The sequence below is a fragment of the Plectrocnemia conspersa genome, unplaced genomic scaffold, assembly GCF_051122295.1.
Source record: "Plectrocnemia conspersa isolate PC_06_02 unplaced genomic scaffold, ASM5112229v1 ptg000001l, whole genome shotgun sequence".
In the NCBI taxonomy this organism is placed as follows: Eukaryota; Metazoa; Arthropoda; class Insecta; order Trichoptera; family Polycentropodidae; genus Plectrocnemia; species Plectrocnemia conspersa.
In genome coordinates this window covers 28679856-28922235 of record NW_028277165.1, presented here as the reverse complement: position 1 = coordinate 28922235, position 242380 = coordinate 28679856, and the positions used below count along the sequence as shown (strand labels likewise).

The 242380-nt window shown below is 29.0% G+C and overlaps 4 protein-coding genes across 6 annotated transcripts; 2 read left to right on the top strand and 2 right to left on the bottom strand.

Moving 5' to 3' along the window:
* Nucleotides 1–1112: 1112 nt before the first annotated feature.
* Nucleotides 1113–18269, bottom strand: Hsc70-2 (Heat shock protein 70 cognate 2). The gene is made up of 7 exons (XM_088196768.1): nucleotides 17973–18269; nucleotides 6047–6286; nucleotides 5244–5986; nucleotides 4623–4791; nucleotides 4440–4541; nucleotides 4150–4377; nucleotides 1113–1438 (listed from the first exon to the last, which is right to left on the bottom strand). The coding sequence occupies exons 1-7, from the start codon at nucleotides 18144–18146 to the stop codon at nucleotides 1187–1189; spliced, it is 1908 nt and encodes a 635-aa protein (XP_088052894.1). The 5' UTR covers nucleotides 18147–18269; the 3' UTR covers nucleotides 1113–1186.
* Nucleotides 18270–23006: 4737 nt separating this feature from the next.
* On the top strand, nucleotides 23007–23581 carry LOC148239509 (small lysine-rich protein 1). The gene is made up of 2 exons (XM_088196754.1): nucleotides 23007–23036; nucleotides 23273–23581. The coding sequence occupies exon 2, from the start codon at nucleotides 23281–23283 to the stop codon at nucleotides 23566–23568; it is 288 nt and encodes a 95-aa protein (XP_088052880.1). The 5' UTR covers nucleotides 23007–23036; nucleotides 23273–23280; the 3' UTR covers nucleotides 23569–23581.
* A 474-nt stretch (nucleotides 23582–24055) lies between these two features.
* Nucleotides 24056–33344, bottom strand: LOC148239508 (putative 2-oxoadipate dehydrogenase complex component E1 homolog). The gene is made up of 20 exons (XM_088189359.1): nucleotides 33117–33344; nucleotides 30734–30857; nucleotides 30491–30659; nucleotides 30141–30360; nucleotides 29901–30062; nucleotides 28696–28769; nucleotides 28259–28372; nucleotides 28075–28188; nucleotides 27901–28008; nucleotides 27679–27836; nucleotides 26838–26973; nucleotides 26641–26772; nucleotides 26132–26234; nucleotides 25864–26021; nucleotides 25643–25799; nucleotides 25227–25429; nucleotides 25033–25153; nucleotides 24772–24960; nucleotides 24615–24700; nucleotides 24056–24242 (listed from the first exon to the last, which is right to left on the bottom strand). Exons 1-20 carry the CDS (start codon nucleotides 33337–33339, stop codon nucleotides 24135–24137), a joined length of 2859 nt encoding a protein of 952 aa, XP_088045485.1. The 5' UTR covers nucleotides 33340–33344; the 3' UTR covers nucleotides 24056–24134.
* Nucleotides 33345–42022: 8678 nt separating this feature from the next.
* On the top strand, nucleotides 42023–206387 carry LOC148239507 (lachesin-like). Of its 3 annotated transcripts, none has more exons than XM_088185118.1 (9): nucleotides 42023–42153; nucleotides 152624–152724; nucleotides 158662–158783; nucleotides 165798–165983; nucleotides 166053–166245; nucleotides 201144–201275; nucleotides 201350–201469; nucleotides 203735–203905; nucleotides 204814–206387. In XM_088185118.1, exons 2-9 carry the CDS (start codon nucleotides 152667–152669, stop codon nucleotides 205101–205103), a joined length of 1272 nt encoding a protein of 423 aa, XP_088041244.1. In that variant the 5' UTR covers nucleotides 42023–42153; nucleotides 152624–152666; the 3' UTR covers nucleotides 205104–206387. The 3 variants fall into 3 exon arrangements, with proteins under 3 accessions (XP_088041244.1, XP_088041261.1, XP_088041253.1); XM_088185135.1 differs by lacking the exon at nucleotides 42023–42153 and adding an exon at nucleotides 125324–125450; XM_088185127.1 differs by lacking the exon at nucleotides 42023–42153 and adding an exon at nucleotides 144570–144698.
* Nucleotides 206388–242380: the final 35993 nt, after the last annotated feature.

The following is a 242380-nucleotide window of genomic DNA, read 5'->3' as shown; positions in this document are numbered from 1 at the left end:
AACGTATAATATATTTGCCGCATTCAATCCCGAGAATACTTTGTAAAATAGTATACATTTCTTGGTAATAATTCATATTGACATTTATATTAAAAACTAGTATAAAAACAGGTTTTTGGTAAAAATGTATGATTAATTGATTTTATAAAAAAATACGTCTTCACAAATAAAGATTTGCATTTTATCTTTTTTATGCTTGATCTATGTTTTATAACACTCTTAAGTATGTTGTATATGATTGTTTCATTATACTTTCAGTTATAAAATGTAAATTACTATATTCAAATAAAAACACAAAAATAGTTTTATAAAAACTAGTTGTATTCATTCATATATATTTTTTGTTGCATGTTTTTTCGTGTATTGTGGTTGCATATAAACATACTTCAATAATTTATACATTTTTTTATCAATATTAAAGTAAATAAAATACAATTGGCGTATAAATTAAATTTGTGCTTATTATTTATTTTTGAGTGATATTTTAAGTATGTATTATCGTACTTATGAATATTCTAAAAATACATTTAAACATATCGTTGAAAAAAAATCTCGCTGTAAAAGTTCTGCAGCTTAACTTTTATACTTCAGTAATACATACGCGCTCATAATCTCGCGCTAATGGGTTCTTAGGAGGCAACCATATTAAATACCCTGCCGTTTAAAAATTATTTTTTAGTCATCACTGATATTAAAATTTTATTTATATAATTTATCTTCCTCGTTTATTTAACATAGATATTTTTGTATATATTTATAACTATTATTATGATATATATCTATACTATAAATCTTTCTATTTGTTTGATTGTCTGTCACAATAACTCCTCTCAAACGGTGAACACAGTAACGATGTGAAATTTGCACATTTCTAAGTCAACTGTTGAGAGTAGCGACGTGCTGACGACTGATTACGTGCTACTGCAATGCGTGGTAACAAAACCGCTGAAGAAACTGAACAACAGCGTGCTTATGAACGATTACGTAAAGACAAGATACTATAAATATTGTATATAGCCAAGTATTGAAATAAATTTGTAATAACTAGATGAATAAATAATGAGTTTGTGTTTTTATTAAATTAGGTATCATTTTATTAAATAAAAGTTGTATTGTATTAAAATAGCTGTAATTAAATTAAAAAATAAGCATAGAACATAATGTATTATTTAAAACAAATGGCATTCTAATCGACTTCTTCCACAGTTGGTCCACCGCGTCCTCCAGAATTTCCACCGCGTCCACCTCCAGAACTTCCGCCGTGCAACTTCATCATGATTGGCTGACACTCGTTTTGGATCTCCTTCATCTTGTGCTCATATTCTTCCTTTTCGGCCAGAGAGTTTGCCTCTAACCAAGTAAGACCTTTTAGGCAAGTGTTCACGACTTGAGACTTTTCTTGTTCGGTCAACTTTCCGGAAGCTGCACCTTCGACTGCCTGTAAAAAATACAAATATGAAAGTAAAAATGCTGATATATCTCGCAATCGATTTCGTACAGTTCTAGCAATGTGCGATTGCACGCTCTTATCTCTCACTCACTCTCGTCACCTAACACGCGAGCGAGCGAAAGGGAAAAAAATCTCATCGACCGGGCCTGGATGTAATTTAGGACTGAGTAGGAATATGTAACTGTACTGAGTATTTTATGTCCTATAATAATTTATATTTTTACACCATTGATTTTTATACATTAAACTGTATTTACTTTTCAATGCGACTCAAGTTTTTGTTCAATGACTTTACAATATCATTTATATCGTTACTCAGACAGTATTTCAGTGTGTTGTCCACAATTAATTGCATATTATAAATATGAGTAATAATAATATTAATCGCAATTTTGAACCTTGAAGCACTTTTTGTTAAATATGATTTTTCCGATTTTTTTTTATTTTTACTTTTTTATTTTTTTTATTATGTATATTTTTAACTACTCTAAAACTTTGTTTAATATATCTAAATAGTATGACTAATTTATTAATTAAAATTTGTTGTTTTAAAATTCGCAATGCTCTAATCACGTTGTAAAAATATAAAAATATAATAAATAATAATAAAAGGCATTGGCCTTTGATTATTATTTATTATACCGATCGTAATTTAATCAGTATATAAATACTGATTAAATTAGTACAAGTCTAAATTATTTTACTTACAAACAGTATTACTACTACCATCTAGCGGTGTAATAACTAATTTGCGTGTGGAATTAAAATTCTTCGAACTTTGTAAGCAGTGGTGTAATGCTAAATAAAAAAGAATTTTATTTTTACCCACTCTCCAACTTTTTTAATTATTTTAAAAATATTTGTCCTAATAGTAGTAATTCAAATATTTATGAAAAAAATATTCAAATACTTATGAAAAAAATATTTGAAAAAATCCAATGCTATTTATTAGATATTCTTACATTCCATTTTTTTAAATACTTTATTAGTGGATTTAAATCTGGTGGAATACACCATCCATTACTCTTTTACATGGGCATACTTTTGCTATGGGTCATACAGTAATAAAACCTTATCACAAAAATCTTATTTTAAACGGTAGCGGCAACTTTGGCGTAAAATAAAAAAAGGCCCGGGTCATAAAATCACTTAAGGGATAAATTTTATTAAAAAATACTGCAAATCATCGTTTTTGCACACACAAACTCGTATGCGCTGATCTGTGTTTTTGTGTCCAATCCGTTCTTTTTGAGCACGGACAGCGGACAGACACATGTGTTTTTTCACACCACACACGATCGGATTTGTTCGCCAGACATTTGTTACGGACAGATCCGTGCGTGTATGGCCATATGAAGTGTTTTGGATAAGAAATTGAAAAATCGTCTATATATTGATTAAAATTCACCATCGCCAAAATCTGAAAAATATTTTTATCGGTTTTATAAACACATTTTTATCGAAAAGTGTTTGGACTCGTTTTTAGACAAATGTCTCGTTTTGAACAAGAATATTTTTTTCGAGATCTGAGAAAAATACAGCATATGTAAAGCAATGTGAGCTATCGATTGGATCAATAAACTCACTTTCAAAAAAGTGCACAAATCAAGTTTTTAATTATTTATTTTATTATTTTATTGAAATAGAAGTGTTCCATTGATTTAGGACAATATATTAAAAATAATTGAGGAGGGGGGGGGGGTAAAATTTGGCCAGTCGGTAATATTTTTTTTTTAATATTTCGATTTCATTTAGATTCATAGTATTTCTACTTTATATTTTTTGCTACTCTATATTTTTCATATTTCGAACCAGATAAAGATAAAAAGTTTTTTTTGGTTTACTGAAAAAACGATATTTACAAATATCGAACTGTGTGGATAACCGCCATACATTTTTGCAATCTGCTGATTCCCACGCGGAGCGGTTTTTTTCTTATCTGATTATTAATAATTTCTGAGATCACAAAGGCAAAAATATGGCCAATTAGAGTTGGTAAGAAAATCGTAAACATTTTTTTGCTATTTAAATACTTTTGATTTTTATTCTAAGCTTCCAAAAAGCATGCATATTTTTAAACATCTCACAGAAACCCACTTTTTTTATTCATTCATTGTAAAACATTTGAAAAAGTTCGTACGAATTTCATCATCATTATTCTATCATTATCATTAAAATTGCAACACTCTACGACTTTTTCATTTGCAGATATTACTATACTCTATATGCGTTAACACAGTCAGTTCGAGAACTATGCATTTCATTATAATTCATAATTGAGAAAGAGATGGCAAGTTTGGGGTTTCACCTCTACTATTAGCTCTAAAGCACACGATACGGATATACGTTCGATATACTTATCATTATTCCGATTGATTGATAAATATAAAAAATATAGTAATGATTTTAATTTATATACATTTGTTAAAAATATAAATAGGAGTAATGATTTTATGTTAAATGCAAATGCAATGCAAATTTTAATGTATTGTTAATCATTAGAAAAATATGTTTTAATCAAGATCAAATATTTTTTTGCTAGCTACAATATTGTCGGTTTTTTGTTTGTGGTCCGCAGACTCCTAAAATAAATTTTGCGGTCAAGATCACAGTTGTAAGATGACAGATTTTAATATGATAACATATATCACCAGATTGAAACTGGTTAGAAAATGTTGATAGACAAATATAGTTATTACTTGTTTAGCGTTAAAGATGTACGCTTCAAGTTGATTCCTAGAAGCTATCCTCTCCTTTTGCTTATCGTCCTCGCATTTATACTTTTCAGCATCAGCGAGCATACGATCAATCTCAGCCTTGGATAGCCTTCCTTTATCGTTAGATATGGTGATACGTTCTTCTTTACCAGTGCTACTATCTTTAGCCGACACGTTCAATATACCATTAGCATCCAAATTGAAAGTTACCTTTAAAGTCATAAATGTTATGTATAATATAATATAAATTATTATTGCATAGATATATTTACTTCAATTTTGGGTATTCCACGAGGAGCTGGCGGTAATCCTGTCAGATTGAATGTTCCCAGTAAGTTATTATCTTTTGTCATCGCTCTTTCGCCTTCAAATACCTATAACATAAATATAAAATGAATGAGTTAGAATTTCTCTCTTTTTCATATAGGGAATGCTATGCATTATTTCATATTTACTTGAATTGTGACGGCTGGTTGATTGTCCGTGTAGGTGGTGAATGTTTGTTGTTGTTTAGTTGGGATTCTTGTATTTCTCTCAACTAATTTAGTCATGACACCACCGGCAGTTTCAATTCCTAGTGAAAGAGGAGCGACATCAACCAGCAATACGTCTTGGATTTGAGAGCTAGAAGAAGTTGTGATAAAAGTTTTATAAACAAGTATAAGATTTGCACCGTCACATATGCTCCCATTGTATTAATTATTATTAAAATTGAGACAACTTCATCAAAATTGGTTGAGAAAAAAAATTAAATTTGTAATGAATTAGCAGCGTTTTGTGCGCCAGAGTCGTCGTCCGACTGTCAGTGACTTATTGTGTAATTGCAATCATGCTTGATTGTATTTATTGTGAGCCATCGAGTGGCTATTTGTGTAAATAAAAGTGTTTAAATGTATACATTAACTTTCACTGGTCCTTCGAAGCACCGTTAAAACGCTTGTAAACAGAAAAAAACAGCAATTTCTTATCATTATTTTTTTAAGCCAAAGTTGGATTAACCACTAGCGTCGAAATGCGCTAATTTTATCTTGAAGTAAGAAGTAAATCAAATAGCTATGATCAAATATCAGTCTTACCTTGTGTCTCCAGTTAGAATGGCAGCTTGTACTGCAGCTCCATACGCCACAGCTTCGTCCGGATTAATGGAAAGATTCAGAGTCTTTCCTCCGAAGAAATCTTGCAGCATCTTTTGAACTTTCGGAATGCGAGTCGAACCTCCCACTAAGACGACTTCATTAATGGAATTCTTATCTAGCTTTGCATCGTTTAAAGCTCTTTCTACTGGCGTCAGAGTCGATCTGAATAAATCCATACACAGCTCTTCAAATCTGGCTCTGCTGATCTTCGAATAGAAGTCGATGCCTTCGTGCAGAGCATCGATTTCAAGACTGGCTTCAGTGCTGGACGATAAAGTTCTCTTAGCTCTCTCGCAAGCAGTCCTCAGTCTCCTGAGAGCTCTAGCGTTGCCTTTGATGTCTTTTTTGTGCTTCCTCAAGAACTCTTCGGTGAAATGAGTTAAGAGGCGATTATCGAAATCTTCACCTCCTAAGTGAGTATCGCCAGCAGTCGATTTAACTTCAAATAGAGATCCTTCGTCGATGGATAATATTGATACGTCAAAGGTTCCGCCGCCAAGATCGAAAATTAAGATGTTTTGGTCTCCTTTGAGGTTCTTGTCTAAGCCGTAAGCTAGAGCAGCTGCTGTAGGCTCATTAATGATACGCAAAACGTTGAGCCCAGCAATGGCACCAGCGTCTTTAGTGGCTTGACGTTGAGAATCATTGAAATATGCTGGCACTGTTATGACTGCATCAGAAACCTAAAAAGGAAAAATATATAATTCAAAGAATAACTATGATTTGATTTTAAAGCGTTTTACTTTTCCGCCAAGGTAAGATTCAGCCACTTCCTTCATCTTCGTAAGAATCATCGAGCTGACTTCTTCAGGTGCGAATCTTTTAACTTCACCCTTGAACTCAATCTGAAGCTTTGGCTTGCCACCATCGCTTATAACAGTGAAAGGCCAATGCTTCATATCCTCCTGGATTTTAGAATCGTCGAATCTACGGCCGATGAGGCGCTTGGCATCAAACACCGTATTCTTAGGATTCATAGCCACCTGAAATTAACATATATAAAACATGTCATACGTTTTTTAATAAAAAAAAACTGTTACAGTTGTTACAGTGCCTATAATATTTTTATTAATTATAGTTATATATATATTATAACAATAAAATATGTATCATTTTAACAGAGTTTAAATTTATTTATCATTAGAAAGTTCTTTAACAATTCTATAAAAAATATAAGGGTAAATAGGATGCTTAGATATTTCGTCCCTCATGGACTAAAAAGGATAATTTTATTCTACTTTGGTATCCTAGCGTGATAAAACTACTTGGATTAATCCACTTCAATGATATTGTTTTGAGGTACCCCAGCTAGTAATATTTTTAAATATAAATTATTTTTATAGAAAATAATGTGTATAAATTAACTCACAACTCACTAGGGTTAAAGCAATATGAGCATTGTCGTTTTCGTAGTTTCAATCCACGGATTTGGGTCAAAATATGTCTGAATGGAGATTAAAATGTACAATGGTAGAAAAAGTTTCGATCTGCTTTTGTTTACACTTCGCCAGCCATCCCTATCATAAAAAAGGCCGACAGGTCATATCTCTGTTATATAACATAATAACTGGAAACTGCTAGTTATCGTATATATCAAATATAATATATTCCTTATATATTGACAAAAATATGCGCATATCGTACATACATATCAACCATCGTATTTTTTTAAATTTAGTAGGATCTTTTTAAACAACTTTCAAGCAATATGGGCATCGTATTTTACATCGTAAAAATATTTTCGGTACTACCGGTATTTCATTTTGTAATAACGGTAGTACCGAAGGGATATTTCTCCCCTAATACCGGTATTACCGGTATTGCAATCCTTATGAGACAATTTTTAATTTTTTTTTGACTTCAAAATTTAATTAGATATAAAAGTATAGACGCGTTAATAAATGTATTTTATATTGGTAACAATTATTCACATTACCGTATGATTTCCACACTCTCGAGATTACATCAGCCTGGTAAGCAATATGTTTAGTTGGATTTTTATTTAATATTTTTTAAATTTGCGCCTTAAATTATTTTTGAACATTTATAAAATGTATTCATCTATTATAATTATATTTTTTGTCAAAATAAAAGAATACTATATAAATAATAATTTTCAAATTTTTCACCCCTTAAATATTATATTATTCTACTAATTTTTTTTTTAATATTTAAGCATGAACTTTATAAGAACAATTTTAATTTATATATAGGAACTGTACAACTAGCACAATCTAGCGGTATTTGAATACTCCGAGCTTTTTAGTAGAACTTTGTTTTCATGATATATTTACTTCAATAGTGATTATTTTTTTAACAATAACAGCAATATAGATATCGTTATATACATTTAAACCATTTTTAAGTCATTGCTCTTATCTTTAATACATTAAAGCGCAAAATTTTCAATAAACATTTTTACGATCTGTTTTTATTTTGCAGCTACTATTTTTTTGTGATAATAGATTATTTTACTTTAAATATTAATATGATCTAGACCACAATAATACATTTATATCGAAATTAAAAAACAATGTTGCAAAAGCTGCGCGTCTCGTGTTCACATTGTTTGCCTTTGTGCAAACATTGATAAGATGTAAAGCGCCTTAGCAATATTCGGTCAGTATTGAGAACAACTCGACACTGTCGAGTTGTATTGATTGAATCGTGAAACAGATCGTTGATTTTTTCGCGAAATGTGTGACGAAGTGAGTGAAATGGATACTGAAGAAGAATTGGCGAGAAGTTCAGATTTGATTTTTGATTTGGGTTCCGATCATTTATTTTCGCCCTCTGAAAAAACCGAGATAAATCCTTTCATTGATTATTATTTGGATCAGCTACTCGAAGGGTTTACGAATTATCTTCCTGCAGAAGATAGCGAGCCTAAAGCTGAGATGACGGGTGAAGCGGTTAGTAGCAGTTCTGAAGAGATAATGCATCTAGTGGCTGATGCATCTGAATCGACTGTCTCCAAAGAAGCAGATGAAGAAAATTTTCATTATGAAGAATTAACACCTGTGTCTTGGTGTAATGAGGTTGATAATTTTTGTGCAAATGAAGATTTTGGCATATATCAGATTATAGATGAGCCGTATAATGTGTTAAAAGCATCTATAGAAGACATCGATATGGCTTCATTTATTACGGAAGATACTGAGATGATGAATGAAACCGACAATCTTATTAAAAAATCGAATGTCTCTCAAGAAAAAGAAAAGACTATATATCAACATGAAGAAATACTACATATGCCATTATTAGATACATTAGAAGACCATTATTTTAATGTATTCCCTGAAAAAATTGTTGAGCCGTGTGAAATGGTGCAATTAACCGAAGAAGATATAGAGCAAGCAATTAAAGAAGTTGTAAATTCAGCAGTTGAAGTTACAGATGCAACGGAAGATATTGAGATGTGGGCTGAATCAGTTGATAACATTGAAGAGCTATTTATCGACAATGAGGCAATGTTATTGAACAAAAAAATTGAATTAGCTGTTGTACCTGAGAAAACATTCCCAGTAGAATTAGAGAAGGTGAATGATCAATATGTAGACTTTTTGGATCAATTAATTCTGCAACTTGATGAACCGCTTAATGTGTTGGAATTAAATACGAAAGACACAAAACAAATTATGAATTCAACAGTAACTGAAGAAGAACATTATCATTATGAGGAACTAACGCCTGTGTCTTGGTGTGATGAACATTTTTGTGCGAATAAAAGTGAATCTTCGGATGATATTGTTGAACCCTGTGTGTGTTTAAGTGTAAAAGAATCTGAGTTTACAGAACGTATTGAGATAAACGTTGAAGCTGTTGATAATCAAATTAGACAGATCCAGATAACTGAAGAAATGTTGCAGGTACATAATGATTTTGAAGAGTTTTGTCGTAAGCAAATTAACAACGATAAAATATCTAAAAGCAATGCTTTAGATTGCTGCTCTACTACTAAACATACTATGTACAAATGTAATGCTTGCAGTGATGATTTTCGAACACTATCTGCTTTAAAAAGACACAATCGATATAAACATTTGAAAGTGTCTCAAATTTGCGAAGAAATTATTACTGTGCCTAAAGAAAATAAACCGAAGACCAAATTGTGCCATCACTGTGGCGAAGAATTCACTGAAAGTGAAAAAATAGTCGAGCATCGCAAGAATAAGCACTCAGATTTAAACACAATCGAGTATTGCAAGAAAAAGAGAACTAAAGAGCAGATGGAAGCAATTTATAGTACAGAAATTGCTGAAAAAGACGGTAAATTTGTGTGTAAAGGATGTGGTATGTGTTCTGCTAAATTATGCAATGTTAAGAGGCACGTCATGGATAAGCATGTGAAGGCGAAGAATCATTTCTGCGATAAATGTAGCTTTACTTGCATTGAAGCTTACAAGTTTAGGGCGCATTTGAAAATGCATAAAGCACAAGTTTTCTTCGTTTGCGATTGTTGCGGAAAAGTTTTTCATGATAGATATTCGATAACAAGACACCTCAACATCCATTCGCTAAGGACGTTTTCTTGTAGAATTTGCAAGAAAAGTTTCACTCATAAGAATAATTTAAAGATTCATCAATTAATACACGATGAGCCTAAATATTTTTGCGATAAGTGCCCAACTTCTTTCAAAAGAAAAGATGGACTAGAAGCTCACACAAGGAGACTGCACAAGGAAGTAGAGCTAAAATGTAAGAAATGTAAAGAAACTTTCAAGAGCAAATTTAGCTTATATCAGCACCGAAGAGAGAATAAATGCATGAGATTCAATTGTGATTACTGCTCCTACAGCAGTGTCTCGAAGAGAGAGAGACAGAAGCATGTCATAACACACACTTTAAGATGCACTGAATGCAACGATGAGTTCAAAAGTAAACGTGGGTTAGAATACCATATTAAATCAGAACATCAGTTGATTCCAAACAAAACCGAGGACAATAATTTCATTGAGTCAGGCGATCTAATTTTTTATGTAATATAAAGTAGAAATTCTGAAAATGGACAACTAAAACTCACGATTATATAAATCTAAATAAAATTAGTATATCTATTATTTTTTTACTGTATTGATTTTTAGTTTGGTTTGTTTTATATAATCTCTGTGATCTGATTTTTTTAATGTTTGTTATTAAAACATGTGTTTTTAAGCTTTACATGACGTTTGTTCGCCTCTTCCTCTTAGAGAGATTAACTGTCAAATACATTTTCTTCGTTTGAAAAAGCTTACTTCTGCGAGATTATGTATATTTATAGACTTTATATTTGCTCATCCATTGATAAAGATTTTATTTAATTTTTGTACAATTATTCTTATTATTTTTTTACTTTACTGTATGTTTTTCGCATGATTATTTATATGTTTTTAAAACACTCATCTCCAAACTCTTAGAGATATTTACTATCATCCGTACTTTTATTGTCTGTGTAAGTTATGTTTTCTGCAGGACTATGTATTTATAATATATTACATTGTTTTTCGCTCTTTGTTTATCGATTGTATATATTTTACTCATGATATATGTATATGTGTGTATATATATAAATTAATTTTATACAGTATGATATATGTACTTCATAATTACGATTATGTATGTCTTAAACTGATTAGTGTATACTTACGTGTGTCAGTCTAAATAATTGTATGTAAAAGTATGTATTTATATTGACTATCTAATTAGAAAATCTGACTTATTCTTATAAATGTCAAGTTAGGTTTCGTTTTTGTGTCAGTATACTATTTTTAGTTCTAACTCATTTATGTTTTTTCTCTTTCTAATGTTTATTTAATTTGCATGGATCAATATAAGATTGATTAGATTATTAAACTGCATTTAATTTTTCGCTGCGTTTTATTTGTTAAATCACAAACAGGAGATAAAACACAAAAGGAAATGTATTACTATAGATATTTCATTCATTGCGTGGGAAGTAGATAAGTAATGCGACTTGATAATAATATTAATACGTTTCAAATACACCTTGATAAAGAAATGTGAATCTTGAGATGATGAGTAAAATGGGTGTCGATTTAATTTTGTAATTCTAAACTTGATAAAATGATACTCTATCGTTTATCATAGTGCTAATGATTTATATTTAGGTTAAACTATATTATAAGCTACAATAATATTTTAATATATTTTTTTATGCAATAAAATTTGATTTACTTATAATTAACAAAGAATAGTTCGGCTATATTACATCCGGTGCTTTTAAGTTTGTTATTATACCACCCACAGTGAGCAACGAAGCGATAACGTTATTTGACTTTCAGGACACGCTTGAAAATTATTTGCTCTGTGCGATTGCAACCGTTTTGCTTTTGTGTTCTAAGGAATGCAGATTTTTTTACTCTTATTACATTTCATTATTTACTCTAAATGTATAACGAAATTTTCAGTTCGACGTTTATTTTTAATATGACTAAAAAGTAATGTTTTGCATATTATTATTCGTATAATGAGTATTTTTTCAGTACATGCATAAAAAATTGTTATTCTGTGTTCTCGATAATGTAAAAAATAATTAAGGTTTGACATTTTTGTATTAATTACCTGTGATAAATTAATTACTATGCGAATAATTAACTAATTTATAAAAGAACTAATTTTATATAAGAATATGATTTATAATAATATAGTAATAACTTTACCCTTATAGAAATCATAAAAGTTACTGTGTATAAGAGCCATCTATGTTTGAAAAATTTAATTTAATATAAAATAAATAAATGGTTCAAGTCTTTGCTAAATCTATGGAGAATTATAATTCTAATTATTTTTAAATTTATTACAATTTTATATTAAATTTTCATATATTATTTCAAAAGATTATTTTAACATTTTAGAGCTAAAAAACATAATTTAAGAAATATCTGCTACGTTAATAATTTAGTTTAGCTTTGATTGAATAATGGCATATTTAATACTTGAAAATAAATACAATTAAATTATTTTTTGATTAATAAGATAATGTTTTGTATCATTTATTGCACAAATAGAACTTAGTTATGAAAATATGGTTTAATTAAATGTTTTTTTTTATACAGTGGGAATGCTCTGTTATATATACATTTTTTTAAATATTAACTTTTATACAGTGGGGATGTTACTTTTGACGTGAATTTTTGACTTCTGAGAAGTGATAATTGTTTTTGCGCTTTTGGACTTCACTTAATGTATATTCTAAAACTATAATTTGTTTTAGAATTTTTATTAGGTTAGGTCTACGCACTCTGTTCTCATAAGTTCATTTGCAAACTCCTAACTGATCAAAGTAATGAGTAATATAAAAATATATTTCATTAAAATAAATTGACTAGTGATGCTTTGACTCCTGGTATAAAAAAGAGGTTTAGAAGCGGTCGATTATTTTCTAGACTTTTTGTTCCAAAAAAGTGATTTGCCGCTCGATTTATTAAAAAAATCCGATAATATACTAAATGAATGAAAGTAAATAAAATAAACAGGATATAAAGGTTTTTGTTCACAGTAGTTTCATTGATTTTTATTAGTACTCGTAAACAACACAATAAAGGATCAGCGTATAAAGTATTTTTAGAAGTACCTGAATGTTAGTAATATTGTTGTAAAGCTATTTATTGTTTAAAACACGAAATATGCATAAACATATGACAGGATAATTGGAAATGAATGTCAAAATTAGATCTGCTTATTAGTTATATTTAAAAAAATATATACTACATCTTTATTTACAATATCTTCAAAGTTCCGCGTTCAAATGTAGCGACTCTTAAATCCTTGGATTTAAATTTCGTCACCGGAAAAACCCACTTTATCATAAAAAAAACCAACTCGCCATTTTGGTTGAAATAAAAATGTTTTATCTATAACATTCATACAAAAATATATTTCATTCATTAAAATGTATTATATTTGCATTATATTAAGTGATAAAGCTTTCTTGGCAATGTTTAATATAAAGAAAAAGTATATTTACTTTATTGATTGTGAAGATGTAAAATTTCCCATGAAATATTAAATAAATACAAGTACATATGTATTGTGTCTGAAACTTTGCCAAACATCATATAGTGTCATGGAATTATTTGACGGAAATGGGTCAAGATGATGGTGCCCACAATGATTTTCCAAACATGGTCAGTTCCTAAAGTGCTACCAAATCTGGCGTACGTTATTCATTAACCAACTATTGTGGTAACAGCATCCACAAGGTGTGTCACGATTTATTATGATGACAAACGCGGATGATTAACTCGTTTTATATACACTAATACTAGTGATAAAGTGTAGGGGGAAAGATGATAAAAGAAAGTATTATAAGCGCTTTAAAAATATGAGTATCAAAGATGCAAAAATCTGTCCTGACCTTAACCTCGGTTTTGCGTGACTAAGAAGCAATTACTGAAAAGTGAATTTTAAGAATTGCGCAACGTTTTCCATATACAACGTAAATCGATAAAGACATAGAATTTAGAAGGTCGCACCACACTACAATTATTATATTGACTGTCGCAGTTTCTCAAGTTTCCAGAAAAATTCTAACGACCGGTTGTAAGAGGATACCGTCCTTTTGTGCAAAACAACCCATTTTCCGGACGCTGACTCTGTTCTGAAATTGTCCTTCCTGACACACTTTTCGCTCTCAAAACATCAGCGATATTTCAAGAACCCACGCGCCACATAGTCATGAAAGAGTGAAGAATATTTATATTCTACATTTCATCTGGATCAAGTGATTAAGTGAATGGCGCAGAAAACAAAACTAAACAATAGTATGACGTAATCTTACTTTTAAACAAGTAGGTATCATACAATTATATTAAGAAAAAAAATACATGTGATGTGGGTTAATAATAAATGAAATGTATAAAATACTCCATGCATATTATCCTTGAGCAATAATATGATCTAATGCAATACGAAAGCATTATAAATTGTTAACGATTTTAAGATAATTTAGTTGGATTTTCAATCTCTAGAATTGATGTAAAGCTAAGTAGATTTTTTTTTCCTTGGATGTAAAAAAAGCTAGAAAATGTCAATATTTGCGTGTTTTTATTATTTTAAAACAGTCTTAGAATAAAACCAAATCTCTAAAATACGCAAAAAATATTCTAAAACACAATAAAAAAAACATGAATCATATTTATGTAGTAGTTAGGCACAATTAAGTATCTAAAGTACAACATTCAATTGAAGGATTACAAGATCAAAATTTAATCTCATTATACAAAGAGAATAATATTAAATTCATAATGAATTATTATTTATAAAATCATTTATTTATTTAAACATAAGTGCTAGATCAAGATAAAGAGAGAAAAATAGTTTAATAACACAATAAAGAATCTCAGGTATAATTAAAGAAACATAAGTGAATTTTCTTATATCTACAATTAAGAAAATAGTTAGCAGAAAGATATTTGATGGTCATTCTGTTTTATGATTAATTTAAAAATAGCTCTAAAAAGTTATACTGGTTTAAGGCAATAAGTTTAACATATAAGCATCTGAAGTACAACATATGATTGAAGGATTTCAATCCTTTTATACAAAGAATGAATATTTCACAGAAATCTGTAAAATGTCATAGTGACTTTTATCATATAATAATATTAAAAGTGTTTTTATTATTTAATTGAGATAAAAAAATAAAAATGGTAATACATAATAAAGAATCTCAGGTATAATTAAAAATACATATAATACAAAATACATATGTGACAGTTTGGAAAGAGATATTTCCTGTACATAATGCATTATGACCTATAAAATAAACACAATTAAGTATCTTAAACCTAACATTCTATGAAAGGAATGTAAAATCAAAATTTCATCTCAATATATAATCTCTCAAAGAGAATGGTATTTTATTTACGAGAAGCTGTAAAATAGCATAATGATTAATTGTAATATAAAAAATATAGGTAGATATTAATATAATTTATTTATTTACATAAATAAATCAGTGTTAAATAATTTGATTTTATATAAAGAGGGAAATAGTAAAATATAATAGAGGATCTAAGATACTTTATGAAAAACATAAGTAACATTTGTGTTAAGTAGGATTAAAAAAAAATAGTTTGGAGAGAAATTCTGTTTAATACTTGCTTTAAAAATAACTCTTAAAATTTATGAACACAATTAAGTACACAAAGTACAACATTCAATTAAAATATTTCAAGATCAAAATTTGATCTCTTTATACAAAGACAATTAAGCTCTAATATCATAATGATTTATTGTAATGAAAATGAATGTAAGTACATAATAAAAGCATTTATTTATTTGTACATCAGATAATAGAAATAATGTAAGTTTTTTTTAACCATATAAGTATATTAGAAATATGGTTAAAAAATAATGTACTTAAATTAAATGAGAATAAAACTAAATGTATGTTTATTAATTATAAAAATGTGTTAGATAATAGTACCAAAATAGTAATAAATAACTCTAGTATAGAAATAGTGGATAATATAAAATATTTAGGAGTAATTGTTGATACAAAATTAAATTTTAAAGAACATTGTAATTACATATTAAAAAAAAATAGTAGAAAAATAGGTTTATTATCTAGATTAAGAAATATATTAAGTATAAATACAAAAAAAAATTTACAATAGTATAATATTGCCCCATTTTAATTATTGTGCAACACTGTTAAATATGTTAAATAAATTAGATAAACAAATGTTGCAAAAATTACAAAATAGGGCAATGAGAGTAATCTTAAATAAAAATAGATTAACTAATTGTAAAAGTATGATTGATAGATTAGAATGGTTGAATGTTCAAGAAATATTGAGTATGAATGTTTTAGTATTTATATATAAGTTAGAAAATAATATGTTACCAGAATATTTTAATAAGTATTTAATAAGAAATAAAGATGTACATAAATATAATACTAGAAATAGAGAAAATTTAAAGATAATTAAGTATAAGAAAACGAGTACGGCTAGGGGAATTATGTACGGAGGTTTTGATTTATATAATAGTCTTCCAAGAGAAATCCGAAACAGCAAAAATATAACGGGTTTCATAAATCGAATAAAAAAACACCTTCGTACATATAGAAATAAATTATAATATTAAGTCTTTATTATTGTATATTTTTATTTTTTCTTTCTGGTATGTATTTTTTATATATTTTTATATATGTTTACTAAATTTGTTAGATGTAAAGATTAGCTATTAAGCTAAATAAATTAATAAAATAAATAAAGAGAGAAATAGTAAAAAATAAAAAAATGGTATTTGATGGACAGAGAGACATTTTTTGTATCTAAGAATAAGAAAATCGTTTGAAAACAGATATTTGATGGATATTATGCACTAAAATGTTATAATGGTTTGAGTCAATAAGTTAAATATCCGACATTTTAATAAAGAATGGTAGAATTAATATTTGTTCTCTATTTATAATAAATTTTATAAAATCTATTTTGCATGTACTTTTACTGTGCAATTATAAAAAAAGACAATGAGTATTATTTATGATGATATTATCAGATTCCATTATTATCTCTATAGAAAATAAGTCAAATCACTCGATATTAGATTTTTTTATGTAATAATAGAAAATATGTTTTTTTATCTTTATACATCAAAAAGATACTCTCTGTTCCTTTCCTCAGTTAGTATTTTTTTCACTTTGACACTTTGTTGTTATTTCTATCACAATGCAGTATACACACTCTCTAAAATTTTTTAAAAAGCTAAAACATATAATGATGTATTATAATGTAAAGAAAAGTATAATCAAAGCATTAACTTATTATTCATCAAATAATAAAAATAGTGCAAGATCATATTTTTATCCAGATAAAATAGTTCAACACAATAGGAAATCTTGTGCTCAATGAGAATTTTTTTTTTGTATTTAATTATAAGATAGTTTGGAGAAAAATATTTGATGGTTTATTTATTTAATAATTGGATAATATAAATAGTACTATATTATTTTATTTTATTTTATACAGATATATGTATTTAGATAGTTAAATACAATAGTGAATCTCAAGTACATATACTTAAAATAGTTTAAATAGCATAAAATGCATTTTGTAACTAGTTATAATAAAAAAGTTTTGATGTATAATACTAGTTTTAAAATTCCTCTGAAATATTATACCAGTTTTATGAAACACATTATAAACAATTAACTGTAGTAATTATTTATATAGATAGAGTTAACTGATTTTAAAAACTATATTTAAAATAGCATAATTAGCTAATTATTGTAACATAAAATGGAGAATTTTTGGTTTTAATAGTGACGACTTTTATATTATATATTTATCAGGCAACATAAAAGGTTTATATATAAACATCAAGGACTGTGAAAGTATTAATTCAATAGAAAATGATACATATATAGCACGATGATGAAATTTTCCATAAATGTTTATAGTTGCAGGAACCGTGTGTACATAGTTAAATCATTGGTATATTTAAGTAACTGTTTACGATTCCAATATAAATCCACTACATCTCTCGCGTTAATGTACTCGAAACCATTTACATCTCTTACGAGTCTTCACCACGTACTATAAACATTCTTCTTAATATGAACTTTTTTAAAAGTTTTCTACTACCGTTCAAAGTGTATTTAAAGAATTGATAAAGATCCGTATTAGCATACATCATCGTCTAACATCTGAAAGTTTTCACCTGGTTCTTGGCAGCATCTCCAATCAGCCTTTCGGTGTCAGTGAAGGCGACATAGCTCGGAGTTGTCCTGTTTCCTTGGTCGTTGGCTATGATCTCCACCTTCCCGTGCTGCCATACTCCTACACAGGAGTACGTAGTCCCCAGATCAATGCCCACGGCCGCAACTTTGCCCATTTTGGAGCTAAAATCGAGGAGAACAGGACCGAAGCACAGGTGATTCGAAAGCCGACTGAGTCTTTTCCGCGGACTGAACGAGCTATATGCGGGGCACGCGTTTCGTTCTAAGCTGCTCACGCGTAATTCTGGAATTTTTTGAGGGGCTTCTAGAGAAAATTTGCTTTGGGGCGTTGCAAGCTTCGAACGGAGCGGACTTTTTCCCAATAAGTCGCATAGGAGCGGTGAATATCGTCAGTATAAATAGATGGATGAAGTGTATGGGCGGTTTACATATGTACGTCGAATATGAGATATGTGTGGAGAATGGAGATGCAGTTTCAATGAGTAAAATACGCTGTGATCAAACCCTTAGAAATTTGTATTACTTCCATTGAAATCTACCTCAAATAGGTAGTAGATTCTCGCAAGGAACATATGAATAAATATTCTCAAGAAGCTCAAGTATTGAAATCGATTTAATTACTATATTATATTAACGACGACGACGACGACAAGCGGCACGCATCGGATGTAGGGCAGTTTTAATAGATAGAGGCAGGATTTATTTTTTTGAAAAGCAGTTTAACAATTTTAGCCTAAATATTTACAAGATATATTCTTGAAATAAGTTTCGTGACGATATCATTAAAACTATGGCACTTAATAAAAATATATTTTTAAACCCTTTTTTCACCATTTAGTTTTGTATATTTTTTTACCAAATAATTTTTAAAAAGTCGCTATTTTTAAACATAATGGCGGATCAGACTGACCAATGAGCTATTATTCATGAGTCCCTCTGAAATTTCTTAAGAAATCCACCTAATATATGTATTTATAACATCTACCTAATAAACACACCCACAAATTTTATTCACAGAAAAATTTTTGATAATTAAAAAGACAAAAATCATAAGCGCAAAATTTAAAGTTCTACACATTAACTTTCGATAGTCAGAAACTTACTAGATGATGCAGCACATTTTCTTAATACAATTGCTATTTTATTTATTTATCAATTAGGCAGAAATATTTATATATTTATTTATATAGAACGATGAGACTCATCGTTCATGGTCATCTTTGTTATCAATCAAAACCTTTAGTTTGGTTGATATGGAATATGGATTTAGCAGACTAAAGTCCATTTTTACCTCGGGACCAGATTTTATTCCAGACTACATTCTGAAAGGATGCAAGTCTGGTATTTTACAGCCTCTAAAATTTTTATTTAATTTAATTTTGAGATCCTCTTGTTTTCCAGAATTGTGGAAATGTTCAAAAGTCACTCCGATTCATAAAAAGGGTCCCAAATCTCAGATTGACAATTACAGGCCAATAGCTTTGATCTCATCACCTGCAAAGTTATTTGAAATTGTTTTGCATAAATACATTTTTAATCATTGCAGGTGTATGCTTCTCGACCAACAACATGGTTTCCGTAAATCTCGATCCACTGTCACTAATCTAATGGTTTTGTCTAACTATGTATCAAAATCATTGGACTCTGGTGTACAAGTGGACGTCATATACACTGATTTTGAAAAAGCATTTGATAAAGTTAACCATGCTTTACTTGTAAAAAAGTTATCTAATTTCGGGTTTTCTGAAGATCTCATAAATCTATTCTCAAATTACTTGACCAATAGATATCAATTCGTCAAGTATAATAACTCTTTTTCAGAACGATATAAGACCTCTACTGGAGTACCTCAAGGATCCAATTTGGGTCCATTGTTGTTTTTATTGTTCATTAATGACATAGAAACAGCAATAGAGCATTCAGATTTTTTATTATATGCAGATGACTTGAAAATTTACAAGAAAATGCATTCGATTTCTGATTCCCCCGACCTACAGGAGGATCTCAACTCTATATGGAAATGGGCTTGCTATAACCAATTGCCTTTCAGTGTAAAGAAATGTCACACAATTTCATTTTCAAGGTCGTTAACGCCGGCAAAATATTCATACCATCTAGGCGGATATTTTCTGGAAAGGTTTTCTTCAACTAAGGATTTAGAAGTGACTTTCGAAGAACGTTGGAAATTTAGCCAGCACATTGCAGAGACTCATAGCAAATCCTTAAAAATGCTCGGTTTTATCTTGAGAAATGCGCGTTACTTCAGGAATACTTTAGTATTGCGCACTCTTTATGATACTCTAGTCCGCAGCATACTAGAAACTAGCTCCATCATTTGGATCCCAGGCGTAATGAATCAATGTAATGAATTGAAGCTGGAAAAAGTACAACGTGAATTTCTTCGATATTTATACTTGAAGGAATACGGGTATTATCCGTTCTTGTTTCCCAGTGCTTTTATTTTGGGAGCCCTGGGATACGTTTCTTTGTCGACTCGCAGAAGTGTTTATGTAATTAAACACTTCTGGAAATTGCTCAAGGGCATCGTAGACAATCCTTCAGTGCTCGAGCAGCTTCAAATGTGGGCTCCTGAAGGTGGTTATAGTTCTCGGTCGCGTCCACTATTCTTGCCTGTAAAGTCTAGAACTGGAGCACTTGCCAACTCTTCTCTGGCCAAGGCTATTCATCTGCTCAATTCTGTCCATAGAAATATTGACATTTTCTCTTGCACATATGGAGTTTTGGTTCAGTTCGTATGGGACAATGCACACCTGTTGAGGTGATTTGTGTCTGTTGTTTTGTCTTGTTTATATTTGTATGTATTATGACGTATTTGTACTTTTGACTATCGTGACGCATTGGGTTTGCCTGTCAGGTCACGATGGTTATAATTTTAATAAATAAATAAATATTTTATTTACAAACTACAACTTAAATTTATAAAATATCTTGTAAGTATTTCATAAAAAATAAATTATATGTATATGTTTACATATATTTAGAATAAAGTAGTCTTATTTTTACGTGCAATATTTCTGATGAGCCGTATACGGCTCGAGAGCCGTCCTTTGTTGACTCATGGCTAAAGAAACAAGAAAATGTTTTTTTTTTATGAATCAATTGTGCAATTGTATTATTAATTTTTAATAATATTTGCAACAAATTAAACAATTATATTGTGTCTCTCGTCTGAGAAAAGTAAAATATAAATCACTTTTCTCTATTGAAATAAATTACTAAACAAATTTACTAACCACCTAGAGCGTGCAGTGTCGTCGTCGTCGTCGTTCAGAAAATATTATTATTAGATATCTATAATTTAAACCAATAATTGTAGTTTTAAATAGATTCGAAGATATAGAAAATAAATTATATTTAAAAAAAACTAAGGTCTATGAACTTTGGAGCGGTTCCAAATAATGAAAAGTTGAATATTATATTTAAAAATGTAAGGTTATGAAACATTAACTTAATGTATTATACTGGTTTCCAGTTGCCTTCTTTATAGAACCTTCTATATTTTTAAAAATTAATTAGAATAGATTTTTTATGGTAGACTTGCGATGATTTTGATGAAGTTTTTGCTTTTTTCTATGTATTTAAAATGCTGCATTATAATAACTATTATACAAATATATGTGGATAGACGAATTTAAAAGGTAGTATTCAAGAAAAATTATGTAATAAATTCAAGCCATTGTTTATAATTTTGGGTTTTCAAATACTTATAGTGATTATATGGCTTACTTGTGAGGAACATTGAAATGAGAGTAAGTGGTAGATTTCCATTTTTTTTATGTAGATGGAGTAATGGAAAAATGTTTTATGTATATCTCTAACATAAGTTATTGGAGAGATTACTTCTAAAGATAATACTGTTTCATTTTTTTTAAGTGATATTTTAATAAAAATATTATGATAATAAACTACTTTGTAGTATTTTTGATGACATTTTTTCCATACAAATATAAGTTGGCATCAAAAAATTAATACTCCAAAACTATTTACAGTTACCAAATTAGACCAATCGTGGGCGTAGTATATATGCTGCGTGGCGATAGATTCCAAAGATTGCGTTTCTTCCTGTTATATCTGATTCATTTTCAATCGCATAATCGATTTTTTGATCATATGTGATGATCCGATATTCAGAAATCTAGAGCGCAGGGCCGGCGCTAGAAATATCGTACACATTGCGCAACTTTCGCTGTCTTGTACGAAATTATTCATATGTAATTTATTTATATCGCTAGATGCAATCTGACCATATGAGGCGTTGTCACTACATTGACGCGATGGTCATATATAGTAATGCAAGTACATCATGATTGATTAATATATTAATTTTCAATAATAATTCTTTAATACTACCTAGTAGTAGGTACGTTCATATATTGGTTGCGAAATATTAATAGATCGGATATATACACTTACATATTTTGGTATTGTATTTTTCATTTCAGAATTCTGATTTCTTACTCCTGGGTATTCCAAGTAATTCCTAATAAAAATAACAAAATTTATTATAAATAAAATATTTCAATAGATGTTTAATTTTTTAAATTTATGGTCCAAAAACTTTGAATTAGTTAAATATATACTGTTTCTAACTATCTATCAAAAAAATAAAATTTAAAATGATTTTTCTGTGCAAAATTTTTTTTTTAAATTCATTGGCTAATAATGAAAATAGTTAAATAATTAAGTATAAAAAACAATATATGCTGGCAATCGATAATGACTGAAATATAAAATATACATACATAACAAAAAATTGTAGAAAATCTTTTTTATTAAAAAAATTATGAAACATTTTTGGTACAAAAAAAAAAATCAAAAAATATATGTTATGTACTTACTATTAATCGATTGACTCATACTAAATATATAACGAATTTAATAATGAATCAATACTTAGAGAAATCTGTGATAGGTACAAAAATGTTGAATCAATATTTCATCGTTACATAGCAACGGAACTGTTTCAAGATCAGTTTTGTCTAGGAAACGATACAGTCAACATTATAAATTTAAGCCCGTAAGATGTAAGCACGATAGTACAATTCTAATAAAAAAGACAAGAAAGCTCATTTAATAATATCTAAATTAATATTTTTATCCATGTAGTATAATATTGTATATAAATAAAATAAAGTAATTTGTATAGTTGTTTCTCTTAACAGTATATAGTACTAGATATATTCTTTAAAAACACATTATAAATCAGTGATACTGAAATTAAATTGTAGAATGCTTATTTGACACTAATTTGTTTGATTAGGTCGCTGGATGATGAACGGTAAGAAGAAAAAGAAGAACTCCATTCCAAATGCAGCCCCTGCAGCACCAGCTGGAGCAGCAGCTGCAGCTGGCGGTGAGAAAAAGAAGGCCAAGAAGACAACGGGCAAGACCAAGAGGGGAGGAAAGTCCAAGAACAGATGTAATGTTGATATTTTCACCGAAGCAGCCATGGAAAATGCTTATTATGTGTGTCATAATGTTCAAGATGTTTTAAAGATCAGAGGCTTCCCGTGGCCTGACGCACAGAAAAAGAAGAAGAAGGGAAAGAAGAAATAAGGATTTTATTGATGTACTAATATGTAACAAATTCATGTGATAAATATAAATGAATAGATTGGAATATAATTGGAAATCATTTCACTGTAACCTACCATTTAATGAACACACCCAACTGTTCATGGATCATTGCTCAGTAACTATGTATTTTTTTCTGTTTTAGAAGCAATCTGGTAACAGTTCAACAATTCTTGCAAAATAAGCTTTAGTTGTCTGGCTTCGAATATAAAGGAAACAATTTTTTTGTATCTACGAGCTCGAAATATTTAAAATTGACGATTCATAAAGTCTTTCTGATTTGTAAATATTTTCCGTGACAGTAAATAAGTCACAAGAACAGTCGTTAAAGGTAAAAGCTTCTTTTGTATTAAATTTCATGTCAGTCTCACTATTAGAACAACCAAAACATCTGTATTTAACAAATGACTATGTCATTTCCCAGTTAAGAGTTAGTTTATAAATAGATTTAATAAAATATGTCAATATATAAATATCATCATTTATTAGAAAAAATAAGATATCTGCATTAATATAAAAATAAAATAATTTAACAATATTATATATTGTTATTTGACTTTGAATGGAGCTTCTATGACTTGTGTAGCTTCTTGTCGGTGCAGTATTCCGGCACCGACGGCTGGACATGCTGCTACTTCACGTCCACAATATATTAACTAAAATTAAAGAAATCGTCATAAAATTAAATATATTTATATTAATAAATTATAAAATAAACAATACAGTAGAGTGGTACAAAATAAGTTTTTGATTCCGTCTTCAAACTACATTCTTTCAATAGAAAATTAATAAAATTTTATGACACGTACTAAAAACGTTTATTGAAACGTCTTAGGAATCATAAAAGTTTGTATCGATGTAATACAGTTTGCAAAAAAGTCGAAAGCCAAAAATATCATGGTTTCAATTAATCTCTGATACTCCGCAACAACATCTTAGAGACTTACAAATTATTTAACTATTTGCAATGAACTTTTATTCCACTCCACTATACTAGTAAACATAATTTTAGTCGAATATAATGTTACCCTTCTTCCAGTGAGATTTTCAAATCTAGGCTTTACAAAAGTCCATGCTCCCATGTTCCGATGCTCTTCTTGACTCCATATGAATGCTAAAAATATATATACATATAAATCACAATTATTCAATATGATAAAACAGTTAAAATTTAATTTTACAAACTTTTAGCATATTTATATTTATCCAGTTCTTTTTGAATATCAACTAAAGGAAAAGGACATAAAGATTCCAATCTTATTATGGCTACGTCCTTTATTTGGCTTTCGATTCTTTCTTTATCAAGAGCATAGTAATGCTTTCCGCTAACAAAGATTACTTTCTTGACTTTGGAAGCTTCAGCTTTATGATCACCTATTCAGAATATTATGTATTAATTTAATATGATTTAAAAAATATTTTACAGTAATTAAGATTATGTTTTACCAATCACAGGTAAGAAATGCGTTCCGGGCGCTAAATCTTTCATTGTAGATGTGGCATCAGAGAGTCTTAACAAAGTTTTAGGCGAGATTATAACTAGAGGTTTTCTGTAGTTTCTTACGATCTATGAAGTTAATGTCATAAATTCATATATATGAAATAATTAATATATAGTTAATGTAAATAAAGAAACATACTTGTCTTCTTAAAAGATGAAAGTATTGTGAAGGCATTGTTGGATTAGCTATTTGCATGTTTACATCATCTCCATCAGGTATGTGCTCTTTACTATCAGTTTGTTGTAAAAATCTTTCCATTCTGCTCGATGAATGTTCAGCACCAGCTCCATCGTATCCGTGTGGTAAGAGAATGACTAAACCGTTACTCTTCATCCATTTGGCTATAAACAAATAAACATGAGTTTTATTAAGATGTTGAAACATCGTTGAATAAAACTAAAATTATTATTGTATTATTGTAGTTAAAGGACATTTGTACTATTTTTTCACACATGATCCTGGAGTGCAATTAAGCAGATTTTAAAATGATTTAAAGTAGGGTCCTTAAAATTTAATTTGTCTAGGTCAAAAAAATGTGTAATATATATACATACTTTCACCGGATGTTATGTAAGTGTCGATTACAATTTGAGCTCCATTGAAGAAGTCTCCAAACTGCGACTCCCAAATGTATAAGTTGTTAGGATGATCGATTGCCATTCCGTATTCATAACCTAAAACTGCTTCCTCAGATAAAATACTGTTTGCTACCTAAAATTCATCATGTTTTATTCTGCATCCATATTATTATGTTATAATAATAAAAACAATATACTTCTAAGAATCCTTTTTGATCAGGTACAATTTCATTCAGTGGAACGAACATATCATTTGTCTCTTGATCTACTAGCATCACATGCCGGTTTGAGAACGTTCCTCTGCCTACATCTTCACCGCTTAATCTAACATTGTGACCTTTCAGCAACAGTGATCCTGCAATTCTTAACGCAAGTCAATTTTTATAATAACGATAATAAAACCTCAAGCAAAATAATCAGGCAATAAACTGGTTCATTTAAGAAAAAGAACAAACATATCCTCACCGAATGCTAAAGCTTCGGCAGTCGCCCAGTCTAAATTTGCACTGTTGTTAATCTTTGATAATCTTGAATTTATGTGATTTTTCAGAATATGAGGATGAATTTTCTGTAAATAAATAATTGAATCATGTATTGTATCTGCTGAAGTCAGATGCAAAGAAAATATTTATTTTTTTAATGAGTAAAAGTATAAAATTAGTCTTGGCTGTTGATTGTTTGGTTAATATCTACTACGGATTTGACTTTGGTTAAAAAATAACTTTGACGAGAAAATTCTGGACATTTCGCTTCCACTTCTTAGTTTAGTTCTATAAAAAATTTAATTATAAGCAGCTGTGTGATCTGGCTGTTAATCAATTTATTATATACTAAATTAATTATGATAATGTAAGAGTGAAAATCTGATGAGATTCTTTATAATTTTAATCTCAAATCTTTTTTCTTATCGAAACACTCAATGTGTCATCGTAAATTATGTTATCTAAAGTCATGTAATATTATTATTTACTTACAAAATCTGATGGATAGTTTACTGATTTGGTACCGATTAATTTCAATTGATTTTCTTCTACACCAGTATCCCAAACTTCGACTGCGCTCGGAGCTTGCGTTATCTTTGACCAATGTCCTTGAAAATATGATTGCTAAAACATAATGCACATGTTACATAAACATATAAAACTTACATATGTGACAAAATAATACATACATCTGGTTCAAATTTATCTAAGTTCTTCAATTCAGTACCAAGCCAAGCCATGTGAGTATCGACAACTTTGGTGATATCTTGATTAGTCCAAACACCATCGTTAACTAACTTTTCAGCGTATAAATCAGGTACAGATCTGTAAAAAATAAGCAATATTTGAATTACATAAAACCTTGAGATGCACACATTCAACGACGTAAACATATTGTAAGGTCAATTATTATCTGCTGTATTTTATTTTAATTTATTTATGTGATTTCTGATGTCAGTGCCAAGATTGGTATGAAAGCGATTTCAGCCAACAGGTATTTCTTTGGTTTGTAGAGACACTTCAAAAGTACCAGTATATCCAGAAGAACTAAACACGTCTTAATTAAGGATTCTTTAAAAGGCTTAAAATTTGGCACCATGAGTCTGACATCATCAAGTATATTAAAATACAACGTCTCAGGTGGGTCGAACATATTTTCTGCATGGACGATATGGAAGCCGCGATTGACATTCTATAAACCTTAGGATAAGACGAGCAACGGTAGACAGGGATTGAATTGGCAAGACGGAATACAAATGCGCTATGTGGTTCAAGATAGAGCAAGGTGAAAAATAATCTTGGATGAAACCATGGCCCACACCAAGCCCTAGTGCTATTTTATTATCATGATGATTGTAATGATAATAAAAAAAGGATAATACAAAACCTGGAATCACTGTAAGAGCAAAACTCATTTTCATTTTAATCTCAAAATATTATTTTCTGCCACCGATCAAAAAATGGTCATCTATCATTTCACCAAACCCTTACAAATAAGCTTCTTATATAGTATATAAAAACATTACTCACTTGCGATTATTGATTATGTTATAAAGCAACGGATTTGTAAAAGTTGGATCGTCCATTTCGTTATGACCCCATCTTCTAAAGCAGTTGAAATCTATAAAAACATCTTTTCTGAACTTCCTCTGATATTCAAATGCAACTCTAGTTGCTCTTACAACTTCCTGAGCAAGCAATAATATATAAATAAATAAAATATTATATAAATATACAATATAATATGCATACTTCTGGATAATCTCCATTCACATGGATAACCGGTGCATTAATGCTTTTAGCTAAATCTGAGCAATATCGACTAGATCTCCCTCTTTCTCCGGGAGTGGTAAAGCCAATCTAAAAATATAGTTAATAAATTATTTATTTATTAATAAATAACTGTTATTTAATATGTAATAGTACCTGATTATTGACAATCATATGAATAGTGCCACCGATATCAAAGTTAGGCGTTTGTGCTAACATCAAACATTCTTGATTGACTCCTTGACCCGTAAATGCAGCGTCACCGTGCAACTGTAAGATAACAAATATTTCATAAGATAACCACAATTGTTAATATTGACTGATAAAAAATAAATATTACTTGAATGTTGAGAATCTTATCGCCAAGCTTTGAATTTGGATCTTCAGAATAGTCTCCCTCTTTGATTTGTTGTTGTTTCGAGCGAGTTTTTCCCATTGATATTGGATTGACTATCTGTAAAACATTGATACATATTTAGGAATTGGAGACTTTCCTATAATTTCAATGGTTAATAATGATGAATATAAATTGTTTCCAATTAGAGCAAAATCAGAAGCATTTAAAAATTAGTTAAATAGGAAATAAGTGACATAATCTATTATTTCAACCAGTGATATAAACATTTATTTTGCAACGAATACATTTTATACTTATTATAGTGACATAGTTATATTAGCATTTTAACTATTGAGTTCATAGATATATTAATTGGCTGAGCCGTGAACGTCCAAAGCCAGAGACTGTTATGTACCGAGTTGTATGAAATATATACTAACCTCAAGATGTGATGGATTATTGAGCATTGATAAACGAAAGCTGTGTCCTTCATCATCGACAACAATAGAAACACCTATTGAACACAAATACGTTTAATTATTCTCCTATAAAATATCACATAATTTTTAACTTAGTTATATATACAATAAAATGGAATTTTTTAAGAACGTAAAATAATAACAGAAAATTGCTGGCATCAGTGAGTTTCATCGAGACCCATCAATTTATAACAGTGATATAAAGTTTTTAAAACGTTATGCTGTGATTTTCTAGATAAATGAAACGTTTTTTGAAAGTATATCATTTATTTTTGAAAGTATATCAAACGTTTTTTGAAAGTATATCATTTACCTAATTAAGTTCTTTACCCTTTGATTGCTGAAAACTGATATATTAGCTTATGCTATTTTATTGAGAATTGCTGGATCATTGAAGTAAGGTATTTGCTTTAATAGTCAATCATTTTTCTTCCAAATACATATATATTTATTAATTTGCTGTAAATCTTTCATTGCAATATAACAAGCACTAGCCCAATGTGTTATAATGGGGTAAACACGGTCAACACCCGTAACTAAGTAGTAAGTCATTGACTGAAATCAAAGTCTGTAAATCAGTGACATATATTTTATTAACTATAAGCTATTATTACATCTATCAATTAATATATGTCACTATGTACGACCTAGTTCGATTTTATTTGAATTATTTATCACGATATTTATCTGTAAGATTAAAAAAATCTAGGAAAACCTAATCTGTGGTGATAAATCAGAACAATAATTATGTAATAATCACTATTTCCGATCTTCTAGACACAATATATATATGGAAAAATAATAGGGTCTATATGTGATACGAATATGGGTAATTCAGGTATTAGTCATCGACTTATACCATTGGTTTATAGTGCTGGTATTTATAATTATGAAATATATTTATATAGTAATCCCAAATGGCTAAGAAAGCAAAAAGTTAAATTCTCTCAAAGCACAGCACAAATTAACCCTTAATTAAAATTGGTAGCATAATTGTGTTGCTGAGAATTTTGGAATCATTAACAGTAAACACGGTCAGTCACATGTGATTCACATATTTAAGGACGATATCATGAGAATTAATAAAATACAAAGAGTTTTCTCAAAGAAAGAGGATAGTTAATAATTTAACAAAAAACAATAGCTAGTATTATTATAAAACTTACTATAATGATTTGGAATATCACACATGGCTTTGGTGTTCGCTGGAAACTCAGGCATTCCTCGATACTTCATGAATATCTTAGCCGGTGGACATTGCAAAAGACTGGTCAATAAGTTAAGTTTACCACGATGTGGCATTCCCAATACTATTGAGTCCAATCTTTCTGAAATTATATACAATAACAATTAAAAATGGTTTTCTGTAATACAAAGACAGATGTGTATAATAGTGCAAGCATTACCTTTATTAGTCAATTTGAAGAGATCAACGAAGAATGCCATCATTCCTTCAGCACCTTCGCCTCCATAGCGTTTCACACTAGGGAACTTGACTGCTAAGAAGTTGTCCCAAGCTTGTGCCTTAAGTAATTCAGTTCCAATCTTGATTCGTTCTTCGTTTGATATATTTTCATGGTGCGCATTCTCGAACCGTTCAGCAAACCATTCCCGCTCTTGTTCACTCTAAATTTTTGTATTAAAAATTAGATTAATAGAACTATCTATTTTTAGGTGTCTCATGCTGAATGCATCGATGTATTTAATAATACATTTCGATACAATTTTGATCTGTTTAAATAAAGTGTATACTAACGTCAAGATAGTTGAACTCCGCCGATAGAGGTCCACAGTAAATGTTGTTTAAAATTGAGATGACCTCGTCTAAATTGCCACTGGAGTGGGGCCCATTCAATATGCCTTTCAAGTTATAAACATCCGAGTTTGATAAGCCAAATCTAGACGGGTGGAGTTCTGGTAGAGGTCTGGAAGAAATGGTTTAATTATGGATTGTATTGAAATCAGATACTTCTAATATAAAGAACTTAATATATCTTACCCATAGTTTTTACGAAGATCCACAGGGTTGACTTTGGATGTTTTATGTGCTAATTCTCGGTAGGCAGTTACAAATCGGAATAAGTTACAATGCTTTTGCCTTGACGATAAGATTTCTTCAGTTACTAGAAAAAAAGTAATATGAGACATTGAAGTTAGCTAGCAATGAAATAATAGTTTATTAATGTGTGTATGTGGATGCTTTTTCATGCATGGTGGAAAAGATCCGGTATTATGAAGTACTTTTAAGTAACCACCTCACTATTACAATACTATTTTAATATATAGGATTAGATTATTACTTTTAAAATTTAATCATCTATTATGAATCAATTTTATTTTACATATAGAATAGGTTAATGCTAGTAATTTTATATACTATACATTGATTTTTACTTAGAAGAAGTTAAGTATATAATTTTATCAATAGAAAATTAAAAATGAAAGATGTTTGTGAAGATGCTAGTTGGACTGTGAATTTTGAACTGTGTTTATGTAAATATTTGTTCATTGTTATTTTTTTGTGTAACCTTATGTTTTTCAATCTTGATGTATAAATTATACAAAATATATAAGTTTAGATTAGGTTAAGTTTAAATATTTGATTAATTAATTGAACAAGATATAAATTAGCCATAAAATTATAAAAAAAATCTACATAATTACTGTATTATTTGTACACGCTTGGGCACGCACGCTGAGTATTTTAAAACTGTGAAGATAAAAGTTACGTATACAATATCATTGAATGCAATGTAACATACCGTTGCTAAAAATTTTAAATTCTTTTCATAAAAAAATAGTAGTTTTTGTTAAATTAAACATTAAAAATATTGTATCAATTATTTAACTATATTTTTATATTTTATTATAAAATAAATATATGCTTATCCAATATTTATTTTTTGATAATAGAAAAATCATCAATTTCTGGTTCTGAAACTTTTATTTTTATAAAAAAATAACGCTTAACGTTTTTTGTTACAAAGATAAGATATCAGATTATTATGTAAAATAACACATAAATGCGCAAAATTTGTGTGCATTAAATTTTTATGTGTGTTGCTTAACGAGAGATTAGAATAACATTGAAGTTAAAGCGTCAACATTTAATATTATATTTATAACATTATCATAATAAATGTGAAGATGTATTAAAGAATAAAATTTAATTTTGGATATTTTTTATTACTATTTAAAGTTATAGAGAACTGGCATCAAGCAATTAAAAAGAATGGAAAGTTATGATTTAAATAAAAGTTATATTGTTGCAAAATTATACATATAGAAAATTTTAACAACAAAGGTATGTCCAAAAAATACAAACTATTTTAGTCTATTATAAGATTCAAGACACACGCCTAGAAGAAAACTTGCCTAGAAACAAACTTGCCATCTCTTTCTCAATTATGAATAATGGTGAAATGGATAGCTCTCGAACTGACTGTATTAACGCAAATATGGTATATGTTACTATGGGCTACTTTTATCATTTATAAACTACTTCTTTGGCGTAGATATGTGCATTTAAATAAATACTTTGTTCCATAAAACGAATTGTTTTTGCATTTAGGTAAGGTAAATCTTCGGAAAAGGATTCGCCTCAAAGAGTTATTCATGAAGTGTTCATTATTCTGACCCATGTTTAACATTAATGCACAAACAACTTGTTTTATGGAACAATTATTTTATATATTGCTCATTTAAATTGTCTTCTTTTCAAAATTCATTAATGAACACACATTTTTTATTCTAGACAGTGATTAGAAACAACTAGAAAGAAGCAAAAAGAGCAACACACGGATTAATATAGTTATGTTACAAACAATGTAGTAATAAGAGATAAGAACTAAGCTCATTTTTATCTCTCCGGCACGTGTTTAAAACACACATCTATTGTAAAATCAATAGTGACAACTTCGCACATTCTTCCGCATTTCTCCTCAATACAATATGTGCAAATACTGTCCATCATAAATATATTCTTAACTAAAATACATAGGAACACATATTTTATATTCCAGACAATGAATAGAAACTACTCGATATAAGCAAAAAGAGCAACATGACTTATAAAATTCTTTCCTAATATGTTGTGATCATTACAAAAATCTATTCTCTTTACTATTCGATTTTATTACTTGATGTTCTCTATCATAAACTAAACTGAAACCTTAGTTTCAATAGGATATATAAATTATAAGTTTAAATTGCTCGCCTCAAAAACATATTTGTACTGCACTCTTAATTCTATGCAATCTAGACTCAACAAAGTCGTTTGTTTAATGGCAAAAAAGTATAGTGTAATAAATAAAAATAAAATATAATAAAGTTTGACAAACGTTGCATTGACCCCACAAATCCAGACACATTTGATGCCTTACCATTAAAGTCCTCGGCCTGTTTTGGCCTGTGTCCATATATCCCATTGTCACTGTGGTAGAAATTCTTCCCCAAGGACGCAGCCAGGCGTCGTGCGTTCTTAAGAGGCGCGCTGCACAGCTTTATTTTCCTGTGCATGGCGATGCGACCCTGCCCTTCTGGAGCTGGTCCCTGTGGAGGAGAGTGCACTAGCGACCTAGACGGCTCCCAGCGGACTGGGGCCATTACACTCATTCACGGACGCAAATAAACATAACCGGCGGCTCTCAAACGGTGGGAGACATGCGTGACCTTATTTCTTTTATCTATGTACTCACGTTGGATATTGATTTGTTTTGAGTTTAGTGAAGTTAGGTAATCGTTAGGTAAGCCAGGTAGAGTGCAAATGAAAAATCAAGTGAATTTTATTTGCATTTTAATTAAGTACTTTTATTTTATAATTTGTAGTACTTTGATAAGTATATTTTTCATATATAATTTGGTTATACATAAAAAATAAATTAAATTAATAAAAAATATTGTTTCGTGATTAAAGAAAAACACACAATGTGTATCTTCAGATTTTTTAAATCTAAGATTATATAATAGCTAAAAAAATAGTATGAAAAGTCGATAGATGAAATAAAAAATTACTCAAATAAAATTTGGAGAACAATAAAAAACTTAAATAACTGTACTCATAGAAATGACATAATGTATATGGAGACTGTGGCAAATATATATAAAGATTCTGATGTAATATCAGAAAAAATGAATTCATACTACATTGAGAGTATAAAAGAGATTGTGAATTCAATACCTCAGATTAGGAATAATGAAACATTAAATTAAAAATTTAGTGAATTTAAATCAGTATCTTTAGAAGAAATTCACAACATAATTTATAAATTATAAGTGGAGCTAGTATTGATGAATTATCATAAAGAAATATGTACTTTACCGAAATGGATAAATATAAAAAAAATGCGTTAAAATTTAACGAGTAAATTAATTAGCCATAAGATAATAAACGACAAGAAAAAAACAAATTGCATAAAAAATACCGACCCAAAAATCATAAAAAAGCCGCTTTCAGATAAGAAAAAGGGACGTAATAGTGGACAAAATAGTGGATACTGTAATGCCTGAACTACACTCTCAAAGTTGGCTAAGGTTGACCAAGGATGGAGAATATAGTGGGTTACTTCGGTCGATTTCGGTTCTGTCTGCTCTCTAGGTAGTTGTCCGAGGTTTACCAAGAACGGGTAGTGAAGTGGGAGTAATTCAGTCGACTTGGCCAGCTTCGAGCGCTTCTGAACCTTGTCGGCATTTGTTCAGAGGACCGAAGTCGGAGCTACTCTTTCAAGCGCGAGCGGTGAGATACTTTCCCTTTCGCTCTCTCGTGTGTTAAGTGACGAGAGTGAGAGAGATAATGGCATGGGGGTTCACATACTGAGATAGAACGAGTAACTCGGTTCTATTTCATTTTTATTTCATTCATTATTATGATGGGCGGTACAATGTGATCACAGGAGCAAACGATCTGTTTTTTAGAACTACTTCAGTCGGAGTCAAATAATAGAGGGCACAAAGACAAAAACGGTAAACGATGCCTAGGTGCAAATCCAATTAACAAATAAAATTCGGGTGGAGAAATTAAAGAAAAAGAAAGATTCCCTTTCTGCCACTTAGAAGAGCTATAATCGGAAAATAGCATCGTTGCTAAAATCTGAATAATTTAGTTTTGATTTTTTGTGTTCAAAACACGCACATACGCAAGAGCGCATAGAGCAGTGACAGCTGCCGCCTGTACGTCATCCATGCCGGGAAGCGCGCGCGTGTATAAAATCCCCGAGAGTGTGGGCGCTACTCGAAGTCGGCGATCTCGGCCGACTTCAGCTGTAACTTTGGTTCGGACAACTTCGAGAGAGTGTAGTACAAGCATAACAACCGTTCGAGCTATTGTACTATTTTATAAATGGGTTTTTTTTGACATTAAAAAATAGTGTGAGCTTTCATTTGTAAAAAGAAATGCTAATTTTTTAGCAAAATTTTTTTTTGCGTACAATAACATAATAAAATATTAGATTTATTTGATTTTAGAATGCAAAAAAAACATTTAGTGTATTGTGAATTTAAATGATTAAATTTCACTGTGTATGTTGAGAGATACTGGATGAAAGTGCCATGTGACTTGCCGTACGCGACCACGGTTAACAATGAGATGCTCTTAATCTGATGTTTATAATTAACTAAGTAATATGTTAACCCCATGATTCGTTGACCCTAGAAATTATCAAATAAATAACCGGTTTGGTTAAATATGGTTGACATAATTTTAATTGATTAATTGAACTTATATTATTTAAATGTTAAATATACATCCATACACAAAGTCACGTACGCAAACTGGTTACCACAATTGTGAAAGCAGACGGATATAAAGTTCCTCAAACCTAAACCAGTTTCCATTTAATTTTTTGCTTTGTTACATTTTTTTATAACAGATTGAGAGGCGTTGGTGACATTATATTGAATGCGTTTGCGCACAAGATGTACAATAGTATGCATACAAAGCAACTGTTCAGTTTTTACTAATTATTATTTTATTGTTCATACTTCCGTTTACTCCTCTAAACATACAAAAATATAAAGAAGCCAAGTCAAGTCTAAATCTGTATGTTTGTGAGAATTTAGAGATTATATTGACTGACATTTACGCATTTTTCTACAGTTCTTTATATTATATATTATCTAAAAAGGTTTATAGTTTAATATATTTCAGTAATTAGTTTCTTATTATAATGCAACACAGCAATTAAGAAATGTTTTAATAAGTATATGATTATTTTCAGTGATGTTTTAAATAGCCTGTAGCTTATCGTATCCACAATATACTAACATACATGTAATGTAATACACACAATTATCGCTGACCAAATTTGTGTATTATTTTATCTTGCAGTTTTAACCACTTATCAACAATGCAAATAAAATTTTAAAAATGTTTTAAGATCTCATTATGTGTGATTTTATTTATTGGTCGATCTAAAACATACAATATTATAATGTTTTTATATTAAATTTAGTTGAGAAAGTTCATCTTTTCTTTTCTGTATATACATATATATTATATTATACGACCGTACAAATTAATAAAATGATTTGATAGTTAGATAGAGATACACAATATATCGTTCGTGATATTGCTTTCAGCTGTCAATAATAATCGTGAGACTATTATCAATAACAGCTGTTGCTACATTACAAAAACAATACAAAAAAAAACATTTTTAGATTATCAAAAAAGAAAAATAGCCCTAAATCGTTTTATATTTTACGTAATTTCTTAGATCACCAAAGCAAAGATAAATCTGCCGGCCGGTTAGAGTAATAGAAAATCGAAAAAAAGCTACTCATTAAAATACTTTCGATCTTCCGAGAAAGTAAGCATATTTTCAAACATTTGCCATGAACTCCTTTAGAAAGGTTTCTCATCTGAGTGTTTCTCTTTTATTACATATGTAAAAATAATGCGAGTTTGAGTGGTAAAATTTGTAAACAATCTTTTGTTATTCCCATACGCCTATTAAAACCTTCCAAGAAGTATGCATATTAGGTATAAACCCGCCTTAACTTATGCAGTATTATAAAAAGAGCAGTGGCTGTAAACATTTCAAAAATATTTGTACGAATTCAATTTATATAATAAAAAATGCTCTCGAGATGAAACACTAGGCGTGACTTACACTAGTGACGAACTCAATATTGAAATCTTGTGTATTATAAAGCGAATTTTTAGGCGGTGTTCTGGATAATATATTATTAGATAAATAGGAAAGATCACAATCACTTTCTGGGCTATCACTGGCAAACCATACATGATTTGGGAGATACTGCATTCCATTAAAATATTTGTATAAAATATTCCACGATGAACAGGTTTTTGCTGAATTTTATCTGTTTCTGCGTAACGATTAGTTTAATTAAAAAACGCGTTCATACGCTATTTTAACTGTGTCAGGCAGCAACAAAAATGAAATAAAAATTGAAATTGCATTAATTGCGCTGATAAGAAATTTTAGAGTCATATCGCTTGTCCTTGAAATTAATTTTTCACATGAAAATGTGAAAAATTAATTTCAAGGACATAATTAAAAAAAAATTTTAGCGTCATATCGCTTGACAATTGCATTTTCGATTGAAATTTACGTAGATAAGCTAAATTATATATATTATATCTAATTAAAATATGTTAAATTAGTTTTGCATAAAAATAACTTTACTATAGCATTTTGTTTTCGGGAGAATAGGATCTTTATTTCGCGACGCTTCTTGGTTAAAAGCGGGAGGCAAGGACGATTTTTTTTTTGTAATGCAATGTCAAAATAATTGTTAGTATTGCCGTAACTATAGCTAATTTAGAATCAGACTATATATCAGATGAAGAAGTAATTAATTTGACGAACAATTTATATGAAATTTTTGGACTTTTAATTATTTTTTATGATTTTTTAATAAGTAGCTTTCTATGCACGAAATCGAAATTATAGCGCTACGCATCTACTAAGTAAATTTGTTTTATAAAATATAATACTTGTCTCTTAAATTAGGACATGAAGCATTTAATACAAGTAGAATTTATGTCAGTACCATATATAATAATTACAACGAAATAAGTTACAAAAGACTTGCTAAAAGGTTCTCATGAAAATAATTGATTTGTGTTTTTTGATATATCTATGCGATCCTTAATTAAACTATATATAATAACAGTTTCAAAGCATCTGCAAAAAAATCATGGACATTACTTAAATAACAACAAAGATCGGTGCATATTGCAGCATCCCCAGATTACACATTTCATAAAATGATAACGTTGGAAATTTTACCGATTTTGAATCTACCTAAACGCAGTTAAACTGTAATAGTTCTGTATTGGACAATAAAAAATATTCAGGTTCCGCCCAGAATTATCTAAATTGGTCAGAAAACCGATTTTTGTATCGATTTTTAAGGATATTTAAGCCAAAACACCATTGCACTAATTATTTCCTTTCGCTATTTTATCCAGAACTACAACTTGAAATGAACGAAATTTCAGCTAAGCTTTCATCAGGCGGAGCTACGCTAAATCGACCGAGACATCCCATAAAAGAGAAAGCAATTGCTTTCTCTTCTATGACATTCTGATCTTGTCGACTTAGAAGATGCGGTACTACGGAAAGACATAATTTTTGCACAAATGCTACAAATACAAATACTCGTGTGCACCACCAGTTTTTGCACATATTTCTTTTCGCTAACTAAGATCGCCAAAGACAGATTATTGGGTGGTGGGAGTTTGGGAGACTACGTCTTGAGTATTCTCCTGCAAAATCTTAAAATTTTAATATTTTTAGATGTAAGATTATTTTGTAGAGATGAATTCTGAAATTGATATTTAATATGTTATTTTTTTAGGCTTATTTTATGATAATGAAATTAAGAAATGTTCGCCCCTAATATTCTCATCGTCTCATATAATAGGTTAAACATATATTTTATTACTAAATATATAGTTTTTTATAAGTTATTGAATACATTACAAATATAGTAAAATAACTATTTTACACAATTATTGACTACTTTAAATATTTTTAGATACATTTCCGGTGTAACAAAAACATATGTGAATTATTTGTGTAAATTTGTGCAATTTGGCAAATTTGCAAATTTACTTTAGTTATACTTTAAAATTAGAATCAATAAGTTGTGTTAAGTAAGGAAAAAATAATATTGTATAAACAAACAATGCTCAATTGAGAATCATTTTGTAAAAAAGGTAAAAAATGTTGTAGTAATTCACATACTGCGTTGTCACTGGCAGACTAAAATAGCAATTGACATAAATTGGTAGTAATGCTACAAATAAAAAAAAGCTTGGCATAGTAACAGTGAAGGTCATTATCACTCGACGTTGTTGTGCAATATTTTTAGATTTTTTAACAACGGATTGTATAATTAGATAACTAACAGATATAACATATTTGTTTTAGATGTTATCTGCAATATTTAAAAACAGTTGTTTTACATTCAATGTCAACGTTATCTTGATATTTTAGTTTTATCTTAGATAATATTGATTTTATGAATAAATTAGAATATTTTTTCACCTTTTGTTATGATTGCGAATTTATAAAACAGGAGGAATACAAGTTTGGTTGAAGTCCTTGCTAAACTCGTTTTTAGCAACTTACGCAAGATGCCAATAATATAGCTAATATTTGTAGAATAAAGATTTAATCTAACTTAATGAAAATGATGAGAGAAATTAATATAATTTTAATAATAAATTACACATACATATTTTTTAAGAAACCATAATAAAAAATATGTAATCATCAGGCTGTATATATATATATATATATATATATACGAGACGTTGATAATATTAAGGACATACTTAATTAGTTTTTCTTAATATTATTTTGTATACTCCTCAAGTATCAAAGTGTAACATAATAAAAACTCGATTTCTTGAAACAATATATAGGCTCAAAAAATAAAAAAAAATCTTGCATTGCAGATAGTACACACCCAATGCTAAACTCAGATTCTCCTACCACTTCTTCAACAACCTTTGAAGTTATAATTAATTATTTTAAATCAAAGCATTAATGTGACACCAAAAATTGCAAGAAAATTGTAATTAAACGTATTATTAATTTTAGAAATAGTATTACTTTCTGTTAATAATAATATATGAATTGAAGAATATTATTCAACCTTCTAGCAATATTTTCATTGAATACTCTTCATTCCGTTTATGTTACGGTGTTGTGGTGCTAAATTCAATCACAACTACATGGTCACGCCGCCATTCCTGCTCATTCAACCCTTCCAGGTTTATACTCATTGAGCAGAGATAAATTGCCGTGACTCTTAGTAATACGCGTCATACAAAGAAATATGGAATTAATATATTTCCGTGTCATGAAAAGATTTATGGACTGATGTACTGGCAATGTCATGATTGATATTATAATATTCGCTACTATTTTTACTACCTTTGACATAAGTCAAAATTTAAAGGTCACTATAACGACCACTTAAACAACAAAGATGTTCCACACTATGTAATTATTTGACTCGTTACAAAGTAAAATACCTCACAAAAACGACACTATGTATGAACCTGCTAATATCAATTATTCTTCGAAATATGTGGTTACTGATTGCCAAAGTAGCTATCTGTGTGAACATTTTAAAGGTGTGTTTAAGAAGCGATTTAATTGATTCGTAAACAATCTCATCTGTAAATTTCCCGAGCTGTTAATTTGCAATTTTTTTTTAGTTTTGCAAATCATTTAATTTATCTTTTCACAATTGTCCCAGATATTTTTTCTGAACGTATCGAATAAACAGCATAAATACCGTTTAAGTGACAATATAACTATACATTTATATATTTTATACATGTAATGTATTAAACTCAACCAAATAAATATGTTTCTCCACAGATTATGTATTTTTTAATATTTATTCTTTACAATTCAAGGATATGTCAAAATAAATTCCGACACGTTCAATTTATGTAATAAAAATATTTCATAACAAATGTTCGTATGATATAAAATCTGATATGGCAGATGTTTTGAAACTTTTTATTTTAATTAAATATATTCAAGTTTTTTTTTAATTAAAAATAATACGTGTTTAAAGTTTCCCTCGCTCATTTTAAAATCTAAAATTTAACATAAACGTTATCTTTTCTGCATGCATACGATACTTGCAATTAAGACAACATCAACAGAAAGCGAGCGAGTATTTTATACGGCCGGAATATTTATTAAAAATTATATTATATACTTATTTTGCCCTGCAAAAGTAGAATATTGTATGTTTTTATAATCAAATCAATATTATGCATATAAATTAAATAAATATTTTCAATTAGTTTCGGACGAAAGAGATGAAACCTTTACTTTCATTCAGTGATAGCGAGTGTGAAAGTGATATTATCCCAGAAAACGAGAGTGAATTTGAGCCAACAAGGGATAATCAAGATTTCAAAGATGTTCCAGGGGAACAAGTTTTTCCCAACAACAGTGAAAACATCGAAGAAATGGGAAATTAATTTATTGGCGATGATTTGTTTGAAATAACAGTTTCGGCAAAGATCTCACAATTACAAAAATGTAGAAAAAACCATAGTAACTGAACTGAACTGTGGTTTAGTATAGTTATTATAATGAGTATTATTCATAAGGGGTGTTTAAATGATTATTGGTCAATGAACCCCATAATCGAGACGCCTATATTTCAAACAAATATGTCAATAAATATTTTTAGACATATTTTAACATTTTCAAGGTCACTACATATGAAATATGCTAGAAAAGGTGACACGTTTATCAAATTTTTAAAACAAATAATAAAAGAGATTTTCAAATGATATTTACTTTTTATAACTGCCAGATGATAGACACAAGATAAAATATATAAGCCTCAATGTATTATTGACTGTAATAAATATATGATTTATTTTATATTTTGAAAAACAATTGAATAAACAACAAAAAATTCAATGCGCATTGTTTTATTCGTTCAGTGTCTGGCAACATTTGAATTGTAACGGTAAAATTAAATTGAAAGATTTTCCTTTGTATAAAGCTAAGGAATGGATGCAGAATTCAGTGCAATCTATGGATTCTGAAGACATTTTACCGGTTTCTACAACATCTTGCCTTGTTCGTGGTGTCGATCCACCAGCTCCAAGGCTTTCGGATAATCTGAAAGATCATCAACCAATAAAAATAAAAAGTGTATAAAAATATGTGATAAGTAAGTGTTCTACGCATAGAATAAGGAAAAATACAGCTTACATGTTTAGTAGTTGTGAAATTAATTTTCATATTAACGAGTGTTTTTATACGTGTCAAAAAATATTAAAATAGATAAAAAAGTGTAAATATTAAAAATAAATATAATTAGTGATATAGTGTGGTTCATAAGTGTAATGTTTAAATAAATGTGTCTGTGACAGTTGTAAGCAGAAAAAGGACGCCGAAAAATTTGGTGATTACAAATTATAATATCATATAGATGTATATTTTTTATTAATCGTTTATACAAAAATTTATAGAAGCATTTAAGCATGCATATTATTAAATTATAAAAAAATGGTTTGAAACCATTGCAAATTTAGACAAAATGGAATGAAAAATACATATTTATTCGTTCAGGATTTTATTCCTCCGAGATTCTTTTAAGCACAATAATATTTCACTTAATGATGCCAATAAACTAACACGGTTATTATTTATCCGAATTGTAGCTTTCCTCCCCCTGGTTTCTTAATCTGTGAATCTTTGCAGTTTTCCAAATTGTGAGGAAATATCAAAATAATAATCACCCGGTAAAAATGTTCATAAGCTAATGGATGATATTTTTTGAAAGTTCTTTGATTATTGTGTTATCTAATTTATTTACATAAACCGTAATGTTTTTATTTTTAATTTGCAATTTTAGGTTGCAAAACTTTGCTAATTGATCAATTTCTTAATTAGATTGATTTTTTGTTTACATAGCCAATCAGCTTTGACCTTGAAATTTATTTCTGTTCAAGGAGTGTAACATAAAATATTTTTTAGATGAAATCAATAATTATAGTTCATACATTTCATAAAAAAAATCACGTGTTCCAATTAGACCACTATTTTTTTTTTAAAATTGCAGTAAAATACAATTTATATTTTATTTGATGTTATATAGAAATAGTCAACTATCATCTTTCAGTATCATGTAGAAGCAAACTTGATAGTATCCCAGTATTTTTTAAATAAAAAAAGCGCATGACACTGGACTCAAATCTGAGTTCACGGCTCGTTTTTTCAAGACTCGTACACAAGTCCACGGGCGTTAAGCTATTAAGCTATTAAGAATTAAAAATACAATTAAATCCTATACCAGATTAAATAAATAAAATTATTTTACGCAATTAAGTGTAACATTGCAACTAGTAAATTTTGTGTTCCTCAAAGTAAAAGACGGGCGACTCAGATGGCGCCGTGGATGTCTGCGCGGGCAATATATTGCTCACCTTTTTTTAATATTATTGTTTGAGTGTACAACACTCCTGCATATGTATTTATAAATTGAATATAACATAGTAGCGTGCATCCGATTTTACTGGTTTGTTTTAAAAAAATATTCTAACCAGTGAGGCCGGACTGAGTTACGATCCTGGCGCCTCGCAGATAAAGCTAGGTACCGGGGCCAGGGTACGATTTTGGCAGTAGCCTAAATGAAGTATTAGACGTAGCATCGCCGTTAATATCGGAGTGACACAAATGGGCACCGGAGTGAATTAGTGGCGGTGTAGTAGTGGTATACAAGTGGCGGCGGCGGAGGCCTCGCATAAATTACCCGGCTTGCAGGAGACACTCGCTGCCGGAGCACGCCCCCGCCGTGAAATACGCCCCTGTGTTTAAAAATGGACCGCAACACACACACAGGTCGGGCAGGATGATGAGGGGGCGCTTCGGAAAGTTTGGGAAGCAAGAGGTAATTCCGGGGAACCCTTTGCTCTTAGGTCAATTGGCGTAACTATAATTTTGAACTTTGCCCCTCCTCATCGAATTTAAGGCAAAACGAATCTTAACTATCCTTGTTTTAGTTTCGTAGTGCAACAATGTCACTTGGTAGCTCTATCACATATATAGTTTCATATTTATTTGAGCGATTGTAGCCTATGGCAGCTGATTTTCGAAAAAATATTTAACCCCTTTGGGGGTTCCTCAAAGGCTCTCTGCTATTTTAGTTATTCATTAATCCCCTTAAGTATCAAAGTTCAACTTATTCTGTGTATGCAATAGCGCTATACTCACATGTGTATATAGACTCACATACGCACACGTATCCATACGCACGACAAATGCTTAGGGCTGACACAAACCAGTATAACGAATCCATAATCCGCTAATATCTCTCATGTCGAAACAGTCTTTTAGCTCGTCTTTGTTGACTCCGGCATCTCCACTCTACATCTCTCACGGCGTATCTCCCCATTGTTGACAAATATCACATATTTTGTAATGCTGGTTTGAAACAGCTCATGGAAATCAGTTTGTGAGGTAATTGCATCGCTTTTTGAACACACAGGAAATGTGTTAAAGCCCTTAAAGAGAAACAGTTCAGATTGTAATTCCAGCGATCGGTAACCAAAGGGTAGAATAATATTATTATTATGCGCAGGGTAGAATGTATGATCTAGCCCGCATCTTTTCCTAATAAAGAGTAGTTTTTCAACGGTACTTATATGTTAGATATGATATATTTCTAATTATTAACGCAATTGTTTGAAAGTAAGTTGTGTAGCCATTTTCGAGACATGTTTATTTGAAGTCGGATTTAAGATGTCTTCTAAATTATAACAGCTAGTGCAGGTAGTTGAAAGTTTTCACGATAAATGGAAATTAGCTTATTTTTCCTCATTAACTAGTAACTAAAAAGCGAAATTTACTGCGCTAATTCATCACATGCTTAATTCCAATCAGAGCTTCCAATTAATAGAGAAACAAGGAAGAAGTTGTCAGAATTAAAATCTGAATTATCAAGCAATCTAATGCCTGCACTACACCCTCTGGAAGTAGGCCAAGGTTGGCCAAGGACGGAGAATATAGTGGGTTAATTTGTGGTAACTTCAGTCGAGCTCGGTTCTGTCCGCTCTAAAATCTCTCGGAAGTTGTCCGAGGTTACCGAGAACGGGAAATAAAGTAGGGGTAATTCAGTCAATTTGGCCAGCTTCGAGCGCTTCCGAACAGTGTCGGCAAACGCACCGAAGTCGGAGCTGCTCTTTCGAGCGCGAGCGGTGAGATACTTCTCCTTTCGCTCTCGCGTGTTAAGTGATGAGAGTGAGAGAGATAATGATATGGTTTTTCGCAAACTGAGATAGAACGAGTAACTCGGTTCAATTTCAGTATGCGCGTATGTGTCCTATAATCAACACGTATGACGAGCGCTGCATCGTGGTCACGTGGTCAAGTTATAATATCACATCCTTATCGGGGACTTCAACAGACTCTTACTGACATCTTTGAATATTTTAAGGCGCCAAAAGGGATTAATTATATTTTTGATAGTATATTCTTCTAACAGATATCGTTATTATTTTCTTTTCATATAAAATTAAATAATCAAAAAATAATTAGTAATAGGATAGTCACAGATGTTGTGTTCGTATTCTGAAGTATTATTTTTATGCCTTATGGCATTTTGCAAAAGCCGCCAGATTTTGCGTAAATTGAATATTTACGACCGAAAAGTTTTCACAGATATTGTATTGGTGAGTGCCCACACAGACTTTTATAATTATCAGTAGCGTAATATTAATAATATGACAATTTAAAAATTGCGATTATTTGCCACATTTTTCGGTCGCGCGCCATAAGCCGGGTATACGTGACAGAAGCTGCCGGCCGGACGTCATTCACGCCCGCCGTCCGTACAGCATATTAAATTTGCGGCAGTTCAATTGTCACTTCGGTTCGGAAGACTTCCAAAGAGTGTAGTGCAAGCATAAGGTTGCAAAAATTTCTTATTTTCTGAGTGAGTTATTAAATAGCTTCCAAATGCAAATCGTTTTCTGATGTCAGAGCAAGTAGAGATTCTCTCTTCTCGTAAACGATATATGAGAAATGCTTTAGATGAGTAGTGAGACTGATTTCGCAATCTTTAAAAATATTAGGGTTGTAATATTATTTTTTATGCTCATTAATATATAAATATATTTTATTTTTATATTATTAAATTATTTCTCAAATAAATTTGTTCATGCATATTAACTCACAACGATATACGGAAATAAACTCTAAACGAGTGGTACTAGTACCATCCGCTATATTTTATCGTACATAAAGAGGAAAACACTATTATACAACTATTTAAAAGGGTGTATCCCCATCCTCCTCGGTCGCCGCCAACAGACAACGTAAGATTTCCTCCTATTAAAAAAATATCCGACAAAGTGTTCCGTGATTAATCTTTCTTTATAATTCCGGTTTCATTTCCGGAACACCGGAACTGCCGGGCCGAGGCAGGAAGACAGCCAGCCGCCCCTTTGCAAACTGCGATGCTGCTACTTCTGCGATTTCTACATCCCACCCCCGCCACTTGTGTACATAATTTATTTAACTTCGAATCGAATTTGATCGCAAAATAATTCCCATTGTGATTTCCCACTCTTCCATTTTCGACTTCCGGTTTAATTCAATATAATTTCTTGTTCATAATCCCACATTTAATTTATTTGTGAACATCATTATTAATTTGATCCATCTTATATTAATAATTGCAAATAAATTATTATTTTTATGTTTTTATAACACCGCCAATAAATATTCTAAAAAGTGATAAAATGAGTCTTATAAAGTTTCTAAAAATTGTTTTTCAATTTATTTCGTACCTGGGAGATCGAAATTAGTCTACGTAGAGTATCTAAATTACTGTAGAAAGGAGTCTGCAACATTTAAAATATTGATGATAAATAAAAAAACAGAGAGAAAGGTATTATTTGTAGACAACTTTTTCCGATTTGCTTAACAACATATATTTGATCAAATACCAAGTATCAAAACATCATTGAAAAATTGTAGGAATTTAAAATGTAAGTCACTTTATTAGTGTCATTAATAAAAGAAAGAATATGTAGGCAATATATTATGAGTATACAGACACTTGTTTAGAATAAATGTATTCATTTTTTAAGCTAATCCACAAAGCTGTCACCCGAATTAAGCGCGTATTTAAGGGGGACAAAATTCTTGTGTCCTAAAATCTCGCGCAAAATGGCAAACAAGGGTGGATTGCCGGAAAAAATCACTTATTTATGGACTTAAAAAAATACGCAAGGCCAAGTACTGGGGATTTCGCCTAATCCGGATTTTAATGTTTCATTATGTACCTAATTTCTATTATTTATTTCCCGGTGCTACTTTTTCAAGGCACAATTTCATATTATTTTATTTGTTTAACAATATGAATTACGCGTGTGATATGTATAATATATTACTTTGTGTAATTTGTGTGCATTATAATATTATGTATATTGCTAAACGTAAAATTAGCATAACCATGTAGATAAAACGTCAAAATGGAATGTTATATGGATGGCACAACTATCATTGTACGCGTTGAATAACATAATTTCTCTTTATTCGAATAATGTTCTACATCAAATCTTAACTTTAACATTTCCTGAATACTTTTTGTTTGCGATATTGTTTTTATTAAACGTGCTTAGTAATGTTACAAAACTTAAAGGTAGACGATAACTAAATATTTCTGTTCCATCATGATTCAACTGTATATTATCTATTTATTTTAAATGTTTTTTTATCATTTATGGCAAAAATTTGCGTCTCAAAGTTATCTTAATGCATGCACTACACTCTCTGGAAATTGGCCAAGGTTGGCCAAGGACGGAGAATGTAGTGGGTTACTTTGGTCGAGCTCGGTTCACAATAAAATACTAAGCAAATGTTAATTCGGTTCAGAATAAAATACTAAGCACATTTATTCTTTCTGAATGTCTGCTATATTTCTAGAACTTCTAGTCTAAGTATAATATTTTTATTCTTAAGAAGCACGTTGATAGGGCTTTAAAAAAATATTTTCTATTTTACGAATGAATTATAAAAATAAATCCAATAAATTTTCGAGAGTTCAGTATTATTTTTTTACGTTCATTTTACATACATTTAACTGTTTATTATGTAGCAATAAAAAGTAGCAATTTAAAAAAAAATATTTATAAAACTGCAAGCATTCTAATTTTAAATAAATATTTATAGAAATCATTGCATGTAAATATTTTCCATTTCTGTCAACATTTATACTCTATAACAAAACAGCAAACCATATTTTTGGAAAAAATATATATAAAACAACTTGATTTATATGATATTTTCTTGTGCTTTGAAAAAGTACCAAAAAATTCTAGTAGCAGTACATATTTATTCAATTTAAAATTGGGTAATTTTAATACAGGTTTTTCAATTTCAAATTAAAACTTTTACAAATCAAATGAAACTTTTTCCATCACATAGTATTTTTTAATAAAAAAAAGTTAAAATATTTTCCCCAAAATTTTCATGTTTTTTATCGTACCTAATATGTCTGTTATTTATATTTTTATGTCATGAATAGTTTTTTAACAACGAGTCACGCTTAAAGCAAATAGTGTATTCAATATTAATTTCAGGAAAAATATACACATATGTGTCAAATATTAAAATATTACAGAAAAAATAAAACGATAATTTGCACAGCACTTAACCCTAAACTTCATTATAATTACAAAAAAAATTGATGCAACTTCTATTGTAAAATCATATATTCATTCATTTAAATAAGTTCAAAATATGATGCATACGAAAATTGGATATAAGATAAAAAATCCGCATAAATCGAGACTAATATTTGTTTTTTATTTATGTTTGTTAAATATTTCGTTGCAACATGGCAGGTATTAACTCTGTGTTACAACGAATTAAACACAATCAACAACTACTAATTATGTAGCGAAACCCTAAACTGTGAGTCAGTAACATTTACTTTTTTAGTCTAATTTATTTTAATGACATTTATTTTCTTAGTCTAAATCTCTCAGAAGTTCTCCAAAGTTACCGAGAGCGGGAGGTAAAGTGGGGGTAATTTAGTCGACTTGGCCAGCTTCGAGAGCTTCCGAACATTGTCGGCAAACGGACCGAAGTCAAAGGAACTGAAGTCAGAGCTGCTCTTTCGCTCTCTCGCGTATTAAGTAACGAGAGTGAGAGAGATAATGATATAGTTTTTCGCAAACTGAGATTGAACGAGTAGCTCGGTTCAAATTCAGTATGCGCGTAGGCGTGCTATGGTTAACACGCACGTCGAGCGCTGCATCGTGGTCACATGGTCAAGTTATAATACCACATGCTTAACCGGCACTTCAATAGACTCTTACTGACATCTTTGAATATTTTAGGGCACCAAAAGGGATTAATTCTATTTTTGATAGTATATTTTTCTAACATATATCATTATTATATTTTTTTTCATATGAAATTAAATAATTAGTAGTACTTGATTTTGTTTAAAAAAATCGTTTCGAATATCCTTATGTATTTTCCTAGATCGGCTTATATTAATGTCACACCATAACGAATTCTTATTTAGAATCGATGGTGACAAATTCTAGGATAGTCACAGATGTGGTGTTCGTTTTATAAAGGATCATTTTTATGCTAATGGCATTTTACAAAAGCCGACAAAGATTTTGCGTAAATTGAATATTTACGACCGAAAAGTTTTCACTGATATTGTATTGGTGAGTGCCCACACATATTTTTATAATTATCAGTAGCGTAATTTTAATATTATGACAATTTAAAAAATGCGATTGTTTGCCACATTTTTCGATCGCACACAAATATGCCAGCTGTACGTGACAGAAGCCGCCGTCCGTAAGGCATATGAAATTTGCGGCAGTGTGGTCGCTTACTCGAAGTCGTAGGTCTCGGACGACTTCGAGTAAGGCATAAGACTATTGTCTCCATTAATTTTATCATTTATTCAAATCCATGATAAAAAGTAACATGATTAGTTAAAAAAAATTGTGATAAAAATATGTACATTCTTTAAAAAATATTAAAAATAGAATTTACTTTTAGATAAGTGTATATTTTAATAACAAAATAATTTTTCTCTTTTAATTAATTATCAAAAAATTAAACTTTATTTTTCGATAACTATTTTATTATAACGATTTTTTAAGGCTTACAATTTAAGTCTCGTACCTAAATTATTCCCCGAAAGCTATACATTTGCAATGATAAAATAATAATCAGGGTTGTAAAACAATGACTTTTGCAAAAATAATAATAATGAAACGGTTCTTTATATAGAAAAAAACTCGCAAGTTTATTTTAATTAGCTTATCATAAATATAAGTAATATTTCTTACGAAATATGCAAAACGAGGACTTTTTATTTCTTAAATTTTTTTATTAAAAATTTAATTTATACGAAATAATAAATAAACACTGCTCGCGCTATAATAATAGTAATAAGAGTGTAAAATAATATTTTAGGTTAAACGTCATTTTTTTGGAACGCTCAATAAAAATCTGACTATAAATTTTAGTCTTTTATATACATCTTTTAAAAGTTGTGACATTAGACCTATTACTATAAACCAAATATATTTTATATCATTATCTGAACGCGTTATGATAAAAAAACAGATTATTGTCAATATAATATAAATATGCTCCTACAGCTGATAAAGACAAAGAGGAAATTAAAAAATTCTATTGAGAAATCAAAAAAATAATAAATATATTAAAAATACGACGTTAATATGATTTTAGGTAATTTCAATACAAAAGTCGGAAATAGAGAAACCCCGGAAATAATAGGACGCTTAGATCTAGGGGTTAGTTTAATTTTGTCAAGAGGAAGACTTATGCATTTTCAATGTATTTTTCGAATTAATAAAAAAATAGGCTGTATACATTAAACTGCAAAACTAATACAATACTTATTCTAATTCATTTTAGATTAATTAATAGGATATTTAAAAACAGTATTAAATCAGAAACTAAAACAAAATTAAATTTGGAACTTTTAGAAGATGAAAAAATACAACATGAATTTGGAAATTATTAAAATCGAAATTTTAAACAAAATTGCAATAATCAACAAATAGGATAAAAATAAAAAATAAATTCGAAATGGAAAAATATGAGAATGAGAATGATTCAAGTGGGAAAAAAGCTCCTTGAGACTTGTAAGCCAGTTCTAAAGCAACAATGGAAATATAAATATAGAGGAAATATTCGAACTAATAAACTTGAGAAGGAAATTAAAATACACCATTCAGGTGAAATTTATTGAAATTTATTCTCTTAAAAAAATTAGAATGACAAAAAAGAATGAATGAAGCAAAAATGCAAAGAAATAGAAAATTCGCAACAAAAACAAGTAAAGAAAAAATATTACTTTTTTTTGTAGAAAACACTTTATTAAACACAGAAATTGTATATATATTAAAATTTATTCACGGAGGAGCAAGTCTCGCAGACCACTGCTATAAAGTACGTTGACACCAGAACGCAATACACCAAAAACAATCCTAGATGGCGCGTCGTCGAGGGTCTGCGTCTTTGAGTACCGTAGTTTTCGATGTTTTCACTGATATTTGTGAGCTTTGAAACATAGAAACTAAAATTAGCATATTCAAGAAAATGTTTAATATATCAAGTGGCTGTTACAGATATTATTAATTGCAGCACAGTGGTCTTTTAAAAAGTAAATAAGTAAATAAATCTGAGTTTATGAACGCGAGACGCCGATTTCGTGCAGTGAATAAGTGGCCGAGAGCAGATAAATAAATAAACGGGACAGAATAGCACACGTAATAAATTGAAAACGTCAATCTGTCTTGCCGTAATTTTTCAACAAAATAAGCCAGTGCCCCCCCGTGAAACAATTTTCCGGTGATTAAATCGTTGCGAGTTTTCCTGCCCGATACGGTTACGATACTCGGAAGCAGGGGCGCCCAACCGCCGGTGGGCAAGCAGCGGCCGGATGCGGGACGCGCAGACTATCCGCAGTGAAAGCACAATAAACTCTATATATGTGTATAAAAAATGGGATTTAAATTTTATGAAATATATTTAGCATGAACAGCTCATTTAAGCAGTCACGTTTTAAGTGAGTATGACATTTTTTTAATTGATCTTGGTCTCATTTACCGAACCCCATTCCATACCCCATGTTTGCCGATCGCTAGCCGCCTATGGGGGCTGTGTGCCCGCGGGACGTCTTATATAGTAATTTTCTTCCATTATTAATGCCCCAAGGAGCCTTAATTAAAACATTGTTCGTCGGCAACTGCTGTGGAAAATGATATCGCCATCAGTGCCTCAATATTTTGTTTGACACATGCTCCGAACCTTGGCTTGGTGCCTTGAGAAATTTCATAAGGTTCTGCCTTGCCTGTTGCCGTTTTACAGCCGACAATTAACGAAAACAGATGCATTTGATTGTGATTCATTGCCACATTAACACTCTATTGTTGGACGTATCGCGAGTACTCCGAGATACGACATTGACTAGTAAAGTTTCAATAAAATTGATTTATAGCTTCTTAAATTTTGTAGTGTATTTTTGTACGATTTTTAAAAGTCACCCTAGATACATAAAGATCTGAAAGATGCAAGTTGAGATATTGTTTTGAGCAAGTGGCAGAGAAATTTAATTTCAAAGTCAATACAAATACAACTGGCGGCTGATAATTAGTCAGCCTAGGCAAAAAAAAACACTATTTTTTTTGTCAAAACTAGTTTTATTTCTCAGCATAATCTTTTTTTAGCTGTATACATTTCCTTTAACGAGTCTCCAATTTTTCGATGCCCTCCAAATAATGCGAGTTCTGGAAGCCCTCAAAATAAGCTTCTGTTTCAGCGATGACCTCCTCATCACTGAGCCATTTCTTCAAGTTTGCGAATAAATAATAGTGGTATGAGGTCAATGAAGGAGAATATGGTGGACGAGGAAGCAATTCGTAGCGCAATTCGTGAATTTTTCCCATGTTAACTTAAGATTTGTGTGTCGGTTCATTGTCCTGGTGGAAGAGCACTTTCTTATTCGACAAATGCGGTTGCTTTTGCTTCAAATCTGCGTCAAATCAGTCCAATATACTTCCGTTATCGTTTTCCCCTTTTTAAGGTAATCAATAAGGTAAGCGTATCTCAAAAACTGTGACAAACACACCTTGGTTTCTTTAGCTTCGATTCGTTAGGAGCTGTCCACGGTTCTGACTGCTCCTTTGTCTCAGAGTGTTGTGATGTATCTAGGGATTCTGAAGTCTCGGGTTTTTTCGATTCCCGGGACTCGAGACTTTGATTATTTTTCGTATAATCATGAAAAAAAATTATGTTAAAAAATGAACTTATTATTATTAACTTTAATTAACTTATTGTTATTAACTTTAATTAATTTATTATTATTAACTTATATTATTTGTGTTATAGGTACGATAGGTGAAAATTTATTGAAACAATTTAAAAACACTTTATTCGATATTTATTTAAATTTAATTTATTACAATTTTTTTAATCGAAATATTTATATCAATATTAAGTTAAAACCTTTACTTTTGTAAGGAAAAATATGTTTTTAAAAACACCAAGGCGTTTAATGATGAATCACATAGGCTGTTCCTGGTTTTTGTGGCAAATATTCCAGATGTAGAAATAACTCTCTCGCTTTCTGTAGATGTTGGCTTAATTGTAAGCAATGATTTGAATAAAAGCTCTAGGTTCGGAGTTCGCTTGATAGTTGAATCTAATATCTAAAACTCCTTTTTAAAGTTGAATTTTTTATCTCTAGTCGTTGAAATATTTTGGTGGTTCGTGCGACAGAGTTGTGTTGATTTCAAATATTTTTTTTTAAAGGAAATTTACAATAATTTCGGAAGTTAATAAAGTGGCATCTCGACGACTTAGAGCTTCAACTGCCAGTTTTATAGGAGTGAGTACTTCACAAATATTTTCCAATACGTGAATGTTCGATTCATTCCAAATTTGGCCGATGCCAAGATCAATTAATAATTTTCTAATGCAATTTCGTAACTTTCAAAATCTCGAGATCATGGGTAATAAGGAATTTCACCTTATCTTCATATCGAGACATAAATTAAGCTCGACATCAAATTCGCTCTTTACATATTTTTGTAAAATTGCACTTCGGAAAGTCTCGAGTCCCGGGTTATTAATTTTTAAATTCCCGGGACTCGAGACAGCAGAAAATCTTTGAATTCTCGGGAATAAATTCCCGGGTTGTCTCGACACAAAATCCCTAGATGTATCCATGTTTCATCCACAGATACGAAACGGTGTAAAAATTTCTTTTTATTGCTGTTTAACATGACCAAACATTCCTTCAAAATGGCCAGATGATCGCGTTTATTGTCGACAAAGAGCAAATGCGGCACCCATCTGGCAGAGAGCTTCTGCATTCCCAAATATGTGTATGTAAAATGTTGAGTACTTTATAAATATTTTATGGCTGATATCAAAGGCACAGAGCTCCCATAAACATCGTTTAAATCGTTCGTTTTCTTTTTCTAAAATAAGTATCTAATCACTGCACAATATTCGATTTTATTCATTTTTGTAAAAATTTAAAAGTTGTTCGCTTTCAATGACTTGAACAATAAATACATATGAAGATAAGCAAAATTCTGTTATTAAAACAAAAATAGCAAAGTAGAAGCGGCTGCTCTCTATCTTTCGTCTGTGTCGATTTGGCGTAAGCTCTGCTGGTTTAGAGTTCAGGGTCGAACTCTCGTGTATTCCAGATCATAAACAGAGTGAATTTTTAATGAATGTTTTAAACAAAAGTTCGAGTAATACTGAAATAGCGATTTTCAATGATAGCGTTACGGTTCATATACGACCATGGAAAGGGAAGGAGATCAATGACCTTACCCACTATAGTGTATCATCTTTTGATTTAACATTAGCTTCGCTGAATGCGAGATTAATGCTAAACTTTTAAAGTCGAAAGTAGAGTAGAAAGTTATATTCAATGTTTATAATGTAAGTTCTGATGAAATGGTTTTATTATAACAGCGTTACGGTGATTATACAATCAGGAAATAGGAGAATAATAACACATTATTAATTTAGGGTGAAATATTAAGCTTTGTTTTTATCTTCTCAATATCTTATAAAATGGTTGCTTGTTTCTCTTTATGAGTAACGGAAAAGCGCTGCACATTTTCTCTTTATTTGTGCCGTTCATAATAGATCTAGTTGTAGATTTTTTTTGCAAGAAAATGAATCACTGGTTTATTTTCTAATATTATTAAATCATAAAGCACGCAGTGTAAGCTTAATATAATATTTATTAATACTTTAATTATATTATTCAATACAATTAATTATTTATTAAATTAATCCTGACCGCTGGGCTCGCAGATAAAATGCTGTTAAAGTCCAATAGTAACTAATTAAAAACTTGAACTCTTGAGTGAATTTGTAACTGTATTGATGATGCAATTGACTCTTGATTTTAATACTATTTTAGTCGAGAAAAAATAAATTCTTTCTTACCTTATTTTTCCATTGTCTTTGCAACCAATTATACAGGATTAACTGATAAATTGAATAAATATGTAAAAAAAATCATAGCGCTGACCTGTTTGTGTTGATTTTAATCCATCATTTAATAATTAAATAGTTACAATATTTTATTAAGCGGCAATTTGAACTAATTATTTTCAATTCAATATTAAAATATATTTATTCGATACGTTCTTAACCTCTCAACGGTTCAAATGCTAATGCAAAAACATAAATGAGTTATTTTGTTGACACAATATGCGTTAATGTAGCAATACCGATACACTTTGATGAAGGTTATCGCAACTTGATTTTTTTAAAGTCGTTAAAATTATTTATAGCTACGATAAAAATTTTACAAATTGATTTATTAATTTAAGAATAAAATTACATTAATTTTCTGAAAATATCTTTAGCACTTATGGTATAGAATGGCAAAGTTCGAGTTAACACCAAAGAGGGCAAATTACTCCAAAGACGCCAAACAAGACGTAATTGAATATGCATGATCGCCTCCCGGGGAACTTTCCTTGCGATTTTATTGCTTTTTTTATTTTAATGAAGGATTAAATTGTATTTTTTTATCTTTCAGTACAATTTTATTATTTTTAACGATGCATAAGTATCATGAGAGCGGTTCAGATAGGATTGCCTCGAATGAGTTCCATTCTTTGATATGTTTTAAATAAAATTTAACTCTTTCGTAATACATTATTTATAATATATAAAACTCGTTAGATATACCGAGTTTCAACAAACCAATATTTTTTTGTGTACTTTCATGTACCAGTACATCCCTCACCAATTTTTTTGTACACTACTGTAAATATATTGTAAATAAACAGAGAGCATATCGATTCAAAAGGCAAACAGCTGCTCCAAACATTAAGATTTTCAGAAAAAAAAAAAATACAAAATTTAAAAACGTGATATTTTAAGAAATTAGCTGGCTATAGAACAATTTAGAAAATTTGATGGACATGCAAAATTGTATAGCATATATTAATGAATATTTTAAAATTTTTAAAGTTGATATATTTTTGTGTCTCAATTAAAAAAAAATACTAATAAAATATAAATTAATGCAGTAGACACTACATTAAGGACGATGAATCAAAAGCGTTTGAGATCCTCTCTTGGTTTTTTATACTAAGTTTTGTCTTTATTCTTTGATATGAATTAATTGACAACGGTTTCCATTATTTAATATAAACATTAAAGCTAAAATATCTTGTTTAAGAGAGAAAAACATTATTGCTAAGATGGTTTTGTGCTAAAATATGTTAACATTTTGCTGTTTAAATTTCACTAAAATTACCTGTTTACTATTAACATATGTTTTTTTTACTTCAAGCCATTTTAGATAGTCGAAATTGGGTAATTTGTTCCATCAATTTTTTTTACCACATTTATTTTTGGGATATTCTAAAAATAATTTATAAAATACTAGTGTACTACCTAGTTTCAGATGATCATTAGATAACATTTTTATATTTTGTTACGCAGTATGTTTCCCCCAAGTTTTATTGTTTATGATGTTGCGATTTAAAGTTGTATTGGTAAACTATTTTAATATAAAAGATTATGAATTTCATTACGCCATTGTTCACTGTACAGATTTAATGTGTACATAAACGTACAAGCTTTAGGTGTTCAGATTTCTATTGGTTTGGGACAATAATTATTAATATATAATTGCTGTACTTAATCAATAAATAAAACCTACTATGGTTTTATAGAGAAACTGTATTAAATTTGCTTAATATGTAAGCAAATATAAACAGATAATTTTCTTATTTTCTTATTGCTGCTTGGAATAGTTCTACTTCTATATTTTGATAAATATATATACATACATTATGTTTTAGTCAGTTTTTTTAGTGGAAACTGTATGTTTAAATTCTGTTTGTTAGAAGATTAAAAACATACTTTAAAATAACTCGATATTATTTATTAAACCTTCACATAATACTGTTTTTTTGCTAGAGGCGTTGCTACACTTATATTTTAGTTGATTATGCTTAAAAAATGGTTAATACTTAATGCTCTTTAACAAGCCACAAAAATATAAACGCAATTAATAACTACATATTTCTACGAAAAACTTACAAAATATTTAAAAATAAAATCGATACAAAAATAGCTTTGCAGAAAAAAACTTACAGTTTAATTTTTATTATATGATATTAAATACGAATAAAAAAATAAAAGTAAATATTAATTTTATTTTTTATATTATAGCTTAACCATTTATTTTAAGCATAATTTATTAGTCAGGTGAGCGTTACAATAATAAATGAAGGTTCAAAACTGCATCTTTTAGAGAGTGGCTAAAGTTCCGAAAGGCAAACCGTCTCAATGTTGAATCTTAATGGAAGTCTAAGAGAGTTTTTAACTTTTAAAATACAACGGACGAGGATTTACACATTGCCAAGAAGAAGGCGACGAAGAGTGAGAGAGAATTGAATAAAAAAGGGAAAATATCCGAAAAGCAGCTTTGATGGAAATGAATTCATAATAGAGCTTTCGAGTGATGTACCCCTCTCTCTAGGGAGCCTACATCTTCAAACTGTTTCCGACACGTCTATTCAAAAAATTCCAGCGACACATTTTTGGTTTTTAGTTTGGTTATGTAAAATAACATGCATTAGTCTGCTGTTATATTTAACTGTAATCGTAACTAAATGTTACAGTAATGTAATAAATAAAGGATTGCTTAACCCTTTCTGAAACAAGATTTTAAATATTTTTTTAATTAACTTCATGAGCATATACATTAGTTTTATTCGACAGAACATATGTATATGTGTTTCGGATGCTCATACATTGACTTAGGTATATAAAAGTTAATATTAGAGAAGCTTTCATTTTTTAAGTTAATCTTGTCACATTATTTAAATATATTTTCACTGCAATTTCAGTGAAATCATATCAGAAAACATATTTTTATATTAGTAAAAATATATTTTTTTCCGATAGGTGCTATTTCGTGTCAAAAATCATATGTTTCGTGTCAAAAACCATACGTACTCAAGTGAAACAGTACCCAAAAAAATATAAAGGAATTGTTTAATACATTTTAATTGGCCTAGCTTAATAAATTATTATTCGTAACCATAATCAATATTAGCGCATTTTTTAATAATAAAATTTCAAGTTCCGCTGCGGGGGCTCGAGCCCGAAACCTCAGAGTTACTAGTCTGAGAAGTTACAGACTGCACTATTCCGTTCATACATATTATACACTGGCAAATAAATCGTCCCAGCCATAGAAATCATACGTCGCTGTGGTCATTAATTTAATATTATTTTTAATTATTGTAATACAAATGTGGTATTAAAATAATAAAATATAATATCTGCTCTTTAAGGAGCTGAATAACCCGATTAAGAGCTGAGTTTTAGTTTTTTAAGCAACCAAGAAAAAAGGATGCGATCGTGACTCTCAGTCTCATATGCTCTGCTTGTACTTATTGTATGTATACATTGTGGTTTTGTCTTATATTCACAGAATACATTTTCTCTACATTAAAATTAATGCTTTTAACGGTATCTTTTACAGCAATTATTTAGTCACTACCCATGATTTATGATGTACAATTCTCGTTTTTTTTTATGAAGAATTATAAAAAAATCAAGGACCTTGTTCGCCATCCAGTCGATAATTCAAATGCGGACATCTTATGGCGCGAATATTTTTTCTCGGATCGTTTATTTAGAAAGTCGTCTTTCGGTAGAGACTTTATTGGAAAAAGAGTCTCCTGAGATGGGCGGGCGGATGGAAATACAAAAAACCAGATTACTAATTCCCGTTGAATTATTCAGAAAAATGTAAATTTGAACCTCCACTTTGGATTTGCTTGAGGCCCCGCCGGCTCTCAACAATTTCACACACACTTTATCGCGTTATTGCGTCGGGAACCTTTAATAAAACATGATTCTCAAATTATCCGCCCACTCATTACGCGACAATCAAGGAGGGATTCTATCGGATAATTTAAATTCCGCGCGCGTGTTATAAAAAAATCTTTCAGGCTCTATCAAATGATCTAATGCAAATTAGGATTACCGACGGGAGACAAAGTCCTTTCCAAGGTTCACGAGGTATATTTGACCTGGTTTTGTTTCATGTTCAATGGTTTGTTGCTATATGCTATAACATGATCCTATATCTTATTTTATTATTTATTGTACCATACCGCAAGAGTCAATCTTACAGTTAATTTATGTACATCATAATGCTAGGCAAGGAAAGAAGTGTCTCAGATTTTTCTTCTCTAAAATATCTTTCTTCAAATGCATTTCTTTTAAAGTTGAAATAATTTATTTTGCTAAAATTGATCTATGGATATCATAAAATCAGCTATCTTTGAATATTTCTTTCATTATTGATATAACTTTCTACCTAGAGAGTTCAACACATACACATATTTTGTATACCTTGCACAAAATATGACTAACGTGTAAACAGCAGCTTTTTTTCCGGTCAATACTTGATGTAAATTTTTTTGGTGCGAGTTCCTTGTTCCAAGTCAGGAGCGAAGTGTGAGCCGTGAGTCTTAAATAAGTTATGAGCCCTTTAAGATTCAGGTGCTCTCAAACTAATATTGGCTATTTTAAAAATGCAGGTTTAAAGGCTAGCTACATGTAGCTGCATTTTATTGATTATTTTATTTTGTATTAGCACTAGAAGCACTCTATGTATTTTCATCTAAGCGATCATTAAGTATTGCTATTTGTTTACAAAAGCTTTTAAGATCACAAACAACGTTCTTGTAACAAAATCTGACGAATCAATATCGTAATGATTAATTCAAAGATAAGTCGTATATGAATATTCTTAGAATTCTTTAATTTAAAGCTAATGTAGCTCATAGAATATAGAATATATTTTTGTAGAAAAAAAAAAAAAATTTTCGACAGTCTGCCTTCTATTTAGCGACCGAAGGTCTGCAGTCTAAAAATAAAAAAATATATTGATGTCAAAAGTGCTTATATAGCAATTTTAAAATAGATTGTTAGTGTATATGTTACTGGTATAAATATAGTTTAACTAACTGTTTTAGTGAAATTATTTTCTAATGCATTTTCACCGGTAGCTATATATATATATATATTTATTCAAGCAAAAATATAATTTAACTGATGGGTGCTAGTAAAAATATATGCTGCTCTAAAATGTCGTTATAACTCAATTTGCCAGTTACGAAACGTCTGTTTTCTGTTGAAAGTTTAAGAAATTAATTTTTTAGATCAAGTTAGGTTTGGGTTTGAACAGCAAATGGACGTTTCACAACTGTTACAGTGAATGTCTATTCAGTAAAGCTATATTTTTGTTTTTGTATATATTCTTTCACGAACAATGACAGTTAAAATGTATTTAACATATGATATATAATGTAACTGCTTAATATGAGTTAAACTGTATTTATTGACTTACGTTAAAATAAAATTTACTTTACTGATAATACACAAATTAAAATAAAAATATTATCAGAATAAAAATATAGGACGATCATGTGAATAAAAAAATATATAAATATGCAAAAAATTATTTATTTAAATAATATATTTTAAAAAAAACCTCGCTTGCACTAAAACTGCTAGACAGGTTAGGTGTGATAGAGCGGTAGCGAGTGAGAGTTGGTCAGAACATTGAACACCCCATAAATAATTCGCAACTAATCTATTTAATTGTATTTATGTAGGACGCGAAGGTAGTTAGAGCTAAAATATACTGAGCAATGAACTGTAATCAATACTGACTAAAAAAAAATGATTCTGTCAAATCTGTCAAAATAATTCTTGCTATTTAATATAAATTGTGAACGGTTTATTTTAAATTCTAAGCAATTAATATTAAATCTGATCATATAATATTTATTCTGGCCGCTTATAATTTGACAGATGTATTCTGACCTTTTAATATAAATTTTGACCCAAAACATACGACCAAAAAAAATGATAATTTAATAAAATCATATGCATATGAAATTAGTAAAATATATTTGGATATAATAGAAAATTAAGTTAGGCCTCTTATAATTATATTCTTAAAATTAAAATTATAATTATTATTATATTTTTATTAAGCATGAAAGGTATATACTAAATATTTATGAAATGCTCAAATATTGTTGAATTGTATACATGTAACAGAAAATGTGTATTTTTCAGTAAAGTTATATTTTCACTAGTAAAAATATATTTTCAATAACTGTTAAAGTAAAAATACAAATCTAAGTACATTTTTACCGGTAGATACATATTTTTATTGGCAAAAATATATTTTAACTCATATTTTCTGTTAAAATTAACCAAACGCAACTATAGTCAGGCTTAGATCAAATTGAATTTGGTTTATTTTTTAGGTTAGGATTTAGTTTGCACAGAAAATGGACATTTATCAACCGTTACAATATATGTAATAATTTCCTGGCAAATATTATTGAAACTGTGTATTTTCATGTCTACTTTTGACACATTTTTACTTAGCAGATGTCGCCCTATAAATATTATTTGAAACGAAATTCGCAAAAGAGTAAAAATGTACTCTTATATGATTTCACTAGAATGTCAGTGAAAATATATTTTCACTGTTAATGCATATATTTATTAACATATAATATAAATTAGGACGCGTGAGAATAATTTTATTGTAGTAGGAAAACAATAGTCTGATTTTTTATACATTAAACTACTATCGATATAATTTTAAGAATATTTCTGAATAAATATTATATAGCAATTATTAAAATATTAAAATATTACGTAAATATATAAAGCAAATATGTAAAAGGACGTATGAAAATACTTTGATAGAATTTTCATCGCAGTAATTTGAATTTTAAAATAACAAATCTGTTTAATAAAAAATCTCATCAGATCAAAGAGTTAAAATTCAATTGAAATTTTAGCTTTCGTCCGAGCGTTAAATAACTTCTCACTTCAACCCCTTAAATCTCGATCGTCTAATTTTCAATATTTATTTAACGTTTATACCTACATTCATATTTCACATAAAAATAATCTAATAAAATAAGAAGATATAATGTCATATCATAGACGTATTTGATACTCAATCACACGTCACTTTTCGTTTAGTGTCAAACTCCCGCACAAATATTGATGTCATATGACACCAACATTGACTTTATTGATATGATTTGATTATAGAGGCGTTAACGTTCCATTATTGACGGATTCGATACTAATGTTCGGCTCATAGACAATTTAAACTCATCAAATGACAACATCATATTTCTGTCTGTTTATACTATTATATATTGTAATATTTTTTATATATATATATATAATAAAAAAACTTATGTATTTTGAATATATATCAGCTTTACACTTATGCCTTCTGCATATAAAGATATTAAAATAACATATACTTTAATTTTTTAAAAGACATTCCCTTTCAATATTTTTCTTAATGTTACCGTTTTGTCGCTACTCACACCACAGCAAAAATAAATGGTAAACATTATACCATCTAAAAACTTTAACACGTACATTTGACTTTCGCTCGCAACTAAGCAGCCACCCTTTTACTGAAAACACTCTGTATATAAATCCGACAATGACCATTCCACCCCCATCGCTCTCACACCCGTTTCGAAATTAATTTCCTCGCAATATCGCTTGATTAATATTTTCGCGAAACAGTGGCAACAAACGGAGAGAGATCGAAAGTGGCAGAAGAAATAATTTTCGTATATATACAGCGCGCTCTGGTCGAAATATACAGCGTGCTCGCGTGTACATATATATCCATAGATAGTCTTGACGCGTGACTTGTCGCCTCGCGATAGATAAGACTCAGATTGCAAAATGCGATAGTAAATTAATGGGGGATAAATTTTAAGCCTATTAGAAGTGGAAGCTCTGATTTACGAGCTGCTCGCAAACGTATTATAGTATATTTTAAACGAAAGCTCAGATTTAACGTCGATGTTAATAAAATTCAAAGAGGAATTGCTACGCGTGTGAGTGGTTCGAGATACATTAATTAATTAGTTATAATACCAACAAGATATTATGATAAAATCGTCTTTTAATGTTATCATGCATATATTTATTTAAAATATTCAGTTGAAATTCAACGGGGTGAACATAATCAACAACCACTAATTAATTAGTGGGACAGCAAATTAAATCTGTAAATTAGTGACATATTATTCATTATTATATTGGCTTACAATTATTGTATGTATATTATTATGCACGACCTAGCATAATTTATTATCATAATATTTATCTTTGAGATTAGGTATTTTTTTTTGCAGTAGCATGTTATTGTCATAATTATAAAATAAAAATAGCACAATTCACCTAGAAATTGCAGCTAGAATGCCATGTGCAAACGTCATGTCACTACTATTCTTGTGACAGACAGACAGATCCATGTATTTTCTGTTTGACCCTTTCACCGCAGATGACACATGTAGAAAAAACTTAATCTACACCATATATGCATTATTATTAATATGGCGTAATATACATCAATAAAATAATAATAAATATTTCAAAACATATTTTAAATTTATCGCTGTATAATTTCGCAGCCATTTAATTTTCTTTTCATTGCTTTCGAGCGACACTTAATTTTACAATAAGCATTTTATTACGTTTTATTTCTAGAGATCTGTTCAAAATATATACTCTTATATTTGTGTTTTATATTTCAAATTATTGAATCTATGTAATTCTAAGTAAAACAATGTTGTTTTTTGGATTTGTCGTATTTTTTCTTTTAAAATATATAAACGTCTATTTTTAAACTTTTCCATTTTACAAAGAACACATTTTTGTTATAGATAAAGTAGTATTGATTTTTTATATGGCTGTGTAGTAAATGTATTTATTTATTTTTTCTGAAAGTTAAGTCAATTAAATAGTATAAAGGAAATACAATATGTAATATAAAATATACATATTGGTTTAAACTAAAACTTAAATCATCCAAAATAGATTTTTATCTAACGTTAAAATAAAAAATAATTGAAAAGCCAATTATATTTTATGAGAGTACCTCAAATTGCGATTTATAGTGAATGCTTTCACTGAAGTTGTTTCAGAGAAATCATTATTGATGCTACTGAATTACCAGAAATATGTGGTTAAACAATGTTAAATTAATATAAAATAATCCCAACAATGTTGTGCATAATATATGAAATGTCAGTTTTGTACATATGCTATATTTAACAGCATTATTAAAACATTTTATTATGGCAAAAGTCTTTATATAAGACATTGTCTTTTTCAGAGCCCATTTTCATTTTATAAATTTAGCAAGTTAATGATATTATTTCGAGTATTTAAATGAAATTATGTTAAAATGTTTTAGTCGTAGTCTTTATAATTTAACCTACTCTTAGGATTATTGTTATTTTATTACCATTAAGTTATTCACGTTCCTTTTTTTCTTAAATACGTTTATTTTAATAATATAAATAATTTTACAAACATACTAATTATATTACTGTACATGTTTATACTCATTCTCATGTTTACAATTTGTTATTAGCTACAATATGATAAAAAAATTGAGTTGCATAGACATTTTTGGTAGTACACCCAACTTTTTTTACACGGTGAATACGTTCCACAAAAAACCGTGTAAAAAAAGTGTTATTTGAAAAAAACAACATTGTAGCTTAAAAAATCGTGTAAAAATGCAATTATAAAAACCAACTAAATAAATTTTGTACTTAATTAAGGGAAAATAATAAACAGTAAAAAAAATATCATTTCAACTTTATGATGACTTTTTAAACTAATATTTGATCCGGAAATTACTGATTTTCTGATAAAATCTTCATTATTTTTAATTATTCTAATGCCTGCACTGGGGGTAATTCAGTCGATTTGACTAGCTTCGAGCGCTTTCGAACATTGTCGGCATTTTTACCGAGTCAAAGGGACCAAAGTCGGAGCTGCTCTTTCGAGCGAGAGCGGTGAGATACTTCCCCTTTCGCTCTCTCGCGTATTAAGTGACGAGAGTGAGAGAGATAATGATATGGTGTTTCGCAAACTGAGATACAACGAGTAACTCGGTTCAATTTCAGTATGCGCGTAGGCTTCCTATGGTTAACACGCATGTCGAGCGCTGCATTGTAGTCATGTGGTCAAATTATAATACCACATGCTTATCGGGGACTTCAACAGACTCTTACTGACATCTTTGAATATTTTAGGGCACCAAAATGGAATATTTGTATTTTTGATAGTATATTCGTCTAACAAATATCGTTATTATATTTTTTTTCATATAAAATTAAATAATTAAAAAGTAATTAGTGGTACTTGATTTTGTTAAATAAAATCGTTTTTAATATCTTTATGTACTTTCCTAGATCGGTTTATATAAATGTCACACCATAACGAATTCTTATTTAGAATCGATGGCGACAAATTCTAGGATAATCACAGATGTGGTGTTCGTATTCTGAAGTCTCACTTTTATGCCTTATGGCATTTTGCAAAAGCCGACAAAGATTTTGCGTAAATTGAATATTTACGACCGAAAAGTTTTCACTGATATTGTATTGATGAGTGCGCACACAAACTTTTATAATTATCAGTTGTGTAATTTTAATAATATGACAATTTAAAAATTGCGATTATTTGGCACATTTTTCGATCACGCGCAAATATGCCAGCTGTACGTGACAGCAGCCGCCGTGCGGACGTCGTTCACGGCCGCCGTCCGGACGGCATATGAAATTTGCGGCAGTATTCACTTCAGTTGTAACGGTTCGGACAACTTTCAGAGAGTGTAGTGCAGGCATAACAGTTGCTTCGTTCAGACCCATCCAGACGGTCAAAAATTTGCAACTTATCATCCAAATAAATAGCTCGTTTCTTTCAAATTGGAATTTCTGGGAATCGTGTTAGAACAAATAATTCGTGTAAAAATATATATTCAGTATTTTTTCGGACCGTGTTATTTCAAAATCGTGTAAAAAAGAGTAGAGTGTATATAGTTATATTAGCGCCTGTCGGATAAATTATATTATCTCCAGTGAAAATATATATCTAGTGGTGAAAATATATTTGAACTTCACTGAAAAATACACATTCACTGTAACGTTTATATATCGTATGATAAGTATGTAAATATATATATGACTACAAAATATGTATATATTACTATAAAATAAATCGTTAGTGGTTACAATTTATATACCCTCAAAAATCCTTCTTTAATTTAAGCTAAAGAACAATAAATTAAGCTATTGATGTGTTGTCTTTAGTCTTTAAAGCAATATGTGTTTTGAAATTTTGTGCTGGTATTTAAATTGAAGGTCCTAATATCATAATCATAGATACACGAGATTATTGAGTTAGTGTTGTTTCGAAAAATATTTTTTTATATGAAAATGACAGTGTTCTTTAATTATTAGTAAAATCTAATATACATTTTTTTAAGAAAATTATAAAAAGGTGTACTATATATTTTTATATCTTTACTATTACTCTATTTGTTTAAATAAGTTTAATTATTCATTTATGCATGAAAATTTTATTTTTTGTAGTTAGCGCACTTTTTTTTTTATTAAATGTTGTTCTAAGGGTCGCAATAGCGTCAAGCGATTTAGATCGAAGTTCTAAAATAAAGTGTATTTAATAAAATTAAGCTCAGGTATTTAACGATTGTTTTATAGTTTACGTTACTGCCTGGTTCATTTTAAAAGGTGGTGGCGGAGTTTATCTACGTTTTGTATAAATAAGTGCTTCTGTTTATCAATACTTTACTTCTCAATTTTAATTTTATGATTTTATGAAGGAATTTTATGTTGTAAAATTGCCATATTATTAACCGGCATTGTTTATATTACCTGACATTTATAAAAAATGTTTTAGTCATGTCATAAATTAATATATTTTGTTGATTTTTCATATTAAAAAATAATATTACAATTACAAGGTGAAAATTGTATTTTAAATTATATATTTTTTGGGTAGTTGTTATAATGTAGTAGTCAATTCTTTTTCTACACAAATGGTAATTATTGAAAGCCCGCTTAGAAACGATCGATCTCCATTTAATACTTCACACCGAAGTGTATGTGTGTTTGTATGTGAGTCGGCAGCGATAAGCGATTAATGAATAAAGTGGTAAACTTTAAAAGCGCTACAACAGCGCGGAGAATAATAGAGAAAGCGGCGAAATTGTAAATTAAAAGCGAAAATTTCCAACGAAACGAAATATTTTTATCTCCCTGCGAACTTGGACACTGAGAAATAAAGCGGCGTTTGTCGTCGCCATTGGGGTATTGTTTCTGGAATTAAAAGTACCGTGCGATTCTAAGGGGATGGGGTGCTCGAGGGTGGTACATTGTGTGACTTTTATTTATTGAAATGGGACTTGAACCAGGTGTAAAATATTAGTTATCAAAAACATTGATGGCGAGAAAAGGCGAACACTGCTCGCAACAATTTTGAAATAAATTATTATAAAAGCTTCAGATAATAATAATAATTATGACATTTAAATTAATACTAATTACTAAGAGATTTATCGCTACAGTTAGCATAATTATATTTTGATATATTATATACTTATACAGTGCTTTTTTGTGAGAAGAAAGTACTGTTTTATTTTTTATTGAAAAGTTCAAATATGTTTTTATGTATTTATTTATTATGTCATTTTTTTAATTGGCGTTGATTCAGTTCTTAAGATCTTATAAAATTCGGTGAAATAATATGGCATTTTATAATTTTTTGCACACAAATTTTGTGTGCAAAAAGTGATTAATAATTATTTCCCGTTCTGTGCCTGGTTTTATATTCTTGTATATTAGTCCTAACACTCCAATATTTATACTAGACATGGTTCAAGCTCCGTCTGTTGATATTCCCACGACCCTTTCTATAGGAATGTTTAATTGGCCCTAAACAGTTTTCATTTATTCATACATATATATTTCGGTAGTAGATCCTTTTAATATAACTAACGATACTAGTTCTTCAATGTCATTAAAACTGAAATCCGGTCCTTTAAAAAAACAAGCAATTTGTGCTGTGTCGGTAATGTCACAGCTTTCATCCAAATTTAAATAATTCCATTCATTCAATATAATTTGAAATGCCATAAATTATTTCTGAAATTAAAAATTAAGATAAATTGATTTACAAATGTAAGTGTCTGAGTAATTGACATATGCTCCACTGTCCATTCAGCGTCCAAACGTTCAATGTGTGCGCGCCGATGCTCACCGTACTACCAAATGATTTGTTTCATTAAAAAAATATCTTCTATATAATTTAAAAAAAATCATAAAATACATTTTCACTCTTCCAAATACAAATGCAACATCAGAAAGGATTTAATTCTAATGACAAGTGCCTGGCGTAAAGATTAAAATGATTAATTAAAAAAAATTAGAAGGCAAGTTTATGCTTTCGAAATGAATTGTTTGGAATTCCAATATTTTTAAAAATCACGGCTTAGCCATTTTTAATGAAGTATTAAATTTTAAATATTTCTTAGGAAATAAACTAAATAGTATAAAATAAAATTTAGCCCTAATATTTTTATTGTTTAATTTATTAGATGCATATTTAAATGGCCCAAATTAAAAATGGTACATCAAAATCGTTAAATAAAACCTCTTATTTTTAATAACATTAGGAAAGAGATAAAAAAAATTATTACAAAAAAGAAAATATTAGTACTTTTATTTAGAAAAACATAAAATTTCACTGTATTTATGACGTTACAAATAAATTTGTGATTGTAAAAAAGGGCCTAAACAATTTTTTTAAGAGGCATATAATAGTTATTTTGTAGCTTAGTATTCAGTTAATTAAATTTTTAATAAAATTGTCTCAAGTTTGGTAATCCAAACAATTAATTCATGCTTTTTTATTGAATTTCTATAGAGGTTTTTGTATTTTTAATAATGATCTTATTACTATTAGTCTTATTTTATTTTAATATTATTTTCTTACATACTAGAAAATATTTGTAAGCTAGCAACTTGAACTTAATTTTAATTTGTGTATTTTTCTGTGTTTTAAATATTGCATTAAGCGTCTATTTACATATATTAAAAAAGTATCTGAAAGTTAAAGTTAATAAAGCGAACGCAATATATCGATTTTAGTTCATCCGCTTCAATATATTACGTACTATATATTACAATAACTTGAGCTAGTTATATTATTAGTCGTTAATTTTACGACCGACTAAAAGGACTCCCTATTCAATTACCGACACAAGTTGCCACTAACTATTAAAATTAATTAATTCATAATATGCTTTGAACGCACATTCTGTTAAATTGAACCGCTTCCTTGCGAATATTATAATAAATTAATTCATGAATGAAGATATAGTAATTTTTTTAATTACTTCATATATTTACAGCTTTGTAAAATCTGTCTACTTTCAGATATTTACTAAAACCTATTTCCTCTCTGCTTTTCCATATAACAAAGCGCTTTTCGGAGTGATGTAGGTTTTCACGCCTGTCTAACCGCTACTACTATTTACATCGATGCATGGGGAAAAATCTAGGGGTTGTAAATTCTAAAATGTCACTTTTAAAAATACACGAAATCCAACTCGTGCAATGCATAAACCGCGTATATTAAATGTCTTAATAACTCAGAATTTTATTATATTGTATAAAAATGCTAACGCTTTGCGCTTAATAAAATGGATACTAAATAATATAATTTATAGTTTTAGCGATCAAAGCTAATTATTACATTAAATAATAAATATCAGATCAGCTCCTTGAAGTTGACATTAAATAGATCAATATATAATGTCAGCATATTAAGGAGCTAGATGGTGACAGCCACAAACTAGTCAACTAGTATGGACGTTTTAGCTCTAACGGGCTTTATAAGAGGACGCGATCGTGACTCTTGAAAACGCTCTGAAACCCCTAACTGATTTTTTTAAAAACAGTTCTATTATGAAAAACAAATATCATGATCTAAAAGATCACCAAGATTGATGTTTCCTTTAATATTTAGACAATAAAATTCGAGAGAATTATATTCCGAGTCTTGAAATTATTGTTGACAAATCAAATGTCAATTATATTCGCTTCATTACATAAAATCACCAGACCCCACATATTGTACATAGATAAGGACTCTGTGTGAATATTTTATCTCATTCGTGAAGTAATTATATTTATAATTTTGTGCTCTATTATTGGTCCATAACGTCACGAGAATTAAATTTATATTTTTATTTGATATAGATTATTGTAATACATTGTTCATGCTAAAATTAATATTATATACAGGCCTGTCGAGAGGCGGGGGTGGAAGGAGAGGGGACAAATTCCTGAGGCTCGACTCTATAAAAAATCATAACAAGAATATATTTTAAAAAGGTAGAAACCGACCTCAATTAATGAATGTGAACTAAACAAGTATAAGTTCATTAACCCATCTTGAGGTTAAAACCCAAACCCTTGAAAGGAAGTGACCTCTCGGTCTGTTCGTCCAAAGTAAAGCGCGAGGCACTACTTATGACGAAAAAAGCACAGCAGAGTAACCAAGGACCATGGCTGCAACTGAGGCAACATATACATCCCTCGAGGATCAGGGGGGTGGTGTTGTGACAAGGATGATACGCAATGCATGCAGTACAAAGCAATGTAGACCAGCCAACAAGAGCACGTCTCACCGTGCGCTCAGGAGAAATGCACAGATAAAATATGTAGTACTACGGAGGGTGGATCCCGCTCATCCGACCGTCACATGCTGGGTGCCCGCCCATAGGGTTGGACTTGTAGAGCCCGAATACTGATAACGGCAGTGGTACACGCAACCTATGTCTAACAGAAGAGTCTTCTACGATCAGTAAAATGTTGTCCACTATAGATGAACAAACAATAATAGGAAGGACAAGAAAATCGTCACGATTATTAAACATGTGCTATTCGCATATAGTGAATTTATATATAACGTAAAAGTACGAGTGAAATAAAAACAAGGATATTTTAAAAACATATGATCGAAAATCATATTTATTAGAGAAATATCATACAATGTACAAATATAACAAAACATATTCTAAGTAATTATAATGTACATTTTATTTATTAATATATTTAGTGTTTTATAGATTTTGTGTCATTAAAATGGGTTGAGAACTATTAGTGCTGTATGAATTACAATGATAAATAATTAACTAAATACTATTTAAGAGGCATAGAGAAGACATTCTTGGATGTTTGTATGGTTTAAACATCTGGAACGGGTTTAAGGTGTACCCTAAATAAGTAATATATAAATGATAGCTAGGAAATCTAATTGCTGTAATTAAATAAATTGCACCGCAGTGAATTAAATAAGAAACAAAGCTCGCAATTGAATTAAAAATATATTTATTAGTATTTTCAATGCAATACAAATATACTTACCGCTCATTTAATGATTTGGAATAAATATTTATAATTAATTAAAGACAATGAAGAATCAAAACAATACAGTGATTGATAAAAGAATCTATAAAATGAAGCACTGTGAAGTGTATTTTATTTAGTCACTCGAAAACGGAGCGAAACATCTAATTTAAAAAATTATCTGAAACCCTCTGACCCTTCAATAATTGAAATAGATAACGTCGAACCGTTAGATGGAATGGATTGTTAAAAGAGTAGGAGTAAGAAAGGAAAAAAATAGAAAGGGTAAACGGGGAATGGAGGAAAAACAAAGGGGCACTCGAGACGTGACGAGACGCTTGAAAGACGAGAAGGAACCGGACGAGGTAACTGTATAAGGAAGTGTAAAACAAGTGGGAAGGGTTCATTTATTTTATGGAAAGACAGTCAAAGGACGACTGGTGTGTGCATTGAATGGCGAAAAAACGACTGCGATGGAATTCGAGACGAATAGTCGAAGGGCGAGATAAAATTTAACACAATTGGTGTCGTTAATGTTTTATTTATAAAAAGATAACGTTCACGTTATTTGACGCTTATGTGCTATGAATTTATTAAATATTTAAACATCGGTAAATATCTATATTAACATATATACAGTAAAAAATCAGCAAGTAACACTATATATTCCATGATTATCCTCAGTTTTATTCTATAAAACCAGTTATAAAATTAATCGATTATATAACAAATCGAACAAATCTAGTCAAAAGTTAAATCAACATTTGGTTTAATATCCACAGGGGCTCGTATTTGAGTCAAAGTAAATTAAATAGTTGCAAAGCAAACATATGCTCAAAACACACACGTGTAATTTAGCGTAAGCACATAGCATATTTTGAAAATAAGAGTAATTAATGTTTACTTATAGTGGATTCTGTGATACATAGTATATGCATAAGTACATATGTTTATATAAAATATTTTAATTTTCAGTGTTATATTATTGATTGAGTTCTGTAGCTTATTGTTTCAAATTATAAATTCAAGGAAAAGCAATCTTATAAATACCTTTATAAATTTAACGAATTTTATACTAAGAAATTTGTAATAAAAATAACTACTATATAATAAAAAATAAATCGGTAATTAAAGAGCAATAATTACATTTTATTGCTACGAGTAAACGAATACGGTTCTGATTTTAAATTATAGCATATTATTTATTTGCAATACTGTAAATGTATTAAAAAGCTCAAAGTTAGAAATTATGTATTACATAATCTTTTTTAATCAGTTAGTAAAATTAAATCATTTTATAGACTGTAAATAATAATTTAATTTATCTATGATTGTAATATAAATCGCTAAAATGTTATTGTCATTATTTTAGTCTGTTAAACAGCTGTCAAATGTTTAATCAGATACATATTTACATAGAAAAAAAATTATAAGATCGATACGAAAAAATAAATATACAAAATCAAAATAAGTATTAAACCATAATTTTGTAGTAATAATATGCAGACTCGATATCTTATTGTGCTGAAGAAAATCAGTGAATCCAAAATACGTATAAGTAAAAGATAAACCATTCCAATTATTGCAACTTTTAAAAACTTAAAAAAAAAGTAAATGAAAGTATAATTTCTTCAATTGAATTATTTACATTTTATTATGTAGCTTAGTTATATTGAAGTAATATTTCTAAATAATAATTATTTAAAAAATATACAAAAAACATAAAAAATATTCGAGAATATTTTTTTATAATTTGTTTAATTTTTTATATTTTATATAATTTAGTATATTTTTAAAATATTTATATCCAAATTATTTTATTTTTATGATTATTTTTCAATTAAATTATATAATCTATAATATTTTTTTACTATACCCAAATTGCGTTAGCACAATCAGTTAGAGAAATCCATTTCATCATTATTCAGAATTGTAAAAGAAATGGCAAGTTTGGGTTTACGCCTAACTATTAGCTCTAAATCACATGATACGGATATATGTTCGATATACTTATTATTTTTTTCCTCAAAAACATAATCCGAGTACCGCTCGCATGATTCACCATGTTTATTGATTATAAAAATCACAGCATTTAAATACTTTGACTAGTATTGTTGCGATATATTTATTCTTTTAATTAAAACAATTCCATTATTAAAAAAAATATTTTCGAAAATACGCGCATCGTTTTTTATATTTCAGCAAGTTTTATTAGACCAACAGCACGGGTTTCGTCCTGCCCGTTCCACTGTTACTAATCTTCTGTCGTTCACCAAAACGGTGACAACTTCTCTCGATGCCGGAATTCAAGTAGACGTCGTGTATACAGATTTTGAGAAAGCCTTTGACAAAGTTTGTCATACGTTATTATTAAAAAAATTGTCAAACCTCGGTTGCTCAGATAATTTAACTCGGTTATTTTCGAGTTATTTAAGCAATCGTAGACAGTTTGTAACCTATGGTGGCCGATTGTCAAAAGAATATATAACCCCTTCGGGGGTTCCTCAAGGATCCAATTTGGGACCTCTGCTTTTTGTGTTGTTTATTAATGACATAAATACAGCAATTAAAAATTCAAGTTTTCTTCTGTACGCAGATGATTTAAAATTACATAAATGCATTCAATCTGTTGCGGACTCCTTCTCTCTACAAAGTGATTTAGACTTTCTGTGGAGATGGGCTTCCGTTAACCGTCTGCCCTTTAGTGTCGGAAAGTGCCATACTGTGTAATTTTCTCGATCCCGTTCACCATCAGCTTATTTCTACCATCTCGGTGGTAACATTTTGACTAGAGAAACTTCCACTAAAGATCTCGGAATCACTTTCGAGAGCAAATGGAGGTTCTCTCTACACATACACGACGTCTGTGATAAATCTTCCAGGATGCTCGGCTTTGTTATGAGGAATGCCTTTCACTTTGACGATCCGTCAGTTATTCGCATCCTCTATGACACCTGAGTTCGTAGCATTCTTGAATCGGGATCTATAATTTGGAATCCCCGAATAGCCAAATATTCCCTTTTAGTAGAAAAAATTCAAAAAAGGTATTTAAGATACCTTTACAAAAGGACATTTGGTTATTATCGTTCTTATATCCCAGCGCCTTTCTTTTAGGAGCGTTGGGATATGATTCGCTGAATTCTCGCAGAAAGCTGTATGTCGCTAAGCATTTTTTCAAACTACTAAAAGGTGCTGTCGACAATCCAGCTATTCTCGAGGAATTCCAGTTTTGGGTTTCGGAACATTTTCGAGAATCACGATCGAGACCTCTTTTGATGGCAGTTAGGGCTAGGACATCCGTACTTGCCGACTCGCCTATAGCTGTGGCCATACGGCTCCTTAATACGCTGGCATTGAAAATTGATTTATTTAATGTTAGCTACGAGGATCTGATCCGGTTTATATCTTTTAATTTTAATATTTTATAATTTTTTTTTGTTATGTTTAAGTATTGTTATATTTATTTATATATATACGTTTTTTATGTTTTATAAATTTATAATTTGCTTTCGACCATCGTGGCGCATTGGGGTAACCTGTTAGGCCACGATGGTCTTAATTTAATCGAAAAAAAATAAAAATATCAACAATTAATGTATACTCTATTTGCGTTAATACAGTCAGTTCGAGAGCAATCCATTTCATCATTATTTATAACTGAAAAATAAATTTGGGGTTACGCCCAACTATTAGCTCTAAATCACGCGATACGGATATATGTTCGATATGCTTATCATTTCTCCGATTGATTGATAAATATATAAAAATAGTAATGATTTTATTTTCTATAAATTTATTTAAAATATAACAAGTTTAATGTCAGTTACGAGGAGCTGGTCCGGCTCGTACCATTTAATTTTGATATTTTATGATTTTTTTTGTTTGCTTCTTCATATGTATGATTATAATTATATATTTTTTTGTGTATTTAAACAATGCAATTTTTGTTTTCGATCATCGTGACGCATTGGGGTAACCTATTAGGTTACGATGGTTCAAAACAGATATGATAGGTATGTCAGGATTATATGTAACAATATTTTTTGGAGTTACATCATCACTAGTTTTTTATCTTCGGATCAATATGCTGAAGTTTCTCTATCAATGTATTAATTTATTTAAAAATTAGTCCTTTATGAATACTAATAAAATATAAAATAATACATAAATTAATTGAATTTTAAAAACAGAAAAATAAAGCAATAAAACTTTTAACTGAAAAAAGTAATTAAAATAAATTAAAAAAAAAAGTAGATGAGGCAATAAATCAATGAAATGGAAGCGTAGTTGGTAAATTAAATTATAGTATATATATATAGATACAAAATTTAAGAGATTTATCATGTAATTATGATACTCCTACACTATTGCTCTATTACACTAACAATTTAAATCATATTCAAGGTTAATGTGTATGTTTATAATTAGAATAAACTATTTATTTAAATTAAAAGTAGTGGTAGAAAAAATAATAAGAAATATACACAAAATTACGTTGTAACAGACGATAATATAATATTTTACATCCAATGTTTGATAAACAGGGATATCATTTAAAAGGGCGCAAGTTGAAGCATTCCTTCTCCTTTAAATTAAGATAGAAAAATGTATGTCATTTAATGAAATCGAAATAAAAAAAACTAACTCAGACTCACAAATTTTTTTCCTCCCACTGGAAAAACCTGAAATGACGTCTCTGTCGACAAAATACAAATAAATATGTATTTTTAAAATCATGCAATTAACATATTTAATACTATTTTACAAATAAAAAGTTAAATAATTAAATATGCGTAGTCTTAAATACGCAAACTTTACATTTAATATATATTTTCAAGTGCTAATATCATCTTCAATTATAATAGTTAGAAATAGAGATCTGAAATTTTACTAAATATGTATATTGTTTATTGATACAAAACTTCCGGTTATCTAACAGCGACTATATTTACATCGCCCTAAGCAATCTGTCCAGATCTAACGATAAAACTTTCCATATAGACATGTCGAATTTAGCCGCAATCCTCCATAGTTCCTCCGCATAACTCGATTCGCTTCCGGTTCCGAACCGAGAGCTTCCGGCTCCGTTGGGATACGTTTTTTCTATCCACGAAAATAAACTGAAACCTCTCACGCCAATCAATCTGGTGAAAGACACACGCAAATATCCCTTACGGAAAACAACCGGCACCTATGTTTTCAGTTTTCATCAAACTTTCACTATTCGCAAATCTCCAGGCGCGCTTTATCGGGGAAATCTCTCTGCATTTTCTTCTTTTCTCTCTCTCTTTATCTCTTTCGCCCTGCGGCTTTGATTCCATCATTTCCCCGTTTGTTTCGAGGGAAGAGCACGCCATTTGCATAATCCCTGCGCCTAGCTACACTTCGCTCTTTGTTAATGCGAACTTGATAATTTTCCTCTGTTTTCTTTTAATTTTTATTCTTTGTTGATAGACTTTTTTTTATTTTGTGAATCCGAGACGGTTAAGATATGTTTTTTTGCGTGTTGCGTTGGCAGTGAAGGGTTGAATTCGTTATATTAACAGCAATCTAAATTTTAATGAGTAAATTGTTCTCGTGGTTGAAATCCACCGGTAGCTTGGGGATCGTAATATGTAAACAAAAAATATATGAAAATAAACATATGTAGACAATGATATCTTTAACAAAATATTATTCTAAAGCGATTCTTATCAACATAAATATTAATAAAAAAAACCGTATACTCTTGATAATCTTAGCTAATGCTGGAGAGTATCCGAAATATCAAAGATGATGTGGTTTTAAAATATGTTAAATATACTAAAATACATGTTACCATTTTTTTCATTTATTAAGAAAATTTATGATTTTCTATTGCCTTTAAGAGTCTTTAAATAATTTTTAAATATTAGTAGAGTTAGTTTTCACATAAGTCAGTGCTGTCTTGAATATAATCAAATTGTTAGTATATTTTTTACTTGTATTTTTAATATCACTCCCTTTCTATTTTGTTTGAGTGATAATAAAAACGTTATCTACATCATTTAAGCAATAAAAACCTAGGTCATTTAATTCGCGATAAAACCACTCTTTATTGTTTACCCGAATGATTTTAAATTATTCGTTAATCTGGATGTTTCAGATATGTCACTTACCTGCATCTCTTAATAGTATTATACAATACATATATTTCTACGTAAAGAAGAATCGTTCTTCATTACCTTTGACTAAGATTGTGCTATTTCATATAAAGCTTTCAATATCGTAATTATACCTCCGAAATGTATCAAGCTATCATTTACCTTAGCTAGGTTTTATAATTCCGCTTAATTGCTATAAAATTTGTAAAATATTAGTCGGTAAAAATTTTGCAACCATAAGATCTCTTATGCAGATGAGAAAAAACATGAACTAAAAACAATACCTTTTTCTGTGGAAACTAGGGATTTTATTAAAAAATTCTAGTATTGAAATATTGTAATTATTCGCCTAATTTTCAATATTCATAAAATATTAATTTATACTATCTCGAATAATTTGTATACTTGAGCAACACAAATAGTCATTTCTGAAAAGTGCCGCTCTAAAATCCATCGTTATTTATGCGCTTTTATTTTATTTCAGAAGACAAATCTTTTCCATAAAATAAACCTTTTACACATTCAAAAAATATTTTTGAATATAACTTTTATCGGCCGACTCTACTATGACCGAAATTCGTAGAATTCGTTCGTTGATTGATACGAAATATTGAAATGACTTACTTTTTATTATCGTTTAACGTTAATCACAAAAACAATTGTGCGTCGCATTTTTTTCAAAAAAATTGTTACATTTTTGTATTTGTTGTTTGAAGGCGCAAAACTCTTATTTTAATTAGTTCAATAATTTATTCATCATTGATTTATTTAAAGTTATGATGGATACAATCTGTTTGAAATTTATTGTATATACAATTATTTTATTAAATATTTCATATATTTTATAAATGAATTCAATCGCAGCTGATCTTAATTCTGGTGATTTAAAATGACGTCCCTGATCAAAAAGTTGCCGTCTGGCTTAGTGTCGCGTTAAGCCGCCGTGCATCTAAGCCCTGTCCCCATCATGTGAGAATGCTGCCGTATATCTTGACGGCTGCTAGGTCCGTGGGTGCCGTTCGCGGAGTTTCAGACGCGCGTGTGCTGTGTTTTTTTCCCGGTGTTATATATTAATCGCTTCATAATATTATAGTATCTGCTAGTATCAGTTTAATTATGCAGTGAATGGGTAAAGTTAACACAATTTTCTTTGTTTGCAATTATCTGAATTTAATCGATTTTTTTATTACTTTCTCAAATTGCAGAATAAATTATAAAAAAATCTGAATGTGTCTCTGAAAGTGTTTCCTGCAATAAAACAACTAGATATTAAAATATGTTATTTGGTACGAGATTTATATTTATTTTATATGCAGCACAGAAGCATATTTATCATTGTCAAAAATCAGAATGTAGTTCACCCGTCACAGCATCATCATTTTAAGCTATTATCCAGAGAGTAATCGGAGCGGTCGTAACCCTATATTTTTCACCTCCATGCATATGCCACACGCTGTTTGGCGTCATTTTATTCTAGCGCTGTAACTTTTAATGCTTTGGCACTTTGGTGCGGTTTTAGTGTCGGGGTTGCCAGATAGCCGCGCCGACGTAGCAATTGCGACGGCAAACTCTTTGCCGACACAGAATCACTTTTATTGTCATAGAAACGCTTTTATAATAAACAATTACCGCACGTCTACGACGCCATTTTCGGTTTCGCTCCGAGGGAGGAGAAATAAATCTGAACGGTTTTATGATGAGGCATTGCTGACATCATAAAGCGACGATTTATTTATTGCGATAAACTGTGAAATAAACTCGAGTTTGTTTATTTTTATATATATATTATATAAGGCTTTGAGATTCTGGCCCATTATGAAGTGAAATCCTGATTTAGTCATGCCTCCTACTTGGGCAGTCGCGAGTGACATCCGCGGTCGGTAAACAAATGCAAAACTATTGCTCACATGTAAATTTAAATTCAATCAATAAAATTAAGCTTGCGCTTCACCTTCAATTATAATCCTAACTGAACCATAAAATTAGGAAAATTATTTTAACAACTATAGGACGTTAATTATTGTATTTTAAAATCCAGTTTTATAAAATCGTTAAATAGCAATGCAGTAATAATGCTTAAGTGTGCGTCGGCAATTAACAAAGTTTTAAATATTTGCCCAGCATACATCTGCGTCAAGTTTTCCAATAAATTGACGCCAAACGTTGAAATATATCCTCGATATAAATTTTCATCCGCCTTTTTAGCTCTTTATAAATATGTACATATATACGCGTGTATACAAATACATAAATATACATACCAATTTTTTCTCCCTTCAAATTCGCATCTAAAACTTTCAATTTGAAAACTTTTATTTGTTTCTCCCTAGTGTGTGTATAATATTTTGCACCCTGCATTACTTTCCACCCTGGTCGTATATATATATATATATATACACATATAAGTAGGAAAAAAAGTTGATCGAAAGTGCCCGAGGTTTTATGACGACGTAACGTGACACTTGTATGCGGCCAAATGAAAACTTGGTACAAAATATAAAACGAAAAAATCAAAAGGAAAGTTTGTAAAAGCATAAGCTCAAATAATAATGTAGAGATTTAAGGAGATATTGAAACGCTTATGCACGTGATCGCTGCAATTAGCGAGTCACCGGCAAGGAAGAGCACATGAGCGACGCGCGAGTGATCTTGATCAGTTTTCTTATAAAATTCTGGAGCTTAAAATTTTGATATTTGAAGATTTAAAAAATATTATTAACAATATAAAAATATGCCGGCGTACCTCAATGGACTCCGTCTCCAACAAAAGATAGTGATGCCGGGAGACCATCAGCAGCTACGGACCGGCATACCAGTCGCAGCCGTCCATCGGGACGACTCCGGCCGAGACGTGGAAGCGGACCATCAGCTTGTTCGATGGAAAGCGGTTGTGCTCAGTGCTAGGGTTGCAAAAGAGCCGATATGTAAGGGCTTATACACAACCTGAGGATGCGGGTGGGAGCACCCGGGAACCCGTCGTACCTCAATGGACAAATATTTTTTTTACAATGAGGAAAATTATCTGGCAATGACACTAGATGCTAAACTACAATGAAAATACACATAAAAAAGAAAAGAGCTTAGTATACAATTTAGAAAATTGTATTGGCTAATCACTTCCAAAAAACAAGTTGAAGCTATACGAACAGACTTCAGGTATTAAGCTCTGAGGCTGTATCAAACCATCAAATCAAGAGATTAAACAATGATTCCAGATTTATGTATAATACTTTGGTGTGAAATTAACGCATTATAGTACGTATGAATCATTGATCCATCATGATCTTGGGATGAAGGCAATAACATAAGTCATCCTGAAATTTGACATATAACATCAAGACAAGCTCAAGGATCACCTCAATGTTGAGGCCATTTATCTCGTGGATCTAACCAGAATGCTGGAAAAAAACAAATCACCAATTGATACAATCGTAGTTATTTTGAGCCAAATAAAAAAGTAAAGAAAATCCTGTAATATTCAATATAATTTTCTGTAAATAATACAGTCGGACAAATATTTTTTTTAATAGCTATTATATTTTATTTATCTAAGAAACTCCTCTTTAGGGATTTATTATTATAAAATAAAAAAACGTTGAGAAGTTCACTCTTATTATTCTACCCAATTGAAATAAAATCTCAATAAATTTTTAGCCAAAAAAAATGTTATAAATTTCAGTCGAGTTAAATGATTGTACACCTAAGTTTTCTTACTGATAATCTTTTTTATTCGTATTAAATTTGGCTATGTCTGTCCTATTAAAGGTTAACCCTTTAAAGTCCTTTGTCCACAGGTATTGAACATCTGTTTTTTACTGGCGGATTCTATTTCTATAACGTTAAGATCTTTTTTCTTAAGTTACTTAAAATTAATGATATTGTAATGCACAAACAATTTTCAATATTGTGGCGTATTATTATTTATATTATAAATAACGAGCTATATGCTTGTGAGCAATATTCTATCTTTGCTACTTTTAAACAGAAACTACATGTTTTGTCTGTCTGTTACATCCACTCCTCCTTAACAGTGAACAGTAGCGACGTGACATTTTCACATATCATTTGCTGGCATTTATAGGTCAACTGTGTCATTTTCAACTTTTAAATTGAAAGTTGCATATGGAGCTATGCTGAAGACTAATTATTTGCTACTGCAATACGTGGCAATAAAATTGCTTAAAAAACTGAGCAGCGACGTGCTAACGACTGATTATGTGCTACTGCAATACGTTTATACAAGATACTGTAAATATTAAATATAAAAATATTAAGGATGAATGAAATTAAATCTATCCCGGACTTGACCGGATTGTTAGTATCTGTATCACAAAAGCAGATTAAAAAATAATATTATTAATATAGAAAAAATATATTACATATTTATGTATTATATATACATATAGTATACAAATGTACGTTATGATAAAATACGATTATACATAAAAATTCAAAAGTGGATCTTTGTATACGTCGCTTGTAATGTTTGTTCGGTTTATACGTTCGCCAAATAGAGATTCCAGAACAACGTTTAATGTCAAGGGAACCCTTTTCAAGTAGGCAGACACATATAAATAGACATTTGGTTTTTGGACAAAAGGTACTGAAGGTGAGCGCTTTGCCGCGCTATTATCACTTTAAAAATTACCTGGTGGTATTTCCATCCGCCATTGTCGAACGAGATACAACCTGAAAAGTAGCAAATATTATTAAAACAAATCAGTAACTAAGAATAATATTGCAAAATGATGGTAGCTTGGAAAAGTAGCACGTCACGTTCTTGTGTCGTACATTTACTGTTATATTTATCATGACTTTTATTTTTTTAAATATTTTTTGCTTCACCATTTGAGTATCAGAAAATGTCAAAAGCAACCAGAAAAAAAAAACTTTGCGTATAAAATAATGCAGCAAATAAATTAGAGAGGGAAAGAAATGATCATAGAAAAAAAACGATGAAGTGAAAAACTCGCAGAGAGCAGTAACAATAGAGAGTTTAAACCGAGTAATTTCATGTGTAAGGATGAAGAAGAAACCATTATAACTAAAAATCAAAAATCTTAGATATATGGCTGGAGGACTTCGATGAGCTCTTAAGCGATGGAGAATAAAACCAGAACAATAAAATTACTAGTCCGAAGAGACATGAACAAATATATCAAGTAGTAAACCTTTTCGGATGGAAGTAGACAAAGCGTTAATGATTTAAAAAAATGATAAGTTACTAGGTGCATACTACCTTTTTGCAGAGATAATATAAAAATATATGAGATACTTTTCTGCAACACGCACAAAAATATTTAAAATATTTGCTACTAAGGAGGGTGGTTCATTAATTTTCCCAAAGTACAAAGGTATAATATTACTAAATATAACATATAAAATATTATCCAATATTAAAGCAAGCCGCGTGAAACCGTATGGAAGAATTACTAGAGATGTGCAAGTTAACATAACAAGTAATATGTACACATCTTCGCCTATGCAGATGACATAAATATTGTAGCAAGGACAAAACGGGTATTAATAAAGGCTTTTAACGTTCTTAAGTCAAGAACATAGACCTAAGAATTACAAAACAAAAATGAAAATTCATGCTGTTTTTGGCTCAACAGGCACAAAGTCTTGCAAATATTAAAATAATGGGTATTCTTTCTAATGCGTCAATGTAAAGCTTTATATACTTAAAAAATCTGGAACATCCAAAAACGAATAAATGTTATTTCGGTCTAAAAAATCGCGGACACTATCTTGTCGCACGAAAATATTAATGTAGAGAGCTTAGAAAATACTAAATATAGATTCTAAAATCTTGGCTTTGGCAAAGTTTCGAGACTCTGATAATTTTAAGGTCCCAGGACTTCCCTTGACTCGAGACTTTTGCTTACTCGTCAATAAAATTATAGATTATTTTCAAATAAATATTTGTATGTATATAGGTATTGTATGTGTTAAAAATGCTGACGTGATAATTTACTAAAATAAATTTAATTAAAAGGCATATTTTTAATACATTTATATGTAAGCCCCCATAGAAAACATATAAGTTAATTTTATTTTTTCCGATCAAAATAGGCGTTTATAAATAGCAATAAATATTAAGCTGAATCAGATAACATATTTTTAATTTTTATGATAAATATTTCTGCTGTTGTATGTATTTATGTGCTGAAAAAGTCAACGTGCTAATTTACTAAAACAAATTTAATTAAAAAGGCGTATTTTTTACCATTTATTTGTTCAAAAAATAATATATAATACAAAATACAACATCATAATCACCCACAAAAAAACATACAAATATATATGTTGTTTTACCTTTTTATAAATACCAATTAATTTAAAGCTGAATCAGTTAATCTACTTATAATTTTTGAGATAAATATTTCTACTGTTTTCTGTCGATTATTATCAATAATTTATATAAATAAAAATAAATTGCTCCCTTTCTTCAGTTGATTGGAAAATATTACTTTTTTCTTTTATGATTTAAAATCTTCAAGTTGTTTGTGATTTGTATATTTAGTTCCTCTTCCATCGTCAGCGTCACAATCTAAATCTGATTGTTATCAGGCGCGTATGGTGAGATATTTCCCTTTTGCTCGCTCGCATGGTAAGTGACGAGAGTGAGTGAGAGATAAGGGACTAAGCGAGCAAAAGGAAACGTGTCTCACAGTATACGCCTGATCATTATCGGTATTATTTTCATTGTTTTCAATTGCTTTGATATCTAAACTATCTTCACTGGAAAAAAAGACGTTCTAATAAATTTTCTCTATATTTCAAATATATTTTTTCGAAGTAATTCCTAAAATGATTATCGTTGGCAACACAGTCAGGCTTTTGTAAAAATGTATTTCTATTTTCTGCAGTTTTTATTTCAGTACTTCAAACTGAATGACAAAGTTCTATTAATCTTGAACATCTTTTTCGATATAAAGACTTCGTGATAAAATATGAAACTCAAAAAAATATTTTTAATCGATACGTAATTTGAACTTAACGATTTTTTCTGATCAGCTAAGACTGCTTACTTGACTGATATTTTAACTTATTTAAATCAAAAAAGCCTCCAATGTGCAGCTACAAAAATAAGTGCAAAATAAAATATAAGCGATTTAAAAAAAAATAATATTGGTTCTAAAAAGCAGCTTTAAGGATTATATTCTCAGTCCTGATCTTAGCAACAACTAGATTAACAAACCATTTAACATGGAGGTTATTAATCCTCTACATTTTTTTTGTATTTGGATAAAATTTTTTTTTGAATTGTCATTAGATACATCTTTAAAACTTCATCTTAACAAAACTTCTTCTTAGATCTGATACTATGCAATTTTGCACAAATATAGTACTCCAACATTTGCTTCTGTTCAGCACAAAATATTTATGTGCTGAAAATTGCGGTTCTCAATATAAGAAAACTACTATACCCATAATTATAAGTAAAAAATATTTGCAGAAAACACTTTTTATAAGAACTATTTTGACCAATTTATTGAATTATTATTTGTAGCTTCTTTTATATTTGTCACTACTATTTTTATTTATTTAATGTTTTGTTTTATTATTTTATATGCTAATAAAAATGTTAAATAAATCAATGCGCAAAACCATTAATTAGAATAATTAGCTAGGTGCCCCATGAAGTTATTGATTCGGAAATTAAGTTTCAAGTTCAAGAGAGGGTCCACGGATTGCATAAGTTTAAAAACCGCTGCTTTAGAGCATCATAAAATACTTGTTACAAACTTATTAAAATGAAGGATCCGATGATTTATTATATTCGTGACCGTTTCGCAACAGAGAAATATTCTCACATGATTCAGTGTTATTTATGAGATTTTTTCTGGTCGTAACGAGGGCTGTGTGTGGTCTAAATACTTTATGCTATTGTCTTGTTTTCTTGTTGATATATAATCATTTTAGTAACAGTAAAATAACCTAAGTTTTTTTACAAAGATTCTTTCAAACGTGGTTATCTAGGTGTGGTCGCTACAATGACATGAATTTTTATCTCTAAAAAAACCTCCTAAGCGTATTTTTTTAATATGTTGGAAGATAACATTTAGAAATTTTTTATATGCAATATTAAAATTATTTACGAATAAACCTTCGGTTGATAAACGATTTTTTTTATGTATACTGATATATTCTCAAAAGCTTATAAGAAGTAAATTACTTTTTGATGAACAACGATAAAAAAAACGTTGAAATATGATATTTAAACTACTTCAAATCCTAGACGGGCTTAATTAAATTTACATCAGACAAACTCAAACATATATACTGTATATATGTATATGTATATATAATATATTATATTACAAATATATATTTAATTAAATTTCTCAAACGTTCGTGTCAAATGTCTCGACTTTTTCATATCGCTTTCCATTACGTGTCTACAGCAGTTTTCTGTGTTGTGTCTACGGCATCCACATTCTGTCATATTTCTCGTTTCAAAGTGCATTCCATCCGTTCTTGGCGACGTGGCTCGTACATCACAAAGTGTCGGGAAATGTGTAGATTATGTGGCGGTCGTGTGCTTCTCCTCTCCTGTCTACGTAATAAAATTGTGTGAGCAAAATTGAAAATTAGAAACGGCAATAAAACTCGCCCCTCTTTTTATTCACGTTTCTACGTTTTCATCCCGCAGCCGTAAAACGTTTACGCTTGGCCGATATCGCGCGGGTACGTTTTATAGTGATCAAACTGTTTCATAGCTGAAAAGTTACTAAATTACAAAGAATATTATTCCTTTCTACATTAGAAGATTAATATGTTTTATCTGTGTAGTTTTTCTTGTATTATATTTACTAGTTTTTTAGTGATTAATTTAATTCAATATAAAAACACTTTTCTAACATTACCATTAACATTTTTTAATATTATTTTTGTTAATTATTTGATTGAGTACATTAAAAGGACATGAAAAATATGTTTTATTAGTTTTTCGTGAAAATATTTTTTATTTATTACATTAATAATGATTTCGGATGGTCGTTTGGAAATTGTGTAGATTTTGGTTTATTAAATAATTTACTTTTAGGTATGGACTGGAGCCGAGTTGGCGGGTGCGTTGATGTTAAATCTTCCCTGGCGGCCTTCTATGAGGTTCTTTATAGTGCATTCGACCAGCTCTTTATTATCGGGAAAGCGCCCTCAAGTGCTTAACGTGTCATATCCAAGATGGTTTTCTCATGAGATCATCTCATTGCTAAAAAGAAAGCACGCCTTTCATAAGTTATGGAAGAGATCGGGACATCCATCTGCTCTCGAGGAATTTCGTTCATTAAGAGCACGCGTTAAGTGTTTAATAATTTCCTGTCATCGCAATCATTACAAAAATTGCCAAAAAATTAATCATCCCAAAGCGTTCTGGAAATTCATTGGCACTAAACGCGCTACTCAGTCGACGTCGAAAGTGATGAACCTCGACGATAAAACATTGGATGGTTCACAAAATATTGCTGACGGTTTTGCGCAATATTTTCGTTCTGTTTTCGAGGAATATTTTTCGACTTCTGCTCAGTCGCTTCCTACTTCATGTTCTTGGTCTTCAGTACTGACCATCAAAGAAACTGAGCACTCAGATCATAAATACGGATTTAATAAGTTCTTCTAGACCTGATTTAATTCCCGATTTTATTTTGAAGGGTTGCGAAGTCAGTCTCGCTGCTCCTCTAAAATGTATTTATGATCTGACTCTCAAGACATCATCATTTCCTGATCTATGGAAATGCACAAAAGTCACCCCTATTCATAAAAAGGGTGACAAATTATATATAAAGAATTATAGACCAGTCGCAGTGTTGTCAGCTCCTGCTAAATTATTTAAAATAATTATTCATAAATATCTCTATAATCACTTTCGGCAAGTTTTGTTAGACCAATAGCACGGGTTTCGTCCTGCCCGTTCCACTGTTACTAACCTTCTGTCGTTCACAAAAACGGTGACAACTTCTCTCGATGCGGGAATTCAAGTAGACGTCGTGTATACAGATTTTGAGAAAGCCTTTGACAAAGTTTGTCATAGGTTATTATTAAATAAATTGTCGAATCTCGGTTGCTCAGATACTTGAGCTTGGTTATTCTCGAGTTATTTAAGCAATCGTAGACAGTTTGTAACCTATGGTGGACGATTGTCAAAAGAATATTTTACCCCTTCGGGGGCTCCTCAAGGATCCAATCTGGTACCTCTGCTTTTTGTGTTATTTATTAATGACATAAATACAGCAATTAAAAATTCAAGTTTTCTTCTGTACGCAGATGATTTAAAATTATATAAATGCATTCGATCTGTTGTGGACTCCTTCTCTCTACAGTGATTAAGACTCTCTGTGGAGATGGGCTTCCATTAACCGTCTGCCCTTTAGTGTCGGAAAGTGCCATACTGTGTCATTTTCTCGATCCCGTTCACCATCAGCTTATTTCTACCATCTCGGTGGTAACATTTTGACTAGAGAAACTTCCATTAAAGATCTCGGAATCACTTTCGAGAGCAAATGGAGGTTCTCTCTACACATACACGACGTCTGTGATAAATCTTCCAAGATGCTCGGCTTTGTTATGAGGAATGCCTTTCACTTTGACGATCCGTCAGTTATTCGCATCCTCTATGACACCTTAGTTCGTAGCATTCTTGAATCGGGATCTATAATTTGGAATCCCCGAATAGCCAAATATTCCCTTTTAGTGGAAAAAATTCAAAAAAGGTATTTAAGATACCTTTACAAAAGGACATTTGGTTATTATCCGTACTTATATCCCAGCGCCTTTCTTTAGAAGCGTAGAAAGTTGTATGTCGCTAAGCATTTTTTTAAACTACTAAAAGGTGCTGTCGACAATCCAGCTATTCTCGAGGAATTCCAGTTTTGGGTTCCGGAACATTTTCGAGAATCACGATCGAGACCTCTTTTGATGGCAGTTAGGGCTAGGACATCCGCACTTGCCGACTCGCCTATAGCTGTGGCCATACGGCTCCTTAATACGCTGGCATTGAAAATTGATTTATTTAATGTTAGCTACGAGGATCTGATCCGGTTTATATCTTTTAATTTTAATATTTTATAATTTTTTTTGTTATGTTTAAGTATTGTTATATTTATTTATATATATACGTTTTTTATGTTTTATAAATTTATAATTTGCTTTCGACCATCGTGGGGCATTGGGGTAACCTGTTAGGCCACGATGGTCTTAATTTAATCGAAAAAATAAAATAAAAATTAAAGGGACATAAAAAATATTATTTTTTATTTTGAAATTATATGATGTACACTGTGATGTACAATATGTCTTCAACATAAATGGTTTATTGTACATTGCAATGTGCACTGGGTCTGAGGAGGTTAACAAAATAGTACTAGAATACGATTTTTAAAGCTAAACATTTATCTTCAATATTTATTGAACATCCAACCATTACAATTTATTAATCATACTTCTATAACTAATATATATATACATTTATTTAAAATTACGCTCATTGCCTTATTTTGTAATTTTTTCAATATTATTTTATATAATTTATTAGGTATATTTAATATTGTTGCACAATAATTAAGTGGGGAAATATTTAGATTTTTTTATGTTTATACTTAACATATTTCTCATCTTTCATTATATACCTATTTTTCTATTATATTTTTTAACATGAAAACAATGTCCCTTAAATTAAATTTTTTATATAAATATTTATTATTATCAACTATTTCTATAATATATTTATCTATAATTATTTTATATTATAATCTAACATATCTTAATATTTAATAAACATACATTATTTTTTTAACCATATTTCTACTATAATTAATTCATTATTTAAATTATCTACAGCTTCTTTAACATTATCACTATGCAATAAATTATTCAAGTGTTCTAAAAGCATTCCAAATTATATTTTTCTTATAGAGCGTAAAATTTTAATCCTGTACGTGTTTCATGCAGCTGTTTACTTATTGCATGTTTGCCGTGGCAACAGAAAATATTTTTATCCGATAAAAATACTATTCTTCAATATAAAATTTTAAAAGAACGCATTCCTGCTTCTCAAAAAACTATTCAAATATCAAGTTATCACTTAACATTTTTATAGCAAAAAAATAATTCTTGTAATATTTTCTTCCTACGCACACAATTATTGAATCAACAAACTAATCAAATTACTAGCATACTACTTAATATTATGTTACTAGGTTTCGATGTCTTGGTAACAATATATTATATGTATATTTAAAATATAACTTTGAAGTTAATATTATTTTTTTACGATGTATACTTTTTAAAAGGCAAATATTTCTAATATAAATTATAATATATTTAGCGGTGTTAAATATTGTAAAATATATTTTTTAATTATTGTTTTAGAAATAACATTATATCAACTAATCATATAATATATCAATTAATATAATATATTGGCCATATAGATATAATACGGTAAATTTAGTAAATTAGGGATCATTTTATTTAACATAGCTAAAAATGCGCTTGTTCTAATCCAATTTTATTTAGGTGCAAAGACATGATTGCTATGATTCCTATAATAAATGAATAACCTGCATAGTATTTTTGTTAAGGGATGTATTTTTAACAGTAAAAACTAATATTGCAAATCACAGACATATACTTTGTAAAAATGTAACGAAGCATTATGTTTTTACCAATAGAATTTTTTTTAAGGAATGGACAGAAATTTTATAATGATTATTTATGTAAATTTTTATAATAATTTAAGAAATGCATACATACAATTTTTTAAATTATTATTTTATAATCTATATTAAAAAGTCATGCATTGTGATGTTTTAATGTAAGGTGTATTTATAAAATTTAAAATAAAATATAATAAATATATTTATTTATTATTTATTAATAGCAAATTGCTTTTCATATATCGATTTAGAGTATTTAAGTTTGCTTCCTTGTCCCTTTCAAGTTAATTTCTATCTGAAGTTTTATAATATTGGCATCTTTAGCGGGTAATTGAATTTTACTATATAGTTATATAATTTATACTTGATAAAAAAAGTTGCTTCAAATTATATTTAAAGACATTTTTTATTTATGCTTTATTGTATAATTAGATATTGAATTTAGAAAAACATCGCAGATTACTTAGAATCAGAATTGTTATTTTATTTTTATTATTATTAAATTAAATCACTTTTATCTTAACTCATTGCATTAAATATTAGTTTATATTAGGTAAATCATCTCTGATGTTTTTTAATTTTATCTTATGACTGATAAAATTATCTAGCAATTTAATCATAAATTCAGTTGTATTTTCATTGCTTATGATCCTAACAGAGCGATGATTTCAAATTACGGCACTTGAGATATTTTCTTTCAACAAATTAATCTATTCCTTAAATATTTGTTACAACTAAATAATATTTTTATTTAGATATACGTTCATGACAGAGTAAACAAAACACGAGTTTGGCATACAAATAAGAACGTAAACCCAGATACCTTTTTCATGAAGTGTACCTAACGTCAATGGTCCACCGTTAGAAGATTAGTTTTGAAACGTTCCCGGCGGTGACAGCAATTCGACCAAAATATGTCGAAACCTTCGACGGAGGCTTAAAGATTCCCAGCGACGTGACACTTTGATGTAAATATTAGGGACCAACGTTGAAATCGTCAAATGACATTTTAGGCTACAGCTTCAGCTTGCATGCGAAACTTTTTAATTTCATTAATAACGCCAGACTGCTTTTTCGAAAAGCTGCAGCTAGCTCAGTCTTAAAAGTACTCTACAGAATATGTATACAAAAATAAAATTTATTACGCTGACAATACAGGTATTTTAACAGGTGCATACGGTCCTAAACCAATCGCGAATTCAATACGAAAATTGAATGTGATTAGAAATATGATGCATAATTTCTTGGCATTTTTTAGCAATAAAAGACTAAATTGTCTTTTTAGAAACAACGTTTATTAAATTCAATATATAATGTAATTTATTCTAATCAAATATAAACTGTCTTCTACCTTTTAGTTGATTTATTTATTTCAACTTTACTAAAAAAAATTGTGTATTAGAGCAAAAACTCACTAAGAGATAGTAAAATCTGCTCTGTTGAAATATGTTTTTTAACATTGAAAAAAATTAGCATTAAAAAAATTGTAAGAGGTTGGAATAAATAGTACCAAGTCCAAAGAGTTGGTGGAATGCTTTAAAACTTCCTATGTCAGGTCAATTACTTTTTTTGGGTGGTTGTTGCAACTTGTTGCAATTAAAATAAAAAATTACACCTTGTCTGTTTTTCAAATAGAATCATTTTTAAATTAATGTCTGGTTTAAATTATACAATTGTTAAAAATACAAATCAGGGCTGGGAATTCTTTACAAGCTTCAGATCACCATTGTCAAAAAAAATTAAAACAAAAATATCACTATTTTGTATAAATAAATACCAATATCCTGAATATTAATGGTTCTTCATATTAAACTGACTATGCACAATACACGTTTGAATTTTATGCTTTAAATAATATTATAATTATGTTTTATTTCTTAAATTAATTATTAAAATATTTTTCTATATATTTCGTGTAAATATAAATAATTTTGTATAAAATTTTATATTTCTGGTTTTTGTTAAATGCGAGTTGGTCAAAGACACAAGAATGGAATTAAGAATAAAATACAATATATAATTCTAGATAATCTTTACTTTTAGTGACCTTTTTTTACATATGAGGATTGAGCAGATCATGTTACAAAAACGCCGCAAAAACGCGAGAGCAAACGCATTACATGCATACAGAACAGATATGTGCGTGTATATCATGTTTCTGTTATCATAGTATCAATTAAAGTATTTTCTGATAATTAAAGAAGAAAATTTGTTCTTACCTTTTTAAAATTTTTTTTGTCACAGTGGTTGCATTTCAAATTAGATATATAGGATTCGAGTAGTAGCCATGGATTTACATTACTAATGTATTTTGTTAGTTTGTTATTTAGTGATTTATTTAAATTATTTTACTATATTATTGCTAATTTGATATATTTGTATGAATTGTATGAGCTCACTCTTTTTTATGTCAATAAGCTGTACATTTATTCACAAAATAAATAAATAAAACCAATTCAAAAGATGGAAATGGTACAGTTATCGATCGATAGACATCCCGGTGAAAATTTATTTCGGTGTTTGTGTGTGCATGTCAACCAAGCGTTCCCAGTTTTAACTCATTATCTTTTCAATTCAACCCAAATGAATTAAAACTCATTTTCGATAAGCGACCTCGATTTTCGCTCTCGTATATAAATTATCGTCAATAGAACGACGGGCGAGACGAAAATGAATCGCTTTTCTCTCTCTCTCTCTCTCGGTACGAAAATAAAGTAATCCGCGTTTATATTGTATCTGATGTGTACGTATATAAAATAATTAAATCGGGAATGAATGGCACGCGATCGGTCAAATTGACAAACGGCCTCGAAGGCGATCGAACAAAATTGAAGCCGGAAGTTTTTCGCAGACGAGGCGAGTTTCGGCTCCCGGTGTCCCGGGACACATGGTGCCCGGGAGAAACGGGACGGGACGAAATTGATGAACTCCGCGAGAGAGCGCGCGCCACCTACAACTATCCCAGTGTGTACTACTATGGGTGCAGACGGTGCTTTTCAACTAACGCACGTCAAAAGGTGATTGATGAACGGCAATACCACCGACAGAACACCCACACTCTAACTCCTCCGGAAAGCACCACTGAGGAAGATGATGCACTAATTTGGGCGATAATTAAACGAGCAGATGCTCAAAAGACTATTAATATTGTCGATGACATCACTAAGACTTTATTTCTCACATTATTTGAGATCGAAGCGACAATCATCGCTTAGCTGAATTTTTAAAGCATGCAATTTAGCTATTGGTGCTAAATTTATTTAATAATACTCCTTTTAGTTTAGGGGTGGTTGACCTCGCGGCCAATGAGACTCCTATTAAATTGTTTATTAAGTTATAATTGCAATTTTGACTATTAAATGGACGATTACGGCGTGACGTTTCTCGCGATGAAGGTCAGGTGTGATCTTCAGGTCTGTCGGTGAGAGCGCGTGGTTTGGTTCCTCTGGATGGCTGCTGGTAGATCTTGGCTCTCTGGTCGTCTGCGTCGCTGGCTCTGCTGTCTGGGCCGTCTCTTGTCTTGTGCCTCAGCCGTCTCGTATCTCTGACCGTCTCTTGACCGTCTGCCATCTCTTCGTCGGGCTTATATCCTTTAGAAGGATGCACGCTAGCTGGCCAATCGCAATTGTGCATTGATCTCCTAGCCAGTCGCTGCAGTGGCTTCTTAGAATTCGAGAAATCGGATGTGTATTTCCGAAAGCGTTTTTGCTTGACTCCAGACTTTCGAATTCTTCAGAAAGGGTTTGCATTGTGGTGATTGATTGCGTCCGTACCGTTTTGTCACAAAGGGATTCTCTTAACGACCCATGTTGTGTGCTCAAAAGAAATCTCTCTTGTGCCATGATGTTTGTTTTATTGTTGATGAATGAACGTTTTTGGTCACGGTCATTAACAATGAGACAATCGCCCTTTTAAATGTGCCTATATGTGTGGTCGCCACATTAGTATATATGATACAATTAGTGCATCCATGTTGTAAACTCATGATTCATGTATAATAAATTGCTTTGTCCCTATCTGGAAGATACTAAGCTATGATTATAACTTTCAAACTCTACAACACTAAGACTAAGCAATCTTTTTTTTTTAATAAAAAAATATTTAAAAAATATATTTATGTAGAAAAGCATACAGACATATTAAATACTGGTTTATACCCATTTTAATTGTTAAATTTATATGAAAAAAACTAAGGAATTATCCGTTACTATAGTTGAATTTAAGAAAAATACATAAAATCTTTTACAAATTTAAAAAAATAAAAAGAAAAATTTTTGTGAATAAATGTATTTTTTAGTACTAAATTAATCAAATTATAGTACAATCTTTTTTTGAAAATTTTTTTCTGCTAAAACATGAAAATTAGTATAATAATTGGTTAAGGCAAGGGTTACCAACCTTGTGCCCACGGGGGCCATGGCGCCTGCGGACCGATTTCTATGCACCCGCCTACATTAGCTTTCAAAAAAGTCTTAAAAATTGTTTGGGTAGATTTATTATATTTGTTCGTATATTTGCGATCCCTGTCGATTGAATCCTTTGCTTTCGTTCTTGTCTTGTCTTATCACGTTTGCGTCTATGTATTGTTTTCGATTGTGGAGGAAAATGTGATATTTTGGATTCTATCGAGCCTGAAACAATATGTGAAAATATTGAGGAGTGATTAGAATATCAGATATTCACATTTTAAAAGCTCTCTAACTTGGACATGGACCACCCAATTACAGACCATCAAAAATCGCATTAGCTGCCGCTTCTCTCTTCACATTTACTGGTTGAACTTGACGTTCGGAAACCAGAGCTGAAACGCGTGGAGCTTATGCACGCTCCTAAGGAAAATCTTACATATAATCAACATGTATTGTACAAATTGTATGTGACTATCTTAATTCTTTGCACAAAAATTACATATTATTTTTTTGTCTATAACATAAGCACGTCAGACACATGGGTTAAGTAACATAATAATCAATGGAGAGTGGAGTCTAGTATAAAATATTATAGAGACTTCTTCTTAAAAAGCTTTTCAGTTAATCTTGTCATAAATAAATTTATGTCTTAACATATAGTTAAAAATACGTTATTCTTACACTGCATATACACGATATTCATATTAATTACTCCTCCCATTTAATCAGACTTAAAATTTAACGTATAAATTATTTATCAACCGATGTCAATCTAGATGAAAATTCACAATATTATCCATATGTTGTTATAAATTTACAGCAGACGCAAAAATGCTGGTATATTCGCGATTGTCCGCGAACGGGAGCGTGTCATCAGTCATCATCAGACGTGGCGGGTCCGGACCGGGATTATTTTCGGGTCAATTTTTACCCCGTCTCGGGGGTAGATAACGCTCGCGGCTATTAGGGGTTACTACACACTCATTTAAGGGATTAAAACCGATGAAAGGTTGATGATACATAATGTAACATCTGCCGTCTTTCAGACTTAATTCCCTGAGTTTTTTATTTATATATTTTTGCTGTTAATAGGTGAATATTTATATAGGTGGGTATGTAATTTATAATGAAAGCATTTGATGTGCGATAAAATTTAATTTAAATAAGTGCTTTAATGTTGCGTCAGTTAAATAATGCATAATGAAAGCCATGGTTTAATAATATATTAAGCGCGTGATAGAATCAACGTTAAAATATATTTTCAACGGTATATATTATTTAAATCAATAACAGCAAATAGCATTTAAAATGCTTTTATTATAAGTCAAATGATTTTTAAAATAAAAATATATTTAATTAATTAAAAAACTACACAAACATTAAATATACCAGAAATTTTTACCCTTTTTAAAAAAAAAAACATTTTAATGCAATATATTATATATTATAGAAGCAAGAAAAATACAGCTTAATAAAATATGTAGTAAAAAAATCAACAAGTCACAAATTTTTTTTTGCAAAACGTTTTCATGGCATCTTGCAGTGGAGACACTCGTTAACATTTTGCCGGCTTACAAAATTTGATACATCAGCTAAATTTGCACATATGCAATTGCATCCGCTCACACCCCGTTCTGCAATTATTAACATGACGCTCTGTTGGTTTTTCCAATAAAAAGGATACAGTTTAACGCATGCGCATAAAATTATTTTGCCTGCATATGTAGTACATATATAATACCCACTGCATACTACATACACGAACTGAAAGTTTTATGCTGCGTTTGCTCCCGTGCGGAAAATTATGCCGCAGCGAGACCGAATTTTCATTGTGCCAACTATTATTTTCGCCATTGTGTGTTTACCCAATTAAGCTTGTTTTTTACCTGTTCGTTTAGATGAAAGTAAAAATTATTTTTGTTCAAAGCAATAAATAATAAATTATAATTTATATATAAAACACTTTACTATTCTCATTCTTAAAAACAAGCTTAATTCGCGCCCACATAAAACATTCTTTATGCGGCTTAATATTGTACTGGTTATTTCGATACAGTATTTTATTTCAAGTGTGTGGTTATTGGCTTTGAAACAGACTTTTCAAATACCTACAAATTACAGGTACAGTTAGCTGTTAAAAGGCAATTGTCTTTATCAGGCTGTTTCACTCCTATAAGTTATATAAAATTAAATAGTTATTAATAAATCTGATATATTTCACTTTCCAGATTTATTGAAACATTTGATATATTTATATATGAATTTGTAAAAAAATTTTTTTTTATCAGATATACTTTACTAATTTTAATAATTATTTTCATTTCATTTTAAGCTAAAAAATACCGATGGTTTTATGTATTATATTTAGAGCGCTTTAAATTATTCTATGATCATAAAAAAGTGTGATTTATTAATTAGCTTAGATGCAGCTAATGTTATATTTTCTTAAAAGTATTGGTAATACAAAAGCTAAAGTTGAAAAAAATATTAAACGAAATTTTTGTTTGAGAAACATTTAAGTCTGAAAACTAAAATGTGTTACATGGGATCTACGAAATCTACTGTTTTTTGCCTTTGTGGAGCAAACTTAAAATTTGTAGACTTTGAAATGACCTCAGAAATCAAATTTCTTACAAATTTATAGCACTTTTTTTTAAAATGTGTTAAAAGAAATCACTAGAAAAGCAGCAAAACAGACTTTAAAAAAATATTTGTTCTTAAAATACATACAAAAGTGCAGAAAAATATTTAAAAACTTTAGAAATACTTTAAAATTATTATTTTAATCCATAAAAAATATAAAAACTACGTTACAGATTTTGTTTTTAAATATGTAAAAAAATTTTTTTACATTTGTTAACTTATGTTTCAGAAAAAAAGTTTTTATGCACTTTTCCACGATCTCATAAAATAAAAAAATGTTTCCTTAAGAGTTACTATAAAAAAGTCGCAATTGGTTGTTGGGACCTTCAGCATCTATCTCGGATTTTTAAATATTACGCTTCTTATTAATCTAGTACAAATTATAATATTTCACATTTAACAAAAAGACCAAAATTTATGTCAGTTGTTTGCTTACAATTTAGCGAAACAAGTCAATTGTCATAGCTCAATCGACCCCAAGAGTTAGCCGATATCCGATCCTCTTCGACCTGCCCTGTAGAACTTTAAAAAATAATTATTTATTTTATTAATTTATTTGGCTAATAAAGCAAATTAAAACATACATATAAAACATAAACAGAATATAAAAAATACATAATTTATTTCTTAGTCAACTAAGGTGTTTCTATATTCCACTTAGGAAAATCACTACATTTTTATTTTTGCAGATTGTCCTAGTAATATTATTATATAAATTCACACCTCTAATTTTTTTCTTCTAAAAACCATATTTTTGCTTTTGTGGTATTGTAAAAGATCTCAAAACCTAATATTTTTACAAATTTAAAGCCTCTATTTTTGGAAACTAAAAAGATCATTAAAAAACTACGAACACACTAAAACATTTTTTTTTAAATTTGCGAAACATTTGCAAAAATATTTGTTTTCTAAAAACCAATTGAAAAGTATATAAAATATTGTTTTTTTTTTAATTTCTTGAAAAGTATTAAAAAAATGATTTTATTGTATTGTATTAAATCCATAAAAATTTATGAAAGGCACGTTAAAAATTTTTTTGATTGTTTTTTAAAATTATTTTAAAATCTGTACAAAAATTATGTTAACCAAAAAAAATTAGTTTTTTCTTGTGTTATTTATAATAATAAAATATCTTTATTAATTATTTATTTAATTATTATTATTTATTAAATAAATAATTAATTTTAATTAGGATCTTCAATATCAGTAAAAACAGTAGCTCATTATAAATTTTTTTGTACTTTATATGTATGACCAAATCCGATTTAAATTAATCATCACGATATTTATCCGTGAGATTAAGAAAATCATAGAAAACCTAATCTTTGATAATCGATAAAAAAAGTACTTTTACCAATGATTTAATCGTGCTGTATAATGTTGATGTTGCAGTAGTCAAAAATATATGTAATAAATAAGTAATCTGCTTTAAAAAATAGCAGTTTAGTATTATGATATAAGAAAATACAATATTTTAGCTAGCTACAAGCTGCAAAATCTTAATTTATGAATTCTTTTTTTTATTAATTTTAAGTTTCCATGATCAGAGATATAAAATGATTAAGGTACTAGGACTATAAGAAACTTGGAAATATCTATAAATTATTTACTAAGACATATTTGTCAAAACAGAACCCCTAGGACATATGTATGTCCTAGGGGTTCTGTTTTTTATTTTTAGCTATTTTAGCAATTTTTTTTGAAAATATTTTTGGGGCAAAAAAATATTTCGCTGTTGGGAGCTTAAGATAAAAATTTGTATTCCCTTTGCCTGGGTAAACGAACAAAAATGTCTGAGGTCACTTTTTTTTAGTTTCCATTAGCATCCTTAAAAATGTCTGAAGTGACCATATTTTCAAATTTTATTTTAAAAATATGAATTGGCTCGTGGGCCACAAAAATAAGTTCGTGGGTCACCAGTTGAACAGCGCTGATGTAGAGTATTTAAAAATAAAATAGTTTTTATTTTTAAAATACACGTTATTTATGTATCGTAAATTGAAAAGTCATATAGATTTATAGGTTACTTATAAATTTTGTTACAATGGCGTTTGTTATTTAAATTAAAATTTAAACGATATGTTTTATTATAATTATGTTAACCACGAATATGATTAATGCTCGTGCCTCGCTCTGGCAATTGAGCGAGGCTGCAGGGGTGTGAGTAGTGGCGTCATCGACGCCATTGGTCAACTGGGCGTCGCGGCGCGGTCGGCACCGATGCAAAATCGCGAAAAGATTATGACAAACGAGCTGCAGGTGGATAGTGGTGCATCGTGAACGCATTAAACACAACCGTAACACGGGCGCATGGGTGCCACGCAGCGCTTGAACGCAGGTCATTACTCATGCACGTCATCACCGCGGGATGACCCACTGACCCGGGATGATGCGCCCGTCGGATAAACGAGCTTTATTCGAAATTGTGAGTTAAAATGAAACCATGGTTATATGATTGAAATATGACCCTTAAATTTTATCCACATTACCGAGGAATTATATTTCATTTTTTTCTTTTATGGATATCCAATTAGATACACAATTAAAAAAAAATATTTTCCTAGAAAATTAATTTAATTAGTTCCATGGGATATTTTGCTTTTTGTTGCAACGATTACGGGTGATCCTGACGTTTTTTTACTGTTTATAGATACGTGTTCGCACGAGTAGCTATAATTACAGTGTCAGAATAATTTTTGTTCGAAAGCTTTCGATAATATTAAAAAGAGATCTATTGGTCAGTATGATTTAAATATTTTTAAAATAAATAAAATATACTACATACATAATAATAGTGAAGCTTCTATACAATATTTATGTTATATAATAGATAATGGAATTATATTATCGCAAAATTGTTTGCGCTTCGAATTGTTGTGAAACTGCACAACTAATTGAGTGTCACAACCGCTTCCAGCATCTTAGAAACTATTCCGGGGCATTGTGGTAAACTCACGTGATTATCAAGGGTAGATGCCACAAATCAAGAAATTCTCTTAACTTGTACGGTACCAAAAGCGATTAATATATTCAGCAGTCCTGCATGACACAATAGTTAAGCAAACAATTTTCTTTATTATATTATGAAAAAAAATCTTGATATTTTTAATTGTAAAAAATGCATGCAACGTGTTGCCTCGGTCAGTCTGAATTGTCTGCTAAACTTGTCCTTTGGGAATATTACTAGTGAGCGGCATGGCCGTGGGATACAATAATCTGCATAATAGTTTACAAAGTGGAACTTTCGCAGATTCCCGTCCCATTCCAGCGGGAGGTTTGGCAAGGCACCAGCGCTTTTCACGGCAGACCCATTTCTGCCCCAAACTTTTATGTACCCAACACCGATAAGTGAATTAAGTTTGCTCCTGAGATGGATAAAACGCTTAAATTGTGCTTATTATACGTCTTATATTTTTATGTAATTTATTATTTGAATTACTTGCCAAAATTCTTTAATGACTCATGATGGGATTTACATAAAACACTTTTTGTTAGCTCATGGTAAAACACTTTTTGTTAGCTCATAGTAAAACTAAATAAATTGTAACAGCTCCTCTTAGCTATCGCCAAAAACATCTTTGTGGTAGGTAAGCTTGTTAAGAAGCTAGATGACTCGTGTATGAATAACGTTTTCGAGCGCTGATTTTCTGCCGTAATGTCTAAGAATGAGGGACGCAATCGGTTCTCAAAAGCATTTTACAACTTGCAATGGAAGGGTTGTCGACACCACCACGCTATACATGCAACGTCGAGAATACAATGAATATTATTTAAATGCTTCCAGTAAAAATACACTAAGCCACTAAACTCAATGTTTTGTATTCCGCGGACCATCACCATGATTTTTTCATACAAATAGCATTATAGATATAAAATTACACTTATTTTTGCACTACTGTTTGCAAAAAATCAATATCATTAAATGATTTGATATCCCTAATATAATAAAAAAATTGAATCTTTATTTACAGATATACAATATTCATTAAAAAAAAATATTTGGTCAAGGATATTATTTTTGTTTAAAATTGATATTTTTGTTTTGTATGCATTCGAAGGATCCAGTAGATTCTGGAAGTAAAGCTAAACCACGATTAACGTGAAAAGGGAAGCGGCTGCTTTTTTGATCTCGCCCGTTAACGATTGACAGCTGCTCTTGGTTCGAGTTCGTTGTAACCCCTATGCGTCTTAATTGAGAAAATTAAGTAAAAGTTCTTGATGTTTTGTTGGAAGTATGTCTTAAACGATAGTAGTCGTTTTGTTGGAAGCATGTCTTAAACGAGAGAAGTGTTGAGAAACTTAATTTGCATTTAAAAACAATTTGTAATTATTATTTTTTAAATAAAAACCGAGTCTTACGGTATATTGACCGGGACCCCGAACGAGCTTTTATGTGACTCTGCATATAGTTAACGCTCGTATTTGGTTCCTATTTAAGATATTGACTTGAATTTTTGATATAAAATAGAGCTTTTGAATATACTTACTATACCGTTTAAAAAAATTAAAAATTAAATTTTTTTTTTTTTTCAAAACACGTTTAGTTTATGAGTCGATCGACCCACCATAAATACGCTCATAAAATTTGCTATATAGTTAAGGTCAGTGTGAGCTTATTTATACATATTTAAATTTCAATTTTTGTGACAGTATAGAATTCTTAAGCACCCTGTTTATGTTTGTTAGCAAAATCTCGGATAGTTTCTCAATAGAGGGAAATATTGCACATTCACTTTTTTGCTAACATGAGCAATTATTTTGAGCTAGGAGTGTAATAAGAATAACTAGTTTTTATACTAAACTTTTATGTCTGTTACAAAAGAATTTAAACTGGTAGAAAAATGTGTTTGGAATGACTGTTAAGTATTTTGAACAAGTCTAAGATCTGAAAACTTTTCGACAGATTGTTTTGAATTCCACAGTATTGTATATTATAGTAATATTTACAGAAATTATTGAATGGTTATAATGATCCTTTTAATTTATCTCATCTATTGTCACACACGGTCTGCAGTAGCTGGTATTAAATGATTAATGGATGTATTTTTGCATCTGTGATATTATTTAATGTGAAGTAATCATCGATTTACACAGTCGATAAAGAGAATTTTGTTGTGTTTAATAAGTGAAAAATTTAAAAATAATATTGAGACTTCTGTATTGAAAGTAAATATATTTTTGTGTTAAATTTTCATTCGACTTGTATTATATATTAACTATTTTACCAATTTTATCTCCGTTGTTTAAAAGATTACTTTTTTATACTTTTTTGTCAGACATTGAGATTTTACGATATTATTTTGTCCCTTTTTATACAATTTTTGAACTTCTTAAACTATTCAAATCTTTTTTAAAACCTTGAAAATCTAGTTAAAGTTATCTTTATAAGCATTCTTCCATTTTGTGATAATGAAAAAATTTAATGTTTCACATTGTACATAATTTTTAATTGGCAGTCGAATTAAATTATAATATGGAAGGCATCTGAACTATGTAGTCACACTTTGTATTTAATGTTCCTGCTCTCTTAGTATCTCCCTAACAGTGCTTTCCGGGAAATCTCTTTTCTCTTGGGAAATCTTTTAAGAAAAGTGTATATAAAATCCGTTGAAATTCTATTGAAAATTAAAATTTATTTAAAAAAAAAATAAATAGACAAAAGTTAATATTGCTATTTTAAGAAAAAATAAGTAATAACTTCTAAGATATAATTTATTTATTTTTACAAACTCCTTTTTTATCAAATATTTTTTTACTGCTAACAAAGATCAATGTGTTTTTAATACGTCAGGTATGTTTATTATACAAATAATTCAGTTGCAATAACGCAGATTAACCCTTTCCACGCGAAGCACATCATATAATAGGCGCGTCGTATCGCAGGTATATTCTAACGAAACTAAAGTGAGATAGTTTATGATATAAACCTTATAAAACAGCATTATTATTATTATTTGAGGAAAAATAATAATTTAACATATAGTTTTTTGCATTTATTTATTTATATACATAATTCTGCATGAGTGAGGAATAACTTAAATTACAAAATTAAAATTATAAATTAAATACGTATACATTAAGAAAAATATAAAACATACAATTAAGATATTTATTATTACATTTTAAAAGAACACATAATAAAAATAAAAAGCTTGTTAAATAAAAACCAAAATAACAATTATATAGTGATGTGAATTATATGTGTTATTTATTAACTTAATTTTATTTGATAAAAGTTGCAGCAATTTATTAAAAAAATATTTTTTAATAACACTTGATTAATATTTTTATTTGTTTTACATTATTAATTTTCAATCAAAAAAGTTTATTTGTAAATTAAATCATTTTAAATAAACCATTCTTTTTACCATTAAAATTTTGTATTTTATTGTAATAAGTATTTAATTAAGGAAAATGCAAAAATCAAAAATATAGATTTAAAATCTTAATAAAATATTGCAATAAGCAGATATCTAAAATACTAAAAATAATATAAATATGACTTTAATCTATTTGCTAATAAATTAAGTTAATCCTTGATAGAATTTAATGCTCAAAAGATAGCCGTGAATAAGATTAAAAAAGTTTGTCTGTTTCGCATCTCTTCAATTCGCTCTTGTATCAAAGTATATCCGATCGCTAATGAGCAGTACATAGTTTAGTCGAGATCTGTTCATGATTAACATCTTGAGATGCAACTTTGAACCGAAAGATCAGACTTTTCAAAGTGAAATAAGCCCTTGAAGGCTTCAACTTAAATGCTAAATACAGAAGTTAATATTGCACTGAAGCTGTAATAGTATATGTAAAACAAGGTGATCTAAAATTAATTTTGCAGTATAAAATACATCATAAAAATATTAAGTGAAAGTATATAATACGAAACATTTAGATCAAAATTTAGCACTTGAAACATACATACTGTATTTAAAAAGTACGACTATCAGGACTAAGGTTTGCACAGTCTGATAAAAATCTTACATGATTTCTCTGGTTTATTATGATGACTAATGTCACATTTTAAGCTACGGCTGGTTTAAAAATGTTACTTTATATTTTATTTATTGATTAAAAGTCCATGTTTAAAGAATGAAAAATAGTAGTAAAATTTAAGATATTCAAAATAATTTTAGACACGAAATGTTATAACGCTGTTTATTCGATATTTGCATTTACATTCCGGCCGAAATTTGCCTAATCTCGAACGATTGTAAATTAATTCGCATTATCCTTTTTGCTATTTCTCTTTAAGGTCCTTTCGGTCCCGAAAGTTCTCTACGTGCCAGCCAGTAGTGAGAACGTTCCCCCAATAACTCTGCCCCATTGTTATCATATTCTTAGCCCACTTGCTTAAGCCCTGAATACAAATTGGTCGACGGGAAATTTATTCAAGAATTCATAAGTAACGACGAACATTCGGGAGATAACATTAGCAAACAAAAAATGTATTATACATAATAAAAGTGAACAAACTTCCTTCTTGGCTTTTAATTAAAAATTCACTAAACGCCCTGCGGGCGTTGTTAAAATTTTCGCCAGCAAACTACTTCAATTAGTTCGAGAGAGTTTTAATATTTCTCTGATACAGTATAATTTATATTATATAACTATCGTATTTTAATATTTGATTCAAGCAGAAGGATAACGCATCGGCAAGAAACATTGATAACATTCAATACTGAAGCTTCTGAAGATTTCAAATCTGTGTTCATATTTGTAAATAGTTGTTTATTTTTATAAATATAACGGCGTTTCATATATGTTGAAATTAGTTAATAATAATCGCTAAGGGGACATGAAACTTATTGATTTCTGTCCCCTTAGATTTTATAAGAAGTTTTTTCGTCGGCGTAACAAATAAAAGGCAGTTATGCGTATTCAAGCGGAATTCCATTTAACGGTATATATGTATTTTCAAACAAGGTATTTGGTACTTTTAGAAAGGTCCTTTACAAACGAATACTCTGCGTAGTTTCCACAGTTTCAATCTTTGAAGAAGCAGTTTTTGTAGTCCTACACTAGTGTAGGACTACAAAAACTTCCTGGTTTTCTAATCAATATAATTTCTGCAACCTTCCATTGATAAAAGTAGTAAGCTACTTTTAATATGGAATTAGATATAAATTTGAAGAATTTCATGCTTTTTATGGCAATTCTATTATTAGTTTGTCTGTAATTAGATCATATCCTGCTGCTTTTTTTGCGTTTAATTCCTTCATAATTGCTGTTTTTATTTTTTGTACTCTAGATAGTCTCATTTGTGGACTTAATTTAAAAAGGTGTTTTGAGATATTCGTGTACATTTTTTGGTTTGAGTGTGGTTTAAAAACAGTTTGTTGATATTTTGCAAAAGTTAAAATCTTACTACTCAAAATTAGTGGATAATATATTTGAGGTTGTTTTGTTTTTTTGTCGCTTTCCAAAGCGTGTAGTCTGTTGATTTTGCGGCATTTTTTAATAGAAAAATACTTTATCTGTTGATTTTTTATTGGCTCGATTTAGTTTTTTTTGTTAAAAAAAATAATTAAAGTATCAATTGTTAACACGTTGAGATAGAATAACACTCGGGATTGCCATCCAAATAGCCGTTTCTACTCTGTTCTAGCAGACAATAACGGTCTATTTTAAATAAACTACTCAAGGCAAATAATTGGCCGTTCCCCTGAAAGGGATGGAAAGCAAAATCTGTTTTTAAGAAAGTGAAATATTCTTTTTCGCAGATATTTTTTTAATCTTTTACTGATATTTACACTTGTACATCCACTTAGAAGTTCTAAACTTAAGACCACCTAAAACTGTAGAAACCGCTGCTTCTCTCTTCGCGTACCCTGGTGCAGCTTGAAGTTCATATTCCAAAGCATAATTCGCTTCGGAGACGCATACGGATACACACCACAAAAAGCTGTACGAATTACAAAATGTACGTGGCAATCTTAATTGTTCAGCAAAAATTAAATTACCAAAAATTTTGTTTTAAAAACAAAAGTAAACATTTATGACAAAACATTGAAAATATTATATTTAGTAAGTCACAAAGAAAGTCGCTCAATGTTACAATATTGCACTGAAAGTTGTATGCTTCTCTCATGGCCAATTTTATGTTGCAATGACACCACTATAATATACCGAAATATAGTATGCATACATATTTTGTTTTTGGAAATGCGCTAAATATTTTTATCTTAAATATTGAATCAAAACATAAAAAAGTGCAGATTAACAAGGGAAGACGAATCGCAGCAGCGAAATATCCTTCGCAAGAATATTAAATATTGCGAAGTGGCTGTGCGGAAAATTCAATGACGTCACACTTTTGTAACGGTTGAACGGTCAAAGTGGAAATGCAGGTTCTGAGAACTAAATCTCTACATTGAAAAGCATTATGCAATAATAAGAAAGAAATTTAATATCGAACGAATGCTAAATATAAAAGCGATAGTAATTTTATTTCTGTCGAGATGTTAATTTGGCTCGCTTTGCTTTTAAACCGATCTAAATAATTATTGGGTTGTTTAAGGATTGATTTAAAAATGTATTTATTTTATTATTATTTTAATTTGTCATTGCAGTATATTTAGTGTTGATATATTTTCAATTAAAAATTAATATTGAAAATGTCCTGAATCAGTCATAAATATTTTTTTTATTAAAATAATAATAAGTATAGCGGCGCTTTGACAGATTATTTAAACGCACCATCAATAATATAAATATATATATTTTTACATATAAATTTTTATTTCATTGATGTGAAATTTAACAATGAAGATAAAAATATTTTTTAGCTCACATTTTTACCAAAAATGTTTATAAACCTCAGCCGTTATATGGAATTTTACAGTAAAAACTTTTCTATATAATGTGTATGTGTTCAACATATTTTATATTTACATTTTTTAAACACGTCCAAAAGCTTAGAATAGGTCTCTAGAGTGTTAATCACGAGTGGTTTCATTTTTTACGCTGTGTGATGATTTAGCTCCGGCGGTCGTCTGCAAAGTGCATTTACTTGTATGGCAAGTCAGCACTAACTTTTAATGGCACTTGTTCGAGACGCATCCCCCGAAGCCGGCCCTGCACGACGCCGGACCACCAACTGCCGCTTTGACCTCAGTCAAAGTTAAACCGATCATTAAATCATACATATTCAAACTAATAAAATCAAATGCATAAAAATTAATGTCTCAACATAAATTAATATTATCATGGTCTTAAAAAATGGCTCTTAATTAATTAATAATAATTATAAGTTTGTAAATTTATAACCGTAATAAATTCTTTTTTTTTTATAAAAATATATATAAATTAAAATAGCTCGCGCCTTTTGGTTTTGAAACCGCTGATCTAACATACATAATGTAATTATACGTGCATAACAGATTAGATTATAAATTTTAGACATTTACTTTAAAATTTATTTAGCTTGTACTTTGTATATAACATTTTTTTGACTGTACTTTTTATATTATTTATTTTTAAACTATGTTCAATCAGTCTCGAGACCGTACCTTAACATTCACACGCGTATGTATGTATGTGCTATGTGCTTTCATTTGAATATCTGATTTGTTTCGGATGTACGTATAAATCCTATCACGATATCCCTCACCCTTCCGGGCAGATGCCCGGTCGAGATTAGGCTCTTCTCAATTTCACGGGCCCGGATTTGAGCCCGGATCCGTAAGCTGCATAACAATCGGACGAGACAACACACTTTGACGAATAAATCTCGGCAATGATGTGTACTACGGCCTACGCCGTAGCAAACAATGATGCCTCATTATCCGTTGTCGTTCTGAGACAATTCTGTCTATTAATTCGAATCTGATTCGATAATCGCACCCCTGGATATTGATCGCGGTAATTTGTATTAATTTAAAACGAGAATAGTAAAACTTTGTATATATAAAAATGATTATAATATAAGAGTTCTTAATACACAAAATAAATATTACATTAAATATATTACACGATGGCATTTACTAACTATTTTATCTATCAAATTATAGAAATTATTCGCTTAATAATAGAGACATGCAAAAATAGTATGTTTTACGTAAAACATATATGTTTATTGTTACACGTCTCTTATTAAAAAGTGGTTATTAAATAATTTATTAAAATTGCTTTTACAACATTTTATTAAATTACGTAGTCTATACTTATTTTTATACTTATTTTCTCTCAAATGCATAGATGGTTTAGTTTGTATGTTGGTTATCTTATTCTCACCTTGATATTTTATATCAATTTCCGTTATTTAGTCATTTTTATAATTAAAATATTTGTAATTTTATCAAATCAAAAAATTATAAGTATGCTTTTATCGCACTTATGATTTTGAAGAATATTTTAAGAAAATAGCTAATGAAGTTAATTGTTATATATTTTTAAAAATATTTTGCATTCGGATTTTTGTCAAAGAAACAAAGGTTAAATCAATTCACATTTGTAATATAAGGTGTTTTATTCTAAACATAAAAAAATGTTTTATATAATTACTAATATTATTCTAACTATATATACTTTTAAAACATATATATTAAACGACATCTGTTATTTGGGTTAAAGGCACCACTATAAATTTCAACGATCGTGGCTGTCTAAGGCGAAACTTTTAGAATAAAAAATAACAATTCAGCAGCTGATGAGTATTACAGATATTTAATTAAAGTAGGAGAGAGTGTGACTGTTCTGGATATTCGTGGATTTAATCTATAATAAAAAATATAGATTAACGTGTTTTTAAATTATTATGCTTAGACAAAAGTATGTTCAAATTTATTTATATTATTATAGCAAAATAAATACAAACAAAATGATCGTGATATGATAAATTGACTGATAATAGTTTAAAGCACTGCATCATTCGCAAATTTTTATTTATAAAAATATGCATAATTAAAAAATGGCCCAAGTTGTAAAAATCTATTGAACATAAATTAAATACACATAGTAATTTATATAGATATCACCAATTCATAGACAGCAAAGTCTAGTGGTTACTACTTACTTATGAGTATTAATTATGTCTGATTGACTTTGCCAATTCATACAGATTTATCCTGTTATAACACATTAAGAAAACGCCTGTTAGGTTACAACAAAAAATAAAAATATAGTACATTAATGATTAACAATAATTATTAAAATATTGTGCAATAATCTTGTTCAAACCATCATACTTTTTAATTACAATAAATATTTGAAAATCTATTATTTTTTTATATATTTATTATAAGCCTAGTTTTTCATATTTCTTATTTAATTTTTAAATTATGCAACCCCACACATAGTCTGGTACCTATGTGCTTTGTACCTGCTGCATCGATTTTGTGACCGATTTCGAGTATTCCCGAATTTTTAAAATAAATACACGGGTAAAAAAATTTGTAATTTTAGTACATATTTTTTGATAAAAATATTTCGAGTTAACCTAACCTAACCTAACCTAACCTAACACAGCTTTAACACATTTTCATATTTGAAAGACAATTTATCTTGAAAAGATTTTTTATTTAAAATAATTTGACGCGTAAAAGTACTTTTTTTATAAATAAATTTCTACATATATATGTATTTATAAAGTTTTTTTGAGTCAGGATTGATAAGAGTTTAATGTAACCTAACTAGGCAAATATATTTTTTACTTAAACACATATTTTTATAAAAATAGTATTAATAGTTGCATATTTTCTTGGTAATACAAATATTTAAGAGTACATTAAGCTGTAACCTAACATAGCCCAACCCAGCCTAACCCAGCTTATCATTTTTTCTTAGAAATTATATTTTCTAAGAAATAATAATTTGATGTAGACAAACACATGATTTTACTAAAGTAAGGTAATCTAACTTAGCCCTACATATTTTTTTTGTAGAAAAAAAAAATATGAATAATTAAATGTTAGGTTTAGTAAAACGTAATTCAAGCTGCATGAAATTATTTTGATATGTAATTTATTATTTCAATAAATAAAAAATCTAATAATTTAAAAAAAAAAAATATTTTTTATAGAAATATTTATTAAATGAGTACTAGTTTATATATATGTATATATTTGAAACACATGTTTCCTTATTAAAAAAATATTAGTAAAAATGCATATTTTATATATATACAAATTTTTTTTTTAACATTTTTTTTATATGCACAACAATAATAATAAAATATAGGTTAAATAGTTTAGCAAGTATATAGTAACATTGTAGTTATGATAAATATAAAGTAATAAGGTTTAATAAAATGTATAATATTAATTACTATTCATATACAAAATTATATGCAGTACGCTTTTTAGTTTCAAAACTTTTTTATAATTAATTTGTAATATTTCTTAAAATAAAGCAGTAATATGTGCTTTGTGGTAAAATAAAAACGAATAATATTAATTTATATTTTAATTTAAAAAACAATATTTAAATAGCATTAATACGGCGCCAAAGCAAATACAATACAAATAAATTAAAAAAATAATTCAGCTTCTAGTACTGATGGCATATTATTTAAGAAAATTAAACATTTAACAGTCTTAATAATCCTATATTAGTAAAATTATTTAATAAATGTTTGCAAAAGGAAATTTTTCCCGATTGCCTAAAAATTCACAAAATAACTAATTTTTACAAAACACTATATCTGTTTTACTAGTTATTTATAAAAAATAATTAATAAAATATATACATTTTTTTCTATTGATTAGATTTTGACATACAATATTATGTTATTTAAGCATATATCTATGTACATATGTACCCATTATTTATGTATGTGTGTAAAGACATACGTCGTTGTGATTGTCAGGACAATGTGTCGGACACAGTCGCCAAAATGCTCGAAAGCGTCCATTAAGGAATCCTACCAGGGCCGGAGACACCAGGTATTCGCCCGCGGGCTACGTTTTAATTTACCCACATAGTTGTCGTGCCACCCCGGCGACGGTATTTTCAACTCCACCCGGGGCCGTGTGTGCCAAAGCAAATTTCTACATTTTTTCATGCCATTATGCCAGACATTATTCAAAAGAACTGTACCTAGGGGCAATATCGGAATTAGCTAAACATATAGTAAAATATAAAGTTTTCGATTTATCAATATACTAAAAATTGTGCCTCACATTATTTTTACATAAAGGATGTTTAATTATCATTTAAAATATTTAAAATATTAACTTATGTATATATGATATTCTCATTATTAAGCAACAAATTTTAATTATTTTTAATAACGTATACCTTTGTGTGACATTGAAGTGTTGACCAGTTTATAAATAAACCTTTATTAAAATATCAAATTTCGCAGCACCATTAAAATTTCATAGGAAAGCTTTAATATACTTGATACATTGTAAATATTATCATCTATTGATTATGTTGTATGATAAAAATTTTGCTACGCAGATAAAAACTTTATTTATATGTGCTTAAAACTATTTAAAAGCAGCCGATACAGCTTGTTTCATATTATTAAAAATAATTTTTGGGGGTACGATATAAAATAATATATCAATTACCCTACAGTTATATAAATCAAATATACTGTATTTAAAAAAATTGTACCTTCCTAATGATTTAACAATAAATGTTTTTTTTTGCGAATAAATTTTCTCACTTAAATAGTAGGGGCGTAATTCCAAACTTGTCATATATTTTATTATTATGAATAATGATTAAATATATAGTATTTGAACTGTCTGTATTAACGCAAATAGAGTATAGATTAATTGTTTATATTAAAAACAATTTGGTGCGCGTATATTCGAAAATATTTCTTAATAAAGGAAGTGTTTTAATTAAAATAATAAATATATCGCAATAATATTTGTCGAAGTATTTAAATGCTGTGATTTTTATAATTAATTCACGTTGTGGCGCCAAGATTAATTTTTTGAGCAAAAAAAATAATGTCAATACCTGTTTTTTCTTTTAGTAATACCGGCATTAAAAATACCGGCGTTAATCTCTAATTGCATACACCAGATAATTCGAACGTTGATATTTGATTCGTGTCATTTTATTTATATTAAGTTCAAAAGATTTTGTTTACAGTTTTTCAATTGTATCGATCTTTATCATTACCTCTTATTTTTACACAGTCAAAATGTATATTTTAATTTTAATGATCATTAAACATATTTTTTTTCTGGATCTCAATGACAATGAAATAGTTGCTGCTTTACGAGACTAGCTGCCAAAATTGCATGCTGCGTGGAAAGTGTTACTATCGCTAGAAATGTACTTTTAGCATTAACGTCTTACTGTTCTTTGACTAATATTGCTATCGTAAAATCACAAATTTATATTTTTTTTTGTGGTTTGCGCTACTCAATGTTTTAGTTTAAAAAAATACCTTTTTATTATACCGACACTTTATAAAAAAATTGTCTGATTGTAAATAAAAAAAGACGAACGTCTTGATCAAGTCAGTCTGTTCTGTGTTAAAATAAGCTAATCCTCTTATTATATTAAAACTATTTTTCACATAGCTGATCTTATTTTGATCAATTTTCAAACTTGTGTTAAAAAATCGTTAAGTAGCATAAAATTAAAACGTTGTCATGGATCTGCTGTGCGGTCGTGTGTCTTCCCAGTCAAGATTGGACAGTTGGCGGCTTTTGTGTGCACAAGATACGACCTGGTCGTATATATTACATTCGTGTACGCAGATAGGAGAGTAGGGTACCGTGTCCATTGAGGTGACAAGATAGCTGTGTAGCATCTCCGAGGAATGGCCCCAGGCGATCTCACTGATATTCGCATAGCAAATTATTGGCTTTGTCGTGTGTGTACCGTTACCATAATATTTGTTGTGTGGCTAAGTATAATTCAGTATAAATTGGTGTAACTAATGCAATAGCTCTATTATAAATTTATATGTATGTACATACATGAAATAGGGTCCAAAATGACGTAATCCATAAGGCGCTATAGTGTTAATCTAAGTTTGGTCTATGCAGCAGCAGAATACAATTTTCTGTTTATAAATTGTATAGATCATCGTTTTATCAATATGTAACTAATTTCATAACACTTTCATCAAGTTAAGTCTATCTGATTCTTATGGGTAGCATTGCTATATATATATATATATATATAATAAAGAATTGTATGAAGCAAATAATATTCACAATATTTGCAAGGACATAATATATTACTTTTTATACATTGAAAGGTATAATCAAAATATAGTCACTTAACTGACACCATTAGCAATAATACAATTTTATTACAGCAAACTTTAAAGTACTATGCATTAATGTTGCATGAGTTTTGACTCATTTAAAAATAGACATTTATGTATAAATGATTTGTGGGGATCTTCTTAAAACTCGCGTCTTTAATTATCGTAATCATGACACAATGAAGATGAACTTGACAATAGACTATAAAGAAAGGAATACACAAAAGCTCTCGTAACGTGCAAGTAAAAAAAAGATTTCACATAAATAACACGTAATTATAGCCTATCCAAGATGTTAGCGCTCATCATCGTTGTGTTGGAAATAAGGGTGCGTGTACGCATGCATGCATACATACATAGTTATCCAAGAATTTGTTTACACTGATAGGAGAACGTAACAAATAATAAATCAGGGCTGTTTTAAGGGTAGGGTCATGTTGTGGTATTTTGTAATAAATAAATCAATTTTGGTATTTTAAAAAATATTATATTGAACAGATATTTAACCTGGAGAGTGATACCAAAACTGCTCATATGTTTTTAAGTTAAATATGTATATAAATAAACAAAAAAAGTGTGAAAGTGATATTTTACAGTTTCCTCAACAAATTAAATTAAGAAAGTAAAAATTAATTGCATTTGTAATTTAACATGGTTATCCTATTATATTCTCTCACCAATAATATGACGATGAGCGTTCATATCTTGGACGGACTACACTCCTAGATGCATTGAAATAATATCTTTTTGCAAAACGGGCACGGAAAACAATATATATGTAAATATTAAAAATATTGCATAAATGTTCCGTCAAGTCAAACTTTATTATAGGGTTAATGTGCTGTCAAGTATTTTTGTAATGCTTTTTGTCTTACAGAATAAATATATTTGAGTTCCTCTTAAACAATCTTAGATAAAAAGCAATAATTACTAATTTATCTCACAAACGACCGGATGTTAGGTATTTCTAACATCACGACCGGTACAAGTGGAATTCTAATTCAAATTCAATCCTAACAAACGCTTGAACGCTACAATAGATTATGATTGACGGTTAAATACAAGAGATTATGGCACTAGACTGTTGTGCAGCAATGCAATTATTTCTTGTTATCGTAACAATGCAAATTTGCTTATTTGATATCTATAAAATAAATTACTTTTGTCTACTGATGTGTGACATTTTCAATTGCTCTTAGATACTTTTAATAATATTCTATAATTTCTAAGGACCTCTTGGTTGGTAATCTAATTAATCAAAAAAAAAAAAATTGTATCACATATTGATGCTAATTGGTATTAGTTATTTTTTAAATTATTATATTTTATAAGCGGTTTTATATTTTTTCAATATGTCGGTTTATTGTAAAGAAACATTTTGTGATTTTCCTTTTTTAACTTGATACATAAAAAAGTTTATTCTTATATAATAATATCGCAAATGTCAACAGGTATGTAAACACGTTGAAAACTGTACACTTGCACATTGACCGACACCTATTCGAAAATTGGATCCGACGGGGTGGAAGGCGTAAATAGTGCGACTTATTGCAAATGTCATAGATTGAAAACAAGTCATGGATGAATGCCAACAAAGATGCACTAAGAGTGTCTGAAGACTTTAGTGGCAAATAAAGCATGATTTACAAATAAAAATAAAAATATTTTAAACCACCTGCACAATTTGTAATAATCATTATAAAAAACGAAAGAGATCAAAAGCCGCAAAAGCTGGGCCACATATTACATAGCATTATAATACTATTTAAAAAATCACTTAATAGCACAATTGTTTTGAGACAGTTGAAAAAATACGCTTTGTTTGAAAAAAATCGCACTGCGCATATTATTATTGTTATTTTCTTCTTTGGTTACTAATCGCCAAAGTGGCAATCTGGACTGTTTTTGATTTTAAGTCTAAAATATATTGTGTGGGTGTGTCCAATAATGCTGTATTTAGGGCATTCAAATACCCGGCCGAATTCATTACCCGATTCTACGGATATTTTTCGGGAAAGAACCGGGTACCCGGTTCGGTTCCGGGTAATTTTTGTAAGCTAAGAGTCTAATTTATATTATATTTGAATATATGATTAAATGTGACGGGATATATTTAATTTTACTTTAATAATTAATATCATTTTTAAAAAAAAGGTATTGAAATAAAATCAATATATTATGTAATTATTAATACTTTACTCAATCGAAATATTTTTACATTTCATCGGTAGGTACATATATACATATACTTACATACTATATACATGTGTAACAGTACAAAACCGTAATATTTATTTTAACACATATTTGGCAATAATAATACAAATTGCACATGAAAAATACTGAGGTTATAAATTTTATCAAAATTATAAAAGAAATTAGATGATTGTATTTATTATATGTATTATATGAAGGTAGAGAAAAAAAATTTTAGTGATGTTCTTTTTGTAAAAAGTTATATTTTAAAAACACTAACGAATCTAATGTGTTATATTTTCATTTTACAACGCATTAAAATTTATTTTTATTTACATCTGCATCCTTTCAAAATAATCCATAGCTATGCATTCGGTTATCTCGAAATCTATAGGTCGCTAAGTGCTGTCCCTTTTTTTGTCGTTCAAAGACGTTAGTCGCGTAAGAACGCCGATTCGTCTCTTTCATTTAATTTGAAATAATGGAAAAATATTATTTAAATGAAATTTACCGGATACCCGTCAAAAATTACCCGGTTTTCGGTTCCATGAAAAACATGGCAGGTAACCGGGTACCCGGTTCGAATGCCCTAGCTGTATTGAACTAGCTTGATAAAATATGTGACACATGTTCACAGAAAAGGAGACGCAGTAGTGACGCATCAGTAAAAAGGTCACAAACGAGACAGAACATTTATTGAACAAATGGTCCAGTATCATTTTAAAAACACATCATAACAGATCCCAGCTGCTCCACTAAATCACAGCCAACAATAATACAACTCGACACTCCAGCGAAGACTCTTCGACTTGCAAGACCTGTCATTTAAACTCAAATGCCTGATAGTGGCATCCTTATTTATCTTTATGCTTAAAAAAAGCTTTTCTATGGTCTATTTCTATGGTCTGAGCCTCAAAACCATGAAAAAATATTTCTTTATACAAAACCTTATTATGCATGGAAAATTTGTCACTCTAGTTTTTGTCGGTATTACCTCCCTTATTCTCAAAAAAGCTACCCAGTCCACTCTTTTTCATTTCAGCACCTACGTAAAACTCTTGGGTGTATATATAAGAGCACTTACCCGAGGAGCGAGTTTTGTTTCGGAAAGTCGATGGGTCTGGTCTAGGGCGTTTTGTTGGTCTCTTATGCGCGATGGCAATCGGCGTAATGTATTCACCGGGTCGGAAACTTGCGGCAGAGCATAATAAGTTTGTTTCGCATTATTGTTGGTCGGCGCGCGTTTTATTCCAATTTAGACGGCGACACCATCTGCGCTCGCTCAGATGCAGATTCTTTGCGAAACTGATCCCGGCCAGTTCCTGGGCGACTCAGACGAATTTGTGTCGCGGGCCAGGCATTAAAACTGTGGATATCAATTGCTAGTGGAATTTATTTAATCTGCATGCGGCACGGACAGAAAGATGGCTTAAACTCTTTGAAAGTAAGAATAAATAATAAAGCAAAACTTTACTGAAGTGGAGTGCAATTGGTAATATTTATATAGAGTTTTTTACATTGGGTATTATAATAAAATAACAATTTTAAATTGTCAAGTTATGCGATCATTATTTTAAATAAATATATTGTAATCCTATAATATATTTCACAATAGCAAATGATGCATTTTAATCTAAAATTATATTTTAAGATTATCTCTGTTAAGCAAACTACTTATGACGTATGTTATTATGTATACACATATGTAGTTATTCCACATACATTTTGAGCACGTGTATAGTTATTCTGTTACACAAATACCACCGCTAAGAGACAGACAAAGAAGACCCCCCTTGCCTCCTTTACAAATTGATTAATTGTGTTCATTATCCGAACGTTTTTCTTATCAAACGTATCAAACGGCCGTTCGTTTGCGCACAATGGCCATGGAGCGAGTCAACGGTTACGGGCCGATCCGGTAATAAATCCGGCGATGCAAAATAATCCGGATTATCCCGGGACAGGTCCCGCTTGCCATCCTGTAAACGATTCGACCCGTCCCTTTTTGGCTCGCTCCCGCTCCTCATCTTCGACTTGTATCATAACAAATTATCAGGACCCGATTGAGATTCGAACGCCATTGTATTGTATTATATATTCAATTATACACTTACATATAGTAACTCCAAAGTCCAGAATTGTCTGTCTAATTAAATATTTAATTTTTCAAAAAAAAAAATGACATTGAATAATGGCTTATTAAATATATTTATATTAATAAGCAGCTAGCATTCTGTCATGAATTTATTCATAACACCAGTGAAACTGATTTATATTAACTGTCACATTTGTTATATTGTATCAATTGATAAATGGTAAGGTACCAATGTGTTTTAACTAGAAATGATATCGATGCAAACTTCCATCAGCCAGCATTGAAAAGTTGAGTAGTAATGGTAATAATAGCGCGCGGAACAAAAACGACCCACGGACCATTACACCTTCAATTTGAATACGTTCAATGATTACTGTTTCGAGTAAACTCCGCTTTTTATTGGATGAACATGTTGTGTTGGAGCCGTGACGCGTCCTGACAATACAACTTGTGTATAAAACGTACGTGTATATATGAAAAATAAAGTACAGGTTGGCACAAAATAATATTTATATTATTTAATGTGTTAAAATAACGTAACTCATGCTCATTTTTGAAAGAAATCTATAGTAGTTATCTGTTGTGATGGTTGGCTTAAGTAGAACATGTGTTTATTAATATGATACGCTAGTCAATGTATAGCTAACGCGCAAAAAAATGCGTTAAAGCGGATACCGTTGGGACCGCTGAAGGAAAAGTAAGATTTTTAGTGGGTTCAAATCATTGCATTGGCTAGTAGTGTATTTTTTAATAAATAAAAAATCTATAAATAATATTAATAAAATATCTAAAAAAATTGGGCTAATGAAAAATACGAAAAAAATTAGCAAAAGAGGAAATAAATATTTATATGATAACAAAATTAGAAAATTATTATTTAGGCTAACCAAATGTTTTAATGTATGTACTGATTATATTTAAAAACAAAAAAAAGTTTTAAAAGGACGGAATAGCGTAGTCCCTAAAATCTCTGACTAGTAACAGACTAGTAAAGGTTCGAACCCCGACAGCAGCAGTCGAATTTTTATTTATAAAAAATGTATTGAGAAGTAATTCATATAAATGTCAATCACAGAAATTATTTTAGTTTATTTAAAGCATTGAAAATAAAAGTAGATAAAGTAAAGTTTATATTATAAACATTGGCAGTTGCAGTTATTATTTGGTATCTTAAAAAATATTTTTTTATATTTTTTTATCTCTTTAGGCTTATTTTTTTGTAAGATCTTGTGTGATATTTAATATCATTGTTATAGTAAAATTAGTTATTTTCACTCTAATCTATAATCGTTTTGTAATTACAAATTTTTGTTAACGGTTGTTAACTTTTGTCAATTTTAATTCTAAATCTTCACTGTTTGTTTTTAATAACAATTACTTACTACTTACAGCCGCATTCAACTAAATATGACGATGAAATGGTAATAGTATTTTTTGCATTAGCAGTAGTTTTGGGTTCCAATATTTTATATAACAATATTTCTTCATTAAATTCCCTATTGTCAACAAATCTTACATAACCCATAAATATAGCCACACTGTTTTTGAAATTGATTTATTTATTTACATTTACAGAATTTCCTTGCTATTACCATTTCAATTAGTTTTGTTTCTACATTTTTGGCCATCTCATCTATTTTATTACTAACAGTGCTATTGCTTGGTAGCATTTCTTTTACATTTCTTTGTCATCTATTTTTAATTTTTATTGAGAAAGCTAGGATAATTCATTTAACTAGTTTTAACCCTTTCTGCGCCTTAGAGTGTTAACGCGCTCTATATATTTGAGCGCATAAGGCCAGCCATACAAAATGAACGCGTTAACCCACTTCATTTTGCACTTATTTTACTAGCTAATATCAAGAGTTTTGTGTGACGTAAAATGTGTTAGCACATAGTGGCATCTCTTAAGATAATAATAAAAAAAAATAACGAGAATAATTACAGTTGTAACTTACGCTTAGTATGTATTTGACTTTATTTTATACTTTACTATTTTTTTGGGAAAATATGCAAATATTTCATTATAATTTTTTTTATAATATTATTTTTTGTACCCAATGTGACAACCCTAGCAATGTTTTTATACATCTGTATTATATAAACTTATATTTTTTTTCTTATTTTACAATATTTTTAATTTATTTTATTTTTATATTTTGAAATGTGACAACCTTGGCTTAGAATGGATTTTTTTTTTGTGTTTTTTAGGGAAAATGCCACGATGTATATTCATTTTATACTTCGTCATAATATACCATTAACATATTTTCGAAAAAAAAAATTTAATAGATTTTGTTTTTGCTAAAAAAAATCCGGTCATACTAATAGTTTGCGACGTTTAAAAGGTACGATTTTTTGAGCACATTGTCTAAAAAATAATGAATTTATTGTAATATTATTTTTTTTATATATTTCTCCCCTATATGAATTGGTTCAAATCATAGTTCACACAAGTGATATGTTTCGTCATCAGATATGCTTCAAAACGACCATTTTCATAGATTCGTTGGTCAGAATAAGTGTTTCTTCTTGACAATTTTTCGAGATAAATGTAAAATCGAAAAATTTTATAAAGCATTTTTTAATATGTAAAATTTAATTTGTACGAATATTTCTTAAAAGATTTACAACTACTGCTCTTTTTATAACGCTGCATAAGTAAAGGCGGGTTCATGCATAATATGCATGCTTCTTGGAAGGTTTTAATATGGGTCTGGGAATGACAAAAAATTGTTTACTTTTGTAACACTCTAACTCGCCTTACATATTTTTGCTTAAGTAATAAAATAATATACTTAAATAAAACACCTTTCCGAAGGTGTTCATGCAGATGTTTGAAAATATGCATACTTTCTCGGAAGTATCTGAATGACCAACATTTTTTTTGTTATTTGGTTTTGGTGATTTAAGAACCTGCTCCGGTAAAAATTAAATACGTATGCAAATCGGCAGAATGCAAAACGATTCAGGGCTATTTTTCTTTCTCGATAATCCAAAAAGATTTTTTTATTGTGTTTTTGTAAAGTAGCAACAGATGTTATTGACAATTGTCTCACGATTGGGACTTATTTTATTTTGATAGAACAGTTGGAAAATACTAATTCTGACGCACTTTTTTCTTGCTTTCACTACTCATTTTAAAACTTTACTGAATACAAAATTTAATTCGCAAATTTCAACACTTGTCGTGTTGAAAATTGCGCCTTTTTTAAAAAACATATAATAAATATGAATGATTTGCGGTTCCCCTACCCCGGTGGGGCGAGCGCCCCACATTGAGAAACACTGGTCTAGATACTGCACAGTATCTCAATTCTATTTTTTTTAAGGTATTGTTATTTATTTTTTTGATACTCATTATCTGTTATCATGCAATATTCTCATTATTCTTGAGAAGTAATCGATATACATAAATGTCAATCACTGTCGACATTTATACTTCAAAACCGTCGATCGGAAACTGGAATTAATTCGGCAACTTTTCATCGTTGCCAATGGGGTAGGATCGAAATCAACTGACCAACGGTCGAACGGACCTTGTAATTAAAATATATGACGCCGCTAGGTCGAAGGGGCGATGGTCCGCGACTAATTGAACACAAAAGGTAGGAATTGATTACGGTTTATGAATGTGGCACATCCATCATTGTCATTTGCAGAAACAATTTATTCAGCGCCGCAGCATCCGGGACAAGAGTCCCGCCGCAGTGGGACAAAACAAATTTACGTCCGGTCATAATCGTAAAATGATCCCTGGGACGTGCCACGGACACCGTTAACACAGTGTTGGAGGTCCAGTTTCTAATCTGCAGCCAGTGTTGCACCAGACAGAATCAATGTTTAATGTAATCTTATATTCAATCTATCCATGATCCGTTGTTTTATTTTTCTTTAATGTAACCTTAACCGTTATTCATATTTTTTTTCATATTAAGATAATTAATAAATTTAATTAAAGCTGCTTAAAGCTCAAAAGCAAATCGCTATGCTTTAACGGGATTCTGAGAATAAATACGTTTTAATAAAAAAAATGAGCCAGACATAAATTTGATGCATTTTATGCATTTGAGAAAGCTTTAATGAATCAAAAATCTTCCGTAGCATATTATGACAGTTAGTGTTGTGAAAGCTTTACTATAAAAAAAGCTGTACTAATAAAGGTGCATTGCCACACAAAACACGACTTAAACAATCATTTATAAACACCCAATAATTTTATCGCAATAGACTTCCAAAAGCCACTATATTCAATTACAGCAACACTGAGACTAAACTAATGATCTTCAAGCTAAACAATTGGCATTATATTGAGCACAAATTTCATTATTAAGTAATTTAATATAATTATTGAGTCTTATTTGATGTAAAATAAGCGTTAGCTAGCATCTATATTGAATCTTGCGAACGCTCATTTATTTTTATTAAATATAAAACTATTGTAACTATTTATTATTATTATGTTTATTACTATTTAAAAAAATACTTCTGTACAATGGCTTACTAATATAAGTATAATATTGTACGATGGATAAGTTGAAAAAAAGCACTTAGATTATATATATACGTTAAATCAAATAATCTTAAATATTTTTCAGTGACAAAAAATATATGCTGAAAGCCAGATAAAATTATATTCACATGAAAATTTAACCTTCTACTTGAATCAATTATGTAAGAGTTCTATTCAACATTAAAATAATTGAAAAAATTAAGAACCTGCATAAAAAGTGTTTTATATATTTAAAGCTTTTATTCAAAAGAATAAACAAAAAAATTATATGAATATTTAATGTAAAAAAATCCTAAATAGTATTGTAAATATAGCAAAATTTTAAAATCTTAAATAATGTTGTCGAAATTCATGAAATTTGCTATTTCGCTTTTATTAAAAAAAAATCCAATGATAGAATTCGGTCTGGATTAATCAATGATTCGAGATAATTGTCATTTAATTTTAATTTAAAATAAACTACGTTTGGATAAAGCCACTGAGGGTTGTCAACTTTTTTCATGATGCAATTAATAAATTTTGTGTGCTTCAGATAGATTGTTATTAATGCTTAAATTTTATCGAAAACAGTATTTCTTATTAGACCAATTATTACATCTTAACTTCTTCAAACAATTTGGTTTGTAAGTGTTAATCTTAACAATATTAATAAATGTATATATATTAATATATTGATCAGTCAAATTAGCAATTTTATTTATATAAAAAACCAAATATTTAAATTTGTAATATCTGTATAAATAATCTTTAGGAAATAGTTGATCCCGAAATTTCCTTCGTCATAAAGAATATTAATTTTTGTCCTTTAAATGCACATTTGAACCTTGCCATTATATTTTTTTTATATCATTTAAGATTTCCCTTTCTTTGTGTATCATTTGATTAATTTAAATTCTACATAGCTAAATTTATGTAAATTTTTACTTTGCTTAAGATATTTAGTTTTGATAATCGTACATCGTAAAATTTATTGATTTTTCGCAATAAAGACAAAATTTATTTTTAATGTATTATTTGATAAATAGTGACAATTTCGTCTATAAAGTTATTCTGATTTAATTCTCTGACTTATTCTAATTTTTAATAATATTTTATAATATTTAAATTTATTATAATTAAAGGTACAAACTTTAGCGCTCCACAGCATTTAAAAAAGTTTTATATTTAGTTTATTTATTGTAACATAAGCGATTCGATAGGCATCGATAAGAGATGGTGGAATTTAAAAGGATATTACATATATTTGTATACACCTGATAAAAAGTTTATTGGAAAACTAATTAGAATTATAATGAGATGAATTTGTCGCATTTACATAGATTCTGCAGCAAATAACACTATTTGATAAATATATAGACTGGATCTTATATTTTAAATACAACCCTCTTAAGTTGCCAGCCCAGTGGAAAATTGATAAAAAATCGAAAAAACCTTGTATCATAATTTTTTTATTTGTTTCGAATACATTTTTTTATTAGGTATCACTTTTTCTTAGAAAATTTAAATATCTTAATATTGACTATATCACTAATCTATTCTATAATGGAAACTTTTAAAATAACTTTTGTGCCTAAAATCAAATTTTTCTGATTTAAGTAGTAAAAAAGCAAGTAATATCTGTAAACCATATCAATTTTTTTTTATAAATTTAATAAGAAACGCAATTAATTCTTAGATGTCATTAATAGTTTACTTTGCTTTTTTTTCATATAACAAAAAAAACATGATATTGAAATTATAAAAACAGAATTCAATGTAAAACGGACTAAAATTATAATTTTATATTCAGTATTAAAATATTTAAGATTCTAATTTTCAGTAAAATATGACATATATACAAGCTATTTTAAATGAAAACTGATATTACTGATATTACTATATATACTATAAGAGATCTTATTAAAGTATTTTTAAACCGAATTTTGTGCAGTGGAAACGCTCGGTAACGAGCGTTTCCACTGCAACGGCACCGACACGATTTTATTGCTTTTGACGTGAATATTTGCCTTCTGAGAAGGGATAATTGTTTTTTGCGCTCTCCTATTGGGCAAAATTTGGTTTAAATGTACCTTATCCGATTCTCATCGTAATATTTTTTTAATATAAACGCTTAATATTCAAGCGTTTTATTGTATAGCTTTTGCACTAGACTAGAAATTCATTGTATGGCATCACTGAGCAGCAAAAAACACGATTAATTATCAAGTAAATATTATGAGTAAATATTATTAATAATTTTTAATGCCTAATTAAAATGTTTCACATTTAATATGATTTTAGAAAATGTATTGCAATGGTGGTTAATTTTTATATTTATTTGTAGCATAGAAAAAGTAAACTCTTACTTATAACTCGTACGAAATTAAATTACGATGGCAAAAAATGTATAAAATTTCATTTTTGTTATGAGGTCCGGAATCATTGTTTTTCTAGGGCCCGGGTTCGCTCTCGGTGCTCCTGTTTATAGCCAGATTTTAGTTAGTTAAATCACATAAATTATCTTTAAGGCGAAAATAAATTTAATATTTCGTTTTTAATTGCTTTTCTTCTAACTATTTTTTATAAATATTATTTACGTATCTGTAACTTATTTAATAAATTATTGGCATCGACCAAGAAGGAAGCTTTCTTAATGAATAGCATTAGGCTCTGAAACCGATCTTTGCCCATTCCTAGCACTAACGAGTTAATAGGACATCTATATAGCGACACGTCCGCCTTCAATATAGCAGCTATTGAGCCAGTGTTTTCCAATCATCAATAAAACTGTGTCCAATAATGATATCTCGCACGTATCAATCATCTCATTGAGCCGGCTGACGTCTGAATTGAAACACGTCCAGGAGACCGCAGCGTCACGTGACATTATCTATTGACCCCCGTGATTAATGAACGGCGGGGGCTGATATCGGACCCCCTGAGACCCCTGCTAATAAAACTACACCCCCTGTGCGGTAGTGCCGTACTTGCCCGCGGCTGTATCGAATGTTTGATTTCGGTATGTGTATGAATATATAGATATATGTCAGCGAATGTATTTACTTGTTCATCTTCATTTATCAGGATCATGATTCTTAACTGCATAAGAAAATTTTTCATGAAACGAATCAATAAAAATATTTAATACTTATTTATATATGTATTTTCATCGCAATATGAAATGACTCGACTATTGGCAAAAATAAATAAATAAATACTATTGGCTATATCAGAGTATATTAGTATTGCTGTTAAGATGTGTGTTTAGCTTCTGAAAAAAATACGCAATAACATATGCTAATTTTAATACATAAAATAATGCGGGCCGTTTATTGTTAGATATAGAAAAAGCTTTTGACATTATATATAGCATGAAAGTTTGCGTTATAAATTGTACAAATATAAAACCCCCGAATATCTGCTATACATCAGCAGTTAAAGCTATGTTATTTTTCTCAATATTGCGTATAGGAAAATTTTTTCTATATGAATGATATCCTGAAATTTTTTATTTACCTATGTAAGCTGACAGTATAGCTATTTTAACTAAGGTATACTATCTTAAAACAGTTTCAAATTATATACAAAATTCTTGTATAAATTTAAATAAATATTTCATGAAGTAGAAAATTAAAAACAATTATGTTCACAAAATGTAGATAAATTATGCCACCACTTCTCTGAAGTGAATAGAGCAGTGATGTAAAATAAAAATCTAGATTATATCAAGTTTCAAAGCTTTAATATATTAAACACGCTTTAGCACTCCGTTTTAAAGGGTTTGCTACCATTGCGTCCCTCAGACCAATATTTATTAAAAAGAGCATGCTTACTAAAAAAATATTAATATATTTTAGCACATGCTTGCTAGGTGTGAAGTAACAGTAGTACATATTTTTTAATTTCAAGTCATCCAGAATAAATATATAAACTAATTATTACATAAACATTTTTTAACTAATCAAATTTTTTCTGTATTTAAATAAAATTTTATTTATAAAATGCTGTAAAAATATATATATATTAGGTGTCATAGATATATATATATATATATATATACATATAGTAAAGTGAATTCTGTCAAAGGGCAAAATTCCCAACAGGTGTTCTATAAAAATTACAATATTTTTTAGATTTAGTTTCTTCATAAAATTTTAAATATTAATATTTTATATGAGTTGAAAATATAGTAAATATAATGTATATTTATATTTTAAAGAGCTTATGAAAACATTAGAACATATATGCATTGAGATAAATTAGGGGTTTTATTATATGTATTTTGTTTTCGCTCATAAAGTTATATTATATGAACGAAAATTTTGTAATAAATAAATATTAAAATATTATTGCTCTGCTATTTTTGAGTCGGATTTACATTTAGTTTTGGGAACTTTGTTATTCAAATATGAAATTAACATATTTTTCTAATTCATTCCAATGCAAATTTGTGTTCATGTTTTGTTTAACGTTCCTCGTATAGTTATAGCGAAAATTTTAAAATGTAAACTACGTTGTTTTATCATTCTGTATATTCGACACTAGTTATAAAGACTTTCACTTTAACTTAAATTGAAGTGAAAAATAAATAAATGAAAAGATTTTTATATTTAATAGTAATATTAATGGTTAAAAAATAAATGCAAAAAAAATTAGCATTATATTATTAATTAATAATCGACAGTCTTAAATTGTTAATTAAAATTTCCATATGTGAAATATATGTATTTATTTATATTTCATACATATATATGTATTTGTAAGTATAAATAAAAAATATAAAATAAAAGTAAATAAATATAGTTAAAAACCTCACATTTAATATAATATTATATATTATTTTTATAGATTTATTTCAGATGACTTGAAATTAAAAATTTTTTTTAGATGTGTTACTCCACACCGAGCAAGCATGCTAAAAAATGGATCTGATAATTTGGTTTATATATTGAGATTATTTTTTTTATTGTAAGCGTGCTATTTAAATTACTTATTAGTCTAACCGCAATAGTCGCAAGCCCTTTAAAGCAAAGTTTTAAAATAATTATGTTAAATTTAATGCTTCATTTCCATTCTATGTTACTGACTCGTTTCGTTAAGAGAGGTGGTGGAGACGTTTCGTAAATATAATTTACTTGTTTTTTTCAGTTTCATAGTTTTTTTATATCGCCAGGGTTCATAAATAAATGCGATTTTAAAAATTTTGAGATATCATTTGTATACAAGCCCTAGCAAAATTCATTGAGAAACTCTAGGTGGAATTTCCCGTTTAATATTTCGTAAGACAACATTGCTTTCGATTCTCAGGTATGAGCTTATTAAGTGTAGTGAATAGTCGGGGGTCGTATATTTGTACAGTCTGTGAATTTCACCGTCATGCTATACAGTGTCGAAAGCTTTTTATAAATGCATTGACTATATAAAGAGTAGTAATAGCCGACTTTTGGACTCGCATTTGGACAGAGACAAAAACAGTGTCCCTACAAGGTTTGCATATTTGCCGTTTTAGGACCATTCAATCATTATTTTTTAGAAAGCATAAAAACATTAAAAAACAATAAAAAATAAATTATGAAAATTACAAAATCATTATGAGGTTAATACACTATGTAGTACGTGCGTCATGACATCACATCATAATAATGTAGACAGTGTGCATTCCCAAACGTAACCCCCAGAGGATTAATAACGAGAATTTTATTTAGCATTCCGCAGAATCCCCATACGAAATTGCTGAAAATGGTCAGAGAGGGTCCGTAAAATCTTGTCACTTTTTTCTCATTTGCAAGGAACATTTTTTTTATTAAAAAATAACCCAAATTCTGCGCCCCTTTTTTTCCCTCGCTCTCTTTAATCCTCGCCCTCTCCCCAATTTCTCTCTCGTTTTTAATTACTACACTCCATTAAGACGTTTGTTTCTCTGATTGCCATTTTTGGGAAAGATCGATTGTCGGCAGTCGAATAACCGTTTCGGAGTGTTTTGTTAATATTTGTAATGGCCGCACGCACTTTGCTAATTAATTTCCAGTGGGACGTACCTGCGAAGTTTACCGTGGTAATTGCTGGTCAACATGGAGTATCAAATGACACGAGGAATCAAATGTTTGGTACACATGGGCGAAATCTGACAATGTTTAATAGTCTGATGAATTCTGAAACGAAATATTTGTGCTTATCGAAATAGATTTTTATCTTCTCGTCATTAAACTTACATTGTAAAATAAAACTTTCGGACTGTTAAATAGGTATTCCCTGTTTATTTTTGATGCACCGCTCTCACTACCTGGTCTGAATGTAGCTCTTAATCTTATTGAACACGCCGAATATTGTTGTAAGAAATAACTCACTTAATCTCTAAATTTGCATCTTAAAATATATATTATCAAATATTATATTAAAATTCAAATGAACAAATACCTTTTAAAATTAAGTTGTTTACGGTTTTTGCAAAAGCGTGCGGGTTCTGATTTATTTAGTTGTGACGCATTGGGCTCACGCATGTTACACCAAAATATTATATATTAAAAAATCTAGTATGATCACGTATAAAGCAGCAAAACAAAAAAAATAATAAATATACCAACAATATCAAATATATGTATATGATACAATGTAATAAAAAGCTTCTTATTTTTGTCTCATATTAGTAAAAAGCATAAAAAAGGTATACAAATATAAGTAAAAAGCAGTGAAAAACTATTTATTACAATACCCTGTTTTACAAATTAATTATTTTTAATTTTAAATGTATGTTTTAGATAATGATATTTTTGTAAAAAAATCATAAAAAACTCATATGCATTTACAAAAAAAATAATCAAAATCTGACGCACTTGTGAATTTCTGGCGTTTAAGTGGTTAGAGACGATGATCCTTTAATAACAGCTTCTACCATCTTCGAGGGTCTGTGCCCCTACATAATATGCTCCATAATTTGTTCTCAGTGACATCTTTTATTAGTGTTATTTTTGTATTCAAACATTTGTGCAATATAAAATTGGCTTGAATTTATTGTTAAAGGCACACATAATACGTGCGTATGCTTTAAAGATAATCGTTACCCAAAAACAGTATGATTTGAATTAATTCGATCTTCGAGAAGACTTCAAGTCTACTACAATGCATCGTCACAACAACAAAAACATATTTTTTTCGCATGGTAAATAAAATTTAAGCGCAATACTAAATTAAATTAAAAAAAATCCCAAAATATTGTTGTTTATTATTTTTGAGTATTCACTGCGCAACATTACTTATATAGGTAGTCATTATTTGAGTTATGTTACAACTTATTGCATAATTTAATACTGTTTAGTTTAACCAAATATTCAAACGACACTTGTCTATGAATAAAACACGGGCTTATACAACCTATACTTTCACTAAAACACAGGTACAAATTTTATAAAATTACACGTTGCCACATATTTTACAACTTCCCCTGTATAATTTCAACTGCATAAATTATTATTACGTCAGACCTATTAAAAACGGACCGAGCTTGTTACACACATATACATATACGAACACTCGCACAAATACATACACACTCACTCGAATACAAATGTGCGTTACGGAGGATCGTTTAACGGGCCACCAAATGCCGGCCGCAGTAATTGACAGTTTTTGGGCGTAGTTTCCGCTGCAGTTATCAAAGCTTGGGGTGGACTTTAGGGGTTGGAGAGGTGGTGTACCCTCTATCCGTGGACTGAAGGTAACCGGAGCTTTTTTATTTTCGTTAGGTGTTAATTAACGATTGATTGACACGTGTTTTGTTTGCAAATATAAATATTGAAGCTATTTTTAGTCTAAAAAAGAGCGAGTTAACATTACTATCTGTACTTCGATATCGTTGATAATAAATTATTGACGTTATTGTAATTTATTTTTTTGATCATTTTAATCATGCTTTATAAATTATATAGAGCATTTTAAGCTTTTCAAAATCTTTGTCTTTGTAGAACTATTTTTGTACATTTTTTAATAAAAGCAATATATATTCGTGATTATTTATATGATAAATATTTATAAATTTATTTTGAATTTTATATAAATATTTATTAATACTTATTCCGGCCCTGAGCACGTACTTTTGATATGAATTTTTGCATTATATGAATACAAATTAATCTCGTTCGTTTCTCTACTCCGCAAACGAGATAACGGTCAAATGAAACAGGCTATACTTTATCTTAATTCAGTACAACGTAAAGGTTATTGCGTTATTAACGTTACTAAAAGGGTACTGCATAACATTTTTTATTATAATAAAAATTAAAAACAATTTAATAAATTACAGCAACTATGAGACGCTATGAAAATTATAACAAGACGCGGAGACAATCCAGACGCTTGCAGTTTATATTTTAATAAAGAGAAAAGCTTTTGAGAAGTTAAGTTTTTGATTAAAATAGTATATTATATTACCTAAAGTTGTGTACTTAAATATTATTTAAAAATTCCTTGTTCTGTTTTAACTAAGAAATGTTTACAATATTATTTTAATTTTAAAATCAAAACATACGTTCATATACAAAAGCTCTTCTACCGACGTAGTATGTAAGCTGTATTAAAGATCGGGTTGAATTCTAAGGTCTATCTGAACATAGTTTGACAGCTGACTCGATGTATTTTTATTTAATGCTAGTTTGGTTAATCTTTTGTGTATTTAAAGACAAAGTTATAGTTCTAGATGAAGTTCCTAACGAAAGTAGCTAACGAAAGTGCGTGAATGTTCTGGTCTATAGACCGTTGAGTAAATAAAGAAAATTCAACATTTCTGTTTAGTGCTTTTGACTGTGTATCTCAGTAACTTTAAAGTGGTGATGAATATAATATTTATTACCTATTAATTACTAGGCAATCGTGAAATTGTCTGTAATTAATTGATCTTTCCCGCGATTGTCTCTATCAGGTGGATGTTTTGTAACGTCTGAGCTAATGTCGACATCATACGTACTTAGTTTATCAGGTTGGAAGTAGCATCGATCCCAAAGTCAGGTGGATATATAAACATGTCCTTAGTGCAATGGTGGTACAGTTCAGAGGTCTCACTTGTCGTTTGGGGAGCGCTTTATATACTATGTAAACAGAGTTGTAATACATTAAGTAAAGGCCGGATCAGTACACTCTTGAGGTCGGTCAACAAGCAGATTATTCTCTCGTCGGCCGAGTTATAGTATCGTACAAATTCGTATCCAATAGTAGTGGTGTAGTCTACAGCGCAATAATTACTGAATTTTGCTTAATTAATAACAAATAATTTTATTTTATTAGATACAATAGAATTCAAAAAAAAATTTTGGTTAATATGAAATTTGAAATTTTTTTTTTTTATCAAAATTCTTGCTTACTATTTTATATTTTCTTAACAGTTTTACAATCAGTATTTTCACAAAAAGGCGTTGCTAAGTTGCTGTAGTCACAGAATACTATTCCATTTTTCTTAAATATGTTATCACTCGTCATAAGGACATAGGCGATTTGTATGAGTCAGTAGGTATACGGAATGGATAACGGTGTGGTGTATCCCCCTTTGCCTTCCCTTTTAATAAAATAAATTTTCAGTGACGATGACAAAGGATAGTGAGAGCAAAAGTATTTTTTGACTAACTTGGGCTTGTACTACCTACAATACACACCCACACTTTCGGCATTATCACGTGTGCTCACGTGTGTGTGTCGGGTTTAGGAGTCAAAGCCACGAGCCGCCATTTGTCGCCGGCTCTGGTCTATTGTTGCACGTGACAGCCGCGTAAATAATATTCGCACTCTGTAATTTTCGCAATGGTGCGAAACTCGAATATCTATTCGATCTACTAATGAACCTTGGCCAATTCAATGGCCCGAATTGCCCGCAAACTGTGGACAAGAATGTGTGTGCATTATTATCAATTCAGTGTGTGTGTATGTGTGAGCTTTATGTGGTAGTTAATGTGCGGTATTTATATTAATTTTGATGTTTGGTTCGAACAAATCTATAGTATTGCCTACAGGAGCAATGATTTAAAATGTTTTTTTTCTATACATGTGTACATTTTATGATATTACTATTAATAACATTATTTCAGGTACGTCATTTGAGGAAAGAGGGGGGAGTAGAAGAGGGGGGGGGGTATTTTCCCATCCTTGAATTTATCCATAAAAATGAATGTCATTATTTGAAATACTGTGAATCTTATTGAAATCAAAATATTAATAAAAATTACTATTGACTGACCCCCTCCATTAAAAAAGTGAAAATTACGTATCTAAATCCAAACCAAAAATTCTCGGCTTGTCCATCAAATAAACTTTTAAAGTTTCTATGTCTCGAATTTATCCAGAAAATATTATTTTATTTATATGAAAATTTTTTGCATAATATTCGCTAAAATTCTAATAGATCAGTTAATTACATTGTTTATTGTGTTACAATTTGTAGATCTGTGAAAAACAACAATTTTAAAAATTGCGGTAAAATAAGTAAAAATATATTAATGCAAAGCAGACAGGTGTATGACCTGATAAGCGGCAAAGTGATAAAATAAATGCCGGTGAGTCATCAGATTAATGAACACCCTATTAAACTCAGTAATTAGATTAAACTACTCTCCAGCTAGGGTTCTCAATTATTTGTAGTATTCAAATATTTGAATATTAAATTAAAAATGCATTCGAATATATTTGTAATTAAAGAACTTATTTGAAAAACAATCATTGTCACAAAAATATTTTCTTACAGGAAAGATTAAGATTAGATTAGAAATAAAAAATAATAAACAACTTGGACAATCAATTCTTAAAATATTTTTTTTGGTTTATTTGTTATATTAATCGCAAAACTTTCTATTATAAAACGTAGGGTGCTAAAAAATCACAACCATGTCACTCTATTGACAATCTCTAATTTATATATTTTTTTATATTTAAAATTTAACTGGTCGGAAATTATTTGTTAATGTTGCATATTTTTTGAGTAATGTAAGAAATTATAATTCCCCCAACATTTAAGAAAATTAGATTTTGTTTATGTAAAAAAACATTTAAATTACAATATTTCTTCTGTGTATGCACGTGATGTGTTTGCTCTTGTGTTTTTGCGGCGTTTTTGTAATATTGGCTTCTCAATTCTTCGGTATCAACAGTTTCTAAAATTAATCATATATATATTATCACATTTTATTTTTTTCTTCTCTTAACTCTTGTGTCTGTGAACAAGGAATATAAAACTTTTTGTATGAAAATATTTATATTTACAGTAAATATGAAAAAATATATTTTGTTGCTTATTTAACCTTTTTAAATTTTAAGAAAAAATAAAAACATATATTTTCATTAAAAGTTTTAAAATTTTACATGCATTGTTTTTAACTTAACTTAATGTAAAAAATCATAAATAGTCCTTTATACAAAAGCTTGGGCATATGTTGTTTTTCCAGAAAAGTGATATTTTTACCTTCTATTTTTGACTGAGAATAGAGGTTTTACGATTTTTTTTCTTTGTTAAAGCTTGTAAAGAATACCCAAAATTATTGACAATAAAACAAACTTATAAAAAATTTTACATTAACACTTTTTATAAAACGTCTTCAATTTTTTTTTCGGTTTTTATCATTAATCCTAATTAAGCATACTATTATTTTGCAGTAATCCTTTAAAGAAAGCCTTTAACAGTAGCATTCTAATATGTTATTTTTATTTTATCGTCCTCAAGTGTCTAGTTGCTGGGAGGAAGGTGAAATAAAGAAATATATTTTATAAGAATTGATAACTTTCCAAAATGATAAAAAAAGTTGCTTTTTGCTTTAATAGCAGACTATAAATAAGATTTTATTGATTACCTGTATTTTTTTTTAAAAGAAGTATAAGCGATTTTATATCAAGCTAACACATAAATAAACTTTTACTTTATTGAGACTATTGATTCTCTGATATAAATCATGTGAACATTCCAATGATCCAGAGTTTTACGTATCCAATTTTTGAGTTGGTAACGTTTTTTAATTATTAGACTTTCAGGGTTATATCAAAAATTCTGAATAAAAAGTTGCTTGGAACATATTTGACTATTAAATTTAAACTATGTTGATTGAATTGATCAAAGCTCTAAAGTCAATTTGTTTTAAGACCTTGCTTTGTTAGAAGTTGTGATAAGTTGTTTTCTATATAACTCTCAGTTAAAATGTATAAACATAAGTCAGGATAGAAATAATTGTTGTGGATTATATTTAGCATATTTTAAATATAATATAATAAATTAAGTTCTTGTTGATTGGAAAATGTTTTTATTTAGTTCGTGTGGCACCTACTTGTCATGCTTTTTAATATTTTTAAAACGCCTAACTTTTATGCAAACTTTCGAATTGTAATGCGTGGTTCTGATTAAAACGACACCCTTAACTTTTTTTACATCAAGGTTCCCTATATGATTTTTTGGAATAACTATCGCACTGATTATTTTTTAGCAGCACACTTAAGAAATTGCTAAAAAAAATATATTTTATATTTTTTTACACCTATAGTTTAATGCAAAAAATTTTCGTACTTTTATGTCGAATAAAATTCTAATATTGAAACATAAAAAAATACTATAAATACATACCCATTAACTAACGCATAAAACTCTTAAACCACTATATTTATGAGCTTTGAACTATATTCTTAAAAAAGAAACATAAATTTGGCATAAACTGGCATTGTACGTATTCCATTTATCAGTATCAGATATTTTAAGACGGAGTTAAATAATAATGCAATTGGTTTTAAATGGAGATTCTCTCCCATTTCATTAAGTTTTTTATCAGGATCAGTATATATACTAATATTTTTTTACATCAGTCTCTCACTTAAAGAAAACATGCGAAACCTAAACTGCAATTATTTTCATAGCAATCTAATACAATATATTAGACTGTGAGTTTTCAAGCTATGTATTAATTATTTAAGTCCTACATCTAATCAAACTATCAGTTATGACCTTTATTATTCTATAGAGCATCGGTAGTATTTCGCATTAACTTTGAGAGATATTGTATTTCATTAGATTGGTATTTATCTATTTGATCCTAATTAATAATTAATTGTATTGAATGTTTGTTTTACTATATATATACATACAATGCAGTACTCTATAATTCATGCGATGTTTAACTTATTTTATTATTTTTCACCTTTGATAAAAATCCGAAGTGCTTTAATTGAACCGTGAAATGAAGTTATACCCTCTTAAAAGGATAGAAAAGGAGTTCAATGAGTCTCCGTCTGGATAATTAAATTCTTCTCACTGCAATTCCGTAATTTGTTTCTTGCATTACCTTATAATGGAACACATAATTGTAGTAATGGTCAACATATTCAGTCGTAAAAATGATATTATATGTAATATAGTAAGCATTTTTGATTTCAGTATTAATTTAAAAATGCATATTTTATAAATAAAGCATAGTAAAAAAATATAATAATTATATATTTATTTATTTTAAAGCGAAATATTATTAATTAAGTATTATTATTTAAAACTTGATTACACTATGTCTGGATTGAATCGTTAAAGATATGGTTTAAGAGTTTAATAAAATCAATAATTTTCAGTCAAGATTCTGTGCCTTTTAAAGACACTGGGGTTAAAGAATTTGCTCATTTGTGCAATGTAAAATTTCAACGTGTGCTACCGGCACTAAATTGCGGTGAAATTTTATTCGAAAAGCATAATAGGTAGCCACGTTTAGATGCAGTTTTCTCCGTGGGATAATGCGGCTGCGGATGCTGTGAGAGGCATTACATGATGCACCGACTCTCGCCCCTTTGCTATTATGCACTGGAATTAGAGAAAATTTCAGACATGAAAGCTAAAATATTAATAATAATCACATGACTGCGATAAACTAAATTGAACCGAAATTTATTAAATTAAATTTAAGCATTGTAAATAAAATATAGCCCCGCGTATTCCCTTCCTAGCAATTAAAAAAATATATCGAATTCGCGAGTGAAAACCACTGGCGTAATTATTATTTACCGTCTAACAGTTAATAGTAGGTAATTTCTATGCAACAAAGGCTTCTAAGGAGATTGTTTTATAATAGGAGTTTCTTGCGGAGGAAGCGGCGCCGTCTCCGCCAGGGCATTTTAAAAGCTCTAAATGAGACTTTGATAGTGTGCTGCGGAAGTTATCAACCCATGCGTCATTGGCGCCATGCGTCTTCCTCGTCCCACTACCCCAGTATGGAGAATTCAATTTTCAACCCCCAACTAAATTTTGGTATCAGGGATAGCAGATGCTTCGCAAAATAGCGTTTCTAAACTGGACGGGGTGAGTCATCAATCTTCGAGTGTCGATTGAGATTTTTAGATATGGAGAAAAATTGTTTTATCCATATATCTATCCATGAGTATCTAAAAGTATGTGATAAAGTTTTAAACTAACCAACCATCACAAAAGGTCATGTGTTTCAATTTACATAACCTTGAATTTTTATATATTTTAGTGTTTTATTGATATTATATTATAGCTTTCTGATAATATTATTGTATTTTTTTTGTATGTTACAATTGGTGTAACACATTTTTTCAAAATGATTAAAATATATACTACACACATATGTCATTAAAATGTATTTTTTATGAATTTAATTTTATTTAAAAAACAATATTTTATTAATAAAATATTCATATATGATTTAAGTAATCTTGTATTTGTGGTAAAAATATTATTGTGTAGTATGATATTAGTAGTATATTATTGTTTCACCTAATCTTATTTTCAATATTCATTTTTTAAATATATAAAAAATAATATAAAACAATTGTTTAATTATGTTTTTTACATTTTTTTTTAATTTGAGGTAATTTGTAATTTTTTAATTATTGAACCTTGCCTTACTTTTTTCCACATTGAACCTTTACTTGAAGAGGGTCGTGACTTTAGGAACTGTTGCCTGGAATATAAAGCAAAAAAACACAATTAAACAAATTTATATAAAGTACTTATTACATATAAAGTTATTATGTCAAGAGCCTGATAAAGTATCTGTAGATATACATAGACATTGTTATTTATATTTCATATAGTAGTACTATATAATACCATATAAAAAAAAATTTATTTATTGCTTAATTTTATTTAATTTTTATTATTTAATACTATTTCAATATTATAAGATATTTGTAAAGGATATAAATAATTATAAATAATACCATTATTATAATAAAATAAAATTAACTATCTAGTGTATTATAACTTATTATTCCAGGCAATATAATCATATACATTTCTATAAATTTTTAAGTAAATTTCCAAGAATTATTTTAATAATAAATCATTGAAAAATTGATTTTGGATAATTTCATATTAAATATTTAAGAAGTGATAATCATAAGTTTATTTAGCAATATTTATTTAATCAATAATATACTTGAATTAATAATATTTTTTCAATTTATATCATTACTAATTTATTGTAGATATAAAAAAATATTGCTTCGAGCTATCAAAGGTATCAGTTAATTAGTAATTTAGTTCTGTTTTATTTATAAATTTTAAAATAAATAATAAATGCATTTATAAATGAAGATTTTTAATGAAGTAGAGTTATTTATTTTTGCTAATGTAAAAATATAAAAATAAAACATTAAGCAAAAGCGCACGTTGCTCGAGAGTCGAGTAGATATAAAGCGGTCGACAACCTGCAGTTTGTGAGAATATTAAGTCTGGCTATTATAAGATAAAGAGTGTTTGTTCTAAAAATATTTTACTAAAACATATGCGTTTATTAGTTTCATTAAAAATAAAAGGTTCAAAAACTCATAGTTAAGTACACATTATTTATGTTTCAATTTAATACTAAATATGTAAAATTAATTTAACATTTTATTTTAAAAAGTAAAAATTAGGAGTTCAAATTAAAACTAAATTAAAAGCATAAGTGTGAGGAAAATTTCATAATATATATCTGTTAAATTAGGTTTTAAATACTTTGTGTAAACTTTTTTTATACGCGTTCCAATTTTTAATAAAGCACGCAATAATTTGATGACCAGATAGAATAATTATATTAAATTTTACTTTTAACAAGTTCTAAATGTAATACATTAAGTACTAATGCGATATAAGAATCCTAGGGTTCATTTGAAATAAAAGTTCATTAATTTGCAAATAGTATATTATACCACAGTCTTAAATCAATTTATTATTTAATCATACATAAATGTAGGTAAAGCTACAACTCATTAAGACAATTAAATCGATTTGTTTAATTGATTCATATTAAAGATAAATATCGCTTAACAAAGACATTTGTACGCCTTTAATAGCTTTATTTATGTCGGCTTGTCAATCTGCCTTATATTTCAGTCAGACTCTATATTTACCCCATGTCCGATTGTTTTTTTTCTTGTAGGCCTTATTATTTGTTAGAATTGCGTCCTTATCACCCTTTCATGTTTATTTAGACCTTGTGTCTATATCTGTTTTAGGATCTAGTTAGTATATTTTTTACATAATATATATTTACTGTCCTAACGGTAAAATTATCGTGCAGCTCTTTGTATTATTATTGTCAAATATACATCAAGTTCTCATTTGCTTTGTCTGCATCTTTAAGAATCATTCGTTTTTGGGTTCCGTGAAGAGAGAAGCAATTTCTTCCCGAATTTTCCGTTTTGACGGTGGTGGGCTTTATTCCACTTGGTTTTGAGTTCGAATGAACTCTTGTGTGTATTAATTGCAAAGCGCAAGTAGGGGTTCTTGATCAATTATTGTCGAAGGCAAGTTCTAAATTAAAGTATAGATTTAAGAGCGGTGTGATAAACGCTTGTTTTTAAACACTTATTTTTAATTTAGTACAGCGGTCAATTACAACGATTTGCAGGTGTAATTAGATTTTTTATTACCGTCTGTTTTATTACTATAATTTTTGGGGTGTAGAAGTTGGAGATCTAGCAACTTAGAAACTTTTCGTTTTATGTTAATTAATAAGTCTTGAGTTTAATTTGTGCTGGATAATTATAATACTAAAACCATGATAACCGTCCCAATATTTGGGAAACTGTTTTATTTTTAAATTAACGTTTATTACAAGAATAAAAATACAGGATAATTCATACATTAAAATTAAGTAGAAGTTTCTTGTTTGTAATTATTTTGTGGTTTAAAAGATAAAATAAAAATTTAAGGGAAAAAAATCAGTACATATTTTTGCAAAGAAAATAACTATTTTCTTACCAAAAAAATATAAATTAATTCTTTTTAATACTTAAAGTTACTCACAAAATCAAGAGATTAATGTATTAATATGGTCTTACATAATTTTATATGTTATTTAATTTTTGGTATTATAAATATACTATTAGGTTTTTTAAGGCTAGTGTTAAAAGATGTATTGTATATTATTTTATCGTCTAATTTTGAATGACTTTGAAATTAAATTAAATAGTGAAATTCTACGTTTGTAATGCGATTTTTATGTTAAATATCGGTTATATGGTCGCAACAGTAGCAAGCCATTTGGACTTGAATTCCGAGATATGTTTAGTTAATTTAAATTTTGAGTATATATGTACACCTATGTAATTGCCACTCGCCCTTAAGTTAATGCAATTTTGTATTTACTTTTAATAAGTAAAGGCTGTGTGTTGAAAAAACAATTGCTTGAGTTTTTATATTTATTAAAAAAATAATGAACAACTTATGTAATGATTTTTTTACTTAATTAAAGTTGATTTGAGAACATATTAACTACTTATAACGATTGCGTTGTTAAGAAACATTTTTAAGTCAGTATTTTATTTTTAATAGGAATGTTATTTGTTTATGGAAAAAAAATAAATAACCCAAGCAAATTACCCTGCAGGACTTAAGATATAATTTTACGCGGTATCGAGAGTTCATTATTACGCCTTAAGAAATATTAAGCAAACAAGCACTGACTTGCCTACCTTTGCCCCCACCTTGCTGTCTCTAATTTTAAAACAGAAATCACGGGTTATCCCTCTAAGAAAATCTTAAAAATATGGTCTCAATTCTATCCTGAAAATATTTAATAAAATGTCGTACCAGTGAAATCATATAAGAATATATTTTCGTCAGTAGATATAAATATATATATTTACCAGTGAAAATATAATTTATTTGACAGGTTTAAAATTATGTGATTTGAAGTTTTTCATATCTAGTAATATATATATTTACATACTTTTAATTATTTATTTATATGCTATGTATAAATTTTTCAGGGAATATGTATTTTTCAGTGAAGTTACATTTTCACCAGTGACGTTAAAATACATTTTCATCAGATATATATTTCTGGTAGCGAAAATATATTTTAACTGGTGAAATTATATGCTTCTTAAAAATGTCTATGCTAATTAATCTGACCATCCATTTGCTTTTAAAACTCAAACTTAACCTAATATTAGTTTTAAAAATAATAATAGTCTTAAAACTTTTCTGTCTAGTATACAAATTAAGCCAACTCATCTCTTAGAGGAAAACACGACACGATTTTATTGTTTTTGACGTGAATTTTTGACTTCTGATAAGGAATAATTGTTTTTGCGCCCATCTATTGGGCAAAATTCGGTTTAGATGTACCTTATTTGATTCTCACTTGTTATAAAAAGTCTTAATATAAACGCTTGATATTCGAGCGTTTTTACTACAATGGCACGATTGTATTGCTTTTGACCTGGACTAAAAATTCACTATACGGCAACACTGAGCATCAAAGAAAACAATACTAATTATGAAGTGAATATTATAAATAAATATTTTTAATAATTTATATATAACAGCACGATTTTATTGCATTTGACGTGGATTTTTGACTTCTGAAAGAGATAATTGTTTTTCGCGTCCTCCTATTGATTAAAATTCGGTTTAAATATGCTTCATTTGATTTTCACTTATTTTAAGTTGTAATTGTGTTATAAAAATATTTTAGATAACCGAGGTTTGCCACTGAACAATTTTATTGCTTTTGACGATGATTTTAAAGACCCTCGAATTTGGCCAGAAAAATTCATGTCATTTAATAAAATACTATGAAGTATTAAAAAACTGATCACACATTTTTTTTAATGAGTACCTGGTAACTCGTACTTATTAATATTCATTCAAAAAATTATACATAAAATTATTTTTTGTCATGAGGCCCAGAAAAAAAATGCTCTTATCTCGAAATACTCGTAAGTCGAGGTTTCACTGTATATAAAAGCAAATTTATTCAACTAGGATAATAGTGAACATAACATTTACTATAACAACATATATAAGTCCACGTTCTTCCAATCCTATAAAAAAATAGTTTTGATCAAGTGACTCAATACGTACTGCTCGTATATCAAGACATGGCTCAAGCTGAGCTTACTTAAAAATGCTCGTCTTGAAAAACACTCACATTTCATGGTTCCATTCTATATACAATATCCGAAAATAGTGCGATTTTTATAACTGGTAAAACAATATATACTTCTATAAATAAATTACAATGTGAAATTGCAAATGTCAAGTATTGTTAATCAAGTATCTTCCCTGCTGCCGCTCCTCCTCGGTGTTGCCAGATATTCTCCATGGTTACCAACTGCATTGTTATTTATAAAATAAGCAGAGAGTCTGGATAATAATGGTGAGGCAGCAATTTTGCTTAATGCTGCTTTGAACAAAATAAGACTGCGTAGGACTTGTCAGACCTTATCCAGTGAGAAAATACTCATCAAGTATAGTTGTGATCGAGGGTCATCTATTATTAATATTTTCATAACAATTATATTAAATTAGCTAAAGTCTGTTTTAATTAAAAAAAAATATATTATTTATAAGTGTTAGTTTATTGTTTTTATTTATTAGAAAAATAATTTTATTATTTATTTTTATCTTTATTTTATTCACTCTAATATCCGCAATTCTTCCTCAACACCACACTCGGAAACCGATCTCCATTATTCGATTCGATAGGGGTGGGGTAGCTTTATCATAATAGAATCCGAGTCGAAACAACGTTCACTCGGGGCGTACCGAAGGGCTTTCCTCCGCGGATCAGTCACGTGAAAATCCTGGATCAGGACGCTGCAGTGCATCTTCTATGAGCAAAGTTTGAGGTGGCGAAGCGTGGCGAGTCCCTATTACACATAAGAAGGGGTGGGGGGCGTTTGGGGGTATGGGGGCGCAGGGCCAGTGGCGGAGCCCCTCCTGCTCCAGTTGACGCTCGGCGACCGGTCGCGACGGTCCTATACCGCTCCCTTGCAAGTACTACAACAAAACTTTTCACCGACCCTTTACGATCTTAGTGAAAACGCACACACGACATATTGAAATATTAATGAGGCATATGACGAATAGGGAGATGATTGAAATGAGCAAAAATAAATAAACGAACATTATAAATGCATGAAAAATAAAATAAAAATATATTTACTTAAAGAGGTATAGATATTTGGTTAATATTATAAAAACGTAATATTTAATAACTGTAGTGAAATAGATAGATAATAGAATATAAAGATGGAACAATAAAAATACATTTGTGTAGTTGTTTAGTTGCATTTTTATTATTTTATGTAAATAAAATTGATAAAAAATAAGCCGATGATTTGCTTTTATTTTCGTGATGTTAAAATAAATAAATATTAAAAAAATATATAAATAAATTTCATGCATTGTCAACATAAATTAATAATATAACTATAAAATAATAATAATAATAATTTAAAGCGATGTGAGTATTCAAAAGACGATCATATTAAACATATTAAGTAGAAACTATTTATTTTAATTTTTATTTTGATACAAGTATTATTTATCTTTTATAATTTTTTTTATAAAAAGCAGTGTGAATTCATCTTCGTATGTATTTATTTATTTATTTTTATTATTGTTATGATTTGCATTAAAGAAAAAAATACTTTACGCACAAAAATAAATTGATATTGATTTGTGTATTTATGTATTATATTGATTAGTAATATTTTGAGTTACCACAAATATTTATTTTAAATATCAAATACATGAGTTAAAATATGTAGCAATAAATAAAAAAATCATTAAGGTGCGTTACTATATTAAATTAACTAGTAAACTCAGGTATATTTTAACTAAACTTTATGTATATTTATAATAGTAATGTTTTACCTTTTTTTATTGCATAACCATATGAATAAACTATATTGTGAAAGTGTATACTATCTATATATTTTTAAATAAGCAGCAATGAATTGATGTATAGTCATTATAAGATTTTTATATATACGTAAATTTATTATTAGCTCTATTGTATTTGATAAAACAATACCTTTATTCTTAAATACATTCTTATAAAATTTAAAATTTAAATTAACAGTAAAATAAATTATTAAAAATACAAAGAGAGAATATTAACACATTTAATTAAATAACAGTTAATTATCATTACATCCAATTCTTGAATTATAATTTAAATTGCTTGATTGATAATTTTTATTGCTTTAGAACTTTTGTGTTATTATTAAGCTATTTTTAGCAATAATTATTTCCGTGATAGAATATTTTCATTTCATTTATCCCATTGTTATTTGTTTATTTTTACACGGTCGAGCGGTAACAGGTTTATATCTTAATCTGGTTTATCTCTCCGATTCATTCTTTTCCACCCTCGCGATGGGGTTAATAAAGGGCAGGTTCAGGCAATGCGAAGATACAGGGACACAAAGTGTTCACTCATGCAGCGTAAAAATACAAGACTTGTTTAGTGGGCGAAAGAATTTCGGAGAGAAAGTTGGAGAACTCGATTCGGTCCTTTGAGGCAAACAAGAAGAAAAAGAGTGCCAGAATATCAACAAAACAAAAAGAAGGACGCTTTGTCTTTAGCAAAAATCTGTGACGCTTTAAATTAGATTGCATTAGGACTTTACAAAATACATTCTCATTTAAAAAAAATAATACTTATGCATGGATCAAAACTTAATTTTATTATGAAAAAATATAAAATGAGTTTTGATTTGTATATCAAAGATTATGAACCTTAACCAAGTTAATTATTTTATTATGTCCAAAGTTTGCGTCCGAAATCTTTACCCGTAAGATATAAACTAAAAGAGAGAGTGAGGGTCGTTGTAAAGTCTGAGCAAAACTTTTTTTGCTCTTCGTATGAAAACAAAACTTTGGTTCAAAAAAAGTGGCATAGAAGAAACGCTGGATTAATCCGTGGATAAACGATGTCAGGGTTGTGAATAAAAAATATAAAAATAAATATAAAAGTATGGTTTCGAGAAAAGAACTCTGGGTGTGTTGCGTAAAGACTCCGACCTAATAGTGAGTAATTTTTTTTATAATACATGTAAGATATTTAAATTGCATCTAAGATTATGTTAGCTTTATGTCTTAATATTTTTAGCATGCTTTTTATTGTTCATGGATATGATAGGAATTTTAATTAAAATCAATATTTGAGAGATTCGTTATTGCATCGTATCAAATAAATTATTGAAGGTATTTTTCTAAGAATTTTGCGCTGAATTTCTGATATCGTACAGTAATATGTTTTATAATTGAATATTAAATTCAAAGGAATTATCATTATAAAATATTTACATTATAAATATTATTTGTATATATTAAAATATAACCTCCAATATTAATTTCTTAATATATTATACCTTTAACACATATATATATAGTGTATATATTAAAAAAAAAGTTTTTCAAGTATTGAATATTTTTATAAAATTTATTTATTATTAATTTATTAAGATTTTTTATCAAAAAACAATGGGTTAAATTCTAGGTTTCATTAAAAAATTCTGGCGCAAACAATGAGATTATGAGAGCAAAGCGCAAATTGATGATGCGATATCTATTTTTTATAAAAATATTTTTTAAATATACAGTATTTTTTACAATAACATAATATGTATTTAGAAATGACTTTTAGATATTTTTGTAAAATACTATTATTTCTCAACAATTTTTTTTTATTTAACATAAAAATCTATCGATACCATTAGTTTAAAAATAACTTTAATATAGTTATAAATATGTGTAAAAATTTGTATTATTTTAAATATTTATAAACGCAATTTACATTATTATTTTGTATATTTTACTTTTATTTGCTTTTAGCTGTACATTCCTCTCGATGTTTCGCCAAAAATATTTTTTGGCATTTTCAGAGAAATAATTTTGTTACACTTTATTGTACCTTCGTGCAAATTTTACGTTCATTATATTAAAAAAATACAGTATACGAAACTAGTCCGTTCTTTAATTGTTTAAATACATATAGTTAATAAACAGTAACTTTGGCGCTGGTTCTATAAACCATTGAGTTTCAAAGTAGTAATTTTATTAAATTACCTAATTTTTTTAATGCCTCTGAATATTTTTTCCTAATTTCTGTACATCTAAAGATGCATTACTAAATATCAAAACACTAATAATAAAAACAAGACAGTAATACACTTTTTATTGTAGGTTGTTCTAGTTATTAATTATATTTAAGTTCAATTTTTCTATTTTTTTATGTAGAAATTAAAAAAAATTATATGCATTATTTAATATAAAAAAAACAATAACAGTAACAAAATGCGAATATTATTTAAGTGTAAGAAATTCTCATTTAGAACTAAAAAAGTAAAAAGATGTATAGGTTAATAATAATCATTTTATTACAGTAGTCTATGATTTATGGATATTAAATTATATTTTCGCTTATATAATTTTAGATAAATTTGTTTTATAAATAAAGATGCAATATTAAGTAGAAAAACAATAATAATAATAAAGTGCAAACCTAATCGTGAGAAAATAAAGTTTATTCCTTTTATTATAGATTTTTATATCATAAATTATAATTTTGCTTTAATATATCAGACTATATACAAATTATTGTATTACTTAAAGATCAGGCTTAAAGACGATAAAAATAACTATAACAATTTGTGAATATACCCGTTTAGTGTTTTTGTAGTCATTTGATTATTATGTTATATAATTAATATATATTTAATTATTTAGATAATATATTTTTAAGCTAAATTTATATTTAAGTTATATAACTTTTATTGTTGTATATGTTTTTATAAATGGTAAATTATATTTTTATTTGATTAACCATTTTTTTATAACGATATCTGCAATGCTAAGTATAAAAACAATAACACTAGCTCTAATGACCGAGTGTTATTGTTTTTTTCATTTTTCTTTATTTCTAATAAAATAAAGAAAAATGAGAGTCACTTATATTATAAATTATTCATTACGTTAAATACAATAACTGTTACATAATAAGTCGCTTTACAGTTGTGACAAGTTACAAACATTATGGAGATTTTTTTTATATATTATTTAAACTATTAATTAACGGAATGTTAATATATATATATACATATTACTGTTTTTCACAAGTTGGTGCTAGTTATTTTATAATTAGAACGCCTTATTGATTAAATTCACAAAGCTTTTAATATAATATTTTTAATAAAGGGAGAAACATATATGTGTTTTTACTGTTATATAATATTATATACATATACTATTTAAAAGCAACTGAAAATATTTAGCATTTTTGAGTTTTAAAATATTATGCTTGAACATTTTGAGTTCTGTATTTGAGCCACAGTAAATTATAGAGCTGAGTTCTTACTATGTTTATAACTAGTACATAATTTTCTAGAATATTTTAGAGGCTCTGTATTATTTATGTAGATAACTGTCCGTTGGATTTGTTTGATATCGCACAGAGCCGCATTGTTCGTAGTGTCGGAACTGCACGGGCTAGAACAATAAAAAACCGAGATATGAACGAGAACGTGCACATGAAATATTTTCTATTCAACCGAAAGGCAATATTGCAATGCCTGCCATTTTTGATATAGCGTGGCCACTTTTTGAATATCGTTCGTATGATGTATGGTACATGCTGTATTGGTTTAATAATAAATTTTGTACACTTAGATAATAATCTTACATTGAAATACAATAAGCATATATGGTCAAATATAAAAAATAAAACGTTATAATTAGGCGTCAAAAAAAATATAGAATCGTGGAGAAAGAGAACCATTATCAGTCTCATATTAAATGAGCAATAAGTTGGTATAAAAATAGTAATCCACAAAAGTTTTTTTGGTTTTTTTTTTGCTCAGAAAAGTACAAAACACTAATGGGGATCACGTTAATAATTTAAGTATTAATTAAAAAATATGCAGAATGAGTTTTATAATGTGAATAAAAATTATTTTTTTATAAATTTAAATGAAAAATTCCTATTTAATACAGAGAAACATTTTTAGCACTTTTATTTAATTACCAATATCGTAGACGATAAAAAGCTTTCAAAGTTCTTGAATTAAAGTCCATTATCACAGCATAAACTAACGTTTTCTGCTTTAATATGCTGTTAAATACTAAAACTAGAAGCCAAAAAGTATGTTTTTCTGGCTTCAAGTTTTTTTTATCAAATAATAAATTACAGAGCTTCTTTTATGATCACATTAAAATATTATGTACTGCCAATTGTATCAGAATACACTTAGTATATGATATTCAAAATAAACATAGTTCGATAACAAAACTATTAAAAGCAGTGATAATTAGGTGACATCTAAAATTGGAGTTCTGCTTTCTCATAAACATATATATACATATATCTTTCTCATATATACACGTGAATAAGATTAGTCTTTTCATCACATAATAACTTTCTATAGAATTTCCTGTATTGGTATTGTAAATAGGAGAAACATCCTTTATATTATATATAAATTAATATATAAGAAATACTGTGCCATCAAAATTTGAAATTGGTTATAATAGATAAAACCACATCTTCTTATTTAGGCCATATATTTTCTATTTACATTGATTATGTATAATACCTTCATAATAAAATTTTAAACTACTACTGATTACGACACGACCTTATATAATAGATAACACTTTATTGCCCAGCAATTTTAGATTAATATAAATCCACTTTTTATGGCATATTAAATTTAATCGTAAAGAAATAATTTAGTGAAAAATAATAGCTTTATTGATAAAAATGAAACCTTTATTTCTTTTATCTGTTGTTTACATACAAAGCTAGTTTATACCATAAAAAACATAAATATGATATCCATGTATTGTTTTATACTATAACAAGTTTATTTAGAATAATCATAAACATTGGTTCACAAGTATTTATATCACAGATAAGCACCAAGTACCTTAAAAAGTAGAAAGCTCCAAATAGGGCAAAGTAAATAAACAAAAGCGACAGTATGAAACACGATGATTTGAGATAATCCAATTTATCATTGTTAGGATAGGACTTAGTTGTAAATCGTTTTCCTGTAAAAATATAATTCATTGAATATATTTTAAATATTGAAAAATATAGCAAAAACATACCGTTATCATTATTTTCAGGTTTAAACATTGTTAGATTGTTTTTGTTGATTTTTTCAGATGATCTTCTTCATTTGAACTATTATTTAAATTAGGAAATATCATATTAAATACGTTACTGATTAGTAATTTAAATAAAAAATAAATAAAAATACATAACAATGATTAGATAATATCTAACGAAATTAAAACACTTAAAGCAAGATAGTATTGGGCAAACGAATTAGAAAAAAATAAAAATTTTAATACCATATTTATATTAATTTAACTTATGCAAAAAACATTTTTGATATATATTACTTAGTAATTATATTTAATTATAATTTATTCACTATAAAATTAATATACTAAGTAAAGATAAAAAACAGCGATCTATTTTAAAGTTGTTAAGTTTATATTTATTTTTTTGTATTTCTAACCTGAGCTTCTTTCTTCAACTAGTTCACGTTTCAAACTGAGCTAACAGTAGTGTAATCATATACGACTGATTTTATCTTAGTGTGACAAATTTATTTAAAACCGTAAAATTAAATATGAAATTCTAAAGTTATATAATAATGTAGAACTATTATAAAATAAATAATCGCTTGTACTCAAATGTATGTCAGTATTTTTATGTATGCAAATAATGTTATTTTTATTAATTAAAAATCTGCGTTATTTTAATATATTTTTATAAATTAAAACAACACAATTGAGAATTTTTTTTTACTATTAGTAATTACAATTAAATACCAAACGATTTTAATAGTTATGGTTTTATACAAATATATACAAATATGTACCATAAAGCAATTCTTTTAATAGAATATACAAGTATAAACATAAAACTACCAATAAAACATATTTTAAATTACAGAAAAAAATAAAACAATAAGTTGCTATACTCTCAATTACTTATTTTATAATTTTATGTATGTCTAAATGAGTAATGATATATGAAACATATTAAGAATATATTATTATTTATATTTATATTGAGAGCAAAGTAAAATATATTATATATAAAGTTTTAATTCACTTAAGTAATCACATTTGCTGTGTCTGCCATTGGTATCCGTTTTAACGCATTTCTTTCAGGGCGGCTAGGGTTTGCGCCTTTCACTCTTTTTGGTTTAGTCAAGGGTTTTGAATGATTGACTTCTGTGATGCTCTTATGCTCGCTTAGTACATGTCATCCTTGTCGACAAGACAAGGACAAGACTCCAACGAATCTTTTTTTTCATGTGTAATTTCTTTGAGTTATCAACTGTATTTTTGCAATCTCGATGCTCAAGGTACTTATATTTTTGAGATAGGATCTAAAGCAGCTGTTTTATATCACGTGAGCACAATTTTATATGGAACCAGGCCCTCAAGTTCTTAATGAATACCTTCATCAAATGACGATCGGCTATGGTTTGCTCCCTAATATCTAATGTAAATCATCTGCTTCTATAAAGTAAGTCCCAAAAAAAAAATCAAGTGTCTTCAAGAGTATAAAATAGACCCTTAGGCATTTAAAAAATAGAAAAAATCTATGTACAGATGGTTCAAAACTGATAAAATGCAGACCTGATTCAGATTCTTCCTACGATATTGGTGACAAAATTTTTGCTGGATTAGCTAAAGATCTCTAAATCACTTTTGACAGAAAGTGGAGATTCTCTCTACACGTAAATTACATATGCGATAAATTTTTGCACAGGATTGCATTTCTTTAGTGAGATTAGTTACACTCAATGCTTACGGTCTACCTCTATTTTAGGAAATCACATTGAACTTATACTTTTACTTGATCAAAAGTGACTAACCTAAATTTTAATTATTTTCTAAAAATCAAGGTTTAAAATTTTGAACCAAAGCACTAAATAATGAGCGTAAAATAAGCCGGGGTTGCGCTTATTTTTTTCACGCTTGGCGCCCCCTTTTTTGCAATTGCGTTTCTTTGTGAAAAGCTTAAGATATTTTTGAACAAATATGTTTAGATATATGACATAGTTTTTAAATGACACTGACACTTTAATGTTGTATTTTAATAATAATAAGTAGAATCAGAAACTATTTTCAAGCTCAAATGTAATATTCATATTAATCTCTGGCCCAGTAACAAAGCTAATATGTACTTTACCATGCGCGAAATAAATTGAGCGATATTTGAATTACAGTGAAATTAGTGAAATTGAACCATTGCTACATTAATTCGACGGATCACCGCTTACCTGTCAATTCGTTTAGAATAATAGTGCCAATTTCACTAAAATGGGGATGAATTCACACGATTGACGCTCTAATGCGCCCCTGACTAGGATTAGCACAATACAAATTATGCAGAGCGACAACTAAGATTATTTCACACCATGAAAATATTTTTGTTAATAACCTTATAGATTCAAGAATTTTTAGCAGCAAAACTTATTTACTGTCTGGTTAATTTTTATTAAAAAAAATGTTCTAGTTTAAAAAATATTAAAAAAATTATTAAGCATTAAATATAAAAGAGTGATTGAGAACATATAATCTAAAAATATAAATAAGACGCATATGAAAACAGCGCTAGATCTTACGATTCCAAAGAGGGTGGAGTAACAGGAAACGCCCGTCCCACAGGATTATGGCACATGAAAATTTTATCGGTCAGATGAGTCGATTGAGAAAAAAAAATGCGATTTCCCCTTTGAGAGAAAACTGCCTAACGACGTCCTTCCTGTTCCTGACCGCGGATCCGAATTAAACGACGTCCGAACGACGAGGGAATAATATATATAAAAGCCTAGTATATTTAAAGACCGCATCAAATAATCGACTGTTTGGTCTTGTTCTATGTGAAATAAGGGGGCAAAGATTCGGATCCTTTGCGGATAAAAAATATTATTGTAAATTTCTTTGATATAATATTATGATATTTTTATAAGATATTATTTATAATTAGTATTTTTACAGTTATTAAAAATAAGAAATATATATTTATAAATTTTTTTTTTAAAAAATATTTTTAATAAAAATGTTAACTCATAAATTTATTTAGAAAGTGCTGCAATTTTAGCACTCTATTAAAAAAAAATATTATTATTTTGGCAAATGGATGGTACAGGTACCGCTGCAGTAAAAGTTTATTGAAGTAAAATAGTTAAATTGTTATTAAATGTTACGAATGAGATCGGCGGACGAGACGCCACCGGTCGTTGCTTTCGCCAGCGCTACGTTAGTGTTAATAAGGCCAAATAAATCAGCTACAATATAATATTAAATGAACATCTTTAACATTATAAACTATAGTTTTTTAAATTTATTTACTATAGTTAAAAACTTATTATACAACCCAAATATTTTTACTGAATCGTTAATATATTTAACAAAAATCTTACTATATTTAATCTATTTTTATTGAATGTAAATATAGTTATTTTATTTTTTATATTAAAATTTCCGATAAGTTACAAGCTCAGAAATTTAATTTAATTCTCAAGGAATGTGAGATTGCGTTTTAAAATAATTGTAGTTTAGAAAGTAGCAAAACATAATATATTATCATTATTAGTATTTTATAAATACTCATTAAAGCAAATGCTTGTAATATAAACTAATTTTTTTTATAAATATTTTATATTTCTATTAAGCCATAAGAAATATTTTATCACACTGAGCTTTTATATTATTGATCCATATGTTAATATACTAAGCAAAAATGTGTTACTATGTCATCGAGATGTATCATAAATTCCAGCATTCAAAAGAAATATTGTTGAAGTGGGAGTTCATTTTTTTACTGTAGTATCTAAAACATTATTTATTTGTGACGCAATATTAGAAATTAATAATAATACTTCAACGTATTATATAGTATATGTTTTTTTTTCTTTTTACAGTTGAGGCCGTGATGTAGAAATAAGGAAAAGCGGGAATAAGTCCATGGAACCCCAAGGCGTTGCCTTCTGGCTGACTGCTTTATTCAGCATCATGGCGACAGGTAAGTCTATTATTAAGTACACTTAATAAAATCATATTAAAAAGCAACTTCCTTCTAAAACCAAATTTATTGGCAAATTAAATTTACCGTAAAATATTCATGAGTATCGTTTTAATATACACAGAGGTCCAATGTAAATATCGTAGCTAATAATATAATAACTTTCTGGGGCATAGTGCGGAGAGATATCAATCAGCTCGGATCGTTGCCGATTTTCAATTTGTACAAATGAATATGAACCCAATCGAAACTAAGTTAAACCGACCCACGAGGGTTAATGGGGGGAAACTGAAACAAATCCTCATCCAATACAACTTTCGGCCCAATTTATTAGCGACCCCAAACGATTACAACAATTTACAACTCGAGTGAAATTAAAATTTAATATATTTAACGTGTATTAGTAAAATATTAACGAAAATGATTTGATTAATATGAGAAAGTTTTTTAAAAGATTGATGTAACAACATTTTCAAGCATATTTTTTAATTCGATGTGAGATTTAATTTTTAAAGCAAATTATGTTTTATTAGAAAAATAATATTACCTTTATTAGTTTAAATATTTGAGTATACATTGTACTTATAAATAACTGTTTTATTTTATTTTTTACAATATTTCTGCACTTTTTATTTTATTTAAAATAAAAAGCGAGAGATATAGATAATGTGTTTAAAATTTTATTTTCTCATGATAAGTTAGTCTTTTGAAACAACCAGGTGGTCCCTCGCAAACTCAACTCACTTATCTACGTAAAGAAAATAAAAATTTCGTTTAGCCGTTCATCTATAAAGTTTGAGCGTAAAGAATATTTTAAAGTCGTAAAGTTTCAAATGTAAATAATGTGTTTTTCAACACAGAGTACACATTTTATATGATAATTACGAGGTTATGTAACAAGTATTTTAAGCAAAGTATTCTTAAGACGTTTCGCTTTAATTAAACCTGACCACTATAACTATAATTGCTAAGTGCACTTATATTATATTTATTTGTTGAATTTTAACTTTGACGTCTATATATTGTCAATATGTACATATATAAAAAAGTAAATTGCATGAAGGAATAATATTTCAAAGAAAAAGGTTTAATATAGAGCAATATGAAAGCGAGATGCGTTTCAACCCTCTGGCTATTTAATATTTATATGGATGAATGCGTGAAGGATTCCAGAAATAGGGGAAGGAGATTGGAATTCTTGAATATTGGATGTGTGTCTTTATTGTGTTTTTCACACACAAAAAGGAGGAAGTGTAATTTTGAGGATTCTTGCTGAGAACGCAAATTAAATAATATTATATTACCTAAATAAATTTTATTTAATATATGATGAACTAGTTACGCTGAAGTGTATATATATTTTTCAGTACGTGCAAAATATTTATTTAAATAAAATAAATAAAAATATGATTGAATGTTACAGTGCAAGTATAAAAGTTTTAAAAACGTTGTCTATAGTTTCGCCAAAACTAGTCATATCCTGAGAACGAAAGCTTTCTTCTGGGCTTAATATAAAAAATAAAATAAGATGCCGTTTTTAAATTTCCTCCGAAGACGGAAGTTGTTGAAAGTTGGAAGCTAAAGTGCAAATACCCATATGCATTTTAAAATATATATAAAATGGACACATAAAAATATTTTTAAATTAAATGTTTTTAGTAATAAGTTTTGCCAATAGATAGCTCACTAAATAAACAGATTATTTATTTATATATGGTGTATAAAATCCTATAATAATTTTAGTTTTACATTACTCAAATCGACATAAAACTCTTCTTAATAAATAATTCAACGAATTAAGTACAATATTTCGACGCTACTAGTGCCACTTTCTTCAGAATATAAGCAGCTTATATTTTCGTTAATAATAATATAGTATCTGATATCTTATGATAAAAAATATAATTTGATATTATCATTATAATAAACTGTAATTCTATAGCTAAAATATGAATATATAAAGCGTAAAACTAATCCTGAAATATTATTGTAAGATATGTTTTTATTTGATTATTACGATACATAAAAATATATTTTTCTAGTTGTGGTTGTCAAGCGTTATAAAAAGTCTCTATCGAGCTTCATATTTATATAATATGTGAAGCTTGAAGCGCGTTAAAAATCAATATGATTTAAAAACACTTTTGATGTGTCAGTTTAGAATATTGCCTCAGTTAAATACATATGTTAAATACTTTTACGATCAACCTCAGAGTTCATACACACATGACACTACATATATTTTAGCATATTAAAAAAATAAGAATCAATAAGTTTGTGTAAATATATTTTTTTATATACTATATAGACATAAAAAATCGTATATATATAATGGACAACTATTCAATACAAATAGATATTAATTTAGAACTAGCACTGTGTATATGTGTTACTGACAGTAAACGCTTTTAAAAAAAAGTACAAGAACTTTTATTTAAATCATAATATCAAATTTAATATTTACTTAAACTCAAGGTCGTCTTTACTTCACTGTAAGCTTTGGGAAAAAATGTGTATAACCTAGGGATATACGCGTTTATTTGTACAAGTATAAAGATTTAAAAAAATATATTTCGAACTTTATTTTTACCATAGTATTGCGTCACATAGTCTCTAACTACTATCGAAGATCGGGTTGAACTCTTGAAATTCTAGTTACAGCTTAATAGGTGGTAAGATCAATATAAAAGCTGCTACTTTTTTGAGGCTTTTCAAGATAATATTGATCAATTTGCTCTCTTTCTGCTTGATGAGTGCTTAGCGAATTTTTTTAAGTAGGGAGCAAAGTGAAAGATATGCATTAAGAACATGACTATATTGTGTAATGGTAGTGATTCAGTACGGTTGGGTTCTTGCTTAAATATTGTTCAGAATCGAAAAACTCGTTATCGATTGAATTTAAATGATTTGGGGCGAAACCAGACTCTTTTTATTGCTTAATAAAATATATTTTAGACTGTGTCAGTGTAAAGATTTTAAATCTGTAAAATTGGGCTCTTGTGCTTTTGGAACTGGTAATATATACCCAATTAGTTCTGGCAACTTATTTTTCATTATTTAAATATAATTAAAAACTCAGATCAAAATTTTTCATGTAACGTGTTGAAATGGAAATTATACTTTTGTATAAAAGAGGCAGTATGGGTGTATTTCAACCACCATTACAATTTGTTATAATTTAAAAAAAAATCTAATGACCATTTCGAACAAACAAAAATATAATATAATTAAACATTTAAGGTTTGAGAACCCTAGGGGGTGATGACTTCGCAGCCAGCGAGGCTCTATATTTACATATGTTGCTTCAGACGATAAATATCAAGATGTTTTCTCTGAGTGGTGGTGGAGAAGCTGGCGGAGAGATGATGTCAATGAACGATCCTTATGCCTGCACTACATTTTCTAGAAGTTGGCCTAGGACGGAGAATAAATTAAGTTAATTCGGGTTTACTTCGGTCAAGTTTGGTTTTGCCCGCTCTAAAATCTCTCGGAAGTTGTCCGAGGTTACCGAGAACGGGAGATAAAGTAGGGGTCGAAGCTGCTCTTTCGAGCGCGAGCAGTGAGATACTTCCCCTTTCGCTCTCTCGCGTGTTAAGTGACAAAAGTGAGAGAGATAATATTATGGTGTTTCGCAAACTGAGATAGAACGAGTAGCTCGGTTCAATTTCAGTATGTGCGTAGGCGTCCTATGGTTAACACGCACGTCAAGCACTGCATCGTGATCATGTGGTCAAGTTATAATACCACATGCTTATCGGGGACTTCAACAGACTCTTACTGACATATTTGAATATTTTAGGGCATCAAAAGGGATTAATTATATTTTTAATAGTATATTCTTTTAACATAAATTGTTATTATATTTTTTTTCATATAAAATTAAATAATTAAAAAATAATTTGTGGTGCTTGATTTTGTTAAAAATATTCTTATGTGTAAATGAAAAATAAAAAAAAGCTAGTAAGATATTTTCACATACGCTTCATATATTTTAACTAAACAAATAATTTGATTAGGCTTTTTTTTATAGTATGCATTATATATTATATTATATAGATTATCATGCGAAAAGGCTTTTCAAAATGAAATGCAAGTTAGCCTGCGCAAATTTAATTATACGGAAGCGTCCGAAAATTTAATTTATATAACACGCTCGTCGTAGCAAAGTCGGTTAAACCGTTTCTGCAAACTTTTTTAACGAGACTATGACGAGGTGTAAAAATAATTTTCACGTTAGTGCAGTGAATGGAGGGAAGAAAAAAAGCAGCAGGGATAGAGGAAGAAACGGGGCATTTTAAACTTTGCACTTTTTCTCCGTGGAGTTTTTCGAAGAACGAATTAGCTGTGCAAACTCGGGCGCCGGGGCAACTTTCGCGCTTCGGACTTTCGCGAAATCCCCGCTACAAGGATTTCCGAGGGGTATGTAAATGGAAAAAAAAATCTGGATTGAGATGATGACGACGGGATAAAAAAGATGTAGCTTATAAATTAATTTAAAGGGTGTTTGTCTATCTGGAAACTTTTAAAAATAAATATGCAAGTTTAGGATTAAGACTACAACGTACTTAAATTGCTTAACTACTATAATAAAAAGTAGAGTTTGATAGATATTTTATAACTATATATAAAACTCGAGAGTAATTTAAACTAGCTTTTATTTCGTTGTGAAGAGTTACTAGTGAAAAAAAGTCTTAAAGCAGAATAACAAAATATTGGAAACGCGCTGCAATTGAAATTAACTTTAATTCACTCAAAGCTCCCAGATTTTCTTGTAATTTAATTATTAATTGGAATTTAATTAAGACTATCGAACGTAGTTTATGTTACGATAGTAAATAAAAAAAATATATTATATTATTACAATATAAAAAAAAAATATTGCGCAGTAGGAAAGGAAAGACAAATTCTAATTTATTCTAATTAAAAGCTATGAATCGAACCAGCTCCTCATAGCTGTAATTTAAATGCTATAAGAGTCCCCAAAAAATTAAATGCACGTAAGCATTTTTGTATAAGTTTGGCAATCACACAAATTAAATGTTTAAAATGATTTTAAGTTAAAATAAATCCTTTTAAGATAACAATTAATTATTTAGAACGTCTCAAATGTAAATATTAAGCGATACTATGAATTAATTATTAGTTAAACAAACATCAATCGGAAAAAATATAAAATAGTAAGTCGCTCTAAGACAAGTACAATGCAGGTAATTAAAGTGAAGCAAAGTATACAGATCAACTTTTACTACCCCATTTACATGAGAGGCGCAACTTTTGTCACACCCTCGATTCTCGAGCAGTGACTCAACATTAATTCTTAACCGAGAGTTTAACAACTCGAACAATATATCATTGTGATTCTCAAATGTTCATACGTTCGTAACTTTACTACTTAGCAATACGTATGTAAATTATACAGTATTATAATTTGCCTACTGTACCCGCTTAAACCTCTAGCAATTTATTATTTTTAATATGTATAAGAAAATATGAACGGTGAATCATGTCATGTGGGAGTTTTTAAAATATGTGTTTTGGATATGAGTGAGACTATTATGGCTCAAATGTTTATTTAAGAGACTGAGACAAAAATCTCAAAGGATCACGTATGTGTTTAAGATGTTAGTGCCGGTACATATGTTTATGATATAAGAGCTGAGAGGGAATTAAGTTTGTTAACAAACTGCAAGTGGCTCAGTCAACATATTCAAGAGTTATAAACAACTTTTGAGCTTATTGCATCTCGTTTACGTAGTAGAATTACATCATTTTAAATTTATAATGTAAGAGTTTATATTTTACTCTTAAACGGATAAATATTGTTTTCAAATTAATTTATTTTATATTATGCTTTTCAGTTATATTAATTTTACATAAAACATGGTTTTAATACATATATTTGCCTAATGTATTATATTTTTTTAAATTTGTTCACAGGTCAAATTATACAGACTCCAGACATCATGCCAGATTTTTTAGCGCCTTTGGAAAATCAAACAGTTACACAAGGCAGAGACGTGCACTTCACATGTGTAGTCAATCATCTTTCAGATTACAAGGTAAATATAAAGAATTGGTATAAATATTTTTGTTATGTGCCATGTTTCATAAAAAAATAAAGTATCATAGTATTTATTTTTTAATATTGTAATTGGCTTTTTAATGAAATTTAATAAGATAAATAATTTTACATACATAATATTATATGCAGTACACGTTACTGGTTTATAATAAATTTTGTTATAAGCTACAATATTATAAAAATATGAAAAAAATGTTGATGCTTAACTAAAAATTAAGATACTAGAAAAACTGTAACAATTTAAGTTCAAAAAAAGTGCTAATTAAGTACATTTAACTAAATATCTGGAAGCATTATTATGCATACTTAACCTCTAAAGCAATATGCTACTTAAAAGTTTTTGCTTACATTTAAAACTAAGGTTGTTTTGAACATTATCTCATATATGAGATTTGTGGGTTAGTGTCATTACACGAAATATTTTTATTATATTTTTTCGGATTAAAATGACAATATTTTTTTGATTGCTTGATTTCATAAGCTATGGTAAAGTATTTTAATGTGTATAGTGTATTATTTTTAAAGCTAATGCAATTTATAAAAATCAGTATTGTTTTAGTAACTCCACACCTAGCAAGCAAATGTTAAGTTGCATTAATTGATAGTTTGTAAAAGATTTTTGTAGTAAGCGCGCTCATTTTATTGAATATAGATTGCGATTGCAGCAAACCATTTAGAGCTTAATTATAAAATAGGTGTTAAATTTATTCCTAGAATATATGTTAAATTTTATGATTTTTATTTTACGTTTCTGTCCTGTTCAGTTTAGAGAGGCAGTGATAAGTTAAGGTCGAAATAGCGTAGTTTGTATAGTTCTATATGGGTAAACCTTATGCTATAGGTTCGAGTCACGACAGTAGACTCAAATTTATATTTATTAAAATGAGCTCTAGATAAAAATTTACATCTATCGATTATAGATTACATTATACATAATATATTTAAATTCGGTATCTAAGCATATACAATGTATATCAATGAAAAATTCTAATTTTGCACCTCTTCGATATAGCTAATAATTTATTTTAATTTTTTCTAAGACTCGAAAGATAACATAAATAAGTTTTGTGTTATAGTGTGATATATTCTAACCTAACATTAACTTATATATTTTATAAAAATTTTACTACAATTTTTCAATATAAGTTTGCTAATCAGTTTTTAAAACAAAACTTTTTGAATAAAATATTTATTCTAATGGTTAAGATAAATGATGTATACAATTGAGTTATAATTATAATAAACTATGTTTGTTTATTAGCAATGATTTTATATTTGAGGTTTTGTTGCAGTTAAGTATGTGAACAAACTTCAAATGTTGTTTCTTACGTTAACCTAAAAAATTCAGTCAAATTTATAGAGAGTAGCGTGAGGTGATTATATTTAACTCAATCTCATAAAGTCTAATTAAATTTAAATTAAAAATTGTGAAATAATTACTCTGTATTAAAATATTAGCTGCTAAATAAGTTAAGACCAAGTTGTAAGTGTGACAGTTAAGGCCAAGAAAAAAAGTCAACGGTAAAGAATTGCTAGTTCGGAATTAGCGTTCCTCATTTTCGACTATCTAATATATTTTTAATGTTCTTTTATTGATTTTGATCTTGTTGCTAATAAACTAAGATGCAAAATTTTATTAAAAATAAATAATAAATTTGCTTTTTTATGTATAGGTGACATATTTTATTTTTATTATTGAACGGAAATTAATTTACAATATAATATTACTAAATGTTTACGTATAATAAAATAAACTAAAGTATTTAATTTAATTCAATTCAACAAAAATTTCAATTCAAGACAGAGAAACAATACAAATAGAGAGAACATTCCGAAAACGATTTCACGTACGAATGCAAATACATATGTACACACAACTCTTGCGATTCTTTTCCTTCGACGTGATTTGAAATCCGATGTCTTGTACATGTACTACACATTATGTACACACAATTAAAATTTCCTTTTCCAGTATTTTAATTTTCTGTTTAGATATTGCAAAATTACCAATGCAGGTAATCTGCATTTAGCAATTGAGAGATTTTTTATAGAAAACATTTTTTCACTGAATGGGTGAAAAAATAATTATTAAAACCATAAAATGCAATTAAAAGCAGGACTTTAGAAATGTAATTAAATTCGTTACAGCTTTTGTGGTCGTACACCACACATTCACCTACTTTCAGAATCCCTCCCGCTCTCTCTCTTTCTATGCGCATAAAATCATATAAAACTGTTTTTATAACTCTGGAATGCATTCAATTACGACGTTAATATGTTAAGAGTGTCTCGTTGGATTTTTTTGCTTCTGACATATGTATAACATACATTAAACATATTTTATTATGTGATATAACATGTTTGAAGATTCTCAAAATTATTGTTTAAAAATACAATAAAAATAATATATGTCAATATTAACATATTGACATTTTTCAGTGTTATTATATGTAGCTAAAATATTTAAAAACATTTTTTTTACATATGATTGCTAGGTATGGAGTAACATCAATAGTAAATAGACATTTGTAAAAGAGTGAATAAATAATTTTAAATACTTGAATATAGTCAGACTTTTGACTTAATTGAATCATTGCAAGAACTGAGTTCACAAGGCGGAATCTTATCAAGATATCAAAAATACTGCCAACAAAATACACGTTTATGTTGTTCTAATCAAGTTACGAAAAAATAAACGCTCTTTCTCTCGAACATGTTAGAATTTGTCAAACGTCAAATTGGCGTGCGCGAAGCTTATTTTCAATACAAATCTGGATAATTTATCAGACGCGTCATTTTCGGGACACCTTGTACTACTCTCCCTTTGTTTCTCTCTACGATCGTTTTGACATCGTCATCCAGAAAACGGTTCCGTGCTATATTTCACAAGAAAACTGTCTAAGTGCCGGTATAGAGTTATAGACATATCGAGCGCCAGGTAAAAGTAACGAATCGAGAATAAATCATTCATGCTTTAAGCGCGCGTATAAGTTTTGCGTTGGCACACATACTTTAACGTCGAATAAATAACTTGATAATAATATTGACGTATGTGTTGTTATGTTTAACAATCGCCTTAATCAATTCAATAAACTTAATTTTTGTATCAGATATTATATATTGATTAGAAAGTTTTTCCTATTTTTTTTTTAACAAGAATTGCTAGCTATTATTTTATTCTTGTTAAAAAAATATATTTTTATTTAACCCATATAAATATAAGATAACTTTACTCTTGAATGAATCTTTAATTTCTAACTTACGTGTTCAAGTACTATTAGTAGCTACTCCTATTTCACGTGACAATGAATAATTATTCTCAACAACAATCGTACTATAAAACACTCAAAAAGACAATGAACGAGAAGATAAATTTCTATTTATTTTTCTAATGATATCAATTGATCATATTTTAACTTTAAAAAGTTTCTGAATGCAAAATAGGCAGAAAAAAGCATTCGGTCGTAAAAACTGCTCTCTAATAATTGTAACAAAGCTACTAATTATATTGAAAAATCGAGTGGATTTACAAAAAAACATGGGAGACGTAAAAATAGATAGATGCGTGTCGCAGGTCGTTAAAGATTTTCGCGCACGAAACGTTTTTAGAGAGAATTCTCTTAAGGGCTTTTTGATAAGACATTATGATATCAAACAGTTTCTTAGGCCTCGAAAGTATTTTTTAGTATTGTATTACGAAATGATTTTCTAAAAGCACATCTATTTCTGGCTAAAATATGTAATAATGATTATTTAAAAACACCATCGAATATTTTCCAGCCACAAAAATAATTGTCGCAGTTTTTACAATTTCTAATGACCATAATTAATTTTAATAAATTAAGATTAGAATTACAAAAATGTGACTGAAATGTAGATAATATGGATGTTAACATAATATGGAACAAAATTTATAAGAATATAGTAGATTGTAAAACAAAAAGTCAATATAATTTTAAAAAGGAATATCGTTACAACCCAAAACCGTGGTTTAATGATGATGTTAAAAATGCTATAAAAAAAAGAGACGAGTCATACAAAATTTTTCAAATATTAAAAACAGAACAAATAGAATTTAAAGTCTTTAATGAAAAATGGAAAACATACACACAATGTAGAAATAATGGCAGTCAAAGTATTAAGAATGGCTAAAAAGAAATGGTATGAAAAATTGATAGATGAAATACAAAATGATCCAAATAAGATGTGGAAATCAATAAAACAATTAATTAATCCAACTCAGAAAAACGACATAATAAAAATGGAAATTAATGAAAATATATATCAAGATCCTTATATAATAGCAGAAAAAATGAATACATATTACATTGAGAGCATAGAAGAAATTGTGAATTCAATACCAAGGATTAGTAATTTAGTACAATATAATAATAAAGCAATAATTGTAAAATTTAGTAAATTTAAATCAGTATCATTAGATGAAATTCATAACATAATATGTAAATTTAAAAAAGGAACTAGTACTGATGAACTAGATATAAATATAATTAAAGAAACATGGAAAATAATAGGAACTAAATTAAATTATTTAATAAATAAAGCACTCTCCTTAGGAGAAATGCCTTAAAATTTAAAGATTGCTACTATTGTACCTATACCTAAAATAAAAAATAGTAAAAAAGTTAAAGAAATGAGACCAATCAACATGGAATTTATTACTTCTCAAAACATAATATGTGAACAACAATCGGGATTCAGAGAAAAGCATTCCACTGAAACTGCATTACAAGTAGTGATAAATGATTGGCTGTTGGCTAAGGATACAAACAAAATCATTGGAGCAGTTTTCTTGGATTTCAAGAGAGCCTTCGAAACAATAGACAGAAAAATAATGTTTAAGAAATTGGAGAGTATAGGTATAAGTGATATAGTTTTAAGATGGTTTAATAATTACTTATATAAAAGAAAACAAAAAGTTAAAATAAATAATGTATATTCTGAAGAGAAATTAGTGTCATATGGAGTACCACAAGGGTCTAAATTGGGACCATTGTTATTTGTTTTGTATATTTATGATATAGTTAATAACGTGAAAAAATGTAAAATTCATCTATTTGCGGATGACACATTAATGTATTGCATAGGTGATAACATTAAAGAAATTGTAAATAATTTAAATAATGAATTAAGTATATTAGAAATATGGTTAAAGAATAATGTACTTAAATTAAACGAGAATAAAACTAAATGTATGTTTATTAATTATAAAAATGTGTTAGATAATAGTACCAAAATAGTAATAAATAACTCTAGTATAGAAATAGTGGATAATATAAAATATTTAGGAGTAATTGTTGATACAAAATTAAATTTTAAAGAACATTGTAATTACATATAAAAAAAAAATTAGTAGAAAAATAGGTTTATTATCTTGATTAAGAAATATATTAGGTATAAATACAAAAAAAAATAATTTACAATAGTATAATATTGCCCCATTTTAATTATTGTGCAACACTATTAAATATGTTAAATAAATTAGATAAACAAATGTCGCAAAAATTAAAAAATAGGGCAATGAGAGTAATCTTAAATAAAAATAGATTAACTAATTGTAAAAGTATGATTGATAGATTAGAATGGTTGAATGTTCAAGAAATATTGAGTATGAATGTTTTAGTATTTATATATAAGTTAGAAAATAATATATTACCAAAATATTTTAATAAGTATTTAATAAGAAATAAAGATGTACATAAATATAATACTAGAAATAGAGAAAATTTGAAGAAAATTAAGCATAAGAAAACGAGTACGGCTAGGGGAATTATGTACGGAGGTTTTGATTTATATAATAGTCTTCCAAGAGAAATCCGAAACAGCAAAAATATAACGGGTTTCATAAATGGAATAAAAAAACACCTTCGTACATATAGAAATAAATTATAATATTAAGACTTTATTATTGTATATTTTTATTTTTTCTTTCTGTTATGTATTTTTTATATATTTTTATATATGTTTACTAAATTTGTTAGAAGTAAAGATTAGCTATTAAGCTAAATAAATTAATAAAATAATAAATAAATAAATAAAAGTTATAGACCAATCAACATCTTTGGTGTCATATTTTAAAAATACTACACATTAAAATTATGTTATTGAGTTATTTAAAAAAAAATTAATATGTGGTAATATTACGGTGTGGCTCTTTAAATATCGAAAAGCCTTTTGACATTATATCAAGTATAACATTTAAATAAATAAACATTTAAACGCTTTACTGTTTCCTAAATAGTTATGAATAGTTTTTATCTGTTTTACAAATAGTTAGACAGGTGCTTAAAATGTTTGTTGTTTCATTTATAATTTGCAATTCAAATCATTTTCTTTTGCGGATGCTTCTATTTTTTTATCGATATATTTTCATTGTTATTAGTTTAATAAATTTTAAAGTGAGTTCATACAATACATAAAAAGCTTCAACTAACATCTTTACCTTGCCCTGATCTTGATAATGTGCCAGCTATACTATTTCCAGTTTTTAACGGTGGAAAATTTGTGTGTTTATATTTAAGCAATTTTTTTACTATCCACAATTCATTTTCTGCTGGTTTATATTTTTAGCTTTACGTACTTTTCAATGCTCTGAATTTTATCGTAAATATCTTAAGTGAGTTTGTTTATTAAGTTTTAATTGCCACTTGGCGATGCTATAAAGTAGTTGATTTTCAATCGATCGCATCGCCAATGTGTATTTTTTATACATTGCAAAACTATTTGTTGAATAATGTATTATATATTAAGATGCTTTTTTATTTATTTTATTTATATAAAGTTAATATTGAATTACATAGCGAAATTGAAAAACATTTTTATGTGCTTATAAATCCATACTAAATAATTGAAAGGCAAATTACTAATCACATATGTTTTTGTACAAAAGATAGTTGGTAAATGTAAGATAAATTTAAGTTTAATTGTTGCTCAATACATTAAGATACATTTAGGTATTATTATTATTTTACAGGTAGCATGGATTAAATCGGATTCAAAAGCCATCCTAGCTATCCACACACACATGGTGTCTCTGAATTCCCGGCTCTCAGTCACGTACAACGGTCACAATACGTGGAAATTGCACGTGGCTAACGTACAAGCTAATGACTCTGGCACGTATATGTGCCAAATCAACACTGATCCGATGATGAGCCAGGTGAAGATGCCTTTAATTGAATCCAAACGGACTTTGAACATTTAAATGTAAATTAGTGTTTGTTGACAGATGGGCTTCTTGGAAGTCGTTATATCGCCAGATATCTTGAACGACGACGATGGCAGCTCGAATGGCGTGGCATTGGAAGGTGGCGCTATCAGGTTACGGTGTGACGCCACTGGAGTACCAGAACCCATTGTGATGTGGAAGAGAGAACTTGGAAAGAATATAGTGTTTAGGCACGAAGGAAGAGAAAAGAAAGGTATATAGCAATTATATTTTATATAATAAAAAAAAAATGTTTTAACTGCATGTTTTTTCATTTTTCAACTCTTTCAAGATTTATTTACTGTTAAATAATAGTTTGATTTAAGATATATAAACCCAATAAAAATAGATTGTGTTTATATATTATATATATATATATATATATATATATATATATATATATATATATATATATATATATATATATATATATATATATATATATATACATATGAGCCGTTGATTTTGAAAGTGGGGCATGTCCATTTTGTTAAAAGAAAATTAGAGCTAATTTTTATTGGGAATTATCTTAAAATTTCTGTTTTTTATCAATTCACAATCATATCTGAATTTTTTATTATTAATTTATTTTAGTCTATGATAATAATTGTTTCTTGATTTTGAAAGTAAGGCAAGTCCACTCAAAATAAAATAATTTTTATGAAAATTAAAAAGCGTGCTATTTTAGTGTGTTTCAATAATTACGAGGAAACAAAATTTAAAAAAATTTGGAGTCTTACAGACTAATGTTTTTACAAAAAAGTGTGCTAATGCGTCCAATAAATTACAGGGAAACGCAGTTTTAAATATTATTTAGATACAAAAGAAGCAAAAATTTTAGTATGCAAAAAAATGGACCGTTTTCTTATTGCAATAAAATTTTGTAGAAGATTTTCGTAATAGAATAGAATGTTCCTCCAAGAAAACCAATGATAAAGAAGTAAAACGCCTGAAAAAACACATTGAAATTTTTTCTAAATCAGAAAGCCATTATACAAGGTCTCACAATCCAAATAGAAAGGATTGAAACTTTTAATTGAATATAGTAAAAATGTACAATTTGTACGTTGATAAATGTAAGGAAAATAACACAAGTTATGTTAACACTTTACCTACCGGTCTTAAGCGTGCCGAACGTTAAATACTGCGGACGCCAATTGGCGTCTTTTGTGTATTTTGTATTGTATATTTATGTTTAGTGTTTTATTTGAATTTTTTACAATTGTATGAATTTATATGTATGAATTTGAATTTTATTTTGATAAAAAAATTATTCAATACCATGGTCCATTTAAAAAATATCAATTTACATATATTTAGTATTTTTTCAATTTCAATAACATGTCTAGCAAAAATCAGACTGTATCAAAAAATACATCAATTTAAATAAGAAGATTTGCGCAGATTTGCGAAAAAGTGTCGGTATTTAGAGTAAGTATAATAGTGAAACTGCCGGTAGTTAAAGTGTTAAGGAGAAAAAATTTTAGAATATTTTGAATTTAGACTTTCATCATCAACTTCAAGAACGTCACGCAATATTTAAGAAAAAAACAAATTTAATTAAAGAACATGAACTTCATTTAAAATATGCTAAACTAGATAGAAAAGCCTTACAAGAAGATAAAGCGCTAGTCTCAAAAAAAACCCAGAACACTATTTTACTTTTTCATTTGATTTTAAAAAAGCACTACCATGCCATAAACTGACAGTTTCTGCTTAATACTATAAACCAGAGCTTCTTAAACTATGGGTCGCGACCTCAAATGGGGTCGCGATATTTTATTGTAAAATATTTAAATACATGATTTTAAATTAAATGTTTTAAAACATTTTTTCAAGCTGCTCATTATGATCATATAACTTTTATGATCATATAACTAGTAGTCCAGTCAAATAAGGCGAAATAAAGGCTAAACCTCGGAATGAAAGATACCAAGCTGAAATTTTGCACAGACCTTTGTTTTGATGTTCTAAGGACAGGGTGAAAAGTCTCATAAAATATCGTGTCTGCTAATCAAGATATCAAAGGTCACAAAATTTATTTTTTTGCAAATATCTCGCGTTTTATGCGTTGCACGTCATTAGATGCTTGACAAAACTTGTAAAGCATAAAATTATCTACAAGTTTAGTTATAATATTTGTTTTGTATCATTAACCGTTTTTGAGATATAGCGCGAAGAGTGGGAGGCGTACATCCGTTTATAGAATCCAGCGAGTATTTCTACCTGCTTAACTTGGTATAAGCTTTGAAAAAGTAAACAATCGTGAAAAAAGTGGTCTCGGCAAGTCGTTTGAACCATAATTTTATTACTTTCTTCATTGTATTATTAGGAATTAAGAATGAAATATTGGTCGACAAGAAATTTGTGCGAAAAAATTGAAAGAGTTGAGAGATGTCCTTACGGAGTATGTACCAGATGATAAGAAGATCATTTCCAAATTAAGAGAAAAATATTTAACTGATATTATAGTTATAACGAAGATTGGATCATTCCCTATTTTTTCTTTTCGCGATGCTCAAGCTTAAGTTTTATCCATAGCTTGGTATGAAAATAAAAAAGGCACTTTGGAAGAAGAACACTTGCGCGTAGTGGAAGCTGCTGCGGCGATTATTAGAGAAGATATTCGACCTTCTGTTGTTGAGACCAAGTCTTATCCGCCCCCGAGTAAAATATTAATGAAGAAATTCCGAAAACTTTATTACATTTTCTGCAAGAAGTTATTATAAAGAACAGAAAGGAAAGACGGGGCATTTTAAAACGAAATACACAGCTATAAGTCATGCTATAATGACTTCCATACGAAAAAGGTCCTTTTCTTCGCAGTTATTAATAGGCCTGTCTGTATTTCTTCATAGAAAAAATACAGATAGGCCAAACATCCAAAAAGAATTTTGGATGTTTTGTCAAGTTTAGGTTTTTTCGCTTCATATAGTGATACTGTAAAATGTTAAATTTCAGCTGTTTATTACTCACAGCCTCGTAATCAACCATCATAGTCAAGTGCCTTAGTACAGTATGCAGCAGATAATGCAGAAAAATATTTATACTCTTGATGGCTATAATACTGTTCATATAATGGAAATGATAAAAATAATAACTCCAAAATCTGAAGTTATATCTGATGACCGCATAAAGAAATTTACAACAAAACCAAGTGCAAATGAGTTAGCAGCACTATCACATATACCCCTTCTAGTGTATGAAAATCATGTCGTACCCGGATTGAGCAAGAGATTCAAGTTCGAAATTTTAATGATGTAGAAGAACTAACCTAAAATATATATTTAATGTAGTTGATTTGTTGTGGAAGTACGGAAAGTGGAAAAATATCTCACCGTTGCCAGGGTGGAATGGATTTATTGAACAACTTACAAAAAACAATGAGAACTTTGTAACTTCTCGGATTCTGTTTCTTACTTTTATTCATCATCCTGTGAGTAATATGGACACAATTTACACTACATTACAGTGTGCTATAAACACTGCCAAGAAACATGAACAAAGAACATGCTTAATAACTTTTGATCAGCCGTTGTACATAAAAGCACGTGAAATCGTAGCAGCTTCAGATGCTAGCTCAGACTTGTCCAGAGTAGTTGTGAAACTAGGAGGCTTTCATATGCTTATGTATTTTATTGGATGCATAGGGTATATAATGAATGGAAGCGGAATCAAGGAAGCTCTCAGTACAATTTATGCATCGAATTCTGTCGACAAAATGTTGGATGGTCCCGCTTTTGCAAGAAGTATCAGAGGCCATACGTATTACTTTTTGCATTATCGATGATGATTTTTGAAGATATGGAGATTGAAAGTTATAATGCTTTAGATGGGTTCATTTAGCAGATAACAATTTGCGATGTTCTCTACGAAACTGTGGAAGAATGTACAGGTAACTCTGGCTCCGTAGTTTACATAGCGTTATCCTATAAACGGATGCGCGCTTCCCACTCCCCGCGCTATATCTCGAAAACCATTAACCATACGAAGAAATAAATTATAACAAACTTGTAGAAAATTTTATTTTCTATTAATTTTGTTAAGCATTTAATGACATGCGACGCAAAAGAGGCGAGATATTTGCAAAATAAACGATTTTTATGACCTTTGACCTTTAATATCTTGATTAGCAGACACGATATCTTTTGAGACTTTTCACCATATATTAAGAACGCCAAAACAAAGGTCTGTGCAAAATTTCAGCTTGTTATCTTTCATTCCGAGGTTAAACCCTTATTTGACTGGACTATAGCAGCAAAAAAATTAGCACCAGAATTGAACGATGTGCTTCAGGATGCTGTTAAGATTATATATTTTATTATGAGCCATGCTTAACAACAGCTTATTTGCAAATATCTGTAAGGATACGGATTCCCATTATACACATTTATTATTACATGCAGAAGTAAAATATATATCAACAGTCAAAGTTTTAAAATATTATTGTTATTAAAGGACGAAATTGAAATATTTTTAACCGAACCAAAATGTGATCTTGCTGCTTTTTTTTAAAATGACCTATGGCTATCCAAGCTGCGTTCTCTATCAGATATTTTTGAGAAATTAAACGATCTCCACTTGTTTCTTAAAGGAAATAATTGCGATATATTTACTTCGAATGATAAAATTGAAAGTTGTATTAAAAATATTAACATTTGAAAAAGTAGAGTAGAAAAGGATTCGTTCGAAATGTTTTCCAGTATCGACAATTTCATAATCGAGAAAAATCATTGTAAAACTTTTATCGCAAAAATTAATATAGGTCACTTAAAAGCGCTAGAAACACAGTTTCTTAAATATTTTATATCAAATATTGATTTCAAAAAACTATCATTGATTAAAAAACCATTTTTAATTGGCTTGAGTGAGATTGATCACCTGCCATATAAAGCTCAAGAGGAATTTGCTGAGCTTTCGAGTGACTCAAACTTAAAACTAGATTTTCCAAAAATACCCTTGACTGAATTCTAAATCAGAACTAGAACCAATTTTGCCATAATCTCTGACATGGCATTAAATCTTCTTTTGACATTTAACACAACATATTTATGTGAAATTACCTTTTCAGCTTTAACACATATTTTCTAATATCTTTCATCTTTAAAAAATGTTGAAGAGATTTTACGCAGTAAAGAACAAGCACATCCCTCATTAAAAAAAAATATATATATATGAAAAAAAGTTTAAGAAGCCCTGCTATAATCGAAACAGGTATGTTTTAAATCAAGGTTTCCAAAATTTACATAAAAATGAAATTCATATTTATACCTGGGATGAACCTAATGCACCTACTCTAAAAAAGTATGAAGTGAAGTGAAAAATAAAAAAGTAAAAAAAATAATTTATTATATTTTTTTATTACAATTAAACTCTTGAAAAGACAAAATCACAATTTTTATAAAATCATTGCTTTCGAAAGTGAGGTAAGTCCATTGAGCCCTATTAAAAACATGTTTATAATTATGACATTATATTTTTATAAAAAAAGACCATAAACCATATAAAATAAGTCTATTATTGCTTACTAATATTTTTAAATCAATTCAAATGCAAAATTATCCAACAATAACATAATATGGACTTGCCCCACTTTCAAAATCAACGGCCCATATGATTATTCGAATAATATATTCGGTCAGTACGACAGCATTAGTATAATAAATATAAGTGATTATGATGTCTGAATGAAGATTTCATCAAAATGATTTATTTTTATGCTATACATACATATGTATTGTTTCTTTGTCCCCTTATATAATATATCGCGCAAGACAAAGAAAGATAATACTGCCTTAACTTCAACTTCGTAGATAATATCCTTTGCGGTTAAAGGTTTCACGTTGGTTAAAGGTGGCCTGGCTCTGGGAAATATATTGCCGTAGTCAGCAATATCGCAGGATCCCATTAGTTACCATTTATTTCTTTTACTGTGACTTTAAGGTTGCGGACTATCGTCCCTGAGAGATTTTGACCGCGCACGTCCATTATCGCCACCTGGTCGTCATATTAACTGTTTTGACACCTTAGGTGCTTAAAAAAATCTGACATATTAAATTTTATTTTCAGGGAACGATACTAAAACCTCTCGTGAAAGCGATTTGTTTTTTCTTTAAAACCATTAGATTTTTATGCCACTTTTACTTGCTCAAACAATTACATTCCATTTACGATATGTTTTAACTTGATCGGGCATATTATACTTAGCTATAATATTATGAAAATATAGGTCACTTTTCTTCATGATACTTCAAGCAAATCATAATTCAGAACTTATGGGTACTAAAAAATTGCATATCTATTTTTATAAGACTTTGTTCATTTTATGATTATTTTTACACTTTAAGCTTACATCTACCATATTACAAAATTATTAAGCATATATGTAGAAAAACATAGTTAGCTTGAAAATTGTTTATAATAAATACTTTAGTGCAAATTACTACATATAAAAAGCGTTCTATAGAGCTTACCCGAATATGATATTATTTATTTCAGCTCGAAGCTTGTTATAATTATACGACCGTTTTTAAAAAATATCTATTTATATTTGACAGGCGTTATTAAGAGATACATCTTTTTTATTTACTTAGGCTTAACTCGAGTACTTGGGCTTAACATTAGATTGCAAAATAAGTTCTACCTAGATCAACTTGTTCGTAAAAAAAAGCTACACCTTTTCGACTCTACTCATTATTAATTCTAAACAACTCTTAAAGTTATTATATTTGCATTAAATGCAAAAAGGGCAATAATCTAACTAAATATATGGTTTAAAATAGTTAAATAGAAAATGCATTAAATAATGCAAATGATAATATCTATATAATTATTTTATAATAATAACAATATCTGTCTGTTTTTAATGTATTATTATAACAGGTGTTCTGGATTAACAGTTTCGAGAAAATGTTGTGTATTATAATAGGGACGATAATAAAAGGTCCGAGAAGGCACTAATCGATATATTATATTTTAACAAACCAGAAAAATGCTTGAGAACTATGTCAATCAATTTAATGAATATAATTGTACTTAATATTATTTTTAGTAAGAAAAGTTTCACTTGCGGATTATTATTCATTTTACGTCAAACAATAATTTTACAATCAAATATTAAAAAAAAAACATAATGGTGCACACCTAAAACAAATGAGCACTATCCTACATAAATTTCTCAGCTCCTCATAGCAATTGACAAAAGCATCTTTGTGTTAAAAAATATTTAGGAGATTGTAGATAAAAAAATAAATTTTGAGGAACATTGTAATTTAATTTAACAATTAACTCTTTAAGGAGTATCGCCGTATATGTACGGCGAGCAAATTTTCACTGTTTTTAGGTACCCCAGATAGTTATATTATGTATTTATATATCATGTAATTGTTATATATTTACATATATAACTTAAGAAATATAATAAAATTATATTATTAGAATATTTTTTTTTTAATTGAAATTTTTATAAATGACTTCTTTACAAAATACTACTCCTAAATTAAAAAGTACGAAATAAATTATTTTATTTTAAAATATTGAGAGCCATAATATATGTATAATAAATATTTAAAATAAATTAACGAAATTTTATAATAGAAAAATGTTAAAATAAATTATTAAAACATGCTAATACATAAAAGTATTAAAATAAATCAAAGCAATAAAATTATTAAAATCATTGAATTTTTGTAATTATTTACTATAACTGCAATATTAAATAATAATAAATAAATAACAACATAAATAGTTATGGAAATATACGTAAAATTATCCCACTTTCAAGTGTATATTAACAAATGCTTACAAATTAACTCAATACTCAAAGTGTTAAGGATAGATAGGTATATGAAAACGAATACTGCCAGGGGAGTAGGGCATTTGAACCGGGTAGAATCGAAACCGGGTACCCGGGTACCCGTAATGTTTTTCATGGAACCGAAAACCGAGTAATTTTCGATGGGTATCCGGTTGATTAACTTAAAATATTTTTTTTTGTATTATTTCAAATTAAATGGAAGAGCCGAATCGGCGTTCTTAAGCGACTAACATCTTAGAACGACAAAAAAAGAGAGCACTTAACCTAAACTAGCCTAACCTACCGATGGAATGTAAAAATATTTCGATTGTGTAAAGTTTTAATAATAACATAATATATCGATTTTATTTCAATACCCTATTTTAAAAAAAAAAAATATTATTTATTATAATAAAATAAAATAAATATATCACGTCATATTTAATCAAAGATTCAAATATAATAAAAATTAAATTCTTAACGGCTTACAAAAGTAGTTTATTTAATAGCTTACAAAAAATACCCGGAATCGAACCGGGTACCCGGTTCTTCCTCGAAAAATACATGTGGGACCGGGTAATGAATTAAGCTGGGTATTTGTTTGCCATACAGGGGAGTAATGTACGGAGACGTTAATTTGTATGGTAATATTCCTAGGACAACCAGAAAAATTAAAAATAGGATAAAGAAAATACCTTCTTGCTTTAAAAATAAATTTTAATATTAAAGTTATTTTTATATTCTATTTTGTGTATATGTTTTAATTAAATTTCTTTAGTGTATAAACAATTAGCTGTATTAACTAAAAAAAAATTAGATTAAATAAATAAATAATAAGATCGTTGGAAGCTCGATAGATCATGCAAAAGTCCTGACTACAACGGACAAGAATAAGGAACGCGATCGCAACTTTTTATTGTACTCTAAAGCTCACAATCGAAAGCCATCCAGTATTTACGGATTGTCGACACCACCTCTTAAAAATTTAGAAAGTGCGTTATTTAACAAAGGCTGCGTTATGAATTTATTGAATTGTGTTTCAAAGCTTCTATAACACGACGCCAGTGTCTATGGTAATTCTAGACTTATCTACCAAAAAAGTTGCTCATGTCAAGCTTTGTCCAATGTTTTTTGAAAGTTACCATGGAACCGTTTAGTTGATGTATTATTGCTTGACAGTGGTTTTGTATATATCTGTAAAGAGTTTATCTAACAAAAAAATAGCAAAATGAGTTAATTTCAATACATTTATACTGCAAAAACTATTTTTGTTGAAATCTTTGTACATAGAGTTTTTATTATGTTGCAGTCAAAATTCTCAATAATTAAAATAAAATTTATAGTAAATAACCAAAAACATTGAACGTATCCAAATCATGCACGCAATTCCAATATTGGCACAATATCGTCTCTAAGTGTCCCCCTTGAACGTAATAAAAGGCCGCTCGTACCGAGAGATCAGCATACGAATGCTTCCCAAATAGTGGCCTCCTTACCCTAAATAGGGCCCGCAATAGAGGCATATCCCTCCGCCCCTTTCTCTGGCCGGGCCTTTTCTCAGCCATTGTCGGGGGCGTTATTCAGACCACGTCTTGCGACCCAGACTCTCCTCGGCCTAAACTTGATAATGGATATGGTAAGTGGGCTTTATGAAGTGGCCCTATACGCGGCGGTGGTGTCGCCAACTACTAAATTATCATTATATTATTCGAAATTCGTTCGTTCGCGTCGGACCCTTTCGCTTGTGAAGATCGCATTGTAGATAAATTAATTTGTTGGGAAAGAGGTTAGGCGAACTTTGGCAAGGGGTTAGTTTGGTAGGTGGGCGAGGAGCGAGATGAGCGCCTAATTAAAACTTTTAATAAACACATTCTAATAATACTCAAATGTTAAAGCCCAAAGTAAATAAATGTTTAATTATCTTTGGTTTATTGTTTCTGGTAGAATCAGATTATTAACCATAATATTTAAATTAATAATTTAATATAACTATTATCCAGTTGAATAAAAATTTGTTTAAATCATCAGACGATATTGCCTCCTAAAAACAGATAAGAATCTTATGTTATGTCAAAAATTAAAAAAAAAACTTGTAAGTCCAGAGGCATGTATGTCATGCCCAATTTAATTTATATTATCTAAAGCCATTTTAAAAGATTTGTTGATATTATTTAATCAATATATTACGTTTAAAAGTTTTAACCTAACATAACCCAACCTAGCCTAACCTAGCCTAGCTATTTTATCAGGAATTGGCAAATTACAAAAATTTATAATAAAATCTGGTAAACCATCGATATATTTTTTAAAAACAATTTTTTGACCAGCCTGTGATAACTGCTCAAAGCCTAAACGTTTAATTTATTATCTATGGTTCTCAAGTTTTGTTTTTACTTTTACACCCAATTTCTCTTTAAATAAAATAGAATACTGTTTTTAATTGAATCTAATATTTAGAAAATATATTTTGACAACATTAAATACTAATTAATTGTCACATATTTTATATTTTGCACCCTATTATAAAGGATTCATTAGACTGAATTATTTATTTTAATCAAGGGTAGTCCTTCAGTTGTACGAAAGATTTTTGCGATACATTGTCCATGCTGAAGGATCTTATATATTTAATTTAATAATTTAACTTTAGTTTCCAAACATTTTAAACCCAAATTCAAAATGTAATATTTGACATTGAATGTGTTTAATTTAATATAAAAAATAAAATAAATTAAATTGCTATCTCTGTATTTTTCAGTACAGATATATTTTCACTAATAAAGTCTAAATATATATTTACCAGTAAATATTTGTACTGATAAAAATATATTCTAGCTGATGGGTGCTAGTGTAATTATATGCTGCTCTAAAATATATATTAAAATATCTATAAATACAAAAAAAAAATCTCATTTACATTTTATTTATAATAAAAAAAATTAATATTATAATATGTTTCTGTTAATAGAAAATATAACTATATCCTAATTTACAAATAAAAACAAGCTTGTAATTATATTAATTTTTACTATATTACATAAATTTGTGGGAATTAGTATATATAATATATAAGTTTATATATTTCAATAATTCTTTATTGTAATAATAGTAACAATGTTGCTCAAATATTATTGCTTACAAATAATAATTTGACTTAAATTAACCATTATATCATTATAATGATGGTTATGCCTATAAAATTATATATTAAAACAAATATATATTTGTTACATCATGTTTTATGATATTTTTGATAAACTGAAGAAGCTAATTTTATATATTTTTTTATAGCTACTTATAACAATTTGCTTGATTTTAATTAATTATCACGACATTTATCCTTAAGTTTAATAAAAAATAGAAAAACCTTATTTGAGATGATTGATCGGAAATTTATTTATATAATATTTTTAAATTTTAATTTCCTTGATTGAAAAATGCAAAGGTTTATATGAGAAACAAAGCCTATGTTGATAATTAAATTATTGACTTTTTGTGATTGTATTTGTTTAAGGTGCACATAATAACATATTGCTATTACTTTAAATTAAATTTGATTAAAAAAAATTATAAATTCAACATTTGGTTGTATGATTTGCATAAAATAAAAATAAACATCATTAAAACTTAATAAATGTGATCACCTAACTTAACACAGCTATACAAATGTTAACCTAATTTAACATTTTATTTTTTAGTACAAAATTTGTGAATCAGCATAATTTTGATGAATTTTATTTAAGCTCGCTCACCAAATGTTTCAAAGCTCCAACTCGCCGATGAAAGCTCGCGAGTTCGTTGTCAACAAAAAAAACTTTTTCCTTTTCAAAATCTTTATTCGTTTTGATTTGCGAATTGATATGAGAATGCAAAGTATGTGCTCTGAATCCAAAGTTTCGTTTTATTTCAATAAGAACAGTTCGATAAGGCTTCGAAACGTATACATTCGAGCGTAGAGCTTTATTGTGTTTTTATTGCCATTTTCGCGAATATAGAAACGTTAAATTAAATTTTACAACGTACACGCGCACACGGTCGGATATAGGCTAATTGAATCCAACAAATGGGATTCTCATTGGGAATTAAACTTAAAAATGCTAATTTTATTTAAAAAATATGTAAATTATCGCAATTGCTAAATGTGCATTCTTATAAGTGACTATATACGCAACACAAAACAATATTAATAAAAACATTCCATGCTTAGATAATAAGCTTATTAATTTAATTTGATGGATTAAAAATATTTTTACTTATGCATATAAATAATTATAAACTCAACTACTTTTCTGTATGTTTAATTTTTTAATAAATCTGAAAATATGATCTTTAATACCAGTAAATGAATTGTTAAAATTATAATATATTTATATTTTTTTAAGAAGCTCTCCTTTTTTACTTTCCATATATATATTATAACAGATAGCCATGCGTTAATTCCACTTTTATAGGATAGTTATGATAGTGTTTTAAAATTCTATGACCATATACGTATAGTGTACATACTTATGTGTACTAGAAGCGTTGGCCCATAAAAATGTCAGTGGTGGGAATTTTTCTAAATTTACATCGGTACAAAATGATGGCGACGGTCTCACGAGCGGATAATCTTTCTCCACCGTGATATATTAGCTTGTTTCGTGTGATATATGCATGCACCAGCAGACGTGATGCAATTTCCCATCGATAAGAAGAATGAGCACTTTATCAGGATACATCAGGAAATGTGATGCGGAACTGATTATCATGTGCTGTGATATGACGCTGCCAATTTATTGGGATTATGTAGAGAAAAAACATTTTTTACGTCCATATTTCTGTATTCATTTGAAGACGACTCAAGGGTAATATGTTATACAATATATCCACATAATAAATTTAAGAAAATATTTAAGTTTATTAGGTTATAAAATATGTACTTAAATTTAGGGTGAAACTTTTTTGTATCGTTACCAGCTTTATGCACAATAAATATTGTGTTTAATTTTAAAACTACAAATTAGATTTTATTTTAATAAAGTTTTGTTGTAGCGTTTTGTTGTTTAATTTGATCTATCAGAAAATAAGGCACATATTTGTAATAATATCATGTGCTTTAACTACGCGTCACAAATTTTCAATATTATTATATATTGCAGAATATACAATACACAATGTATTTTTAAAAGTTTGACAAAAACAATTATATTCTAAAAAATGCATATACAGTTTTATGACCAAAGTCTTGATAAAGCCACCAATAAAATAAATGTTATCTAAACTAGTTTTAGGAAAAGTTCTTGATAAATTTGTCATGCTAAAATTAAAAAAAAAATTTAATATTGGGTTTTACCATAAAATAGGCAATTAACTGACACTGAAAAGGTTTTGATATGTTCGGGTTCTTTTACAAAATTATAAATATTTTAAAATCATACTTTTCAGATAATCGGCAATATTGGCTTATCAAGATTATAAGCTGGAAATTAAATATTGGTAATGACTGTATTTAATAAAATATATTTTATTTACTCATAAACAGATTACCATTTAGCATAAAAAATATCATTCCAACAAAAACACCACTCAAATTATATAAAAAAATGCTTCATTGCACATTAGTAGTAACTGATTTTGATGTCATATTTAAAGATAATTACAGATGATACAAAATATAAAAAAAAAAATACAATAAAACCTCTTAAGATTTTTAGATTTGTTCATCTTAAGCTCATTATTTGCAGCAATTGATGAGCACAAAGAATTTGTGTGCTTTGTGTAATCACTTAGGGCGCATTATTTTTTAGCATACTTATCTAGTCTGGTTGCCAAATAAAGCAAACAAATCACTTATAATAGAAGGAGAAAGTGAATAATTTATAATCCATAGATGCCAATGCAGTTGGAGCAAATTTTTTTTAATAATAGCGCATTTTTATAAATAAAACTTAGAGTGGCGCTGCTGGGGTTCGAACTCGCAACCACAGATTTACTAGTCTGAGACGATTCAGACTACATTATTCTAAACTTAAATATATTTAAATATGATTTTATTAAGTCACACAGACATGCATACTTAAAAAAGTACTTTTTCAAGTTTCTGGTTTAGAATATTTGAAACAAATTTGATAAGCAAAAAAATATATGCATAAAAACGTATGTGAAATTACAATAAAATATTGTATATATCTTTAATAGTGTAAATTATGTTATTTATAGTAATTTAAATTTTAAGATTGCTAAAACATTGATAATTTATTACAACAAATTAGTAATTACCAACCGTGTGCCGTGAGATACCTTTCCTTTCGCTCGCTCAGGTGCTAAGTGACGAGAGTGAGTGAGAGATAAGAGCATGCGGACCATACACCCTTGTCTCTCACTCACTACCGTCACTTAACACGCGAGTGAGTGAAAGGGAAAGTATCGTACCGCACTCGCCTGGTAATTACATTATCAAACAGTATTTTTAAAATAATATATAATCAAAAGAGGAATATTTTATCCTTGTTATTAAAATTTTTAATAAAAAAAACTTTATGGAAAGCGTTTTTTTTTATCTGATTATTATTGATATTTTTGAATTACAAAAGCTAAGAAAATGTTTATTAAGCTCTCAAGAACATATGCATATTTTTAAACGTATGGCACGGAACAACCTTTACTTATGCAGTGATTATAAAAAGTGCAGTATTTTTAAAATTTAATTTTTAACGATGTAGGTTTTAATAAAATATTTGAGAAATCAGATTTTTTTTCGAGAAATGAGGCATTTTTCTTGAAAAAATTTCAATATGCAGCACTAACCTGATGAGATTAGATTATGTTTATAATCAACTGAACAACTAATTTACTGACAACTGTTTACGATTTACCATACAAAAATAATGTCAGAGTTTATAATAGAAAGTGTTTAAGGTTTCACCACGACACTGCTAGACTGCATGTTTCTGAACGAAAATATTTGGACAACTTCACTATGATGTTTTATAACATATGTATTTAAATTTGGCTCAGACCTTGAAATTAATATTTGTTCAAAGCTTTGTAAATGATTTTTAATGTCGTAAATCAGATTTGAACTTCGACCAAAACCATTAAAATTAGTTTTTTTTAAAGTACTAAAAATCCCTAGTCCTTCAGGTGCTGAATTAATTTACATAAAAAGTCACGTAATAAGTCGATAATATGTTAGGATTTTTTTTATATTTATATGTATTTTAGGCTGCATCTCTAATCACCATTAGGATTAAATCTTTAAATTTATTTTTTACGGTTTAATTGACTAAATCAATTTTTATAAAAATTTATTCAGCTCTTAATATTTTTTATTGAGCGTGGGTAATATCTGAGAGACAGCCAAATATCTGCACTTAGCACATAAAGGTTAAAGTTAAAAAAATACTAAAGCAAGTAATTCACCAACATTTAAATGAAAACTTAATTAAACTTGAGCTTTAAAATTTAATTAAAGAAATGCTAAAACATATGTTTATATAATATTTATTTTTATTAATTCTGTATCAATAAAATTTATAATCATGTAACAAATAAATTGAATGGATTTTATAGACTTATATTAATCATACAATTTTCTAAGAAAAATCAATCTGTCGGCAAGGTTTTGTTTTCAACGTTTGTACGTTTAAGGTCAGAACTCGACAGTAAGTATTATCATTGTGTTTCAAGGGACAAGATTGTTTGGTCCATAATGAGATGCTATTTTAGGACACCAGAAAATGTAGTAGATCAAGCACTCTCTTTGATCAAAGAATGATTGTTAGGGATGCAATTCTTTTATATATTAATAGTACTAGCAGAGCTTTAATATGGGTTGAATAAATAGGATTAGTTTTGAGTAAACTTAAAGTTTTTTTTATTATGACGTTTCTCTAAAATAACGATAAAAGATAATACAAATCCAACGAAGAAACCGGTAATTGAGTAATTTTTGTGCCATATAAAAATGTAGTCATGTAATGATTATTAATATCGTTTGCTTAAAATCTAAAGATATTTTCATTGAATTTTATTTAAGCATAATATAAATTTAATATATATAAATATGATTCAATTTTATAAGGCTACGAGTTTTTTAGTTCAGAAATTATTTTTAATTCGATAATTTCTTCGAACTCTATTCTTTTATAAAACGTTAATTTAAAAAATTAAAAATATTTTTTTATGACTACATTTTATTGACTAAAAAAGTAAAAAATATTTAGGTACATTTTATATGAAAAGAAAGAAACAAAAATGAGTTTAAGTGCTACTTAAATTTTATTAGGTACCTCAGATTTGATAATGTAAAGAGCGTATCTATTAAGTATCAGTAGATCTAAATATATGGTTATTAATATTAATTTTTTAATTAATATATTGTGTAATCAATTTTGTTTAATTTATGAAGAGGTAAAATAATAATGAATAGTGTAAGACTGCGCTCTCAGAGCTTTCAAAACACAACGTAAAAAATTAGAAAGCCACGGAAATAATAACGAGCAATATTTCTAGCCAGATAGGGTATGCCACGCCAGAATGACTTTTTAAAAAGGTTTCCATATCTGAGAGGTAGCTATGCCTGATTGGGCTTCGGCTCACGTGCGCGACGCCTCATTACTCGGTCCATAACTGCACTAAGAAATGGCAAGACCGCGAAAGACACTTACCAGCTGCGGCGTGTGCACTGAAAAAGTACTTTTTCTCTCTGATAATGAATATCAATGTGAGAGTGTCACGCGCGTGCTGGAGATATGTGAGAGATTTATTTCGAATCCGTAAATCTTTACAGTCGAACTTGGTTATATAGGTGAGGAAATATATAGGAAAGTATCACTGTAAATTTTTGCCATATACATTTTAACAGCTTAACGACCGGTATTTATTTGCTGAACTTTGCTTGGTGGCCAGGCGATCTCACGGAAAAATGGCAAACAATTATCTTTTTCAGTAAATTCCCTATAACTTGTAAACCAATTAAGATATTGTATCCAAATTTAATATGTAGCTTCCTTATGATTTTTCGCATAAATACCTGTCAAGTACGTCATTTAACCAGTGTTTCTAAACCTGTGGGTCCGATTTGTTTGAAATAATAGTTTCAAAAACAAATTTATATCATTGGCAAACATCTTACAAATACAAAGTAAGTGAGACTCTTCAATAGATTAGTATTCATTACCTGATTTTTTATCACTTTTTAAATTTAAAAATAAAAATTTTGATTTGTTATTTCTGGGCCACCATGTCTGACCATTTGTATGCCCATACTCACGAAATGAATTTACGGTACACTTCACTAAAAATATTTTGCTTATTGCTCTTAAATAAATTAAAAGTAACATGTATGCTTTTAATATATTTTATATTCATCATTTTCATTTTTTCCATAATAGTAATTTGGTATTATATAGGTGATATAAACAAAAAACCAAACATAAATTTTCAGAACAGTTTCTTTCTAATTATATTGTATGCTTTGAGCGAAGGCCAACACCCATTTCTAAAAGGTTCATTGTTGACAATGACTACCTGCACTTGCGATAGATAGATTGGCTCTAATCTTAGGAAAGATATTTTCTACTTAATTTTGTATTGGTTATTTATATGAAACACAAGTTAGATCAGCCCACAATATTCGCATACACTACAAGGTGTTTAGCAATTCACAAAAATATTATGATAATATTTTACTTAAGAAATTATTATTAAAAAAAATAGTTTACGATTTTATCTAATGTTATTGTTAATTTATTATTCTTAATCTTATAACACATCTAAGCACTATATTTTTTACCAGCTTAACGCCCGGTGTTTTTTGCCGAACTTTCCTTGGTGGCCGGGAGATTTCGCGGAATAATAGCAAAAAATTACCTTTTTTAGTAAATTCCCTATAACTTGTAAACCAAATAATATATTTTATCGAAATTTAATTTGTAGCTTCCTTATGATTTTTTGCATAAATATATTGTAATTACGTCATTTAACCAGTGTTTTTAAATATGTGGGCCGCATAATTAAGTGATATAACGAAAAAAAACTTGTTTACAAATATAATATTAAATATTTACTATAAATTACAATCAATGTTATTCTTAAAGGGTAAATCGCCACTACCTGTCCCGTCTTATCAGCTTACCTTGTGCATACCTTTTAAGAATTCATCTATTAGGGTATATGACACTTTTTTTATTGTGGAATTCCCAAATTCGGGAATTCCACACAGATAAAAAAATGCATTTTATAATCGAAGTAATGCAGTATATTTAGTGTCTTCTAAACTATCGGTCGAAACGTATCGCGAAAAGTGCTCTTCTCTCTGTGATCTTTTGTGATTGAGATTTTGATTTAAAAAAAATATTTTTAATCACGGCAAAATGGACGAAAGAAATTAAACCTTTTTGGAAAATTTTGAAGACGCGTTGTCCAACGCTCCCCAGTGATTGTGAACATAGTGATGTGTGCGAAAGTAATTCTAATTCAAGTATATGTGAACATAGACCGCGTGTGACAAATTTGCACTCATCCAGTTCAGTTTCTTCATAATGACAAATGTTTTTACACGTATCCCTCAGTGTAATTATGAAAATAAATGTGTTCGAAACAGTTGTACTCAGAAAATGGACGCCAAAAAATTTAGTGAGTGCAAATTATTTTTTATTATAAATGGATATTTTTTATAAATCGTTTATACAAAAAAATTTAGAAGCATTTAAACATACATGTTATTAATTTAATTATCACATTTTTAAGCTAATGTGGTGTTCAAAAAAAATCGTGCACTAATCAACGTTGTCAAATTTCAAAAATTTCTTTAATGATTATTTAACTATTTTTGTAAATACGCAATTCACTGTTTTTATTATTATTAACTAACTTTTACTATAAATTATAACTTATTTATAACAACAACAATAAATAAAAATATAATATTCCACAATGCAAAAAATATGGTCACTGTAAGTGGGGAGCGGCTTGGAGAACCGTTACCAAACAACACACTAGCCCAAAAATATTAGAATATAACAAACTAAAATAAGCGACGACTCGTTGCATTGCGACGCAGTGGGATAAAACGACTCTTTTTACGAAAAATTAAAGTAAAATATAATTTATTTTATATTAAGTAGAAATAGTATACTACCATCTCGCATTAAAATATAGGAGTAAACTGTATTGTATCATAGTGTATTTTTAATAAGAGAATACGCATAACGCAGGACGCATGGGCGAGTCCTCGGCCGCTACAGAAGGTACTCTCAGGACTCGTGGGTGAGTCCTCGGTCGTTAAGCTGTTAATATTGAAATTCGATAGAGTAACGATATTTAGTGTCCACACATTTAAAAGCATGCTAACCCATGCCTTTAACCAAAACAGTGACATTATCTCTTCATCCCAGGTTTTATTCATAACATTTTTTAAATACGTAGATTTTTTTTTAGTTACCGGTGCTTGCCTATTCCAAATATATTTACTGCTGGTGGCTCTTGTATCTACTTCTGGATACGTGATACAACACAGCAATGCTTCTTACATAAATAAAATATATGCAAGTGGTGGAAATAGTAGTTAATTACCCCATTATTCTATGCAGGTGTTGTGACAGCAGTACAATGGCTGAAAAATCATCTTTGGCAGGGATTTAGATGCTTCTGTCTCGGTGCATTGTACTCGCATAGAAAACTTGCCGTTATTTACTTAAAGATAAAGCAAACACAATACGCGGATCTCCTTGGTGCTTGATACTCCCAAACGAACGATCGCATTCAGTGGATTCCATATGAGCTGTGCAAACAAGTGGAAGAAAAAGCAACCCTCCCTGAGACGTGACTTTTGTGCTTCCTTAAATAGTGCTCGCTTATGTCAACAGGGTGAATGTATGTACATACTTATTTATATAATAAAACAATGGGTAATGCACCTGCTTAATTTGTTCTATAACTGTTATTGAAATTATATGAGTAATGAGTTTATGAGTTTATTTTAGAAAACACTGTCATAGAGAGTAGGAATTTAAATAATTTTAAATCATCTGTTGTACAGCAAAAACATTTAATTTTGTAACTGCCTTATTGTGATTAATACGGCAGCTGGTCAAAAGAGCGCTGCGTCATAAGAGCGTTTACCTAAGTAGCGCTGTAACAAAATAGCGTGCGTCAAATGAGCGTTTGACAAAAGAGAACACGTCATAAGAGCACAAAAATACTTGGAAAAAATCAAGTAATGAATATTTTAGGAATTAGGTATACAAAATGTATGTAAATTGTGAGAAATTTACAAAGAATAAAAATTCACGAGGTATAGGCGGTAAAATTAGTATTTTATGTACCAGAGCGTAATGACGAATAAAATAATTAGCCAATGAAAACATTATTATTTATTAATTATTACGTACATATGAAAGTATGGCTACCCATCCCCATACGTACGATATACATATATTTTTTACTAAAATGAAACACTGATTTTAAATTTATCATTAGATTTGTTCTGTATTGTTAAATTAAATTGACAAATAATTATCGACTCGACTTGCAATAAATGCGTACAGTTATTGGGCAGGTATATGCCCCGCCAGACCTATTTTTCATTAATTTTAGACTACTACTTTATCGTGAATGGCGAAAACAAGCACAATATAAATTTGAGGCGCAAAGTGTAAGATAAATAAAATAATTGTAAAGGGTTAAAACATTAATTCTGCCAAATTCATTTTAATCATATTGTATTTTTATCAAAAAGACAGTTACCTATGACTTTTTAAATACCCAATTGTAACCCTTTACAAAAAAAAACACCGCTGTCCAGGTGCATACCAATGCATAACATTGGTGAATGACACGGACGATACGCACTTGTTAAAAATTATTTTTACGATATTAAAACTTAAAGTACTAATTGGTGAATCTGTATGATTTTTTATAATACTTTTTTTATTAGTCTGATATTTAGTTTTATTGTGTTATTATTAGAGAACTAAATTTTTCGCGATTACGATAAAACTATTTTTTTGAGAATTTCGTGCTTTGTCCATTCCAAAAAAGGTAGTATTTATACAAATAGAACAGCTAGAAATAAATAGTAATCTGTCTAATATTCTAATAGTTTGGCCAGTTCCTTGGTATTGCATTTTATCTCATTATCGATAGCATATTATTTTACAATTATCTTACATATTTGTTTAACTCAAAAAACTATTCGGCGGCACGCACATTAAAAAACTGTTATAGATTAAATAGTTATCTATTAAGAAGATTTATTCTTATAGATAGTTGTAATTCATTCGTGGTATTTAATGTGAACAATGAAAAGGTTTAAATGGGTAAATTTAATAACCAAATAAACGTGTTAATAAATTAAGTATATAAAATAGATTTGTTTCATCATAGACACATTGTACATGTAAAAGCCTATATTCTCACGTGTGCCCGCCTTCTGGGATGATCAGACTAGGTTTAGTGGCATCTTCGTGTAGTAACAAATAGAAAATATACCAAATAAAAGTTCCAAAAACAGTTTAAACCAAAGGAACCCAAAAAACCAACCGCGATGATGTAAAAATTGAATATTATATTTTATTTATCGCATATTTAAAAAAAAATGTTTTCGAAAAAGTTTTACAATACTTTTATTTGCTATTTGCTTATTGAAAAAGCTCGACCATCTGCTGCAAAAGATCCATTACGACTAAAAGGTACATATGTATATGTATAATAAACAGAATAATTGATTAAAATACTAAATTAACCCAACGTCTTGGCTCATTTCTGACCATAGATATGGAAATTTTCGATATTCTAACATATAACATATGTGTGCGCTCAATAATATGTATATGAATTTTTTTAAAGATAAAACGATTAAAACATTAATCGTTTAATTAACAAAAATATATTATAAATTATTTGCACTCAACCGACATTCGTAATAAAGTGTAGTTGTCTAAAATAAATAAAAAAAAGGGCGGACAAGCCATATACCTGCCCTATAACTGTACGCATTTATTGCAAGTCGAGTCGATAATTATTTGTTAATTTAATGAAAAATTAGAGAGCAAATCTAATAATAAATTTAAAATCAGCGTTTCATTTTAGTACAAATATATGTATATCGTACGTATAGGGATGGGGAGCCATACTTTCGTATGTACCTAATAATTAATAAATAATAATGTTTTCATTGGCTAATCATTTTAATCGTCATTACGTTCTGGCATATAAAATACTAATTTTAATGCCTATATCTCGTGAACTTTTAATCTTTGTAAATATCTCACAATTTACATATATTTTGTATACCTAATTCATAAAATATTCATTGTACTTGATTTTCTTCAAGTATTTTTGCGCTTTAATGACGTGCTCCCTTTTTTCAAACGCTCATATGACTGTCTGCGCATTTTTCGCACGCTATTTTGTTACAGCGCTACTTTGATGAACGCTCTTATGACGCAGCGCTTATAATGCAGCGCTATTTTGACGCACGCCCATTTGTCCGCGCCCATTTGTGACGTTGCTGATTAATACATAACGCCTTAGGATAACCCTCAGAGAAGCTAAATATTTATTTGACAAACTATTTACGACCGCTAAACTAATTAAATATTGTTCATAAGCCTGATAAAAAAACATAAAAATACGAACCTTGCCAATTATAATATAAATTATTTTTGACAGGATTTTTTGCTGTTGTTTACCTTTTAAATATTTTTATTCGTTTTTTTTTAATTAGCAAGAACCACCCTAATTAAATAAATATTAACCATTCGATTGACTTATTTGACGCCATATAAAAAAAATTAAGTACACTCAATGTGATTTGTATAAAAAGATAAATCGAAGAAACGCCGTTCGTGCATCTAATTCCCCTTGTTGTAATAAAGTAAGAGAGACATATAGGGTGTCGGTCGTGGAGAGAAAGGAAGTATTCTCCGTTGAATATTTATCAGAATAGATGAGCGTCGTTCTAGATTTATGTGAGGGTGAATTTAAAAAGGAAACCACCCCCGGATTGTCGCTGGCGTGCGAAAAGAGACGTCGAAGCTCTATCTCAGATGCCTTGCTTCTTTAAAGAGCTTTTAAATAAGAAAAAGCTAATAATAATTGTCTTAAATTTATAATACAGAATTTTATACTTTTTGACATATAAGATTTCTGATTTAAGCATTGCTGAATAAGAATATGTATATCTACTGCTTAAAATAATGCATATAATTTTTATTTAACTTAACTTTGACATCTAATAAAGCAAGACCTTTCAAATTCCCATAATTTAAACCGAAATTAGCATGTAGTGCTCTTACTGTCATTTTTGCAATCACATTATACTACTATTTCATTAATGAAATTCACAAAATCTCATGATAATGTGTGTTTTTTGTAGCTATATTATTTTTTTATGTTCCATCGGAAATGTCAATAGAAATAAACATATAAACAATGTCTTAGTTTGTCTTAGTTTTCTAAGCATATTCTGCATGACTAAATAAAATAATCAAAAAACATTACAAAACATCTAAATTGGGTATTAAGCTAAGTCCTAATGATGTTTTTTTTTTCAAATCACGTCTATATAAAGCTGTAAATTAAATGTTCACAATCAGAGACGTTCCTTCTTAATCCTCAATTGAGGTGAGGCGAAACGACTGCGGCAGAGTTCAATTGATAAGAAGACGAAGACAGGTTGGTGGTGGTTCAGGGAGTCGACGAATCCGAAGGGTGGTTTTCACCCCTCGGTTCGAACTCAGCAACGGAAGCATTGCAACGCTTTATTTGAAAGTCAGACATAAATGGTTCGGCTAACAAAGCGTAAAAATAAAGACAAATGTTGTAGGCAAGCAGGCCTTGGGCCATACGTATGTATATATATATATTTGTACATACCTACGCTATGTGCTTTGCCAATATTGTGTGTTTATTGAGAGCTAGATTTTAAGCCTAAATGTTCCGCTTATTATCTAATTATTTCCTTTACTCAATATCCTAATATTAATTAACACATAGCCAAAAAAGTAAAAATACTTGATTTTTATTTGTTTATGGAAATAACTTAACTCAACTTTTAGCCTTTGAATTTTGTAGTTGTATGTCTAAAATACTTAGATATAACAATTGTGCTTAATAAACGACAATCATTTTTAAATATCATGTTTTTTATTAAGCGGTTTTAAACTTTTCATCTTTGGTATTTCTCTGGTTTTGTAATATATAATACATCGATATTTTTAATAATTCTAGTACCTAATAAGTATGTCGGAATAGCGTAGTCCGTAAGGTCTAGACTGGTAACTAAAAGGTTGCAAGTACGAGTCACGACAACAGACTTGAATTTTTATTTATAAAAATGCGCTTTTATTAAAAATGTTTTCAAAATCAACGACTTTAACCCTTTGGACGCGTTAATCACAATTAATATTTAATTGTTTTTTTTATTGAAAAATGCAAATTTTACTGTAATACTATGTTTAAATGTTCTAATTTTTTAATATTTATTTATTTAAAATGATATTTTATGTTTATTCACAAAAAAAAGTTTTTCTTAAAAAGTATTTTTTTTACTGATTTTTGCGTAAAGAGATAAAAAAATCAATTGGGCGACTTTATTCGATTTCCGCGTTTAAAAGGTTAAGTGACATTTGAGCCGTTGATTTTGAAAGTGGGGCAGTCCATTTTGTTAAAAATGAGTTAGAGCAAATTTTCATCATGAATTATCATTATCTGTTTAATCAATTCACACGTTTATATATAAATAAGAGTGTAATTTTTTTAATAGTAATTTATTTTGGTCAATGATATTAATTGTTAGTTAATTAAAATGCTAAGAAAGTCCACTCAAAATAAAATAATTTTAATATAAATTGAAAAGCCTGCTATGTCTTACAGACTTACAGACTAATGGTTTTACACAGAAGTGTGCTATAAGAAGAATACGACCAATAAATTACAGGGAACGCAAAGGAGTTATAAATATTATTTAGATACCCCTTTTAAATATTATTTAGAACGCAAAATATTATTAAGATACCAAAGAAGCAAAAAATTTAGTATGCATACGATTTTTTTTAACACATTTAATACATGTAAAAAAGAGTGAAGCGTGCTCTCAATGCAACAGAACACTTTCTTGTAGAATAAAAGGTTCCTCCCTTAAAACTAACGTGGAAGAAATAAAACGCCTGAAGGAACGCATTGAGAGTTATCCTCAATCAGAAAGCCATTATATAAAATCTCACAATCTAAATAGGAAGTATTGAAACTTTTAATTTAATGTACTGAAAATGTACAGTTTATACATTGATAATGTAAGGAAAATTACACAAGTTAAGGAGAAAATTAACTGAAATACTTTAAACAAGGAATTCAATTTGCACTTTCATCATAGACACGTGTCAAAAATGAAATTCGTCACGCAATATTGAAGAAAAAAAAACCTGATGAAACAACATGTACTTCTCAAAAAACAACACAGGAAAATATTTTGATTTTACATTTGATTTGCAAAAATTACTACCATACCCTAAACTGTCAGTTTTATTACAAATAATGATACTAATTTATAATTAAAAGTGTAAATTATTATCTTAGATATTTATTATTCATTCCAACACTCAAAGATATTTGTATCATTTGATCAAAGTACATAAAATATGTATGTTTTGATGTTCCTTAATTTATATTGTAATATTTAAAATATTATCAATATCGAAATGATTTTTTAATGGGTACTCTGTTGGATGCTTATAATATAAATTGCCTTTCCAAAACCCTTGAAGGTTTTCACTGTGGCATTTTTCAAACGTTAAAGCTGAAGCATTTTTTCCGCATTTCCAGAGAGAGCTACTCCTTCCAACTCTTTCCCTCCTCCACTTCCTCCTCTTTAATTGCTGACTGTTATATTTATGTTTGGTTGTTTGCCCCCCACACGTTCCGTATATATCCCGCTATGTCCCCGGCCAGATTCGCCATTACTGCGCCGGTAGGTCTCCTCGGCCGGCCTATCCGCTTAACCGACTAATCCTCAACATAAATTCACCCGGTTCCGTAAAGAACAAGATACCGCTGTATCACTCTGTATTTTCTAAAGGCAGGGGTCGCAAACTCTTATTTAAATAACATTGACTTTAAAACGGCAGAGGTGACTGTGAGATATATTTTAATTAGTTAAATAAAAAAATACCTCATTAAAACCATATTATTATTATTATCATAATATAATAAAGTGCCCCTTTTATATATATTTTTTTTAATCAACATCTACATATACTAAATGGTCTTTAACAGAGCAAAGATTGTAGTTGAAACTATCAGAATGTATGTGTTAAATCTGAGTACCTTTGAAATTATATTTTTACTAAAGTTTCAGTGAAATTATATCAAAATACATTGCAGCTAGTAGACATATATTTATTATAGTGAAAATATATTTTAACTGACAGGTCTAAAAAAAATTATGCTGCTTTAATCTTGCATTTGTAATGCGCGAAATGCATTAAAAAATGACGTTAGTGATGATCTTAAATTGACAGTTGTGAACGCCATTTTTTAAATCCGGTAGTTACTGAATTTAAGACCTAAGTGTTCCAAACCTATTTGTAACAGATTATCGGCGCAGTGAAAAAATACAGTTTTATTGATTTTAGCTAATTTAATTATGAATCAAATAGATTTTAACTCGCCTAGTATGTAAAATTACATTTAAACGAATAGAAAAACAACTTAACTAAACCCAACTGTACTTAATAAAAATCCTAAAACAAACTAGAATTTTGAAGCTTTTATAAGGTTATTTTTGATGTCACCACTACTCAAAGTTTAAAAATGTAAAAATATATTAATATATAGCTTAATCTTAATTATGAGGTTAAGCTATAAAAAAAACAATATGTGAATAGCGAAAAATCTGTCGCCTATTCAGATTCAAAGCTAACAAAATTTTAGACCATCTCTTGTAAAAAATCTGTGTCAAAGTTTTAATACTTCAAGCCAATTGGTATCATTATATATGTCTCTGGATATTAAAGAGTAAAAGTCAGTGGAAGCGTCAGGGAAAATCTTTGAGAGAGGGTTTGAAAAAGTCATCGTTGATTGCCCAAGTTCCATTATTTATATCAATGCCCCCCTTCTACAGAATATTTTCTATAAAACGAATAATTGAAAAAAACAGCTAATGGCCGCTAAATCAGATTATGAACAGCCATTTTGAATAGAGATCCGGAATGCACATGTTCTTATCTTTCTGATTCATGGCAAATACTTTAACTCAAAAAGGTTTTCTCACAGTGGTATGCCATTTTGAACGCATACATGTTGTATTAAACGCTTAAAAATCATATTTGTATACCACATGTTGAAACTGACTTTTTTAACGGGGCGTAATTTTTAGTATCTTACGTCTATAAATTTTACTAAGCACTTTTCGACCGTTTTGAGACGATTTGAAAATTTCAACTCGATGGTCTAATTGCAAATGAAATAGTCATTTATTTAATTTATTTAATAATTCTATCACTAAATTAGTTTGATGTAGCACTCGCAATACCAGCGTTAGATCAAATATCTACACTCAATGCTATAATAATATTTCATTTTTAAATACCGGTTTTTCAAAAAAAAAAAAAAAATTCACTATTCCGTTAATTTTATTTGCTAAAAACGATTTTTCCGTTGCGTAGAACTACAAAAACAACGATTCCTATATTGATTAAAAGCAGAAGCAAAGAAAAAATAATGATCATTGTAAGGGATCAACCTAATTTGTGTTATCGGCGTAGGATTATTATGCAGTATTCACGTATTATATACAGGCGCGTACGGTAAGATGCATTTATTTTCGCTCGCTCGCGTGCTAAGTGACGAGAGTGAGTGAGAAGAAGTGGGCGTGCAGAACGCATGTATCACACGCCTTTATCTCTCACTTACTCTCGTCACTTAACATACGATCGAGCGAAAGGGAATGTATCTTACCGTATGCGTCTGATTATATACTACAACTTACATAATCATTTATAGCTAAAATGTAATTTACGTTATACGAGAGATATACCTTAAAAATAAAAATAATTGAGATTATCTAAAATTATTATTAAATAAGCAACCTTAATCGCATTAATTGTTTTTTTTTTTAATTTTAAACAAACAGATTTACAATATTCTACGCACTTATTTCTTACAAGATTCTTTTGAAAATTGTAACTGACAAAAAATAATGAGTAATATAGGAATATGTTTCATTGAAATAAATTGGCGAGTGGTGTTCTGACTCCTGGTATAAAAATTTAGAAGGCATTCGGAAACGGCCGATTGCCAATTAATTTTCTAGACTTATTGCTTCAAAAAAATTAGGATTTGTCGCCCATATTTAAAAGAAAATTTTCTACAATATAATGGATATATATGAAATAAAAAAAAATTGCACACAGTCGTCTTATTGATTTTTATTGGTATTCGTAGATAACACAATAAAGTATTTGCGTATTAAGTACTTATAGAAGTACCTGAATGTAAGGAAGATTGTTTAAGCAATTATTATTGCTAGAAACACGTAATAATATTATATTCATATATGTCGGAAACGTCAAAATTTGCTCTGCTTGCAAAAAAATATAAAGACGACATACTATATTATTATTTAATATCTTCTTATAAAAATGTTCAAATTCTTGAATCCTTGGATTTGTTCCGCAAAATTTGCAAGCATGTATCAACATTCAACAATACATCATTCAGTTCTACTCTGAATATATAAACATTAAATCTCAGTATAGCGAAGCACACGGGAATTTTCGTTATACTGGAAATTCATTATATTGAATGTGAGCAAGATGATATATTTTAATTTTATTTTCAATTACCATATTACTACAGCATTAAAATCCCTTCTTACAAGATTGACGGATCGTTTTTTGTGCATTTTTAATAATACTGTAATGAAGAAAAGAAAATTTGTTAATAAAATATTTTATAAAAAATGTTTAAGGCTTGGCGAAGCATCTTGAATGTAGCTTGTGAACATATGACACGTGCTTAGTCAAGAACGAACTAAAATAGAAAAAATATTGTTTTACGCTGTCACTTCATTTTTAAATTCGGATAAAAATATTTCGGTATACTGAAATATTTCTTCGTTACAATGAATACATTTTGTATAAAGATTCGTTATACTAGGAATTTCGCTATTTCGGTAATCGTTTCAAAAATATTTTACTGTATTACCGATTAAAAAAATAATAATAATGTCAATACCAGTAATAACGGTATTGACTACTCCTCTCAGTAATACCGGTATTTAAAATCTTGGTATTATTGCATTCCCTAATCACGAATATCTTAGGTATTAAGGAGTTTTTTAATTTAAGGATTTTAATATAAGATAGTACAAGCAAAATATTATACATAAATATTGCAATGTTAAATCCCATACATGCAAAATTTTAATATAACTTTTAAATCGTAAAAATAAAACTGTTGTCAACCTCAGTTTTCAGTTAAGCCTCTTGCTGCTGAAGTTGCCTCGCACTGCTTCTGGAAAATCTCTGGAATCAATGGCGAAAAATCACGGCTATCACTGGCCATGATACTAAATTACACATTCAGCCCCCGTTCTTTGGCCTCTCGCGTTAAACACCGTCCCTGCACATTCCTACTGAATCCGAAAAATACATCCTACGAGATTGTATTTTTAGCACCATTTGTATTCAGCCCTTCCGGATTTGCTCTCCTGCCAAATGACGAATCTCTTCACAAACGAGGTTCCTTAGACAAATTTATATCCACCCCCGCACCAAATTATATTACGTTCACAGATCCTTACACAGTAGCTCTTTCAAATAAAATGCACTCAGATTTTTTTGACAGAATAGACACGCGTATTTTAATTCACGACACAAAGAACATTTAATATTTTTTTTTAATAAAAAAAAATAAACTATAAAATTATCAAGTAATCGCACAAAATTTTAATAATAATTTGCGTGTTCTATTATATTAAAAGCTAATTATATATGTATACAAAGTGTGATCAAAAAGTATGGTGAATGAGTTTTCATAGCAGAAACTGCTGCCGCTACGTTCATTTGAAGTGATATATCCGATAGCCTGATCCGTTGAGATAGTCAGTGTCAAGTTTATCGATTTTGTCGCGCACCGTGTTAACATTAAGTTTGGTTTTAAGTTAAGAAAAATGAAATTATTAAAGTAACTGCGAATCATTTGGATACTTATTAATTTTTCCTCTTTGGGCTTCAGTTAATTTGTGAAGTATATCCATTTAACTTTTGCCTGCCCATATTTTGCAGTCAAACACTCTCGAAAATAGTGTCTCAATAGTTGCAGGGTACACACTGACAGCAGCGAGGCCGTTTCTCTAATAAACCGGTACAATGTTTACAATATATCTAAACGTGAGTTGTATACATGTCAGGGGTCGTTTGTTGAGAGAATAAAAAATAGGATACAGTTTAAACTGACCTTTGAATATAGTGTTTTGCAAATTTTATTCTAGTTCTTACAGCTGATGGATGTGTAAAGGTTAATTTATTTTTAAACGTTAATGAAATTGATTAAATTCATATTTAAAATTCACGTTGACATTAAAAAAAAAATAAATACTTGAATTAATAAGTGAAATGTCTTCAATTTTGACATCATATATATAATTATATATATAGTAGCTAAAATATTGTTTGTTTATATTATCCTGACAGCTTTTTAATGAAAAATTTTTTTAGTTTTGTTAGGTCACTGTACGTACACGCGTTTATTTTTATAATTAAAAATATTAAAATAATTAGGTTTACGCAGATAAGGGTTAAAAAAATACGGATTTTTCACTGCGTTGTTTTTACAAATATCCACACGAAGTTTTGCTAAAAATATCGTTAAGAATCATCTGGTGTTATAATTATGTATATACGAACTTTTATCTAGCATAAAATCTGTTTAACCGATGCTTATTGCTATTTTTTATTGTGAAAAACTTATTGTTTTCTTTTGTGACTGCTTGGTTGGATCAAATCAGATAGTAAAAGAAGATGCAGTTTTTTAATCAGACATATAAACTGTAATTCAGAAAAGCTTAATGCGAGCTCTGTGGTCAAGTTCGAGAAAAAAGTCTAGGCTCTAAAAATTTAGTGGAAGTCATAGTGAAAGTTCTCAAAAAAATAATCAAGTACGGCAATGTTTTAGTTAATATATAATCAGAGAATGAAGCAAAGTCTAACGTCCCTTTCAGTACTTGAACCCTTGCCTATTTATTTTATTTTATATTTGAGGAAGAATCAGATTCTTAGTTTTGGTGTAATATAAATATTACCGTAGCTATGTAACTGCGTAATGGTATGTTTTAAAATAAGCAGAGGCAAAGATAAGCAGCTTTATATATTTAAGCAAAGCGTATTTGAATATAAGAAGCTGCACCAACCTTATCTATTTGTTTATGATTTTTATGCAAGTGCTTTAGGATTGTTAAATCTATCTTTCAGATCAGATTTTTGCGTGGTAAAGCGTAATGAGGAAAAGTGCAATAAGTGCGATACTGTATTTATTACATGCTTTAATTTTTATAATTAAAAGCACAAAAATATTTTTTTTCAAAGTAGGGTCCAACGGTTTGAATACAAATTATTTTGACGTTGGTGAAAAAAATTGCGCTAATATGCATAACGGATCCTTTATTTGTTACGCCGACAAAAACTCTAATTTTAATTATTTTTAATAGTGGTTTCAAATATGCGACGCGAATAACGTTGTAAGTCTTAAATACGTAAAAAGTCATTTTTACAAGAGATGAAAAATTAATTTGCAGATTAACATACGTTCATTTTTGGATTTTTTTTAATATTATAAATCCCAATTTATTCATCAAAAAGTTTTTTCATACTTAACTGGTATCTATATAATACGATTTTTGTCAAGAATAAGCATTTTCAATTGTGGAATAATGTAAGTTATGATGTTGTAATGCTGTTCCAAAGTCCGACAGTAAGTACATATAAATAATTTATACCTTTTGTCAAAAACTAATCTACTAATAAATATTTTAAAATTAGAAAAAAGCGGTATTTTAAAAAGATTTATTAAAAAAATTCGACAAAAAATATTTAAAAACGATATTTTTTTTAAAACCACTAAAGAAAAATTAAGAACGTTACATTTTTTATATTAAATAATTTTTTATTTTCCGGTAGATATTTTTCCAACTCTAGTTTTTTTTATATTTTAAAAAAGTTGGTTGAAATTGCAGAATCACTCATATAACGTTATTCAATCAAAATCTCAACTCAGACTTATAACGTTATTCGTGTCGCATATTCAGTTGTATAATTTGAGTAACAAGTCTTTATTCAGCTATAAGATTGTATATATAATATTTATTTTCATTTATTAAATTTTATTTAAAGCAGTTTTATTTAATACAAAATTAATTTATTTTCCATACAATTAGTTTAGACTGTGCAAATTTTATTATGACACTACAGCAAGATTTTTTGCTTTAGTAAACAGTTTTATTTACTATATCTTTTTTTATAACAGATCTATGATAAATTTTATTTTTTTCTTAAATTTTAATAAATAATATATATTTATAAAAATAATCTAAACAAATTAAGTGCAGTATTATAATAAATAAATAAATTAAATAACCAAAGTAAAAACTTGTTTTAGTATTAACGCCCGTGGACTCATTTATGAGTCTTGAAAGAAAATTGCTTAGTGGCCGTGGACTTATAGTCCTGCATCATGCATTTTCTTTTAATAAAAAAATAGTAAGGTACAATTAAATTTGCCTTTAGATGCTAGTACACTATTTCTACATATTATCAAATAAAATATACTTTTTGTAAAAAGAATATCCCATTACGTCGCAATGCTATAAATTGTCGCTTTTTTAAAAAAAATATGAACCATAATTATTTATTTCATCTAAAAAATATTATTTCATGTTACACCTTAAACAGAAATAAATTTAAGGATCAAAACTGTTTGGCTAAGTAAACATAAATCAATCCAAGCAAAAGAAATCGAAACATCTGCGGTTAATAATAAATTGATTAACAAAGTTTTTCAACCTAAAATTCTGTATATTATTGAAAAATTTAAGAGTAAAAACGTTACGGTATATGTAGATATATTAGATAACACAATAATCTAATAACTTCCAAGAAATAGTATCCATTTACGAACATTTTTAATATTTCCTTACCATTTGAAAAACCGCAATGATTCACAGATAACTAGGGGAAAAATATACAATTTGGATAAATTATCACTGTATTGGTTAATTGCAAAATAAGAGAAAATATTTATAAAAAAATAGTATTAAGCTTAAAAGAATCTCTGAGGAATATAATCCTGAACGAATAATTATGTTTTTTTCGTTCCTAATATTTAGTGTAAATTGAAAATGGTTGCAATAATCACAAACCAGTTATTTATATTTTAATAATATGTATGTTAAAATGTTTCTTTAATTTCGTACAAACAATTTATAATAAAATGTCTATTTATAATATAATATATTAAAATTTGCACTCACCAAATTTTTCGGCGTCCTTTTTCTGCTTACAACTGTCACAGACAAATTTATTTTTATCATTACACTTATGAACCACACTATATCACTATCTATATTTATTTTATTATTCACACTATTTTTATCTATTTTATTATTATTTTTTTTGAGCGATACGTATAAAAATATTTATTATTATGAAGAAGATTTTCACAATTCTGCACATGTGCAGAACAAACACGACACTTTTCTCTCACATATTTATCACCACTTTTTACTTTTATTGATTGATGTTTTTTCGGCTTATCCGAAAGATTTTCTAGCTGATCGATAGCACAGGTACGGAAAGATGTGGTAGATGTGAAATGTCTTCAGAATTCACAGATTGCAATGAATTCTGCATCCATCCGTAAGCCTCACTCAAAAGAAAACCTTTAAATTTAATTTATTGTTACGATTCAAATTTTGATAGACACGGAACAAATTAAACAATGCGCATTGAAATAAATAAAAAACAATATTGTTTGTTTATTCTTTTGTTATTCGAAATATTTGGTAACTATGTATTGATCAACAAAGAAATCTTTTTTCTTATTTGTATTCAAAATTCGAATAAACGTTTCACCTTTTCTGGTATGTTTCATCTGTAGTGGCCTTAAGTTTATATTTTTAAGAGATTCTGGCAGATCCCTATTTATCCGCATTGTTCCACAAAGTCCTGTTTTCTTGTCCAGATATGGTTTAAGTTCATTCGTCACCGTGTTAACTAATCTTATATATGATTTTAAATTACAAATAAATAGTATCCGACCTGAAAAATATGTTAACCTAACCATGGAATCATTCCCTCATCCAGGGAAAACTTTTGCTGTGACTTGTAAACATTATAGAATTTGCCTTAAAAATAGTTAAAAATTGGTTTTACTTCCAGCATATCTGTACTATTTAAAATTGTTGCATTATTAACAAAATTCAGAAAATTTTAAATCTACCTATCGTCTTTTTGGAGCATGCGAATTTTTTTATAAAGTGTATAAACAAAATAATTATAAAGAAGAAGATGTAATCAAATTATAGTAAATAATAATAAAATAAACATATTTTTAAAATATATTAAGAATCCGCAAGTTGGTTGGGTGTACAGTCGGTACTTCACAAACAATGGGCAAACAATGTGTCATATCATCTGTACGGTTGTCACTTCCAGGTCTGTGCGAGGGAGTGTGTGGATTTATTCAACCGTCTGTACACAACGTCAATGAAAAAGCATGACCCTATTTTGGAGACCATTATATCCACTGTACGAATGTGTAGTGGGCAGGAGGTCGATGTCGATGCCGAAACTTACGATCGGAAAGGTTCGAGCATATTGACCCGCGATCAAAGGGTGACCCGTAAGGGTATTAAGTTTTTCCTTGACTCGTTACGTTTGTTTCGCTGATCGTAAATTGTATTGCCTCGATTTAAGGCTATCAACGAAATGTAGTGAAGGTAGTAAATCTGAAATGACGATTGACCATAAATGTATCAAATCACAATAACAAAACATATGAGCCAATAATTATGAAAGTGGACTAAGTCACGTTTCTTTCTTTATAAATTTAATTCATGTATCTCAATTATTGCATCTTAAATATAAACACACATGCGCATACTTACAGTATAACATATACATCTTTTGTATCGAGCTTTGATGTTTTCGATTCTTACAGCTGAAATACTAATTTAGAAAAGATATCGAAAATCTTTTGATCTTTACTTTCTTTGTCGGTCAGAATCTCACTCGGTGTACGCTTTATTGATGTATTGTGTGTATGTTTTTTTTTTGTAGCTGTGGTATCGTTCGATGGTTCGATTCTGCATCTGAGCAACGTGCAAAGGACAGATATGGGATCTTATTTTTGCATCGCCAGTAATGGAGTACCGCCGTCTGTTAGTAAAAGATACATTGTTCAGATACAATGTGAGTATTTAAAAACTCTTTTTTGTAAATATATTGTTTATTTTTATATCTCATATTGATGTTTATTTTAACAGTTCATCCACTAGTAAAGGTGTCGAATCAATTAGTGGCAGCTCCTGCGGATAGTGATGTTGTTATTCAATGTTACGTCGAAGCTTCGCCCAGAGCCATGAACTCTTGGCATAGAGAAAGTGGTAAGTTGTGTCTTTGTACATTTTTAAAATATGTTTGTTGTTCGTAAAGATAAACTTGAGGTATTTATAATTTCATTTAACATTTTTTTGCGATTTTAGGTTCAATAAATAATATTTTAAAAACATTTATATTTTTGTACATTTATAAGGTTATCCAAATATTTACTTTTCTCGTTTTCTTATTAAAACTTAAAATCACTTTAAAATGTTTATTTTAATTTTAATGACAAAGAAGATCTTTTACCTCTCGGTAATTTTTTTTTATACATTAGCATTTATTTTTCAATTCGTCTGCATTTTGATTTTTCCTGTTTAGGAAGTGTTACATTGATAGAGATAAACAACAGTCAGAAGGAACAAGATCTGGAGAATAAAACAAACGAGATAAAATATTAGTGCCAAGTTTTCGATTTTGCCACATTTTCGTATTAAAAAACTATTCAATTTCTATTGACAAGTGCATGCCTTTTTTTACTTACTTGTGCAAACGATGCAGCTGATTAAAAGCTTACAGTTTAAATTTCGTAATGCACAATCCCTTTGCAATTCCACCAGTGACGTAGCTAGGGTATGTACCGCCCGAGGCAATCCTTAAAATTGCCACCCCCCCCATTCATTTTTTTGCAGGGTCATAAAATCTGCATTTCTTAAAATAATAAATTGAAAATTGTTAAGCTCTCGCTTTTCGTAGGTTTACATAAATTTTAGTTTATTCAGAGTTAAAAACCACACTAGACGATTCCATCGCAAATATGCCGCCCCTAAGCAAGTGCCGCCCGGGGCGGTCCGCCCCCTCCGCCCCCCATAGCTACGCCACTGAATTCCACCATATACATAAAATAACTTTTTTAAAGTCAGTCTGGGATTGAGGGTAGGTTTTGGTACTCGGCCTTTTAATAACGACGGTTGTTGTCGTACAACACTGAATTCTCATCTCCGGTTAGAAGAAGATCAAGAAAAGGCAACTAGCTTCAAGATTAAGATGCGAATACGTACCGACTTATTTTCTTCGCTGTCTTCATAGACTCCAAGCCTTCCCTATTTTCTTAAATTGTCTGTCCATTGTTGAATCCAACTGGTTTATTTTATTGATAAGTAAGATTTTTTTTGATATGTACAGATATATAATAAATTACCTACCCACCACCTTACAGAAGTTTTGAGTTGAAAATTCATATAGTAAAAATTCTGCCATTTAAAATTTAAGGGTCCAATTTTTTTTTTGATGGAAAGCGGAGTTTTTATGTGTACAATTATGGATAAAAAAGCACAATTAAAATTAAAAAAAACATGTTTTTTCGGGTTTACCGAATAAAGGCTGTAATGTACATTGCCATATTTACCAATACGACAAAAGCGAGCAAAAATTAAAAATAGTCCTGAATTTTTTTAGAAATTAAAAATGTCCTAAATGTAATATATTTAGGAAATATTAATTCTTGTGCACTTTTGACATGCGTAATTTGTTAAATATTATTTGCGACATTTATGTTAAATTTTTGCTAAATATGTATTTTTTCTTAAAAATAAAATATAATGTTTTTTAAACAAAAGCTTGAAATATGTATCATAAAATATGTTTTAAAATTATTTGATTTTTACTAAAATCGTGTATATGCTGTTACAGTCTAAAAAGTAGGACAAAATTCCAATGTAACACCCTTTGATTCAACGCATTAATGCACCGGTTCACACCGCAGCATGCACCATGGATTTCTGCTACAGAAATATAATTTAATTTGAGGAAAAAATCCACGCTTATTTCATTGGTTCTCAATTCACTTAAATATTTTACATTTAAATTTAAACTAAATACATTAAACTGTATACAAAGTGCGTACTATAATGCAGTGATGTGAAATATGTTAATTGACTTATTTAAATACTATAGGTATAAAATATATTTTATTACAATTGCTACTGCTAGTAAACATGTAAAATGCATTTAAGTACTGTTGTTGACATAATTTATTAAATTATTCTGTTTATTTTAATAGTATTATTAAAATAAATTTAATTAAAAACAACGTAAACCATAGACCCTAATCGAACTATTTATTTTGAACAGCTTTTAAAGGCGTTTTGTATTTTAAACAATTCAACGATATATATAATAGTACATTTTGACTTAGCAGACTGAGCAAATAATAGTTGTGATTTAATGGTATCTTACTTTCGTGTTCGGACAGTTCTGTTCTTTTATAATAAACTGCGATACACAAATCAATTGTGTTTTTGTGTTAATTTGCATCTATTTATTAACAGGAGAGAAACTCATGGATAGTCCCAAGTACGTCATGAAAGAAACGCCCATCAACGAGTACAGCCTCTATATGAATCTGACCATAAAGGGCCTGGACAAAAAGGACTTCGGAGGGTACGTCTGCGCATCGGTGAACGCTCTAGGCAGAGTGGAGGGTAGCGTTAGACTGCAAGGTGGGTATTTTGATAATTTAACATCAAAAATCATTTTGTAAATGCAATACGAAAAGGGATAACGGCAAAGTTTTCCCATTGAGACTCCCCTTCTTGCCGCCCATTGTTGCACGACACTGAGCGTAATTGAGCTCGCACCGCCCATCAAGGTGCACAATAAGCTTTTACAAGTCTTGAATAATTTAGACGCGAGTTTTGGCAATTAATTACAACCCCCAAAGTGAAGTGGTACTGGTTTTGGACAACCGAATATATATTTCTGTTTTAAAATTTATCGGTAAGATAGATGATTTACATTTAGATCAAATAAGTACTAGGATTATTTTTAATCACTTAACTGTTTATATAATTAACACATTTTTTAATATAACGTAATTTTATTTATTCATTTTATCTTTGTTAGGTCCTGATTTTATATAGCATTTTTTATGTATCAACGCATTCCAAGCCATTCAATTTATTGTAAATTGCGTTAAAATACTTACGGTTCAATAAAGCAAATTTATCGTTTTCATGGATGTTTGTATTGACAAAAATCACTATTGAATGTTTTTTTTTTCCTAATTTTTATTATTTACACATACATACATGCATTTTTTTTATTGCTATAATGATTATTTTTTTATTATTATTTTATTAGTAATTAAAATATGTATTTTTCATACAAATATAATAAAATAAATAAATGCTCATATCTCACTTCAAGGCAATTCATTTTTAATATTTATAACCACAATTTAAAAAATCAGTCATTTTTATGTATATCAAAAACTGTAGATTTAAAAAAAAATTTTATCTTATAAATCTCAAATCATTTTGGATATTATAGTTTGATAAATTAATAATAAACAGATTATTCTATGGCTCCAGTTTAGGGTTAAGGTATACAACTTACATTGTTTGTATAGAGCTGCAGTTGCCTTCGAAGCCGACCTCTTCTTCTCTACCCAGAACTGTGGAGCCTCAGAGGTCCCATCACAAAAGGCCTCCTGACAATAAGCACAAGCACAGGGGCAGGAAACCCGAGCACAAAGGTAGGCACGACCTCACCACCAAGTCCTGGATGGACATGAAAGCGTCTGATCAAACAGACCCCGAGGCATCCAGACCCCCGTGGGTCTCAATGAACGGCTGTGGATCGGCACGATTGTTCAAATGGATAATGACATTGTCGTTTTTGATCAGTTATATTCCTTGAACTCAATATCTACGAGGAATTTGATTTATTGACTTGTCTTAGTGACATATCAAAATTTGATCTATTGAATATTGTACAAATACATGATGCGACACAACAAAAAATATGATTAGGATAGGGACACACAAAATATTTTTTTTTTAACAATTTTTTATTATATGATTAAGACCATAAGGGTGTAATTTGTGTTGTTATGTGAGCTGTATTCAAATATATTTATAAATACATACAAATTTTGGCTTCAAAATACTTGAGAACTAAGAAGAAGAAATTGTTTCTTTAGAGAATCTGAAGAAATATATCAGCGAATCGCTTAAATTTGCTTTAAAAATTCGCTTGATTACATCGAATTATAAGAGTTTTACCCAAAAAAATCAAAGAACAGATTATAAATTATATTAAAGACTTTGCTCAAAATGAAAAACAACGTCAGTTGAATCGACTCAAAATAATCCCTCCAAAAATAAACCATAGAAAATCTGCCTCCTAGCAATACACCATCCAGAAACTGCATATTTCAGGACATCTAACCTTTGTCTTGTATATTCACTGTCGCATCATGTATTTTATAGTTACTCAAAATTATATCAGCGTTAATACTTATATCATTCAATGTTTATGTAAATTCGTATGTTATAATAATATAATATATTATATGCCCAATTTTTTTTAATTTATACAGTATACCAAATAAATACCCATGCATGTGTTGAAGCATTGTACATATCATATAATCTTTTTATATCAATGCAAATTATATCTAAACGTAAAAATATTGTAGAAAAATATTTATTACAAATAAAATTATTATTAATAAGCAAAAAACAGTATACGTGTGTATATACAATAGTATATAATAAACGATGTCGACTTTTGAGCAGCGTATGTACGTGTTGTTTAATTTATTTTTATTCGCTCTACATTACTTATATGAATACATAAAATGTGTGAAGATGAAATTATACCATCCTGTACTATTAAACGGGCCGATGCGCAAAGAAAATGGCCCATTTCAAACGGTTGTAAAATGTACATACATATATTATTATATAATGTGTCTAAATAATATATCTTGTGCTCGAGCGCATGTTGCTTGTAAAAAAGTGTCATTTTTATATTCAAATTGTACTGCGATTACATAAAGGAACGCGTAAACGGTGTTGGTGTATAATATACAATAAAAAATATACATGAATATATATCACATGTTAATGTATGTTCGAGTGTACATCTATGATACATACGATGACAATAAATAGATCTGTTAAGAAAAGCTGCCAAAAATGTAGTTTTATTTATTTAATATATATATATATTTAAAATAAATCGCCGTAGGATGTCTAACCAGCTTCACCTCTAAGCTAATTTAAATATTATTAAAACAAAATTATAAGGTTAATTCGTTTGGGTTTCAACTGCAAATATTTGTTTTGCAACTGTTAAATTAATTTTTAAATACATTTTAGAGCAGCATATAATTTTATTAGTGCTTGTGAGTTAATTATATTTTCTCTGGTATAAATACTAAACTACCGGTGAAAATATTTACCGATATAATTTCACTGAAACGCCAGTGAAAATATAACTAATATATGTAATACATATTAACTATGACATAACACAAATTTTAATGGGACCTAAATTTTATTATGCTTGCTTAAAAAAAAATATTATTAAATAAAAAAACTAGTTTGCATTAAAATAAATTTTTAAAATTCTTATTATATTTAATAATGACATGCAAAATTCCGAATAATAAAATATAATAAAACTAGATTTAATATGCTATTTTTAAATTATCCAAATACACAGCTTAATTCGAAACTACCAGTATTTAAAGTATTTATATTTAAGTCGGTTTTTTTTTCAATTTAAATTACACTCAAAACACGCTCGTGCGTTGTAGTTTCTGCAACGGCAAACACTATAATTTAGCTTAAGCAATAAAAAAAATGTACGCAAAAATATTTTATTTTTATATTTACATAAATAAAAAAGTCAAATACCTTTTAATTCTATTGGTTATTTTTAATTTATTTTATTTAATGAAAGTGTTTAGTATATTTTAATAAAGTATAAATGCATTATTTACAAGCATTAAAAAATTGAGAGATAGTAGCACAAAAATATAATATTAATTAAGTAAAGAAATACTCTCTCGTTTTATTTTTTTATTAATATTCTCAAATCACATATTATTCAATAAATTACAATTACTTTTAATTTTATTTAGATCCTAAAAAGCAAAGATCTATATATAAAAGGTCTTATATATGGATTCTAGAGGATGCCATTTATTAAAATTAGCATTTCTATAAGATAGATCAGTTTAGATGTATTTTTGTACTTATAGATTATATGCAAGTTAGTAAGTCATGTCCTTTTTTAATCAATTAAGACTTTATTGAAATTAATAAGCAAAAATTTTTATGTAAAAAAGATTCATCTGACTTTAAGCTACAGCTTCAATTTTTAAAAAAGTAGTTGAAGTAACAAAAACACACTTGGTAAATAAATACATGATACAACAATTGCTCATATATTAAACTTTTATATGGTCTTAAATATCTAATAATTTATTCTGAAAAATAGCTAACAATGGTTACTCTAGGAATAGTTTTAAATAGTTTTTTTGGCAAAATAAAGGTTTTATTCTATAAAAGATTTTGTTATGAACAGGCGTTTATATTTTATAAAAATACAAATTATAAAAAAAGAACACTCGAGGTAATTATTTTTATACATTTTAATTATATAAAATAGTGTTGATATAAAACATCGTTTACTTTAACATATCTTATGGGACAAGGAGTTTAATGATCTGTGTCTAGGTGATTACTGCTGTGAAACCTGTTGGTTCATGGATTTTTTTTTAAATTATTCTACAATACAAGCATTAAAGGTAAGTAAATATTTAATAAAAATATTATTTAAAGCAAATAAGTTTAAATGAACATTTTATTGGTAAATAAATAGCTGTATTTCAATAAATATGAACTAAGATAAAAATTAGGTTAGGCTTAAATATTATACAATATAACAAAAATCAATAGATTTAATTATTTTTAATAAAAAAAATCAGAAGAATAATATTAGGAACAATATAGGTAAATTTTATGATAATATAAATACTTATACTTATGTTCATATATATATATATATATTATTAAAATAATATAAATATAAAAACAAATTATCTGAATGTGCTATGAAAGTGGGAAAACTGGATTTTGTACTCGTTGGTAATTAGAGGTACAGAGAAACAATGTTCAATTAAAATCTCTCGGTTGTGTGAAATTATTATAAGCATAAGTATCAGATATATAAATTAGTATTGCAGGGCTTTTTAGATAGTGTTAATATTTACGTATAAAATAAAATACACTTACATGTATGTCCTGCGATGATTTATGTATAATACATAAGTCACACAGTTTCCTTCAGCTTTATATTAATAATTATGATTGCACATTTTACTATTTTTTTTAGATATGTCTATTATGTATATATATAAAGTACTTCTTTGCGTTTTTCTTAATTAGCGTTATACTCGAAAATTTATAAACGAATTACCGTAATCCCCGACAAGACAAAAAGCTTTTGAGCGTCCGCCGCTGCCCTGGACCGCACCATGAATCCTTCCCCCACTCCTGTTCCTGTCCCGTTCCTGAAAATACAGTATATACAATAATGCCAGGATAGAAGGTAATCCTTTTTACGTCCAGTCCGCGAAAAGCGGCACTTAAAATTTCCGCAAATAACGCCAGGTAAACCACTAGAACTGCACCATTGGGACACTCCACGCCCCCCTTATATAATGGATAATTATTGTTTCTAAAATTAATAATTCATATTTTTAATGGTCGCAGAAAGTATTGAGAGTTATAAATATTTAATTTTAATGTTTTCTGTAAGAACGACGAATAAAATATTGTACTTTAAAGAGAAAAACGTAATAAATATATTAATTTTATATTTTAACATGGGCTCGCATTTTTCGTTGTCATACTTATTTTCATTAACTAAAGATGGTGATTTAAGCACTGCGAAGGTATTTTTGTTAACATATTAAAATAGTAGTTTTCGGTCCATTTTAACCCCATAAGAATGTGAATGAAAAACCGTGAAAAATGGATTATTTGTTTATTTTTTTATTTTAAGACTTTGTAAAGTATAAACCGACATATTTGAAACTTCTGCTTTATATAAGTACAGAATTTTTCTCAAATACTTTCATAACGTGTTTGAACTTTTCACGCTTTGTAAAAATAGACCATCTTATAGATTCTTTAAAAACCTCGCCTCTAAGTGTTTTACTCTTTCGTTGTAAAAGTGACAAGTTTGACATTCAACCAGTTTACGGTGTGCTTCAGCGCTTTCCTTGTCACCACAGCCATAGTGATTTTTTAAAACTATATAGACATCTATACTATACATGTATCGTGTATACATCATATATAGTGAGAGTTGTGCAGATTGTTTTAAAATTTTATAAAACACTTTAATGCACATTTTAAAGTGTCTCGTTTAATTTTCATGAAAAACGCGCTAAACAATAGGCAAATATTAAATCCAAATATCTCTTGCATTCTGGCTGTACAAGGATTTAGCATTTTATTGTCTGTGATACAATGGTCACATAAGTATAATTATTTGCGACGCTGTTTTACTGTAATCGCCATTTTTACAGGGTGTTCAGAAAGCCTTATCTTATATTTATTTCAATTACTTATTGCCAATATTAAATATTTTTATAAATATATCAATACACTTTCAAAATGTAACTAAGACACAACTAAGCATTTAGTTAAATAACACTACGTCAATATTTAAATATCGTAATTTAAATTAATAATTACTGTTTTAATATCCAAATAAGTTTATGATCACGTAGTTTATGTTCACGTAAAATAAAAAAAATATTATAAAATTTTCACAACGTTCTGTGCCAAATTATTTCATTGCCAAAGTAAAGTTTTTTGCTCTAGAACAAGCTTCTAAAAATTATGAAAAAATGAATATATTTAAAAAACATAATATCTTAAAAATGTATATATTATAAAATAGTATTAAACGAATTAAATTCAATTTATAACTTTACTAATAAAAATATTTAATAATCATATGCAATATTTTATAAATAGCAACACTATTGGATATAGAAATACAGACAAATACATTAGTATGACCATTAACATCGAACTGCGGTGTAGGAAAAATATACAAAATAAAAAAAAATATTGATGCTAATCATGAAACGAGTCTTTGACCGCGCGTCAACATCAAGGCAACAATCTCCTCAATGTAAACAATTTGAAGAGTTTCTCAAACAAGTATTGTTATTATTGATATAACTCATTTAATACATGTGCTTGTGTAATATAAAACTTTTGATTCAATGGGTTAACATATAATTTAAGAATAATATAAATTTATAAACACAAATTATTAATATTTTAAAAATATATTATATATAAAAAAATATATTTCAACTAAATATGTTAAAAAAAATGAAATATACAGGCCCGTAAAATATTTTATTACGCTATACAAAAATAGGTGAAAACCGGTTTTTGATATTTGAAGGCTCTAGTGTTAAAGACCTAAAGCTGGAAAATCCTAAGTACACATTTTGCGCAAAAATATAAAATATATCACATAATCAGGTTCTCATTTGCGACCCTTATTATATATTAATACTACTAACGATCTGACGGAACAATTACAAAGTATACCCTAAAAATATAATATGAGATCAGAGAGTGTTCACGATTGCTTAATTATTAAATGGGAAATTAATACAATTTATTAGTAAAAAATGGATATTAAAGATAACGATAACAAATTTTACAGAATATATTATTTACATTAAAATAAGGACATTGATACGTTTGTTATCTAAGACTAAAAAATATTATCTATTTTATCTTGATAGAAATCAAGTTTTTGTATTTATATGAGAATAGTTTATGCATTATTTTTTTATAAAATTATGAAATCTCTTTGTAACGAATACTCAAATAAGATTCTCAGTATAACGAATCTTCAATTTGTCACCGAAAAAATGTTTTCATTGTAACGAAGACTGATCTCAGTATAACGAAATATTTTGATCCGAATTTAAGAATGACGTTAGAACTTCACACAATATTTCTCTGAATTTAATTCGTTTCGACTTGGCGTGTTCCTGATATATTCACAAGCAACATTCAAGGTGTTTCGTCGATTCTCAAACTTTTTTTATAAAACATTTTTTTATCAAATTTCATTTAGTATCTTTAATAATGGACAAAAATGATCTTTCAATGCTGTAATGGAAATTAAAAATAAAATAAAAATAAATCGTCTTTTTTACATTTAATATAACAAATTTTTTTTGGTGGTTATATCAACGACAATGTTATTTTTTATATATAAAAATTAAAATCACAGTTAGACTAGCGCAATCTTGTATTTATTTCATAAACTATATACACATATTAGTCTATTAAAAACGTGGTAAAAATATGACTTTCAAGATGACTAAAACGCTTTAAGTTAAACTTAAGTGTGTTTAAACTCATCTCGATTAGCTTAGCTCTGTGTTATGCTTACATGTTTGACGTTGGTCAATTTTTGAAACACCCTATAATTGCTTACTCAAAAGCTTTGTCAACAGAGCGAAAGGAGTGTGAGCGCAACAGGGAGACTTTAGGGGGGTCTGAAACTCTAATGGCTGTGCATTGTGAGCAAACCTAATGCCGTGAAACGGGACCTTGCTGCACCGCGGTTACAAAGTGTTTTTCATGGACAAATGCGGCCAAATGATCACTAAAAGTGATATTGGAACGATTGCTTTAGTCTCCATTTGTATGTGTGGATGCGCCATTAGGAATTCTAACTGTTATTGTGTAAGTTTCATTTGAATTTACTATATAGCAATTCTTATACATCTAGAATTCTAGCTAGATTTGATATATAATATTATATTTAAATTAGCTGCGATTTGGACCTTTAAGAGAGATTATTAACATTATTAAAATAGTATTAAAATAATAAATATTGGAATGTTGTATAAAGGGTAACTTGATATACGAAGCGAGGATGTTTCTAATCAATTTCTAGTCTGCTCTGGCTAATTGCCTTTTGCATCCGACTAAACGTCCACAAAGGGAAGCAAAGTATAGACTTTCGGTAGATTCACAAACTGAAATTAACCATCTTCCCTATAATAAGGCTAGGTATTTTTGTATGTTTCCTATGACATAGAAAGGCGAATGTCTAAATGAAATACAACTTGACGCGTTGTATGTGTCATATGTATGTATAATATTATATATAGAGATAGAGAAAATATAGACGATTAAATACAAAGCCATTCTTAGCTGACAGAGACGAGAGAAGCAATTTAAAATAGTTGTGAGATATAGAGATGATAAATAAAATTTAATACTTTATGCGATTAAAAGTTGGACAATGTGGCTTTAGTATTTTTAGCTGTCAGTTCAATCGGTTATTAATTCATAGCTATTTTGAAGTTATCGTCTGGTGTGTGACCTTGATATTAAACTTTATTATGATACACAAATATATATCATTATAGAACAGAAAAATCGTCGGAAAGATTAAAATAAAATTTTAATTTATAAAATAGATTTGTATATTATTGTGTTTTTTAAAGCAAAAGCGACACTAAATAAATTTTCAGTGGTAATTAAAAAAAATATGAGACATAGATTTAAATGTTTATATAAAAGTTAGGCTAACAACATCAAGTCAGTATAAAAGATATCATAATTACAGATATGAGTGAATAGTGACGAATGGATAAAGACTTTCAGATTTGCAGTGACATCTTTGCAAAGTTTTCGCATGAAACTTTATTTGTTCTTCTTCTTCAACGTCAATTTCGAGGTATTGCCATCATTTGTCATCCCCTTACCACATTTGTCACACGCTCGATTATTCGCATTCGGGATAATGATGTATTCCGAGATAAGATGCTGTGCGAGATGCGAGTTTGATATATAAGCGCGCTTCGATTTGGCAATTTCGTGTTACAGGTACAGTTCAACAAAAGTAATTTAAAATATATAGCAAATACTTTTATAAATATTTTTTATAATAAATTTCCCTCAATAAAACTGAAACTTTTATTAAAAATCTGACAACTTCTCTCGATGCCAGAATTCAAGTAGACGTCGTGTATACAGATTTTGAGAAAGCCTTTGACAAAGTTTGTCATACGTTATTATTAAAAAAATTGTTGAACCTCGGTTGCTCAGATAATTTAACTCGGTTATTTTCGAGTTATTTAAGCAATCGTAGACAGTTTGTAACCTATGGTGGCCGATTGTCAAAAGAATATTTTACCCCTTCGGGGGTTCCTCAAGGATCCAATCTGGGACCTCTGCTTTTTGTGTTATTTATTAATGACATAAATACAGCAATTAAAAATTCAAGTTTTCTTCTGTACGCAGATGATTTAAAATTATATAAATGCATTCGATCTGTTGCGGACTCCTTCTCTCTACAAAGTGATTTAGACTCTCTGTGGAGATGGGCTTCCGTTAACCGTCTGCCCTTTAGTGTCGGAAAGTGCCATACTGTGTCATTTTCTCGATCCCGTTCGCCATCAGCTTATTTCTACCATCTCGGTGGTAACATTTTGACTAGAGAAACTTCCATTAAAGATCTCGGAATCACTTTCGAGAGCAAATGGAGGTTCTCTCTACACAAACACGACGTCTGTGATAAATCTTCCAAGATGATCGGCTTTGTTATGAGGAATGCCTTTCACTTTGACGATCCGTCAGTTATTCGCATCCTCTATGACACCTTAGTTCGTAGCATTCTTGAATCGGGATCTATAATTTGGAATCCCCGAATAGCCAAATATTCCCTTTTAGTAGAAAAAATTCAAAAAAGGTATTTAAGATACCTTTACAAAAGGACATTTGGTTATTATCCGTTCTTATATCCCAGCGCCTTTCTTTTAGCAGCGTTGGGATATGATTCGCTGAATTCTCGCAGAAAGCTGTATGTCGCTAAGCATTTTTTCAAACTACTAAAAGGTGCTGTCGACAATCCAGCTATTCTCGAGGAATTCCAGTTTTGGGTTCCGGAACATTTTCGAGAATCACGATCGAGACCTCTTTTGATGGCAGTTAGGGCTAGGACATCCGCACTTGCCGACTCGCCTATAGCTGTGGCCATACGGCTCCTTAATACGCTGGCATTGAAAATTGATTTATTTAATGTTAGCTACGAGGATCTGATCTGGTTTATATCTTTTAATTTTAATATTTAATATTTTTTTTTGTTATGTTTAAGTATTGTTATATTTATTTATATATATACGTTTTTTTATGTTTTATAAATTTATAATTTGCTTTTGACCATCGTGGCGCATTGGGGTAACCTGTTAGGCCACGATGGTCCTCAATTAATCGAAAAATAAAATAAAAATAAAGGTCATTACACAAACAATAATTCTACTAGATAATATTAAATATAAAATAAATAAAAAATTAAAAGCTTCAAAATGGGTTTGCAAGTTTTTGAAAAAAATGTTTTTTTCGTATTGCGATAACGTCCCTAGAAAACCATTTTGGGTATACTTCACCTGCGGTCTTGTTTCATAAGAAAATATTGGTCGAACACACCGTAAATTTCGTCATATAAAGCGGTAAGGGTTGCGTCTAGGTTGTCAAACTCATAGACTCACGTCCAATTGCATTTCGCCAAAATGCTATTAGGTGGATAAAAAACAATATTTTTGAATATTCAACCGCGCAAATTTTATTACATTAAATAAAATTAAAACAAACATATCCAAAACAACATAAACATAAACGAAATATAAAAAAAAAACATAATTTTTTTTTTTCTAAATTGATAAAAATAAATATAAAATGCTTTATTTATAATAAATCCATTCTTAGCACCGTTAATATATTGCTTATTATGACTACAAATAAATCCTCCTATTATCTGGAATTTAATTTCAATTATTTAGTTTTGTGAACATAATAAACACAAAGACGCATTTTCGTACATTTAGCAAGTTTTGGGAGCGCATCTCGAAACTTTGACAAATTTGACAAGTTGATCAAAACCTCAACAGCGAGAGATATCGGAAAGCAGCACAGTGCTGTAGCAAAGAGGTTTTCATAATTTAATACATGTATATAGTATATGTTTGTCATATTTTTGTATTTATTATTAATAATAAAAATATCTTACTGTTCCGAGCTGTCTGCTATTGTCTTAAGGTAACGGTTATATCCCATTCATGATACATGATCTACCACTTTAAACTCTTTTAACTTTTGATAGAGGTATCTCAATAAATTTTAATTATTTAAGGTCTAACTTTTTTGTTATATACAACGTCCAAAAATAGTACGAAAATCCTTCGCAAAACTTTTCTCACGATTCTGTCTAGACGCGGCTTATCCCTCACTGGTATTTATTTATTTATTTTATAAATAAAATATGTGCATATCCTGAAGCCTTACCTCCATGTGCTTTACATATCACAATAACATAACACATTAAGGTGAATACAAATATCTGTAAAAATATATAAAGAAGTATATTTTTTCAAGGAATTGAACTCAGCTCAGAAATAAATTATTTTTTAAAAATCTGAGAATTTTTATGGTAAAGCTTATTTTTAACTGGTTTTAGTTACTTTAGCAGAATATTACATTATTTTAAAACGAATCAGAATTTTTATTAATATTCCTTCTAAAACCCAATCCACTGGTTCACAACGTCACTATATTAGAAATCACTCAAACGCACTAAAGCGAATTTAATCGCGTGCTTTTTGGCAAAGGGTGGTATGTTAGTTTGACGTAACGCGAAATAGAACATTTTATTCCAGGCCCGGATCGGGGACATTTCGGGCATTGTTATTCCGAGCATATTGCAACGTGTATGTGTGTGTATGTGACGTTGATGGTAGGGTGTAGCAGGCTAGGGGAAATGGTATGTTTGCAGAATCTAACGGCGCGCATATGCGACTTGTCCAAAATCCGCCCCTGGAAAAATCTCCAATGTCGACGGTTGAATGCACCCCTGGTATGGATCAGCGAGCAACGGTTATGGTGATACCTACTGTATATACCCTCGTATTTTTTCGTTTAATTACCTTTCGCATTAGGGCCGTGTATTTATGCTTTTTTTGTATTATTTTATTTGAGTTTGTAGTTACTGTTTTTATTTTTAATATATAATTTAATATACAATACTCAAGGATTGTTGATATTTTATTATATAATATTAGTGAAATTGCAGTATAAAAAACTGCATTATAAATTTGTCAATTTCAATTAATTTATACAGTACTAACAGTAGCATATCGATGTTTTTAATTTATCATGATCGTCCCTTTGAAATATTGACTATCATAGCACGATTATATTTCTTTATGATACTGTAGGGACCTATTTATATTTATTCAGGTTTATAATGGCCAAAATTTAGCGGCACTTTGGTAACACTAGCGCGACAGATTCTCTCGACTGGCAACCTTCGGGGCGCTCGCGCGTGGTTGCGGGCTCGCGCTTGCTTACTAAATAATATATTTTCTTGTAATTTATTTGGTGATCATGAAATTATATGCTCATTAACATTTCAATGGATCGATTTATGTTTGCCCAAATGTATGTTTTTACTGATTTTAATATACTCTATTATTGGCATGCTAAATCAGTTTTCGTTATATAACGTCATGGTATCTAAAATAAAATTAAATATAAATTTACGGTAATAATATTTTTTGTGAAAGTAAGTAAAAAAAACTAATATTTATTTGTTGAATTGTAAAATTTACTATTGAGCTAGCAAATTGTTTTATTATTATTTTTTAATTTTCGCTGTAAATTAACAGGCGTAAACCCAATGCGTTACAATAAGGTAAAGTTGTACAAATTGATATAATTAAAAGCCTATAGCTAGTTTAAGACATTATTATTAATGTCTGGGAATCAATGATATTTATGTTTATTTATTTAAATAAAATTAAAAGTATTGTGAACTAACAGGTTATTCTGATGCGTCACGATGATAAAAAATATTTTGTATACAATAAAAAATTTAAGAAAAACTGTACAAAAAATAATACTTAGTAAAAATTTTTTTCTTTAAAAAAAATCATAAAATTAAATGATACAAACTAGACCTGATCCTTATAGCTAACATTAAACGGATGTACAATGCCAGCGTTTTAGGGAGCCAGATGGATGGCGACAGCCATAGGTAAGTCGGCTAGTGCGGACGTCCTGGCCCTAACGAGCATTAAAAGAGGATGCGATCGAAGATGTTATTGAACCCAAAACTCTTTGATTGAGAATAGTTTGAAGAACAGTTTGTAAGCAAATATACTTATAAAAAGGTATCTTGAAAACCATTTATGAAATTTTGGTTCTGTTTAATTAATATGTGTGAAATAATTTATTTTAAATAGATGTCAATATACAGCTGGAGCTGGTTTTAAATAAAAGCTTATATTTAGTTGTGTTGTGAATTTAGATTTATTAGATGCTTTCATTATAATATTATGCTTGTGCATTGCAACATTTAAATAACGTCTTGCAAATATTTTATAAAATATACTAAACAAATATAAATATTTTTTTCCTAAAAACCAAATATCCTGAATACTGAATAAAATATGTATAGAAACAATTTTTTTTATAACTTTTTTTAATAGTGATTGGACTTTTAAATATAATCAAGATTCTAAATTTTTATTTTACATAAAATGTAATATATTTTATTTCAAAAAAATATTAAATCTCTGAGCTTTTATTAAAAAAACTACCCACTTCTTGACTTTCTTCCCCATGCATATATAATATAAACAACATTCAGTGCAAAAATTCAATATCCACATGTTTTATTATAGTTTGTCTATCTCATCCAACCCCTCTCCGTTCGATTGATTTCCTCAAGCAATAAAAAACGGTCATGTCAGATATCCCATAGTGGCGGGGGTAAGTTTTATCTTCTCGCCATCTGCCATCGAATCACAGGACACTATACCATCTAGCCACTACGTCCTACAAAACAGGCATTATAAATTGAGACTTTGTGTCACAAATTTGTTATGCCTTTCCTATTGCAATTAAGCTTTATTTTAAATACATATATATTTTCTGGTTTCTGGTTTTAAAAATCTGATTAAATAAAAAAATTGCCTATAATTTTATTCCATGTTCAGATTTTTTCAAGTATTTAACTAATGTCTACCTCAATTTAAATATCTCAAATAGTCACGTTTCTATAATTTATTATTAGTACTTCCACAGTAGCAAATAGGTTTATATTGATTAAAATGTTAGTTTAACCCCTTATCGATTGTAAGACTATTTAGAGTCTAACAGACTAGTTAAAATAATACTGCAATTACAAAATGATTAGTTAAGTATTGGTCTTTAAATTTGTTTGTCACATAAAATATTTAAAAAAAACTGATGCAAATATTTTTTTTCTGTCTTTGCATTTCAATTAAATGTTTAAAAAAACTTTGTTAATTAAATAATCTACTATTTGTTTGTTTTGAAGTTGAAATAATTCATTGATGATAATTATAAAATAATATATTAATTTTATATTATTTTACGTTGATTTTTAAACAGGAGCGCTAATAATAAAAATAAATACACATACTATTCAATAATAAAAACATAAATAATAATAATTAAACATTTTATTCAAGAATCCGATTAACTTTTGATTTTCAATTCATTAAAGTCACAACAATGTACAAGATCAGAACGCACGAGCGTGTTTCAGAGTAACAAGGTCAAATATATAAGAATAAGGCGTAGTGCCAATCATAGATATTTATACAGAAATTTGTATTTTATCTAATTATTATTTGAAAGTCCTTATGTATTATAAAAATTACTATTTTATATAAATTTTAATATACTGATAATAAATTAAAAGAAAATTCATTTTCACACGTCTATTAAAACAGTTAAACTGGACATCCATTCTTTGCCGACTAAAAAATGGAACATTGTGTCGGTGTCCAGAGTCCGATATTAATATCCTACTAACAATATAAAACCCTTACACTAAAGGATGGAAAAAGCTCGACGAGGCAATAAAAACCTGAATTAGACCAAACAGGTTTTTTTCGTTGCGCGTAAAGAACCGAATCAAACTTGTACGTATAAGTACGTATGATAAATAATTTAGAATATGTATTGTGAGATTGTGACTATTTCTATTTAACATTAATCTAATGACGCACGTCGAGCACGTCAAGTCTGCTACACAGATATTAAATTATATAATGTGTATGTGTGACGCAAAGCATCATTATTTATAGAATACTAAAATAGAGTAAATCAATAAAAACCTAAGCAAAAATATTAATGTAAAACGGTTATTTTATTACCTTAGGAACATTTAATTTGGTATTTATGAGTGTTTCACAATACGACATTTTTATAAAAAAATTGACTTGATAAACGAGTAATGTCTTGCAATACGAGCAGTATGTATTATGTCATAATTTATCACTCAAAGTCTCAATAGATATAAATGTTCCTGCTAATCATCTAGACATCGAGAATAAATGACTAGAGGAATTCAAGTTTATTAAGATAAAATTCTTTCTTTCAACACTACAGGCGGCCCTCGACTTTCGCTATTTCGCACATTTAGAAAAAAACAATTTTTTTAAATATTTTTTTTTTTTATAAAACGTTCTGATAGCGTTGAATCTTTTGCTTTAATCGGACGTTCGTATGATTCAAATAAGTCTACGATATGTTCAATTTTGCAAAATAAAAATATATTTAAGGAATACGTTCAAAATTGTGGAAAATAAAGATATATTTCCACAATCTTTTATGATATATTTCCAAAAAAACAGAGCAAAAAAAAGCATGGATGAAATGGAAAATCTTTTTCATCGCAAATCAATGACCAACATCAAAAAGATGTCTTTCTGAGTATTTCAATTATTCAAGCAAAAGCTCTTAGTTTGCACAAAGATTGGAAGGATAGATTAAAAAAATATTTTAACACGGTTTTTCAAGCAAGTAACGGTTGGTTTTACAATTTTAAAATGAGGTATTCTTTTCATATTATTAAATTTACTGGAGAATCGGCTGATGCGGATAAAGATGCTGCAAAAGAATTTATTTTTTAGTTATCCAAAATTATTGAAAATGTAGAATATTCCTCTAGCCAAATATTTAATGTAGATGAGACAGATTTATTTTGGAAAACTCTTTAACAATGAAAAATATGAATAAAGCTTTCACGCACCTTGACAATTTTAAAAATATTATAGAAGATAGTGATCCCAGTAGAGAACGCATATCTCAAGTGCGTGGGGCGATCAATAAAAACATAGCATGTTATAAAATACTATATGAAGAAAATAAAAAGAATAGTGAAAAACAGTTAACTCTTGATAACTTTTCAAAGGAAACACCCGCAAACTCCACTTAAACGTGTCTCTTAAACATATTAAATTTACTTGATAAATAAATATTTTTAAATACACACAATTTTATTTTTTTTACTTCCCTCGACTTTCGTACATTCAACATTCGCACACATTTTCAGGAACCAATTATGTGCGAAAGTTGAGGGCCGCCTGTACTTTATTGCTTTAGTCCAGATCATCATCATCAGCAGATCACTTCAATCTTTAAAAAGCTTTGCACCAAATCCCTATTTCATCGATGCTTTGAAGTGAAATAAGAAACAAATTTTACCGCCAGAAACTTTTGGAAAAAATATTTGTAAATCGTGAGCTGCCTCAAGATTATCGATAAAGCATAGGTTAAGCTTAACAAGGGCACATTAAATCTTGCTTAGGAAAATAAAAAGTCTCATAAACCGGAGCCACCAACTGTCTGAAAATTGTGTCGTAAATATTTTCGGGTTTAAGAGCAAATTTACTAAAAAAAAATATTACTCAATATTGCCTCAGCTATTTACGATAGATTAAAAAACACCAATTTATCCAAATACAAAAAAATGGTTGCATAGGCCAAAAACAGAAACGAAATATTATTTTTATGTTTAGAAAATGGCTTCTCGATACTCCTAAAAAAATAAAACAAATTGAAATAGTTTACCCCGTTTAAGGGCATTTTTTATATCTCAAAACCAAATATTCGGTAGTATAGAAAAGAACATAATAAACAGCAATGAAATAATAAACCCTGAAGAATATTTAGAAATTGTGGGGATTTATAGTCAAGTTGTCAAATTAGATAAAGAATATTGTGTCTATGGCTGGAAATCAATTGCTGACAAAATTCTAAAACCAACCGGTAAATGGCACTTTAGGTTTGCTCCTAGTAAGTGAATAATATTCACTCGTTCCATAAAGAAATAAATAAATATATTTTCCAGTACTAATAGTATTTTATTTTGTAATACCGGTAGTGTCGAATCTTGATTTCTGCCCTAATGATATCAGTACTACCGGTATTTCAAACCTTATTAAGGTTTGGTAACCCTAAGGGGTGTGATTTTGCAGCCAGTAAGACGCAAGTGGACTAGTGAAAATTTTATTATATATTGCGACGAACGAATGGTGAGATGTTTTCTCCGAACAGTGGTGGAAAAGCTGGCGCAGGGATGATGTCGGTAGAAGATCTTTAGAGGTCTTTTAGGTAGCGTGGCAGCGGAAGTTTTGGTAAAATACAGAATGAAACCCATGCTGTTTGTCTAATTAATATATAAAAAATATACATAACCCCAAATAGTTTTTTTTAATAATTGTATTTTATTATTAAAAAAACCTATTTCTCTATGTTTACTAGTAGATACAGACAAGTGACGAAATACGAATGTCATGCCAACGCGTCCGGGGTCTAGTTATGAATCTGTTTGCGGTCTGAATCCCGCAACCGACAAAAGCCACCGCCGAACGCTTAATGAAGTGACTCGAGTGCGCGCTCAAACAAACGCACCGCGCGCTCCCTCTATCGGCCTTCTATGTTTGAGTTTGGGGCCCCGCGGCCCGCACTTTGGCGATATTAGCGGCGGCAAACTTGGGAATATTATTAGGCCCGACGGGCAAAACCTGACTAATCTGCGACGAATCGTGCGGTCGGCGCATATGAGCAAACTTTTTCAATTTGTGTCCGATTATGACGGGGACGATTTATTGTCGTGCGAGCTTTCACATTATGTTGTGACGATCGCTTAGTGTTTGTGTAAGGGTTGGGTATTGACCTGTCAATATATTGATGACCATTATTTTGTATATAGTGCATCATTATGTTGTTGACATTATGGATGAATGTACATATTTAACATAATGGACCCAAAGGATCGCGATGTAAACAATTTTGTACATTTTTGTAACAATGCACTATGTATTAAATTAAATACTGATATATTTTATAGCATTAGTTTCATCAATAATTCCGATTTCAAACAACTCGAAAGTCAACAGGGCAGCAACGTAAAATGAAAATCGTACTTGCTGTAATGGACTTGCTGCAACTGCGGCTTTCAGACCGATATTTAATTAAAAGAGCGCGCTTAATACATATTAATAAAATCTTAATATAAAAACAAGTAATCAGATACATTTTAACATATTCGCGAGAGGTGGAAATTAAAATCAAGCAGAATATAACAGTCAATAATAGTAACGATGCAAATATAAATATTAATCGAATTTATTTATTTGTTTATACTAATTTACTATTTAGCATTTATTTTTTGTAATGCTATATAATCGTAATTAATCTATTGTTGTCATATTTCTAGTCAAGTTGCTTGGTTGCCATTTTATTTGGGTGGAGTTTTAGTCTGATTTGATCGTTATTTGAGGCCCCTAGAAATGAAAAGAGCCATCTCCATATTTCATGATTGTCTGATTTGGTTATTTTTTCAACTGATATATAATTAATTATTTTTTTGTGTTATTATTCTAATATAAAGTGATTCACTCAGTCGTAAAATTCAGGTAAAAAATAACTTAAGCAAAAAAGAAAAACGTATATATTATTTTGACAAATATATAGAGCAATAACAAAAATAATTTATATCTCGTCTAATTTTATAAATAAATTTATTAATCCGCAAATTATTATTTGAGTGCCACCGTTCTAAGGTATATTCAAACTCTATCCTGATGCTTCTAAAAACATAAATCTTTTTAAAACTCAGTGCAAAATGCAAAAAAGCCGTTTCGGTTTCGGCGTTAATTTCGCTTTTATTTTCCCAAAAACGTAAAAAACAACCGCCTGACCGAACGTGGACCCCTAATAACGTTTACGCGACCCTCAATTACCGGAAAAGCATTTTGTGTGAGCAAATTTCACTACGGACCCAGAGATGAATTTATTTCTATTTGTTTTTCGCTTTTTAATACGACGCACAAACAAAAAGGGAAACAAAAGTCGTTACTAATGAAAATGTACGAATATTGGATTTTGATTCTTTCTCGTTGCCATTGCGGTGTTTTATAATAATTCCATGTAAAAATAATGTAAATAAACGAAATAAAAAACAACAGCTATATGAATAGGCTGCAAGTTCCGGTGCAAAGGCGCTGAAGCCTCATCAACGGAGAAAATATAAATTTACAAATATAAGTAGACCAAAATGGGTATATAACGTGCCTAATGTTTTATTTTGTTGATTAAAAAATAAAAAAAAATTCAGTGGTTCATAAACATTAAATAATGATAATTTTTGTTAATGTACTCAGTATTATAGGACGGAATAGCGCAGACCGTAATGTCACAGACTAGTAACTCTGAGGTTGCAGGTTCGAGCCACGGCACAGGCACTCAAATTTTATTTATATAAAAATGCGTCATTATTGAAAACTGTCTCTATCTGCAATGACGTATATTGATTATAAATTATATAACATATAATAATTTATATTTATTAATATAGATGTCATCAATTCACAGACTTTTAGCCAGATGGTTAATACTTGTAGGTATTCAGTATGTCTGACCAGCACAATTCGCACAGATTTATCCCGTTGTAAGTCATTGGGATTACGTCTGTAAGGTTGCAACGGAAGATTGAAAAAATAATAAAAATTGAAACAACAAAAATAACAATTAAAGAAATAAAAAATACCTTAGTTTTATCATGTTAAATTAGTCAAATATTTTTTTTGATTGGCATGAAAGTCATTTAAGAAGTAAATATATTTTATATCCTACTTAAATATAAAATAAAAGGTAAACACTTACTTATTTCAAGTACCCAATGTGTTTTTTCAAGGTAACTAGAATTAGAATTGTACTAAATAAGTATTATTTTTATTGATTTTTTTGAATAAATTTAATATTAGGTAAATTATTTAATGTTAAATAATACTAGGAAAATGTATGTTTTTATCGGTCCAATTAGTTTTTGAATGTACATTTTATGTTAAATAGCGGTTTTAGGGTCGCAATGACAGCAAGTCATTTGGGCTTGAGTTTCGCGATATGTTTAATGAATATAAGCTTGAAGATCAGATATATAACTATATTTGCCACTCACTCGCTATTTAATGACGTTTCCTTGTACATTTTTAACAAGTGTCGCTATCTGCGTATTGTAAAAATAATTCTCTAGATTTCAATTTATTTTTTGTAAAAAAAATTATGTCACATTTTCAATAAGTTTATAACTTTAAAAACTCACGGATGTGTCGAAAGCGTTCATCAATAAGTCAGTATTTTGAAAAATAAGAATGACATTTTTATATGGAATAAAGAGGAATGGGCCGAGTAAACTACCCTGCGAGACTACAGTGGAATTTTACGCGGTATAAAAAATTTATTATTTAGCAAAACAACATAGCTTATACCTTTTGAATATGAACATATTGTATGTATAATATAATCAGAGAATTTATACTAGGATAATATATAGATTAACACACCAAGCTAATCACTGTCGAATGCATTTTCTATATTTAGCTATAATAATGTAAAACTATCGAATTTTTTTTCATTAAACCTATAAGCTAATGAATTATTAAATGCATTATACAAAAACAAAATTTTGCTGCTGAAAAAATATTTTAGACGAGGTAAGTATTTAAATAACTGATTTTTATAACCGATTTGTCTATTTTTCGAATCAAAAATATATTGCTACCCTCAAGTGGGACGGCCAAATATGGAAGGATCGTGAATTTATTTGAAATAAATTGCTGTTGGATAATACGGTTGCGCGCATTATCTATTTTAAATGTGAAAAATATTTAATTTTTAATAATGATTTATGGCGCGTATTTAATCCGTTAAGTGGTCTCCCACGGTGTTTTATTTTAAATAAAGAAACGCAATTTTTCTTAAACGGTTCAAATGATTTTATCGCGAGTTATACTAGTCCTTTTTATTTATTAAAGCACATTAGCGTTAATCTTTTTAATTATAAATAGAAAAGTTGGTTAGTTGATGTACCCAAAAAATATTTTTCATAAATGATTTAGTTCCTGCTGAATTCAAATTCCTTGCTTGTTTTTTATACATGTCTTTAAGAATAATATTTTACAGCTGACTAGAGATAACCAAGTTCTACCGATATTTTTTTAATGGTTTTATTTGTATCTGATTCAACTAGTGACTTCAGAACCTAAATAATGTTTGAAGGTCTTCTGATTGTTTCTGATTTAAGTAAGCATTTATACAAGGTTGTCTTAAATATGTTTTGAGCATATTTACTACATATTACTTTCATTACTATAAAAAAGTGTAATTTAAAATAAACACTTAAGATTTTCTTACATATTTTCTGAGAAATAATATATATATATATAAATATAATGTAAATGTGTATGTACATATAAATATATATAGCGGTATGTATTAATGGATTATGAACGCGTGTAGGACTATCAAAAGACATTCCATTACATTGTCTCACAGCGATGGAAACAGAAAAGAGGCCTCGCTTATTGAAAACGCCTCCAACATTTATTGAATACCAATATTGGATTCGTAACACATTGACAAGAGAATGTCTGGTTGAATCAGCAACAGAGCCACCCCCACCCTGATTTACCCTCCCTTCACTCTCCCAAGTAGCTTTTCTGACAAGAATCTGCATATGTAGATGTGAAAAAATTCCAACAAACAAAAAACAGATATTATAACGCGCGGCAATAAAACCTTTTGGGATTCGTATGGGGAGTGGGAGGGTAAAAAATGAGAAAATGTAAAATAGGGATGCAATATGGTTATGGTGAAGGTTTTCGGCTGTAAAACCAAGAAGTTTGACGTATTAATTATTCAGAGTTTTTAAGAACGGGATCAGAAAGGAGTACTTCATTATGAACCTATTACGAAGTAGTCGTAAAATATTTTTATGGTAACTCTTTTAACCATATTTTTAGGGTTCTGGTACCTGTGTGTGTGAAGGTGACTTATTTATTTGAATTTCTAATGCTTTAAACCGACAATGATATATTTCATAATGGTGTAAAAATAAGCTTATCACCCCATTGAATATTGTCTTCATTGCGCTGATATATGTATGTGTGTACATACAAAAGTAAATGTAAGCAATTGAAAATATATAATAATAAGAAACAAATAAAAGTGAAATAAAACCTATCAATGGAAGCTTTTGCATCGTTATAAGGGTTTTCACTTCTTTATAGCCGCGCACACGAAGGCTTAAGAGATCCATCAAGTCCCAGTATTATTTGATAATGCCCATTGTCTCTATTTTATCTTTTTATTGACCTTCAGTCCGAATATAAACTAATTCTTTTTTTTATACGTTTTCCCTTAAGAGAGAAAGCGGATTTCCTTTTTTCCCCTTGCACACGGAAAATCTGTCGCCCGAAGCTTGTTTCAACGCTTTTAAAAAACGAACCCTTAATATTAGATGAAAATGGTTTTACAGACAGTAGTAGATACACGTACTTACATACATGATGATAATATAAAAATACATTATAATATCTATAAAAGCCTTATATGTGTATGTATATCTATATGTATACATATATATTTAAAAGTAAAGTTTTAGATAAACTTAAAATATATATTAGTATTTTAAGATCATTGTTTTTATATAATGTATTAATTTATTAAATATAATTTAAAAATAATATTTACATAGTTATTATATTGCATTATTTTATTTACTTTACTAAAATAGTAAACATGTGTAATAAAATAAAATTGCAATACTTAAAATACCATTACAAAAAAAAAGATTTACTAATTTTATAAATATGCCTTTGTAATATAAATTATTTTAAGGTATTATTAGTATTTTCTGATTTGGTATAAGAAAATGTGTACCAAAAAAAAAAAGGTAAGTCTTTATATATAGGCAAAAAAACAATATAGAGATTCGACTAAATATCAGGCGCGTATGCTTGGATACATTGGCTTTCGCTCGCTCGCGTGTTAAATGACGAGAGTAAGTGAGAGATAAGGGCGTGCGGAACGCATGTAACGCACGCACATCTTCTCACTCACTCTCGTTACTTTAAACGCAAGTGAGCGAAAAGAAATGTATCTCACCGTACACGCCTGCTATTTATATGTACATATGTTTTTAAATTTACTTATTTTTCATTCATTTAAAAATTCGCATTATAAAGTATCTGGTTAGTAACGGTCCAATGAGTTTAATATGAACATTGTCTTATTATTTCTTAATATAAAATAATTGGAAAATCAGAGGATCCTTGAGGAATCACCGAAGGGGTGAAATAATCTTTCGACAATCGACCGCCATAGGATCGCTCGAATAATTCGAGAATAACCGAGTTAAATCATTCAAACAATTGAGATTCAACAATTTTTTTAATAAAAACATATGACAAACCTTCTCGAAGGCCTTCTCAAAATATATATATACCACGTCTACTTGAATTCGCGCATCAAGAGATTTTGTCACCGTTTTGGCGAAAGGCAAAATGTTAGTAACTGTGGAACTGGCGGGTCGAGATCTATGCTGTTGTTGCAACAAAACTTTCTGAAAGTGATTAGGTACGTATCTATGGATTATTATTTAAGACAATTGAGCAGAAACTGACAACACTGCAACGGATCTATAGGTATTTATGCACAATTTATCACCATTTTTATAAACAGAAGTGATTTTTGTGCATTTCCAAAGATCAGGGCACGATGAACGATGAAACAGCAAGACACACTCAGACTGACCAAGAACAAGAAGAAGAAAGTGACTTAGTGGAAGGCGAAAAAGATTTCTTGGAAACAAAATGGAAGTATTGCGCAAAACCATTATAAATATTTTGTGAACCGTCATCGAAGAATAAATTAAAAATAGAAATGCATCGAAGTTCATCACTTTCAGCACTACTTTTTTATCTGCTAGTTTATGCACAAAAAATGACTTCAGTTAAAGACCACTATATCCATATTACATTACACTTCCTAGTGAATTTATTTTATTACTTAAATGATTTTATTACGTGTTTATATAAAAACATACAAATAAAAATTAAACTCGCCTCTGGAATATAGGGTCGGACTCGGCAAAAACTGTTTAGAGTCCACTTTGTGCGCTCCTTTCAAAAATGATTTTCTCTCGTTCTATACCTAGGTATTTCTATATCGGTATTGCCTCATACCATCCAACAGCCACCTTCATTTCCCGACCATATCCTTAGGCGGTAGATCTACTCGAAAATCTATTACGCTCTTTTTCGACCCGTTTTGTCTACACCTCTTTAATGCGCTGTTTGCTTTAACCGTACTGAGACCACTTTATATTTTTACTTAATTTTTTTTTGAGTAATCATAATATATAATTGTTGCAATATATTAATTAAATAAAAATCTATTGTCTGCATAATAATTTTTTTTTAACTATTTAGTAAGACAAAATCACAGATAATCTTTAATTTTAAGGGATTCTATTTTTAATAATATAATAGTGTAAGCAGAAAGTTACATTTTATCCACTATATAGCATCGTTTACAGTTAATTTATACAATTAATGATAGATCTAATAATATTTACGTATGGCAAACAATTAAAATATGACATATTGCGACAGTTTTGAAGAAGATGAAGAGATGCCAATCTACATGTTTAATTCTCTACAGTAACTTTCGACAATTTTGTTCTTGGATTGTCGCTTAAATTTTATTTATGGAGTATATTATTAAAAATAATGTGTTCAATGTGTAACTTTTGTTAAGGTCTTATTGTTTTTAATTATTTTTCAGAAGCAATGATAAAACAATTTGATGACCTTTATGACTACAGCGTAGAATTGGTATATATAAACAAAGAGTGAATCTTCTCATGTTGAAGTCACTGTCAGCAAATATTATCTTTTTATAAAGAACATACTACATAAGTTTGATGTAACTGAATATCTTGAATTTGGCTATTCCAAAAGAGGAATAATGGCACAACAAAAAATTATTGAAAACCATGATATATACATATTTTGCCACATCAAAATTAAAAATAACCCACTCTTAGATATTTCAGCTATCGATTATTCCAGGTATGCAATCACATATTTATAATCATTGTAAAATGTCGATTATTAGATAACATTAAAGAAACTACACATAGGTATATTGCGAGTCGTCGCTCTGAACGGAACGATCTAGGTGATTTTTTTTGCTGCAATAATAGTTTTAATTTATTTTGCTGTAACCAAATTTTTTCAGCTAAATAACTGACTGCATCACAATCGATCGTCGTGATAAATAGTATCCCCAAATATCAATAAATAAAAAAATACGTTTTATTAGCATTTATACGGTTTGATCGACCTTAACCTCAATCTTCATACGTACTAATCATTTATAAAATGTTCACGTTTAAAACGTGCCTTGTTCAGTCAAATCATGTGCAAAGTACATGTGCATTAAATCAGAAGCAATGATAATGTTTATGTATTAAAAAAGTAAAAACTCACTTTTCGGCCTCGGAATCCGTCGACGGGAATTCAAAATTTGAAGATTGTTTTAGGCTCGTTTATCTAGTTCAAATAATGTATTATTAGAATCCTTACACACATTATGTATATATTACATTTTCATAGTTATAACATACCTAGTTAATTTGCAATCCGAATATTTATGTTCAGTCAAATCAAGCAACGTACATGACGATTATTGTCGCGTAGCAAAATTTTATTCATAAATAATAATTATTTAAAACTGTTGTCATAGCACTGTCTGCCATTTTGTTTTATATTTGAATGCTTATTTTTCATTGGTCGACAACAAAAGAATACAGTAGCGGAGGCTCGAAAATCATCGTGCTAAATCTATTTTTATTTTTATTTATTATAATTAAATATATTTCTTTTGTTTGCATGTGCATTGTTCATACAAAGCGATACGATTTAAAAAGTATAAAATTAAGCATAACATGTTTTATTTAAAGTTACGCGCAGAAGCAGAAGCGACGGCTTAGAACAATTATATATAGGATGCGACACAAGTCAAGCTTGAAAAAAACAATATTATCCGATTGTTTATATTTGTTTAAATATCGATACAAACTTTACTTACGCCCAATCAGCTCCAATTTGTTAGGTAAAACCATTTATAATCGAAAAATATTTTTTATGTATACTGCAAAGATTTTTAATTAAAAGCAGTACTTTGTTTTGTAGAAGACTTTTAAATTCAGAATTTGGCAGCTGTATAGTCATTAAAAAGCATCCAGGATTTTAAGTGAATATTCGTGACGACTAGTGTTTTTATACTACTGACTATTAAACCCTAAATTTACGCAGATATATGAAAGACGTTCTACAAAAAATAAACTATATATTCGGTAAACTTGAAACCATATTATTTCTAAGGCATTATTTAAAACAATTTATTACCACGTAATTAGAAATGTCTATAAAAAAATGGACAATGGTAACTTAGTGGCACAATATAAAAAAATTGAATTGTTTTACTGTGCATTAAAACGTACCTGAAATATAAATAAAATACCAGGAAATAAAATTATAAAAAAAGTTCTTTTGTAAACAAATATAATATATATAAAAATATCTAAATGCGTGGCCTTGCGTTTTGTGAGAAATAAATATAGCCTGTATTATAAAATTCTTAAAATAATAACATATGGGCGATGGTCATAAAGGGTGAGTCGTTAGGGTGTGAGGTTGGTTGTATATACAGGGAGGTTGATAGAGGCGGCGAAAAATTGCGGAATTCATTTTCATTGTTGAAAATTTTCATTAAGCCTACCGCAAAGGAGAATGTATTTTGTGCGAAAAATATGAATAATTGCCGTGAAGCGTGGATTGTCGTTTGATTTATGACAGCGTCGATAATTTTATTTCCGATTCGTTACCCTAAAACAATTAAATAGGACGAATTGGTTGTAGCAAGTAATGATGTTTGAAATAGTGTGAAAAAAATATAAGCAAAAATTTACAGGCTGAGAAACAATGCAAAATTATATAAAATTATACCATATTTTAAATTTTAGTATTTTATATTCAAATTATCGAATAAATATTTTATGTAGCCAAAAGCAATATTAAAGATCTGTGTATGTATTTTTTTGTTGCTTAAGCTTAACAAGTTATTATATGTCAGTGATAAAGTAACATTTAATTGTATTTATTATTATGGCGACTAGCTTTAATCATTGTGATAAAGATCTAGACTGGTAACCAAGAGGCTACAAGTTTGAGTCATGGCAGCAGAATCGAATTTTTATTTATAATTATGAGCTATTTACATATATTAGAAACTGGCTATTAATAATTAACTATACTACACATATTAATTTATAATTAATTATACAGATGTCACCTATTCCTCAGTTTAAAGTTTGGTTATTAAAGCGTACAGAAATCGAACTTTGGTAGGTCTTTGATTGTGGCGTCGATAGTAGATATTTAGTTGAATCAGTAGGTCCTTTTAAACGAAGAAATCCGTGTAGCGAAGAAATTCTTAGACCAAAGTAGGAGGGTGAATTCACTATAGTAAAGTCAAGTGTGTATAATCTGATTTTGTACTGCGTAATATACACCGTCTTATATCAACGTCACACGTTAAAAAGGATAGTAAGATAATAAAATAAAAGATAAAAAAGATGATAAAAATACGTCGTTATTTTAGAAAACTGCTAGGTTCGTAGGCACAGCTCGCGGGACTTCAGATGTACGCAGGGCGTGTCTCTTGGCTATTGTTGTGTATGAACCGCTATATTGTTAATATTTACATGTATGTATTCGTCGTGTCTAAATGACTTTTTTACTTTTACTAGTACATATTTATTTTGTTTATGCTACAAAAATAATGCAATTAAATTGTACAATAGGCGAATTTTTTCCTATATATATAGCTAACAGACAAGCAATTAAATTTTATTTTAGGGCAAATACCGCTTTTATAACACATAAATATTATTTGGCTCGTGCGTGTTGAAATAAAGAAAAATATAAAATTTATTTTAGAGGTAACTGACCGCTTCGCAGAAAATGATAAAAAAAACATCAACACAATACTACTATCGTTTAGCAAGTTTCATTACAAATCGTAAACCCTGAACATATAGCGAAATATAAAAATATATAAACAAGTTTTTACTGATATTCGTGACGCAATAAGCAAGAAACGGCGAAAATTATAAACGAAACATTTGTTAAAACATATTACTTCTGACTTAAAAAAAAGAACAATTGAGTTCTTCGCCGAATTAACACAGATAGCTCAGTACAAGCCTAGACCAATGAAGTCCAGAAAAATTAAGTCTGTTTCAATTGCCTAATTTGGCACAGCCAGTCTGTTTCCTTTGAGTCGCCAAGAGTAAACTTAAGTTTTCACTGCATTTGAAGTCTTTCTACGTATTTATTAACTATAAATATTTATTGTTATTGCACATAAAAAAATTATAAGAACTTTTTTTAATCATTTCAGTCATATTTTTTTTTAATTTTGCTTCATAATTTATTGATACTACAATATTTAAAATGTTATATATTGTTTTATTATTTAAAATTTATATATTAGGATTCACTTGATAGTTTTTAAAATATATATGATTTTTGTTTTTGTATGAACAACACTTTGTAATATTAACTTTGATAGTTTTTATTTGTAAAAATAGTTAAAATTAATATTATGAACATAAAATACATTATCTTAATGTGAGAAATTGAACTACATAAAAAATAAAATGGTCTGATATTAAAACTCTGTATATGTATTTTCCTTTTTTAGAGCACTTTATAAAAAATCTGCATTTCGACATCACACTAAGTTTTAAAAATATGATAGCTATTCATACCAATATTATTATGGTCTTCTAATATAAGAGGGCTGATCAAAGTATATTCAAACCAAATTTTGGTCAATAGGTAAGTGCAAAAACAATTATCACTTCTCAGAAGGCAAAAAACCACGTCAAAAGCAATAAAATCGTGCCATCGCCATCGCAGTGAGATCACTCATTACTAATAACGGGTCCTTAAAAGAGAATAGGCTCCTGGAATTTGCTATCTCTCCTCTTTCTCTTGTCAAGCCTGACTGTATTATATATATACCTACTAGAAGTTTATATCAAAAGTTAAAAGAAATGATTTAATTTAAAACTTTTTAGTTATTCGTGTCATGTTTTTGTATAAACTACACTTTATTAGTTGCTAAAAAAATCACTGCTCACAATGACTTGCCACTCTCAAAATTGATGAAAACGGTATGAAAAAATCAACCCTCCTGTAAACACGACCAAAACCCAACCCCAAACCCTCGTGGCTATCACGCAGTATTCCCAGCCCTTCGCCCATATGTTTTTCGCGCGATTTTTCTCATTTTTACGCCCTTATTTTTCCGCCCCCGGACGTATTTTCTCATAACCACCCCTTTCATATTTTAATACATCTTTTCCGCATATCACAGCCCGTACAGGTTTTCCAACCGTCACTACAGATATTATCGCGTTCACCTTTTTACGACGCAGTCCTTAGCCTTTGCCATACGCTTTTCGGGGGTAAATATTTATGTTTTAATATTTAAATTGAAGTAGTAGAGTATCTATATGTATAAAAATAATTGGCAATGATTTCATTAGATTATGTCTACAGCAATAAAGTTCAAGTGTCTTGTAGCACAAAGCAATATAATGGTATATTATTATATTTTTCAATATTGAAATTCTGAAGAAAATCTTGTATATATTTGATAAGCTAAAAATCATATTTCTGATTTTAGAATTAAATTAAAAAAATATGATTTATTGTATGATTAAATAAATAAAATAAATAATTACTATTATAGTTGTTCCATCTAAAAAAAATTAGTTGTATTGTTTTTTATTTTAAAACTTACAACCATTTATTAAATCTAATTTATGATCTAGTTTTCACTAAGCACTGTTTAATTAATTATTCAAGCTCACATTTACGACACAATATGACCACACATACATTTGATTGGACATGTCAATTAGGACGTGGTTAATTGGGTTTACGCTTCTACCATCAGAGGTTTTCCATGTGCCTATTTATGACAGTATTTGGAAATATGACACCATCAATAACCGTCTTTTTGCACTCTCGGAATATCACAAGCCTTGTGTCATTATCATCACATTCATTGTACACACTATGTTTCGCAATTGTTGGTACACAAATTTTATTATTATTTTTTGGACAAGCATGTTAAAAATATTTTTTATAATTAACTTTTTTATTTTATAAAAATCCATAAACACTGTAATTATTTTTTTATGATCTAAAATTGCACCGCCTCATGCCTAAGTCTTCTAACAATAAACCACTAGACGTCTTTATGTTCCAGCATTAAACCACTTGTGCTTTTATGCTTAAACACTGCTGCATTTTCTGCAGTTATTGCAGTTCAATATGTAAGAAGTAGCAATATCTATTTATTACTACCTTTTCGTGATGCTATGATGGAGCTATCCTACTACCCGTGTCTTATTCGCCATTACAGATTATATTTATGTCTCGGCATCTCAATTTGCGAGGTATAGATAGAGAGATGGGATTAATCCGTAATGAGGCATTTTTGGGGAATAGCCGACAATGGGTTCGTTTACGCTTGGCCCGGGCCCGCACAAACGTACCAATCACGGGCCACTTTATTAGATATAACTTCACCTCTCACATCCGACCCGAATCACATTTGCCCCGGGGAATAGTGCTACGCGTGTAATGCTTTCTACACAGCCACCGTAGACATGCTACGAGGATTCTTGGGAAGCGTTTCAATGATGGATTGTTATCACACATATAACGGTATTACTCACATAGTAAAGGTTTATACATCTTTAAACTTTGGTTAACCTTATATTATTTTATTTAGCAACAGATTTCAAGCTCAATTAACTACAGATTTTGATTTATATAAATGTATTGCGAATAAATAAATTTGAGTCTTTCTTGCGTTATGAATATGCCTAATTTTAGATATGGCATAGCATGACAAGAAATTATTATTTTAAAACCCTTAGAAAATAATATCTTATATTATAATATATAAATTAAAATATATATAAAAATATTATTATTCAATATATGGTCCAGGCATAACTAATAAAAAGCGTGTTTCATTTATATCAAAAAGTATTAATTTCTTCTTAAATATTAAAATTACTCCTTCATAATATTTTTTAGCAAATAAATTATATGATATTATTCTTAAAACTTGCGTTAATTTACTGTGACCAAAATGAACAACCATCAGCAAGGAAACAAGACAATAAGGTAAATGATTTGGACCACACAAGCCTTTGTTACGACCAGAAAAAATCACATAAATAACACGCAAGTATTCTTACTGCAAATATTCTCTGTCATTAAAAGACTATTTTTTTATTGCGGTTATAATAAATCACCCGATGTAGTATATGATCTTGGACAATGCCCATCAAGCAAATGTCGCTTTCTAAATGCGGATACCTATTTCGTTGTTCTAAAAACGAGTACATCTATTGTATGGATGATCGCTGTATGATTTTGATTGGTCAGTAAGCTTTGATACTAAAGCCTGGACTCTGATGAAGAGAGGAGAGTCACAAGCAGTCACTCGTAGACTTCGGTAGACACTGGAAGAGACCAGCAGATGCCCGTCCACCCGCCGACAACATACTGTCATTGAAACTCGCACCAATGAGGGTTCGACTCTATCATACGCGTACAGTAGCAGAGAATGGGCAACTTTCGCTGTACAGCCACTGCTACGTCACCTACAAAACCTTTGAGGACCTCCCATAGACATCATCCCTCCGCCAGCTTCTCCACCACCGTTTGGAGAAAACATCTCGCCATTTATCGTCTGTCGCAACATATGTAAATATATTCTAATATAAACACGTGCGTCTGAACTGATTTTATTTCAAACTTTAACATTTGATTTTTAGCATAGATTTTTGATTGAATTTTATCAAAAGATTTTTCATAATATATCATATAAAGCATAGTTTTTTAACCTTTTTACATCCACGGACCACCAAAAAAATCAAAAAATATTTTGCGGACCATCAACATTTGAATAAAATAATAGATATTTATATAATTGATTTTTTATTCAATACAATTAGTTTTGCAACACAGTATGCTGATATAACCATATTTAAGTATATTAAAACAGTCAGTAACAATAAATTTAATTTAAAAATATATAAAATACTGCATAAAATTCGATTGTTTATCGAAATAATAAAAATCAATTATTTTATGAGTTTTAAGTATTATTTATAGATCTTCAATAATTCCTAACGGGCTATTTAGAACGATTTCTAAATAGCCTTATGCAAATTCAAGCGAATACAGAACAGATGTGAAATTCATTTTATTACTTGCGGCCCATCCAAAAATCTTCGTGGACCACCAGTGGTCCGCGGACCACTGGTTAAGAAACTATGATATAAAGCACAAAAACACATATATAATACATTACAATAATTTTGATTATTAGTGAGACGCTTGTTTGAATCTAGTTGGAGTTTTATTACATTATATTCACAGTTTTTACGACAGACAATAAATGGCGAAATGTTTTCCCCGAGCGATGATAGAAAAGCTGGCGGTGGGATGGTGCAACTGGACAATCCTCAGGGTTCTGATTGGTGTGGTAGCGACAGTATATTCTCCGAGCGGTGATGGAGAAGCTGGCGGCGGGATGTGTGCATCCATGATCGTATGCTGGTCTCTTAGAGTGTTTGCCGAAGTCTGCAATTGGCTGTTTGTGCTTCTCATCGGAGTCCATACTTGAATATCCAGGGCTGCAAAGCTTGCTGATCAATCACAATTATGCAGCGATCATCCAACCAATAGATATACTCGTTTCTTAGAACAGCGAAATAGGTATACGCCTTTAGAAAGCGTCATTCGCTTAATGGGCATTGTCCAAGGTCGTATTGCATTGCAACGGTAATTTTGTGGGTCTAGTGATTTATTATATCCTTGACAATTTTGAAACAATGAAATATTCTCAATGACGGGTAATATTTAGAGTAAGAACACTTTTATTATGTGATTTTTTCTGGTCATAACGAGGGCTATTATGTGGTAGCCTATCCTTCGCGCTATTGTCTTGTTTCCTTGTTGATAGATGCTCATTTTGGTCATAGTGAATAAATATAAGTTCTGAGAATAAGAACGTGGGCATCTGTGTGTGATTGCCACAATTGAATAAATAAAAATAAACGCATGCAAGGTACTCACTATACTGCCATTCAATTTTTTGTTGGCAAGTCTCCTATTTTTACACGTACTGGCATAGATTTATTTTGTACTTTTTGTAAATGTCAGTTAGCATTAAGTATTAAAATTTTTACAAGAAACAATCGTGATCAGATAAACTTGATTTCACTTTGACGTGTCAGTAGAAGAAAAAAATATACTCACCTCTACCGTGATTATTTTGAAATACTTTATATTATCATAAATATACGTTCGTCAAGCTGTAAAATAAGTAACGAACTGCTACATAAACGAATAGAACGCGACCGAGTCTTATGCCAAATCAAATTACGAGTTAAGAATTCAGAGAGTGATGATACGCGGAACGAAGTTCTCGCGCACAGGCCAGAAAGATATTCCGGACGAGGGTAAGAAGAAGAAAAAGAAGGAAAGAAAAACCTTTTCGCCGGGAGGAAAGTCTACTCAAGAAAATATTTGTCGAGGGTGTCAATGAACGTGGATTGTGTGATAAAGTGTGTCTGCGAGATAGATAGATAGATAGATGGAAAATTCCAGATTACTTACTTGTCTTGTTTCACGATGCGATCGCTATGAATGAGGCGAAATTGAAAGGCGCTCAATTCTCGGGACAAGCAGCCGAATCTATGTATTATGTATGTATGTATGAAAGAGGAAGGAAAGATAGGAAAGGGAAAAAAAGGCAAAACGTCTGTAAAGTTCGCTTATTAAATTTTCCGTTGGAAAGATGCCGATGTAATCAAATGCCACGGGATCTTTACGGTGCTTCTTTCGAACTTGTACAAATCCTATAATGTTTTGGTATAAATCGAGGCTTAGCGTGACCGAACGAGAAAAAAGTTAAATATGTGCGTAAGCGTATTTTTGCTCTTATTAAATTGTAAATAATACATTAAATTCGGATATCTGGACACAAAATCAAAGTATCTGTGTCATAGTCAAATACTATTTAATAAAATGACAACATCAAACATAAAGGATTTTATCGGACTCTAAAAGTAATTTAGATAGCAATTTGTACGTCAGAATATATTATTTATGGTATTTTTTTTCACATAAAGTGCTAGTATACCAACACCGCGAGTTACGTTTGCGTCATTCCACAGTCACCTTTTGTGCCTTAGAAGGCAGTGACAAAATTCATCGAATCTAAAATCCAGGTTGATGTGGTATAAATACCGACTTTTGAAAACCACTGAACAAAGTTTGTCATAAGCAACTTTTTCGGAAGTTAGGGAACTTTCTAGAACGGTCTTGCTATTTTTGTAATGTAATATTTAAGTCAGTGTGTGAGCTATGGAAATTATCTATGCGATAAGTATTTTGCTTTTTCTGAAATACCACAGGGATTCAATTTAGGTCATTTGCGATACGCGTACATAGTAATAATTTACTCATTTCTCAGAAGGATCTAGAGTTTTTTTGAAAGTAATCTATTAAAAATCAACTACCTTTTAGTATCGCCATTGTCACGTTGTTATATTTATAAAAAAAAGAATTCATTTCATCAATAAATATAATACAATAAACAAAAATATATTTAAAAAAAACGAACAAAACAATTAATAAAAACGTAAAAATGAACTCTCTTTTACAATGTAAGCGCGAAAAAAATAACGGTTAACTATAAAAAAATGCTTTTTTGAAAAGTGAACTTATTTTAATTTGCCATAGGGTAATTGTAATTGCCTATTGATGTTACTCACAATGTGCTCAACCATTTTTGCAACTATTCACACTGAAAAATATATTTTCTCGAGACACATTTGTTAGGCTGCAACAATCAAACATGACTTTTTCGTCAGTAAATGACGTTTCTTTATAAATTTAAAAAATGCGTTGTAATGAAAAATTTAGTTGTAAACTTTGCTTTTATGCAGCTGAGTGCTTAGTCTAGTAATTATGACGTATATTATATTATTTTAGTAGTCAAATAAATAATCCTTGCACAATAAAATATTGCTCTATTATATATTTTGATTACAAAATAATTTACACTTATTCTGATATAAAAGTCTGACATTTAAAGTTTATGACAGTGACGTAATACATATTTATGGCTAATAAATGAGAATGAAAAATTGCAGGATGATTTATACAAAATACTATAGATGCTGTAGAATTATAAATGTGTGACGTCACATTAGAATGCAAAGCGATAGGAGCACATTTGAGATCACTTCATCTTGACGGTTATCCGTTCCGTTATAAAGCATATTTTAAATCTAATCTTAGTTTAAAATAGACAGCGGGCCATATTTGGTCTGTAGGCCGTAACTATTTAATAGTTTTTTTAGGGGTGTTTTAAGCAGAAGTACTTTCGTGGATCGATTTGGAGTGATGTTTGAGCAGGGATAAATATTTTTAATGAACATATCTTACCGATTAATGTTATACTAGCGTTACATAAATATCTAATAATCAGAATCACTATTTATGCGATTAGGTGCAATGTCTAGAGCTTAATAGGTTTTTTTGTAAAGCTGTCTCCGGGTTAAAGATCTCCTTATCAACCCTCCGCCATCCATTCTGGCCCCTTTTTTAATCTAATTTAAAAGTTTGCCAACCACTTTGCGCTTGTTTTATAAGTTTGATTGTATCAAACGGCCCTCTTATATATATCGGGCAAGCTTTTTTTCATTGTTTTGAATGAATTCGATAAAACTTCGCCGAATACTTAAGTGGGGTATAAATTATGAAGCTGCCGATTCATACGCTTATGTATATGCTGCGCTGAGGGTTAAAACGCCCTTAGGCCTATTGAAAAATTCGTCTGATGAAGAAAAAATGTAATGAAATTATATTATTATTTTCTTGGAAAGTTTTTTATTTTTTCGTCGAATTTATTATATAGTCCGCTCGGCGAAAATAAATTATAATCATATTACCAGCTACAATACAGCGTATTATGTGCATATTTAAAATTTGGAAGTCCTTCAAAATAATACACAGATATAATGTATAACTGCATAGTAGTATATAGTAACATCAATAAAGCTGTGTCAAAAATATGAAATTATTACCTATTTAATTTAAATTAAATAATAAAAAATAGAAAACGTCGTCATTGCAAGAAGATGCGGTGGATCCAGCAGCATCTAAAATATAAATGACGGAAAGATATTCATTGGGTTACTTGCTTACTTAGTAAATACTAGTGATTAGTACAGACAACTACTGTTCTTTGGGATGTAAAAAATACACAGATATGATTCGAAAAAAGCTTTCAAAAATTCAGTGTGCCAAGTTGTTAACAGGGCTATAGGTTATTAGGGTGAATAAACGTATATGTCTCATGTTAATAGCGAAATATTATTATTTATATCAATTTACACTGAAACAATTTCAGTGGCTGGTATAAAAATAGCTAAGCATCAGAGCTTCTAAATCCAAAATCACAATAAAAATCGCTTTGAATCAGCTCGTCTTTAAGATATATTTTTGTTTTAATATATTTTTATAGTATCATTACAAGGTCAACATGTACATGCCTTATCCATTTTTTAAAGGCTTGAAAAGGGTCTTTAATATGTGTTTTTATTTACTCTAAATATTTTTTTTTATCAAATTACTATTGTGCCATTTATAATATTAAACATAAATTATTTTTTATTTTTTGCAAATGTTTACACTAAGGTCTTATATGCGAGAAAGCGTTAAGACCATATTTATGGAACAAATCTAACATGCAATATCTAGATCTTAATGTAATTATCTATACCCCATAAGTATTTAATTAGCAATATTGATTTAAAACCATAATTATGATTTTTAAATAGCGAGACTCAAAGTTTGTTTGCTGAAACAAAATTGATTTTTAAGTCTAGACTTTTAGAGTAAATAACTCAATATTTGCATGATGAAAGTATAAAATATAAAACATAAATAAATATATTAAATTTAAGTTAATTTAAATTAAACAAACATTAATTTATATAATTTATTGTCATATTGATTATATAACAGTTAACAATTAACATGATACAACAATAAAATTTGATTATGTTCGATTGCTTTATACAAAAAATTCTCATTTTAATAAAAAATTCGCAGTTAAATTAAACCAAACAACACAAAATAAACACAATGAGTATAAATAAGTTATACGATACACAATTTTACGTATAAATTAACAATAAAAATCAGTAATTAAATATTTATTTTACCTTCAATTTAAATTTGACTATTTATATCTTTATTTATTTATTTAATAATCGTTATTAATTTCATACATAAAAAATTTACAATTTTACATGACTTATCTATACATTGTTAACAAAACGGAAGACATTTTATCATTAAGGGCAAACATCTAACTACTTTATTTACATTTCTAATGTCAGTTATTATATATTAATAATTATTTGATAGTAAATATATAATGTTTATTATATTTATATCATATACATGTAAAATATCACAAAATAGAGTGGTGCGAAATTCAACAATTATTGTCGTTTTTTGTCATTCAATTTTATTCAAAGTTTATTTAAAAGAAAATTATTACAAAACATTCTACCAGTTAACGCATTTTTATTATTATTAATAATAATCTAAAAATTCACATGTATGTTTTATTGTTTTATTATTTATTGTCATCGTTATGAAATATGTATTTTATAATAAATATATATGTATGTATTATATTATATATGAATTATTAAGA

Coding starts and splice junctions, on each gene's coding strand:
- Hsc70-2 (XM_088196768.1), bottom strand. CDS start 18,146: ATGGGCAAAGTTGCGGCCGTGGGCATTGATCTGGGGACTACGTACTCC. Junction 5,987..6,046: donor AATCTTACCTTGGCGGAAAA/GTAAAACGCTTT, acceptor TTTCCTTTTTAG/GTTTCTGATGCAGTCATAAC. Junction 4,378..4,439: donor GTGGAATACCCAAAATTGAA/GTAAATATATCT, acceptor ATGACTTTAAAG/GTAACTTTCAATTTGGATGC.
- LOC148239508 (XM_088189359.1), bottom strand. CDS start 33,339: ATGGCCCCAGTCCGCTGGGAGCCGTCTAGGTCGCTAGTGCACTCTCCT. Junction 28,373..28,695: donor ATAATCCATCACATCTTGAG/GTTAGTATATAT, acceptor AATGTTTTACAG/ATAGTCAATCCAATATCAAT. Junction 27,837..27,900: donor TGAATGGAGATTATCCAGAA/GTATGCATATTA, acceptor TTGCTTGCTCAG/GAAGTTGTAAGAGCAACTAG.
- LOC148239507 (XM_088185118.1), top strand. CDS start 152,667: ATGGAACCCCAAGGCGTTGCCTTCTGGCTGACTGCTTTATTCAGCATC. Junction 165,984..166,052: donor CTGATCCGATGATGAGCCAG/GTGAAGATGCCT, acceptor GTTTGTTGACAG/ATGGGCTTCTTGGAAGTCGT. Junction 166,246..201,143: donor CGAAGGAAGAGAAAAGAAAG/GTATATAGCAAT, acceptor TTTTTTTTGTAG/CTGTGGTATCGTTCGATGGT.
- LOC148239509 (XM_088196754.1), top strand. CDS start 23,281: ATGATGAACGGTAAGAAGAAAAAGAAGAACTCCATTCCAAATGCAGCC.